We start from the raw sequence: 288,358 nt of genomic DNA on the forward strand, positions 1-288,358 counted from the left end.
CTTTGCTTTTTTAAAAGTAGTACAGGAAAGCTTGTTTGATTGTACTGTGGGATTTTTTGAATACATATGTCTTAAAAAAAAAATCCCAGCAAGCAAACAGATTTTTTCATTAACTTCAAGCATATGACCTCTCAACCTAAAGAAATATTGCTCATAGTTTTGGGTGAATTGAAAACTTTACTTACAAGTAACATTCCACTGCAGGTAGCTTCTCAGAAGCTATTCCCTCAAGGCAAGGAGATCACAGGTAGCAGCTGAGGATAGAATGTGAGAGAGTTACAGCTCTAACCCACAAAGGAATTAAAAATTAGTTTAAGGGAATCAGTAGGTTAAATAGGCTTCCAAGAACCTGCTCAAAATAAGTCCTATGTAAGTATCCAAACAGAGAAGAAAGTCCTGTTAGGTTATTAGCCAAAATTCGAATACTATCAAAAGGTTTTATAATTGCTACTTGACAATTTGATGATAACTTTTCACTGGTGAATCATGCAAAGTTATTATCTTATTCCCACTTCAGAGATTAAGTTGCTTGCGGGCACTTAAGTCAGACCTGTCATTGTGCCACCAAACATCTGAGCTTAACAAGATAAATAAGTGTGTGCCCATGCTGCAGATTTTTGGAAGGAGCGTCTAGGCACTAGTAACTTCTAGCTCACAGAAGCATAGTTTTCCAAATAAACAGAACACCTTAACAATCTTCCTGGGATTCTGCAAGACAAATAAGTTCACAGAGGTGCTGTTTTGCCACAGGAGATGTACAGCAGTTTGAAACTTAGCTCCATTCAATCTACTGTTCTTGACTGAAGGCTGCAAGTTTAGTTCAAGAGCAGCTGCTAAGAGTTAAGGTTCCTGTCCGAAGGGCTTTTCCACAAAAATGTATGAGATTTGTTTGTTTCTACAATTTAAGTTGATGTATTTAAGGCAGCAGATTGTAAATCAACCTTCACACACTAGTCAACTTCCAATAATCTTTAAAGGAGGTCAGAGACTCTTTTCTCCTCTGCTCACAAAAGCAAGCTCTCACTGTATGTCCCCCACAGAACTACCATTGTAGAGAGTCTAGAAATTTTGTCTTTCATATACTGTTCTGTATATGTGTTACTCTCTGGTCTAAAAGTTTTCATTATGACTATTTCTTAGATATAGTGCAGAATACCAAGTACTGCAGTTAAGAATTAAACTTTAGTCTTGTAAATACGCAGCAGTTATGCTAGGTAGTCACCAAAAGTCAACTCTATCTGCCCTTTGAGCACTGCTTGACTCACCAAGTGAATGCAAAAGAAATGCGACAGACAAGATCGGATGCTACAGGCCTGTGGTGCATGTTCAACAGTCCTAACCAAATCTTCAACACTGTTTTGCCCCTTAATTCAGTCAAATTTTGCTGATGGGCTGAATTCTGCCAGGTACTGAGCACCCAACATTCCTGATGGCACTCACAAGTCAACAACACTCCCATTCATTGCAATACAGAGAAAAAGCAGAGGGAAAAAAGAAAAAAAGAGAGAGAGAGTGAAAGAACGAATCTGAAACTAACCAGAGTTAGAGAAAGGTCTTTTGGCAAGCACGGGAGAGAGGAAGAAGGAGAAACAGTTAAAATGTTCTGGCAAAATGTGTGTAGGTCTGAATCCACATTTTGCCATTCTTTTCTACGAAGACAACTGATTCAACAACTGACCCTGCTAAATTGCGTGATCAAGGTCATTCACACATAGGAGTAGGAAATCTGGGATATTTTATCTATTCTACTTTATTTTGTGGGACACAATAAAACTTTCCGCTCAGCTTATGTATAATTATTGAAAAATGAAATTTAAGCTTTATTTTTCAGAAAAATAGTAATTACGGAGAGTCTCCATAATAAGCTTCACTGATGAGCTGACAGGAGCAAGGAGCATCCAACTCTATGGCAGCTTTCTTACCCTGCTGTCACCGCAGCCAGGCATAGGGCAGAAGCAGGCGAGGAAGGACATGAGAGTGAACAGCCAAAAAGCCAATGGTGGCTGTACTGGCTGTCTTTTTTAACATCCTGAGGAGGTTTTGTAGAGTAATCATAGAATCATAGAATCAGTAAGGTTGGAAGGGACCTCTGGAGATCATCTAGTCCAACCTCCCCGCTCAGCAGGGTCACCTAGAGCATGTTAGGCAGGGTTGCATCCGGGCGGGCTTTGAAGATCTCCAGAGAAGGAGACTCCACAACCTTTCTGTGCCAGCCCTCCGTCACGCTCACGGGGAAGAAATTCTCCCTCACGTTCAGGCAGAACTTCCTGTGCTTCAATTTCTGCCCTTTACCTCTTGTCCTGTCACCTGGGACAATTGAAAAGAATTTACTACCGTTCCCCTGACATCCTCCCTTCAGGTACTTGTACACATTGATAAGATCCCCCCTCAGTCTTCTTTTCCCCAGGCTAAACAGGCCCAGCTCTCGCAGCCATTCCTCATGGGGCAGATGCTCCAGCCCTCTGATCATCTTTGGAGCCCTACACTGGACTCTCTCCAGTAGCTCCATGCCTCTCTTGTAGTGGGGAGCCCAGAACTGGATGCAGTACTCGAGATGAGGCCTCAGCAGGGCTGAGGAGAGGGACAGGATCACCTCCCTTCACCTGCTGGCAACACTCTTCCTAATGCACCCCAGGAGACCATTGGCTTTCTTGGCCACAAGGGCGCATTGCTGGTTCATGGTCAACCTGTCATCCACTAGCACTCCCAGGTCCTTCTCTGCAGAGCTGCTCTCCAGAAGGTCAGCCCCCAGCTTGTCCTGGTGCCTAGGGTTATTTTTCCCTAGGTGCAGGACTCTGCATTTGCCCTTGCTGAACCTCAGGAGGTTCCTCTCTGCCCTGCTCTCCAGCCTGTCCAGGTCTCTCTGAATGGCAGCACAGCACTCAGGTGGATCAGCCACTCCTCCCAGCTTGGTATCATCAGCAAACTTGCTGTGGATGCATGCTGACCCCTCATCCAGGTCATTGACGAAAAAGTTGAACAGGACGGGACCCAGTACTGAGCCCTACAGATATTTATGTGACTGCTTATGATGGGAATCTCACGAACTTTTCTGAATTCACTCCTTCTATTATCAGTTCAAGAGAGCATGTTTTGGACCTGTTGTTAGTGATTGGTGCTATAAAAACTGATCCATTCCACAGGCCTCAACACTGACTTCATTGGTTTATGCCTTTGAAAGACCATCAAAAATGATTTATTACTTTCTCTGCACTTCATTAACTTGAGATAGTCATAAAAATCTACCAAGTGACATGTTTAAGACCATCCCTGAAGAAATATAGTTAAATGTCATGTTTTGTGTTATATGAAATATTCCATCCTGACCCTGAAACATTAAGTTGATGCCACCATTTTCCATCAGCATGTTATTCCTAAGAAGGGGAAAGGAACTATTCTTTGGCTTTGTTTCATGTGCACCCCTGACATTTCACAGCTTTGTGGGCAACAATTCCTTACAAGCTTCTGTAGTTGATGTTACTAATCTTGGAAATACGAGGTCTCTCACTGAAGAGGTACACAGTTATAACTATTTAAGATTCAAAGCTCATTCAGATCAATTTCCACTAATGAAGGAGACTAACTTTTCTTTTAGAAAGTTTTTTCTGCTTTCAGCTCTTCGATCAAATACTGAATTTGCTCAGCTCAGTTCTGGCCTCATAACAGAATATATCAAAAATAGTTCAATGAAAGCAGAGAGGTAAGACTGCTGTCATTCGGCTGTGAAATTAGGTCCTTTGTTTCATTTCTAGTCTTACAGAAACTGAGAATAGATTCTCATAGTAGTAGAGCATAACTGCTTAAATATTTGGCTACCTTTATAACACGAACTGAGCAGGTTGCAGAATATTGTCATCAGTACTACTGAAATGGAAACATCACACCAAATCCCCATAATCCAAATATGCAGCTTCACCTTGAATCTAAAGTTTGCAGTTCACCCCATCTTTAGAAATTTTGTTATACTGAAGTCCAAAAGAGCTTTCTATGTGAATGAGCTCAAGTATGAGCTTGTCCACTTGAGTATTTGTAACATCAGACCTGTTATAGATGTAAGAATCTAATGTAGATGTAAACACTTGTGGACACATATGCACCCATATTACTGTTGAAGTAAAGAATTATACCTCTGGCCATTAGAGTCAATAGTACCTTGTAAAGAATCATAGAATCAGTAACGTTGGAAGGGACCTCTGAAGATCATCTAGCCCAACCTCCCTGCTCAGTACGGTCACCTACAGCATGGTTAGGCAGAGTTGCGCCCAAGCAGGCCTTGAAGATCTCCAGAGAAGGAGACTCCACAACCTCTCTGGGCAACCTGTGCCAGTGCTCCGTCACTCTCACGGGGAAGAAATTCCCCCTCATGTTCAGGCAGAACTTTCTGTGCTTCAATTTCTGCCCGTTGCCTGTTGTCCTGTCACATGGGACAACTGAAAAGAGTTTGGCCCCACCCCCTTGACACCCTCCCTTCAGGTACTTATAAACATTGATAAGATAGCATCTTGTGACAAGTCTTAGAGCTTTAGTTTCAGAAGGAAAATAGGTTAACTGTTTTTAAATAACTTTTCCAGCCTTCTTTAAGTGAGTAGCGAGAATGATTTAGCTATTTTGAAAATATTTAAGAATTTATTCCTATGCAAAAAATAACATGGGAAAGGCTCATTAAACATACAGAGCATTCAAAGCAAGACCTAGGCCTACGTGCAAAGCATCTTCTCTGCTGAAAAAAGATGACCTTTATTAACCTTCATATGTGCATATGCATGTGCATACAGTGCAAGGCAATAAAGAATCAGACTTTGAGTACTCAAAAGCAGGTAGGTTTCATAAATATAGACAGAGATGCTACTTAAAGACATGGCTGAATTAAAACCTTGAGCTCATTCAAATTCTGGCTGGCACACACAGGCCCTTCACTAATGATATAAGTACAAGTGAAGTACATCTTAATTCAGTTTGAAGTGATCCAAGTATTGGCAACAACAGGCAATTGGCAAGAGAGGATATAAACAAAACACATTTTGCAATTCTGCTTTATTCAGTAAGGCAGACTATCTCATGTACTTATATGCCTACTATTTTGCCTAACAGAGCGTTCACAATTCCTAGTAATATTTTAGTCTTGACAAGCAGCAAGTAGGACTCTTATAAAAAATAAGATAAAATCTTTCCACTTCACTAAAAACCGACATTTATTGATTGTTCTGATGCTGTCAAATACAGTTTGGGGTGGGGGGAAGAAGTATCAAGTCAACATCAACATCACAAAAAACTCTTGAATCTCTTGACTCTTGCTGAGGAAAGACAGTAGGTTGGCAGATCTGCCACAAGAGTTCTTGATTTCCCTTTTTTCTTCGACACCACCTCTCAAAGGCAAGGGTGATATTTCTACAGTAGCTCCCTTCCTCGCTCCCAAGCAATGGGCTTCCCACCTTTGAGATGCAAGAGAGCAGCAAGCCATCTTCTGGCAGGATTTCAGAGGCAGTGTTTCTGGTCACAGGGCATTCTCCTGCCTTTAGGCAGGAGGGTAGAGCTGCTCCATCAATGGCAATGCCAGCTGCTGACATTAGATATCATTTTTGCTCCAGGACTTTCAGGACTGAAGATCTGGCTTTTTATTTATAAAAAGGAAGGTTCCCTTCTCTCCCTAATACCTGGGGTTTTTACAACTGAAAAGACACTTTAGTAGGTAAAGGACTCTTAAAAGGTAATTATACAACTGGAGAGAGAAGGAAATGAAGAGTAATTAGGACTACTTAGACCTACAATTCCCACATCACTGAAGCACTTAAACATTTGCTAAGTAATTAGCTGTATGTGGGCCCTGAGTTGATACATTTTGCAAGAGAAAAGCTGTACTTAATGACACTTCTTTTGAGCTACCTATATCCTATACTTGCCTCTATAGTTCTCATTCACATATACAGTATCATATACATATACATATATACACACATATACAGTAGCTATTTGCTTAATCTGGCCCAGCATTTTAGGAATCCTGTTCAAAATAATTGGGAGCTAGCACCATTTAACTCAAGGTCGTGAAACATTAGGGATGGATTCCAGACCACCAGAGTGCTTTCTAACAGTCACGCAGGCTCTCCTACCCTTTTCTTACATTTCCTTTTATCATCTCCTTCTTTGCCCTGCTACTTGGCTGGTGGAAACAATTAACATCTGAAAAATGCTTTAAAACCTGGCTGAAAGGAGCTACACAAGAATTTTTATTATTTGGAGCAGTTTCAGAAGTAGTCATTGTACACTCATTAATTTTACTTCCAATCTGAATTTTACATGGGTAATTTGCAATGCTCATAACTCACCAAACGAGGATCATATGTTACATCCAGAAGCTGATCATATTAAGTCTTATTGTTTGCCTACTGTCCAAAGGTAACCTTACACAAGGGTAAGAAAGGTAAGAAAAAAGTTTGTAAGAGTTTTACACCCCACCCAGTCTAGTCCACTGGAGCTCCCAGAAGAGCCTGGGCCCTCCATTACTTTCCCTCCTTGAAAAGGGTCTGGATCCAACATTAACAATCCTTCCTTGAGTGAGAAATGTTTGCAAGTCATCAGTTGTAGATACACTTTATTTTGGCAAGTTTTTGAATAACTGGCCTTTCAGCACTACAACCTCTCAACCCTTATCAAATGTAAAAGCAGATCCAGAGAACATGAACCATTTCCATTTTTAACTAATAGTTCTTTAGCACAGTATAGGAGGAGAGGTGATGCTATTATGATTGCAGCTACTGGGGAAATTCAGCATATTTTGTCCCTGTTAGATGAAGCTGCTGGCAGAGTATTTTGGAAGAGTTTGGGAAAAATCTCTCCCTCTCTTCCTTCTTCCCTCACCAGTACAAACCCACTCTGACCAGCTGTGCATGCTATAGGAAGAACCTCAAGGAGAAATCCTGGAGGAGGATGCTCTCTCCAGGGATAGAGCAGCACAGGCATCTGGATGAATCACATTTCAGACACTGCAGAGTATTAGCTGATCTTCAGTATGGTGTGCTTGTCCATCTACATTTAAGTACACACTATTTTCAGAAGTGTCCAAGCCACTTAGAGGCATACATCTCGTTGAAGTAAGACAGCTACTTCTGAAAGCACCATTCTGTCATCAGCATTCAGGTTGCTATGCATTGCCTGAGAAAATCCTCTAGAGAATAGTTTTCAACTACACAGACTGAAGATTGTAACTTTTGCACAGCTCAATCACCCTTTATGGCTTTTTAATATTGTCATTAATCTCCTTCTTTCCTTTTCAGAACCACCTATCCATCTTCTAGGTTTGATGGCAGACATTTCCCCATTAAGCGTACATGATTGCTAGGAACACCCTGTCCATTGTGCAGAAAGTGCCATCACTCTGCAACATAACCATTCTCCACTGCCATACGCTTAGGAGAAATGCACCTCTAGGCTTTTAGAGTGTCTTTCCAGTGGTTGCTCTGCTCTTCCTCTTTCAGCCACAATCTGCCTAGCTAACTAAACCAGGCTGATTCTCAGACACACCTTTTGCAGTCATTTCATTTTCCTCGTATAGAGCTGGCCTTTTAAATAATTCGTAGAAGACATTCTGCCTGACCTGTGATGCCCAGCTTGATAGCCATAAGTGGAAGACTGGAAAAACCACCAGAAGAGACATTGATGTCTATCTGATACATAGCTTTCCTTGGAGAAAATGGACCCCTAGTTCTGCTTGTCTCTGAATAGCAGGAACAGAGCTGAAAGATGAATTCTAAGAGCCTATAGTCCAGGTTTCCTTATCTTCTCCATTTGATTGGCACTTGGCAAGCCTCAGAGAAACATTTCTTTTCATAGAAGTGTCAAAGAGCAGTTCAAGTTTCACACACCCCAGAGCGCCATCCTCACAGGGCAAACAAAGTGGGTAAGGAAAGCCATATATTCTCTAGCCATCCCAGCCTGAAAGCCTGGCAGTTGAGGGAGCAGTGTTTCTCCTCCTACCTCAAGCTGAACCAGGGCAGGGAGCAGCAGGCATACAGCTTCCAGCCAGATAGCAAAGGAGAGAGCAAACCACTCGTTACTGGGGCTTTTGTAGGCCACCTTCCAGTACTGACCAGAGGAAGGGACAATCTGCACCAGTAGCTTTGTTGATCCCTTAAGCAAACTCTGGGAGACTGATCTCCAGCCATTAAGCAACTGTGTTAAAAATCCTTTAGCACAGGCTAAGAGCCATTTTCCATAGGCAGTTTTTGCAAGCCTACTTTGTTTTGGAGGTTAACTCCAGATCATGTTTGGGATGTTTCGGGGAGAGAGTTAGCTGATGTGGCCAAAGCTGTGTCAAGGACCAGTCTCACAAATGAGCAGTGTAGACAACCAAGATCTCAGAGCATAGTTTAATTAAATAGCAAAGCTCAATGCTTGGCCTTTAGCCCCAGTGCTAGTCCTTCACATCTTGGATACCATCGCTGAACTAATTTCATCATGCTAAATCATAAGATTCACAGTCTGGGATTTCACCTGGAGGGGAAAAAAAAATAAAAAGTCATTTGGGGGTAGAGGAGAAAGTCGTCATAATGGATGCTTTCCCCCCCAGGATGTGGTTTGGCACTTACCTCTTTCAATCATGTGGCCTCTCTTCAAGTCCTGCTTCACAGATAGGAGAGAGCTTAGACAGAGAAAAGAGACAAACTCTCCTATTTCTTGTTATACCATTTCTTCCAAAAGCAACATTACCCCCCCACCACTTCCTTCTGCAGGAGAGAGGAGAAGGCATGTTTGGGAAAACACTTTCTCCATGGTACCCTACTAAGCAGCTCCTTCAGAAGTCAGCTAGCACCAGAGAGGTTATGCATTAGAATGGGGTTTTATTCAGGACTCCAGGTTTCTGTTCCCTCTTATTGGGTACATGAGATCAAGAACAATCTGATATCGTAAGTGTGTTTTCAAGAGCAAACAAGCTTCACAGCTTATCTATAAGAAATTGCTGTCTAGGCACATAAGTATCCTCACAACTCTAAAAACAGTGATATCTGGATTTTATCTCAGCCATTTATCTCATAAATTGTTTAAATGCTGCAATAGAAGTAGTCATTAAATCCGAGAGGTACCTATAAACCAGCTCTTAGCCAGGGGCCAGAATGCCATTGCAATTCCTCTTGGATTTGCATGTAGTTTTACAGTTACAAATACTGTCATTGGTAAATCAGTCAGAAAGAAGGTTTGCACAATTTGTTTGTTTTGCACCAGTTCGTTTAAGGTTAGTACAAAACAAATAAATAAAAACACCATTGTTGGTTTCAAACCTTTTTTTATTCAGAGTTTCTTTGCACTTCACCGTTTTACTTTGCAGAACTAAATATATAATTATTGATTCCAGAGTAGAGGTTTCCTCAAAAAGCAGTTTGTAGGTGAACTTACTCAGCCCTGGATGAACCAGGAATTCATTTAAAACAGAGCTGCTTCTCCTGAAATCAGCAGCAGATTTTGTTTCATTAAGTCAGCCAAAAGTCAAACAAAAGCTACATCCCTTCAGCTTTTTTAATCTACTAGCTATTTTGAATCCCATCTTTGAAAACCTTCAAGAACGATATTTTTCTCCAGGACACACAGCAGGCAAGGGAAAGAGTGTGGTAGGTGATACAAGATGGGATGCAGCTAGTGAATCAATCGTGCCAGCACCATCAGGAAAAACAGTACATTATCAATTATAAACAGGAGGGTTTAACAGCTCACATACAGTTACAGCTGTACTCTTGGCATTTCTTATATCAGTGCTGTGATCCACTGACTGAGGAAGAGCCAGAGATTTTAGAGATTTTTCTTCCAAAGAGATGCAATTTTTTAGCCAAAGAGGAGCATTATCATTACTGAAATGTCCTAATCCTCTTTCATTCTCCAGCTTCTAGTGCCTGAAGACCTTACAACATACCAGTGGCGAGACCTCTGAGTATCCTGAGGTCTCACATGGCACCACTCTGGCCAATCCCAACAGCTCAGTGCCCATCCACACCCAGTCCATCTGGGACTTGCAAATGAAGTAATTCAACCAAACACTCCTGAGCAGCCAGCATCAGCAGGCATTTGTGGACCATGTGCTATTTATCAGGCTGCGGACAACCCACTATACGCTACAGCTACTCTCAGTCAGACATCTGAGCTGGAACAGCTGGGGATAGCACCTGCTCTCCATTAGGAGTAGATGCCTGACATATTCAGGTGGGAATGATGGGAGCTTAAGGCAGACCTTCTCACACAGGGAAGGTCAAATGCTCCAATCTACCCCCACAGCAGGACAGAGCAAAGGTTGGGGAAGAAGAAACCAGTCCTGATCCTGTCCCAGCATAGGTGCAGGTACCACAGGAGCCAGGGGCTTGGATAGGGCCTGTTTTTACTCAGTCTCAGCTTAGCCTGTCATAAGACACTCTCCCATGGGCATACATTAATGTAATGGCCTTACACAGAAGCCATCTCAGGGGCAATGGCCAGGACCCAGGATTCCCTAGGCCCCAGGAGAGGATCACTTCAGCACCTTGCTCACTCTGATGTGAGCATGAATCTCATTTTCCCTTCTATATTGTTGGTTTCAGAGAGGCTAGAGAGAATCCCATCTCAGCTATACATCCACTCTGTGGTACACTGTTTTCTTCTGTACTTCACAAAGAGCAAAAATAGGAGGAAAAGATTCAAGCATATAGCATCCAAACAGAGAGAAAGGAGTTAACTACAAGGAGTTTTTTAGAACAAATTGTTTAAGCTATAGCTACTTACTGTGTTTGTCTGCAGCAGTCACTCAACAAGACACAAAATTCTCACTGACCTTGACAGCGGCACAGAAATGTAATGCACCAGCACCCGCCTGAACTGTTCCTGACCTGCTGCGCAGACAACAGCAATAAGCAGGCAGCAGCTGCGAGCATCTGCCTTCCTGGGAAAGGTATTCCCTGCAGCCACAGCAGTGCAGCTCCCTCTCTCAAGTGACAACAGATTGGTACAAAGCACCAGACTGCTGCAAAGGACAAGTACCGCAGTTAAGATCTTGTAATTTCACGTGTTCCTACAGGTGCTCAGGGCCCCTCAGGAGCCAACTTGGGATAAACAAATCAGTCTGTTTTCTTCCCACCTGGGTAAATATTTTCTATCGGGAGTTTATGGCCCACTCTTGAAGAAGACTAAGAGCCACAAGGGGAAAACTAGCATCTTTCTCATCCTGATTATTTTTTTAAGTAATGCATTTAGACTTTCAAAAATGGTTATGCTTGTGTAGCAGCTCACAAACAAGGCAAACACAGGAAGCTTTCAAGGTAAAACTAACTTGATAACTCTTCTCTTTATAAATAATACCCACTCAGTCCCAGGAACAGGGATTTTGCAGGACAAATTTGCCAGTAGTTTCGCCTGTCTCATTCTTTGCTGTTCAGAGCTTGTGCCCCCACCACCAACACCTGTGCAAATGCAATAACAAGATCATTGAAAAATAAATTTTAGTGTGAGCTGGTTAATTAGTGAAATCTATAAGTGTTATACATCTCTGTGCCTACTTTGCCAAGCTTTTTTTGTGGATGTTAAAAATACAATTGATCTGCTTTTAGGTGACAGCATTTGATTCCTTTGATTCTGTGAAAGGGAGAAAAGCAGTAGGAGGAAGATGTGGGTTGCCTTTCCCCTTTACAAGCAATCAGAAGGAAGAATAAGTCTCTTGGTTAGAAAGGCATAGAAACTTTCAGGAAAAAAGATATTCATGTACTTGAGAATAGACTGTTTTGTCAGCCATCTTGGATCTAAAAAGAAATGTATGTATAACAGATGTACAGATATGTTGTTTTATATGTGGGCAACAAAATAAGGAAGTTTCTATAAAATCTTATTAAGCATTAAGATTTGCTGCTTAATGACTTTTGTTTACGAAATTTCCTGAGTATTAAGTAGTATGTTAGTGCTCCCACAGCAGCTGGTCCCAGGTTACACCTACCAGAGCTAGCTCAGAGCAGAGGCAGCCAAACCCCTCCGCAAGAGCAGGCTCAGGGCCCAGGTACCAACTGCAGGTTGCCACAGCTTCTAGCAGTGCCTGGGCATCAGCTTCGAGGATGTCCCTCAGCTTCTCCCCACCAGCACCAACTTCTTGTCTTGTGCCACTCAGCTTTCCCCCTTCCTTCACATGGATATCACAGAAGAGTGAGCATTCAGATGATGAAGAAACTGGAGATGGTGAAGGCCAGCATGCCAGTCAGTACAGCAACAGCACTCGTTCCTGCAGGATGCACTGACAGCACCTGCAGCCTTGGCAGTGCCTCTTCCATCGAAGAGACCTTTCCTTTGGCAGAAACTGGAACACAAGTCCCTAGTGGAATCAGCATCAGAGGGCTGTCAAGCTGCCTGGGAACTCTGCAACACCGTAGCAGAGTTATAATGTCCTCAGCATGCAGAAAATCATGCCTGAGATGACCCCATTATGTAGGCTGGGCCAGAATTGACTAGGAAAGCCCCAGGAGGGAAATGAAAATTTTTTGTTGTTCTTTTGTTTCCATAACCTTGTCAATATTTATGTTGAAATGTAGCAGGAAAGCTAGTCTGGAGTACTTTCCTGACAGGTTATCAGTGAGCTATGCTATGAAATCTTTTTTCTCTGACAGTCTGTAAATGAGCAAAAATCCTATTAGCTTTGGCTCTAGTTCCTGCAGTCAAGGGAAAGCATAAAGGGCAGATTTTCTTTCCTGAGGTGGCTTGTCTGCATCGATACCTCAAAAAAAGATAAATGCCACATTGCCTTTCTTCGCTTAGGTGAGTCTGTAGGGTGCAAAATACCCTGCAAGGAGGCAGGGGCTGGTGAGAATTTAGTGGTGTCATTCAAAGACGTCCAGGTAACATAAGCTGCACCAATGCTTCTGTTACCTTGTATTGCACTCATGCCTTGAAGCAATCTGGGAGCTGTCAGTCTTCCCAGATCAGCCAAAAGCCTTCTGTGGGATGAGCTATGGCTCTGCAACGATGTCTCTGGCCAATAGCAATGACATGTTTTGACACAGACTATGGAGATCTGCCCTGAGCAGGTGGAGCCACAGTGTGCAAACCCCTAGAGTTCACTGCCTCACACATGAGAGTCAGAGCTGCCCAGAGAGTAGCCAATGTTCCTGACATCAGCGTGATTTGCTCAGAACACAAAGCATTTCCGAGTGTGTAAGTATATCCAAAACCATGCAGTAGTTGTATGCATGCCTGGTTGCCCTTTGTGAGTGTACCAGGTGGGGAACTTTCTTCCATTCAGAGAGAAATTTAAAGTACTTTAGTCTTGTGTCCTGAGGTTGGTCTACTGATGTCTACATCAGAGCTAGCAGAACCAACAAATCGATCACTGGAAGCAATGCAGCAGTCCGCACAGGGCTGTACTCAGACAAATAAACCAGGTCAGGAGGCTGAGGGACATTGCTGTACAGAACTGCATCACGGGGGTTGGCAGCACCAGCCAGTGCACGCTCAGTCCTCACTGTGTGCCTCTCTAGACAGCACAGGTGTTCCCTTTCTCTTCACCATGTGTCACTACTCACCAAGAGCAGAGAGCATCTCCCCTTCCGGAGACTTGCAGATGTGTGACAAGAAGCCTTGCACTTTCATGGCAAGAACTGTGTGAAATTCCTGCCAATATAATTAGAGTTAACTGGAAACATCCACTTGCACTGACTGTAGCTAAACACTACTCCTTTGAAGTGCTGCAGCCCCTATCAGCTGCCTGGATAGACAGGAAAAGATTTTACTAGTCTTTTTTTATATACCTTTGCTTTTAAGAATTTAGGGGCAGTGTAACACTACACATGATATGTTGTGTTACATCAGCAATGGCAGACAACGGTAAACAAGGAAAATGATCCAAAAACGAAATCAAGCTCATTTGGTGCAACTACAGTAGGAATAAACAAATTAATCATTACTAAGCTTCAAATAATGAAAGTCATAGCAATGTGCTAACGAACACTTTGTCAATAGGACAAAAAATACACAACAAAAGTAGTATGAATTCCTCAAAAATCACACAAACCTGTATTCTTTCTGAATTACAACGAAGTTTTTTTAAAAAGAATTGCATTTGTACAAAGTTCAGTCTTTGGAGCACCAGTATGCTTCTCTGTTTCTGAACAGCCAAAGTCAAACAGCTTTTGTCACTGAAGCTGGACTTCCAAGCTATGACCAAATCTAACTGTGCCATACATAGAGAGTTTCAATACTTGATCAGAAAAGGCCTTGGGGAACATGACCTGATTTAGAAGTTGGTTTTGCTTTGAGCAGGGGGTTGAACCAGATATCTCCAGAGTACCTGCCAGCCTGGATTGTTCCACAATAAACAGTAGAAGATTGGAAGGTGCCACCACTGCATGAGATTAAATAAATGTAGTTCTAAAAAAGTGACCCCTAAATATTGTGACTGTTACACTTAAGCAATGATAATTTTGAGAAGCTGTTTACAATTTTTTTCAGGATGTGGAATTTTTCCCTGTGTGTCCCTCAGAAACATGATGTACTTTCAAGGCTGCAGCAGGAAATTGGATTGCTGTCCCCAGCTTTGGTTTGGTTCCTCAATGCAGGAAAGCAAGCTGCTGGTGTCTTGTCTGATGAAGAGGTCATATTCCTCGTCAGAAAAAATACTCTGGTCTTCTTAGGCTATAACTCTCATATGTCCTCACTAAACTCTTCCCATGTCCCCAGTAAATCCTGACCTTCCATCCTACTTTTCAAAGAATAAGCTAATTAACAACAAAACAAAACAAGCAAATCCTACGATTAACCAGCAACATGAAGAGCTGGCAACAATTTCAGGCAAGATAATTGATGCCCTAATGCTGCAATTTATGACTTTTAGAGAAGGCTGTTTTTTTTTCTCTTGTTTATCTCTTTCACTCACTATCATTGCAGAGCTATAGAATCGTAAAATATTTCATCCCAGGTGCTCAGCTTAGCATTTGTTTTTGTTGAATTTCAGGATGTCCTTTCCAGACAGTTTCTCCAGCCTGTCCAGATCCTGCTGAATCTCAGCCCTACCCTGCAGAGCTGAGGTTCCAAAATCCCTCAGCCGCCCTTAGAAATTTGGGGTCATGTTTGGGTTTGCTGAGAGTCATGGCTCTAGGTCATTAATAATGATGCTGAACAGTATCAACTCTGATACTGATCCCTATGCAATGCCATTCCAGAGGAATCATGGTATCATGGTAAGTAAGTCTGATCTTACTTTAATTTACCCTTCTTATCTATAGTTGTTAAAGGGTTTATCCTTTATGCTTTAGCTGCACATATTGATTATGGGAAGAGGGGAAAGTGAGGCTTTTGGCAGGTCTATTTCCATCTTTCTAAATGAATAAAGGAACTCTAGAAGATTTGTCCAAAGTATATCTTGTCTGTTTTTCGCAATGGAAAGATAGGTCTTCTCTACTCTGGAAATGTTTTGATGATTGGAACACGTAAATCACTGAAGGTAAGAGGGATTTAAAACAACTTTAACCTTTGAATTTGTGTATTTGGTTGTTGGTAGTTAATAATTAGGAAGAGCAAAAGAAGCCTGTGCTACAGATTCAGCATCCCCAGCTCTCCAAGAACATTTCAGAGTATCCCAGAGGAAAGACTAGGCTTCAATATTTCTAGCACTTGACAGAAAAAGAGGTATACAAAAGGAAAGCGGAGAAAAGAGGGCAAGCTCACTCTCATCATTAAAAAACCTTCAGACCTCTTTGTAAGTGTTCAAAGGAAACAAAACAGGGACAGGTATCCAGTTCTGTCCTTCCGATTAATTAATGAAAATAAGGGTTTTCAAGCATCATGGATTTTCAAATGGTATGTTTGATCCTTTTGTTTGGCATTTCTTATTCATGGTATTCTTCTATACCTCTTCAGAAACTGCCACCTTAATCTTATTTGCTCTTGCTTGAATAGTTTTTTTTTTTTCCCTGTAGCCTCTGAAATGAAATCCTCTAATTCTGGATGTCGTCATTTTTCTCTAACATTTAAAAAATCCTGACGCAGAAGCAGCATCCCCCAGTGGTCTCCACTGACTTCCTGCACATCTGCAGCACGGACTGAGCTTTGCCCCTTTCAAGCTCGTTCTGAAGGGATACAGCCTTTGGCCTTGTAAAACTCCTACATTACGCAAAACTCCCTAGATCATAGCCTGCTCCTGGGGCCTCCTTGCTCTGCTCTCCTGCAGCGACTTCCAGACAGTTTTACTAATTCCAGGAGTCTGCCTTGCTTGGATACTGGGAGCAAAGGCTGGTGCTGAGGGCCTTTGAGCTATCTGCGAGTACTCCAGGATGGCACCAGGCTTTGGCAGCCCTAAGCAGCATTTGCTTACCTGGTGTACACCAGCCAGGAACAGATGAAGCCTCAGATTGGCTTTTAGAGCAGCAGAGGCAGAGAGAGCTGCCGTGGGATGGGAAGAGGGTGATTGCAAAGCAATTCCTAACCTTGGGAATGGGGTGGATGTAGCAAAAGTGGTGGCCACAGTAAACCTGGCTCAACTGTGAGGGACAGCAGAGCAGAGCACTGTCTCCTGGTTCATGTATCACCTCATAGCTCAGCATTTAAAACTTTGCACAGTGTGAGGAAGCAAGAGGTTTCTTGCCACTTAGCTAGGACTTGAGTCCTGTTAGCAGACAGGAAATGCAGTAAAAGTAGAATTTTCATAAGAATGTTAGAGCTTGAGAACACAACATCGGAAACCCCATGTCCTGTAGGATCCCTGGACACAGTAAAAGCCTCATCATGCTGTGGATAGCTGGCAAATAAATCTGAAGGGGCCACACAGATGAGCCCAGGTCAGAGATCAGCATGCACTGCAGTCCCACTTCATTTACTAGGACAGAAGTAGCCTCCAGTCAAGCAACTAGACTTATCGCAATCAAAGGTGACTTGGAGCACTTTTACTGACAAATGTTATTGATATCATCTTCCTGAGTACATCAAAAAGCTTAAATATTTTCCCTGAAAAAAAAAAAAAAAAAAAAAAAGCTTAAATATTTTACACTGAAGTCCACTATGACTTACAAAACTGGCAAAAAATAAAAAAAAGTCTCTGTTGTTCAACAGTCTTTGAACATTTCTGCTCCTTCTCCTGACTGTTTCCCTCTTGCAGCAGGGAGATTTCAATGATATGCCACCACTATCTTCCTCCAGGGCTGCAGTAGTTCACCCCTTCAGCACTCATCTCAGTTTTTGAATTGCAATCACTTATAACACAGTCTTACTAAAAGGATTTGGGCTCACTACAGAGATGGTAAAAAGAATAAATGAAAATTTCCCTTTTGTTTATACAAGGATAAAAAAATCTATCATCAGCCTTGCTCATCACTGTCTGCTTCTAAGACTGAATTCTGCATTTTGCTATTTAAAATTGCTTACTCTTGGAATATGTTATTTATGTATATTTAGGGACTCTTCAGACTGAAAAATATCACTGTTGTTTCATGAATCAGCAGACATTTCTCTGTCAAACTACTGTCAGAGTAAGAAGAGTCAAATCTAATTAATTTGCACTCCCACTTAAAGTAAACAAAGTTTCTCTGGTCGAATTATATGATGATTCTTTAATTGTCTTAATGTGCACTTTATTTCAATTCTCCCAGCTGATGTGTTATGCTGGTGCAGACATTCACCTTCCTAACAAAAAAATATATATTTTATTAAGAGATAACCAAGATTATGCTAAGAATCTGTAAAATACAGCGTTTACTGTGTCAGTGAGAATAAGTAAGTCACATCACCCATCCAAGAAAGCTATAATGCTTCTATAGAATGTAATTCTAGCTACTAAGGTTAAACACCATTACTATATAACTCTTCAGATGGGATTGCACAAAGAATAATAATCTTTTGCTGATCAGCCCTCTGTAAAAAGAGACTTCTGCATGTGTGATGAAAAAGCATTCGCTGTTCTGTATTACATGCCAAATTAACAACAACTACCACCATCAGTGAGTTAAAAAAAAAAAAAAAGGAAGCAAGTCTAGTAAGGGAGACTAAGCCGAAGGACCTATACTAGAAACATATATGAGTAGGTAATGATGTGTATGCTAATACAGGATCTAACATACCTAGTTATGTGCTCCTACATGCACCTCCAGGAGAAGCTGAGGATCCCAGCCCCTACAGTGCAGTAGGCAGAACATGATAATGCAAAATAATGCAGAGTCATATAAAAACCAACCTATGGCTACTGCCCTATATCTGAGGGGTCTTGAGCAAACTAATAACATGCAAAGTAGTTGTCAAGGGAATGCAACAGGGCCAGCAGGAGGCCTGTCACCATGCCAGGAGAGAGTTCCTCTGTGACCCATCCCCCAAGTCCCAGGAAGCCACAACCCAGTCACCCAGCTGCCGAAACTCTCCCCTAACCTGACAGTGCTGTCCGTCCCAACAAGACATCTCTTAAATCCCTGGTGATCTTGCCAGTGAGCAACCGAGATGTTATCACTACTGAACCAGTCCATGCCCAGCCCTGCTCCATGAGCCCTCTGCAACCCTCGGAGTTGTCAGGGGCTTTTTACCTGGGCTCTGGGCACAGCTAGCTGAACTAGGCAGCTCTGAGTGTCATGTTTCTGTCAAAGCCAGAGAAAGTTGTTAGAAATATTTTTATCAGTTTTTTTACAGAGAGTGTACTGTTCAGCCCTATCCCTCATTTCTTCCTGGACTCTACCACCGTGCCACGCTCATCTCTTTGCTTACATTGTCTTTTAGCCCTTTTCTCAGTTTTAGCTCTGTATCTATGGGGTCTGAAGAGAGAGGGCATACTTTTTCCATGTTGATTTTGTCAGAAGCTCATATTGGCTTCCTGAAAAAGCTGTCTGGTGAGATCATCAAAGCCTTTACTTTGGACAAATGTCCCAAATGGCATTTTTATGAAGGAAACAGTGAAACAAAGAGGCCAGTCAGGTGTACAGCAACATGAATTCCTTAAAGATGTGCTCATTAACCTTTCTGATTGCCAAATGCTGTCTGCTTTTCTTTCCAGAGCTATCTGCACTCACGAGCAGCTCATCTTAGAAGCTATTTTTGTAAAGGGTTGCACTCCCGTCAGTGCAGCAGGGCAGACCCAGGCCTGGCAAAGATGTGGGAACGTGCTCCCAAAGTGGCTTGATGTAAAGGACATCACAAGGCTGAGGGACAACAGCAATAACTTCTACCTGGGCTGGTCACCAGGCCTCATCTTTGTGCAATTGCAGAGGGCTGGCATCATTAGTGCTTTGCAATTGAGGACATAGTTCTGGGACATGCTACCTGCTTAAGCTCATGTTGGCCCAAAGAAATCCTTCTAGGTCATTGTTGTGTGCTTTAATATTCTTTAACACACTACTTCCAAATTAGGCCAGGATTGTAGTCATTCTTAACTGATAGTGTATGTAGTCTTTCATCCCAGGAACTGAGTTCTTTATACATCTGGATAACAAATTTCCAAAACATTCTTACAGATACTTATTATATTAAGTTGCTAAATGGCAGTGGAAACTTCCACAGGATTAAATATATTAATTCAGGGTAATGACAAGAATAAAAGAAAAATGTCCCTATATATAACCTATGCAATCCCGATAGCCAGTGCTTTTGCGTGTATCAGGTCGCGGCATGCACATTTAGTTGGGAAATAGGAGTAAAATCAGCCATTAACAATTACAGCATATTTCTGATAACAAGAATTTCTGTTTACCCATGTTTATTACCAACATTTAACTGCCATAGCAACAGGCATTTTATAAATGAACAAAGTCACAAAAAGAAATATTCTTAATTTCATTTGAGTTTCAGAGAAGTAAAGACCATTCCTGCACTCTAGCGCTGGATCTTTTTTCTAAGTGAACAATGGAGAGTTTTTTTTCACAGTGTATTTATCTTAAGATGAATTGTTTAAATTATGATATTTTGAAATAGGCTCTATTAAATGGCATAGTACTTATTCCTTTCCCTTGGCATGTAAAAGGATGTGCTTTCATGATGGTATTTGAATTACTTCATTGTATTTCCACATTAAATGTAAGCAAGTGATGGGCCAGAACCATGGCATATATGTGCTGCAAGATGGCTATATTTGGATCTGCACATTCAGTGGACAGAATGAGTAATAAAGAGCAAAAACTGAAGCTGCAGGAAACTTAGGTGGAATAGTTGAGGAAAAAAAAAATCTGTTGATGTGAATAGGGAGCATTGGAATAGTTTGCCTAGAGTAGGTGTGGAGTTTCCAATAATACTTTTTTTTGATAAAAATTTAAACAACAGTTTTTCAGAAATGTCATAGGAAGAGCTGATCATGCCCCGGTGAGGAGGATGGCCTTAGGAGGTTACAAGCAGACTAGTAAACTAAATAGTGCCAGCACAAGGGTCTAAGAACTAGAAATCTTGAATAATCAGCCATGTTGTTTTATTGTCAGTACTCACAGAAAAGTTTAGTGCCCAGAGCGCACTCCTAAATAGCACTTCTAGATAATATGGAACATACGTATTCCTATGCACAGGATGGTCAAGGACACATTTAGGACATGAAGGAGTTTTTGTTTTAATTGTGTTTCTTTGAGGTAAGGGGTTTTGGGGCACTCACTGTCCGGGTCGGAGAACAGACCCTTGTCCTGTACTGACAGCAGGAGGTTTCCTTCCTACTTACTCTGACTCTACAATCCAGCCTTTTATAAAAAAGGGACATTTACAAAATGTTCGTGTTAAGCCCTTAGCAATGTTCAGTCCAGTTTTAGTTCAGCCATTACTATTTGGCTCTCTTCTGAATTATCTTCATTATACTTGTTTCACTGATACGTTGCTGCTGACCTCAAAGAAGATTATCCTGACTTTTGTTCACCAGGACTCAGAAGACAGCACTGGTAAGAGGAAAACCTGGTAGGTTGTTTTCTTTATGTACATTGGATGATCTAGAAAGAGCTAAGGAGGAGCAACTTGATGATCTAACATGGAGGCAAAAAAAGTGTAGAAAAACTGGGCTATTGACAAAAAAAGAACATAACAAGCAGTATATTTTTGGAATCCAGAAAGAAAGTCACTAACTTTACAAGAAAGGTGGATATTTTCCAATCTCTTTCTGTTTAATTTGTGCTGACAGTTTTTAAAATTCATGCATCTCAGGGGATTACATAATACAGTTTCTCTCCAAAAATAAATCTTGCTTCAACTCAAGAGCATGAGGAAGAACAACTTGCAGTATTGCTTGGATTGAGGACCCCCTGGGGTACAGACAGTCTCTGAGTGCCAAGCGAGTGATGTTGAATCCTTTGGCATAAGTGGCACAAGAGTATTTGAATGTTATCTAGAGCAGAGGTCCATTATTGGTAACTAAGTGTGCAGAGGTGAGTCCTCCTTTGCACAACTAAAGTGGGTTTTCCTACTGGTTTCACTGGGAAAAGTCTTGCTGAGTGTGGTACAGCTGTTTAATCTGTTCTTGTTCATAGTATAGGTAAAACTGTAGTGGAACTCTGACAAACTCTACGGCAGAGAGGCCTCTTTCCCAGGAGTGGGATTTCTGAGAGGACTAGAGATGCTGGGCCTGGAAAAGGCAGAACAGATCTATAATAGTGTTGAACCTGTCTGGTGAAGCAGAAACTCTCTATGGCCTGGAATCCAAAATTACTACTACAGATTTGATGCTTTTTATTGGATAGATTACAGTTTATCTTCTGGTCACACTGAAGACCAGTTTGTGAATGAGCTGTGAGGTCACTTTAGCTGAAGCCAAGGCTGAGGTAATGTTTGTCAGCCAGCTGCAGAGATTATGAGCAGGGGACTTTGGGAGATGTCCTTGATGCTCTGAAAGACAAAAAGGGTAAGATGCTTCTACAATTAGTGAATTGTATCTAATCAGAAGAATTTCCAGGTTAATGGACATTCTAAGATAGACCTGTGAGCCTCAAAAAGAAACTGATAGATAAAGTTATGGAGGCCAGTTCTTTAATCAACAGAGATTAGGAAAAGAGTAGCACTAAGATGATAGTACTTATTAGCACTCCAAAGACATGCTGGAGTTCACATTTCCTGAAGAAAACATTAGCCAGAGTAGAAAACCTGAAGGGAAATAGAACATTGAAGGAGAGTCTGTCATACTCTTGATGCTGATAACTCATCTGCTGCCTGACAGATACCGTAATCCTGCAAAACGGATGTTTCCTACAGAAAGTCTATGATCTTGCTGATTTTATGACACTAAAAAAGGCCCATAGAGTCTAATCATTACCCTTGGTAGCTACAGGCATTTGGAAATCCTCACCCATTTGATAATCTGTAATCTTTCATTGCTCTCAAGAGGGATGTCCTCTCTTGTAGTTTGGGCACCAGGAATTCCTCGGGAAATATTCTCATCATTACAGATTTGAAAGTAAAGTCTACTGCATTGAATACATCCAGCTCAGGAGTGTAGGGAAGTAGAAACTATCAGCTGTTGTTCATTCATGAAGGATTTTAGTTTGTTTTGATGAGTCTGCAACCATCTGTGCTAACTGAGATCATTGCAAGCATTTATAGTAATTTGTTGTATTCATCTATAAACTACCAGATGAATAAACTTTTCAAATAATGGGCTCAGCAGATGTCAGCTATTTCAACTGCTTTTGGACAGGAGTAACTATAAGCAGTCGTGCCATTGGGTAAAAGGGGAAGTATCACCCTCCTTATCACAGGTCTCAGTGTCCCTGCTCAGCAGGTAATCAGTGGCAAGTTTCAGTGCCATCCTCTGCACATTTGCCATCATGAGCTTTTGTGGACTCTACAATCATAGTATGTAGGTCTTTTAAGGCAGGGAAAGGTGCATGATTTCCAGGAGTCTGTGATAGTTCTCTTGCACCTCCACCTGCAGGAGATTCAGTTTCCACAGTATGCATGATAAAGGAATAATATCATAAGCAAGAAGGAGGCTACTGCGGTGGAGGCAAGTTGTGTTTTCTACCAGTATTTCAACTCACAGAAAGCATGAAGGAATTGCAGGGAGGAATGATTCTTTCATAAGCCATCTATAGCTTTCTCCTACCAATGACCTGCAGGATGGGAGGTAGGATGTGGGGCAGGTGACTTCCTTGTATGCTGTGATGTAGGTGAAAAGAAGCAGTATATCTCTCCCGCCAGCAGTGCTGTGCTATCAGTAGAGCCCTGGATCTACTGTATCCTCTTCAAGGGGTACAAAAATTTATCTGTCATAGCAATGACTCTGTTGGCTTCGCCAGTCTCCTCTGCTACTTATTCTCAGCACCATGAGAGGCAATGCCCCCCCTGGGGGCTCAACTCATACTAAAAGAAAGCACTATTATATTTTTTCTGCATACTAAGACTCCTAGTTCTGAGGTGAGTGACATTAAAAGATGGGGCTACAGAGGGTAGTTACTGAGGAAATATGGTTTACACATTTGTTGCCTAGCTCAGACTGATTCTTAAAACACAGATCTTGGCCATTAGAGAATCCTTTGCTTCATATCTAGAAGCTATGCCTCAGACTCCGTCAGCACTGTTTCATCTTGGCAGGGGCCAGAGAGAGTCTCACCTCCTGGGCATCCTCCTTCTTATCTCTGGTCGTGAGGGTGAGGAGAGGCAGATTTCGGGGGCTTTTTGATGAAGACTTGGGAAACCTTGGTCACAGGGAAGCTTGGCTGAGGACTGGGGCATCTTGGTCACAGCCCCTTCTTGGCTGAGAAGGGAGAATAAAGGGACCACCCAGAAGATCAACAAGGGATTAAGTCCTGTGTTTTGTGAACTTGGAGGCTTACACAAATCATTTTCCAGGTAAAAAAAAATAGATATGCTATATGAGTCACATTGTGAAGTAAGATATACAGAACATCTTTTAAAATATGTTCCTTTCCTAAATCAGAGAAGCATTTCTTTTTAAGCAGTGCTGAGGCTTCTCATGTGTGGCAGATCTTGTACCCTGGGATTTTCTTACTCCTTTTCTCTTGGATTCTCTGTCAGGAGGGATATAAACAATAATTCTACTATTTTAAATCAAAAGTAGAGAGGTTTGGGGTCCTAGTATTGTTAACAACTCACAGATAGTTAACATCCATTTATTAACAGTATACTGAGAAATATTACATTTCTCTTCCAATTAGGGTTTCATTATGGCCAACTCTGTTTCTTAAAGTTCAGAAACAATAATTTGCAAAGAATCTTTTAATCAAAATAAAGGAATTGATTTCTTTTTTTTTCTTTTTCTTTTTTTTTTTTTTTTTTTGTAGTATGGAAGAACAGGTAGTGTGTGTGGGAACAATTCATTATTCTGTTACATTACCTATTTAAGTGAATCTTTCTTTATTATGCATGAAAACTGCTAGTTTGTTAATTCTGGACACACATAGATCTGCACTGACTTAAAGCATAGGTGTGCTTGAAGCAAGTTCTCTGTTTCAGTCTTAGTCTGCATCATAATTGCTATTGAACTTTGAACAGTGCTGAACCAATCTTGGGATTTCTACTTAAAAAGAAATGGCAATGTTTTGAAATTTTGTTTCATTCACAACAAATCTGTTTACAAACGACAATTCTTGCAAATCAGACCTTTTTGTTTTAATTTGCAGAAGCACCAATACAGATTTTGTGACATGAAAAAGCCTTCCGGAGACAGAAACAGATGTTGAATGAAATTAGCACAGGAAATATTGACAAAAACATTAATTGACAGGTTATTAATTTAATTCAGCTGCTACCAGGGTGTCCAACACCTGGGTTTATTTGGCCTTTAATAAACTGACGGTGAATATCAGAAGAGAGTTCCTTTTCACTAAAGCAGTAACAGTTTCTGTGTAGCTGAAGTGTGTATTCTGAACAGGATGAGTATACCCATTAAAGGGTTAAAGAGACAATATTAAAGCAGTACAGACCCAGAGCAATCTTTAATTAGCTGAATTTGTTGATTAAAGACTGTAATTTCTTATGGTGAAGGATGACACAAGTACCCTTACATGATGAAAGACACAAATGGGTGCTGTCGCTTGACCAAACCAGAACCTGTTATGTTAAATTTACCTAGAAACCTATCCTTGTTTTCATTTTTCTGTTTAAATGGAATTTCATCATCTTTGAGCATTTATCTTAAAAGCTCATAGAATGACTTGTTTAGAACTGAGGACAAAAATGCTTTTTAATGATCTGTTTGGTGGGGAATGATAAAGATTCAACAAGATATTCCTCGAATTAAAATTGAAAGAGATTTAAAATCCTTTAGTACAAATTATTAAAACAAAATAAACAAAAAATATTCGGAACTGCACACAAAGAGAAATTAGGTAAAATTGTGAGATCAGAAATTTAAATTCACTCTCTTCTTCCACCCTGGGATTTTGTAATACTTATAGAGAAAATACGTGCTGAAAGATGAAAGAAAGGAAAAACAGAATAATAAACTTCAATTGCATATAAAAGGAATAAGTGGGAGGATGGGAATATATTTGTAACCATTTTCTTATTGCTAAGTAGGGCAAAATGGCTCCATAAAGCCAACGGATTATTTAAATCACATATTTCATTGATTTTCCAATATACAATGTCTTTAAAGAGAAAAATGTAAAGACTGAGTGACCTAGAGTGTTAATGATGAGATACCCAATAGCTGTTTTTGTATGACCGATTTACTCTGGAATAAGTAACTTAGGGTAGGATTCATTTAATTAAACTATATATGTCTACATTTGACCTGATAACCTTTGACTCCCTTTATACTTACTGGACAGAAAGGGCAATTCTAGGGTGCAATTTACTGCATCCTCATGCAGACATCTGAAATAGGTTGATGAATTGAACTGTCAAAGTGTTTGTTTCTCTTAGTGGCTATAGAGGCAGCTGAGCACAGCTAGCATTAACATAGACCTCTACCGTGTCACACCTAACCTTAGTAAAAGACGAATCATTCTCAGGGCATGATTGAGGCTACAGAGGTATGCAGTGCCACCTGCGAGTGCATTGGAGACATCCATGTGACAGCACAGATGTGACGTTGGGTCTGCAGGAGTCCTGTGCCCTTCTCTCAGCAGCAGCTGAAGACCAAAAAGGAGACCCTACAACATCTGAAACAGTACTACATGTCCATGCAGATACAACTGAATTGAGCCAGTGTCATTACCCTTTAGTATCTGCTTGGTATAGTTCTAAAATGAACTGATATACCAGCTACTTACATAGAGTGGGAAACAGATATCTAATTTAGATGTCTTCATTTCAGCACATTGGGTGTACCGCTTAAGGTCCTCAAAGATTTACTTTTCCTCATTTATTATAAAGTGAATTTTGGCACCTATTTTTGGATGAATGCTTCATTAGGTACTAAAATGTGAGCATAAACCATGTTCTTAAATGGACAGGATTCCAATTTATATAGTTATTTTTTAAGTGACTCAATATTGTATGTGATTCTGGTGTTTCTTAAAAAATAAAATAATAAAAAAAGTAAACCTAAACCTGATGTAGTGTCTTGCAGCTCATTTTCACTGTTTCTCTATGGCATTACTGAGCGTTCAGCCCCAATGAAAATCAGCTCTCTCTCTCAGCTATTTTGTACTGGTCAGTCAGAATTTCAGTTATGTTTCAAAACGTTGCTGCTGGTTTGACCTAAAAGCACAAATTCCCTCCCTTCCCTTTGTATTTTTTATTTTGTTTATCTATTTAGGAAGGAAGGACAATTCACCAGTGAGGGTATCAGCTGGGACTTGGGAATCCAAGGTGCTAAGTCCACATCCTGGTACAGGCTTCCTTTGAGACAGATCACTTCTGATGTGACACAAAGCCACATGAGGTATCTGCTGTAAACATCTACACCTCGGTAGTCGTCTACCTTCCTTCTACGGTCATATTTCGGGGTACAGGATGCATCTAAGATCCATTCCCTGTCAGAGAACACTATTACATGGAGAGGAAGATTGCAGTCCTAAAAATGTCTTTCTTCTCACTGACTGCAGGGGGAGTCAGAGATGACTAAAGGAGACAGACATATCTTCTAAAGGCAAGCATCAAAAATTAGCGAGGTGACTCCTTTCTTAAATATTCTCTGATTTTAGTGGCTTGGAGATCTCTTATTCTGTATATGTTTCATTAGCCATGTACCAATTGGAGGAAGCAGCACTTCTCTGGTTGTCATAGTGTTCTTAGGACTGTAAAGGACCTTGAGATAGTCAGTAACTACAGTAAAGAAGCACCTAAAATACATAACTTCGATCTTTAAAGTCCAGAAAATTTTACCACTTTCCCAAATCATTCTCTACCTCCATCTTTCATTTATTAAACTTCTCTTCAGCTCACTGTGTGGGTTTTTTTTTTTTGTTTGTTTGTTTGTTTGTTTGTTTTTTTACCCTGATTGTCTTATAACAGATCAACTGGGAGACACAGCAGATAAATCACTGAATTTTATACAAATGCAGAAAGAAGAACTGGTTGACATTCAGAAAGACTGACTTTTTGACAGATGAGATAGTGTGTGATTGAAACACTGGCTGGCTCAAGGCTTTAAGAGGGTTATTCCACACAATAAATAATGTAAAAAAGAAACAGCCTCTGAAAAGCATAGAGTGAAGTCCTTTTTTCTTACCTGGTACCCAAGACCAAACTCCGTTCTGTACCATTCAGTACTTCTGCATTATTTTATTCAAATGTTTATCTTGGGGGAAAAGATTTGTTATTGTCAGGTTATTTAAGTTTTTCTGTAAAGACGCCCAAACAAGTTAAGCAAACAAATTATTTTTGACTTTGTCATCTTCAATTTCAATTTTTCTTCGATTTCCATTGCTTATATTGTTTGGTTTATCTTTTCTTCATGACCTTTGTTCAAGGGTCATTAATAACACAATATTTAGAAAACTTTTTTAAGCATTGTTCTCCCTAATCAAAATATGCAGTCTTTTTATTATAAACTTACATTATTCTGTTCTTACAAAATACAGAGTATCTGAAAAGGTTTTTTAAGAAAGTTTTATGGAAAAAAAAAGAGATTAGGATTGTGTAGAGAAAACATTTAATATTTAAAGACTATTTAACCTTTTTAAGTCAAAAATATCTCCAGTTTCTTTTGTTTTCATTTGCAAATAAGTGGGTGGATCAGTCAGCTAAACATTCTCAGCATCTTGTACAAACAGTTTCAATTAGCTTCATTTTCAGTACCAGTATAATCCCAAAGAGTGCAAAAAAAGGCAAGAATAGGACAAAATGGAAAAGAAAAATGGTCCTGTAAATACATGAGACAGGATTTTCAGCGTTTATTTTAAAGGTCTGATCTTTTTCCTGTAGAAATAACTTTCATTTCTCCAATTTACTTCAGGATTCCAGTTTGTGACCTGAGAAATTAGAAGCAATTCTAATTAAATTATTCCTATTAAAAAAGCATTAAATATAGTGAACAATCCACATTTTTCCATGACCAAGCAACCATTAAAACAATTGACTTTCTAATAAATCAAAAATGCTTGTATGAGATATTCATTTGTCAGATCTAAGCAATGTATAGCCCTAATTAAGACTGTAATGAACATGCTATATAAGTTAGCCTTCCCACAGACCATTGCACTTAACAAAGACTAACTATATTTTATAATTATATATTACTCCTTATTAACTGATCTCTTCTACTTAAGCGCAACAGAAACTCCAGTTCTTGTACGAGGATTGAAATGACTTGTTTATGTCACCCATCTCTGACCATTCCACCATACCTCATTTTTACTTCCTCTTTTTCAGTTCAGAAGTCAATTATCTGCACTTTTAAAAGCCCACCCAGAAAAGCCCACCCAGAAAAAAGCATGACAACAGATACAACTGCAAACTTTGCAGTCCACCCTCAGTAGACACACTGCTGAAAACGTTACCCTTTGCAAAGAAATGTGCCCGGATTTTTTCTTTTTAAACTATTATGATTTAGAAATCTAACTCACTTTGGTCTAGTTATCAGTCACTTGACTGTATTTCAGTTTCATGCCACTTTCTAGTGGACTGTTGTCTGCATCTGATGGAGGAAGACCTACAAAGGAGCTGATAGGCTCAAGTCATGACATTTGGCTATAGGCTTCAACTCCTGAAATTCAAAGATATTTAGAGGTTGTATCTCCATTGCGTTATGCAGTGTCTCTCAGGGAGAAGTTAAGAATACAGTTCAGATCTGGCCTTGAATTAAGATTCAATGATATGGAGGACAATTTGTCTAGTTGCTTCACATTTAGTCAGAAAACTGTTCAAAATAACTTTCCTGTTGTGGCATATGGCAAACTCTGCTTCTCATTACATTGATGCAAGTTTAGGTTTCACTGTAAATGAACATTATTTCAGGTAATTTTCATCAGCATCACTGAGAACTGGATTTGGACCACGTCCAGAACAATTTAATGATATCATAAAGAAAGCAAAAAAAAAACCCTATTTTTTCATATCCTGATGATTTTCTCCCTCCTTGGGTATTACATTACTGTTAATTCAAGTGTAATTAAGGTTCCTGTCATTTCACTGAATGCCAGCAGAAACAGAAGGACTTTTATTTCATAATTGCTTGTTTCTCAGTATCCATGAAAATGGTTGTTTGCATTCATATTGCTGGCACTCAGAGAGAGAGGAACACGAAAGAAGACACATTCCTGTGTACAAATCTGGAAGCACCTGCAAGATCAAAAATATTGTGGCCTAAAGCTTCCAGAATTTTAAAAGTATATCTTTGATGATCCCTCTTCATGCTGTTTCCTGCTCAGCTGCATCATCCCCGGTTATGTCTACAATGGCAGGGATCTCTCTCTGCCATGTAATTTTGACAGAAGCCACAGCTGCTCATGCATTACGCCAAAGAACTTTTGAATCTTGTGTGACAGGACACAGCTCTTCCTCCCAACTTCTCTCTTCTTTTTAAAAAACTGCAGTAAAATTGCTTTCATAATGAGACTTTAAATAGTCTTAGTCCAACGTAAATAGGGTTTGTGTGGCCGACTAAGTCAGTCTGTAAAACTGACATCATGACAAGGGTTCATGAGTTTTCATGTGCCTCTCTTATTTAGATGATAGAAGGTGGATTCTGACCGTTCAGCACACTAGGAAGGCTAGTTCAGCAGAAATCAGAGGCATTTGAAGGTTTTTAATGCACTGACCAAGTAAACAACATTTGAAAGGATTTAGCAAGATAATTATTATTTTATCAATTCAGGGGCCAAAACAAAACACTTCAAAATAGTTTCTATAGACATTTACTGGATTAAAAACACAACAACAAAAAGTTTCCCAAATGAAAGAAAAGCTAGGGTCATGTAGGGTTAAAAAACACAAAACAAAATTGTTCTCGTATTCCTGCAACAGCACTATCCTTTATCTTGAAGACCACGTCGTATAGTCACGTGTGTTCAAAGAGGTGAGCAAAGGGATAATTAAGATGATTAGGCTAAGGAACAGCTCCTGTTATTGATGAAACTAAGTGGCTTGACTCCCTGCACAATAAAGGCTGGAAGGTATTTTGTGTACAAGCATAGCTGGAGGATGAACAGAGAAGAACTAACAGAAAACACGTGTATGCACAGGCTCAAAGGCTGGGCATACACTGATCGTGTATGCAAACTGGAAATTAGGAGGCTTTCCCATCAAGACTGTGGGGAAAAAAATCCATTAGATATCAAAGACAAAATCTTCACCTGTTTTAGGTTGAATCATGGACCATTAGTGAAGGATATGACAGCATCAGGGCAAAGTTTCCAACAAACAATCTGGTCTAGCAGCTCAATAGATGCTTTGGAGTGAGGGGCCATATAGGACATCTGAATACTTCACACAGGAAGAGGCAGGGATCCAGGGATGCACCATGTGCACCCACTGGCACGTATCAAACTCTGAGTCGTTCTCCTGTCCTCAGTCACTTATAAACTGATTGCACTGATTCACTGACTGTATCAGAGAGAAAGTCCATTTGACAGGGCCTATAGCCCTATGGTTGCAGCTCTCCATGAAGATACCCTCTAGGAGAAGAAAAAAAATGAACCTAAATCTGATATATTTTGGGTGACTGCCATCTTTCCATGTCTAGTATGAACAGAGGAAAAATACATGGGTAGGACCAATGTCAGAAGCATGAGGCTCCCATATTGAGACTAATTGCTAGAAAACATTTTTTCAGCCATTCACGAATAGGTGTGGGATGAGTAAATCTTATTTCTTCTTTAAGAATAATAATTAAAAAAAAAACAGTGAAAAAAATCATCCAGATTTATGGAGGACTCATTTAAAACCTAGATTGTAATGCTTTTCTGCTAACACTGGCAAAATGCCAGCATAGACTGAATCTAAACTGATGCCAAAGGGGAAATGTGAGGTCTTAGAGGCTGAGTGCCTAACTCTTGTGTTTTGGCACACTGCCTTCCTGTGATTTTGTAGGTGGACATTGACTAATCACTCACAGTTGTGTTGTTAAAAGAAAAGGTTGTCTGATACTAGAAATGTCAATTCAAGCAATATCACAGATTAGAGGCGCCAACAGTTTACCTTCCATTTTTAGTACTGAAAGGCTAAAGTTAACTTTACAGAAATAAAAGCATCAAATCATGTTCTCTCTCCTCACTCAGGAAATGTTTGAGTGTTGCTCACTAGCCCAGCCACCATCGGTGAGTTACCACGGAAGGATACAGGAAGACACACAATACCTGAGCTCAGCTGTGCCGTGGTTCATTTGGAAGATAACGTTTTCTCCTCAGCCTTGCAGCCACCAGCAGGTACTCTACATTGGGGAGAAATCCATTGAGGGGTTCTGGATACATAGAGTCAAGGCAGGCTCAAAAAGCATCAGCCAAAATGGGAGAGAGGCTAGAAATGCTCAGAGGAAATATAACGTGCTTGTCCTTTTCTTATAACCCTCCCTATGCACCTGCATCTGGATATTGCCAGAGAAGACAGCATTTAATTTAGGGAAGTCCCACAGCTGGTATTATGCAGGTCAATAGTCTTTTCTGGCCTTTTGGATGCTAAGCTCAGTTTAGAGAATCAAGTTCAAGTTGTATGATAGACTGTATGATGCCTCTCAGATGGCTTACCTGCCATTAAGTGACAGGTTTCTGGGCAGACACCAAAGCAGACTCGTGGAAGAGCAGCATTCTTAGCCAGCAGTCATGCAAGGGACATCACTGCTAGCCTTTGGTAAGGAGGCACAGTCCAAGAAAAGGATGGTAGGGAGCCTTGGAAAGAGATTAGCAAGGAGACAGGAGGAGGGAATATGGGAAAATTCATGTGCAAAAAACTGAGGGAATTATAGGAAATTTTAGATATATGGGGAAAAAATAAAGTAGAAAAGGAAAAATTAAGTATAGTTGGAAAAATACTAACAGAGTCGGGGGGGGGGGGTAGGCCCGAATCATAGTGAAAGAGAAATCAGAAAAAGAGAAAAGCTTTTTCAAGAAGAGAGCCCAAGACGAGTGAATAAAACACTATCAGTACATACAGATGCGAGCACAGAAAAGTGCCTTTTCAAACCCTCCTCCTCTCTGAAGTCAAACCAGGTGTCAGATGCCCGGGTCAGAGGGAAGAAGAGGTGGCCGTGATGCCTGGTGGCCCCCAGCGCCTACACGCACGCTCACACTGCTCTGCCTCTCGCAGCCACGTGTCGGGGGGTAGTTTACGGAGCAGCTCAGTCCTGCCCAAAAGCATCGGCAGGAGCCTCTCAGCTGACTTCTGGGGCTACCAGTGTTCCGTTTCTCATTCATTGTCCTTCATATGTTAATATTTTTAACTTAAAAATGCGCTGTGACAGAGATAAAGACAGATGCCGGCCTTAAGTTTTACACGCTAAGATATCATCAATTTCTGTTTCAGCATCCTAATTGGAAATAAGAAAACCTCACCTGCAGGAATAAAACTGCCAAGGATTAATAGGAATTGGGAAGAAATCATGTTTTTCTATCTGTGACTGGCAGATTTTTCACTTTCAGATACTCTTCTGTTTAATCTCCTCAAGATACGTTAAACTACAAAAGAAAAAAAACCTAAACTTGACTTCAGAGTGTGTTTTGTCACAAAGTCTCAGAAAGAATAGGACGTGCTCTTAGGCGGCAAGTCATTCACAACCACCTGTTGATCAGTGTGAGTGGTGGATGTTTTTGTTTAGATTCTTTTACTTAAATGGCATCAATGTGTTTCTAACTGGCAAAAGGCAGTCAATTAAAAACAGAAGTAAGGGAAGAAGAGAGAGTGCTGGGGAGTGGAAAGCACTTCAGCACAGAAGAAAGAGTAGTGCTGTGAGGATAAGAAATATATTCTGACTTCACTGTGCTGCACTGTGGTGGAAAAATAGCTTACTGGAGTTAAGAGGATGAGCTTGTATATCATAATGTACTTGTGTGTCTAGGATTTATTTTCACAGATGTAATGCTACAAAGGAGTGTGTGAAAAGGTTGAATAACTCATTTCAGAGCCTCTTTTTTCCCTGCAGAGTCTCAGGAGCATACCCTTAAAAACTGTTCTCAGCCATTAACCTGCCTCAAACACACGGCCGGGCAGTGGGATCTGCCATGCATGTGGTGGGAGCAGAGAGGAGTCCTCTGCTCCACATGTCCCTCAGGGTAACCTGCATGTCCTCACAAGGAGCAATTTGCGGTGTCTGCTGGTGGGTGCTTGCCCACCACAAACCTATGAAGAGCTTCCAGCAGGAGTAAGCACCTCTCTGCTGGCTTTGCACTCACCGGTCACAACACCAGAGGCCAAAGCAGAGGCACCACGACCAGCTCTCCTGAGGTGAACTGAGAGTGAGCAACAGCAGAAGCACCAGCTCCACCACCGCAGGCTGAACTGGGGACACCCGGGGCTCCAAGGCACTGTGTATGCACGCGCTGCAACTATGTGAAATATTTAGAGACCTCACAGTTGTATGAATCCTTAAATCTGTAATCCATAAACCAGTAGATTGGACACAGCAGGTTATACCATTGGTGATCCTTGAGAAGGCATCCTCATGCCTAGCTAGATAACTTAAGCTCAAGTTATAGTTAAGGAATAGAAATAAAAGAAACAAGCACCTCACTTCTGAGGTCAGTCCTTCAAGGCAAGGGTCATCATCCCTGTATACTTGTATGGCAGTTTGCACCAAGTAGCCTTCATGTCCATTGGTACCATTCAGTACTCATGTAATCACAAATGCTTATTGATGACCATATCACTTCTGCAGGTAACACTTTAAAACAAGTTACACCTCCCCCCACCCCCACCCCCACCAGTCAAAAGCCCTTAAGATAGTGTTTCTCATTCTTACTTATATCAAATCTCACAGAGAAAGTAACAGTAGTCATTCCTCCAAAATCAGATTATTGACCCCTAATACTGGACAAAGCAGAATACAGAAGATGCCACTTTCATTTCTATCTGTGCCCCTCTCAGTCCTGACCTTGCTTCTTAATCCTCTATTTGCAACTGCAATTTTGAATTTAACATAGAATTTGTTTATTTCCTATGCTATCGGAGTAATGGATGACTCCTGTTGCTGTTCCTAGGAAATAAAAGAGCATGAGGGAGAGGATCTGCCCTACACACATTCTTCAAAGCCAAACACATCCACACGCTGTGGGTAAAACCTGGCACTTTACTGGAGCTATGTTGCTGTTTTCATAATAAATTTTCATTGTTTTATACCTTGAAAACATTTTTTCAAATTTTAGTTTCTTCCAGGAAGTACACAAGTCTCTCAGATGTTGCTATAGAGGGTTAATTTCAGATAAACTTTTGTAATTGAGCAAATCATTACTTAGCAAATTTAAACCCATCAATGTGCTCTGAGTCATCTGCAATTCCAAAGACAACTTTTATTGTATTCGTGCCAATAATGGCACAGAAACAATACCAGTTTGTAAAGTATGCATTCAAAAATGCCACAATGCCACTTCAGCACTTACTGTATCACAGAAAGAACTCTTATTCAAACTGCAGCTGCTCATCCAGAAATACATACAATCAACAGTAAAATTAGAGGTATTTCATTGAAACTGTGGGTGGACTTGCATGTATCTTGGCAGAAATAAACCAAAATCTGTAACTGTTACACAACTATGTTAATGGTTCACAGACATGTAAATACCCAAGGGAAGTGTGCTCACTATAACTGAAAACAAGGCTCTAATATACAGTCAAGCATTTAAGAGTTTCTACATGAATCACCTACCTCAGTGCTGTCGATGCTAGTTCATCACAGGGCTGGGACTGGGTCACACACAGTTCTTCTGAAAAAAAAAGATTATCCATATTCCAAGAGGAAGAATGAAGAGATCTGAATCGCCTCTGCAGAAAATGTATCAATGTGTGACAAAGAGAGTCATACACTGAATAGCTGGAGATATCTAAGACAAGAGTGGGCCATGGCTAAGCAGTGTGACCCACTCTTGTGGTGTAAATGTTACATTTGGGGAAGAGGAAGTAGACTTTGTTTCAAGAAACTATTGCAAATTTCATTTAAAAATATAATCATTCTTGCTGGTAAAAACACAGCAGAGATATGGGAAGACACAGGGAAAATAAAGTGAAAAAAGTTTTTTCATCTGATCACTCGCCTTACAAATTGATTGGTTGAAATGAGCACAACACAGAAACAGTGTAGAGCCACAGACTTTTGGTATACAATGCATTCCATAAAACTTACTCCAGGGAAATATCTCCATGCATTCCCCAAAGGAAATTTGCCTAAATGGAAACAGCAGAATTCTTAAAATTACATGCTACATATATATATGTATATGTATATGTATTTATTTATATTTATATTCCTCCAAATGACCTTGTCTCATGCTTTTAGACATAAGAAATGGCACAATTTTGAACTTTTATACTTAACATTTAACAGTAACTATAATCCTCAGTTTTTTGTCTGAAAGAGTTGAAATAAAAGGTAGGTATTAAAACTTGCTAGCTTTAATTAGAATTTTCTCTAGAATCATGCTCAGAGAGATGAATTTCTTTTAAAAAATGAAATATTCATTTTTAATGTGTTATGACATTTCCATCCTTCTTTTTGATTATATTCTTCAGTCCATTAATATTTCTACTAAAACCTTTCCATGAAATAAACCACAGTCCACTGCAATTATGCTTGCTTGTTCTCTGCGTACAATACCAGATAATAAGGATCAGATAGTTTAATATTCGTATTTCCACTAAAGATGATAATGATGTTTAATGGCTATATCACCTCTTCACTGATGAATCATTCCACTTGTGCAGCTGCAAACCACACTAGCAAAGCACGCTTGCTTGAAAAGGAAAAGAGGACAGGAAGCAGCAGAAGCAAAAAAAAAAAAAAAAAAAAAAAAAAAAAAAAAAAAAAAGCAAAACCTATGTAGTTCTAAGACTAACTGAGAGAGCTGCATATCCTGTATAGGCCCACTACGTACTTTGCAGGTCACAGAAGTGCCTCAAAGGTAGGACATGGTGTCACAGGGAAGGCATAGCTCAGGGGATCTGCCTTATTAAAGAGATAAAAACAGAGAGGAAGCAAAGATTTAGCATGGAAAGTAGGTGGAACTGAGGTTCATTAAACTTCCAGGTCTAGATGCCCCATGTACAACAGAAAGAAGTAACTGAAAGGGAAGAAATCTTACACAGGGGGAGTCCCCGGCAGTGACGGTGTCCACAACCCACCACTCCCAAAGCCTTCCCCCAGTCAGAGCCCGACTGCAGCTTATCAAAACTTCTTTTACGACCTTCTGGGAGGAATGAAATGTGGGAAAAAGGTGCATATACAACCCAGATGTCTCATCTTCAGGCTTCTCTCTTGATTGCTTCTTTCACTTCCCTCAGTAGTCCTGAGAATAATGATAAAAACTGAAAAGCTGAGGGAAAAAACAGCTTTCTTACTCCAGACTCTCACACTCAAGCCTCGCATTTTGTGCCCATACCTTACAGCCTCCTTGCAATAAGGTCCTGCAGCGCAGTAATCATACCTCTCCCTCAATTTGAGTTGTAAGTGCCTTTCATAACAGTCAGTTTTCACTCTTGCCCTTTCCAGTACAGCTTCCAAAAGGGAAATGTTAATGTCCTCATGAACAGAAACATCTGGCAGGTGATTTTAGGAGGGAACTATTTTGGCAGTTTGAAAAAGACACTGCCCTTTCCTCCCTCCTCTTCTGCTCTTCCTAAGGAATTTGCCCTTGGAGACCACCAGGGGCTGGTTTCACCACATCCTCGACTGCAGCACAGGTTGCTGTTCTGGGAATAGGCTGCTGCTTCTTTAAAGTAGCCTCCGTAACAAGCTGGTAGGGGGTAACTGCACCGGAGAGGGTGTCTGCAGCCAAAACACCCTCTGAAGGGAAGTGGTGTTTAGCACTTTTGAAAAATCAGTATTTATTTAGATATCTATTTTAAGCTTTTTGCCTCAGTCTCATTACACATGAAATGGAAGAAATATCAAATTCCCAACTCACAAAGCTGGATTCTTTATTATTGAAGAAGCCCTGAGTAATATGTGCACTCTGTAAATAATAGATAAAAGCTGTCCAGAAGGTATATGGACAGGATATAAAGGATGGTCATAATCAAAAAAAGACACCCAGACTATCAGTTTGAAAGCAGAGTTCTGTCCAAAATAGGGATTTAAAAACTCCATGTCAAAGCATTAATTCTGTAGCTTAGAAATGTTGCTTTATATGTTTCAGTAGCCCTATTTTCAGTTGCTGTAAGATGCTGTTTCTTTCAGATAAGAGCAATATACTAAATGTCAAGATCAGCTGTGCTGGGCTGATCTGCAGAGACTGCTGTAATCTATAGAGCTCCACATTCTCTCTCCAGCCAGATTTCTAAAACTGTCTTACTTCAGAGAGTATCTATATTACGTTTTAGAAGCAGAGCCCCAGAGGGCACCATTCAGTCAATACAAAACGGCATCAAATTGCTTGGGGCAAAACCTTTTGTCGACTTTCCTGACATCTAATTTTATTTAGTAATTTATTTTTTGGATATGTACATCTGAGGCAAGTCCTGCTTGAATATATTTTGTGAAGGTGCTGCTTTTCTTACAGAGGTGACATCTCATCACTTTTTTAAATATCAGCCTTCATGTCATGAAGTCTGTTCATAGCTTGAGACTAGTTTATAAACCAGGTCTCTGTAACTTAATGTAGTTCTGGGTAATGTAGGGAGAAAAGTATTGCACTCCAGCCAAAAATTTAGAGAATAGACCTAAACTGGGTATGTTTAACACAACCGGGACATGCATTTGCAATGTGAGGTGATTGCCACCATATGAATCCCTCTCAGCTTCCATCTACTCCAAGGTGCCTGTGTTTACCACTACATCTGGCAGCAATGAGACAAGACCTCTTTGGCTATTTCTGCTGACCATTTGCAAAGCCCTGGCCCCAACAGTCATTTGGACTTGGGCTGTTTATTCCAATGGAATAAAGACGTCTAGGTAGAACTGATGATTCAGAGAACTCACACCTTTCATATATTTCCGTAAAGGGAATTTGCATTTACAGACAAGATTAAAAACAGAAAAATGATGATAATACAACTGCCTTCAAAGTGTACCTTGTCTGAATTCCCATCACCATTGTCAGGGCCATCCTAGGTGTTTGGCTTGGGACCAGCTGACAGAGAAGCCAGCTGGTGGCCCTGAAAGAAAGAGATGGAAGAAGCCACAACAGATGCTCTCCCCACCCTCAGTTGGAGGTTTCTTTTAAGCCAAGGCTCTTGCACTTGGCCCACACCTGAGCTACACTGAGCTACAACTGCACTGCACCTGTGTCTGCAAGTGGTCTCACACCTCCCTGAGCCTGACTCATGGACTTGACTTTGGACCTGCATCATCAGATGGACTTACTGAGTGATCATTGGCCTCCTGGCTGGCCCTGGTCTACCCACCTCATCCTGCTGCCATGGTCAGCGAGAACAGTCTGCCTGCCCTGCTGCCACCCCAGTCTCCCAGCTCCCCTCCCCAGCAAGCAGCCTGCCCTGCTGCTCGCTGACAGCCAATGCCAATGAACAGAAAATCTTCATCTCCTGAAATCAATTTATCATGCCTACATCCTGGACACTGTACCTCATTTTTTTAACTCTTCCCTCAAGACTTGTTTTTGAAATCCATCAATCCAATGTCCTCCAAAAGGTTAGCTCCTCACACTCTTTCTTCTTTAAAGTTGGATAAATTTTCCTTCAAATATAGTTGAGGCAAATATAGATGACACTACCATTGCTACCACCACCCTTGCAAATCCAGACACAAGACTGAGCCAACTAATTGGAAATTTGGAAAGAATGGGTAAAACTCAGACCAGAACAAAGGAACAGTCTACCGAACAACATATCCAATCTGACAGTCTGCAAACTCAACAAGACTGGTTCACCTTAGGTTCAGTGGCAGTTCAGAAACAGACACCCCACGTCTCAAACTAAAGATTTTTGCAATACCAAATAGTGTCTGATTATTTTTTTCTCAAGCATCATCTGCAGATTTCAAAGTAGTTTTTAATAACTAATGAAGTAAGTTATGATAAGCAGTAATAATTTGATTGTGATGATCTGTCTGACTTGAATAGCCAATATCAGTTTAGCCTTGGTAACTTTTAAATGAAAATAAACATATTTTGACATATAGTGTTTATCTTCAAAGGCCAACAACCTTTGTGGACTTATCTTTTAAGATATCTCCTGTCCTATGCACTTGCACAGAGATCTCTTGATTTTTTTCTTTTTATGTGCATGCAACCCTCTGCACTAGATCATGCCACAGCAGCGTGGGCAGTTGCAGGCTGCAGAGCACTGGCCTTGCTAAGCCGTAGCTGCAACAACATCCTCTGGTGGGTTTCCTCTGAGGCCTCACACTGCTGATCCTTGCACTGCTCTACGGCATTACTTTCATTCCACCAGCTCATGCGCCTAATGCAGCCCATCAGCACCGTGCAGGTCACAGGAGCAGAGGGGCTGTGGCATGATGCTGCAAACCAGTGATATAGCATATAGCTGTTGGGCAAGTGCGGGGCGAGAGAAAGGAATGGGAATCTCTCCCCACCATGAGAGACTTGACAAATCAGTAATATAAAAATGCACGGTGAGGAAATAGGATTTCATTTTTTAAGCAAGCTCTAAACTCCTCAGGGCAGAAACCAATTTATTACCATTTGCATGCACATATATGACAATTAGCATCACGGGAGCCTAAAGTCCCAAGCGGGACCCCTGGGCCAGACTGCAAACAACAAATAATAATAAACAACTTCTCAGCTTCTTATATTTGATTTCTTTGTATGGTGTATAGAAATGTTTTGAAGTACACAAAGTAATGGGAGAAACTGGCCACAGCATGGCAATGACTCTGTACAAAGCTGTAACATGACGGAGCCAAAAAAAAGTTTAATCTTTGATTTTTGCACTTATAATGGACAGAAGTGTTATTTATAGCACTTATAGGTAAATTGTCTTAAAAGGAGTAATCACTTTGCAATGTAAATTGTCAATAATCTTTAGCTGTCTTTGTCAATTTGAATTCCTTCTACAGTTCACCTCCAAGTTCCCTCCTTGCCAGCCATGATGTCTCCTCATAGAGACGTTATGATGGTTCCAGTTGGAAAGGATTGAGATGGGTCAATGAAAGTTTTTGCTCTAATATTTATTAATAAAAGATAAAAAGGGGAGTTTTTAGAAAGTGAGCTTACTGAAGGATAAGCTAACACAAGGGAATTAAAGGACTTCTGATGCATTTAATTCTTTTCTGGATTATATTAGATGTAGGCATCATACGGGAGACATCAGGAAATAATTAACTTCAGCCACAAAGGGAAGTGATTTAGAGCAAACTGCAATGTTTCGAACTATTGGACTGAACAGTCTCCAGACACTCTGAACTCACTTCAATTTGGAAATGCCACTGAAGCTTTCCAGTTTCTCTGCTAAGCCTCCAGAACCAAGCAAGTCCCTCCTGGAAAATAGGTGGTATCTCTGGAGCAACCTGGGATGTAAACTGTGGCCTAGACAGGCTATACCCAGCACAGCTCCATGCACAGGACTGACCACCTCAGCCAAGGTTTCACTTGCATCTTACTTCAGCTGGTTCTTCATGCAGTAGGGAGCCAGTACATCAGCTCAACTGGGGTAGCACCTTCTCTTCTTGCTCCCTAAAGACCTAGCTCAGAGGGGAAGGAAACAGGGAAGAAGATCTATAGCAGCACTGTAGGCTGAGCTGTAAATCAGCCCATAAAAGTACCTTCACCTTATCCCGTAGAGGACACTTTTCCACCTTTCAGGAAGAATGCACAAGTTGTGAGTGAAAGATCTACCAACTCCATGTAGGATGTGTACAAGTTGAGGACTGCCATTTCTGCAAGGAAAGTTTCATGGCCATGACTGAGGAATTATTAGTCTTTTTTCAGTCCATTCTTAATCTCAGAAAACCATTTTAAACCACAGTTGTGGCTTCAACCATTCCCAAGGGTGGACTTGTTTGGATCCACAGGCTTAGCTGAGAGATTAGAAGGATTCAGTTGCATTTCCAAATTGAGATGAGTTCAGAATACCTAGAGACTGTTTGTCCTGCAGTCTGACCTTACAGGAGGTTCTACCTTTGGCTGTTCATCTCTTTCCTCAGTGTCCTTTCTGTCTCTCCAGGATACATACCATTCTGGTGAAAAATACAAGGCAGGTATTTTCATTCTGTCACTGCCCTAGGCAGCTGGTGTCTCTGGCCTTTTCTGTTCTCCAAGAGCAAGCACTAAGATTATGTCTATGTCTGAAGCTGTAGAATTGCCCACAAGAGGAAAAAGGATGTGTCAGTTCAAAGCACTAGAGGATAACACAAAGTCTCCCACCAGAATAGGACCCGTTAACCCACAGCACCAGGCTCCCAGCAGCTCTCTCACCATAATCCCAGATACTTTGGCAGATTTCCTGGCAAGCCCCTGCCTTTGGTCTCCATTCTTCTCTCCTGCCTGCATGTCACCAGGAAGGCCCAGAAATGAAGGTACTGAAGAAAGAGAGGAGGCCAGAGGAGCAATGTGCGGTTTCATTTGCAAAGGCAGAATACCTGGCTCTCATTATTGATCTATGCATAAATATATATTTTAGTTTAATGGTTTACAGTTACTTATATGACTGTATGCATGTTCAGATTTCTAGCTGAATCAGCATTATAAACAGTAATGTTAAAAATAAACTCTGAGTTACATCCTATTAAAAATAAATAAACTGCAATTGCAAAATGCTTCTGGCACACTGTAGTGTCAATTTGCCTTCCTGCTGCTGGAGTGGATAGATTCGTCTTTTTCCCCAAGCTAAACTGCCACTTTGAAGCTTGATACAACTAAAGATGATCTTTTTGTAGGAACAGATCTTCAAGAGCTCTGAAGGTGCTCACTGTGCCAGGTAGCTCCTATGTGGGGGGTTTGTCATGCCATGCTAGTAATAATTAGTTCCTCTGAGAGTAGAAATGCAGCTTGTTGAAACAAGTCTTCATTCAAAAAAAAAAGCGTGAAAAACACTAAGATTCGCATTGTTTTGTAGATAAATGGCTAACAAGAAAAGAGGCTAATGTTTGCTATAAAAATCTCCTCTGTTAATACTTCTTGCTTCACATAACATGGTGTTAATCTGCTGTTTTGACTGTGAGTACCTAATGCTGGCTCTGGCGTGGTGTGTAAGGAGCTGTTTGACACTGCACAGCGCTGCGGGTGAACGTGCTTCCCGGGAGCCTGCGGGCTCCGAGACGGTCCCTGCTCAGCCCCACGCAGGCTGAAAGGGCAGATGCAGCTCAGTCACATCGGGGAGAAGGAGCAGTACGACCCTGGGGGCAGGTTTAGCTCAGCTGGTTAGAGCATAGTGCTGCTAATGCTAAAGGACTGCACCTCCTGCACAGGTTTCTTCAACAAAGAGCTGGAGCTTTGGCGCAGCTGCGTTGGAGGGAGTTCCCCAGCTCTCTTCCCAAGTCCTCTTTCTTTTCTTACCTATGCCGTTTTTACTTTTAATCACCTCTCTCATTTCTCACATCTGCCCTAGTCATTTATTTATCTGACTCGCTCTATTGCAATGCTCCACTGACACTAGAGTATGTTGGAAGGTAGTTGCTTGCTGTGCCTGAGGCTAGATACTCACAACTAGGCAGTAAATACAGAAATGCTTTGAACAAATAGTCTCTCACTTTGGATCTCACTCCCTCCCGTGGCTCATGAAAGCCAGGATCTGTTCTAGCATTTAATACAAGGCATATCTGTTATACTTGACTTCAGAACTGGCCAGGTTTCTGCAGCCAGCAGGAAAGGAAAGACAGAATGACTGTGCTGATACTAGTTCCATTATTATTTGGATCTTCTGTCATGCTTAGTTATGCAGGCATATAATTACATGTATATAAAATACATACAAAATATAACAATATGATGATTTTGCAATATTCTAATCATACATTATTTATAGCTATGAATGTAGGAGAGTTGCATGTTTAATCATGGTTAATGTAACCATGCCTGGTTACATTATATCGTCTAAATTTATTTTCCTCTTATCACATTGGAGCATTTCCCTCCTGGATCTTTGCATTCATGTGCTTCCCTTGACCTCACTGACTGCTGCAGAAAAATTCAGTCTGGAATACAAAACTCTGTTCAGTCTTAATATATTATTTAGTAGTTGAATACTCACTAATTGTGCCATCTTCATATCTAACGCATGTGAAAGAAGCTTTGTACCAATTCTTTGCCATTGCTGATGTTGATATTGGATGCCAGATGATGTAGCATCACCTGTCCCAGGTGACTAAGCAGCTGTGGAAGGAGGCTTTGGGGTACTTACTTCGACTCTGCACCTCTTGCTACCCTGGTGTGCTCTGGCCACAGCCAGATGTTCTCAGCCTCCTTAGTGTGAAGGAGCAATGAATGTGCTGCCTGGAGACAGTTCATCTCCTTTTGAGGAAACAAAAACATCCAAGGAATCATGATGCCATTTAAAGGCTCAAAAAAACTCAGCCCCATACAACACATGTAATTACATATATGTATATTTTATTTCATCATCACCAAACCTCTACACTGATTTGATTTATTTCTTCAAAGTTTTTCAGTGATATTTTTTGAGGTAGGGTTGCAGATTTTAGTGGAGATAATACTCAGTGTTATTGCTAAATATAAATATTGACATTATGTGAAACCATTCTTATAACATTTCTTGCAATTTTGATAATAGTAATCATAGGACACACAGATGTCTGATTACATTTAAATCTTTGGCTTATATATTTCTAATCTTCACACTGGACCTATTCATTTTAAAACACCTTTTCTGTGTTGTCTGGTGAAAAATGGTGTCAGTGTGCCTGCTTCTGAGGTTTAAATTTCCATGTGTGTGAAAATATGTGCTCTGAAACATAGTGGCTGCTGGCATTGTTTAAACCTCAATGCAGAAAGTCTAAGAAGGAATATTTTCAACTCTGCACAGTAATGACTAAAAAGTAATTTGTTAATGTAATAAAGTTTATAGTCTGTATATGAAATTCCTGTGCAAATAAATCGCATAATAAGACACAATTTATAATGCCCCATGACAAAAGGCTTAACATATATATTAGCTTAACTGCAGCTTATTAATCTAAGCTGTTTTATCTTTGTTGAACTAACTTAAAAATCTTTGCTTGAAAAGAGACAATATAATATCTTCATTCTCAAGCCACACTGCCGAACATAACATCAGTAATGTTTGCCAGGCTTGAGGATGTATTGAGATTTAAGAAAGATAATTTGTTTTGTTTTTTATCTTCCTGGAGAAAAACCACTTTTTGCATGTAGCTGGTTGATCAGTGCCCACAGAGTGGAATACATAAATTATTGCATTCTGGAGCAGCTTTGAATCTAATCATGCACAAGCAAATGAAAGGTAAATTTGGCCCTCAATCTTCTAGCTTTTCTAAAAATTAAAAGCATTGGTAATGGAAGAACAACTGCATAAAAACTATTATACTAAAGCTTCATAAAGGGAAGCTTTATATCTTCATACTGTGTCTTCAGTAGATTTACTCCCTGGTACTTACACTTTCACCTGTGAAATGAAAATAAGTGGAATACCACAGGAGAAACAAAATGTTGGATTGGTAGTTTAATTCTTCTCTTACATTTCTTAAAAACTAGCCACATCCTATAGTGTGGTATTTTTTAAAAGAGAGGCTAGAGCTCTAATCCACTCACATTAAATATAATCTTAATCATTCCTTACATATACATTTGAGAATACATCAAATGTACACATGCTTAAGATACAAAATAACTTTCTGTTTGTGAAGGTAGTGGCATTTGCCTTCTGGGCAAAGTGGATGTCATGTTTGTAGTAGAACCTCAAGAAATCAAGATATCAAACCATTTGTGGGGAAAAGCGTCAAAAAAAGTTAAAAGAAATTTCTGTTTCTAAAATGTGCGTATGTTTTAGCTAGGGGCTATACTTGAAAGAAAAGATAGTCCTGTGCAGAAAGGACCTGAGTGAGTGACAGAATTAGCACACCTGACACATAAATATAAAGCAATGCACCCGAAGGCAAGCGGCTCTAGGTCCACACCTAAAATGATGCATAAGCACTCGGAAGGGAGGCCTTGGGAAATGGCAACTATTTCCTTGAAAGCATCAGGCTCAGTGATTAGTAGAAGTCAAACAAACCAACAAAATTCAAGAAAATATGAAGAAAATAGTGGTTTCAAGAATGGAGAGGTAGATAAAAATGAGATCTTCTGCAGGTTGCCAAACAGACAAGTTACAGCAGGTGACTTAGACACAAAAATAGGTGAAGGTGGAGTAGGGTAGCTGGATGAAGTATCACATAGAGTTTTTCCTGGTTTTCCTCTTTCCTAGGTGTTTGCTTATGAGCACTTTGAGGCTATGTGGAGATTTACTCTGAACCAGCATGACCATTTTCATGTTCTTACGGGACCCAGGAGGGCTGCATTAAAATCCACCTCAGTCACAGAGATCAAGTAGATCTGTGCCTAGTAACTTAACCTTGACCTTGAATAAACTTTCCCAGACACCTAAGTGAATTTCAATTTGTCTCCTTTCTCAAGGAGAACTATGCATCTATGAAAATTATTCCCACTGACTTTTAGTGGTCTTTTCAGAAGCAGAAACTTTGTAAGCTTTTTCAACCCAGAGTCCTGGGTCATTCATTCAGGTTGAACAGCAGCCAGCACACCTGTGGCTGCTGAAAAAACAATTATAGTAGTAATTATTTGAGTTTTTGTACCGAAATTACTAGCTTTACTGTGGAAATTCAATTCAGCTAAAAACTGGCTTCTGTTCATGCGAAGTCAGAATTGCTGTGCCTCTCCTCAAGCCCCATCCAGTAAGTAGCACACTTTGTAAAGGTTACACAGCAGGGAACAGTGCACTTTTATTCCAAATACATACAATGAGAGGGTGCAAGAGAAATGGTTGAGTCAGATACAGCTTGCCATTTGTCACTGCCTACATGCGATTAAGCAAATGACCTTATGATGAAAGCCCAGTGTTGGTGGATTGTTTGAGGGCTGTTTGATATCGGAATAACATTCGACAAAAATGAACACTTAACTTCTGTGATATAAAGATGTCAGGCTTCGAAAGAGAGAAATGTATTTGTCCTCCTTGGTTTGACTAAAAAAAAATCTTATTGCAGTTATGCCTGATTAACTCCAAATTGTGTAAAAGCTCAGGGGTCCAGCTCTTGCTCCCTAACAAAGTGTGTGTCACACAAACCGCAGGCCGAGACGGGCCTCGCTGTCCATGTCCAGCCCCCGAGGTTCCCCCACTTACCCAGCCTCAGGCCCCATTTTGGTCCAGCTTGGACCACCAGCCCCTGCCCTGGACACTACAGTGATTTCTGCATGAATGGACTTTGGACACACCTTGTAGCCCTCCCCCCAGGCTTGTTTTGGCCCTGTCTCCATCTGCTCCTGGACGACCCTCAGACCTAGCTCCTCACTGGTTATTGATGGACCTGCTACCAGCCCTGGCTCTGCCCCGTGTTCAGCCCTATAGGACTGTGCCCATTAGTGAGGGCATGGCCTGCATCGGCCACCCTCAGCTCCGCTCGCTGCCCCGTGGAGCCGCTGCTCCTTGCTGCTTCCCACACATGTAGCAGAAAAGGCCCAGGGGCCCCTGGGGGGCTCCGTCTACACTGGGAGGCTTGTCAGTCCCATCAGCAGAAACATCCAGATTCCAGTCCAGCTGCTAAACCAGTGTTTGTTTGCTTTATGTTCCAAATACTTATTCTAGCAGGTGACGGTAGCTCAAAATCACTGAAAATCAGTATGGTCAGTAATAATGGATGACATTAGATTTTTGTGACCAGCCTGCCCCAGTTTCAGGGTCTACTTCAGTGCTGTCTAAGTGGATCTTAAGCTTCACTGAGTCTTCGATAGGACACATTATCATAGCCACCTGTAACAGTAAAAAGCTATAATAGATAATAACAGAACTTTACCCAAAAATTCCTTCATACACTCAGACCTGTGGTTGCTATAGAGCATGTGTGGAGAAGCAATACTCTTCTGCATTGAAGAGTGAAGAATGGGGAGGATTGCTCGTGCTTTGCTAGTATCTTACAACAGCTTCTTTCAGTGTTAAAATTGTCATGATTCTGATAACTTTACCTTTTTTTCGATTTTTAGGTGGCAAAGTCTTTGACTATTTTGCAAAAATGTTATAGCAAAAGAAAATGGTTACTGCAACTTGAAGCTACTTATATTTACATAGGTTAGATTTGACTGTGTATAATTTGATGACATCTCATTTTATTTCTCCATGTTGACAGAGCTCTCATTTAATAAACTCTGTAAATACCAAACAGAAGATAGCTCATTGCAGTTCCATTTCTCCTCCGGCCTTCACTTTGTCCTTCCGAAGTTCCACAAAATCTTGCTCACTTCAGTGTTTCATGGGGCTTTGGTATTCACCTTTCTATGGAAGAATCAGTGGGGCTACTCAGAGTAACAGGAGTTTAAAATGTCAAAGATGACTGAGAAATCCTGCAAAATTCCTACATTTTCCAGGATTTTCCATGCAGGATTTAAGAACACTTTTCCACTGCCAAGTGGAAATGATTCTCTCCTTCCTCATTCAGTTCACACTCCTCCATTCACACAATATTATTAAAATACTTTTTTAAAAGGCTTTTTTTTTTAATTCTGAGCTCCTTAAGTAAAGATGATGAAAGGACTTAATCTGAAAGCTTGATCCCTTTATCCAACTCTATCACTTTAAGTTGAATGGTTTTAATGGTTTAATAAGCCATTACATGTAGACATGATCTGTTCCTTCAAGCCTTGCCTCCCTACATCCTCTGACCATTGTAATTACAATTATAATATTTTTACTACTTAATATTAACTCAAATATTCTGTCAACGTAGGGAGCATGTTTTAGCTTTCAGGCTGCCACGCCTGAAAGCCCGCAATGCCTAAACTCTGAGGAACTCCTGAATGGATAAAGCCCTGAGCAACCTGATCTGATCTCAGAGCTGATCCTGCTTTGAGCAGGCAGCTGGACTAGATACCTCCAGAGGTCCCTTCCAACTTGAATGATCCTGTGATTCAGTGAAAGTGAACCTCTTCCAAAACCAAGAGAAAGCACTATGCAAGGCAGCTTTTTAATGGATATTTACTTTTGTAGGCAACAGATAATTTCTTTCTCTTCAGATTCAATATTTCTCCATCAATACCCTCAATCCATGTATTTCCTGTAGTTCAAATTTCACATTCTGGAAGAAATCCAAATGCCCATTTTACAGAGCACAAAAAAAAAAAAAAAATAAAAAAATAAAAAGAGGAGGGAGAAATGAACAACACAAGAAGCTAAATAGTGCTTTTATCACTTTGCTTCATAATATCTAAAGGTTACTTACTCCTCAGTGTCATAGATAATATTTATGAATATCTGAAAACTCCCTCAGTATCTCCACGCTTCTCACAAAGATGCTACAGGTTAGGGAAATGTGCTTGTATCGCTGGAGAGATACAATATGGATTATTAGAAAGCTGATGGGCTTTTCAAGCTGTGGCTCCTGGACTGTTGTATCTTTCTGTCATTTAGTTTCATCTGAATGCTTCGGGGTTTAGTTTCTACTAAGATCTTCCCTAGAGACTGGTTATCTTATGCTACCCATTTCAAGGTTAATTATATTTTGCTTTGGATATAAAGGAAAGAAACAAAGAAGGAGAAAGGCACTTAGAAAGCAGTCTGAATGTCAAATTTTGTATTGTTACTACATCATATGTTATCTCTAAGAAGATGGTATAACAAACTAGAAAATACGAGCTTGGCAACTTGCATGTGTAATGAATGTTTGATATAGTGAGTACTGCTTTCAATTTAGATTTAGATAATTTAGATAGTTTGAAATAAGTCTTCCAAATGTTATGATAACTCCACCTCTAGGTAAACCCAGTGTGCTTCATTCATAGCACCCAATGGGCTCTTACTTCAGGCTGCTAAGTCCTCATCAAAAGATGAGAAAAGACCAGTGTAAAGAACCAGGGAGAAAGGAAGAAACACGATCTCAGAGACTCGCAGGCATGGGGAGGCATAAAAGATCACAAGTGTGAAAGAGTTCACCACTAATAAAAGTGACTTCCACTAAGGAAGGATGAAAAAGAGAGCTAAAGGTAGTGTGAACCCAGCAAAACAAAAACACAGATGAGGCAGCTTTAAATAACCACTATGGCTGTCAAGCCTAAGGCTTTGAAGGATATGAGCTGTTCCAATCATTTGGAACACTCTAAAAAACAAATTTAAAACATACTATATTTTGTTATTTTTCTTTAATAATTTTGTTTATGGTTGTATTAATCAGTAGTGTAACCCTTTACTATAGTACAATAAAAACTCTTGTGTCCCTTTAAAGCCAGATGATAATATTAAGGGAATTTGATAATATGAGACATCATGCCAACAGCACGCTATGTGTTTGACAGACAAGTCTTTTGAATACCTGCAATCTCCTCCAGAATTCAGGGATTTGAGTGTGTTTTTTTACAAAAGAGCAAGGATTGACTTAGAGGTTAGTAGCATTGGCTACAAGCACATAGAAAATTAAACTGTAAGTTAATATTATCTGAAGGGTTAGAGACAGGGTAAACCCATCCTGTGGAAACACACACTTTACTCTGTAAGAAGAAAACAGGAATACCTTTTCTTTAAAGAGAAAGAGTTTATGTAGAATGCAGGTTGTACAATTGCAGTAGCCTTTGGAATTGAATAGCATCACCTGAAATAAGGCCTGGACTCCCAGTTTACAGATTTTCAAGCCATTTTAAGTTCTCTAGCAGCACTATAATTATTAAATTATAATTGTTCAAAAAAAGCTGTACAAAATTACCATTTTCGATTACATATTGTAGCGGTCTACAGGAAAGAAGGCCTTTTGATGGTCTTCTGATCACTGGACCAATGTGCAAAAATGTCCATATTCCATTCATATCTTCCAATCACTGCAAAAAAATCCCTCATAGCTATTTGAACACTTTTTGAGTACAGTCAACAGAATCAAATGGTACCAGCCCATCAGAAGACAGGGTCCTGCAAAAGAGAAGTGTTTCACTGATTAGCAGCTACATAGCATCCCCACAGGCCAGCTGCCTTGGGGACAATTCCGTTCTGGTATTTAGTGAATATTAACAACCTGGTATCATGAGCTACAGAAAATTAACAGATGAAGAGGAAGGAACATCTGTGGGTTGAGAAATTAGTGAATGTTTTGAGCTTAGAAACAGAGAGTTTAAAGATATTAATTTCAAATACATTTTGTACAACACCAGGAGCTTATCTTCGGCTGCCAGAGTCATCTAGCCTGGAGAAAACCAGGCAGCTGCATGCATACAAAGAAGGGATGGATCAGTCTGGGGTTCTAATCCTCCACTTGAAATATCAGCCACTTTCTATTTTACTTCCAAAATCCCTTGCACTGAGCTAACCCATGGTCCATGCTTGCTTTTGTGGACATCCGCAGCTGAACCTGCACTGACTTCAGAGGGAACAGATTTTTGTTCTTACTTCGCAAGAGTAACTATTATGTGTTTGTTTCTCAGTATCTAGTGTCCAGTAAAATACTGGTTTATTCAAAAGAACACACTTTCCTCTAGTTTCCTTATTAGTTATTCAGGTCTCATAAAATGAATCGGAACCAGCATTTCTCCAAAAATAACATTTTTGTAAAGCAATATGCTTTATTCCAGTAAGATATTGCACAGGAAAAATATTTTTAAGTGAACATATTAAAGGTTAACTTCACAGTGGTGACATACCTGTAGGGATTTGTGTTGCATGAGTAATAGCAAAAAAGACTAATGGGTTTTATAGCAACAAACATCAAGTGATGACTTCATGTGCAGAGTTGAATGACATCAAAACAGCTCTTTGGGAATAGCTGTTTTTGCTGTGAATTTCATTTTGCAAGACAGGCTGAATGAATTTCTTTTTTCCCTTGGTCCCAGCAGCTCAGAGGACTAGTGAGTGCAGAGGAAAATTGAACTTGTGTCTCAAGTTACAATGCAGGAATAACTACAAGCAATTGGATGAGCTAGATGAGAACGCAGTATATTTTGAGATTGTTCTCTTGTTTATCTCAGAACTCCCTAAGCACTTTCAAGAACAAGAAAACTTTCTCCAAAGTTTGCTGTTACTGCTCCAGATTTCTCTCCACCAGTCGGACTACCTCTTTGGCTCAAGCTCTGCTGTATCCCTTAAGCTTTTATGTGAAGGGTTTCTGTCATCAGAGCTTAGCAGGAGCTTGTCATGCTAAACTCACCAGCTCCCCAAAGAAGGAGGAGACCTGGAAAAGGAAGATAATATTCAACTTTAAGGGACGGATGTTGGGATGGCCTTCGGGCAGCCAGCCTTCTCTGTGGGGCAGGAAGGAATAACTGTTGTCTGGGGTGAGCTTTGAGGAGTCACTGACCCTTTCCATCCCTAGAATGGTTTCTTCCCCAAGAACACAGCAGATTCAGTCTGTTTTCAGGAGGACATTTAGGCTCAGGAGTTACTAGGGATTCTTTTGTTTGTTTAGTTTCTTTTTAAAAAAAAAGAAAGAAAGAAAGAAAACAAGAGATTTACTACCCATTTTTTTGAGCATTTTCATCCAATGTGTATTTTCATCCTAGAGACCTGAAGATGCGCAGATAGATATCCTTTCCTCCCTGTTATTTCTTTCTAGCCATAGAAATCTACCTAGCTATCTAGAAATCATAGCTATGTACCTTACCTCTCTTTCCCAAAATAGATTAGGGAGTTAGGAAGGGTTCAAGGACTGTATAGATTAATACTGGAGATTTTCTCTCAATTATCCTCTTCCTTAATTTCTTCTGCCCCCTTAGCAAACCCCAAAATTTCTTTTCTCTCTCTCTTCTCAGGTTACAACTTTCCTTCCTCTACAGTTTAGCACCTCTTTTTGATCGCCCAGCTGCTTATAGGCAAAGGTAAGGTAAAAGAGGGCTTGGAACTCCAGATGGGAGGGAGAAATAGATGTAAAGAATATAGAGCATGATACCAAAAAAAAGGTGTTTAGATATCTACATATTACTTAGAAAATCTAACAAAAGACTTCTGCAACAGTAGTTTCCTTGTCTGGAGAATCTAGGTTTTAGAAATGAATCTAAAAGTATATGCTAATGTTTTCACATCTCAAAGTCCAGATTTGATGACTTTTTCAGATGCAAGATGTTATACGATACAGTGTGTGTCAGGCAACAGATCATGTAAACAGCCTATGTGTGCATTTGGCCATGTGATGCAGGCTTCTCAGGGCCAGCCAGATCCCACACTGGATCTCAGTTTGGCTCTCATAATGAGGGCACATCAGCTCACCGAATCAGGTAGTAAGGCCATACAGATTATTGTGACAAGGGATTAGGCAGAGATTCAGGATGCTCTTCCAAACAGACTCGTTCCAGAGTTCGCTAGAAAGTATACAGTTCCAAAAACATGCAACACCATCACCTCTGCTATTCTGAGATGTCACTTGCCAGGTACAGCTGATCAGGAGATCATATGCATGCTGATCAGATATATCTGGCAAGGAGGAACATAGTATGAAATGATGCAAGACTCCACTGGTTATATGTGAGACAGAATATGGCAGAGGGGGTGAGTGATTCTCATGTTAAACATGAAACTTGGTGGATCTGCAAATCCATTCCTGATGACAAACAATAGCAGGAATACAAAAGCAGACAGCACAGCCAATGAATACTTGGGTACTGCAAAAGCAGCTAGGGACGTACAATAGACTTTTTTGCTGGTTTTGTGCTCAACCAGAAAGATTAAAATCATTGCAGAAGTTCCGCTTCTGATGCAATGAAAGAATGGTACAAGAATCTTCCTATATTGTCTGCTTTTAACAACTAGGAAGATTTCAATCCTCGAGGCTCTTCTCCTCTCCAGAAAAAATAAGACATTTTGATCAAGCTGCTAATCATTGAGAAACTAACCACTCACAAGTGATATTATTTAAGACAGAAACAAAATGGGCACAAACTTTTCAGATACTAAAGATATTGCATAAGTCATAAGATGAGTGTAACAGTTATCTGTGACTGCACTAAGAAGTTACATCCTACCACACTAAGTACTTGGTCACTTTTTAATGACTCACCCTGCACTGGCCTCAGGAAAACATGGTGCTGAAACTCAATTTATGGCCCAGAAATAGTTAATGAAACTTAGCAGAGGAGACAGAGGCAACTAATTGTTTGCACATTTATATCTAAGAGATATATATTTATATATATATATATTTATATATATATATATATTTATATATATATATATTTTTATATATATATATAGATATATATTTATATCTAAGATATCTAAGAGAAAGGGGGAGGATTTTAAAAAGAAGGTGAAAAAAAAAGACTCATTAGCACACCAAGACATTTAACTTAATTGCTGGAGTAATAGGGTTCTCTATAAAGAAAATAAAAGCACAGTTTGACTTCCCTTTTATCTACATCCGTGAATGAACTATCCTAAAAAGAGAGGAAGAGAGAGACATTGTCTCTTTGGACACCTGCCCTTTGTCTACAGAGATAAAACATATATCACAACAAATGCGAGCAATAGATGCCCCAAATGCATGTTGACTTGGTAACAGAGAATACCCCAAATCTAATACCAATCAGAACAGATAGAAAGCAATTCAAAAGAAGCTAGTATCAGCCCATAATGCTTTGGATCTTGCCTAGGAAGCTGAGGCTAGAAGACAGCAAAAAATCACTGCTTTCAAAGCTCACTTCTGAACATGCAGTCTTGGAAGAACATACCAGCTCAGAAAAACTCAGCATCTTTCCTAAAGAAGCTCCCTCTAAATCTATCAAAATGCCCAATTGCTTGATTCAACTGGTGGCTTTCCTGAGCCTGACGGGACTTCTTCCTGCCCTCTGCTCGTGGGAAGGTTTGGGTATGGTGCTCCATCTCTCCCGCCACCCAGGGTGGTCACAGCATTATAGCTGTGCAGCTACCCTGCTCTTCTTTCTCTCCCCTAGCCCTAAAACTAGGGCTCTTTCTGGTCCTGCACAAAGACATATGAAAGAATGGCTTTTCATCTCATCAAGAAAAAAAAATGGATTTTAGTCTAATAATATGCTTGCATAGGAAAAGGGAGCTACAGTCTGGGAGATATCCAAGAACTAATAACACTTCGGGAGCAGTAAGAATATAAAATAAAGCATATATCTAAAGGAATAGACAGCATTATTTATATGGTATGTATTTGTATAATACAGCTGTGTGCACACACGCATATATTTATACACACACATATATGTAAATGTATACACTATCAATGCACGTGTGGAAATGTAAACAAGTGTCTATGGCCTAATTGTATTCACTCCCATTACAATCCATGAAGAGAAACAGTCACTTTTAGGGTATGATTCATCTCATTAGAAAGTAGATGTCCAACCAGGACAATTGAATTGCATCCTAAAAGTGCCTGTTTTTCTCTGTTTACTATTAAGGGAGCCTAGGAGGACTACTTACGTGCTGCCACAAATCTCACAAAAGGTGCTGAGGACAGGAAGATAGGAATGTCTGTTGAATTAATACTGAGCTTGAAGAAACGTTCTCAAAAAAGGTCCTCATTTTTTACATCAGAGAATAGTACAAGATATCATTTCTTATTTGTAAAACGTCTAATAAGTATAGAGAAATACAAGCTCATATAGAAATCCGATCTGTGAGTAATTCATCTTTTTGATGAAAAGAGAGGATTACTGGTCGCAAATAATCTGAGATATAACACAAACATGATTCCCCAGATGCTGTAGTTTAATTTATCTTATACCTTTAGGAAGGAAGCTGTGAGGGAGGAAGGTGGTTGTCAGATCTTCAATGACACCTCAAGAGTACTAAGTAGATTTAAAGAAACAATAATACTTCTGGAAAAGATCCAATCTAATCTTCCACAAATTTGAAAGTAATACTTATTTCTATTAAAATGTTAGACTATCTGTATCTCATGCCACAACAAAGAACAAAAACACACCTTTTCCTTATAAAGTTGCTAGCACAATTTCGGGTAAACTCTCTGATTCATAAAGAATGAATGTTTACATATTATATGCTGGGCTTTATCTCATTGCATTGCAAACATAGTTAAGCATCTAGTCTGCCTTAGGCTTGTAGGTAGAAGGCAGTCTCTCTCATCTCTTTGTACAACCTCAATAGATCATCTGCAGAGTCTGATTGTGGAGGACTCCACCTGCCTTAGCTGTGACTGGAGCTCCAACAGTGGTCCTCCTGGAAGAGGTGCAAAGCCTTCTGTATTCCCCACTGACTGTGTGCCTTTCAGCCGAGCCAAACCCAAACTGTTACAAATCCCACCTGCTGCAAGCTAAAACACTAATCAAATGAGTTGTGGGAACCCGATATCATGATGTGACTGTAAGGACTGACCAGACCCAAGAACAGGCCTTGGTTAGGCACAGCACACTACTGGCCACCTACACTGCAAGTAAGCGCAACTGGCCTTGCAAAAGTGTTTAAAATACTTTGCAGACACAGCCAGGGATGATCAGGTGCTGCAGCTGATACAGCTTCAGCATGGAGATAACTACCTCTCTTGATTGCGTATCTTAGTCATATTTACTTGCAGATCTGTCTTCAATGAGTCACATGCACACACTTTACTTCATAAAAAGGAAATCACCCCTGCTTCTTATTGCAGCCACAAGACTTTGTTCTTCCTGCTACTTCTTCCTGTTACGAATCTTTCCTGTTTCCATGCTCTTCTTTCCTGGTCTTACTCTATTCAATGTTTCCGAGATGCTTGCTTCCCTGAAATTCTCCCTACTCTCAATTGTTTTCACTTATCTACATTTTTGCAGCTCCTACACTGTCCTCTTCTGGTCTTCCACATCTTAGACCCACAGATTACATTCCCATCTGACCCAAGAACATATTTTTAGCCTCTGGGTGGCAGCTTTTTTTAAGGAGAAGGGAAAAAAAGAAGAAAAACAGACCTAAACAAGCCAATAGCCGGCACTCTATTTGGAATGTGTAGCATTTACCCTGCCCTCATCTAGACAAGAGTGTTTATGCCCTATTATGATTCAGGAATCTTCTTGCAAAGGCTCTTTCATACAACCCCAGATGTAATTGCATTGCCACAGTGGGACCTCAGACCATGGGAGCATCCACTAATTGACATGAAAAGCAGGTTTGATACTTAGGCTAAGGATGCTGATGATAAATTTTGGGAGAGGAGGCAGAAGAGAGCTGGTGAAAAATCATGGAAAGATCATCTCTTGGAATTAAATCCAGGACCTGAAGATCTGCAAGCTCAAAGTGCCACAGCTCCAGCCAAAGGAGAGGGACTGATTGCTTGACCGTTGGTAATAACTGTGCCCTGGTGATGAAGGATACAGAGAAGATAGAGTTACTGAATGCCTTCTCTGGTTCAGTCTTTACATCTAAGGGCAGCCCTCAAGAATTCCAGAGCCTGGAGACAGAGAGAAAGGAGGTCTTCCTTTCTGGAGAAAGGAAGACTTTCTGTTGGGTGAGGAGAATCAGGTTAGAGATCATTTAGGTAAACTGGACACCCACAGATCCATGGGCCCCAATGGGATGAACTCATGAGTGTTGAAGGAGCTGGCGGATATTCTTGCTAGGCCACTCTCCGTCATCCTAGAAAGGCCATGGAGAACAGGAGAGGTGCCTGAGGACTAGAAGAAGACCAGTGTTAATCTGGTCTTAAAAGAGGGCAAGAAGAAGGACCCACACAACTACAGGCCGGTCAGCTTCACCTCCGTCCCTGGAAAGGGGATGGAACAGTTCATTCTGGTTCTCATCTCTAAGCATATGGAGGAAAAGAAGCCGATCAGAAGTAATCAGTATGGATTCATGAAGCAGAAATCGTGCTTAATGAATCTGATAGCCTTCTCTGATGAAATGACTGGCTGGGTAGACAAGGGGAGAGCAGTGGATGTTGTGTACCCTGACTTCAGCAAAGCTTTTGACACTGTCTCCCGTAACATCCTTCCAGACAAGCTCAGGAAGTGCAGGCTAGACGAGTGGACAGTGAGGTGGATTGAGAACTGGCTGAAAGGCAGAGCTCAGAGGGTCATCATCAATGGTGTGTAGTTGGAAGCCTGCAGCTAATGGTATTCCCCAGGGGTCAATACTGTTCAACCCAGTCTTGTTCAACTTGCTCATCAATGAAGGGACAATGAAGAGATGAAGGGATGGAGTGTCTCCTCAGCAAGTTTGCTGATGATACCAAACTGGGAGGAGTGCCTGATATACCTGAGGGCTGTGCTGCCATTCAGAGAGACCTGGACAGGCTGGAGAGCTGGGCAGAGAGGAACCTCATGACATTCAACAAGGGCAAGTGCAAGGTCCTGCACCTCAGGATGAATAACCCTCTGCACCGATACAGGCTGGGGGCTGACCTGCTGGAAAGGACCTGGGAGTGCTGGTGGATGACAAGTTGACCATGAGCCAGCAATGCGCCCTTGTGGCCAAGAAGGCCAATGGTATCCTAGGGTGCATTGGGAGGAGTGTTGCCAGCAGGTCAAGGGAGGTGATCCTGCCCCTCTACTCTGCCCTGGGGAGGCCTCATCTCGAGTCCTGTGTCCAGTTCTGGGCTCCCCGGGACAAGAGAGACATGGAGCTACTGGAGAGAGTCCAATGTAGGGCTACGAGGATGATCCGAGGGCTGGAGCACCTGCCCTATGCGGAACGCCTGCAAGAGCTGGGCCTGTTTAGCCTGGGGAAGAGAAGACTGAGGGGGGATCTTATCAATATGTATAAGTACCTGAAGAGGGGGCATCAAGGGATGAGGCCGGACTCTTTTCAGTGGTGCCCAGAGACAGGCCAAGAGGCAACAGGCATGAACTGATACACAGGAAGTTCCGCCTGAATATGGGGAATTTCTTTACTGAGAGTGATGGAGCACTGGCATAGGCTGCCCAGAGAGGTTGTGGAGTCTCATTCCCTGGAGATACTCAAAATGTGCCTGGATGTGATCCTGTGCAATGTGCTGTAGGTGACCCTGCTTGAGCAGGGGAGGTTGGACTAGGTAATCTCCAGAGGCCCCTTCCAACCTCACCTGTTCTCTGATTTTGTAATACTGTAATGAGCTTACACATCTCTAGCACGGGTTAGCCCTGGGACAGAGAGCAACACAGAATATCAAAAAAATTCTTGCAGAATTAGTAATATAAAAAAGCTTAATCTTGCTGATTCCCTAAGAGCAAAATCCAAAGAATTGAAGAGCTAAATTCATAAGGGAAACTGCAAACTGATGTTTTTGTGCTTCACAGTGTAACTTTTTATCAGCACTGAACACTACAGAGATTTCCTCCAGATTAATTTTCTAAAACCACCAAATCTGTGTCCATTAAAGAAATTTCCATATAGTTATAATCTTGTTATATTTGCATAATGAAATTTAATTTGCACAAACTTCTTTGCCATTGGGTATGCATAGCTCACTTATTAAAATGTACTTTGAACTTGGAAAATGTTGTCAGTAACGGTTCTGTGACTTTGTGCATTGAAAAATATAAATCAGAAGAGTAGCCCTAAAAAATGGCTCCTAAATTAAGAAATAAAGGGACAATTTAGAAAAGTCTGTGAACATGGTGACCTGAGGAAAGGGGGGATCAAGTGCTTTAAGAGATTCCTTAAAACTGATAAAATATATCCAAAAAATCATTTTTCTTCTTTATTTTAATCTCTTCATGTGTAAGCTTCTGTCTCTTATTAAAATCTTCATGCCATTAAACTAACTACCACTGCTACAAAGAGATGAAAAACTTAAATCACAAAACAGTTCTTTTGAAAATGAAGAATTCTGGTCTGGGAGATAATCAAGTTTATAAGCCTTAATTGATTATAGGCATTAACTTATTATAAACCCAAGATCTTTTTGTCACATCCTAATCATTATTTATTTATTTATTGTCCTAATGCAAGACTCTAAGCATTGCTCAGTCTAACCTTTGCTAGGCCAAAATAACAACAGTATTTTAGATATAGTTTTAATTGGATTAATGGACACTGTCAAGCTTGGCCTTTGATAACTGGATACTGAATTTCACAGTCATGTTGCTAATGTCAAAAGCCTGTTTTTTCTCTAAAGATAAGACTCTGGCCAGTGCTTGTGCTCACAGGGAAATAGTTTCACGTATAACCCATTGCTGAAAATGCCTATAGTACTATTCTATGGTGCTCTCTATCTCCTCTTCCTTTCCTGAGCAAAATCTCAGCCTTATATTTTGTCTACTTAGTCTTAGATACCACCCAAGCTAGAAGGGGCAATATCTGGCCTTCCCTCTGACCTAAGAGAGCCCACTCATGCGTTTGGGTGAAGAGTCACCTAAACCATGAGCGAGTAGTAGCTGGAGTGGTAATGTCAGTCCACCAGCACCCAGCCTAGGGCAGTGCTTTCACTTCCCTGGGGAAACTCTGAGACCCACCAACAGGATGTGCAGATGGAGTATGCTCCTCAGATTCCAGCACCGGACAGAAAGGAGGAATGTGTCCCAGAAGGGTTTCTAAGGATTCAAGCTAAATCATACTCAGCAGGGCAAAAACATACTCCTATGAAGAGCAGTAATGAATGGCAAGCTGCCAAGATTAATTGTGCAGAGACATCTGAGCACTGGCTTTGATTATGAGTGATATATTAATGGCAGAAAAATGAGTGCTGGCATGTGCCTTGGTAGAGAAAGACAATACATCCTGTAAAATAACTCTGAACAAACGAAAGCTAAATGCCATGCAGAAGAAGATATCTATATTTAAACAGCTAACTGTAGCTGCATCTTTGTCTTCCTTCTGTGTGGTGAACAGGTCCTCAGCAAATCTGAAAAGTAGGTCATATTTATATCACCAAATATAGAGTCACTTTTTAATTTTAGATAATGGAATTTAAAGATCTGAAACAAGGATATTTGATAGTAACAAAGAAGTCAGAGTAAAGACAGTAGGCCACATTCTTCGTTGTCCAGAACCTTGTCTGACAACACAACTCAATGAGTGGAAGTGATATTTTAACAGTTGCCTTCTTACTATTTTTTTATTAAGTCCTCAACTTTTTGCATTATTTCTTCATGTACCACTAAGAATTTCTACTTACCAAGCTAAGAAATATTTTCAAATACAACATTTTTCATCTTGTTAGTGGCATTTCTCTGTAAAACCACTACATACTTACAAGTTCTTTTTTCCATTTTTATTTATTTCATTTCTAAATACACAATTTTCAAAAATTGGAATTGCTTTTGACAGTCTTCATTGAATGATTCATATCATTTCTGTTTGCATTTATTATTTAACATTTTCTTGCCATCTATGAAAAATGCAATCCTGAAACATCTTAAAATGGCTTAAAATTCAGGTAAATTAAATTCAATCAATTTTTGTAAATTGAGTATGACAAAAAATGATATTGAGAAAGCAAATTTTAATGGTAAGAAGCATCAAAGAAATCACCTGGTTCTCCAAAATTTTCATCAGTCCAAATGTAGTTTTATGCCACTCTTCTTGGGGTAATTTTGAAATTAATTATTACTATTATCAGTGAAAGTGGCCCCCAGACTCACTGAGAGTACAGACAGAAAGGTCTTCTTGAACTTTTTTCAAATACAAAGGAGAAGACCAAGAAAGGAAGTGCTGGAGGTTGGGCATGAAGAGAAGTGGGGCATGGCAGCATGCTCCAGGCACCCAGTGCTGACAAGCTCGTCCAGGCGGTGCGCTGATGAAGAGGCTCTCCACTCACCACTGTACTGGGAAGGACATGCTTTGGTATGTGTGCTCAGACCAAGTGCTGAAACTGAGTCAAACATAGTCCTACGGCATCTGGAAGAAATTCAAGAATTTAATCTGTGTCTCTTAAATACTAGCTCAGCATCTTCTCTCTTAGATCAGTTAACTAACAGCCAACAAAATGGTCAAAAAGAATCAGTATTGCAGGCACAGAAAAATTCAGCAGTTCTAAACCACAACAGTAGTAGGTACAATGATGAAACTTCCTCATGTCTAACAAGTGGGTTTGAAGCTCTTTTTTTAAGGTCTATCTATGATTTTTAAGGTAGATGTGGAGTCCAATACAGACTGCACAACACAGTTGGCCTATTGCACAGGTAACAAATGCTGTTAAAGAACATTTGCTTATTGTTTATATGGTAACACTCTTACATTTGTCACTGCATGACATACAGATTAATCCAGACCCATGTCTGGATTCCTCAGACAAATCAAGGGATTTGAATCCCAAGTTTTACTTTCTGGAAGCACTTTTTCACAGTTTGACTGGATAAAATTCCAGCCTTCCATGTGCCTGTACTCGCCCCTCCTGGCGCATCTCCCTGGCATTTCATTATCATGCAGTGTTTCTCTCGCTTGTCTTTCATCCACAGTTATGTCACACTCCCTAATGTTAACTGTCTACCAGTTTTTCCACTTACAAGTTTTTCCTTTCCACTCTGCTTTCATAGACTTATCTTCGTATGCTCTCCGCATATGCTGCAAGAAGAGACAGACACAAGCTGCTGTTCCCACCACACACACACCTTCCTAATGCAGGAAGGTTCTTAATGAATGCAGCAGCTTAGCAAAATATCTCTAAAGCCTAATCCAACAAAAAAATTATTTTTATGCAATGCTATGCAATTCTGCAGCAGAATTTTACAGGATTATTAAAAATTTATGGAAATCTATAGAAAAAATATTTTCAATTAAATTCTATAGGACTTTTCCCATAAGGATCTTAGACTGATGAGTCTGGAGAATCACAACAGTCAAAAATCAGGGTTAAGTCTTTCTTTCTGCTCTCAGGGCTCTAGGAGCTAGATAGGACAATGCGAACTACTCCAGGCACATAGTACCTGTGTCCACACAAAGATTTAGGAACACCTGCAGCAGTTTGCTGAGCAGCACTCCTTCTCGGAAAAGGACTGTATGTATCTCAAATGGCTTTGTATGACCAAAGAGCTGAGGAGCCCTACCACTTGTGGAGATGCTTAACCACCCATAGACAAAAAAGTATAGCTGAGAGTTCACATCATATCTGATTACATAGTGAGATAAAATCTTCTGCTTGGTTGCAGAGCTGGTGCACTGGGGCTCAGGAGGCAATCCTGAACTTCCTTCTGGAGTCTGATACAAAACGAGCCTGATTTTAATCTCTGCAATGCACTTAATTCCTCAGCAAAAGAATTTATTTTATTTATATAGTCATATATCTTCTTGCCAGCAGAGCAGAGCCATGACATCCAGTTTCAGCTCCACGGTGCTTCTGGTGGTGAACTGCTTGCAGATCTCCCACCTGCTTTGCTGATCAGGGCAATTAGATACAAAACCATTAGTGCTACAGACCTCCAGGCAAAGGAGCATCCTCTGGCTCCAGAGCTCTCCTAAATCACAAGCAAGGCCTAGGAAGATGCATGAATAGTTGTGTCTCATTACCTGCAACTAAAGCACCACGTGAATAAACAGTGAGTGAGAAGGAGGGGAAAATAGTCTAATAATTTTTTTGTGTGTAATTACAGTAAAAATAGCTAATCTTGAACAACATTATTGCTCTCCTCACTATATCCATGGCAACAGAAGTGGATAGAGACTATTAGATGGTCTGCAAATTAATGTGGCTTTCTTTTTCATCACATAAAACAGTTCAGTCTGGCGTCATGCTACATCCACCATCAGAGCAAGTTCTGGATAAGCCCATTACATTTTTAAAGCTTCTTGGACTGTCTAGGGCCTTTTCCAAGGTCAGTCTAGGCCTCATTTCATTCCAGTTGCATCTCAGCCTCCATTCTCAGCTCAGGTAAAACGTGATAGAACTCCTACGTGTAACATGTCCTTGGCTAGGCTAGTTCTGCAGTGCACAATCTACCTCCTAATAATGGCCATGGGAAACACTGATTGACCGCCAGCCTGGCCAGGAAGCCCCTCACATCCTAACAGAGAGGCCCAAGCTTGCAGGCCTGCTGCCATCAGCAGCATGTTGGTTAATTAAACGTACTCAGCCTCTTCTTGCTTTTCCTTGTCCTTCTGTCTGCAGGAAAAAGGTTTATGATGGTCATTAAGGAGGGCAGGCAATTCATATGTCTGTTCATCTGTCTTTGCTGCTGCTGAGACACAAAATATATTTTCTATTTAAAACAAACCTTTCAGAGTATTATATTGCATTAATAACTGAGACTTAACTTGTATTTTATAACAGCTGACTAACATAATCCAACTAAGGTTTCTTAAGCAAAATAATTTCCCCTCTCATATGTGGTGTTTGTATATGTATTTGACAGCCTCATGCTAGGAGTGAATGTTATTAGAACAAGGGGAGATACTCCCAGGATGAGGGAGCACTGAAATAGATATGCTTTATGGAGAACTGAGAATGAACAGAGGAAGAGCTATCTCCTTCATCGGGTAGTAGACAAAATGCAAAAGTTGAGAGGAAGCATATCTTAAATGAAATACCTCCTGACAATCATTCACGTATACATATGTATATGAAAATGAGTTTGTGTATGTACATTTATGCACATGAATATATATAGTTGTGCATATAAAAATCCGTTTTCTGACCTTGTAGTGCTTTGGAAATGGAGCATGTTGCTACGCTCAATCTACAGACTTCTAATGTAGATCTTCCACGCTGTTCCAAACTCTTCACCATGGATTTTGTCCTGGATACTTGGCTTGGAGAGGAATTTTTTCTCCTCAGGCACAGTCACTGGAAAAGCTACAGATACGTCCACAAGTGTCCACCTATGTGAGATTCCTGTGTTTATACTGAAGTTGTGAGATGACTACTGATGCTGAAGGAAATGACCAAAATTTGAGCAGAAAAAAAGGGTATTGCATTCTTCTGCCATAAAACAAGGTATTTTAACTGTCCAACTTCAGACCCAAAGTACATGGATACCGTTTCATTGGCAACAGCTTATACTGTTTAACCTACTATATATTCTAAACAGCTTTTGAATAAAATGGCTTTAGGGAGAGATTAGTTGGTTGAACTAAATCTCTTTAATTTTCCCAGTATTTCTAATACTGATATTGTACTAGTGCATTTTAAAGTCAAAATGAATTTCTGCAAAACAGCACCCAGAACACGTGAGATAAGGATGTCAATTATTTCATTGAGTGAGTTAAAACAAACAAGCAAAGCTGTTTTAACTGTGTAGCATTAAAGTGTAGAGAGGTATCACTTATAGTGGGTGAAATCTCTAGCGCTCATCATGGTTTACTCATGACTACCCACTTTACATATTTGTCCTCTTCCAGTCTTCATTTTTCTTGGCTAAACCTGCCATTCTCCAGTTCAGTGATCACCCTCAAAGGTCTTTCTCTGAGTTGTGTCTGTACCACAGATAAAGCTTTTAATCTTTGCTTCTGCTTACCCTTTGAGTTACAGTCTTTGACTGCAAGATGCACAGTTTGTACAACAAAGCTGCAAATGCCTTGGAGCAGAGGCCACACAGAGCACCCCCACAACTGGCATGAGGGGTGGTGGCTCCCTGGAGGTCAGTCGAATGGAGCGAAGACACTTTAGAATCAAGTCACTTAGACTTGATTCTTTAGAGAATCACTTTAGAGTCACTTAGAGCATGGTAGACAGGGTTGCATCCAGGCAGGCCTTGAAGATCTCCAGAGAAGGAGACTCCACCACCTCTCTGGACAGCCTGTTCCAGTGCTCCATTACTCTTTACATCTGCTCAGGATCTGCCCTCCCTTTCTTCTCACTGTCTCATCTGTACTTTAAGCTAGCAGATTTAATATCCAAATGCTTCAACTAAAGTAACAACGAAATTTGATGCTGCATTCACTGATACCAGTGAGAGAACTCCTATGTGTAACATCTGCATACTGCAAACTTGATCCATGTAGTTCTACCATAAACCTATAACTTTCTAGTGTTTTAAAAATGTAAATATATATTATATTATATTACATTATATTATATTATAAAATGTATTGTTTGTCTTTTCTGTATTTGATTTAGAATTTGTCTCGACACGATTTGGGAGGGAGTTTGGAGGGTGTGAAGCGGCGAGGCCGTTGGCGGTATTTATCAAGCGGTACTCAAGGGTGCCTCTGCAGCCTAGGGCACATGGTGGCCCACCCCACCACTTATGAGGGGCCGCTACGGCCAGCTGCAGAAGGGCCTGGGTGAAGCCGCAGGAGGTATGAAGCACAGCCACGCACAAACACCCCAGGCAGGGGCACCTTCTGGGAGAAACCCAGACTTCGCGGAGCTGGGGTGAGCACTGAGCGAGCTGAAAAAAAAGGTGTTGATTTTCTCAAATACTGCATTCAGAATCCCTTGCGACTGAAAACAGCATCAGGCATTCAGCCTTTTTTGTCACACATATGGGAATTAAAACTGCTAAACTGACAGGCATGGGGTCCCCAAGGAGACTTTAATATGTAATTTGTTTTATGCTCATTAAAAAAAAAAAAAAAAAAAGGTATAATCTGATATCCTTTCTCACAGCAAATAGTACGATACACACCTTGTGTAGCTTCTCCTTGATTTAATGGCGACTGTTAATGAAGTAATGCACTTCATAAAAAAAATCTTTACTGCAGAGACACCCTGAGAAAGCTAGGGACCTGCATGTATTTAGTTATCTAAAACTGCGGGGATATCTCCCAGTGCGTGAGTTCGGAGCGGTGCAATACGCCAGGGAGGGGTCTGCAAAATCGCTCAAGTGACCATGACAGCCTGATGTGACGACAGTTTGTAAACTACAGCACGAACAAAAGCAGAGCGTTGGATCTTGTCAACTAATCAGCGTCCTACTAATGAGAACTGACTGTAGCAAATGACAAGAAAAAATAGTCTGATGATTTATGTCAGGAACGTGCTACTTGCTGGGGAGCGCTTTCTTCATGCCCATAATAAACACCAGCAAAAAAAGGAAAACAGAAGAATAAAAAGCTTTGTTTTACCCTTTTCCTAGTCCTCCCCTTTACCCTCACCTTGCCTCGCCTTCCCTTCCTTCTTCATCCACTTATGCTCAAAAAGCATTTATTCCTGTAATTTAAGAATACTTTCTATTACTTATATATACCTTTCATTTATTTATTTATCCTGGAGGGTATGCAAATGTACGGATTTCTGCAGCGCTACACGCAGTGGCAGGGACTGCAGCCGGGTAGGCGCTGCATTTCCCGCAGCATTTTCCAGTGAATGAGCCCACTACACAACTCCTCACCGCGGGAGCTGGGTGGCATGTGCAAGTTGCCACCAGTCAGGGACTCACAGCACACTGATCACTCATATTTTGGTTAAAATGACATTTTGCTCACACAAAGGGCAAGTGCTTGGGTTCTGGATCAAGAATCAGCAAAATTCAAATGATAAATCCATGTTTATTTGCATGTTCTCATTTCCTGCTTATAAATAACTGTTGGTCACCAAATTCCTCCTTGCAAAATGGATAGAAAATTTGATTATAATAATCTGTTGTCATTTGATTTAATGTTTCTTTAAGTATAGTGAAGGAAATAACTGCACTATATTTTTGATGGAAAATAATATAATATGAAATCTTATAATGTGTTCCACTGGTGAAATAGCATCAGAAGTACATAAAGTTTTTGCAACTTTATATATGGAAAAGCAGCTTTTCTAATGAAAATGCTGGAGAGAAAGTCTCTGTAACATAGTAATACCATGGAATGTGGATTTCAGTTCTATTTGTGAACACTGAGCTGCTGGAAAAAATAAAAACACTTCATTATATTTTTCAAGTCACAAGAAGAGCAGGTGAACAGATCTAGTTTCTTCAAAAATTAAACATATATGGAAAATAATATCATAATTTGGAGTGTAACATGTGCATAGAGTGGGAGGGTAACAATCTGTGTGTATCTACCAGGTTTCAAAGAAACATCATTGATTTTTTTCAGAGTTTTTTTCAAGAGAGAGATTTGACTGAGGTGGCATCTCCATTAGATGGCATTCCTTACAGGCTTCTTTACAAATGCAGGAAACTAAGGGAAAAAAAAAATCTTTTTCTCCTGGGTGGAAGTTATACAGAGCTACCAAAGAGAACAAGTCTCATTTTTATGTTGTATTTCAACTAATTTCTTGCATCATGCTTTTCTTAGACAGCAAAAGCCCTTCTGTAAACATATCTAGCTTTTATACCGGTGCGTCCTGCTGCACAGAAAGTGAACTAAATTAATTTAGACAAAAATAAATGAGAGGTATAAATTTATTACCCATGAAATTTCAGGTATTTTGTAAGCTGTATTTGCATGGCTCTGCTTGTGCTTACACAGGGGAACACTCTCATTCCCACGCTGGGATGGCTCCACTGAGCTGCTTGCAGGAGGCTGCCGCTGCCACCCCCGGCGCCGAGACGGCCACTGCCTGGGAGCAGCTCCAGGCCCCTGTCCCAGTCTTCTCTCTCTCTTTTTTTTTTTTTTTTTTTTTTTTTTTTTACAGCAGCTTCTCATCTGAACGCATCAAAGAGCTTTCACTGCCACACTGAGCCTGAAAATTAACCCATCAAGAGTTGTTATTAATCAGTCTGAATCACAGTTGTAACTGGAAGAAACAGTGATGAAACGGAAACGGAAGGACTGCTGGCTGATGCCAGCCCCCCAAAAAATTTGCCTGTGAATCCCAAGGACATTGCATGGCAAATGCCTGTTTTCATCAGTATCTTTCACATTTATCAACAGCAGCATGTACCATTTCGAAAGCCCCTTGCAAAGCCTACTGCCGTCTTCCATGTCATATTTCTGCAGTCTCTGCCTCTGTTCCTTCCGTTCACATTTTTATTTAGTTTTTTAGCCCTACTGCTTGTGTCCTTTTTCAATTCTTCTTCTCTTCTCCTCCACCAGATGGCCACGTCCATATTAGTAGATTGAGCAGTGTCAGGGAAGAGGTGATAGAGAAGGTCCTGGTGGCCACCACAGCAGGATGGTCCCAGCACAGTTGGGCCAGGCACAAACTGCCACCCCAAGTAACACTCAGGACAAGACCCCAGTCAGGGCTGAGCACAGACTAGCCACAGACGCCACTTCCAGCCAGCAATGTCCACTCTCTACTCTGGAGCACAAGAGAGCATAAAGTCATGGATATTGGTAGATTGTGCCATGCTGTTACCCTCTATCGTGCTCCGAAAATGATACACCAAAGACATGGCTAATCTGTGCTAGTTTTATGCTGACAGTTGATCCTGGCATCATTTAGCCTTTCAGATATAAACGAATAAATAGATATAGCCAATGAGATCTCACTATAATGCTAGTTTTGGCATAGTGTGGAGACAGAACATAATCCGTTGCAGAACTGTAGGGTTCCAGCTGCTGCCAAGCTCTCTCCTACTCCACTTCTTCAGTGTTTCAGTAAGTGGATGCAAGCCTTGAAGCCAGCGAAGACAGAAGCGAAACGCTTGCCTTGTTAACACTGGAAACAGGAAACGCTGTGCTACCTCGGCAGCCCGCTCTGAACTTGAAGGCGGGCCGGGAGCCGGGGAGCCGGGGCGCATGATGTGGCGAGCACGTCGCTCCTCACGGAAGGACGGCGTTGCCATCAGGCAGTGCCCACCGTGGGTCTTGCTGCCCAGCTCCGTGGGCCCTGTTCACGTGGCTCCGGGGACAGAAATGCCTAGTGTGCCTGGCCAAAAGTGTTCCAACGCGCATGACTGAGCCGCTCTCTTGCCCAGCTCCAGTAAAATATGTTACAGAAAACACTCAAGGGAAATTACTGGGTTTTGCCTACAAAAACAATGGTGACAGAAATAAACATTTTCTCATTATTGCCAAATATTTTCTTTGACATCTTTCAATTTTTCTTTCAAAACATCAGCAAAACCAAGAAAAAAGCACCCAGAAGCGGTTTCTGAATTTTCTCTCAATGTGTTTTTATTAATAGTTGTTTTTATTTTGCCTGAGCATAATAAACCATATCACTACCAGAAAAAAAATGTTAATAGGCATATTCTCTGTGTTCCAACAGCAGAGGAATTTGGTGTAGTTAGACAGTAAGTTACAGGAAAACTATGCATACACAGCCCTCCGATGGGACTGTGTGGGTTTTAATCTTGTTTTCTGAAGCTGAATCTCCTTTTTGCAGAGCCCAGGCAAGTCACTTCCCCACTTTGTGAGTGACCTCCAAGCACCAGGGCAGTCCCCCTGCAAGGAACCCGCACGGTGAGGATTAGGAGTCACAGACAGGTTGGAGCGGCAAAGCACCCAGGGGCTTTGTAAAGTAATACGGGCAAGGATGGTCCATTTGCTCAGCCCGTTTCTTTCAGAACAACTCCAATTTTTCCCATCTGAAAAACATACTTCTGCCACCTTAACTTGCTGGAGTTAAAACCTTGTCGCCCTGGTAAGGCGACCAGAAGTAAGTCTGGTATTACTGGTATGGGCAGGACAGTCATACACTCCACTATACTTCACCACCATCTCCATCTATAGATACATGCATATCTCAGGAGAAACATCTCAGGAGTATAACATCCATGTCATTTCTGCACATACGTTCAGACACTTTTTATCAGTTCCTTTCACTGGCCACTGGCTCTGGCTGGTTTGGATGCTGAAATCACTGGATCACATCTGCTACTTGACATAAACTTAACCAAAAGAAGTATTTGGGATGGCTGTCAAGACAGAGTTTCTTAAAAACTTTGCTCTCTGTCTAGAAATCCTATTTTTTCTATTTTGTCTTTCTATGCATGTTGCCCACTGGTTGTGCGCACTAAGCCCCATTCAGGGCAAGAGCAGGCCCAGTCAGAAACACAGACCTATGCAGCCCTCTTCCTTCTGACTAAAACAGAAGGGAGCCCAGGTTTTAAACACCGCTTCCAAATCTCCAGCTAGCTACAGACAGATTTAATGTTCCTGTGTCGCAACCGTTCACACGGGCCAGTGCCATGGGATAAGGTGTCAGAAGAGCTTTGCATTGCTGAGTGCTGAGCAGCAGATGTACAGGCCCAGGGGATGTGGCTCCACTTCTGCAAGGGCTCTTACTGCAACAAGCATCCGTTTTTTTTCCCCTTTTTGTTTTCCTCTTGCAATTTTTTCTCTACCAGTGCTTGTCCCATGTCCTTAGTCTTTTCTGGGGGTCAGAGACCACATGCTGAACAATTTGTCGATGTTCCCTCTGGGACCCTCTCTCTGTAATCTCCCTTAAGCTATTCCAAACACTGGGAACCATTCCAGACCAAAGCAACTATCAATCCAATACTGAGGATTCTCCCTCTAATCACAGCTTCAGAAAATAAGCCCTTTCTAATACTCTCCTGTTCAGAAATGATAAATTCTAGTAAATCCTTTGCCAGTCTTACAAACCCTTCAGAAGCACCCTACTGTTTTTCTCTAAACTCTCTGCTGAGTCTTTTCCTTCTGTAGGCACTACTGCCTCGGTTCTCTTCCTCCCCAAAGGCGAAGGTTATAACCCCAGGGTCTCCCTCTCCCCAGGGGCAATGGCTGTATTTGAAGAACAACTCTTCTGCCCTATCTTGCCACGGCCCAGCTAAGGATGCCATGAAAAGGCTCTTTCAGCCCCACTGATGATGGAAATGTTCAAAGAGAAATGGAAAACCTGCCACAAACTCCACCAGACAGCAGCGTCTACTCAGTACTCGTTAACTCTGCAAAAGTACTGAGATATGTTAATTTGTTAGATTGGAATGTACCTGGAAGGTCTGAAGGATGCTTTGATTCTAGGCAATGAGTAAGATTAGTTATCCGTGAGATTAGATTGATTTGACAATGAGGACTCTCATATTATTTGTCACTGTAATGGTAAAGAAATGTATTAGAAACCATCCTGAATGATCTACATCTTTATAGATCTTTATAGAACATTTATAAATCATTATTTACTGCTATTTGATTGTTACATATAGAGAGAAACTTTTTAAAGGGCTTCTGTATTTATTTGTCATGTTTAGATTTGGCCTTTTGTGGGGTCACAAAACATAGAAAATAATGGGAGCCAGGAACATTTTGGGGGCATCTCTGAGTGGCCAGATTTGCTTCAGCACATCCCTTGCAGGCTGTGTACTGTTCCCACCTCCCAGGTCTGGGCAGTGTGATATAAGGCAGGAATGTCAAAATAGCAGGAGAAATACTTACAGTCAGCCTGATCCTCCACTCAGATTGCTGTCTTCATTAATGTATTTAAGGACTTCTCAAGGCAGAAAACTGCAGGCATTACAGGCCTCATTAGTCTAGTATAGAAAGACCTGAGTGAAAGCAAAGGCTGGAGAGATAAGTTTAAAGGGTATAGGTGTCCCAGGTCCAGCGCTGCCCAGCAAAGCTGGGTCCACCTTGCACATGCAAGATACCTGCAATGAGCCCAGTGTTTCCAGGATCATCCAGGATGTGGCATGTACTCAGCACAGGCACTTGTGCAAGAGCAGATCTGTTACCAGAGGGGTTAACTTACGGTGCTGAGACACTAGGGCCCAGGTTGTTCCCAAGCTGTCCCTGTAAGCAGGCCGTCAGCCACAAACTGAGCACACCTCAGTAACCTGACCGACACCCACACCAGTCAGGACATAGCAAGTTTGGATTGGAAACTACTCTTCCACTCTCACTGAAAATATCAGAAAATCAGAAAAAAAAAAGAAAAAAAAAAAGCAAATTAGTAGCTGACAGCAGAAATAAACAATCTGAAAAGAACCTTCCTTCTCTCCAACCATCATTTCAAATTACTCTTAATACCGTAAAATAAACAAGCAACAAAAATTGGATTATACCTCTCTACATGCTGAAGTTAAGGAAGATCTCTGTCCATCCTGCCACAGTGTGATAGGATATGCTCCTGTGATCTTCCTTTGGTTTTACATTTCCTCTGGTTTTATATTTTCTCATGACTGGCAAAAAAAGTGAGGATGTAAAGGCTGAAATTTTATTTAACATTCCTTGAAAACATTATTGATAAAGATGGTTTGGCAAGATCTCAAATTGTCCAAGGCTGAATCAAGACACACACAAGACATAGCACTTGGGACTTTCATCTAACTGTTGCTGTTATCAGTGGAAAACCTCCCAGTAGACATTGTTTGATTAGGAGCCAAGTACTTTTAGTTAGTTTTCCTCTATTTCTGCAGGTTTTGAGGGTTTTCCATGCAGCAGAATTTGCAATGAAAAGAGAAAACTATTTCAAGAGGTGCAGCTGCAGGACAGTGGCCACTGGCATGAGCCTCAAAATGTCCAGTCATCACAAAGTGAGTCCATCTACCCTCTTTCCAATGTGTATAACATATTAGTGAAGGTATTTTCTGGTTTTATGTATAGGAGGGATTTAGTTAAAACCTAGCCTAATTCATCTATTGATCAGCAAATTGCTAGACTGCCAGGGCTTGAAAATTATGTGGGAGAAACACCAAGGGCTGAAGCAGAGATCAAAGATTTGGTAAAACATACTGTGTCCAAAATGAAAACTGTTACTTTGATATCATAGAATCTTAGAATCAGTAAGGTTGGAAGGGACCTCCGGAGATCATCTAGTCCAACCTCCCTGCTCAGTACGGTCACCTACAGCATGGTTAGGCAGAGTTGCATCCAGGTGGGCCTTGAAGAGCTCCAGAGAAGGAGACTCCACAACCTCTCTGGGCAACCTGTGCCAGTGCTCCGTCACTCTCACAGGGAAGAAATTCCCCCTCACGGTCAGGCAGAACTTCCTGTGCTTCAATTTCTGCCCATTGCCCATTCACATTGATAAGATCCCCCCTCAGTCTTCTCTTCCCCAGGCTAAACAGGCCCAGCTCTCGCAGGCGTTCCGCATAGGGCAGGTGCTCCAGCCCTCGGATCATCTTTGTAGCCCTACATTGGACTCTCTCCAGTAGCTTCATGTCTCTCTTGTCCCGGGGAGTCCAGAACTGGAGACAGTCCTCGAGATGAGGCCTCCCCAGGGCAGAGTAGAGGGGCAGGATCACCTCCCTCGACCTGCTGACAACACTCCTCCCAATGCACCCCAGGAGACCATTGGCCTTCTTGGCCACAAGGGCACATTGCTGGTTCATGGTCAACTTGTCATCCCCCAGCACTCCCAGGTCCTTCTCTGCAGACCTGCTCTCCAGCAGGTCAGCCCCAAGCTTGTACTGGTGCCTAGGGTTATTTTTCCCTAGGTTGCAGAACTCTGCACTTGCCCTTGTTGAATGTCATGAGGTTCCTCTCTGCCCTGCTCTCCAGCCTGTCCAGGTCTCTCTGAATGGCAGCACAGCCCTCAGGTGTATCAACCACTCCTCCCAGCTTGGTATCATCAGCAAACTTGCTGCGGATGCACTCTGTCCCCTCATCCAGGTCATTGATGAAGTTGAACAGGATGGGACCCAGGACTGAGCCTGGGGGACTCCACTAGCCACAGGCCTCTAACTAGACTCCATGCCACTGACGACGACCCTCTGAGCTCTGCCTTTCAGCCAGTTCTCAATTCACCTCACTGTCCACTCGTCTAACCCACACTTCCTGGAGGCTTATCTAGGAGGATGTTATGGGAGACAGTGTCAAAAGCCTTGCTGAAGCCAAGGTACACAATGTCCACTGCTCTTCACTGAAGTAAGAAAAACCACTATCCTACTAAGGGTAATCAAGCCACCAGTGCAGCCAAAGAATTCACATTCATTTGATCTCTGTTTTCATGTTAGCTCTAAATTGTGTTCAGACCCCTGTTTAAATGAGCAAACTAAATTTGCTTAATCCTCAATAGTTTTTGGAGAGGTAACTCAGTAAAGTACACACAAGAGAAAATGTAACTCCTGTAAAATGGAACTAGTCCCTCTGCAGAATAGAAAGCTTGGATGTCTGCTGGATATTAAGAATACACCAAGCTGAATCAAAATTCTGTTGATTTGTTAACTTCAGCTGCACCTATATGCCTAATATTTTCCCGTTTAATTTGCAGAAAAGCTCTGAGATCTTCATTTCGTTAATTTGTTCTTACTATAAATTGCATGACTTGCTTTCCATAATGAAACATTACAAGATGGAAGTCCGTAAATATTTGAGCCCCCAGCATACAGTCTTTTAACTTGATATTCTGGAAGCATAACTCATTTTTGTATAACTATCTAGAGTGATGGAACTGGAAGAATTTCAAATATTCCTACACTAATGAGTCATCCCAGATGCTAGAATAACATCCAAGATTATTGCTAGAAAGACTGGCAGCAGAGATGTGCCTGAAATGTCAGTGATATTCCTCAGAGAGTTTAGTACAGGTACAATGCAAAAAAGCCACATTAAGATGGGCAGAGAATGAGAAAGATCAGTTCATGAGAAACTGGCTACAGAGATACAGTTTTACAGGAGTAGAACTGACAAAGCACTGGTTAGGAAGGAGCATTTGAGAGTAACCTCAGTAAACCTTTGTTAAGCAGTAAGTAAATACCACTGAAGTCCAACACCAAGGCAGAAATTACCAGACAGAACAACATTCACCCTCAGTAATAGCCAGGTTCTGCTTCTGCTTTTGATGACAAATATGCCAATGAAATTCAAAGAAAGGATGTAGAAACCTAGGGAATATTGATAGATTTTTAAAAGTGATTGTGGCTACTTTTGTTTCGGTGGCTGTACATGTGCAACAACGAAGTCCTCACTGGTGTTGTCATGATTTGGATGATAAAACACAGCTGAGTAATATAGCTGTGCAATGAGTTGTTCTGCATCTCTGCAAGCCCAGCTCTCACACTAAGCCAGTGAGAACTCACGAGAAAAGCCTCTTTCTACTTTGAAAGGTCTTTGTTTTACACAGAATCCAATTTACAGTGTTTTCTGCTTCTACAGTGGCACAGTCTCTCGGTCATTGTTCAGCCACCCAGCCTGCCCTGCAGATACAGAGAGCATCTTGAAGAAACACCTCTGAGCAGTGAAAAGCAGGCCCCCAAAGGCTTAGAAATACATCCACGGGCTCATTCCTAGATATATCTACAAAATCAAGCAGAAGATCTTAATATTGTTTTTTTCAGTATTTCCTGGGTCATTCAAGCCAAAAATGCACAGGGTGGATGAACCCATCTTGCTGAATTTTAATAACCCTCAGAGACTGGGGTTCAAAAGTCAAAATTTGACTTGATACTTACTCAGCCACCATTTCACTTAACAGAAAACATAGGAAAATGAACCAAAAAGAAAAGTACCTTTCTAATGTTTAAAATTGTATGAATAGTGCATCCAGGTTTAACCATTCCTAACAGCTAAACACTCAAGTACAACTTCTTTATTCACTCATGACTTTTCTTTTGGATCAAGCAGAAGGAGACATGGGGGCAAACCACACCAATTTGGCTCATAGTAGCTTTTAATCTCATTTTCTCTAGACTACAGCCAGATGATTATTCTTTTGTGCCTCATTCAATTGTGGCCCACTAAAAGCACTTGAAACGCGTAGTCAACCCTCAGAAAAAGGCTTTTTAACTTGTCTTGAAAAAATGATATTTGCCCTTTAAAAATCATCTGCAGTGGATATAGAGAGGAGCTAAAATTCCTTCTGAGAAGGAATGATGGGTTTGAGCAGTTATTATTTCTCTCTGAGTATGTGTGTGTGCACATGTGTGCACACACATCCATCTGGTACCTCGACACCTCGAAACAGAGCTAGGTTTAAGGAGAAAAAAGTAATTTAATAAAGAATGGCAGAAAACTAAAGATTGTTATCTTCCTTCTTTGCCATTCAGCATATGCACTTTGCCTTTCCAGCATACATTTCCCCTGAACAAATCAAGAGTTACAAATTTCTGCTTGCACCGAGAAAGGCTCTCCAGTAATGAACCCTCATGAACAGGGGCAAAACGTGCAGCAATTCAGACTCCCATAAGTGGGGTAGACAATCCTTTAGCTCCAGCACTTGAAACGTGGCACTGCTGTGCCGGGAGCTGGTGGACGCTGCCCCAGGCTGCAGGCTCCCACTGGCTCCTGCCAGCAGGTGCACGGTAGCAGGCCACAACAGTACCTTCCCTCTTTGTCTTCCCTCCAGCTGCTGAATAAATGAGAGTAGGCCTGCAGAGGAGTAGTTCACTGCTTATCTGAAACAGTGGCTACTTGGAGAGAGAAGTTCTGCTGACTGTCCCATGGGACCAGAAGGGGAAAGGGAAATTGCTGGGCAGTTGCCCCTGCTCTCCCTCCACCTGAGACAATAACCGAGGCTTCAGCTGCCTTTTCCTTCTGCCTTCGAGACACAGCCGATTTCTTGGAAGCCCGTCAGTCCTGCCGCCGACAATAGGGCAATGTATTTTTTAAAGCAAGTAATTGGGGTGTTTAGAAGAGTAAGTGTCCCATCAAATCTTAGAAAGCAAATACAAGACAGAAAATAATAAAGATAATAGTGAGAATAATGATATAAAACGCAGCAAGAGCACAGCCTTGGTGAAAATGAAGGGTAATTTAGTTCAGCTGACTGCTTGCTCCAGTGAAGCGAGTGCTACGTTGTATGTCTGAATGGAGGCTGCACATGAATGTTCTTGTAAAGCACTTTCATGCCGTAAGATATGTAGTAATTCACCTCTCATTTTCATTTTACCTGTGAGAAAGTTTGTACAGAGAGGAAAGTTTCAAGGATGTACCACAGAATTTTGCTGGTATAGCAGGAATTTAGGCAACAAAAGCATGGACGCAATCATATTAAAGTCCGAAGAAATGTTATACTTCCCCATTGCTTGTTTTCTCCTTTCATTTTCTCTTGTGTAGAGCTAATACTTGACGCATTTGCTAACCTGAGCTTGCTGGGTAACATTTTTCTATTACTTGCAATTAGCAGTTCTAATCATACCTACACAAAAGCCTACAAAATACCTACACTACATAAAAGAGACAGAAAAGCCTTCATCAGACAAGGCAGAGAAAGGGAAGGAAAGATGATGCCAGAGACTTCATTACCTCCTGAGATCCCTTGCAATCTGAATTTTCCTGTGATCCTATAAAGGCAAGCCGCCTTCATTTTACAAAAGCTGACCTGAGGAATAAAGAGAGCTGAGAAAATTCACTACTCTCCAGCGTCCTGGCAGCACCAGGAACTGGTTTTCTGCTAGGAGCTGTCCCTGTGCTTGAAATGGCTTTATCCTTTGACACAAGCCCATTCAACTGGCTCTGAAGAGCAGGGCTCGTGAAGATGACTGAGACACTCACACTTTTTGTGTCTTTCTCTTCCAGTCACTGTTCACATTTCTCCCTCTTGCTTTTACCTGTCTCCTTTTAGCCTCCTACTCTTAACCCCACTATGTCCTCTGTTCTCATTCTCTTCTCTACCTTCAGCTGCTATCTGCTCCGAATACCTCCCCATCAATATTTCTAAGTATTACTCCCTTCTGCCACACCACCTCTCTGACCTCAGCAAGCACTTTTGTACACGTGCCTATGCTCTGATGCTGCACGGATTCCAAGGAGCTTGCACCAATTTTGTTCCTAGTCAGCACTCTTCCTTCCACCAGCCCCAATTGTACAGTTAGAGCTTTTCTCCACTGCTGCCCTACTGCTTTCTGCTTGTGTTGGGAGAAGGAGAGTGGGTTTGATCAAAGCAGTGCCCTTTTGCTGCCCCTTTAGCAAAACTGGTGATTGCAGCTTCGTGCAAGTTAAATCTTCCAGCAAAACAATTTCAGAAACTCACCGAGCTGGAGTAGTCATAACAGCAGAGGATATAAACAGCTTAATAAGTAATCTTTTCCAGTGCATATATATCTGGCCATCTATGGTATGTGAATAAAAAGTGATACTTGGAATATTCCAGCAGAATAAAATTAGCAGGGATGTGATTATCAGATGTGCATCTCTTGCCTAAGACCTTGTCGGTAATGTTGATCCATTAATGTGCTGTTTTATCAAACACTCGCCTAAAGTCTCAGAAACAGAATCTTTCTTAGCTCACATATAACAACACCATATCTGGCCCAAGTTTTCCTGCTTATTTCAATCTCATAATTTCTGAAGCACTTTTCAGCTTATCTTAGGCTTCCAAAATCCAAAGGGAAACATACATAAGCATGGCTAAAGCGACAAAATAATAAGCATGCTTAAATGCAAACAATTTTCAAGCTGGAAGCATCATAAGCTACTGATATATCACAGGGCATCTTCCTATAAATAATTTCCCTTTCTCTTTATTCTTTTCTTTTTACCACTGAGTACAGTGTATAGATGACCTTGTCAGTCCTGCAGCCACATGCCATGAACAATGCCTCTTCTGCAGTCCTCGGATGAAAGGAGAAAGGACTAACGGAGACACCTCACATCTGCAAGGAGCTCTATGCACCTCGCCTCCCTGAGCAAGTCAGGCAATCTGTGCCAGAGCAAAGCTCCTCCCACGCCTACAACCTTAATTTGTCCAGTACCTAAGCAAGAAGCTGTGACGTTCTTTACATTCACCATCTTTCCAAGCATACTACTGACCATCAGCAAAGTCATGACATTTGTTGCTGCAAATACTTTTCTTGGTACTTTAAGACTATTTGCTGCTTCATTTTCATACTTATTTCCTTAGTTGTTTGGGGTTCTCAAAGTTGTGAGCAACAGTAGAACTATGTCCTTTGGTCTCATGTCATGTGTTTCAAAGCAGAAAGTCTCTGGGGCATAAAATGTCCCAGAGTTCCCAGTTCAGTATTTTGGGGATTAGTGCATATTTATGGCATTAATAAATAATTTATAAATTTTCTAATCTGCTAGAAAGCCCACTTCCAACACCTCCACAACACAGTATGAAACTAAAAATCAGAGCAGCTGGAAATGCTACAGACATTCTGTAGCTTGTGCATTCCTGCACTAGGTTTAAACTGTTGTGCAGCTTTAGAGTACCCTCTGCTGGCTGGCAACTGAATACCAAAGAAAAGGGTGGCACAAACCTTAACCAGAGAGACTTTCCAAAAGGCTCATTATTTGTGAACTGAAAACCAATGAGGATGTAAATTGCTTTCAAAAAATACGTAAAGGCATCCCAAGCATATTAATAGGAAGCTGTCTCATGAGGAGAGGGCTGATTTTAAGTATATTAATAGTTAGCTTCAATGACAAACACTCAAGTCTCTGGAATTTTCAAAACACATTTGAGATTTTTTAAAGTCTATATGGAAAAGCTGCACACACAGATCAGAAGCCTAAGAAAGCCCACTTGCATCCACAGGAGGCTCTGCCTGCCCAAACTGGAAGCAATTCAAGCACCATTTGTTGCGTCCAAGTGTATATTCATGAAAAGATGAGAATTTACACATGCAGAACTGATTTTCCCATGCAGGTGATTATAAATTGCACAATTCTGTGCAAAGGCAATCACATCTGAAAGTAATTTTCCCAAATTCTTTACAGAGGGAATGAGAATCACAGGCCAGGAAGCTGTACTGCCTGGGGTCAGGATGTCTTCACCTTCCCACTGTAAACACTAGTTTTTCTGTGACTGTAATTGTGTTAAACTTCAGTCACTTGGCCTGAAAATTCCTTGTCATATATGTACTTCAAACTGATTCTTTTTAACTTTCTACCAAAACAGCTCAGCAATTTCCAAAAATTAATTTAGAGAAGGGTACAGCTTCCTTCTCCTTCACATTTTCTGTTTGTCCTTTTTTTTCTCCCGTGCTTTGCAGTAGAAACTTGAAATTTGGCAGCAGGAATTGCCTTAGTGTCACGGAACTGCTCTATACCACCAGCTGGAAAGGATGTGGCTAAATTATAAAACTCAGAATCAAAAAACGACTATCCACCCATCAAGAGTAGGAGACTTCGGAACTTGGCAACAAACCCCTCCAAAAAAGCCTGTCTGCACCGAGAACGCCCTGACGTCTTCAGCTCTTCTGTGCTGGTGAGACTCTTCATCCACCATCCTGCCAAAATACTGCCCCCAAATGATCTAGTTAAACCTTTCTTACCAACGATAGCAACTCAATAGAACAGTTGCAAGAATAAATGACAGCGACCTTTCTATCTGGAGGAGCTCCTTGTGTTTTTAGTGCTCGCTCTTTATCCAAGGAGGCCAGGAATGTTGTCACATTGCGTGCTGGAAACAGGGCAGCATGTTCAAAGCATGATTGTATCCTTAAGCAACAACCACAAATCAAACACGCTTTCTTTTTGCATTATCTCGTTAGATTTGATTTTCTCTTTTACGCAGGGTACACGTACGCAAGGTATTTGTTTCTACAATAAGTCTGGTTTGAATCAGTTCTGATACTACAAAACTAAAGAAGTCTCATTTACCTGGCTCAATGCCGAGAAAGGAAGCTGCTTACCATTATTCATATTATTACTATTATTCATATTAAATTATGTATGTTCTGAAAAAACGGCTCTTAAAACTTTTAAATAGCAGAAACAAGGGTGTCTACCATAGACAAGCAGATGTAGGATTACTGATGCAAAAATGTAACCTCAAAAAAATGCTTATATAAAATAAATCTAGCAAAATGTTTTCTTTTATGGGATTTTTTCCTCTAACAATGTGGAATTTTATTACTAAAGACAAAAAGTGTTCTGGAAAGAGATACAAAGTTGTGCCTTTTCAGTCTACAGCCCTGAGCTCAGAGTATGCGTACCCAGCACCTCGCAGGATACCTGCACAGGGGCCGAAGAGCTGTCCCACGTCGCGGGAGCAGCATAGCCTGCTGCAACCCTCTGCCTGAGCTCAGACGGTCCACTCCTTCACAGAGCTTCTTGGCCCAGCTGAAAAGCTTTTTAGCCTTTTAGAGCTTTCTAGAGCTATTCTAATAGCTCTTCCACTTCTTGTGGCTGAACTGGCTCGTGGTCTGTCTGCAAGGTATTTCAAAATATTGCTAAATGTCCTCCAAATAGAAACCCAAATCTGCAAACTTTCTCTACTACAGAAACTGGATGTTGTCACAAAACTCAGAGCTTCATAATCCCAGAGGGAGATGAAAATAAGAGTTGTCTTGATTCTGGAATCACCCTCACTTTTACAGCCAGAAACTGATCTCTTTCAACATTTTTTTGTGCAACATGGGGCTGTCTGAATAAAGTTTTCATTTGAAAAAGTCATGTTTATGTAAATTTATAACTAAGCTACAAATCAAGCATCAGCATAAAAGTACAAAAAATACAATTATAGCTGACTAACAATTACTTTTTCTGTTATTCCCACAATTACGATGCTGTTACCAATTACAAACAAAATACACAACACTACCATTACAAATAGCACTACTGGTTGATAAGATGGTACATTTCAACCACGAAACGCTTTGTATACCAAACATAATAGAAAAACGCTATAGCAAATATTTTGTATATTCTAATAACTGCTTTGAATGATTGATCTTACAATTTAACATCCAATTTCACTCACCACTGATGTCGTTCTCATGGCTGATGATTTACTTGGTATGTTACATTATGTACAAGCTGGTCTGCAGGAAGTCTGTAATTCCATGCTCCTGGCACGCTCAGTGGAAGAGCACGGATAGCCCTTTCAAGAGACTTAAAACAGCATGGGAGAAAGGGAGCCTGGAAACATCTGAAAACTGCTTGCACCACCCTATGTGGCTCTCAGGCCTTGCAGCCAGTGCTGAGATTTGAAAGCCACCTGACTATCTTTAGGCTTTCCTTCAATTTTGGAAGACTTCTTGAGATGTTAAGATCCCATTAAATTGTATCCATTTTTAAAGCAGGGAAATTGGCCGATGTTGGCCACCACACTTCTTCTGCTTATTGTAAGATGACAAGATCAAAAATGCTTTTTGTTCTTCTAAATACCTACTTAAGAAGGGTTTCTGTTTAGTTTCATCAAATCTCCATCAAGAAAAGAGGCCCAAAAAACTCTCCTGGAAGCAAACCTGGGTTATTCAGCTAACTGTTACCCAGGTGACTATTTACCCTGCTCCGGGAGGACAGTTGCTCTCACACTTTCAGAGGGCTGTCAGACATCATTTCCAAACACCAGAGTCACTTGACACCCTAACTGTTACTCTGCACAGGGACATTTAAAAATAGTGCTGTAATATTTAACTTACAGCTTGGACACCCCCTCAGTTGGTGGAAATGCTATTAAGAAAAACTCATTACCAGTGAGCTGCAGGCTGCCAATCAGGCATGGAGGGTGCTATCATTTTGTCTTCACATGTTATTAAACCTAATTGAGAAAATTCTTCCAAAAATGAGAGGGGAAAAAAAACCCTACATTTTTCATTAGCTTTATAAAAAGGTAGACATGCATGTGCACATAAAACCAATTTTCTGTTTGCATTGTTGCTTCCCAGTTTTTACCAGAGGCTGCTAAGTGCTGGAACCTGCTTTGAACTCATTACCCTGAATAAATTTCAATTGCCGTTTTCTCTTGCAGTTCCCAACAGAGCCGAGGGTATGCTAAGGTTTCCAAAGCCATGTGTAGGCCAGTTCTCATTACCTGTGAGATCTGCCTTCACTGTGACAGCCTCCTGGGACAGCTACAGCCCGGCAAACGGCCTGGCTTGTCATGTAAGAGGCATAGGGCAAGTAGAGAGAGCAAGGGGGATGCCAGGACACCACCTGTGCCTCTCATGCTGTAGAAGATCAAGAAATCGCTCTAATCTCACAGCAAAAGCCAAAAATCAGTATTTTACTCAGGTTTCCCCTACAAAATGCATGCCTTCTCTCTGGCCTTTCTATGCTTTTATTTTTACAGTAATAATAAAATGCAAAAAGCAGCCTGTTTTTTCTGTGTTTACAGCTTGGGGGAAGTTCTCAGGTGTGAGGCTACAGGTTACTGATATAAGCAGTCACAGAAATAGCATGGGACACATCTGCAGCCCCTCTAGGTTTATTTTAGTCATTGCTCCCCATTTACTTTCACCAGACTCTCTGGATGAAAGAAAATGATTGCACCAATCCGGGAGGCACAGCTGCCTCAGGCACACAGCACCATTTCTCAAAGCACAGAAACAGACAGCAAAAATTGGATAAAAACCTGAAACGTGAAACTCCAGGATCTGCCAGATGGACAGTCTCCACATGGTCCCATCACCCTGCCCCTCTGCAGAGCCCTGAAGACCCCACACTCTGGGACTTCGCAGGGAGGAGAAGCAGAGGAGCTATCTGCATAAATAAGACTTCTAAAGAAAAAGCAAATAATTTATATATCTGACTGATTTTATTCAACGTGCTTATTCCACATTTCTCCTCCCTTCCCCTGGTTTTAGGTCTAGATTTCCACACTAGTAAACCCATTGATTTTGACAGTGATATGTGTGATATCAGTTCAGTGAAGAGTAAATAATTGCAACATTGGATGCTGTTTTTAAGCATTTAAGAAGATCAATAAGGACAGGAGCACTTTGACTTTTCTTTGTACGGTTTCTCTGGCAACCAGAGCAAATAACATAGATAAAATTATAGTCCCATCACGCTCCATGTGCTGACAGTGCATAATATATAATGGCACGCTTCCTACCAGGAAGCTTATTTAATATAATCCTATACAATCTTTTCTCACACTGTTCTAGGTTTTCATCATTTCCACAGCTTGCAAAGCTCTGAAAAATTAAAAACAAAACAAAACAATTTCAGTTGGTTTTGCTGTTGCCTGGCTTTGAGCCAGGGCTGGCCTATGACAGGACTAATTTAGTTTGTCTGGCAGCAATAACCCTAGATTATTCAAAACTAAAAAAAAAAGTGTGTGTGTAAATCATGCAGTGTTTCTAGAGATTTCAGTTTGTTATTTGCCAGAATCTTCATCCTACAAGAAGATGACCGAACTTCAGTATTTCTAGAGCATCTTTCACTTTACTTCCTAAGAACCTTACACAGACTAGGAATTCAAGGAAAAGGTGGTGGACCAGCATCTTTTTTTTTAGCTTTGCACTTTGAATAGCCTGTGTATGGCAGTTTGACAATCCCGTGCATGCGGATGTGTTTGCCTCTCTGTGTTTTGAGTTGCACTAGTCATACAATTCAAGAAAAATGAACTTGCAGAAGACATTCAAGGGTACCTTGGGAAAAGTGGTCACTTTGCTGTGACATTTCTTCCCCTGAACACAGAGTCCACCTCCCTGACAGCTCCTCCTGGCTTCCTGGCTTTTCTAAAGGAAGGTTGCCTTCAAAGGTACTTGGAAGTCAAAGGAAGAGAGTCTGCTCTTTAAAAATAGCTTAGTTTTCTTCTGCTCCACTCAGTTTGCTGCCTTTAAAAAGCATAGTGGTGCCTGAGAGCCCAATCAAATGCCAGCCACTATCAGGAAGCGAGAGCTTTCCCCTTCCAGCAGCACTGCTGTTGCTTGGGATCAGATGTAACCACACGCGCACAGTGCACTTCACCTAAGCATTACTGCTAGGCAACCTGCCCCATCTCCTGCAAATTGAAGATCACTGATAAGTGAGGTCCTCAGTGACACTTCTCAGAGCACAAGAGTGAATGAACAGCATGACTGATTTAAGACCAAGCTGAGCATGCTTTCAGGAGCAAGCAGCTTTGGATGAATCTCATCTACTCAACTCCTAGAGGGTAAAAGAATGATCCAGTCTCACCTCGGGCAAATTCTCTACAAAGCACACACATACGGTTACACCTACCTTCTGCAATGTGTACTCCTGTATATTAATGTGATTGCTCCTGTCCATCAAACCAGATCAGACCACACAAAGGGACATTTACTACTGATGGAAGTGATGCAGGTTAAACTGAAGAGAAAACATGCTATTCTGGGAATGAAACAATCAGAAGGAACCCTCCTGTGATGAGGTCCTCAGGAGAATACCAATCCCCATGTGAAAAAAACACTTGGTACTTTTGCTTACTATTTTTGCTTCTGTTCACAGCAAGAGATAGTGAATTAACATAAGGAAATCACTGCTTGGAGCAATTTCGCTCTGTATGGGTTTTGCTAAGGGCAGCAAAGACCTTTGGCATGCATAATTTCTAGCATTAGAGGTCGGAGTTCAGAAATCTTGGCCCTAATTTCCACTACTACCTCACTATGAGCACTGTCTACACAGCAGATAACAAGACACTATCCCTGCTTTGCCTCAGTGTCATTCAGCAGGACAACTGGGTTCCTCAAGGAGAACTTAATTTAGAACCGAAAATCAGTTCAGCTCCTAAACCTATACACAAGTATCTGCCCAAAGTAGCAGCATAATTTTTTAAGTTCTTTTACAGGATTCTGTGTGAGCCAAAGTATACGTCAAACTTATGAAACTGCTATTGCTTAGGGCTATGAAAGTCAATCACAAAATCTTGCTGGGTCTAATGGCACAGGATCAAGAGATGAACTTTAGCTACCTACCTCTGAATATTAGTTTAGGATGTCTGAAGCAGAAATAGCAGGAAAATGAAGATAAAGGCAAAAATTAGCTGTATAGAAGGTAAAGATCCTCTGGAGGTAAGCATGTCTCTGTGGAATGGAAAATGATGGGAAGAGCAACAATTAACAGTTTAGGCTACTGCAACGCACTTGTCAAAATATTCAGGGTTTTTTCCAGCCCAGTGCGAAAACCAGTTCAATCCATGACCAAACACTGCGAGTCACAGGAATTATGCAGTTGCTTTGCATGCTCAGCCTTTCTGTGGAGGAACCTGGCAGTTGTCTCCTGCAAGGACTCTGCAGTCTAGTAGCAGCAGGGGATCAATGGAGATAATATATTCTGCTAGGTCACAGCCTGGCTAAGCTAAACACAAAAGTGAATGGGCTGTGGCTGCCTGTAAAACATCTTGCCAATACTATCTGCCTACAGCTTCCATGCCTGCACTCTGAAAACCTGTTTTGTATGAGTTACAAACACTGCAGCCATTGGAAGAACAATTTAAAGAAAAAATGGTTTGGCCCCAACCTTGCTTCACCTGCTCTGCAGGACATGAAGACAAGCATAGACAGGCAGTAGTACTAGTGGTGGAAGCATCAAATCGTTTTTATTCCCTGTCCTTGTTGCCAGTCATCATCTCCATCTCCTTTACAGACAGGCCTTGTCCAAATTGCCTGGACATCTATTTTCACGAGGAAATGCTCGACACACACAGCACAACTGTGTTTTTGACAAGCTAATCCTAGTCATTGAGGAACCACAAAGAAAGAAGGTCTTATTTTGTACTACATCTTTCTTATACTTTTTGTTCTCATCAGAGTATTCAGATGCAAATGAATATGAACCAGTTCCTCAGGTAAATATTTCTGAGATACGTGCCAGATGTAATATTCAGAATTCAGATTTTAATAAAGTAGCTCCCTTTATCTAGAAATCTTCTAACCACCAAAGAAGCAACCGGCTATTGGTTTAGTATACTTTATGAATCCAACCTGCTTTTTACTTTTGGCAGAGAGCACCTCAAATGTCTTCAGCATGTTTTTTTTTTCTTCCCTCTTCTTTGTTCTGTTTGTTTTCTAGTGACAGAAATTGGAATTATAAGCATTAACAGGATTTGCTCTGTTGATTCTGAGGATCAATATTAGATTGCTTTTCTCTACTCATAACTGACAGCTGCATTCTCCTATGACTTCAGAAATATTCAGAGTTACAGTGGTTTTACAGTCATCTTAACACTATCAGGCATGGCTTAGTAGACATGATACTTCTCATGTATCTCCTTTAATGCTGGCTTTTTTCCTGATGGTGAGAAAGAGAGATGGCTGATAGTGACTTTCTGGGGAAAGTTACAGCCATAACTCAGACCAGCAGGGCCTAATGTGATCTGCAAGTCGTAACAGACTCAAATAGTGGATAAATCTATATACTACAATGCAAAGAGTTTCTTTGTTCGGTGTAAAGAACTTTTTGCTGAGCCCGAGGCTTTGTGCATCTTTATTTCTGATGTTAAAAAATTTTTTTAGTAAAAGTGAAGGATGCAGGCCTGTTTGGAACAAAGGTGGGTTTTGGCCTAAAATAACAAAGACTAACTGAAGACTTGTTACAGCAACTTCTAGCATAGAGCTGCTACAGCTGTGCCTCCGTAACAGGGCAGCTGTTGTAGAGTTAGTGGTTTCTATAGCAGCAACCGCTATATAAAAGCTTGACTTTTCCCTCACCTCAGTGACCTTTACACAACATAAGGAAGTTAGGAGAGAAGAGGCACAACTATGGATGTGTGTGTGGTGCAGGCAGGCTCTCAGCAAGCATCACACTAGAGGCTCTGTATGGACTAGACATCCCTGGATTTCAAGACTCATTTTTGTGGGCAATCAGCAATATTCTACATTTGATGGCCCCTGCCCAGCACGGACTCCCCCAGACACTGATGCAGCCCTATACCAAGACAAAAAGGCTGAAATAATATTCTCCAACCTACATTTCAGCTGACACATTTCAGGACCAAAAATATCACCTTTGTTACTTTGCTGTTATTTTTAAAATCCAAGTATGCAATGCCATATTGTTACATTTGGCACATTGCTTAAGAATACTGAACGGCACTGAAAAATAACTCGTGCTAAAACAATCTTTTTTTTTTTTTTGAACAGTGAACCCAGCTCACAACCAAGAGGGCCTGGTGGCCGTATAATTATGCACACTTCATTTGTCCAGTAATATAATTAGAAGCCATAAGCCAGCCAGGTACCACATATGTATTTAAATGGAAGCATTAATTACCCCACAATATATATAAACATGAGCATAAACAAAATCAGAAGTACATCATGATATACCTAACATTGTTCTGTCTTCTCATCAGCTTCTCCAGCCATTCCCTCTGCCAAAAACATTGAGGCCCTCAGCAAACACAAAATCTTCCAAAATGGTGACTCTATCTCAGACTTATCTCATCCCTTCCAGTGATTGTGTTTTATGCACCACTAGCCAAGTATAAAGAAAAGCCAGTTGAAGGACCAATATGCATGAGTCAAACCTCCAAGGAATGATTTCTTTCAGGAATAAAAAGCTTGCTCATTTCCATGTTAAAAAAACCACTGTGAGCAACAGTGTCTTAGCATCCATTTCAGAAAAGAAAATATGCCCTTTTCTGGCATATCCTCTGAAGGCCTAAAATCCCTCTACAGCTAGGATTTTCAGAGAGGCACATAACTTACTCCAGCAGCTTTTCTAAAGCAAAATTTCCTGCTCAGTCAATAGGAGTTTTTCTAGAGTCAGAGTGACATTTTTGACCAAAAGGTGAGGAAATTATAAACCACTACGTCAAAATACACACAGAGTTGCTCCCAATCAGCAGAGTTTTAATATTGATTTTAATGGGAGAATTCATATTCTGCTGAGTACTTACATAAATCTCTCCTTCAGAACCATCACACACTTTCTAGTGTGATAATAAGACAAAGAATATTCTCTCCCCACTGAGTGGCTGTGATGTATTATTTACTGACAACTTTTTTAAAAATAAAATGATTCATCATTTAAATATTGAGACTAAATTTCTCTTCAGCTTATCTGTATTAATCCTTTTGTTACTAAACCAGTCAGTGTACTGGTTTAGCAAATTCCTCAAAACATAAATTTCTATGACACAAACAATTATTTGAACTGTAAACAGAAGCTGAGCGTTGCTATGGTGTGGTCTTTTGCTCAAAGTGTATTTACTTCTCTGAACTAACAACAGTACCAATAGCACAGTCCATAAAACAGAAAGTATAAGTAAAGCAGCTGTTACACACCATGGCGCTGAGAAGTCCTTATTCTACGAAAATGAATTTGAACATTCACAATAAGCAAAGGTATGTAAAGCAAGCTAAAACTGTTCCTTGTCTTAGGTTAAAGCGGTATTTTAATCTGTATTTTGGGATAAAAGCTTTAAAATGAAGCAGTAGTTTGCAAAGTCTGTTTTGATTGTTACTGTTTTCTACTATTCTCAAGCAAAATCATAGGCTTGTGTAAGTTAAAATATGTAGCCTACTTGAATATTCACAATACATACAGTTAATCAGACCCTGGGGAAATGTGAACTGGCAAAGAACAAAGATACAAAATAGCTTTAGTAATTTGCACCAGTCTCCACACTTTAACATGGCTCTTGATACCTGATGCCAATTGCCTCTGTTAAACTCATGATTACATCTTAGTCCAAGTTAGCATACGCAATCACAACCCAAGAGTACTTCAGCTCAGAGCAACCGAAGGAAGGCAGAGGAACAGAGCACCTACCAGAGCCACTAGCAGTGTACGTTTCTAGATTGCTTTTCTCAAGAGCACTGTATCATTTTAACTCTACAGACAGTATGAGCTATTTCCAAATTGAGCATTCTCATTAACCAGCAAAAACTTTTATATCATGTGAACTCTTCTCTTACTGTAACTACAAGCATGAGAAAGTTTCTGCTTCTTATTTTATACAAATGACTTGATAAAAAGTGTTTCTTATAATCAGGATTGCAAAAATGCAGTCCAATTCCATCCTTAATCCTCCAACAATCAGATTCAAGTATACAAGCAAAACTCTGTCATGAAAGAAACATGGCAGGAAATAGTAAAAGTGATATCATACAGAAGAGAAAAAAAACTCACGTATTTTCTTTCAACACAAGATCAGAAATTTAAATCATTTCTTCCAGAAGTCGTCTTCCCCTTATTCATGCATGAGTCTTCTTTTAAACAGCAAATCAGTAATAGAAAATAGAATGTAATAGAAGGTAATCATTTGATAATAAACTTCTTCCACTAAGGTTGGGAATGCTTCCGATTCCCAGCTAGAGAGCAAGCCCTGCCACAACTTTCCTAGTATAGCTGTAGCCATATCATTCTCTCACATTAGGAAACCTACAGTTCAGTCATGTGCATGTAGGGCTCCAGAAGGGTACAAGGTATGTCCACTGCTTTTATAGGTAATGGTGAACACGAGCTGTGTATCCATTAGCAGACAGTGTAGATCTGTGGAGTAAAACATTCATTGTCAAGGACCCACATTCCCATTTTATCCATCCAGAGGATGTAAGTATTGATGCACTTGCAGCCATTCGAATCTTTCAAATGACCTAACGTTGTGTACCCCATGGCGACAGACCAGATCAGTATACAGAAAGGAGCTCATATGATAGAGGTCTATTCCCAAGGTGTGCTCAGTTGCCCACACAATAGTCACCTTGTGCAATCTGAGACTGAGTGTTCCTGCCTGTCCATCCAGCTCCTGCTGCAGAATAACACAGGCATCTTGTAGATTTGCAATGTAGCTACTGGCCCTGCATGGATTTCTTAAGTATCTGATGTTACAAATGGCACAAGATGTCTGTGTGTGTGAGTAATGTAACTGTGCCCACTAATTTTGGGCAGATTAGTCCTACCCATAATCTTTAAACAATTTCCAATACACTTAAAGCATCTTTAGTCCACAGAGCAAACAAGAACCAAGGTGAGTTGCAGAACACTGTTTTCATGGTTTTACTACTAATGACTGTGACTGTTGCATCAGATCAACAGGACAAAGAAAAAAGAATGTCTGAATTTTGGTTGGTATTTTTTCCTCATTTTTAAAAACATAGGGAAGCCTTCAGTAACCTGCCATGAAACCAAGGACGCTGATGGCCTGATGTCTCAGCATTCTGAGATTCCTACTGTTCAGTAGCAGGAAACCAGGATGCTTCAGGACACTTCATCTGATACACAGTTCCCAGTGCTTTCACACTGTTGGATTTACATGGCTGTCTGTCCTGGAGCTTGGCATCCTGGAAGTATTTTGGAAACTTGCTTTTCATCCATCAAAGATTCACTGCACTCATTACATTTCACATGAAATATTTCAGGTTGAACTAGTCAACAATTTTCAACACATCTGTGTTTTGCTGAAGTTTCTTATCTATCTAGAAAAGGCTGACAGGCACATTTACTTCATTACTGCAACGAAAGCTGGATTTTTAGAGGGAGGCATATAATCCTCATAATGTACTTACGTAGATTATATGGGTAATTCACACAAGAAGTACAGGATAAGGTCTTGCCCTCTTCCCATTTAGTGATAAATTGCAAGAAAGTAGGATTTTACTCCAATTCTGCAAATGTATTTTTAATTGCATAACTGTCTACTACTTTGGAAGCTTTTCTGAACTTAAGCATTCAAAAGGACCATTCATTCATATCTTGTTTTAGCAACCTATGGAAGAGGTTTCCTAAAACACAGACCTATTCTAGAAACTTCAATTCAGCCAACTCTTACAGTCAGGCTCCCAGTCTCTTCAGTAAAACCATAAAAGGATCTTTAAGAAAGCATCTGTTAGAATGAAAGTCCAGTCTGGAAGCTGTTCCAATTCTGCTTGGCTGCTCTGGCCACAAGGTCTTGGGATGTAGCTGTTTTCCTTTAATTTTTGCTGTACTGTTTGTGCACTGGCATGTGAACTGTTGCACAGCTGAGCTAAAAATACAAAGTTCCAAGCACATTCAGGAAGATTTCACATTGTTTTGGCTGTCCATTTCTTTAGGGAACAAAAGTTTCCAACTCCATAGCAAAACAAAGAAATTCTACAGCCCTAGAAGGAATGAGACTAAACTGAACTACGAAAGAATACAGGTGCTCTAAGAAAAAAAAAATGGCAAATGTGCTTTCCCTGTACACTGTTATTTTCCATTCTAGGTCCTGTGGATTCACCTTTCTTGGGTGTATATATGTTGTGGAATCACACAGGGACAGAGAATGAACCGAGTTAGGTGAAGATCTGACAAATTTGTGTAACACAGAGAATACAATGGGTCACAAAATCCTGTTCAGCCTGGGGAAGAGAAAGTCCCCTGGAGAAGAGTGGACTCAACAGCAGTCTCCAAGTACCTGCCAGGAGGTTACTGAGAAAACAGCTAGGCTGTTCACAGCAGTATACGGTGTAAGGATGATATATAACAGTTCACTTTCAGACTAGGTATCAGGAAAAACATTTTCATGGTGAGGACAGTCAAGCAGTGAAATAGGCTGTCCAGAGAGACTGTACAGTTTCCATCCTTGAAGGTTTTCAAGACTGGACTGGATAAAGCCCTGGTAACCTAATCTGATCTCAGAACTGACCCTGCTTTGAGCAGAAGGTTGACTAGAGATCTCTTGAGGTCCCTTCCAACCTGAACTATCCTATGATCCTGTGATATAAAACTTGCCAGCAGGTATTAGGGAATCAAACAAAAGGCTATATGTAAAAAACCTAGACAGTTATGATATTATCCTGCCTTTAGGAAGAATTTATTTCTATCTTCTAGTAGTAGAAATTTCTGCCTCCTAGTATGGCCAAACATAAGCCTAAAGTGTGATACAACATTAGCTTCTACATTTAAGAAGAAAACTTACATTAATAGAAGTGAAGATGAAGACAGTAAAAACTTTGCTGCAAAGCAGATAAAGCTTGTGATTGACATATACAGACAGGGCTTCCCAAATTTAGACTCTGATGTTCATCTTTAAAAAGTTAAAAGGAAGTAGTTCATTTTTCAGTACATGGAACTTGCAAGTATTAAGAACATTTGAAAAATCAGATCCCTTTCATCTAAGTACCCAGATATGCAATTTAAAATAAATTTTAGGCTCATAGATTTGAAAACTCTGACTTTGCCAAATCTGTTACATGCAGCAAAGAAAAGAATATTTGGTAATTGACATCCCTTTCTGAATATGGTGAGCAGATCTTAATCGAAACATTTAATGTATTAAAATGCAGATCAACAAATGCACTCTTAAACAGTGTAGGATATGGCCAAGGAATAGTGAAAATCCAAAAGAGAACTGAAAAGCATCTTGAACACCAAAATATGCTGTGCTACACATCTTGAATGTAATACTTCCCAGCACAAAATAATCATGCAAATTCTACAAGAGCACCAGGTAACAGACGGAGAAAAATGATTCTCTTTAATATTTGTGGAGCAGCTTCTCCTCAGCTGCTATAAACCGACCTGTAAGCTCATATTAATTGTTAATGGATGTATACCATATAATCATAGGAAAGTAGGGCTAAGTCAGACTTCAGAGGTCAAGACCACTGCCTTAGTTACTAAACCAATACGAAGCGCAGCCTTTTCAGAAGTACGTGGCCATTTCAATTCTACATGCTGCAATTCCCTTAGAACCATTAGTGAACTGTGCAAGGAAACAGAGAGAATAACCAGAATAAAGAAGTCCCATTATGCAATTATAAGAGCTCCCTGCTGTGGTGAGAATGTGACTTAAACAATTCTGACTGAATAGTAACAATTTTGGCTGTCCTTGCAATACCACACATAGCCTCCAAGACTGATACTATGTGAAATACCAGCTGAAAACATTCCTAAGACTCAGCCAGTGATGAACACAACTCCTCATGTTGCTAAGGCTGGCAGTCACAACAGTGCATAAAGCACATTACCTCCTTCCTGTTATCTCCCAAATATCTGACAGCATTTCATAAATACAACATAAGCAGGTGGACACAATGGGCAAGAACATGCCTGCATGCCATGCTGGCACATCAAGAAGTAAACTGGCACTAATGGGGGCAAAAGGAATAGGACAGCAGCACCCCACATTCATGGTTCTTTCTCCTGAAACCAGGCTAAATGTTCCTACTCATACACCAGTCATGCAGAGTTCCTTTCTGGAAAATCTGTCACTTAGCCCACATGGCAGGTGTAAGCAGAAGACACCAATAGTGCTTTCCAACCTTTTATCACTGAGTAGCAATCCAGTTGGCAGACTGTTAGTGAAAAATCTATCCAACAGTGGGCCTTCCATCCTGGCAGCTGCACTCCCACTGTAATTTTTACTATTGCTCACATTTGACACGTCTAATACAGAAAGTAATGGGGATTGCACATTGTGCAGGAACAGCCACCGATTGATACTAATTTGTTTTTCAAAGAAAGCAAATGACATACCAGTAGCTAACAGGTTTTGTAACACTAGAATTTATATTAAAAGGGGGAAAAGAAACACAACAGATTTGTTACATTCTGCATTACAGCTTCCATTTTATTTTCATGTGCTAGATTCTGTGTCACCAGAAGCAGCTATTCCCTCTTTGGTATTTGTATATTGCTGACACAACAGCTGCTAAACTTGCCAGGGTCTCTCAACAAAACTCCATTAAGACAAGAAAGAATTTTTTTTTTTTTTTTAAATAAAGCTACAATAAAATTTTGCAATAAATGAGACCTTTAACCAGGTGGCTGTATTCTCTTAATTTAAAAGAGATTTTATTACAAACTGGCAGTTACAGCATTTCGCTTTCATTTTGGCCATATACACCAATCCATTTGGCTCCTGCTGGATCAAGTCATAAGTATACATAGGCTCTCTCATCTCTGGGCTTTCCAGTGCCCTCACTGGTTAACTCCCACGACTGGTGAGAAAGATGCACATTAATGGTCTGCTATTCATCACTCCTCTCTTTGGTGCTCAGTGTTTTGTCACCAACCATTTAACACCCTGCTCTGCTACCCATTGCCATTATCTCTTTTTTTCCACCCTCCACTGTTAGCTGACTTGAAGGATCTTGTTTCATTTGAGATGATAATGACAATGAAAATAAAATTGTTCAGAAACAAGAGCATCAACTCTGCTCCTAGCACAAAATTTACATAGGAATTTCAGTCTTATCAGTGAAGTGCTGGAGATCTTTCAGAGTGGAGATCTGCTCTGAAGAGCCAGCTTCTGGAAAGCCACTGTCTCCTCCAGCTCATGATTTTGTTTCTGCTTTTCAATCATACATGCCATACATCCTCTCCCTGTGCTTCTGAACTGGTGTTTAAGACTCCACAAACAACCCTTATCACAATCCTTCTTACAGAAAAAAATGCTTTGTCTTCCATCAAATCGCTATCAATCACAACTCTCAGAAATGCATCTTTTACAAATGATGCGATCTGGCTTTTGCAGGTGGGTTTTGCTGAGAAATGGACAGTGTAACTTCTCTTAAATTCAGCAACAGGTATAGGAGTAGGAGAATCCAGAAATCCTTCTAGCTTCTTCTTCCATGCCAAACACAGCATGAACATCTGCTAATACTGTCCTGAAAGTTTAGAAGAAATAACTTCTGTAGAACAATATCCCAACACAATACTGACTTGGGAAAAAAGTGTAAAATAACACTGGACGTATATTCTAGAAGATTTGGATGTAAAGGAGAAGTCTGGGAAACATAAATGAGCTAAAAAAGATTTTAGACCTTATTTCTGCAACTAGAACCACATGAGAAAATCGGATCAGAGCCTTATTGACACTGATAGCAACATGCACTTCCGAGCAAAACAGCCACAGTGGTCTGCTATTACTTCCCTTCTGTATCTGATGCATTCTTGCATTTAAATAAGCAATTTACAGTAAGTTTTCCAGTGTTTTGGATTAAGCCTCTGAAGTATCTGTCTTCCAGTGAAATTAATGAAGACCTATTCCTGTGCTTCAAGATGCTTGTTACCATAAAAACTCAATCCTTAGGAAATGTACCTCAAAAAATGTCTCTGGACTTGGATATCAAATAAAGGCATATATAACCTGATTTCCTTAAGCATTGCATAATTTAAATGGTAAGTTTTATGAGAGGTATATTTTAAAAATAAAGTAGCACATATGAACATTTAACATTAGTTCATGCCTTGCATAATTTATACTGCAATACCCTCTTGTGGTCAAATAAAAATAATTTATCTAAATACCTGAAAATTTTTTGTCCATAAAAAGCCTCTCTAAACATTATTTCCTCCAAGAAGAGGGGAAAACTCACATGTAGTTTTTCACAGACGATTTCGTAGTTCATATCATCACTTATCTAGCAGTAACAAAACAATAACCTGTGTTAAGTTCTTCCTCAGAATGACAAGCACTGACACTGCTCGCCAGATAAACTAATCCTTAAACAAATTCCTAAGCAAAAGCACTGCCTCCTGCTGTGAGACTCAGAAAAAAAATTCATGTCCTCAAACAGAAAAAAATAAAGACGCTACAATCAGTTTACATAGATACATATGGCATCATGTCACAATACACATCAGCCTATTCTAATAAAGGATAGAAAGAAGTGCCCAGTGAATGAGCCACACCAATTCGAATGAGCTCTCTGCTTAAATGCACCAAGTTATTCTAATGAACAAATAAAATCCTAAACTGGCAGATGATAATATGAAGGGAAACAGCATAGTATTTGCAGAAGTTCTGCTGCATCATTAATCTATTAAATAGCCTAAAAGAGCTATAGGCACATCCAATAAGGAGTCTAGAGCAATGGTCAGAAACCTTACCCTTTCACTCACATTGACATGCTTTAATCATGCATAACTATTCCCTTAATGACTTCAGGTCTCAATAGAAAGTGGGATATTTTTTAAAATATTGGCTATCGGATATTTTTAAAACATTCCAAAAACACAGTCTGTTTTTGGAATAGCAGATATGTTATCAAGTCAACTTATTACTAAATTTTAAAAAACTCCTTTATTCAAGTAGTCATGAACCCATTCCCATGTGTTATTTCTAGAGGAACAGCTGGAACACTGTGAAGCATCCAATCCTTGCACATAGACTCAGTTTACATTTGTTTTAAGCTCAAAGTCCGAACTGGTGAAGATTTCCCTCTCTTCTGAAGTCATCAAGTCTCAGTCCATAGGCCTAGCTCTAACCTATGAGCTGTCTTTCAGTTAGATGATGTGGAGGTACTTTGTAGTCCTACAGCTGCATCAAAGACTGAGGAGATACAATTCCTGCATCTGTGCAAACTCCCACTTACCAGAGTAGACTTTTAGCACCTGCCTTTCTATACAGTCTACTCAGGGGTTACAGGTAGTATGTGGAAGCTATGTACCAGCTGGACAACTGAAAATCATTTTTAGTTTATTATTATTTTTATTTGCAGGAATGGACTTGAAGAAAATACTAGAATAAAAATCAAACAGAAACTTAGTAAACCAGAATTAAGAAAACAAAAAGTTCAATGCACAGGAACAGACTTTATACTGCTGTTTCAAACAGCTGCGTTAATGGTAATTGGCAAATACTGACTTCTAAACAGCAGCTGGTACATCAAAAGTGCCCCACCTCTTATTGGGATCCACTGCCAATTGGATCAGAAGTCTAAAATCCTACATGCATTGATTAACGCACTGGATTTCCCAAAAGTGCCTCAGCTTCCTTGTAAAGCCGTCAGATGCCGATATAACCCACTCTGCAACCAGCTCTGTGTGCTCCAATTTGGGGAGGACCTGGAACCGGTGCAGAAAAATAAGCAAATTACACAGGCGGACTAGAGTCAACTATCAGGCTTGGGTGGCCAATAGCTCATTTTATCAATCTATTATAGTACTGTATGAATACATGAGGGTTTTTTTCTCTTTTGGCTGAAGGGATGGAAAATATTTTTTAAGTTTCAATTATCTCAGAAAAATAAGGCCGGCTGAAATTTCATTCACCTCAAAACCAAACATTTTGTTTCCATTTGGGATTTTTTTTTTAAAAAAATCCTTCTTTAGTTGGACACATTTCCAATTTGCAAAGACAAAATTGTTTTCAAAACAAAATATTGAAAAATTTCATGTTCAAAAATGTTTATATGAAATGCTTCAATTATCTTATAATTATTTGATGAGAAATTATTTACCAAATTCAGCAAGCATTTCTAAATACTTGACATGTTTGCCAAAACAGCCTTAAAAATTAGACTACATTTCACAAGCATTTACAAGGAAGATGAAGCAAGAGGCTAGAATTCATCTGGAGCTAATGCACACTACTCAAAAACAAGTCAGTTAAGTATTTAAGAGGAAATTTATACTTAAAAATGCTCCGATTTCCTGAGAGATCAGAAATACTGAAGAAGGAAGTGACTTCATACCACAAAAGCCAGGCAGCCGGACTGTAAAGACAAACACTGACATTTTGGCCACTGTTTTGAAAATTCTGACTTTGTATCCTTACAACCCTTTGAAGTTACTGAACAGCTTCTCCTGGTTGTTTAATGTCCTTTCCAGGTATCTCTAAGTGCTGAAAAAAGGGTTTTGATGATCTCAGGCTGCTCCTTTCTATAAAATCTGAAATTAAGGAGCTTTCAAAGCACAGATGAATTAAAATATCTTTTTTGAAACAAGTTCTGCCCCAAACAGAGTTCAGGGCCACGGCAGCTATCCACACTGGGTTTTCTGCTCCCTTTCTGGGGAATATTCATGGGCCAGACTTGTTTCCAATGGAGACAGTAAACACACCAGGGAAAGCAGCAGCTTTCAGAGGATTTTGCTTGTGCTGCAGAAACATAACAAAAGCCTCCTAGTAAGCACAGGAGCGCTGGCTGGGCAGGTTTTGCTACGCTACCAGGTTTTGCTGTTTTGGGCATTTTGCACATAGCATGGCCTCAGCTGCAGTCTCACAAGGAGGGTTTGCTGGTTATCGCTGGAGCCTGATGGATTTTGGTAAAAGCTGCTCCTTATGAAATTGTTACTTAACAGATTCCTTCAGTGTTCATCCAATGGAGCAGCATAACCAGTAGGAAATGCTCATTAAACAAAAGAGAGGGAATGAGTGGAGTGTTGCGGGCCAGCACTGGCGTGTCTGCTTTCTCAAAGTGCTTCAAGTCAACAGCCAAAAGAAAATTTTAGAAGAAAAACAGCTTTGAAAGCGTAAGCAATAGCAGTTTAACCTTCCTAATGGTCTCAATATATCCAGCAATTCTGGGGGTATTTGAGTCTTGACATGAACATGGTGGGAACCAGTGCTGGACTAAGGAGAGCTACTTTGGCCAGGTCCCAGCTGCCAGAAACACTGCATCACGGGGATCCAGCCTGCCATGGCCGAGCTGCTGCTGCCCTGCCGGGCCGTGCGCGGCCCCCAGTTCAGCCCCTTGAGGACAGGCAGGCTGCCCTGCAGCAGAACCCGGTCCAAGGGGATAAGATCTGGAGAGAGACAGTGGAGGCTGAGAAGCGAGGCAGAAAAAGCTGGTAAGTAATTCACTGCAATTTTGGCAAGGTTACCAGTGCTCTTTCCTAGCAGTAGGGCCTGATCCAAAGCCTGAGCTGGCAGGGAAAAATCTTTTCCTGCTTGGATTTTGGATGAGCCCCTAACATCTTGCTTGCTAATATTATATCGTCTTTGCTTTCCTTTCCTTGACAACATCTATGCTAATATAATAATATAACATCTCCTGGCACACTGGGCTTAAGCTAAAATAGATGCAAAGAACTGAACGCTTAGTATCTTATAGCTTTATAGGGATATCCACAACAAGGATATAAATGTGCCAACCTTTATAATTTATTGCAGACCCACTGATATTATCACCTCTTCTCTCATTCTTGGAAACAGCCGAGATGAATGTTGAACAGAGTGTTCTGCCAAAAAATTATTTTGTATTTCCAATCTGCAAATCTCATGAGCATGCCCTGCAAACCATACGCAGACAGGAAAATCCCATTGTTACTATGAACTGCATACGTACAAGCTAAGCTTTGACTGTGTAGACAGCAGTGAGCTGAAGGAACCAGAAGTTAAGAACTTCTCTTCCTTTGTCACATAAACTTGGAAAATTGTTTATGTTCATACTTCAGTACCCAACATGAATGCGTCTATTAGAAAAATAGCTTTGGTAAAAGTAAGACCTGCTCCAGCTGTGACTACACACCAGCCAAGCAGACAAAAGAAAGAGAGGAGGAAGAAACAGTTCCCTTTCAGGACTGTTTAGGAAGAAGGAAAATGAAACCTTCTGGAAATCCCTTGTCCTCTTTCACCTTCTGGAGAAGGTACAAATCACAATTCATATTTCCTCAGAGACACATCTACCCTCCTGTGTGATTTTGCCTGGTGGAAAGGTTGAAATCAGAACTCTAACTCACACAAAGCCAGGGCTGTCATGGCATTTACGGATGTGACCGTCTACCAGTTGTGCCCCCAGATCCTCTGCCTGCAGGCCTGGCTCATCCACAGCAAACATCTGCCCACTCGGGTTCACAGTCCTGGATATTAGTAAAAACTTCCATGGGCAGTTAAGCTACACATTATACAGCTGGTGCCCATTCTGCTCACCTTTCTCAGCTGTGAAGACAGGAAACTCTGGTAAAAGGGTCAGACATGTGAGGAACTGATGTCGCAAGCCACTGTAGCAGGATTCATCAGATTCACAGGCTACAGCCTGATGAAACCCACTCTTCAGCTCCACATCTCCAGCCAAGAGATGATGAATGGTTAAAGGTTGCTATGTGTTGCCAGCCTGACAGAAAAAAAGTAGGTATGGATGAAAGGCACAGACACAAATATTTCTCAATAATTAGCATCGTGTAGCAACACCCAAATCTGATATATTCATTTAGTGCTTGGCACAGTGAGATAAACCAATCTGGGACTACTATGCATGCAGATATACCAGGATATAATAATAAACACAACAATAAATTAGCTTTTATTTGCACTTGGAGTATATCTGCCCTGGACAAGGGAGTGTAGCACAAATCCAGCGGCCATTGCATCCACATGGTACAATGTGCTGCGCAGACTGACTAGTTCAGATTTAGTATCAAGCTTAGCTGCAGCACTGCATAAACATAGCTAACCAGCTCAGAGCACCAACCCTAGGTGTCCCCTGATCTTCAGTGCAAATATGTCTCTTTTCTCTATTGGTTTTCACCCGCTTAGTTGCAAAACACTCCTAATTTACTATGGATTCAACATGTGAATAAAGAAAACCTTGGGCTTCATCCTTTATTCCCATACTGAAAGAACAGGTGTCATTACCAATAGTTTGCAGGTATAAGAAGCAGGTTGTAAGTATGAAATGGAATATTTAAATAGAATTTCAAATGTGAGCAACACTAGTTACTTTATGTGAGAAAACATGAAATTGCATTTTTTACTTCTATTCCAAGGTATCAGAATTGGAGTTTCCTAAAGGACTACGACCAAATGGTAAGTTCCAAATAAGCATCTAACTGTAATCCAGGCTTTTCCTGGTTTGTATCAGTTTAAAGTAGCCTATTATTTTAAACTGAAGCATACTTAGGCATGATTTGTCAAATGTTTTACAATAAAGTCTTTAGAAAAATAAAAGAGAACAGAAATGACATTCATCTGCTACCTACACCACAGAGTACATTTGCGTGTGTTCAATCCGCTTCAGTAATTAGCAATTCCATAGAAAGAGAAGTGGTAGAAGAACGAACTTCCTGGGAAGAATTTTATAAGATAATGTCATCATGCTAAAATCCAAACCGCTTACTAAAAATGAACAAAAACCTCTCACATCACGACCATTCTAGAGCAGCTAAATTCCATCTCAGTTGCCATTTTATGCAGCATAGCTGAAAATGATTCCTTTGTCTGTGTTACCCTACTCCCATGAAAGACTATGGGGAAAAAATCATCTTACTGTATTTCTGCATCATTGTCATGTACATTCAGTACGCAATGTATTCAAATTTTAAGGAAATCTAAACTCTCAATTTCTCACCAAAAGCAATAGAGTTGATACTACTAATCATCTCCGTAACTTCTATTTTTTAATATGTGGTCAATGTAATTCTGAAAACTTCATCATTAACAGTGTTTGTTTTATCCAGGGTAAAAAAAGGGAGCAGAAGCCACTGCCAGACTATGTGCCTGTGTTTTCAGACAAAGTTCCCAACTCCACTAACCAGATTATTGGCAGTCGAATAAATACTGAACCTGGCAAGACTTTGGTAAACATGGATTACTTCTTCAGTAGCGGAAGACGAAAGAAGAAACTTGAGGATGAGCTCCTGCCTTTTTAGTGCTTACATAAAAATACCAGTAACAGCAAGTCCTAGCTAACAGACTTCTTTCAGAACCCACAGCATTGAAGTCAGGAGGTGAAAAAATTCCTCAGTCTTTTACATGGAGATACTACTGCTGAGTAGTAATTTTTCAAGAGCAGGAATCAGGAATTTTTTCAAGAGCAAAGATGGATATTCTCCAACAATGCCTTATGATACAATCCTCTTTATATTTGATGTGATCAGGCCATATACAGAGTTAGGATCACAGATCTCACTTATCTTCTACTGCAAGTCTATAGTAACTTTGCCACTAACATCAGAAAGAACAAGATTACAGCCAAACCACAATGTCTTCCTGAATTTTTATCTGCTGGAAAGAAGCAATTAATGAAGACCAGCTCAGATGAGTCACAACATAAACAACGTGCTTTGAATTCTGAAAGTCTGCGCAATAAAACACACCAGGTTGTTGCATTTCACATAGCTAGCCAAGGATTCATCACAGCATCTGTCATCTGTATGCTTAAGTTTGCTCTAAAGACTAAAAGTTAAGGCACCTAAGACATGTTGTGTGCTTTTTTTTAACCACTTTCTGCTGAGGGAGGGAGTCTTTCTTGTTTTTAAATTTCTCATTTCTGCTCTATACTCTGAAATTCTCTTCCACCTGATCATCTTTTCTGGTTTAGCTGATGGAAATGCAATGATAAGGAAGCAGGCTTTTACATTTTAACAGGTTCATCATTCTTAAAATCTGTGGTTGCCCAGGGAAACGAACATTACACTAAATTGGTCACAGTACTTACAGCCTGTTCACTACCGCATCTTCATTACACAGATGCAGACTTTGTTTATGACCTGACATTTTGTAGAGGAAAAATAGTAATCAACAGAATATGCAGTATATAACTACAATGTCTGCCTTTTGAATCATATTTAGCTTTTTAAAGACCACGTTCTGTCCTATATGAAGATCAGCATAAAAGATGATTAGCATTGTCCTAATACAGCAGGCTGCAACCTCTTGTCAGAATGAGATAGAAAGATATATACCTATGCTTTTGTAGCTGAGGCTATCTATTTCTGAGGTTAGATTTCAGCAGCAAAAGGCAGTTCAAAAGCACAGAAGGTGATATTGAACAGTGGAATCACTATTAGGATCCAGGTGATCTCCAGAAAAAAGCAAAAAAAAATGCTGTTCAAAGAAGTGCCAAATCCCACTTGCTGAAGTGATGGCACTAAACAGTCCTCCTCACGGCCTCCACGAGCTGGAGAGAACTGCAGGACAAAGGCTTCTGAGACAACAGCAAGCTGCCTCGACAGCGAGGAAGACCACCTCAAGCAAGCAGCCCAGGGGAGCACTTACTCTGTGCTCCCCTGTGAAGATGCAGATATCCAGCTGCAGTAGTTAACTGTGTTCAGACGCACAAAACAGCAATCTACGCTTTCAAAAAGGTCTCTTTTTTTTTTAAGCAAGAACACTTTCTATTCTCTCCTGAGAGCAGGAAACTCCACCAGGAATTGCTTCATCTTCAAAAATCTGAACAAGGGAGAGAATAGAACAGACGAGCCTTTCCTTGTTCCTGTGTTGTCCAGAGCTTTTTCCAAAAACTGCACAGGCCATTCAGAGGCTACTTATTTACTGGTGGTTGCATAATACTGAAAGTTACTATACTTGTATACTCTATGCTGAGTGGCAGATGCACAATTATCTGTCAGGTTCAAGCTCCTATTCATGATAAATGAGAATATCTCATTTATCATTCATAAAAAGCATAAGGATTTTTTTGTTCAGCATGAAAGCATGTGAAGTGTCTTGTTTCCTAACCTCCAGATGGCACTCACTCCACACCAAGTAATCCACTGGAAAGGATGCTAAGTTATAGCAAGACAGTGTTACACAATTCCTTCCTAATGTTAAGTGACATTAAAGAGTTCCAGATTCTCGATTCTTCTTTGCTCTGTGTGAAACTAGAGTAACTCTCCCACAGAACCACTCCAAAATGGAGTGCACAGGAAGGAAGACAGTTTAAGTAGCTCATGATTAAATCCATGTTACTGAGCACTGGCACTGTTTCAGCTGAAGCACTTTTCCCAGTTCTGGGCAGGACACAGAAAGTCTTGGCCTGAAGATGTGGGCCAACTAAGTACAGCCTTGAGGATCAATCATGGTAAGTGCAGTACTGGAAAACATGGCTTATGAGGAAAGATCAAAGTAGTACAGATTAACCTGAAGAAGAAAAAGCACACTGGGAACAGGGTAACAGTCTTGAGACACATAAATAGCTTAGCAGTGAAAAAAAAAAGAAAGAAAAAGGAATAGACTGTACTTCGTGTGCATTGCAGACAATAGTAAAAATAACAGGATCTAAATTACAGCAAAGTTGCATGTTGGATATTAGGGAAGCTAATGGTTAAGATAACACAGCACTGGAACAGACTGCCTGAGGAATCTCCATCCTTGAAGGTTAAACAAGCATATCCATCAGGAATGACATATTCAGTGGGGCTTGCCTTTTAATGTATAAATGGGATGACTGTCTGAAGTACTTTACACCAAGTCTTGATTTATACTACAGTTGCTAAGAACACACTTTGAAAATTTTTAAACATATTCAAAAATAATTGCAAGAAAAAACATAATTCCATTAGATCAGGTTTAAATAGATCATACCTCTAAAATCACGATTAAATACCTAATGTTTTGTAGAAATCATACTTACTGTTCTGCCAACTAATTGTACAGAAAATGCTTTCCACAAAGCATTTCTCTTCAAAGCTGTCTCTTCTGTTCACACAGTCCCACTGCAATCCAGCATCTATCTGAGAAGCTTGGCTAGTACCCTTGCAGCAGCCACATAAGAACACTTCTGAAAGAGCACTTTTATGCCTTTATGTCACATAAATGGATGGGGATAACTAATTTTCTTTCAACAACTTCAGGATGCCGTAACTAATACAGTGCAGTCCTCACGCTGCTGTCTTTACTCAGATAAAGCACCCACTGAAATGCCAAGCAGTTCTTGTAGTGGGTGCTTGTAATGACTACAACATTTATACAGCTCAGTCAGACTCAAACCCTTCAAATCTTCCCATACTCCTACTCAGCTTTACTAACACAGGTTATTTCAGTCTAACAGATCACAACAGAAAAGTCCAGCATATACAGAAATTTGCACAAGGGTGAAAAGCTGTGAAGGCAAATCTGGGCGCACACGTCAGAATCACCATCCAGCACCTCTGTAAGTGCAACTCACCTTCCCTGGCAGGAGGCTGAGAAGGTACCCACAGATGAAGGGGCTCAGCAGATGATGTAAGTGCTGATAATGCGCAGGAGAGGAGGAGACATGGTCTCAGGGCTGTAATGAGCATCAGATAGAATGGGGGATATGTGAAGGAAAAAGTGTTGCCATTAGGGGTCTAACATGCAAAAAATGGAGGTAAAAGGCATGTCAGTTTTGCATAAATCTGTGACCAAACACTTCACAAGTCAGTAGGTACACCTGGACTAGAGGCAAATCACAAAAGGATTTTCAGCTTAATCATGGAAGTAGGCAACCTTGGAAAAAATAGATCTGTGCATTGTTGCAAGATCACAGCAGCCAGAACTCTGCTGCCTCTTCTGGTGTGAAATCAAGCTAATACCTTGACTTTCCGATTAAGCTAATTGAAATGGCTTTAAAATGCTGGTGGGCAGCAACTGGATATTACTAGCTCTCTTCACCCCAAGTCACAAACCCTCTTTTCATTTACATTTCCTGCTGAAATCAATAACAACTCTAAGCACTGACATCTTAACAATTATCTCTGAGGATAGTGACTGTCTAGAGAATGAAAGCATCCCAAATGGAACAGGCTTGATAATCCACATGAGATGGGAACAATATATAGAGCCGGACACAGCAATTTATTTAATTATTATGCCTTCCTTGCAACGGTCTATTACTTTATGCTGCTGCAGTTACACCTACTCTGCCATATAGTTTAGTGTTTTTGAAGTTAAGCTTTGGCTCTTTCTACTCTGTACAGCAACCTTCAGAACAGGTATTTGGGAAATATCTGAGGTCCTACCCAAAACTGCCTCAGAAGCTGAGTGTAAAAGGCAGACAAGCATTTTATATACTGCATTTTCTCCCCAAGTCTAACAATCATTTATCTTTTACCGTAACATTGCCAACTAATCCTGGCTTACATGATCAAAGTCTCACAGAAATACCAGATAAAATGATAATAGCTTTGAAATCTGTAAATAATCAGTGGAAATTTCATTTATTAAAGAGACTGCTCAGAGGTTAGCTGTACTGTAACCTTGTAAAGAGTTCTTATGATGCATCACTTATGCTTCACAGTTTTAGAAGCTTTTTCTTCCATTTGCTGCCAGATCACAAATGAGCTTATACATGTTTATACAATTTATTCTTAGTATTTCTTCCAGTTAAAGAGTAGAAGAGTTCCAGTTAAAGATAGAAGTAGATAAGAATATTAATCTAATTCTTCAGTTAAATACACTAGTGAATTTTTTAAGTATTATTAATTCTAACTCAGTGCAAAGATGTTTCCAGTGCCTCCAAATTTTGTGCATTTTCATTTCAAGCTCTGCTCATTAAAAAAAAATTATATGTGAAATACACTGCACTTTTGTAACAAAACATAGTCTCTGCAAGTTCATACAAATCTGTATTTCTTATATGTTTACAACAGTCTTTGTATGTAGTTCCCAGTTGGCATCTTAACAATTAAGTCTTGTTTTAGGAAACTGGTAATGATTATACATCCAATTGTGTGTCTTGGAAACTGTACTTAAAATTGCTTCTTGGCCTTTAAGTTACGATACAAACATAAACAAAACAACTGAATAGATTTTCCTGCAGAGAAGGGCTCAACATGCTCTGAAAATTTTTGCATAAACAGTAAGACTGCTGAAATAGAGACATGAGAGGATAGTTATGTATCAAGTTAGATGGACAATGCAGGCCAGCTCCAAGCTTCATGTTTGTATGTACAAACATTTGCTTTCTGTAAAGAACACTATGTAGAACATAAAGCTCTGAAGTTCATCTTAAAGCAGAGAATTAGTTTTCTTGTTCACAAGGAGTCTTTTGTTCTTCTGCTTTAAAACAAACGAATAAACAAACAAAAAACAGTGATTTGTCTTAGTCTCAAGCTGCTAAGTCCCACCTAGATAGAAACAAGTGAAACTTCCCTAAAATAGGATGTCTAGCTTAAGAATTCTACTTGCTATTCTGAATCCTTGTCAGCTATGCTTTTCCCTCTTCTGAAACGTTCATGTTTGGCTGGATGAATTCCTTGAAACCCAGATGCCTCTCTAAGAAATTCAGAGGATCTGTCAAATGCTGAAGGGGCACTTGCATAGTTCTATAAATTGCAGCCCTCAGTCAGGAACACACAAGCTGCCATAGACTGACTTCGTCTTGTAACCTTCTCAAAGCCTCTCACAGAAGTTTTATGTACCACAAAACCACCAGTACTTAGAAATGGAATTTCCAAGTACCTGAAGTTGAAGTCTCACCTCAGTACAACACCTTTATGCCAACTTGACAGCAAAACTGCATCAGATGTCTCTTCTAGGAATGTTTCTTTCCCTAGCTTCCAGGGAAAAGCAAAGAGGAAACTCTCAGCTGGCATAAACAGATATTGCATTAAAAAGTAATGTGCAAATATATAAACACAATTGCTATACTGCTGTGCTAAGCAGTAAAGAACAAAGTGAAGGTTTACGCCACGACTTCGTCCTTGCTTCTGTTCTCCCTATTTACTAATGCCCAATTATCCTCACTGAATTTAATTTTTAAAATCCATGAAGTAACAAATTCATACATATAATAATTTAACTACAGATATTGCTGCAAATGAGAAACATGCTGAACTCACAAGATATTGCATAACCATCTGCAACTATCACTATGTGTATTAATAGTCATGATTCTCTCTTAAAAGCCAAATGCATTGAAAATACAGAAAATGTTTATATAAGCTCTCACACAGCAAAATGTAATAGCATGCTGACACGTTGCTAGCTCTGTCAGCCTCACTATCCCTGCCCAGGACCCACGACCTCATTTCAGCTCAGCCCAAGTCTGAATTTGCTGATGATGCTGATTCTTGGTTGAACTTGCCCATGATCCCTGGATCTGTCCTGCTCACCTTGCTCAGGTACTGTGGGACAAGGCCCTGTGCAGTGAGGCCTCTGCCCTGCCAGCTGTATTACTATGCTCACCTTCTGGCTTCCTGCCCCTTAGGAAGCAGCAGCCCTTACTGCTCCCTGACACACCTTATCAATTTCCATAGCTTTGTACCGAAAAATACGAAGACCATGGGGGGAAATCAATGCATTGTGTTGTTTTGTAGGTGCTCCTCAGTGCTGGTAGATCTACTTCCATACTCTAGGAGAATTAGGAGAACTTTTGCAAGAAAGCAGGAGGCATCGCATACTATAAGTTTAATAAACTCTGCCAAACTTACTGTCTCCATTCTTACTGGAGACTGAGTAGCTTTGAAGTAATCTAGGAGCCAGTTCCAGATCCAAATCCTATAGCTCAACCCTGTCTCATGGTTTCTCAAATTACAGTTTCTACATAAATGGGACAATTCCAAATTTAACAAGGAAATCAATTTAAGAAGATTCAGTATAAGTTAGTGAACATATTTTCCTCATCTTTTTTTTCCTCTTTTTTTTGGCTTTGTTAGGTTTTGGATTAGGTTTTTATGTGGTTTCTTTTCTTGGTGTTCTAGGTTCTTTCAAATGTTACTTTTTTTGCTAACCATATTATTTTAGATAACATGCCAATACCCAGAATGGCCTCAGTTAAATTCTTCTTCTGAAACCGGCCAAGCTATTTCAAAGAGCAAATACTGAGTCAACAATTTGAATTTCTGCTCACAGTACTTTCATCCAATTTGAGATACTTCTGTTCAGCCTAACATCCAGTAAGTCTTATATAACAGTTAAATTCTCAGTTTGCCACAAATACATATAACATTTTGGACACAAAACCAGTATCTATATCCAGCCTCCAATGTTTGTTACATTCCCATCACACACTCTTGTAAAACATAACCTCAAACACATAACACTAACAGGAACCACAGAGTAGTGGCAGCTAGAAGATACCTCTAAAAGCCTCTAGTCCCCTTCCCTGCTCAAAGCCAATGCCAACATGAGATCAGATTGCTCAGGGCCTCCTTCCGCTCTGTTCTGAAACTCTCCAAAAATGGAGATTCCATAACTTCTCTGAGCCACAGTTCCAGTCCTCCAGACATGGTCCTCAGTATGTCAAAGAGAATAGAAGGATAACTTTCACATGACTTGCTAACACTGCCCAGAATGCAGTTGTCCTCCTTTGCCAGATCACAATGCTTTCATTTACTTTCATTAAACTTCATGAGATTTCTCTCAGCCTATTTTTTTCAGCTTGCCAAGATCCCTCTGAGAAGCAGAGCTACTGTCCAGTGTGTTGACAGCTACCTGCAGTTTGGTATTGTCTGCAAATTTGCTGAGAGTGCCCTCTACCCGACTGGCAAGCTTGTTAATGAAAAACTTGACAGTACTGACTCCCGTAGCAGCTCCTGAGAAACACCAGTCGCCATCTGATCACCCATTGGATGTCGGCCTGCTAATCACTATTCTCTGAACCTGGCTGTTCCGTTGCCTGCAAACAATTATTGTGTCTCTCCCATCCTGTCCGTATCTCTCCAGTTCCACTGCAGGGAAGCTACATGACAGCATGTCAAAAGCTTTGCTGAAGTCAAGGTAAATGGCATCCACTGCTTTCTCCTCATCCATTGGGTGAGCCATCTCATCACAGATTGCAATCAGGTTGATCAGGCACAATTTGTCCTTGTTAAATGCAAGCTGTCTGTTCCCAATCACCTTTTTGTTCCATAATTTTCCTGGGAACTAAGGCTAGGCTGAGTAGCCTGTAGCTCTCCGGATCCTCCTCCTAGCCAACAGGCATGATATTTGACTTTTCCCAATCATCAGAAAATCTTCTTTGATTATCACAACCTTCCAAAGGTGATAAAGAGTAAGTGACCTAGCAACGATGTCAACCAGCTCCTTTAGTACTCTCAGATGCTTCTCACCTGGTCTCACAGACCATTGTAATGTTCAGTTTGCTTCTACATTCCCTAACTTTGTATTCTTCTATTGCTGGCAGTATTTCACTCCCTCAGGTTCTGCCACTGGGACCTGAGAGGCTTGTGACTAGACCCTGCTAGTGAAGACTGAGATAAAAAAAGGCATTTCTTTGGCTTTTTCCACGTCCTTCATAACTAGATCCTCTACCTGTTAGCAGCGTGCCTAAATCTTCCATCATCTTCCTTTTCTTGACGAAGTACTTACAGAAGCTCTTCTTGTTGCCCTTCACATCTTTTGCCAATTCCAGCTCCAGCAGAGCATTGGCTTTAACTCCATCCCTACTTGCCTGGGCAATGTATGCCCAGGTATACCTCCTGGGCAACTCATCCCTACTTCCACCTTCCAAACCCTCCTTTCTTGCGTTCAGAGTCCACGCAGCTGTTCCCATTCAGCCAAGCTGGTCCTCTGCCATACCTACTTGATTTCCAGCTCACTGGATGGAATGTTCTTGTGCTATGAACAGGTCATCTTTGAATATCAATCCACTCTCCTGGCTTCCTTTGCCTTCCACTGCAATTTCCCACAGTATCTTGCCTTGGAGTTTCCTAAACAAGTCAAAGTCTGTTCTGCTGAAATCCAAGATCTTTATTCTGCTATTTGCATTCCTCACTTCCCTCTATAATCTTGGAGGTTGTTGTCCCAAAGTTGTTCGCCCTTGGTCTCCACCCTGCCAACTTGTTCCTCATTTCTCAGTAGCAAATGCAGCATTTGGGTCAATAAACATATTCTTGATGCTCTGCAGAAGTTTTCTGGATTGTTTTTAGCATGCCAGGTTATCCTTCCAGATGTCAGAGTGGTCTTGAGTCCCTAAGAGAACCTGAGACTAAAAAGTGAGGTTTCTTCCAGTTGCTTAAATGCTTTGTCTCCTTCTTCTTCCTGATCAGGCAATTTGTAGCAGATGTCCACCACAATGGTCCTCCTTGCCAGCCTCCTCACTGAACCCAGCCCATCAGATCTCAACCAGCTGGTCATTCACTCAGAAGCAAGGCAAAACTCTGTGCAATCCAGATACTCACTTGCATAGAAAATAACTGTTTTCCCTGCCTGTTTCTCCCCAACAGCTTATATCCTTCTATTGCAGCACTCATCATGTGAGCTATCCCACCATACCTCTGTGATCCCAATGAGGTTGCAGATCTAAAACTGTGCACAGACTTCTAATTCCTCCCGTTCCCCCTGCTGGTCTTCACACAGAGTCAGAACACCATCTCAGGGCAACTGAGCAAGCCTTTTGCACCTTGATGTCCCCTGGCCAATTTCCCTGACGCCCCGTCTTCTTCTACTCTTGGGAGGTTGCTTCTACCTTTGCAGTTTTCTCAGTTGTGGAACTTCCTTAATTTTAACCCAAAGCATAAATTATGGATTATTTGAAAAAGGAACTGCTCCCTATCAGCACAGTAGGGTGGGGAAATAATCAACAAGTGAGCACTCCTTGTATTCCTTGGAAAAAAATGCAAAATTCATGGCACTATTTGCTTAAAAGATCAGCTATGATAAACCAATATCATTACCGGAAAAAAATGTTGTTTTGGCTTTTTTCCATTAGCTATTGCAGAAAGCTTACTTTTTCTATTTTTTAAGTAAGAATCAACATTAGCATTCCTATTTGAAGTGCAGCAGTATTAAATCACTGCCCATCTGCTACAAAACAGGCAATCTGCACAGATTAGAAGTATGTAATGAATTTCTTCACTGAACTGTTATGTAAAGGGGAAGCATTTTGCTTAAACTTAAAAAGTCTGATATCTGACATAAAATTGAGTAATTTAAACAGAATAGTAAGAATTTCTGATTAGTAGACATAAATCAAAACACTTTTCATATATTATTTTTAATGTCATATCCTCAAACAGGGCTGTGCAGCACTGTGACATCTATCCTAAGCTGCTCTTTAAATAAGAGTGGCCAGTAAGCAGACATAGACCAGTATCACTATATATACCAGGTAAGGAAGAACAGTAAATCACTTTGCTTAACTGACTGCCTGCAATGCAAAGCAGGATATATTTTTTAAAAGCTCCAGTGCTGATTAAAGGTAAATACTTAATGCTGCAATTTTTAGTATAAAAATAGCTGAATAAAAATAAGCTCATGGAGGTGTATAATAGCTTTGATTTAATTCAGGTTCTCCATCATATCAAAGCTGGCTACAAGGTAGTGCATGTTTGATCTGCATCCACATAGTAATGCAGATAATTTAAGAATAATAGAGAAATAGCGAAAGTAGAGCTGGTATTATCTGAAATGCCAAACATCTCCATACCACCAGCTTGATTCTTAAATGGTAACTTCATCTTGTGTAATGGGTCATTCAACTGTTTTTCAAGTACGTAATATTCCTGCAAGGCTGAGAACTCAGTTCATCAAGAAAACCCTGGAATAGTTACTATTTTGAAGCAATTTCAAGTTTTCCTTTCTTCTTTTAGAGTTGTTTTGAGACACTTAATATTTTTCAATTATATTAACAGATTTACAGTTTTAAAAATAGAATTATGCGTTTTTTCATAATTTTCAAACAGTTTTGAGATTTTATGTACTACCAGGTACTAGCTTCTTTTCTCATGACTGAATTACATAGAAGACAACTGAGCGTTTGCAAGGTTATTGTTCTAAAATATGACTAAAGGTAACTTGAATGAATGCGACAACCAAGTTTGCCCAAATGTATTATGAAAACAATGGAAAGTAACTTGCAACAGATGCAAAATAGATGAAACTACACTGGGTAAGAATTACTGAGTCAAATCTAAGCACACCTCTTGGGTAAGAATGATTTAAAAAGAAATTTTAAGCCTGCAAATAACCCCTAATGTCAAGGAAATATGCTCTAGCTAAAAATCTGAATTAATGAAATGGATTAAATGCCTGGAACACGCAATACACAGGCATGAAGAGTCAATATTCTGTATCTAACTGTGTGATCAGTACAAACACATATTCCCTGGAGAATTGCTCTTACTTAGTTCTGACAAGCTGGTAAGTACAAAAGCTTTAAAAGTTGAGTTTTACTATTTTTGTATGTAACTGCGTATGGTGGGTAGGTGTATGTTCCCAGGAAATTGCTCCATCTCTGATAATGTGACAACTACAATGTTCAGGAACTTTTAATTTTTTTTGAACTTTCTGTGCAACCAGAAGTGACACTGCCAAAACTATGTCTTTCCTCCTAAGGGATTAACACAGCAGTGATTCAGACAGCCTGAGGTAAAAAGCACTGCAGCTGAAACACTAGAAATGTCACTTTAGAATGTAAAACCAAAATCTTCCCTATGCATGCAGACCAGTTTACCCATGCTACACCAAGGTGAACACAACCAGTGGTTAATCTTTTACACTAACATAGTGCTGATGATTCTTGTTTTTATAAGATAATGAACAATAATAATTCCAGGGCCAAAGTCCTCAGCTTTTGAGTCTAACGTCCCTGACTCTGAGGTGCTTCAGGGAAGCTGCGGGTAGGCCAGAGCCAGCTGCACGGAGAGAGACAACGCGGCAGAGCCAGGGAAGAAATCTCTCCACCTTTCTCGCTCTCTCTCACGCAGAACACGCGCTGCGCGAACGGCCGACACCGCGGGGAGGCAGGCACGGGGCAAGCAGGGGCCTACGCCGGCGCCCGCGAGCGCGGAGGGCCGCGAGCTCCGCCGCGGCCGGGAAGCGCCGCGCCGGCGGCGCCCGGCCTCCCCTGCCCGGGCATCAAGCGCCCGGAGCACTTCGCCACGGCCCCCCGAGCCTGTGAGACCGGGCCGTGCCGTGCCGTGCCGTGCCGTGCCGTGCCGGTTCCTCGCCCCTCCCCGCGTCGGGGCGCGGTCCCGCCACGCCGCGCCGCGGGTTTCCCATTCCGGGCTGGCCGCGGGCGCGCAGCGCAGCGAGATGGCGCCGGCGCTGCTGGACCTGGCCAACTGGAGCACCTGGGCGGTGTGCGCGGTGATCAAGCTGCCGCAGGTGGCGGCGGTGCTGGCGGCCCGGTCGGCGCGGGGCGTCAGCGTGGGGAGCCTCGTGCTGGAGCTGATCGGGTAAGGCGGCGGCCGCGGCGGGGGAGGAGAGGAGAGGACAGGAGGGGAGGGGACGGGACGGGACGGGACAGGAGCCGCGCCGCGGGCGCTCGGCCGGGAGGGGGAGGCAGCCGTTCGGGTTTGGCCCGGGGCGGGGGGAAGGCAGCCGTTGGGGCGTGGCCGCGGGGGGGGGAAGGCAGCCGTTGGGGGCGTGGCCGGGGGAAAGGCAGCCGTTGGGGCGTGGCCTCGGGGGGGGGGAAAGGCAGCCGTTGGGGTGTGGCCTCGGGGGGGGGAAAGGCAGCCGTTGGGGTGTGGCCTCGGGGGGGGAAAGGCAGCCGTTGGGGCGTGGCCTCGGGGGGGGGAAAGGCAGCCGTTGGGGTGTGGCCTCGGGGGGGGAAAGGCAGCCGTTGGGGCGTGGCCTCGGGGGGGGGAAAGGCAGCCGTTGGGGCGTGGCCGCGGGGGCGCAGCGTCCCCTCCGAGCGTTGGGTCGCTCGAGCTGTCTGCTCTGATCGGGCGCTTCGTGGTCACCGATAAAGACGTGCACTCAGTTGAGTGGCTGCTCAAAGGGTGAGGCAGTCACCAGCTGAGTGGTCCTGGCTCTGTGAGATTTTTAAACTGCTCCTTTTTATAACCCGTGATTAATCCCTGTAATCACGTGTTTGTACTGCTGTCACCCTCTTCTGAGCTGGCTGACCGCTTTGTACATCTGTCATGTGCGGGTGCTGCATTGCCTATTAATTCCGTGTAGCAAACCTTTGGAGCAGAAACTTCTCATTTTAAAGCAGGCCTGTGCTGTCAGTTAAAGCAAAGCTACTTTTAAACTTGCCGGATGCCAATCTGTACCACCCGTCTAGCTAAGGGGAATGCCTATTGTTGGGTTTAAGCCATATGCTTAGGTGATTAAATGATCTGTGCTGTGTTGTGCAAGTAATTGTGCCAGTCAGACAGACATCTCTGACCCTGATTAGTAAAATTTAGTCATTCTGGAAGAAAACTGCAAACCATAATTCTTACAAGATCTCACAATTTCACAGGATTTTTCAGTCAAACTAATAATCTTCTGTTGGCTAAATCTTGGTTAGATAGGGTTAGAATGGAAAACAAGCTGAGAAAATGAACTGTGTGGGTGTATATGCAAATAGGAGCATGTGAGGAAAAATACCTTGAAAAGCATTGTGTTTGCTGAACCAAATCATGGAGGTTGCTAGATCATCCAACTGGATGATTATCAGTTCTCTGAACCAATCTAAAAATGTGCTTTATTTATTCAGAAAAATCACCTCACAAAAATGGCTTGTTCTTTCTGAATGTATCTGTTTTTCGTTAGGGGCACAGTTGTTGCCTGAGTCCTGATCTTGCAGAGCCTTAGGTACTTACCTACTGTCTGTACATAATTGAACAGAAACCTTGTTATTTCCTGCTGCAACTGCCAACATACATGCAGGCATATGTGTCTCTACAGCACTGAATCCTTTACCATTAAGAGTAAATGCTGTTGCTTATTACTGTTATTTACTCCCTATACTTAATACGCCTAAGAGCAAGTGAATGGAACTCAAGCTAAAGCAAAGAATTTTGACAAAGGGGATAACTTACCCTGAAGTCCCAGACAAAAAGCAGTAGCAGCATTTTAAAATTACTCATGTATGTTGGTGTGTATGGAAACACCTGTATGAGGACTTCAGATGAGAGAAGGTGGTGGAGAAGCCGTAAAGAGCACCTCACCATCTGCCTGATAACCACAGCATTTTAGGTACTGCACCTGCCCTGTGTTTCAGACAAAACTGTTTTGACAGAGTTTCAAAAAGGCTTTTTTGAAACACTTACCATGACTCTTATTTTTATTTATTTAGTGGAACTATTTCTCCTACAACCTTTAAGACCTGTGACTGTAGATAAAAGATATGTTGGGTCTAGCTGCAGAGATTTTTTTGATCTAATTGTACAAATTAGGATGGTTCTGCTGTCAGAGTTCAACAACCTGATGGACAAGTGACACAGAGGATTAGTGCTGATGCCAAGAGGTGTAATTTTACTCTGCTGAAAAAAATAAGATTTCTAGGAAGTCCTGAGAGAATTCAGGTATTTCAATTCTGAATATTTTAAAAGCCAGTTTCCCCCAGGGGAGACATTCTTTATGCCATCCTTCTACAGGGGAAGTCAGTAGTTCTTCCTCACCTAGAACTATGTCCTATGAGTCCTTTTTCTTTTCTGTGCAAACTCTGCAGGTCTGGAGTTTCTATCTCTATGGACTTGTATGAAAGTTTAGGATCAGACAAGTAAAAAAAAGCATGATAAAAGTTTGATTCCTTTTGAATATTATAATAGCAGAAAAAAAAGAAGAATTGCCATTGTTTGGTACAGTTAAAAACGCTCTCAGTCAACTTGGTATAGCTACACTTGGCAATGTTAAAGCAGTGAAGCCTGGATGGCTTGAAAGATGTTTCTATGCCTGTAAAAACTTAATTTATAGATAGAATTGGCTACATTAACAGAGAAATAAGAGCTATTCCAGAAGTACCAAAGAAGACTGCAAAGAGAAGGTAACTCCTAGATCTGGAAACCTTTATTTCTTTCTCATCAATTGTAATTGATAAAATGATGCCTTTAAGACTGTGCCACGAAGACCTTGACAAGAAATGTGGGCAGCTCTCAACATTTTACTCAGTTTGAGAGTAACAGAAATAGACTGCAGAACCATCATGGCTGGCACTTTGTATTCATATTTATTTGATAAGTTTGACAGCGGGACATGTACCTGCCTGGAGCCTTTTGGCACAACCAAAAGATATGTTAAAAGAGAAAAAGAAGTTTGCAAGGAGCTGTCATGTCCTTTTGTGCAGTGACACTGTTTCGTGTCTTTTTGTTCAGCTTCCTTGTATTTCTGAAGTACCAGATTTATTATGGCTACCCTCTACAGACTTACCTGGAATATCCTATCATCATTGCACAAGGTAATATTTTTAAGCCAGTTTTGGAAATAAAAGAGGGCTCATTCAACATTCAGGGTTCTGCATGTGTGTACGATACTCCACTATAGTAATGTGAATCCGCTGACTGGTTCTAGCTGGGGTTGGAATGGGTGGAGGGGAATGAACATCTCAAATATAATTGAATTCCTCCTATATGTTTTATGAAAATAGATGGTCAAGTGGAGGAGAAAGGTCTAATTAATTCCCCCCACATGAACTGCTTACAGTGGGGCTGCAGTATAAGCTCATTCTTTATCCATTAATTCTTTATCCAGTCAGTCCATGTGGGAGAAACCTTATAAATTCTCCAAACTGGGAAAAGCCTCTTTTTGGTGCTGGCAGTGTATTGGACATCAGTCAAATTAGACCAACCTGTAAGAAACCTGCTTCCTTAGGTATGGTGTTCAGTGGAGTTACTTTCTTCTGTCTAGAATGGTATTTAGGCCCTTTATCTCCCTTCTGTAACAAGCAATTTTTTATTTATTTCAGATGTCATTCTCTTTTTGTTTATTCTGCACTTCAGTGGAAACATGAAACAAGCTTTGCTCTACACAGTCACGTATCCTTTCAGATTTGGCAGTATCTGTTTATGTAGCTTATTTGGTAGTTCTTTGCCTAGCTATGTCATTATTTGTTTTGTATTACTATTGTAAATTATATTCAGTCATGTTCTAGGAGGCCAACAACAGATGAGGAGTAAGATTGATTCTTAATTTACATCCTTGCTAGAAATGCAGGTTCGAAATGATGAAACATCTTAATTTGATTCCTATCCATGCAGATTATACTTGCTATGATGAACACAGTAGCTGTTTTTTAAAACTATAGAATTTGGGCATAAATCTCATGCCATGTGCTTTGGAGCAGGTCTTGAGAAACTCAACATGCCATTCAATCAAAGACACTTTGATTTGTAGGAGCATTTACTGTTTCCCTCAGTGCTTAATTTGTTTTATCCAGATTGTATGGTCTGTGTACAAAGTTTCAATAAGATTATTTCCAGATGTTAGAAAAAGCTAATTCCCCAGCAAGTTTTGAGAGCTTGGGTACCTTAAAATTTGCAGTGCTATGAAACTTGACATTACTTAAGATTTGTGGGGGGGTGGTACATGCTGACACTGCAGAAGTGGGTACTAGACCTGGCCATGGTAAGTGTTACTTGATTACTTGGAATTATGTCCCTATATGAAATCATTCTTTCTGAAAGTCTTTATTAGTGAACATCTTCCCTTATATTTGTCCTTGAGAGAATTCATCATTTAGGTTAGCTTTCGGAACAACCAACCAGTTTTCAAATATAAGTGTTTCTCTCACTTCTGTGTGAAGTTTGAAAACACAGCACTTGCAACACAGTCTCTGCGCAGAAAAACCTGTGTGTTCTGAGGTATAATTGTGTTAACCTCATTGGCAAGTTGAGAGTGTTAAAACTGCTGGCATCACTTTGTCACTATAGTGTTAAAAATAGCAAAGGTTTAAGATGTTGAAAAAAGAGACATTAGTTTCTTTAGGCCTAATTCTATAGTCCCCATTAATAAATCTTTAACATGAGAGGAGAAAAAGAGAGCATTGAAGTATTTGAAAGGGACAGTGTTAAATATTTCACAAGATCTTTTTTTTTCCTTTGGTCATAGAATTTTGTGAGAAAAATATCATCTGATAATGTTCTATGTAGTATTAAAGATACTTTATACAGATACTTTAGAAGGTCTTTGCCCTTTTTATAAGAGAGAAAGTTGATTTAGATGAACTGGAGTTTCTACTGTAAAAGATAATACAAATGGGGATAAAAGCTTCTTAGTTTACTACTGATCCTTACTTGCAGGAGAAATCCAGGCATGGCATAAAGCCCCACGTAGAGATCATCTCCACTCTCTACCCACTACCTTTGCAAAATCTCCCTTAAAAGGATGACAGGTTGAATAGTCCTTTTTCCTTCATTTTTTCCCCACCAACTGGACTCATTTTACACACATTCTTGTCAGTTTTCTCATTCTTTTATTGTTTTGTTTGGCAGACAGAATGGTAACAGATGGTATGAATCAACCTTTCTGTTTAGACTAGATCAGTCTCATTTCAACTAACTTTTGTAAACAGTTTTATGTTGCAGGTTGGGGGGAGTTACTACTTGCACCTCTTATTGTAGTTCCGTATGTCAAGCCTTTGCCAACAGCAGTACCTCAGAACTCAGTCACTGGTTTATGACAACTTTATTTTTTTTGCCTCACAGTTCCTTAATAGGAAGCTGTAATGTTTGGTTACAAAAAATTGAAAAAATGGTTTTTCTATTTTAAACGAAAAGGCTATTCTTAATTTTTAGTAAAGTGCATCCTAACAGTTAACCATAAACTAAACACTCAGATAATACAATGGCAGAGACAGAGGTTCTTTCTTTTCTCTTCAGAGGTTCTTTTCTTTTTATATGCTTTGCAGAATTTGTGCACGCTAATCAGCGCAGCAAGTAAGCTTGCTCAGCTGCAGTGTCTCTGGCAGACAAAAGATTCTGGACAAGTGAGCGCCTTGACCTGGAGTATGTCTGCATATACCTGTGCAAGTAAGCTATGGACAATTTGGTGCAAAGCACTGAGTTTTAATTTTATAAAATGATTTTTGCTCCAAGTGCCTGTGTCAATTTGTCTTTGCTAAACCACAGATAAAAATCTTGCCTAATGTAGTTTTCCATACTGAACACTGAGCCCAGCCCACTTCTAAATGGGGCAGCGGCCCTAGTGGCAAAGGCAGAGGTACTCAGTGCCGCCTTCTCCTCAGCCTTTGCTGGTAAAACCAGTCCTCAGGAATCTCAAGCCCTTCAGACCCCAGGGGAAGCCTGGAGCAATGGCTTCTCTATGGCAGAAGATCAGGTTAGGAAACACTTAAACAAACTGAGCATACACAAGTCTCCACCTGACCAGGAAGAGAAAGTTGGTGAGGCCTTCTATAGACAGCTGGAAGTAGCCTCATGATCACAGGCCCTGGTTCTCATGGGGGACTTCAACCACCCTGACATCTGCTGGAGGGACTACAGAGCAAGGCACAAACAGTCCAGGAGGCTCCTGCAATGCATTGATGATAACTTCTTGTCGCAAATGGTGGAGCAGCCTATGATGAAGGGTGTCCTGCTGGACCTTGTCCTTACCAACAGAGAGGGACTGGTTAGAGATGTGAAGGCTGGGGGCAGCCTTGGCTTCAGTGACCACGAGATGGTGGAGTTCAGGATCCTGCAGGAAAGAAGTGAGGCAACAAGCAGGATTGCAACCCTGGACTTCAGGAGAGCAGATTTTGGGCTCTTCAGAGACCTGTTTGGAAGAATCCCACGGGTTAAGGCCCTAGAAGGAAGGGGGGTCCATGAGAGCTGGCTAATATTCAAACGTCACTTCTTCCAAGCTCAAGAGCGGTGCATCCCTATGAGTAAGAAGTGCAGCAAAAGGGGCAGGAGACCTGCATAGGTGAGCAAGGAGCTCTTGGCCAAATTCAGGCAGAAGAAGAAAATAGAATGTGGAAGAGGGGAGAGGCTACTTGGGAAAATTATATGAAAGCAGTCAGAGTATGTAGAGATGCGACGAGGAAGGCTAAGGCCCGGCTAGAACAGAGTCTGGCAAAGGACGTTAAGGACAACAGGAAGGGCTTCTTCAAATACATCAGCAGCAAGAGGAAGACTAGGGAAAATGTGGGCCCGCTACTGAATGGGGCAAGGGCCCTGGTGACAAGGGATACAGAGAAGGAGGAATTACTGAATGCTTCAGTCTTCACTGCTAAGGGCAGCCCCCAGGAATCCTGCAGCCTGGATGTGAGGGAGAAAGTCCAGAGAAGGGAACACTTTGCTTTGGTTGAGGAGGATAGGATTAGAGACCTTCTGGGTAGGCTAGACATCCACAAATCCATGGGCCCGGATGGGATGCACCCATGAATACTGAGGGAGCTGGTGGGTGCTATTGCCAAGCTACTCTCCATCATCTTTGAAAGGTCCTGGAGAACTGGAAGCCTGCGCATGTTGGGGTGCCTGAGGACTGAAAGAAAGCCAGTATCACTCCAGTCTTCAAGAAGGGCAAGAAGGAGGACCCAGGCAACTCTAGGCCAGTCAGGGTCACCTCCAGCCCTGGAAAGGTGATGGAACAGCTCATTCTGGATGTCATCTCCAGGCATATGGAGGAAAAGACGGTGATCAGGAGTAGCCAGCATGGATTCACCAAGGGGAAATCCTGCTTAACCAATCTGATAGCCTTCTATGATGGCATGACTGGCTGGGTAGATGAGGGGAGAGCAGTGGACATTGTGTACCTTGACTTCAGCAAGGCTTTTGACACTGTCTCCCATATCATCTTCCTAGATAAGCTCAGGAAGTGTGGGTTAGACGAGTGGACAGTGAGGTGAATTGAGAACTGGCTGAAAGGCAGAGCTCAGAGGGTTGTCATCAGTGGCATGGAGTCTAGTTGGAGGCCTGTGGCTAGTGGAGTCCCCCAGGGCTCAGCACTGGGTCCCACCCTGTTCAACTTCTTCATCAATGACCTGGATGAGGGGACAGAGTGCATCTGCAGCAAGTTTGCTGATGATACCAAGCTGGGAGGAGTGGCTGACACACCCGAGGCCTGTGCTGCTGCCATTCAGAGAGACTTGGACAGGCTGGAGAGCAGGGCAGAGAGGAACCTCCTGAAGTTCAACAAGGGCAAGTGCAGAGTCCTGCACCTAGGGAAAAATAACCCTAGGCACCAGTACAAGCTGGGGGCTGAGCTTCTGGAGAGCAGCTCTGCAGCTCTGGGAGTGCTGGTGGATGACAGGTTGACCATGAACCAGCAATGTGCCCTTGTGGCCAAGAAGGCCAATGGTCTCCTGGGATGCATTAGGAGGAGTGTTGTCAGCAGATCGAGGGAGGTGATCCTGGCCCTCTACTCTGCCCTGGGAAGGCCTCATCTCGAGGACTGTCTCCAGTTCTGGACTCCCCAGGACAAGAGAGACAGGCAGCTACTGGAGAGAGTCCAGCACAGGGCTACGAGGATGATCCGAGGGCTGGAGCATCTGCCCTCTGAGGAACAGCTGTGAGAGCTGGGCCTGTTTAGCCTAGGGAAGAGAAGACTGAGGGGGGATCTTATCAATGTGTACAAGTACCTGAAGGGAGGGTGCCAAGGGGATGAGAACAAACTCTTTTCAATGGTGCCATGTGACAGGACAAGAGGCAATGGGCAGAAACTGAAGCACAGGCAGTTCTGCCTGACCGTGAGGGGGAATTTCTTCCCTGTGAGAGTGATGGAGCACTGGTACAGGTTGCCCAGAGAGGTTGTGGAGTCTCCTTGTCTGGAGATCTTCAAGGCTCGCCTGGATGCAACCCTGTCTACCATGCTGTAGGTGACCGTACTGAGCAGGGAAGTTGGACTAGATGATCTCCAGAGGTTCCTTTCAACCTTGCTGATTCTATGATTCTATTCTATGATTCTAAGTCCATGGGCCCTGAAAAGGATTCACCTATGAGGTGAGGTGGCTAATGTCATTGCAAGGCCACTTTCAGTCATCTTTGAAAGGTCTTGGTGATCAGGAGAGGTGGCAGAGGACTGAAAGAGAGCAAATGTCACTTCTGTCTTCAGGAAGGGCAATAAAGAAAATCCAGGGAACTACAGGCTGGATGGCTTCACGTCAATCCCTGGGATATTATCTCCAGAAAAGTGAAGGACAGGAAGGCAATCGGTAGTAATGAGCATGCATTTGTGAACGGGAAATTGTGTTTAACCAACCTTATAACCTTCTATGATGAGAAGACTGACTCGTGGATGAGGGAAGAGCAGTGGATGTTGTTTATCTTGATTTTAGTAAGATTCTCAACACTGTCCCTCCCATAACATCCCCATAGACATGCTGATGATCTACAAGCTAGATGGTGAACAGTGAGGTAGACTAAAAATTGGCTGAACTGCTAGTCCCAGAGGGTTGTGAGTAGTGGCACAAAGTCCAGCCAGAGGCTAGTCACTGGTGGTGTTCCTGAGGTCACACCACTGGATCAAATACTATGTAATACCTTTATTAAAGACCTGGATGATAGGATCAAACGCGCCCTCAGCAAGTTTTCAGATGATACAAAACTAGGAGTAGCGGCTGATACACCACAGGGCTGTGCTGCCGTTCAGAGGGACCTCAATAGGCTGGAGAAATATGCAGAGAGGAACCTCATGAGGTTCAACAAAGGGAAGTACTGAGTCCTGCACCTGGAGAGGAATAACACTATACCCCAATACAGGCTGGGGGCTGATTTGCTGGAAAGCAGTATTGTACAGAAGGCCTGAGGGTTCTGGAGGACACCAGGTTGAGCCAGCAATACGCCTCTGTGGCAAAGTTGACCAACTGTATCCCAGGCTGCATTAGGCAGAGCATTGCTAGCAAGTTGAAGGAGGTGATCCTTCCCCTCTACTCAGCCCTGGTGGAGTGCTGTGTCCAATGCTGGGCTCCCCAGTACAAGGAAGACATGGACTGGGGCATACTGGAGCATCTGTCATAGGAGGAGAGGCTGAGAGCTGAAATTGTTCAGCCTGCAGTAAACAAGGCTCAGGGGTGGATTTTATCAATGTAGATAAATATCTGATAGGAGAGAATAAAGAAGATGGAGTCAGTCTCTTCTCAATGGTGCCTAGTGGCAGGATGAGAGGCAGTGGGCACAAACTGAAATACAGGAAATGCCATCTGAACATAAGACAACAGTTCTTCACTGTGAGGGTGACTGCATGCTGGAACAGGCTGCCCTGTGGAGTTCCCATCCTTAGAGATATTCAAACCTGACAGGGCATGGTTCTGAGCAACCTGTTCTAGCCAGCCCTGGTTGAACAAGGAGTTGCACCAGCTGATCTCCAGCGGCTGCTTCCAACCTCAGCTGTTCTGTGAAACTAAAACAACAGCCAGGCTCTTGAAATGAAGTTTTATCTTTGCCATCAGCTCAATATTTGACTTAGATTCCTTTGATCATTATTTCATGTTGTCCAATAAAGATGAAAAAAATTGAGAGTGCCTTTATGAAGAAAATATCTCAACATTCTAGGATTTAATAAAATTATCAATGATCCAGCATGAAAAGGTACTAACCTTTTTAGTTTATAGACAGACAATGCTGATTTGGAAAAGCATCTACTAACAAATATATGCTTAATGTTGAGTACCTCTAACTTTGTATAAATAGTTTGCTCAACAGGGTGAATTTAAGAATACATTGAGAGCAGTAATTTGGACAGTTTTTGTATGTTTGGATAAATAGCTGGTGGTCAGAATGAACACTTCTACAACTCTTCAGCAGAAGTGCCGTTGTTGTATTTACAAAACTTGTTTAAAGCATTCTTAAATAAAGTGTATTGCTGCTGGATCTATTCATTTGTGAAACAAATGGTTTGAAGTCAAATGATTAAAGCTTGTTATGTCAGACAAATAATAGCAATAATCTTTTAAATTTATTTCTTATAAATAAGAAATATAACATTTAGATATCATCTGTTGTGTGTAGAGAAGCTGATTTCCTTGTATTTGCAGTAAGCCTAAAGGCATGCATGTGAACATTTAAAATTTATGAAGCTAAGTCATGGCAACTTGATTGTGGGTGTAGCTTAGTATCAACTACCGAAGGAGGGATTGAACAGAAAGGGAGCAGTAAACATTCACCACATCCCACCTAGTGAAATATATAAAAATATGTTTTTGAATTCTAACTACACCAGTGATTCTTTTGCTAAAAAAATACCCTTAATACAGTGTCAGTCAGGTTTGAGAGCTTGGACTCAGGCTAAAATACTGAAGAGCGGACATACTAAAAAGGGGTATGTTTACATAAGGTATATTTTCATGCAGGATTACCCTCCATTGCAGAACAGGTGTGTCACATCATCATTTTTTTTAAAATATAAACATGTCATATCTAGTCCACTAATCACAATTCCTTCAATTTACAGCAAGAATAATTACAACTTTAATGACTACGAATGATCTTATAGGTGAGTAAAGTATGAAATTTTCTGCCTTTCCAAGAAAACAACTGCCATGGTAGTAACTGTTTTGTAAAGCAGTTTCTGTTCTCAGAAGAACAAATTATAAAACAAGTTTTAATACAGTGAGGGAAGGAGTTACTGCTAAAACAAGTATCACAAGATTACAAATGAAGAAATAAAGAAAACAAAAGAAGAAAATCTGCTTAAGTTTGTCATATGTTGATACAGTGGTTAGGGAACCATAATTGCTTTTAAAAGGAAAAAGCACTACAAGATTTACTTAATTAGGAAAATACCAGAATAAAGTGTTAAAAAAAAATCTTTTCTATTTAAATACACTAATAAATCCATTTAGTAAATTAAAATACAATAATCTTATACATCTATAATAAATGAGTAGTAGCTTTTCCAAATAATAAGTGGTTTCTTTTTTTTTTCATTCTAGGATTTATGCATTAAAAAAAATCTTTTATAAAACTGTTTAAAAGTCAGCTAGTGTAAATAGTTTTAGGCAGGACTTTTAGAAAGAAGTTTATAGTGGAGTGAAAAGCAGGCTAGTAGAAAACTCATCCCAAACTAACTTAAAACATAGAATTAGCAGATAATTTCATTACAAAGGAAAGCTATTTAACAGCTTATTACCATCCTATGAAAAAGAGTGATCATGACATAACTGACAGAGCTAAGGAGTGCAGCATGTTTTTCAATACATGATTCAAAATCATGATTTAGTAGTGGATGTAAGGATGGTAACAAAATCACATTGTACTTTATCTAGTGGATCTTTGTTCTAGTTCAAGGCTAATATTTCAGCAGAAGCATCATTTGAATTGATTTTTTTAAAAAGCAGCCCTCTGGAGCACAATAAGGCTCTAGTTTTACAAGCATTTAAGATGGCTTTTTCACTGGAAAAGGAAGTCCGTTTTTCAATTGCTCATTTCCGTTCCCGTGCTTGCTGCTTTCTCTGCCCCAGAATACAAGCTTGTATTCAGTTAACTGGAACACCAAAAAATGAGCAAGGCATACACATATATTTAATCTAGGTCAGTTATTGAGTGCAGTTCACACACAGCTGCATGCTTATGCTGGTAAGAACACAGACAAAAGGGAGAAAAATACTGTCTAAAAGTGCCAGGAAAACCAAAACCCTTGAAAGTAAAGCTGGGTTTAGTTGAAGATACTCTTTAAAATATAGCACAGTATACTTTGCGACATGAAAGATACAGCAGCAAACACAGATAAGGCAATGTTAAAGGAAAATGAGTCTAGTCAACTTCTAAAACTTAATACTTTTGTCATGTTCATCTTGGTTGCTAAAACTGTCAAAGATCACTTCTGAAAGGAAGTTTGTCTGTGAATGCTCCATTTGCCAAATGGATATTAGATATATTTATACTACAAATTGCAGTCTCACAGGTAGAGATACTGTGCTTATTTTGGTTTTAAAAAATTCTGAAAGTTAATCAAGATAGTGAGCAAACAGTACTTTTTAATGAATTGTCAGTTTTCTCTCATTAAAATCTCATAGTCTGAAATACTTCTTTATCCCTGAAGTCAGAGCTTAACAGATGGTATTACAGACTAATCCTTCTATTATGAACAACACACGCAAGTAAAAAACACATGAGTTGCTACTCTGAGTTTCATGTTGGGTGTAAATATAAATTTAAACGAGACTCCTCAAACTTGTGCTACTCTGCAGGTTTTGTCCCAAAAGAATTAAAGATACTATGTTGTATTATTTTCGCTGTCACTCAGCGAATGCTAAATGCTCTTTTCTGCTATGCTCTTGTCCACTGTTTCTCTCTTCTTAAGCAAAATGTGCATGCTGAATTTACTCTGAGAATTTCTGGATTCCTAAACATGGTAATTTAAATCAGTTAGTTGCAATGAGTTGTGGAACGGAAACCAGACAATTTATACACTGGCAAAAGTTTACAAAACAATTTGTCTTCCTAAAGTGACAGCAGTTTTGTTTGTTTGTTTGTTTGTTTTTGTTTTTGTTTTTTTTTGTATTTATACTTACAAGTTTTTTTTTCCTCCTTTTAGTTCTCATCCGTTTCATAACCATGCTCATTCTCAATATCTGGGTCACAGCCACAATCCTGCACTACAGGAAAACTAAAAAGACTGATTAGAAGATAACCCATCAGTCCACAATATATTTACCATAAAAAACCTGGAATAATTAAGCTTAAACAACAAAACAGGGTGTGAGAAAGTGTTCTCTCTTAAGCTTTTCTAGTATTTTTCCCTAAACATGCATAGTACATTTTCTGTTAGAAATAATTCTAATAAGATACTCCATTTAAACAGCATTTTTTTATTGGTCATTTAAGACAAGTTTCACTGATACCACATTTTCTCTGGAATTTTTTACTAAATGAACAAGGTATTTTGTATTTAGATTTTTATATATTTTCATACCACTTCAGTAGTTTCTGGTTACATATAAGCAGTTTTCTTCAATTATACAAGAGCAATTTTGCACCAACGTATTAATCATGTTTCTGCATCTGCTATAAGTTTCAAAAATAACAGTAGATGTTTGTCGTTTTCTTGCAAGCAACTCATTATTAGACATTAACTATCAGTGTTGTAGGATAAAGAAAATCTGAATCAAGGCTTAATTCAAAATAAGGTTCTAAATGTGTTTTATTAAGTCACAGATCCAGTTGGGGTTGCAGCACTTACACACAACACTTAAGTACTATAATTTATACAGCTGATACAGGATACCTACAGTCAATTTTTCAATATACTCAGGGTTTTCTTTAACCATAAAAGCCAAAACTCAACTATGACTTCTTTTTTAACATTGCAACTTGAACTCTCAAATTTGAACTATTCAACTTAGGAATAAGCAGAGACTACAATGTATAGAAATGGATGAAACTAACAGAGTTAGAAACTATGTTCAAGCAGAAATTCCTGAACTGATACTCAGAGTCTCCAAATGTAGTCTGTGCTGATGATCACTTGATAATGTGCAGTTTGAGGCACCAAAAGTAAACTTCTCTCTCTCTTTTTTTTTTTTTTTTTTTTTTGGATGTCATTATTCTGTGCTTTGTTAAATTTTTAGCCTTTCTTTGCTGAGGAATGCAGAGACTGCACTTAAATTTTTGCTTAGGATATTCTAATCAATTTGCACTAGGTATATTAAAAAAAGGGGAAAGGAGTGACTTGAATAACTATTAAGGAGGGATTTTGCTTTTGGAAGTAATACATTTCCAGCCAGTAGTTAGAGGTGGATCATAGGGCTTGCCCTTATTTCTCATCACTACATTCTCCAAATGGACAAAATATTCCTTTATAGTTTTACTATTGATATGGCATATTGAAACCAAGGCACCCTTGATCCTGGCACCCTTGAAAAGTACGGGAAGACTCCATTGACTGACTGCATTTGAGGCAGTTTTTTTTTTTTTTCCAACATGTTATAAATCATCGGACACTTGTGGAACAGCAATATCTGCAAAAGCAGACCTTTCTGCCAGGGCACGCTCCCTGGGACAGAAGTCTAGTCATGCAATCAGATTGAGACCTTCAGGATCAAAAAACATAGCTGCCTTGTAAACTTTGATTTTGGAGTGATAGGAAGAGGCATCTGTGGACATGTGATTCTATGTATCTGTAGTTATGCAGAGCAAGTTAAAAGATGGGGATTTGTTTTTCCAGTGCTCCAGTAAAATGTATAAATGCTCAAAAGTGTCTGTGTTGGCTGAGAAAGTATTTGTAAGCAGTCTGTTACTGATTTTGTTATAACTGCAGAATATCTTAAGTGGTTTATATACTTTGGTGGCATATGATATATTTTTCAGGTCATATTAATAAAGGATATTCTTAATGATTGATTAATGTCATTCTTACAGTCAACCTTCATTCATTTTCTTCCTGTTCCCATATAGGAATAAAAAAAATGGATATTCATTACACATCATTAATGGGCAGCTTTAACCTTAATACTTGAAATATCATGTCATATATTAACCTGTACAATGCTGAAGAGCTCCAAGATATCTTAAAGAAAAAAAAGCACTTACTTCTCATCCATATTTTTCTTTGAATTAAAGCCTCTTCTTGATAAAGATCATCATGCTATTTGTTTAAATCAAAACCTTGTCTGTTATGGACATCTTTCATACTCCTGAGTGATGCTGTAGCAAATTCAAGACATTCCATCATTCTTTGTTTGAAGATCAGCACTTCAAGTTGGGTTTTTCTTCATCAGAAAATACTGAAAATCCATTTTAAGAAGTCCTTTACAAGTTACTTAACATATTTAGAATAAATAAGCATAAAAACCTGTGGAAATAAAGAGACTGAGGAAAAGAAACAGAGCTAGATAATTCAGAAGATGAAAGTGAAATAAATTTGTGGATTTGGAAAACAGGACCATCAGTTCTCTCTCAAGATTCAAGAAAACAAATCAGAAGGTAGTGGTAGCTAAGTTTATGTGCACTTGTTTTTCCAGAGAATAATTTATTTCACTTTTGAAAGGCAGAAATATGGTCAAATTTTGCATAAGCCTCATAAAGATAACAGCTTTAAACAAGATAGACTGTTTAAAACTTGTCATTCAACAGTATCACGCAGAACACAGCCAAGTTGTTCGTTGCATAATACAACGACAGACCAAAGACATGCAGAGAAAGTGTCTTGGATTTGTTTCAGTGTTTGTAAGCCAATAAGCAACTTTTATTTACAGAGTTTGAAGTAACACACCTCCATTCACTCGTCTTGTAGAAGTGCTGATCTACATGTTCATTGTCTATTTCGTGCTCACAGCATGAAATAAAGTTTTCATGAAGTGTGAGTTTTCTTTCTGTGAAAATACAAGATTTAAGTTCTACAGTCAATTGAAAGTTTAGTATAAATCCAATTACGAATATGATAAATTATGACCACATTTGGTAACAGAAAGCAATAATCTGCATTTAGCCATAAAGTTCAGTTGAATAGTATGAAACCAAATAAATTTTTATTAGATTTACTATCCATTAAAAAAAAAAAAAAAAAAAAAGACTAGGACATGATTCTAGGCATACCAGCTTGCCATTTTTTAAATGAGGATATAGACAGTAGGGGATGTGTAGCTAAGAGGTCTCTTTCTGAACTGCTCTCAATGAACAGGAAAATCACACACAAACGCAGAAATGCAATAAACAGTGCTAATGAACATAGGTATCTCCCATACCTGACCTACAGGCTTCCATACGTGCATTCCATTCAGTGCATTTTGCACTGAATCCCAGATTCCTTAGAGGCATAGCCAGATGTGTTACTTTTCGATACACTAATCCAAAGATTTTATTGCTCTGACCATGCAGTGCTCCCTGTCCCAACCTGATCCCTGAGCCTCTTCTACTGGCTTACATTGCGCAGGTAGCTGGTCCCTAACCTGGTTTTGCTAAGTCATCTGTTAGAACAGGAAAGAAAGGGGAAACATCACTTCTGGTGTTCAGAAGCAGGCTTTTAGAGCACCTCAACTCTGGAGAAACAGGTTCATCTGCAATTAGCTAAAAAGTCTTGAACAGCTTGCAACTTTCAAAGGACTTTCATTCTATCTTATATATGAGGTAAAATTACTCTTACCCCACCACACCATCATTATCCTTTCAAAGGGATATAACTGAAAAAAAGAAAAGTAACACAGAAACCACAAGAGGAACTATTATAAGCGATAAGCTACATAGATGTGGAGATGAGCTATGTGAGTGAGGTAGTTTTCCAGCCATGTATTTTCTGTGGTGATATATAACAATTATTTTCCTGATAATTTTTTTGGCTGATTTGTTCCATTGTCTTCCACATTCTTCAACTACAGAGATTTTTATTTATCTATGCAGGGGAAGATGAAATGTTGCCTTCATCATTAATAATGGTTTAAGAGTACCCCAGTTTGGAATAGGAGGAAGTTGAAAATGGTTGAAAAAACTTAAAATTGGAAGACATTGAATTCTTGGTGTGCACAGAATTTAATTTGTTTGCTTTTAGCTAGAGTTCTCTAAGATAAGAGGTCTTGGGAGAGTATGGTATGGATACCTAACAGATGCCTAAGAGCCAAAATAAATACATCCCAAAGATCCTGCCAGTCAATCACTTCTGTTGGTAGTGGTCCTGGCAGACCTCAGGTGTTTCCTGCCTGATGGCAACATAGGCATAGGCATCATAATTCAAGATGTCAACTGTTCTATCGCACCTTAAGAAGTGGTTTAGGATAAGCACCATCCCTACCTGGAAGAAAATCTGATTTTGCATTAAGGGATAAGAGCTTTTCCACACTACAGATTATTTCTAATGAAATGCAATTGCAGTGATCCTAAGGACAACTTAAGCAATTGCCACAATTTTGTTCATTTCCATTTCCTTTTCCTTTTGAAGTTTGTTGCTATTGTCTTTTAAATTGTCAGTAATCCAAACAAGCACTTCTACCTATTATCTATTCACAGGAAAACAATTTCTAACAAGATGGCAGACATCTTGCTTTATCTGGCAAGTATTCTTGAAACTAATTCAAAGCAATGAAACAAGAAAAGCGAGCTAAAAATGATTATGATTCTTTGAGTAGTAACATGGCTCAAGGCTAAAGAATACCATTAAACAGTGCTGTAGTTGTACGTCTGTGCATATCGCTACTCTGGGATGTACATGTTTTACACCTTTGGAGACTTTGCTCAACATCAAGATATTGACGTTTTTCATGCTATTCAAAAAGCATAAATGGCAGAAAATGCTTCCTATGCCTCAGTAGTCTCTCAGTCATGTAAATCAGATGATAGAGCTCTAATGAAACAGGAATTGAGCTCATGTAGAGCATATTTTAAATTATTCCAGTTACTGTAAAGAAATTAGTCTCTTTTCCTTTGAGGAATTGTTTGCACATGTATTCCATGGAGCTGGCTTTCAAGGCAATAACTGAATTTGTTTTTCCTGAAATGCACAGTTCTCATGGTCCCTCTGCGTTCCATAGTATTTTCCTATCTCAATGATCGTGGTGTTTCTTTTAAGGTTGCAGGTATGCTCACCAGCCCAAAACTCCCACTGCTATAGCTCTGAACAGTATAGAAAGCATATAAGGGAGCTCCCTTCCTGCATTGCTCCAGAGGGACAAGTTTTATCTTAGGGGTGACTGAATCTCAGCTGGCTTCCCATATACCAAGACTGCAGTATGCTGGACAACATCATACAAGTGCATGAAGTCACGTGATCCATCAAGTAAAGGTAAGTTCTGAAGTTGCTGTCACACCAGGATGGGGCTGCACAAGATTACTTGAAAAATGAAAGACTGTGGCTGGCCAGGGAGCCCAAGCTCAGCCCGATGAGTGCGCAACCATATTCACACAATGGGGCTTCTGTTTCCTGGCTATTTCAGACTTACAGCAGTTAAAAATTTAAATATCTTAGATACCTGCAAGAAAGATTTCACAAATTCACTTGTTAATAAAGGGTAGCACATACCTTAGATACACTGCTAACATGGCAATTTAGTGCTTAACTTGTAAACAGGTGGCAAGCCCAAGGGAAAAATCTGGTATTGGCAGTGATCCCACAAGTGTCATGCACTTCTTGTTGGCAGACATAGGCAGGCAGGCAATGTAAGGCCAGTGAGCCAAAGGGAGCAGATTGTGGTAGATAACATCACCATCTTCAATGGCCAAACTAAGTCTCCTGCTCCAAAATGAACCACCTCTGTTTTTTCTGTTAGGATTTTCTACAGTAACAGCTGTGGAGCCCTCTCCCACTGCAATGTTGGTGAATGCTTACCAAGTGCTGCATCAGTATCTTGGACAGAAGATTCCTAAAGAGCTAAAAAGGGTGATGGCAGGTGGCAGGATGAACTGGACAACCTAAGAGACACACTCGGATATAACATGGGACTATACATACAAGTTAGTTTACATCTCTCAACAAACACTGAAGGCTTAGACCTCAAAATAGGGTGAAACAAGTGAGATGTCAAACAAGTGAGGTGCCTTGGTTGTGGAAACATTTCAACACCGCTCCTCCAAGCTACCTAAAAAGGGCTGCAGGGACATGCAGTTACTGCTCTGGGCCCTTTCTTACTCTTTCTGGAGTTCTTTGAAGTATGGGGGACTACATATCACACTTCACAGTTCTGCTCCCCAATGTAACGGTCCTTTTTACTGTGACATTTATTTTGATGACTTTTAACTTGGGGCTTTTTTAAACGTTTGCTCGAGCAAGAGCAGCACTGGTCACATCTAGCAGCACATTTGTGGTAGCAAGTGTCAGTAACTGACTTTCTGACCCGTGTAAAATAATGCTTCCTGCCTACAAAGGAAACATTCACACCCCTTATCTTCCTAGCAAGGCCTAGCAATTAGCATTCCTGAACTGCAACACATGGTGGTGTGTATGTGCTAAGTCCCTACATCTTGGAATCATGATTTTCTGGGGAGCTCTACCATTCACTGAAGTAATTTCTAGAAAGTAATGGACTATGTGTGTTTAGATATAGTGTTTTTCTTTCCTGCCATATATATTTATCAGTAGTGTTGCTTCATTTCTTAGATGAGAATGTCCAAATACCTTATTTTCTACTTTAAGGTTACTTCAACAAGGAACATACATTAGTTTAAGAACTGCTCCATCAATTCCCTTTATAGAGATCCAAGAGAAAAGTCCATCACTCTCATGAGGGATATTTCAAAGAAGGAAGGCAAAAATTCCATGATCATGAAACACTGATAATCTGCTAAGTGGTCTATAGTATCATCTTAAAAAAATAACAAATAATGTTTTCAATTTGAACTGCAGCACGGGCACACGTAGTAGTCCATGAACTATTCTGAAGATTGACAGTAATCTGCTGAAAAAAACAACTGAATCACTATTCTGATATGAATACCAAGGAAAAGTACTGCTTTAACCAGAAGGGTGTAGGAGACTGATATACTCCAATTCTTTGTACTGCAGCATAGCCTATTATCATATTTGGGTTTAAAAATAGAAGAATTTAGGTGATGGTAGGACTTCTTAAGAGCCCTGCAGCTATGAAGACTGTCTTCATGAAAGTTCTCCCTTTTTACAGCATCATCCCCCAAATAACCTCAAAAGCATAGAGGGGTGTAGGCACTTAAGACTAAGATATAAATCCTCTCCAAGGATGATTCAATGATACATTGCACGAGTACTTACGCAAATGCTCAAAATTCTAATTATTGCTTGACACTGACTGAGACACTGAAGAAAGTAAGCGAATTCTCTCTAGCAGCAGCTTTGCTGGTCTTGGTGACTCAGGAGAGCTGTAGAATGCCTGTTGACGATGTAAGAGGTTCAGATTCTTCAGCACAAGTGGGAAGAAATTCTGACACTTAGTGACTTCTTAAATCTGGCCACTGATACTGACTGCAAAGATTCTTGAGCCTTTTGTGTGTCTGTTCAGACAAGGGATACTATGGTTCACATCATGTTTTGGTTACAGCATCAACCATTCCAAGGAGCACAAGAGCCACATGTTTTCTTTAGTACACACATTTAGCACTGGATCGCTGGCATCAGCTTAAGGACTGAGCTTTGGCAGGAACTGCTGAGACTAGGAAATCACAATATGCAAACAGGACAGAATTGGAATTATCCTTTCAAAAAAGGCCTTTGTGACAACTGACACAGATGACAACTCAGATAGATTTTTTTTTTTTTTAATCCAACTTCAGTGTTGGTGAGCTCTTAGATAAGAACCAAAGAGTAACTTCCCTACAAGTGTCCTGAGCTTCTGGCTGCAAGTTTGGCCCCTGATTCTTCAAAGGAGTTAAGTTGTGGCTTGGATATGCTGTCCTTATACTCTTGTGAAACAAAGGGACTTGCAATGAGAGAACTTCTATAGATGCAATCATCCTGGCCATTAAAAAAAAAAAAAAAAAAAAACAGAAACGTTTAATCTTCAGTGACCTTAAGACAACCGTTCCTTACCCCAAGAATACTCCCTTCTCTTAAAACTTAAAGAGGTTATCCTTGGACAACAAGGAAACAAAATGATCTTCAGGAGCCAATATTTAAAAAGTTTGTTGCTGTCCGCAGATCAGCAGAGAGGAGCTCTGTCTTGAGCAGAAAGACAAGCGAGAAGAACAGAAAGGCAGCTATGCCTTTTGGGTTCTGGGTACAAAAAGTTCAGGTGCATCATACCATTGACCAAATTATCTCCACAGGACAGCTCAACAGGGCCCACACTGCTGGTTCATTTGGGGACAAACTGCGTGAGGGAGAACTGAGGAACGCTACATTACTTCCGTCCTTAGAGGCACTGAAAACTCCAATAGACAAGGCCTTGAGCAATCCATTGCAAGTTAGTCCTGCTGTGAGGTAGAGGCTGGACCAGAGGACCTCCAGAGCTCACTTCCAGCCTGTATCTTCTATAATAGCTTCTAAATACAGCCTGCTGTATTTACTAACAACAACTTGTACATGTATACAATGTACGTACTATAAAACACTTCCTAAAATGTCAGGCTTAGTAGGACCCCTCGGATTCACAGTAAATCAGAGCAAGCCAAGTGGAGGAAGTGCAACAGATCCAGCTCCAGCATCTGATGGCCTGCTAAGGCAGCTCCATTTGAGCCTGCCCACATACCACTTTCCTCCACGCACAGCATTTGTTTGACATCCTTTTAAGTAACCTTTGCATTTCCCTTATCTGCCACAGTAGTTGCCTATATATTTAAGTATTTCAATTAATTACCAGCTTGTCAAGTTCAGGAACTATTTTACCTTACTCAAATAGTTTATTTAAAAATATATATATAATATTCTCCAATTCTGAAAAGGATAGAACTTCCCACAATGTAACAAATTTTTATATATAAAATATTTATGCATTCAGTGAATGGAAACAGTTTTACTGCATACATTTTTAATGTTGTACTCTATGCAAATCTGCATTACCTAAAAATATACCGTACTTCTGTAAATCAAAACAAGCAGGGAAAAACACTCTAGCTGTGCATTGGGTTATAATACCTTAACAGAAGTGATATGGAAGTTTTAGTTTTGAATTTAAGAACTCACAAACAACATTTTACTTTGCGAGTGTATAAATAGGAGACTGAATACATTCTGGCTCTGTTAAACTGAACTGTAGTAGAGGTTACAAAATGTATATATATTTATTCATTTCTCAGTATTTCAGTGTTTCCAAGTCCACCTTTCATGATAGTGTTAAATAAATCATGGTCCTATCCTTCCAAACATTTCAGCACTCTTTAAAAAACAAAAACAAACAAAATTTTAAAGTGAAATGTCATCCTTCATTGAAGTGTTAGATCATATTTTAAATTACTGCACTCCCACACAATATTTTATATATATATATATATATAAAAATACATACATATATATATATATAAAAAAGATCAAATAGGAGACTATTTTTTTTTTACTGTCAATATGTTCATTTAGCATACTGTAGTTGTATAAAACATGCATCTTCTGGGACAATTATGAATATATCATGAATAAACCCACATAAATTATCTTTTGTACAACTCCAAGTAAAAAAACGAAAAGTCAGATTAAGTGCCTCTGAGGCCCTTTCTTCCCAGCTATCAGTTCTCAGAACACACTACTGAAATATTTATCTATGCCTACAGCTATGTGCTAGAGAACCAGATTTAAAATTTTAAAGTACATCTACAGTATGTTTTAGTTTTCTTTAAAGTTTTCGACAGTCCTTGGATACTGAGTTGTGAAATGTAAAAATAGTCACAGATTTTTTTTCCAGAAATAAAAACACATCTAGGAGAGTATGCAAAAACAAGGCAAAATGAAGTTTCATAGCACTTAATGAGGGTTAATACAAGCCAATAACTAATATTGAGGTTTGTAAAAGGGCTGGATGAGCAGTTACATATACGAGCAAATAGTCTAGTAATTCCGATATTATCAGATATTGTTTCTGTAACCAACATTTTTCCACCCTCAAAACCAGTCAATATACATTCAAAATAGGCTGACATGGATATACTTACTAGGTGTAAAAATAGTGCACTATTTTTTCTGCCACAAAGCAAAATTGCATTCTAAGAGCTGGTAAACCTTCTTTTTCCTTAAATACAGAGAATGGGCAAAAAAAATGAAAAAAATTAAATTAAGGCAATTAGACAGGTAAAACAGGACTGCCCATGATGAAGTAGCTGAAACTAGTATATACCTCAAACTTATACTAGCTGCTGAACACTGACATGCAGCTTTTGATAGACATGTATGAATGATATAAACTTCAACATTATGGCTTTATACAAGTGCATAGTTGCAACTGCAGTAAGTAACGGTATCTGATTAATAAGCATAAAAAAATAAAGTGGAAAGATTTTTAAAACCCTCTTGCAGTATTACAGTACATATATATACACAGTATAATGGTCACTTCTTACAGATGCAGTCTATATCACTACGGTGGATCTTTCTCCTGTTCTTCCTGCAGACATGCTGGTGGCATCTTTATGAAAGCTGAAAAGTCAGTTTCTTCAGTTTAAATATTCATTCATTCCTCTCAATCCTTTTGTGAAATGTAGTGTGTGTGTCTTGCCAAGAAAGCTTTTGCGGAACAGAGTTTCAAAGGTTATCTAACATATCCTTTTACTGTTTACCAACCATTCCTCATTTGATCAGTCACTCAAGGGAATACAGGAAAACCCTCAGTGATTAGTAATTTATATTGCAGCAAAAAATGTAAACCTCTGATATATATAGCACAATCTCTCAGGAAAATATATATTTTTAATATATTTTGGGATATGTTTCAGTCTTGCTTTATTGGGAAGAAAATTATCACCTTGAATTGTGTCTGCATTCATGGAAAGCAGTTAGCTGAAAAAGAAGCAGGAAGTTTAGTCAGTAAATGCACTCAATGAAAATCTAAAAATATAGACTTCCTCAGATCTTTATTTAAAATGGACTCTACAGCATACTTTGGAAATATGTTATTCATCTGCATTAAGCAACATCAAGTTACTTAAATATACTACATCCTTATGCGTTACAACTCTAAATCAAAAATACAAACTCTCTTGTAATATACAAGAGGGTACAGTACAATATACGCAGTGTTATACTCACTTCCAAAAAGTTAGTTATTTATAAACTTGCAGTACCTAAAGCTGCAGTATATTTAAATAACATAACACTAGTTACTGTAAACACTAAGCCAGCTATATTCTATGAGGGCTAATATCTCAATTTAATTGAGTTCATAGCTGAGGTACAGCCCTAGTGCTGCTGCCATTGTCCATTCTTTTTTAAAGCTCATACACACCATAAGTACTATTTAAAAAAAAAAAATCTGAATATAGGTCATAGTATAACATTTAGTTTTTTTCTGCACTGTGAACACATTTAATCAGCATGTAAAAAGACTAACATTGAGATACAAAATAGTTGTAACTATTTCCAATACATTCACACTACATATTTAAGTTAGTCATGGGACAAATTAGGTCAATATTATAGCTTTGTCTTTTTTATAGCAGTCAAGGAATCCGTAACACAGCAGCTGCGAAGCTACTTTGCTTTACGTTGTTTTCAAATGCATTGTTAGGACCCCAAGAAGCACAGCACTGCAAAGGAAAGCCAAGTGAAACTCACTTCGTAACACTGGAAAAGTACAATGCAGAAATCCCGTGATTTCATGTCTGCGAGCCATAGACAAGTCAGTTTATGTTAAAAGCTTAAAAAAAATGCAAACACCAATCGTATTTCAAATGAATATCTAAATGTTACAATCTCCCTTCTAGTCTTCAAAAATTATTTGCATAGGTTAGCAGTATTGTTACTTCAGATGAGCACCTACTCTAACAACAACAGATACTTTCTTTTTGGGCAGGCAGACATGAATTTTGAATAAAAATCTAAAATTCAAAAACACTGAAAATGCAAAAATTTTGTTTTAATGAAAATGACTCTTTAAAAAAAAACTCATCTTCACCATGAAGAGAATCTCATTTTTTTGTGTAAAATATTAAAATGAGATCTTGTATTTTCTCTGTTTTGAGAAACAAAATCCAACACAGCATGCTGTATTCAAAGGCAAACAAATCCATTCCTCACTATTCAGATTTACCCCTTTTACTTCTTCAGAAATCAAAAACATCGTCATCATCATCATCACCATCAATATCATCAACATCATCAAATGACCAATCCCAGTCCTTAAATGCCAGATCAAGTAATCTGCAACAGGAGGATTTGATATTTAATACGTAACACACTTCTATAAATGACTTCAAAATTCCACTTGTCATCACTAAAACTTTTAAAATAAAAGACTGTCGTAATGTAGGGTTTCTTCCTTTGCTTATCACGGAATGCAAAAATTCGGTCAGTGTTCATGTAAGCCTGTAACATGTTATCCACTGGAAATATTCCTTGCAAATTACTAAATTCTATATAATGTTTACCACATTGACTCTTTTCTCAAAATTTCAGAATAGACCAACCTTTCATAAAATTAACTATGTTCTGTTTTGCTGCTGTTCTTGTTGATTAAGGTGCTGTTTTATGGTCACCTCTTATACTTCTGCAGAAGAATAATGCAAGGCTAACAATCTTTCCAATAAAATTATGTAATTGATTGTTGAACAGAACAAATTAAAAAAATATTATCTGAATTTACAAGCAAACACAATGGGATTTTAATATTTATCTTGTAGCTCATTACTTAAAACTAAGCAATGTCCAAAGAGGATATATCAACTTCTTCACCAGGAGTCAATGTCTATGCTCCTTCTACGGTCAATATGGACAGACTAGGGAAGGAAAGAGCCAGACTTGTTCAGCAAATGAGTCATTTCACCTATTGCAGACATTTATTCTTGAATGGGATGAATCATTGTTTAGTCTCTTTCTGTTGAGTACTAACTTCACTCAAGTACTAACTTCACAATACCTACTGCTAAAGAAATGAAACCCAGTGAGTTCAGTGGATTTTATATTAGGATCATATGCCAACCACACAAGGCAGAGAGAGAAACTGAACCCTAAAGAAAGCACTTAAGATGTTTCAGCTAAAATATGACAGAGTGTTTAATATAATTAATCACATACTTTAAACAATGGGTTTCAGGTTTTATTGGGTTTTCAAGTTTTGAAGTTTTTACACTTTTAAAAGTGATGTATCCCTAAAAAGACTCAATATTAATTTATTATATGAACCACAGTTACTGTTACATCCACAGCATGTAGCAGTAAGTTTTAAAATAAATTAAAGCTGATTTTTTAATTTTTGAATTATTCTTTTGGCACAATCCAGCTGAATGGGTAACTATAAATTACACACTCTGTATCAAAAACTGCTTCTGTTTTAAATTCTCATGAAGTGCAACAGACATGAAAAGCTTGGAGAAACTATCACTATGTGAAATTCTCAGCAGAGACAGCATTTATAGGATTATGCAGGTTGGAAAGAGCTTTGGGCAGTCTCTGTTGGTCAGAGCAAGGACACTATGAAGTCTGACCAGTTTGCTCAGGGTTGAGCCCCGTCAAATTCTGGAAACCTCCAAGGATGGAGGTTTCACAACCCCACTGAGCAAACTGTCCTACTGCCACACTGCCTTCACGGTGGAAAAGCTTCTCCTCGTATCCAGTTGCAGTCTTGGACCAACTTGTGCCTGTCGTCTCTCTTTCTCCCACCACACAGCATTGAAGAACCTGGCTCCTCGATGCCTCCTGCTAGGCCTGCGGGGTGGCTGTTCAATCCCCTCTAAGCCGTTCCTTCTCCAGGCTGGATAAGCCCTGCTCCCTCAGCCTCTCCTTCCTGGGCAAGTGCTCCAGCTCCCTGACCACCTCGGCAGCCATCTGCTGGACTTCCCCCAGTTTGACCATGTCTTTCTTGAGTATGAGGGGCCAAAACTGGACACTGTATCTCAATGCAGTCTCACAAGTGCCAAGTAGAGGGGAGTAACCCCTTCCCTTGGCAGTGCTCCTGCTCACGCGGCCCTGGGTGCTGCTGGTCTGCCTTGCTGAAGAGGCACCTGGCTGGTCATGCCCAATCGGCGCCCACCAGGGCCCCAGGGCCTTTCCTGCAGACCTGCTCCTCAGCCAGGCAGTGCCCAGGTCGAATAGGAACTAGATCTTTGCTCTTAATAAAGGTCACAATAGAAAAGTATCTACCCTGTATCATTGCACAAAAAAATCATAGAAGCACCAGTCAGATGACAATTGGCCATAACAATTACAGTGATTTATAAACACGTATTTTGTAATTAAAAATATTTATATATTTTTATAAATTTTCACTAGTTTGACAAACATGCATTAGTAAGGTGGTAGGTAAGATGGTTTGACAAAACTCCACTTTTCCATCTGTAACTACCTATGCTATTACACATCCATTTTCTATACCAGATACATTTGAAAAAGCTAACTTGGAAGGTTTAACTGCAACAATAAATTGTTTGCACAAGTATTCATCCTCCTCCTTTTCCCACTATCATGAAATTTCTGAGATGTACCTCATTACAATATCCAGGTCCTATTTATTCCTGGTAAAATTCCACTGAAAGAGTTAAATTGAGAAATTATGCAGTTATCTTTGTTTCAAGAAGCCTAATTCTAGACTTTAAGTTCACCTAGAGGTAGGACACTAAAGCACTTATCACTGAGAGAAACTGAAACATAGCAACACACGAGCAGCATATGAAATCCAAAGCTGACAAAAATGCTTAACAGGCATCAGTCATTCAGAAAATATATTTTAGATGAATATCTCCATTTAAAGCAAGTTACAAAACTGATATGCAGTTAAATTCCAAAATATTTTCATTTAGATCTTTTTTTGTGAGTTTTCATAATTAATATTGTAAGCATGCACAGCTGAATGAGACATGGTCCCTATTACTTACTGTTGCAAAGGCAAAATATAGATAGAAAAAAAATCAGTGAAGAATGATCCGAAGGGGAGGAGGGTCACAACTAAAAGAATTTGCAAGAGTTAATATTACTACAAAGAGTTTTTATAACATAGTATTTGTAAAAAATGTTAAGATGATGAAAGAAGAGCATAAAAGGAGAAAAATTTCTTTCTGAGCACCTAAAAGCAGCTGTGGGAAAAAAAGATCAATTTATCGTATACTTTTTATATAACAACAAGAAAAATAATAATGCTAATGAATTTGATTGTAAGCATTATGCAAAATAAATGCATTTTACTTGTCCCCCAAGTAATCATGAACAGTTTTTCCTTGACTCATGCTTCAATTCAATTACTGCTATTTTGCCTGGTTTGGCTTTAAAAATCACTTTAGTAAGTCCCTAAAAAGTGTTAATTAAAAAACTGTTCACGTTCATGGATACAATGAAAAACCTACTGATGTAAAACACAAATTATCAAAACAGACTTTTTTAAAAGCCTCTAAATCACTGTAAATTAGAAGGTTTGGAAATGTAACGCAAAGTGAAGTGATGTGACATGAAGATACTTTGGAATCCTCTAACTATGTACTTCCGCACACTTAAACAATTCTGATTTCTGATACTAACAACATCACTGTAAAATAGAGTATGTTTACACTGCATTCACCATTGTAACTGCAATGATTTATCCAACCTAGTTTTAAACCAGTCAGCTCAGATATTAGTGGCAGTCTGGTCACAGAAACAAGATTGATGCTATCTAGCCAAACTGTGTTCCATATTGTCTTTTTGGAGGAAATTTTAAGCCTTTGCTGAGCTGTGCATTGGTGGTGGAATATGGCAACAAACAAAACAAGTTTGACAGACCAAACTTTTCACATGTAGTCTAACAACTAGGGACTAAGTATTAGCTTTACAACCTTAGCTGTTCCTTTAAAGGATTTGGCTGTATGCATACTCTAGTATGCAATTACACAAGTACTAACTGCAGAATATTACCACTTCTATGGATCTATCACATTCCTTAAAACTGGTCTAGTAACAGATTATAACCATTTATATGGACATTTTTTGCCCAAAGTAGAGGAACTTTATGGTAAGGTTATTTTTCTAGAAAACACGAGACATGAGTGTGACTTCTTCTAGGCTGAATAAGTAACTGGGAATAGTACTCCCACCATTTCGTAAGTGCTCCAACTACCTGACCATTAACTAAATGGTGACCACCACTTCCTATTTTCCAGCTCTCTTTCAGATGGAAAGAGCTCACATAGGTGTCTATCATTATAACAAATGGCTCCACACTGTGGAACCTGCATGGACAGAGATGCAACATTGGGATTTTATCTGACCTAACTTCACTGTAGATACCTAAGAAAGCTCTGTATGCTCCTGTTCTGCATTAAAATGACCTGAATTGAACCCTAAAACTGACTCTTTCTATGTATCAACTATAAAGGCAATCAGACGTAGATATATTCACTTGGTCATTTGAATTTCACTTTAGTACACAAGTATCTAGCCTTTAGAGACAGGAATTCAGACACATTCCTCAGAACTAACTAGTAAGAAACAAAAGGCAAAGTAGTTTTTAGCTACAGGTAAGTACTTCTAGATTGCTCTTTGCAGGCACCTAATTCTCTCCACAGGTTAATTAGGGACCACAGGCACCTAACTTCATTGCTCAACTTCAAATCAGCCACAGCACGACCTATGCTGGAAATCCCTGAAGGTTTTTTTTCTAATCTTCACCCCCGTCACTGACTCTGTGTAGTTAAACTCCATTTTCCTCACCAGCTGCCAGTTCACAGGAACTATTAAGCTACAGATGATCCTACAAGTTCTCCCTGTTGTGCATAAAAACGATACATTATCCACGTAGTAGGACTGACTAACCCGTAGTACAAGCTTCTTTAAACAGAGGAACAAACACAATGGCTCTTCCTATAGCTTAATCTTATTTCAGTTAATTGCAGTTTATAGCAGATGACATATTATACCACATACCTGTGCCCAAATTACATTTGAGGTCAACTGCCTATATCAACACATACCACACTAATGGTAGTAAAATGTTTAAAATTATAAACTTAATACTAGCTTTTGTGTCACCTTGGTTTGTTTGGAGGAAGCTGTCGACTTGGTCGCCTGATGGACTGGTTTGGCTGTACCTTCATGGAAGTTCTTGGAGAAGATCGAGCAAAGGGGTCTGGTGCTGGAGGCTTCTTGGGTATTTTTTTCACCAGCCGACTCACCCATTTTTGCTGCTCTTCTGTAGAATTAGCTAACAGTAGTAGGTTCTTTGCCGTTGAAATATCATAGTACACTGTCAAAGGAAAATTTCAAATAAACATTATATATTAATTACTATTCTAAACATGCACATGCATCAAAAATTAGTGGCCAGATTACCATACTCTCACAATCAATTCTAAAGAGAAATCAACAGAGAAATCAAAAGCTAAGTGAATCAAATTTCAGTTGTCATGATTAGCACTGCTTCATGAATGTATTTTGCCAGATCTTATGTTCCCTGGCTGCTGACGGTTAGTGCCTCCTTCTCACATTTAGAGGATAACAATTTAGTAATATGGAAGATACACATTCATTTACAAAGAAAAAGATAAGAGTAACCCAAAGAGCACAAGAAACTATGTAACCTAAATCACAATGACTAAACTTCACTGAAACCACCTCTTTCACAACATGCACCAACACTGCTGCTCCACATGGCAATGCAGCACAACGCACAGGGTGAATAGCCTCACGACTGTCATACCTCACTGCGTGATCCTGACCACCCAAGTATATCAGCCACATGCCATTAACTCACAGCAGCGAGTTGATCCTCTTGTAGACACCCTTAGCATGGTTCTGACACCTACATGCTAATATCAGACCTAAAGATAAACCTGTTTATGCTTAGTTGGTCTCAGAACAGCACTACAATCCTCTGACCTACTAGTGCTCCTTGTAACACCTGTGACTACATGCATACTCAGCTACTTGCTATTTACCTTTGCAAGGTGCTATAATCTCTTCTTTTTTATCCATGTGATCTTTGTGACATTTAATATGGCAACGGCGACATTCTAGAGCAGGGGGAGGTTTAAACATATGCCACAACGGCTTCATACAAGCCTCACAATTTGTTGGAAAGTGATACAGAGTTGGTATAAACTCATGTCCTTTGTGACAAATGTAATTTGACTTTTCTCCCATGGGCTCCACAGGAAATTCTTGTTCCTTCTTACTTTCTCCTTCATTAGCGTATAGAATCTAGAATCAAGCAAAATACTCTCAATATTCCCATATGACAAATGCAAATTCAGGGTAATTATCTAATCAGAAAGATTGAAGAATAACACTGGAATTGATTTTTTTCAATAATTCTGTAGATATAATTTTACCTTATTAGATCAAATTTATCAAATTATTTTTGATGTTGTATAAAATTGTTTGTTACCTTAGAAACATTAATTTATTATTTAATACCTGGAATATCCTTGGAATTTCCTTGGAATCTGCTCTGTACACATCAGTCTGAGTGACTGGCCGGACATGGAACAGTTTACTGAAGGAAATGATTTCAATAAAGATAATGTTACCAAAGTGATAAATTTAATTTGATAGAAAAAGTTAGGATGTATCACACCAAATTAAGACTAGCAGTCATTAATGATTATTTATTACCAGTACAAATTTATAATCACTCATTAAAGCCTTATCCCTTGTATCCTTCACAACAATTTCCAAACTAAAAGTCACAAGAGTCAAAAACTCTATTCATGAGTCTGTACCGTATTTAAGAGTCCAACTGTATTTATGAAAAACTGACAGCTCTGAAAAGTTGACACTACATGACTTCAGTGATTTTCAGTAGCTTTCTACCACAATCCTCTCTCCTCCTTACAATTTCTGAATAACCACATTCCACACTTGTTAAAGAAATTAGTTAAAAGAATTAGTTTAACTATACAACCCAGCAGTAAGTATGTGTCATAAGTGAAAATATACAAGCACTATAAATTGCAGTCTCCCAGCTACAGTTTTCTTAACATTTCTTGGCACAACATATAAATGAGGCAGGTCTAGCTCAGCTGTGTCAGCACAACACCCTGCGTGGGCTAACACCCCTCACCCCGAGTCCACAAGGGCCGTGCTGGACTCAGGAGCACATTTGGCTCTGTCACTGCTTACAGCAGACGGACTGGCAAGTCTGCATCGCAGCAGGTACACGAGCCCCCAGTCCTTTAGTTCAAACTGTACAAGTGTGCCCCGTTTGAGCTTATGCTTCAGTCCCATGTACACTGTCCAACAGATCTAACCAGAAAACTGTGATTTGAATAATATGATAGCACAGCGAATTGTAACTCTCAAAAATATTTTCTGAAGAGGTCTCTTCTGCCAAAGGTCACTTGTGAACCAGAATACTCAATCTCACATGGTAATACTTACTCTATATCTAATACCATATATGGATTAGATTGTTCTTTATCTTGTTCACTATCATAGAACAGAATCTTCTTACTGCTTACAATTACATACTGTTAAGAGACAGAATGGGATAAAGAATACATTTTAACTAAACTATTTGCAGAAGTCAAACACTTTCACAAATATATTTTACATAAATTACATAAATTTATATAAATGTAAATGGACAATAGTTGCACTGCATTATGAGTCCATGATTTGCCAATAAACTCACTGCTCTACAAACATAAAATTCTGTTTACTTAGTAAATCAATAAATGTTATCAGTTTAATTCACATTTAAGCAGATTCAAGTAGCTAGGAGGAGATAGCTCACTTGAACAGGTAGTGAGAACAGCTGTAATCTAAATTTTAAAAACATTTAGTTATTATTTAATATACATAATACACCAGACTATACTGTATTATATGTTAATATAAAAATATATATTAATTCCTTTTAATATTTTAAATATAATTAAAATGCTAATAACTAGTTAGCTAGAAGAATTTTGTCCAGAATGAACATTTTGATTGAGTAGCAAGTGAACTGCTATGAAACCATGTATATTATTCTTAAATAAAGAACCACGGAAGCTACTGAAAAATAGTAACCAAGTGAGAGCCGCATAAGGTGGATAAGTAATCTTTATTCTTGTTTCCTAAAAAAGAATTTGTCAGAGGTATTTACTTTCAGACTATGCTGATTTCCAGCTACATGATCTTGTTGGGATGCTTATTTCTGAATGTACAAAGATCTGAAGCTTACAAAGCTGCCTTTCTTGTCTTCAGCTGGACATAAAAGCGCTTTAAGCTATAAGAATTGTCTTAACCTCTTAGTCTCAGACATAACTGTAACAGACACAGTATTTTATATGTCGCGTATAATTTTTCTCTGAAACATGTCTTGTTATTACAGCATGGAAAATTCTGCAGTGAGTGAAAAATCTAGACTACACATGAAACAAGATTAAAAAATTATTTTTCTTACCTTTTTAACCCATCCAAATTTTTTAGTGTTATTTCGTACAGGGAGCGATAGCCAGCCTTCTAATCGTGATTCTGAAAATAGACGTATATCAAAGAACATAAATATTTGCAGAACACATTATTTTTGAGACTACTGTGCATTTAAAACAGTTACTGAAGATCAATAATAAAGCAAACAAGCAGACATAACTACACAGATTGATTAAAAGGAAAATTATTTCCAGGAATAAACCTAAATTATGTATCCAGAACATGGCCAATAACAAACAATGCAATTACAAAAAAAAGCTAGTAGGCATGAGGAAAGAACGGGGAGAGCAAACTTTCAGTTACAGCACACACATTCCCTTTAATCATTTTTTAAGCTTTAAAATGCTTATGTCCATCAACATTTACTCCTTAGAACAGCATCTCTGAAGACATTATTAGAGAACACACAACATTCAATTCTAAGCAAAAGACAAAACAATGCAAACTATCACCATCAATAAACCTGTATTATCTACACTCTGAATAAAATCTTGGAAATCTGGTATTGTAATTTGAATGTTTTGCTCTGTAACTTTCTTTTTTTTCTGATTCTGCCTAAATCTCTTGGACTTTCTAATCCAAAATAAGTCATTTTTGGCTAATCCTGATGCCTTGCCTACATTCACTATCCTATCACATACATGAAATATTTTATATTATGTTGTCATGTTAGTCAAATTAGATTTACAAGGAGTATTATCAGCTCAACTGACGTTTGACATATACATTTTAGCAGTAACCAAAAGCTAACCAGAATCAGACTATCCTTGTGCTTGGTAATACAAAGGATCTCATAACACTTTACTCTACTTTTATAGTCTCATCTACAACATTTTGTTTTTTCTAGGGCTTACTAAGAGTTGCTCAATTGTAATAGTAACTTGCTGATTAGTTACACCCTAACAGATCACTGTCAGATTAAAGGTTGGCTGCTGCACAGGATCTCCAAGTGGAATATTCTGAAGCCTTTGGTATTAACAAACATAAACCCATGAAAGGAGCACAGAAATGCCCTGGAATTGCAAATGCCAGTTTCTTTCTCATCGGGAGGGCATGTGCAGGCTCACTCTCATGCGTAACAGAGTGTAACAAATAATTATTACCTACTCATAGAATTCTCATTTTGTCTATAGAGACTTGGAGAAAGGATATTTGTTCAGATGTGTTCTATCTTCAAATTTAATTTCTCTCTAAACATTGCTGTTGATGACATTTTAATGTATACTCCAACTACATGAAATAATTCTATAATGTGTATTTTGCCTCATACCTGTCACATTAAATTGTTCTCCTCAGCTATGCCTGATAAGGAGTAGCAAGCATAATACACATAGAAAAAATGATTTCCCAAGTGCTACCCACATGCAGAGACTTATTAATGGTGTGAAAAAGAATGCATTCATATTTTTCCTATTTTCCTCTGTAATCTCTAAGACTACAACATGAAACTGCACAAAATGAGAGATTATTATTACACTTCTTCATTTCTGGGGTCCTTTCTACACTAATAGATCGGAAAAAGACTAAAATATTCCAATATTTTCATAATATGCACTTATAAGCACTCAGAGAAAAAAAATTCATATCTCAAATCTGTTGCAATTATGTCAGCAAAAACTAATTTAGATATGATTTTTACTTTAGAACAAAAGAAAACCATGCAGACACCACTACAGCAGCTAACAACAATAAAAAAATATTTATATGCTTAATGATTCTCTTACCAGAAGCCTCAAAACAAAAACCATACAGTAAGGAAAACAGAGGGAATGCATTAATCTTTACTTCAGTTTGATGAAGCAATGACAATATTCCAAAGTGAGTTTTGCCTTTTATGGAAAGATATTAACACTTTAAGGAGCCTCAAGTCAAATACAGAAATTTGAATAAAATTAAAAAACCCACCTCTGACGTTAACTTTAAACAGAAGTTTTGTTCAACACAGGGTATATGTAGTCACACAGAATTTATATAGCGTTAGTAAAATAGAAATCTGTTTTACCACAGCCACATAATTTTGTTTTCTGATTTGTGCATCTGGAAAAATAAATCCTGCAACTCCCTCTATATATCTTATATATTAGTTAGAGACCAATGATTTTGCTTGCCTTACCATTAAGAATCAAATACAAGATTCAAATTGGAACAAGAATATTTAACACTCGACTGAATTCTTATGAGCAAGTGATATATGCCTAGGTGGTGACAGTTAGACCTCTTCATACAAAGATTTGGCTTTTTGGTATTCAGCATCTTAAGGTCATACAGATAGATGCAAATACCAGAAATAGGCTACTTTGAAAACAAGGTCATGAGGATCATTTATTCAATGTTTTAATAAAAATGATGGTCTATAAACATACCTACTATGACAGCAAGCATCTGTGAACACTTAGAAAAAATAGGTCAATCTTTTCTTCATGCAAAGTTTACAGTGTTTTTGACTGGAATGCTTTCTGCCAGATTTTTTTTTTTTTTTTTAATAATGTGTTATTAATGTTAGTTTTGAAACAGAGAAAAGGACACGGTAAAAACAAAACGGTTCTCAGGGATGTCACCTGTGCTATCAAGATCTGAAGGGCTCTGTGAACAAGACAAAGGCTCTTCCTCTGAGTCAGAATCAGAATCGAGAAGCATGCGAGAACTGGAAGGCTTAGTGGCAATACTGACAGAGGTAGAAGAATGCTGGTAGGTAAAAGACATGGATTCCATAGTGTGGGACTGAGTGATATGGACTAAACATACAGTACAAAGGAGGAAAAAGGTAGAAAAGAAGTCAAAACAGAATCCCGTGAAAGAGAGTATTAGCTTTACATTTCATCACACAAACACGTGATTTTAAATTAACAATCAAAATAATGATGAAAAAAATTAGTTTTAATGAGAAACAGAATATGTCACTTTTTTTTAAGAGAAATTCATTAAAATAAATTTAAGAATGAAGTATGATTATGATACAGATTTAGTTAGTATGTGGATATTGAGCACTATCAAACCATTGATAAGGTGCTAGAAATACATAAAGATGAAAAGAAATAGAGATATCAGAGGATTAATTTATTACTTCAGTTTCTATGGTAAAGCACCAATTAATGGCAAAATGATGGTAAAGCCAATTACTGAAGAAATGTTAATAAAAATAACATACCAGGGAATCCATCATCTGCCTCAGCATCTCCAGGTCCACTGCCTATGCTACTGTTGTCTAGACCAATGTGTAATGACTGCAACTGTGAACGAAGCTGTTCAATGTCACTGTCTTTGCTGTCTAGGGTCATCTGGAGCTCTATTCGTATCTGACTCTCTTCTGCTATTTGCTGTAAGAATAAATGAAAAGATTACTTATCATCACTATATTCAGTTCACTAGAGAATAAATAAGTAAAAAATTGTGGAGCCTCTGTAACCCAATCTTAATGCACATACTGCAAATTTCTTTCAGTCACAGAAAATTCAGACAAATACACACAGTATATACTATCTGAAAGTCTGCATGCATTCAATGAGAACTACAGAAAACGTTACCAGTATTTATATTTGCAAAGAGGATCTTACTGCCTGCATTTCATTGATCTCCTTCTGATATTTGATCATCATTTGGGTTAGCTTCTCTCGTTCAGACTTCAGTTCCATATGCAATTTCCTATTTTCCTTTTCCTTCCGCCGCACATCAGTGTCAGCTCCACGTTTGACTGGACCCTTACGATTCATGATCTCAGCCAATTTGTTCACAGCCTTCCAAAGAAGGGGGGGGGGGAAATCAAAAACTAATAAATACAGAGAGTTATATCATGAACAAATGAAGTCTTATCTCCTACCTGTAACCCAGCACTTTTAATCTAATCATAAACTCAAACCACTGCATATCTGGTGGTATAAAATCAATTTAATTCAATGTATTACTCAAATAAAATTGGAAAAAAGGTAACAAAGTAATTTTCACTTTACGCAAACATTTTCTTAGAACACTTCTACTCATTTAAATATTCTCTTCAGTTTCCATCAGCTAGAATCAAAATATACATTTGGATTAAAATGCCATTTATTGTTGTAAAACAACTGAGGATAAAAATCAGAAATACAATGTTTTATGGAACTTAAAGAGGAATATAAATCAAGATGGGAAACAGTAAAATATGAATTATATTTTATAATGGAATGCTCTGTCTTAAAAATAGATCATGAACGCTATCTCTTCATTCATTTAGAGATGTTTCCTTACCTGGGTTTTCAGTGTTCTTTCATTCAACAACTGTTTCTCAAATTGTGCTTTAATATTTCCTATATTTGTTTCTTCTTCCTTTAGCTTTGTAATTTCTGTAACAAGATGATAATAAAAAAACTATGAAAGCTCATTACAAAATAAAATTGTAAAATTTAAGAACAAAATTGTTTTCAAATTAAGTTAGATTTATTTCAGGAAATACATACGTTCTTGTGCTTCCTTCAGTTTATTGTTTAGTTCTTCTTTCTCATTAGCAAGATTAGCCACATCACTAGTTAGTGTCCTATTTGCTTCCTCCAGCTGAAGACAAAAAAAAAAAAAAGTATGTGACTATACAACAAAAAACATTTATGAAAATACTACATGACAGAAGGATATTTTTCATTTTATTCATGCAACGAATTAAATTCATTTTAATGTTAGATATACTTGTATATCACTTATTATTAGGAAACTGTCAATAATTCAAGCTGCAAATAAAACTCAAGTACATGTAAGCCTCTACCTAAATTACAATGCATATTACTCACAGAGGCTATGGTGGCATCTTTCTCTGTAAGTTCCTGTTTATGCCTAGCCATCATTTCTTTGATCTCCAGCTCCTTCATAATCTTCTCTTTTTCCAAATCAGAGTACTGCTCTTCAGCAATGGAACGAGCAAGTTGTTCTGAATCAGCCTTTGTCAAAGTAATCTCTAGCTGAGCAGCCAAGGAATCTCTGCAAATTATTGACATATTACTAACTCAAAAAATTGTAGTTTCCTTTAAAAAAAAAAAAAAGGGGGGAACTAAACAGCTTCGTCTTTTACATATTAACAGTAAAATTAGTAAAACCCACCTCTCATCCTGTAACTCTTGTATCTTTTGCTGCATTTCTTTACAAAGTTTAGTCTTTTCTTCATATTCTTCTTTAAGTTCTCGAACTTGTGTCTTATACAGAGTCTAGAATTTAAAGCAGGAAAGAAAAGAACATAACTTTCATATTATATCTTGAAGGTACATGAAAAATGATACATGATGACATTGTATGTAATTCTTCAATTGTGCACTCAATTCAAATATGATTGTGCAATGTCTTCCCTAAATTTAACTAAAAATCATCGCCACTCCGAAATGTATTTTAGGGAGTTTTCTAAAAACTTTTTTTTTAACTAGTGTACTTGTGAATGAACAGATATATTAGATATACTTTATATATTTATATTTATATATTTATATACAGACAGAGACACCCACAGTGTGAAAACAGCTATTGGATAGAAAATCAGGAGTATCAGAAACAGGAGAGATCCTGAATTTTCTTTTCCCTAAGACTTTAAATCCCCGTCAGAGGTAGGTAAAGAACTAGACTTTAACCATACAAATGCATAAAAATAACATGACAGTTAAAGAGCAAAAACAAGCATAGGAAAAAGGCGAAAAAAAGGTTTGAAAAGCATTTGATATTTAGATTTTTGTAAAATGGACACAAATCTAGAGCTCTGCAGGAAATGAAAGAAAAATTACATTGCTCCATACACGCAAATGACTGAATACAGGTAAAGTGACAGGCAACTGTAAGTGGATTTAGCACAGGTAGCTTCAAGACAAATTGTATCTCAGGATAGATTCTCTCTCTGACGTACCCAGAAGAGTCAACTGACCTCAATTCTTCCTTTCTCTCTCCTTTGACATGTACAACATTTTGATGTACAAAAACTTCAGGTAGCCATTTTCCTCTTTGACATAAGGACCATAGTAAAATCCTAAGTTTCCTTTAATTCTGAAGCAAGCCCTTTGGCCTTTCACCTGCAGTAAGACTGGCGTACATTGTCATAAATTAATCTGCATATGCTAGTGATTTATATCTAAATACAATAGCTATTTACTCTACTGTATCCTATCACAGTATTGAGAGGAAAATAGAATCTCCCAAAAGGCTTTTTCTAAGTTTGGTTCTAAAGGGAAAATTTTCTTCCAAGTTTTAATCGCATATGTTTTGCTACAATATATTATTCTGAGAATATGTCTCTTCCATGCAGCATGGAACAGATGCTGAACGCAGGAAGGCTTGCAACACGCAGAAATTTGTTTACACGGTGGAAGGGAAGGAATGAGCTGCTTGATTCCTTTCTCCCTCTAAAGAGAGTTTGGTACCTCCTTCAAAAGCTGGGACATCCCTTGCATTCCTTAACATAAACTCTTTTACTCTGCTCAGAGATCACGAGAAACAGTAACAGGGCTGGAGACCACACTGAAGACAGACACAGAAAAGAAAGCTGACTTTAGAATAGAGATGTGAAATGGTTACTAAGCCTGACAGCTGAGGAGGAAAAACAAAGGCTAACACTAACACTGTACTTAGCAAATAGATTAGTATAAAAATAAACAAGCATAAAACATACTGAGAAATACTGCTCAGCTTCAAGCTGGTCTTGAAGCTCTTTCATTTGTCCATCTGCATCTTGACGTTCCCTATAGAAAAATTAAATGCTTTTAAAGAAAAGATATGAAGATATTCCAAACAAGTTAACAGAAAAGAGTGAATTCACACTCTAAAGATCTCCAGTGTTTTCTTGATCAAAGTATGATCTACAATTAAACCTGAGGCTTCCTTTAGGTACCAGCTATCATCTTCATTTATATAGTTGAGAATACTGCATGAATAAGTCAGTTTAATATATTAATATATTAACTACAACCATGTCATATAGCTTAATCAGTAAGAAACATAGACAAAGCAAACTTCTGGAAATATGTCTATACTCTGTCATGCACTGCTTCTTAAATTCATCTGCTATCAAAACAACTCAGAAAGTCACCAGCCCCTCACATAACAAAAACCACTATACTGTAGAAAAGACTTCCACCAGTGTTTGGCATTACAGTAGTCACCTCACATGTAGCCCTCTAGATGAGTAACTGCATCTTACTAATAAAAAAATAAATAAATCATAAGGAGATGAATCATTGTAAGTCATAAAGGAGTTAAGAATGAGATACTTGTGATATATATAAGCTCAAATTATCTTTTCAGTCACAGAGCACATTTCTCTTCCCAACTCATATTTCAGCATTACAAGACTTAATCTGATATAACAACCAATTTAATCAGTTGCAATTACTGCTCGTAAATCCTTGAAGAAGAATTGCTGGATTTAACACAGCTCTTATCCGAAGCCTCAACAGATCCTTAGAACAGGATACCTGCAATGGTTAAAATCTTCAGCTCTTCATTACCATTGCTGTCCAACTCTAATAACCTTTCCTAAATAGCACCAATAGCTTTCTTCACTACGAAAATCCTAAATTGTCTAAATAGATCTATACCTATACATCCATATCTTTATAGATATGGATATACAGATATATTTACTCTACCTTCTTACTGAATTCCTACCAAGTGTTTTCCCTGAACTCCTAACACTCTTGTGTTTGATTTGCTTTTAAGGTTTTAGGGGTAGCAAACATCTTTTACTGTAAATCTATACAACACTTTATCACTTGTGAAGTCTCCACAAAGGCCACTGAAAATTACTGTGAACAACAATTAAGTTCTGCATTGTACAATAGTGTATTCTGTGCAGTAGATATTTAAAACTAATATGGCTCTCAGCTCTTGCCAAAAGAAAATTACAAATAAGTAACATTACTAAAAAAAAATCGGATTGTGCAACTGCTTACTTGCGGAGTTCATTATTTTGTTTTTCCAGGCTTAATTTGATTTCCTGAAGATGGTTATTCTCCTGTTTTAGCTGCTTTTCTGACATTTTCAAGGTGTTGACTTGTTGCGTTTGCATCTTGAGGTCATTTTGAGTGAGACAACGCTTTTGTGTTTCTTGCTCTATTTTTAATGTCAGGTTTTTTACCTGAAAAATAAACAGAAATCATTGAACTTTACAGATCTACATAGAAAAGCAACATTTAAAACACCGTTTTAATGGATTTTTCTACATTTTTGTATAATATGCACACATACTTTCATAAACAACACTATTTTCCTGAATAAAGGTCTCAATACACAATGAATAAGGTAGTTTTCCTTGTCAATCTCACCTCCTACATTCTACAAGAAAAGCTTTAAGTTCAATAGTGCTGAAGTATTTCAGAAAGATGAAACCATACTCTGTAAAGTAGACTTCTTTTTATCTCCAAAATAAGAGCAGAAGGAAAGGGGGGTTGCTGTCATTTTAATTCATAAACATTCCTAAATATTGCTCATAACAGGGAAAAGACTAAGACATTTAAAATGCAGTTCCGCTCAAGACCCTTTTTGTCATTGTTACTTACATCTTCATTTAGTTTATCCTTTTGCTTAAGAAGCTCATTTATTTTCTGTTGTGATTGTTTGAGATCACAGTCCAGCATAGAACGCTGCTTTTCAGCTTCTAACAACTGATTTTCTACTTTTTGCTTTAAAGCTCTCTCTTCCAACAGCTTCTTCTCCATTTCTGTGAATTAAGATATTTCAGATGCCAGTCAGTGTAAACCAAGGGTATTCAGCTTTTGAGGGGCAAAGGGGAAAGGATAAGGTACTATTCTTTATAAACCTTAAGTAATATGCTTTTCCTTTTAACAGGGAATAGAAAAATTTCTTAAAAAATGATTTAATTAAAATATGCATAGTAAACTCGCTTCTGGAGGATGGTTTTGCAAGCTTTTATGTCTTATATCTATTTCCTACATTTGAGCTTCAAGTTAAATTCCAATTTATCTGCAACATATCTGAGACTGATAAAAAGGGTGAATATTTTTAAAGAAATATTTCATCTAAATCTATTGAAATATTGCTTTGACTATAACCTGAAATCAATTAAAGAGTTGTTCAGAAAGCTCATCTGCCAGGTGACTCAACCATTTTTCTGCTTCTTTAGAACATCTGCAGGCTCAAAATTGTAGATAATGCTCTACACAAATGGAAGGAAAAGACTTGTAGGTTCAAAAATAACAACCATTTTCTGGACGTCACAAAGTAAATTTAAATATATTTCATTCAGGAAAACATTAAGAGGTATGACTACACTGAGTAAAAACACAGGTAAGTCTTCAACTAGACTGTTCCAAATAGTACTAGAATATAAATTTAAGAAAAATGAATTCAGAATACACTACCACAGAAAATGAAGTAGTAATCTGGATGACGGAGAACCTACTTTATTCTAAAAGACTAAAACAGTATGTCTTCAACCTAGAAAACATGGACAGAGGGACTACGACTGATATTGCTAATTATACTAAAAAAAGAAGAAAGGAATTGAGGAGAAAAAAAATACCCCTACATTTAAGCTTTTTATCTACTCACTATAATTTATATTAAAGATCTATGATTAAGTCAAACACATACCTTTCATGGCTTCAGATTTTGCTTCCTCAATAGATTCATAGATCTTATTTTTGTCTGCTAATCGTGCTTTTGTAGCTTTATGTTCAGCTTCTTCTTGTTCAAGGTTCTGCTGCATAACTTTGAATTTATATGTCATGTCTATTTCCATGTTGCTCTTTTCCTGTTTAAGGAAAAATTAAATGGAAATTAAATATTAAATAAATCAGGTTAAAGAGAAAAAATTTTGGACAATAGTATCATGCTGCTTGGAAGTATGCTAGCAGTAGGACAGCTCAGGCTCTACGGATTCATTTCTACACATATTTTTGTATGGATGCAAAGGGCTTCAGGAGTGCATAGTGATATTCCTAGTTGCACATAGTTATATGATTAGTGCCTTAACAAACAACATTTTGTAATAAGAGCACTTCAAGATTAAGTTTATTGAAAAATATTTGTTTCAATACTTTTGATTCAATGAGAAATTTATCAAAAAAGTATTAGCAGAAGCTTTTGTATTTTCAACAATACTGAAAGTTAGAAAAATTTGAATTTTTCAGCAAAAATAAAGTATTGCTTCTTCATTCTTAAACCACACATTGTAGTACATTTTTAATGTACTTAAGCCTAGAAGTATAATGTATTATAATCTTAAAGGAAATGCTGTAATTTTATTTTCATTTTTCATGTTGTAAAAAGAACAAACACAAAAACTAATAAAAAAAAAAAAAAGGAACACTGAAAACAAGGTTTATTTACTCATAGATTCTGTCTCAGTGTCTCAAGTAATAAAAGCACAAATTTAAAAACTATAAAAATTAAACACCAATGTTCACTTAAAAGTGCTGTTACCTTTTCTAAATCTGTAAGTTTTTCCTGTAATTGCCTCTTCTCCATTTCCAGTTTGGCTAATGCACCCTTTCCATTTTTTACTTCTTCTTCTAGGCTAGATATTCGACCTAAAAATGACCAAAATATCACAGCAACTGCATAACTTGCAGAAAAGGAATGTACTATAGCTACTTAGGGATAAAAACAGTCAAATTTAACAGTGTCCGACTATTAAGAACATCTTCCTTTAGGGAGATTTAAACAATATCAACAATATTTTATAAATGTTAATGCACATTCTCTCCTGAAATGTGTGTCTACATTATGTAACACTGTATAAAATCCATGGTTAAAATAGTCAAAAATTTCAAGTTCAAGTAACGCTAAAACCTATTTTTATCTCTGAAACTAGAAGCAAGCTTAACTTCAGAACATTTTCTGTTATACCTTGTAAATCACTGATAATCTCCGACCCATGACTTCGATCTCTCCTTTCTGATTCTAGAGCTGACTGAAGATTGAGAAAGTCTTTCTCCAGTTTGAGTTTAGCATTCTCTAGCAAGCAGTTCTTATCTTGTAATTCTCGATTATTAGCTTCCAACTGCTGGATTTGCTTCGTGCTTTCTGTCTGGTTCTTTCTTAACCGGGCTGCAGTATCAGACTCTGATCGCAGCAAAGAATTGGCTTCATCCAACTACAGATTGATAAAAACATACTTCAGACACAATTAAAATATAGTACATCTCATTTCCATTACCAAGTACTAATTTTTATGGATTTAAGAAATAAAAAGGAGTTTTCTAAGATTACTTTTAAACACCAAAACATAATAAGAAGAAATAGCTTTCAACTCCTGCAACCACTAACAGAATCTGAACTTCAAAAAGCTGTTATTTTAAAATACATATATATAAAAAGTTGGCATGCCTGTCTTTGCAGTTGATTGATCTTCTCATTGGATATTTGAGAGTTCTGATTCCTCTTTTTTAAATCTTCAAGCTGATCCTTCAAACTGTTAACTATAATAAAAACAATTCAACATTGTTAACCATTGCAATGAAGCTTTAAACTGAACTATAATTCATTTATTTTGTCTTTTAAAAATCCACATCAAAACAGAACCTTTAAAGCATTGTTTAATATACCTTCATTTTCCAAATTGCGTTTCTTATCTGCTTCATGTTCGGCTTTTCTCTGGTATTCTGTATTCTTATGCTGAAGAAGAGCCTTCTCTCTTTCTAGCTGTCTTACTGCAGACTCTACATTCTTCCTTGAAGTTATCTACACATATTTTAAAAAACAAATAAACAAACAAACAAAATACTAATTACACACAGAATCATGGTATTCTTTAAATGATAAAAAGACAGTTCATACACTCGATTTAGATTATAATGGACAAAGACACATTCCATTTGCTTGCTGTAAACTCAGTAATTTAGAAAACATGTTCAGATCCAGCCCAGGCTGACAACAGCCAGGAACTTTTACCATTGGCAGACTGGTGGTTGCATTCAATGAATCTGCTGATCTGTCTAGCAGCTACTCAGGAAGCAATAGCCACAAAAACATACATGCACCGTAAGATCTCGACACGTATCTGAATGGACAATATGTTGAGTTGTACATGTCCATGAAAGATAAGATAAATCTGCAGGAGCATTAGGGCATAAAGCTGGATAAAAAAGATAGGGTCCTTCTATCGACACTGTTTGAACCATGCTTTATACCGGAAAGAATGGACTTCCTCTTCGAATAACATTACTCTCTTCAATTATAATTACCAGAATCATACATGGGATATTTATATTCCATTATCCTCTGAATTAAAAACATGGTGAAAACAGATTCTGGAAATCAATGTGTAGTCATACTACAGCAGTCATGATGAAAATATTTTAGCAGTGACATCATTTTAGTATTTGTGAATATCAGGAAACAACTACAGTGCTATAAATACACTCTTAATCAAAAATAATTTGTTGTTTCCTAAGGGGAAAAAGGACATCCCACAAATAAATCCTAAAGTTGCAAGTCCAGTAAGAAATAACTAGTGACTTACCTCTTCATCTAGTTCTTTCACTATCTTCTCTAAACGAGTATTAGTTGACCTGAAAAAATTTGAAAACTATATTTGAACTCCACTTATTATACATAAATTAGAATATTTACTTGTTTCTTGTTAATTTTGTTACAATACGCTATTGTTAGCAATCATATGAAACCTCAAGGGTGGGAGGAAAAAAAATCACTCAGAGGAATTCATAAAGAAATAGCAAAAAAAAAAAAAAAAAAAAAAAAAAAAGTAGGAATAAGAAACACATTATTTACAGCAGGATCTGCTTGCAAAGCCAGGAATCCTGAACAGAGATTAAAGTATTTTTAAGCATTCTAAATCAAAAAGTGTAATAACACTTATTTATAAATATAGCAAACAGATGTCAAAACAATCTCACCTGTACTTCTGTTCTAGTTCATCTTTGGCTTGCATTTCATTACTGAGCTGTTCTTCTAACTTGCTTAGTTTTTTCTGAAACTGCATAAAATGTCAAAATGCATGCCCCACATATAAAAAGCTATCATATAAAACAAGTATGATTCAATTAAATAATAAAAACAGGAAAGAGATGAAAATTAATTCAACCTCCCATTGTGTTTCTTTCAGTCATCAGAAGATTACAGTATTTTTATTTCCCAGCTCTACAAAGTATTAATCCTAATGATTTTTAAAATACAGATCCACAGCAATAAAATTTGTTGCACACTACATTAAATGTGATCATCACAGAATTATGTGCCACAGAATGTGAGACACAGAATTTCTACAGGCAAAGAATGTTGTTTCTAGTCCTTTGCTTCACTTTTTCTCTGTACAGAGACACCTTTCCCTGAAGCAAAATTTTGGGGTTAATCTTTTCTAAATAAACTAAATAAATGGAGGAGCGGAGAAGGAAATGACCAAAATGGACAATATTTGGAGAACACAGCTAAGCTTGCTCAGTCTCTTACATAAAGAAGAATTGCTCAGTCTCACATATACAGAAGCTAATGAACACTTTTCAAATTTGAGAATATTCTGTTTTTCTTACCAAAACATTAAAAAAATCACATACCAAATATCCCAAATTTATCAAATTAGGTTATAAATCATGAATTTGAGAATAATAACAAGTTCAAGTTTTCATGTACACCAATTTTCCTCCCATTCTCCCCTACGCCCAAAATATAAAACACAGAAATACAGTTTTCCAAAATACTTTATAATTGTCACAATTATATATTTCCTAGAACTGGAACTTTGAAAAGGACACAAAGACCTGCCAATCATTGCTTGAAAAACAAAAATCAAAAAACTGTCATAAATTAATATAGAATTTTATCAACATCTACAAAATCCAAATACACTTACTATTACAATATATAAAACAATGTCATGAACATGGCTCTGCATATTTTAGCAGCAGCAGAATTTCTTCTTTAAAAGTATATCAAAACTATGAATCTATTCAACAATGACAGAAAGTAGAGAAATAGAAGCTGAAAGACATTTGTATTTATATTTATGCTGGCTGCTATATAAATGAATTTCCTTTACAGAGCCTTTTCAAAGTTTAAAAATTAACTAAGTTGAAACAAATGTTAACAATATACTATCTATGCTTGAATGAGACAGATGTTCAAGTAACACAATGTGATTAGTTCAGTACATGAAAAATCCACAGCATTCTTCTGTCAGCTGCAAATTTAAATTCAGCTGGCAATCTTCAAAAGCTGTATAAACAGGCTTCATTCCCCCACTTTAACTGAGAGATTTATGTTCATAAATATTCCTTTATTACTGTAGATGACAATTTGCTTTCCACACCCAGGATAAATTTGTCATGAATCACTTAGACAAGTGTGGAACCAAAATTCACAAACTACCCAAGAGTGATGTTGTTTGTGGCAAACAGAGCCTTACACATTTGTTTTCAAAACAAATTCTAGATGCCAAAAGAATATGAGAAAAAACCTGTCTTCATTCATCTCTATACTACAATACTTCAAATCTTGAGCACAACTTCTCATTCAGAAGCTGTTTCAAAACACTGATTGGTTTACTATTAACAGTTCGGTGAACAAACACTTAATGTTTACACACATTATGCAGGAATTACTTGATTCCTTTCATAATTCAACATAATATACTTACCTCCTTGCTGTCCTGTAAATAGAAAATATCATTTTTACTGAGGAGTGTTAAAAGACAAAAAAGCCCCCCCCAAACTTCTTGAAAACCTACTTCAGAATTTGCTTTTTCTTAACAGACTTAACAAAATTAGTTAATCATACATTAATACTTACGAAATCAGGCACTAACCTCATTTTTACTAGATTGCATGGATTCATTTTCTCTGCAAGACTGAGAGGAGTCACTTAGCAACCTGTCAAAAACAAAAACAAATCCCACCAGCTCTTATTCAAGTTTTCAACAACTCTGGCAACCTTGCCAAACAATGCATTTTTAATCGATTCTCTCAAGTCTTAATTTGTCCTAGGTTGCTCTCAAAATGAGTACCTCTTTCCAACTTGAATCTTAAGTATAACATTTAGACTTTTACAAATCAATAGCAGATTATTATTTTTAATTAACACAATTATTACAAAACTATCAGATACTCTGAACCTGATCAATGATGCAAAATGAAGGTAAAATGGATAGAAAGCTATGATCTTGTGTAAATTTTCTTCTAAAGCAACTAATAAAAATGTATATTACAACTAAGTTACAAATCTATCAGTATTTTAAACTAAATCAGATTTTTAAAAGACCTTATGTAATGTTACACATATACAATACCATTTTTAAATGAAAGTTATCAAAATAACCAAAACACTGACAACTAAACTCTCCATTTCATGTCATCATCATGGGACAAAATTAAATATAATGCAATGAATGAATTATGTCTCTAGAGTAAAAAAAAACTTACAGGAAGTGAGGAAAAACTTCAAGTGTATTTCTAAAAACATATATTAAAATGTCACATACAAATTATCTCTGTAGTAGGTAAATCCTATAAAAGGCAGCTGGTTTCCCACAAAGGCTTTGGGGATTGGAAAGGTTTCCACATCTCCCTTGTCATCCTCAATGTCATCAAAATTACTGCTGTCTATATCACTGCTCAGCTCAGGAACAACAGGAGCTGCAGCTATAAAAAGGGGAGAAAAAAATTAACTTTACTCCAAGATTCAACAGCCTGGCATACACTGGTATCTTTATAACGTTACAAAGCCTACAATACGTCTTGCTCATTAATACGCATTAACAATGCAACAGATCTGTAAATATTACTGCCAAGATTTTTTTTCTAAAGAAAAGTAATTTTAGCGTTAGTTTCCAAATGTATGCAATTTCTAAGACACAAAATATATTCGCCAGTGTAATCAAATTTTAGAATACAACTCCAAACACAATCAACATTTTAAGAAACTTCAGCGTCTGACTTGAAAAGTTATGATCAAACTTGTGAACTGGTGAGGTTTCCTGAAAGCAGTTAAGCTCTCTTAAACTATTGTCTGCTACTACAACTACAACACCTCCTCTTAACCCTTCAAAAATATAGAATATGCATTCGTTTTGGTCAGAATGCTAAAAACATACAATTCTATTGTTCAAAATAGAACTCTATAAATGAATAGCATGATAAACCTAAGGATAATTTCAGCAGGAAAAATATGTATTTAGTTTTTATAACAAGAATGATAAGTAAGAAAGTTTGTGCAAGTTTCTTGATAGACAAAAAAATATTTACTTAATTTACACAGCCTGAAGTCTTATCCATTCCTACTGCTACTGAACGAGTAGACTAGCTTATGCAAATACTCAATAAAAACACAACTTTTAAGTTAATTTACTTACTCTCTCGAATGTTATCCCAGTTCCACTGATCACTTTTGAAGAAAGGATGATGTTTTATTTCTTCTACCCCATTTCTCCCAAGTCGCACATCCCTAAACATAGAGATTAATCCAAATTCATATTAGGAAAAACAGCACTTCATTTTGGATATATAAAGTCTGACTTTCTCCTAATCAGCAAAGAAACATCTTTTAAGGAGATAAGGTTAGTCTAGGTAAACCACATTAATGGTCATTAAAAATAAATAAATAAACCCTGACCACTGATCTGTAATTTTTCACACAAAATGTTTTCAGTTTCTTAGCACTCACTCTCCCTGTGACTGCTAAAATGGCCAAAACTTGGAGTCTGCCACATGTGGAGTAAAGCAAGAAAGGGAGCAGACAGGCAAATGGAGGAAAAAAAAGACCAAAAAAAAAAAAAATTCCGAAGAAAAACCGTAGGAGAAATAAAAAACCTGCAGAAGTTCAATGTCTGCCAAACCACATGACAAACCTTAAGATGCAAGTGAAGGAAGGTCTAACTTAGTACACAGAACTGTTATTCAAAGCTTAATTGAAATAAATATTTAAAGAATTCTATCTTCTGCCTGTAGAACCAACCCTGACATATCTTTTGCTGATTTTTACAAGGAAGCAAATCTTCAGTGCAGCAAGAAATTTTTAGTATAACTGAAAGAAGCCTCTCCTAAACCTAGCTACAGGAACATACAAACAACATGTATAATAGAGCTAGTAAGTCATAGCACAGATGCTTACTCCAGCTTGTCACTTGAAGTGCTTCAGCACCCATTATGCATGTAGAAAGAAGGCATCTGTTTTAAATAAATCGCTTGAGTGTTGTATTAAATATAAACAGGAAGACACGCATGCACAGTGGATACCGTATTTGCATTATTAAATTCTGTTCATATTCCTTCTCTACCCTTCAGCTACTAAGGGTGAGAAATCCTACATAAAGCATTGATCACAGGAAAATATAAGAAGGCATCATCAATCCACTATGGACCTGCAGTGGTGTTCTTGTAAGTCAATCAGAGCTGTCCAGAGATTCTCCATTTTCTGGCACCGAAGAAAATTTGAATGTTTAGGTCAAGAACGAGCTTACAGAGCTTACCACCAATAAACAGCTCAGCTCCGCAAAGGGAGACCCCTGCGATCTGTTTATAGCCAAAACAATAGTTTGCAAGCTTTCTAGTTTGCAAGATGTAACTGTAAAGTAATACCACAAAGCGAGTGGAAAAAGTTCAAGTGGTTTAAGCAAACTTAAACTCAGTAAATATATATATATTTCATAGAAAACTTTGCTTTTATTGCTTGTAAATTACATCTACTTAGACATGCACCACAACAATCTGGTCCCTGTCTTTAGGAGTTTACAAACTGTATTTCATATTATACTTAGAAGGATTTGTTTGGCACCAGCTGCATTGTTAACAGGAACTGTCAGAACTGCTCACAGAAATAAAATACAGAGCCTGCAAGAACACCCCCAAAAAAACTAGAGAGCAGGAGATTTTGCAGAAGGGACTTGAATAGAGATTAGCACAAGTAGATGGAAGGCATTCATTTTTTGTTATGTAAATGTGCTGATACTACCTAAAATAGAAGTAGTACCAAAATAATATATCCACCTACCTGTCAGTTAAAAAGGCACAGATAAGATTCTTTGCATGCTCAGAGATTTCCACATCATCTGGGAAATGCAATGAATTCTTATGATCCATAATTTTACTGTATGTTCCTACTAATGAGTCTGCATAAAAAGGAGTATCGCCTAAAAACAATAAAATTGTAAATTAACAATGGTTTTGGTCAAGTTCAAGACAAATACATTAAAAAAATAAAAAGGATATAAAGAAGAGTCTAGGAGAACTTTTACCTGTTTTTTTTTTTTTTAATTAAAAAGCAGGGAACAAAATAACGTGCGCTGCTAAAAATATTCCCTCCTCCAAATGCCTGCATTGCAAACAAAATCCTTCTCCCTCCTGCAAATCGCTATCACAATTTTGCCCACTGAAATTACGTCTTTTGTTCTGCCTCTCACTGTGTTTTCTAGTTTCCACGACGGATGGCACCCGCATAAATCCCCCTCTGCGAGTGCTCCCACAGGCCGGCAGGACTGAAGCTCTCTGCAGCCTGCGTCAGAGGCGTGCAGACCCGCCCTGCCTGTACTTGCCTGGGGCACACCAGTGCTGAAAAACAACTTTCACAGTGTGTTACTGCACTGTTAAACCCATTTAACAAACCTTGTTGACTGACAAATTGTATTAGCTTCGGTGCCCACATTAACAGGGGTAGGTGGCTCTAAGTCACAGACCCTTCTCATCCAAAGGTTTATAGCCTTTAATTTTAGCATTTTGGAGACATCTCCTTGGAAAGGTAGAATTAGGACAGCTTACAAAAATGACACACGTATTTATTGATGTTGATTCAAGTTAGCTGACAACGTTCTGAGTACGCAAGCGATTTGGATCGGTTATCAAAAAGCTGCAACTTGAACACAAGTCCTTCTTCGCAACCAAGCTATAAGCTTATTAGAGACGGAGAACAGCTGAGTGAGCTTGGCAATTTTTTTCTCCATTCTGGTGTGGTGTGTGCACGCAGCAGGAAAGTCAGTGTTCTGATGGCATACTTGCAATAAGTTATTATTTTTTTTAAAAAATGGATACTTGAAAATGTATTAACAGACCAATGCATAAAAGGCCTTCAGCTTATAAAAACAAGTTCTGTCATTTTATGGCAAAATAACAAATTAGAACATAACACTTTGAGTTAAATACTGAGATTTTTAGTATTGTTTAGGTTGTCACGCTAGTACATTCGTGCAAAAAAAAAAAAAAAAATCTGATCGAATGCACTGATTCCACACGTATTTACTGCTGTCTCCCTCTTTCCAAAACTTCCTCCTCTCAGTTGTCTTAGGTCTCAGAAACAACCTGGATTTAGGATACACTTTGAAACAATCCTAATTCACTAAAATAATTATTGGATTCATCCTCTAACATTTTACCTTTACTCAAATGCACAATCAGAAGCAATACATTTTTCATCAGTACTGCATCTTTATTAAAAGCAGAATGCTAAAACGCTGTATGCTTTCTTTAAAATATAAAATTATACAGTTTTAAAAGACTATAGACAGAGTAACTGATCATGTAAAGGCAAAATAAAACAGATGCTTTCTACTAATGTGTATGATATGGACAGACTAAATAAGATCGTCAAGAGAAAACCAAATTCAAAATGTCCATAAAGGCTTTTTAAAAAAATTTTGTTAACTAGATCTTGAAATTAATACAGCTACTTCAGAATGGAAATGATGATGCTAAAATTGTTTTATGTGATATATTGTCATGTGAGATTGAAAAAGAATACTTCTTCAGTAATCAGACTAAACAAATATAAGATGATAATAGGGATAAGAGTTTCATCAAAGCTCGAAGTTAGCCAATATCAAATATTCAAAACCATCTTATCAATGCCTGTCTCTTAATAATATGGATGTGGAAGTAGCACATCTGTTTTGAGTAGTATAATTATTTCCAGGTCAAATACAAGAATCAGGCTACCTGCATTACTATCTAAGAGAAACTGCATGTTTTTTTCAGACATTTTATCAAATAAATTTGACATGAACAACAAGTATTAGAAAAAAGTATGTGGAAACTAAATCATTGAAGGAAACCATGTTGGTGCTGTTAGACAGTAACAATAGTCAAGGTTGGAATATGATGATGTAGAAAAACAAACAAATTTCAGGGTATAACTAGGCCCTGTAATTATCAGTATAAAGGTAAAGCAAGTTTTAATATTTCAAACAGACTGCATAGATAGAAAATCACATATCCATTTCAGAGGAGGAAAGATGTTCAGATAAATGCCATCTGAAAAAGCAGTTAAAGTGCTTCATTAAAAGTACAAAGAATGAAGACAATTCAGCAAAAAGTGTTAATCATATGTAGGTTTATGCCATGGTTAAAATTTCAACAGAAACAAAACTGTTATTTTGTTCCCATCAGACAAAAAGCCTGAAAAGATCATAGTATTAATGAAAGTGAAATTTTCAGATTAAAGTATGCACAAGAAAAAATGAGGTTGAGATAGACTTTTGTCCTAATCAAGTTCTCTTATGTAATCTAATTCCTGCAAAAGCTATACCTCTCCACATTTGGGGTTTTTTATTATTTTCAATAGAGGAATACAAGAGAAAACTCTGAGGAAGCATTTTTGGACAGTTATGTTCAATGTTTTCAGAAGTGCAGAATGGTATTTATTACTAAAATTGTTTATGAGAGACTATTAATTATAAAACACATTTTTTCCAAGTTAAACTGCCTCCATCCCCAAAGACAGAGATGTTTCAATAGCATCATATATCCAAGTATCTTTCCCGGCTCAGGATGCCAGAAACATCAGATCTGCAATATTCCTTAGAACATGCTCATATGGATTTTGAATAATTATATGCTCGATTCCATCCATGAATAATCAGTATTTTGCTACTAGACTACTGATCTTCCATTTACTTTAAGCTGCAGATGACTCATCTCTTTAACAGATTATATTCTATGTCAGTAGCTATAGCAGTCCAGTATCTTTTACTGAAAAATCCTGACTGATGCATAAAGAAGAATTAGGCCGTAGTTCCATAGTCAAGTTAACCTACCAGAAGGCCCTGCTAGTGCTGGAAAAAAAGCACTATCGTCCTTCCCACTCTTTTCCCATCTCGGCATCCCTGACAACTCACTATTGCCCCTGGGATGGCACATGCATTTACGAGACTGCAAAGTAAACAGGAAGCTGATCCAAGTTGAAACTATTCTGAGAGTTACTTTTAAGCTGAACAAAGTCAGGGAACTCAGCCCTGTGCAAACACACAGCAGTTTTTGTAGCGTGAGAAGGCGAAGGAAGTAGGAGAGAAACAACAGCATCTGCCAAAAGTCAGAAGCTGCTAGATACTGAGCTACAGCCAGACGCCCTGTAGCAAAGTGCAGATAAAGCCGTACGAAAGACTACACGATCATCTTATGAGCAGAAAAAATTGCTACTCACCAACCAGCATCTCAAAAAGGAAGACCCCTACAGACCACCAGTCACACTCCCGCCCATAGTAGCCGTCCCCGCCTTGGGACTTCAGCACTTCGGGCGATATGTAGTCCGGGGTTCCGACCGCCGTATCGCAGCGCACCATACCCGTCTGTGCGAAAGCAAATGTTCAGAGAGCTTCTTTAAAGAAAAATGCTGCAGAGTCTTTCAACAAAGTTACAGTCGGCCCATTAGGAGCTCAGAAAAACCACACCGAGGATAACCCAAAACACTTGGTTTGAGGATAGTTTTATTTCTGCTCCAGAAGCGATATGGATTGAAACGACAGTTCCTGATAACCTGGTCTCCTCTGCCTACTCCACAGCTTTTTGTCTTTTTAATGACATCTTTCAATTATTACTAAAATTTATGATTTAATATTGGTTTCTATGAAAACAAATTGAACTACAGACCCTCTTGGACTGGTTTATATATCTCACTGAAGTATGGGGCCAGCTTCTGAATAATTCTGAGGAGCATGGAGTTAGGCCTTATATAGCAGATACAAACCATTTTTATCTAGTTTAAACAGTAAGCAAAGTTATAGGTAAGTTTTTACCGTTGCACATTTTTATTCAAAGACAGCAAAAAAAAAGAAGTCTATTTAATAAAATCAAAGCTTTTGTAAGAAAAGAAGTAAAATATGAATATGTGAATTATTTTTTATTAACATACTAACACAGCTGTATTAATGGAATGATTCTTTATCCTTTTGCTTCACACTGAGAGACTAAAAATAAGCAGAACAGTGTCAGATCTGCCAGCAGCTGGTTCAAACTTATGAGTTTTGCTTGCTTTAATCAAATTCATTGCATTCATTCCAGACAGACCAGATGGATGAATGAAATGAAATCTTGGATGAAGTTAGAAAAGTATCAAAAATACACTGGTCTTTTATTTTGTAGCTCAATCTAAAGTCTCTTCTAAGTCATCTTAGAAAGTTCTTTACATATTTTGCCATCAGCTTTGATTGAATATTAGTACAGAATGTTCATAGCAATAACTGAAATCAAAATATATTTTTTAAAAAATTGAGACACATTGTGCTTTCAGAACTATATTGACATGTAAAAATCAGACACCAAATTATACAATCTCTTTTCACATAAATAAAAACTTTTAACAGTTCATATTGTATGTACTAAACCCAAGTAATAAACTGGTAGGCTAAAATTAAGTGATGGTTAAATACTGCAGACCTAAGGAATACTGAAATGTCTTCCTCATAAATGCTTATCTACTTCTATCTATCTACTTCTAACTCCATTATGAAGCTAAAGTATAAGTGTAACTAGTACCCGTTCTAGAATGAAGAGCACGTCAACTTGTTTTCTATAATAATGTACATGACCTGGCCATCCCGGCATAAGAAAGTGAAATAATTTTTTAGAACAAAGACCTATTGCATTCTTGGACTAAGAAGACTACAGATGAGTGCATTTAATACTGGGAAATAAACTAAAGCCCAAAGGTTCCAGAAATCTAAAGCCAAAAACAGGCAAAATGAGAGCTGGCACATAATTGGAACAATTATTTCATCATTCTGCTTGTAAGAGCATTCTGTGCACAAGTCTCCAGGTCCTCTTTTAAGTTTAAGTCTCTCTTTGCTTTGACCACTGGAAAAACTGCTGTAGGTTAGCCTGATTCTGCCAGTGAACTAGGAATGCAGCATCTCAATGAGGGAAGTTTCCATCACTGGTACAAGTCTGTGCCTTCCTTATCCAAAGGCGAAATTAGAAAAAGGGGAAGTCTGAGACTTTGCTCAGTGAGAACCGAATCCTCCCCCAGGAAAGAAGCTTTTTTAAAAACAAAGGTCTGAAAAATTTCTCTGAAGACCACAGCTTCAGCCACAAGAACTATGTACTTAGACCAGTCTCAACTCCCTGATAGCTAAGCAAATAAAAACATGCCATTTCCTATCCCTCTGTAATTAATACAATAAAACAAGATCACTTTTCACTATTTTGTACATATTATATGTATGTATACATGTACATTTTATGAAGTCTTATGTAAATAAATTAAAGGTACTAAAGAATTCTAGGTAAGAACATCAGTTTTCAGAGAAGATGTCAAAGAACTGAACAACAAGACAAAAAGGAAATCTCTAACAGCAGTTTTCAATGGACTGTATTTCTCCCAAGCATGTGGAGTTGGCTCTTCTTTCTCCCCATAAAATTCTCTACCTCCCATCTCTAGAACAAATTGAAAATTGTGTCATCTGATGAGATCTAAAGGGTGATGTTTTCTGTGGATAAAGTCTTATTCTTGTGTTTTAAATATGAATCCTCTTTGTTTTATGCCCAAGCAGCACACTTGCCATAGCAACTCTGAAACAAAGGTTCCTCTCATGAGTGTAAAGCCTCCATATTACTTAAGACTTTTCTCATCACCTCAAAAGATCAAGACAGATCTTGGAAATCCATCTTGAGGGAGGCTCCAGCAGCTAAAGTAAAGATGTGCAGTGTAGAATCAAGAATAAAATAAACAAATAAACAAAGCTCTCAACAAGACGGAGGACACAGTACGTCCCCAAAGCTTATGAAAACTTGGAACCAAAGTCATAGTGTTTCCTAGCCTCACATAGAAATATTATATTGCTGAAGACAAAGCAGTTCTATGCTCATCCTCAGAAGCACCTCAGCCAGAGCTGAGTAACTCACAGTCTAGGAGCAAGGCTCTCAGGATTAGACTTCAACTCCTTCATGAAGTCCTTTCCAGTAAACAAGAGCTGGAGGGTACTGGTTCAGAGATGGTAAGAAAGTCCAGATCACACTTGGGCTTCCACACCACGCTAGACAAGTAACTGCAGCAAGAAAGATCCAGTGGAGTTTTGGATGACACTTAATGAGAAATTAGTTGAGTTCCAGAAAGAGAAACATGCTGCTTATTTCAAACAATTTGCCTTAGCTGAGGGGACATTACTAAAAAGGCAAATGTTCCTTCTCTCAGTCACCTCTGTTTCCACCAGAGACCCTTTCCAATCTGTGCTTTGCGGAGAGCTCAGTTAGCACAGGCCAGAGTTACGAGGTCGAGCTTGGAGCGCGACAACCCTAGCAGTGCTTGGCTCTTCCAAACCGACAGCAGTTAGCCACAGGACTCTCCAGTTTCTTACCCACAGAACCCAAGCGTTAAGAGTCTGGTGAAACCTGCACTGGGATAGCTTACAATATCTAAACATGGAGAGAACTACAGCTCTTACTAAGACTTTGAGGTCAACTTCATTCTTCATTCAATTATACAGATACTTGCCTTGCTACAGATTAAAAAGAAAAAAGAAAAACTAACCCACAACTGAGTTACACAAACAGGCCAGTTCATTTTATATTTGAAAACATCACTGAAACATTTAGCAATTCTTTCCATATATTGGTTAGAAGGAATTCTACTGCCAGTGTCTGGACTGCCTTGGAAGACTTAAGAAAATACAGATTTCAGTTCCACTATAAACAAACAAACAAACCTTCTAAACTGCATCTCTTATCAAATTGTAGCAAAAATTTCCTGGGCTCTCAACAGCATAAAGAAGATGCTAATGCGTACAACTGGTAAAAGAACTCCATGTCAGACAAAATTACTGTTGAGTAAGCATATATTTTCTAGAAATCATCCTGCCAACATCAATATTATATTTACACAGCTGGGATGTGTTCATGTTTTGTAAGGAGTAGCATGAGATTTGGAGACAATCCAGAAGCCTTTCAACTTTTAAAGCTTCCTGTATAAAATATTTTTGCCATTCCATTGAGTCTGAGAAGAATGAAGAATTTAAAATCTAAACTGTTAAAAAATTAAATTCTTTAGAGGATTACTGATTGATTGCTGATGCCCAGTTCAAACTGGAGGTTGTTACAACTCTTCATGAGAAACTTGCATATGCTTCTCGCATTTACAACAAGATTAATCATATTTTTTTTATTCCATTCCTTTCACAAGAAAAAATAAGTTTAGGTTTACCATTTCTGGGATGCCCCAAACAGTGTAAAGGATCATTTTTTTTTTTCTTCCTCTCTTTTGGCAGATTTATATTATGAAGTTTGTGAAGCTTTTTTATTGTCTCTTTTGATAAACATCATAACTACTGAAGACCTGTTAAGAACTGGCAGTCTGTTGGCTCAAAACTAAGGTTAATTTTGTAAGGACTAATTTGGGTTCACATTAGGAAATTAAATATTACTTTTGATTTTTCCAGTTAAAGTAAATGCTGTCCATTAAAATACAGACAACTAAATAACTGAAGTGGAGGTAAACAACCTGTCTGCTTATGGAATAACATCTAAAATATCAGCAAAATTAAATAGATTAGTGAATCTCAATAAACAGCTGTAGTTGTTCAATGAAGTTAATATATTGTTGCATAAAAGAAAAACACAGTCCCCTAAACCAATACTGAATACATTTTCATAATGATGCAAATGCCAGTTAAGCAGGCTGCAGAGATTCTGCCAAGCACTGCCTAAACAATACAGAAAAATTCTAGAACATTAATGCAAACAAGCTTAAAAATGACCATCCTTGCCAATGTTAATATAGAAACCTTTCAAAAGCCAGGTCAATGATAAAATACATTTATACAAAGTTTGAGCATTTGTTATAGTTTGACAGAGGAAGGGACAGTATTACATTACAGCATAACATTGTTTCTCAGTGAAGGTTAAAAAAAAGTGCAAACCACAAAAAAGTAGCTTTATATTTAGCTCTCCTTTAACAATACAGGGTAGTACATTTTGTTAAAAAATAAAAAAAATATCTCTGGCTGTGCATGGTAAAATTTAAAATATATGACATCTTGAGTAATAGTTAAGATAAATCTTAGTCAATCCATAACATGCCTCTGCTGCCTTACTGTGACCTCACTTTAATGACCACTAGGGGAAGCTAAGAGAACAATCAGACATGGTAAAAAATCATAGAGACTGTATCTTGTCTTTAAAATAATTTCATTTATAGAAAAATGTCGGCTTATGAACTGTTCCAGCATTACTAATGTTGAAACTAGGAGCTGTCTCATAAGCTTTTCAGACATTTGGCAACAAAAGACAAACCTCAGAAATTCATAAACAGATACGCTTTCAAAAATAACAAAAAGTAAGTTTATTTCCTTCTTCCGTGTGCCAGAACAGTTTATTATAGACAATGTTACAAAATTAGAAGTACCCTTGTATTTAAAATTTGGAGACAAGGAACAGCTTTCCAACTAAGTGGACAATTTGATGAATATTCCTTTGAGTATTGTAACTCACACAAAAATACACTTTAGGATTACAGTTTTGTAGATGATTAGTCTGTTGCATACTTACTTCATCCATTTTCATGCAAGTGCCAAAATCTGCCAGCTTTAGATGCCCATATTTATCTAAAAGCATATTATCAGGCTTCACATCTCTGTGTATCAAGCCCATGGAGTGAATTGCATCAAGCGCAAGAACAACTTCGGCTGTATAGAACTTGGCCCATTTCTCAGGCACATCATAATTGCTCATAAGGTTTACAAGATCTCCACCTGGCATGTATTCCATTACCATATACAAGTATCTGTCATCTTGAAAGGCACAAAAAAGCTGCAACAAAAGAGAAGAAAAGGTAGCAATTATTTTTCAAAGACAGTTGGGAAAAATAATAAAATATTTTACCTTGAAGTTTCATTATACCTGAATGGTATAATGGGTGTTACACCCAAGATGGGTGTAAGTTTTATATTCAAATAAATCACATTACATATTAATTCTGGCAATAACTTCAAGTTTATTAAAGTTCAAAAAAATTTCATTTTTAAGAAAGAAAAAAAAAAGATTTACTAGTTACTTCAGTGGTATGAGCATCTCCTGAATATCCACTTCCTTAGCACTTGAAAATATCACTAAGAGTTATAATGCAAAATGTTAACTCAGAAAGGAGCATCCTGCACTGATTTGAAAATAGCTCAACAACGAACAGGATCTCGGAGTGTTTCTGAATTTCACATGTATTTATGCCACGTCTCTGAAGCTTAGAAGCTTTCAATATGATGCCAGGTGTGAAAACAGCCCAGAAGAGCAGAGCACTACCATGAACTGTTCAGTGACTGGTATGAAATAGGTCTCTGAAAGTTCCTCTCACTTTATTTCTAAAGGAATATTGCTCCTTTAAACTGAAAACTAAAATAATCCACATCTTCAAGTTAGCCACACAAAATCAAAGGCAGAGAATAAAAAGGATGAGTGGAAGGGAGGCATCAAAAACAAGGAGTTAGGAAGGGTCATGGAACATCACGGAGAATGAAAGGTAGGAAGATTATTAAGGAGATGGGGGCTTTGGAGTAAAATTTATTGTATATTATTAACAGAAGACAAATGTATCTTGTACTGCTGCAGCTGGATGTTTTTGTTTTCATAAATAAATAATATATTATCACTTTATCTAACATGTTTTTGGTAATTAAAATCTGAATTAAAAACTAAAATAATCTTTGTATTCTCATATGTAAAGATATCAATATGACACAACAATAACTGCAACATTATGCCCATATTTATCACCTTCCACTACTTCTCTCAGGGGATTTCGTAAAAACATTATCTAGGGCTCAAGTTTCATTTGTTTTTCATGCAAAAAAAGGCACAAAGAAGCTGTGCAATCTGTCCCAGTTACTAGCTGAGAGCAGAACCTAAATCTTAAAACCAGTTGAATGTTCTATCTGTCACAATACCTAAATATAACATGAATATGCTTCATCATAGGAGGCACAGCTGCAACTGTATTTTAAGTTGTTCAACATTTGCTATTTACAAATATACACACTCATATTTATATAGCACTTCTTACACTTTCTCTTGAAAACTGAGTCATACATTTCTTATTACTTTCGATTGCAGGATACTGCAGTTCAATTGTGAAAAAAAAAAAACACTTCAGGATAACCTCTGACAGAACGAAAACAAACTAGTAACTTAACAAAACAGATTATTCTTTATTATTTATACCAAGCATGGGCAAGAACACAAAATATGCTCAGAACAGCAAAACATACATAGAAATGAAAAAAAAAAAAACTTTAAAACACTGCCTGCATACATGAAGTGAATAATTTTGAAAAAACCTGAAAAGCTTAAGGTCTGTCTTCAGTTTTTAAATAAAGAGGGGCATGGCAATTTATCTGAGAGTGTTTAAATGTATTAAGTGTTTAACAAAATAAAGTATTAACAGCGTTAGTAGAATATGTATTTTCACTCCACATTTTATTAATTGGTCTAATTTACCAATTACAACAAATTGCATTATTTAACACTAATGCTTCCCAAAGGCCTAATCCATATTACAAATGCGATGATAATGCACCTCATGGGACAGCTGCAAGCAACCGTGCTAAGAAACAGCTAAAGTTAACTCTCCATCAGCTGGTGGGTCTCACTACCAGGCTGAGATGCGCTAACTGACCACTAGCTGAAGATGATTTAAGTGCTTCAGTTTTAGACTGCTGTCTCACAGGAGACTAGGCTTGTGCAGTCACTCGTATCTCAGCTGAGAAGACAGGAATTTCTTAAAGCACGCTAATATTAATTGCTTGTGATCCAGTGACCATATCATCAGGAGACTGACGTTTAACAAATAATGCTGACATTTATTTTTACATTGCTGAAGAGATTTTCTAGTAACTAGAACAGTAGTTCATTTCGTTTCCCTGAAAATGTTACATCCCAGATAATTACACAGCTATTTCAAAATTCTGTTTAAGTCCATTTTATGATGCATTTGAGGTGACAAATATACAAGTTAATCTACCTTACAATGCAGCCAAACATAAATGAAGAACAACAGAACTCAGCAAAATTTCTGTAAATACACGTCTTCAAAAGCAAGACCTGAATCTAACCTATTATTTGAGTTTAGATGTATATTCAAAACCAATCCAAGGTCGTGAAAGATTATAGCTTTATTATTATTATCTTCCTTACCTGAACCACCCAGGGACTGTTGGCAAAGGCCATGATATCTCTCTCTTCCCAGAAAAAGGCTGAATCTGACCTCTTGATCATTTCAAATTTACTAAGTAGCTTCATTGCATAAACTTTCTGTGTCATTTTATGGCGAACCTGTTGGTTGAAAAGGACTGAATCAGCATTTGTAGTGTGTCTTGTAAAAAACTTACATATCAACATAGCATATTTCTCCTATTTGCAAACTGTTTTCTGGGATGCAATGACCCAAGATCTTCCTATATGCAGATTTCTACACAGTAAGAACTTGAGAACTTCCAAATCCGGAATGAAAAACCTGACAGCTGCTCCAAAAACCATAGTGAGGTGGAACAAGAAGGATGTCAAATGAGGGAAGCTATGCCAGAGCCTGGCCAAATGCTGCAGCTGCTGCTGCAACCCAGGAGGAGGTGGTACAGGGCCAGGAGACAGCAGCGCCCAGCCGAGGCTGCAGAGCTCTGTGGGCTTGTTTTCTGAAGACACACTGATGTATAAGCGTTATGAGGGGTGCCCACAGCAGTCTGCTTACTCAAATTGAAATTACTAAAAAGAAATTCTCAGAATGAGAGAAGTCCCTCCTTCCTAAAAAGGACGGAAATGTTGCTCTCAGTATTTTGTGAGTGACTCTGCTTATTTCAAATCACCCAGAACATTAAAAAACCAAAAATCTGCTTATGGAAGCAAAAGAAAATGCTCTTCTATTTCCTCGTCAAAATCTGATCATATGAAAAGAGATAAAATAAAGGAATATAACTTGGATTTTATTTTCTTATACTGAATGCCGTCTACCAGTTAATCCTTGAATGCTTGCTTATTATTTTTACAACAATTGACTGCTCTGATTTCTTTCCTTAACTGATTCCCAAATCCATTTTGCATGTAAAATCAGTGATATACAGGTTGTGAGAAATTTGGAATTTAAAACTTTTATCACAAAATCTGGAAAAAAAAAATGCAAAACTCTTCATCTGACTATGTACATGAAACAGAATCCTTAGAACACAGGCTGTAAAGACATTACTCTGTTAATGAAACAAGGTTATTAATTTGTGCAACTTTATGGACTAATTATCTACAGGACTGATGTTTTAACAGTGAGCGTTCCTTGAAGAAATCAAGCTGAAAGGTTTTCAGCTATAACATGTCCAAATCAGCAGAAAAAAGGAAATTAACTGCATCTTAGGTATCTGCATACTTTCTTTTCATAAATGCAGTAAAAATTCAGTGGCCTAATTTGTGAAATCAGAGCCAAATGGTTAACAGTTTCTGGTGTATTCTAGGATATAACATTTAGTAAAATAAACTGTATCCTCCAACCTATAGTTTATACACTGTCCAAATTTAAACATTCTTTCAAGTAGCATAATTAACAGTATTTTTCTTTGCCCGACAACATATATTTTACGTCCACCCTGTCTACAGTGCAAAGCTTCTGAAAAGCACCCATTATTTGCTCTACAACTATGGAAGCATCAGTCTCCTCCTCCTCCTGCAGAGCTGTAAACATTGATGTCCCTCAAGCCAACAGGCAGGAATTGTAGAAACGGGGAAAGTATTAGCTGCAAAAAATGGTCTTGGAAGCAGTTAAATTACAAATAGAAACGCTATCATCTATTAATCTGTTGTTCTTGAAACTGATGCTTTTTGCCAGATAACGCTTTTTGTCAAGATACAGGTACAAACATTTTAGTGTTAGCCTCTTGTGTGCTTCAATACTAACCAACAACTTTCTGCAGAGCTAGATCAAAACCTCCCACTAAACCTCAAAACAGAAACATATTATCTACACGTTAATAATTCTAAGTGTAGGTGTATTTTAAGACATGAAAAACTAACCCACTAGTGAAGATGTCCTATCAAAAGATTATTTTGAGATCTAACTACCTCCCATTTACTAATCCCAGATGGGATTATTTACAATTGGTGGAGCACCACACACTATATATAATCTGTAAAGCACAGCTTTTGTAACCCTTCTGCTCAAAAACAGAAGAAACACAAGGTCCATCAACCTTGAAGAAAATACTGTTAAACCAAAGAAGTGTTTTCTGTGAACTGCATATACATACATACATTTATATATAAATCTCCCTAATGTATTTTACTAGTTTATGATTCCTCAAATCAGTGTGCGCTCTTGCCTGGGTGTGGTTAGTATAGCTGACTTCACGTCAGAGAATAACTGTTTCCTGCTACCAGAAAAAAAAAAGAAAAAAAGAAAAAGTCTCCAAAAGTCTGCACAGCCTCAAACAAGCTCCTGCACAAAATAAATGGGGGGGGGGGAGGCAGAAACCACAGTCTGTGCACTTCTAGTTGTGCTGTTAGGTTACTAGCTGCTTAAATTATTTCTTGAGAAAACCTATTTCTTGAGAAAGTTTCAAGATAGATCCTTTCTCTCTACAAAAATCACAGAACTGAAGCAGCAGCTAGCGTGCAGGACCGTCCGAGGGCTGGCTGTGCCTCGGCATGCCTTAGAGGCAAACAGGCTTCGCAGCAGCATTACTCCTCACACCACTGCCATGGCCCCTGAAGACAGGCTGCTTAGATGTTTAGGCTACCGTGCTGTTCACTCAAAGCTATATTTGCACATACATATACCAGCTCATATAGCAAATTATCCTGGTATTACACAGTCATGATATTTCAGTTTCTTCCAGCTGTTTAAATGAACTGCCAAATTTAAACTCCAAGCTCACATCACTAGTCACTCTCAAAATAGGTAGTAAAATCCCTTCATGCCATTAACATAGAGTAACAGCGCCTAGTTTAACTCATGAAAACGCATGAATTTCTTTCTAATCTACCTCACCAATGAAAGGTAAAGTAAAATCAATGATAAGACTTCCAAGAAAAAAAATGCACAAAATGAACCCATAATTTCTAGAGCATTCCTATCAGGAGGCAATCTGTAGGTAAAGAAAATAGTAAGGCTGTTTTGAGTCATCAGATTAACTATATAGTATTAGAACCAGTACCATTCTAAAAAGAAAATACAGACCCTAGAAGGTAGTATTGAAATTAAGCATAAGGCTTTGAAATAATCATAAATATCCCAAAACACTGAACAGAGCCATAGGAAATTACTACAGAAATGATACCATACTTAACGTCCTGGAAACATTTTCAGTTAATAGACTACTACTGCTTTACGTGCACCGTTACGGAAGTGTACATCAGCTGCGGCTGGCAAACTCCACCTCCTATACAAAACCCTTAATGCAAAAAAACTACACCCATCCACGCACAGCACGATAAGCACCAGCTTGCAACACCACGAAACCACCCCGCGCCGCATGTCACCCAGCACATCCTGCACTGCGTCAGCCTTTCTTTCGTCTGCTCTTTTGTACGATCAGGTCGGCACACCGTGGCACTGGAACATCACCCTATTTTGTAATTAGACTGAGGAGAAGGAACTGGGCACACGATTCGGTTTCAAAGAAAGAGGATTTTTCCTCAAGTAAAAACAGAGACGTAGCCAGAACGTGCTTTCATAAATCACTGTTTCTGCATAAACCATATTAAGCACCATAATTCAATTTTTATGTCTGCTCTAGACACCAGTCACTCAGTAGTTCACTCTGCTGCGTACGAGAAGCCGCGATCCGGCAGCCGCCGACGGCGTCGTCGCTTTGCCCACCACGGCAGAGCCAAAGGCCAGATCACGAGAGCACTGCCTAATAGTTCTGGAGTCGCAGGAAATTGTTTTTCCACCAAGTCAGATGCTCAGACCGAAATCTCTCTTCATGGGATAGAACTTGTGGGGAAAAGAGGCAGGCTTCTATAAATCTAGCTAGACGCTACGACAGGGGCGAACGCACGTTTCGCTGCAGTCAGGATCTAGGAAGCTGATCTCTACGCACCACTTCTTCCACAGGAAACTACCACCTGGGAGCACAAACTTGGGGTTTTTTCTCTTCTTGGAAGGAAGGAAGTGATAGGCTGCATATTTTATATGGTATGTAAATACACTCATTTTTTGGCTTATTTTTGTGTTACAAATATTTAACAATGCAAAATTGCATGTGCTGACAAAAGAACGTGAAATTTGTGATCTCAACCCATATATTCAAGCACATTTTATTTATGGTTCTTTCTGTGTTTAAACTGAAGCAAATTTCTATTCTGACCATAGAACATGTTGGAAAATATTTTGATTCCTGCAAATCCAACACCTGCAACCGTGGCATTGACGATCTGAATGGCACAAAAATAGATACACTTTTAGCTCAATAGCTTAAACTTGTATCAGACCTTGGGAGGCAAAAAATCTAGGTACGTATGTCCTCAACACTAGCTAATATTAGTACAGATCTACAGTTGCGTTTATTAACTCATTGCTTTTTAGCAGTAAGAGAATACAGAATTATGGTTTCTACTTGTATTTTTTAGATCCCAGGGAAAGAGTGTTCTTTTACATTGGCATGAAGAGCTCTATGCGAACAGACAGAAATTTCCTTCCAGTCGCAGGCATTTTTCACTTTTTATTTTGGGGCTTCAATGGCTTATTAAAAAAAAGCTTTATATGACCAAATTGCTGTATTAACATCACATTATAATAATGGTAAATGACAAGTAAAGTTTTTCTTCAGCCTGCTTGAATTACCTAAGTAATTACAGAATGTACCCTCTGAAATATCGTCTCTAATTTAGAATTTTTCAAAGGTAAGAATGACAGTGAATTAAGGAAATAAAGTTTCCATTCTGAGCCAGAACAGATTCAAAACCTGTATTTAAAGTTAAATGTAAAATGCAAAGGAAAAGTGGTTACCTAATTATTTAGAAAATCTTTGAGTGCTTATAAATGTGCATAAGAAAATCTATTTTAATTTCTGAACCACATTAAAAAGATAATCCCCTTGTGCATGCTTCTAGCAAACACACCAGCATGACATCTAAAAACCACACATGGCTTTAGTTATGGGGATCTTCTCTTTTTTATTTTCCCTTTACAACAGATGGAAGAGGAACTCTGGTCCTACCAAGCTGATTTTACTAGCTACCATAAGTGGTATTAGAAGACTAAAATAAAATATTTGACACAACTGTCAGTGAAAAGACAGACGCCTAAGAGTATCACAATTTCTTACACAGCTCCCTGCAATAGCTCATTTTCAAGTACATGGGGTTCTGCTGAAGGCTTTGTTTTTCCCTCTCTTGCCAGCAAGGATAATACATTAGTTCTTTAATGTCTTGATTGTGAATGGGTATCTTTGGAAATGCTACTGTCTACACTACATAAATTCTTCTGAACAAAGCAGAGCAGACCCCGAAAGAAACAGGAGAGAAGGATCTACATTCTCATATTGCCACACATGGATGAAGTTGCCTTAAAAAATAAATAAATATAAAAAATCACCAATTAAATGTTTTTCACTGTTATATGAATCACATCTAAATTTGAAAATTATGTGTGAGTCACAAAAACAGTCTAGCCATGATTTTCTCCCACTCTATTTTTCATTTGACTTTCAAAGGCATTTTACACAATTTGTCAAAAGAATATTTAATCAAAAGTTTCATCTTCTTTACATTGCATTAACTAAAATAAGGAATCTAGTATTTAACTCATCTACCACAACAAGTGAAGAAACATCTCTAGTAATTATTTCATCAAAAATATAAATATTGACTTATTGGTTAAAAAAAGGGGGGAGGGGAAGGGATTAAAACTATATCTGTTTTAGCCAGTGCAACTTAGATCAAGTTACTGCTAAAAGGTAAATGAACACTAAGAAAAATAAAAGTCTTATAGGCTTGCTTTTTTTTGTTTTTACTTTACTTTTTTATTTTTTATTCTGAGTGATTTTCTTGACTCCAGTTTTATTATTTCACCAATATTAATATGGAAGGTACATAATAAAGTTATTGTATTTATACATGGTGCAGCTCCTCTAAATACTTCAGATTTTTTTAAAAAACTTACATTTCTTAACAGAACTCCAAAATATTGTCATATCTTCCAAAAAAGCTCTACATTACAAAGTTATATGATTTTACCCATACCTTAATACAAAAATAACACAGAACAATGAAATGCCAATTTCGTGTCAAAAAACATAAGCAAAATTAGCATAATTAAATGTTGCATATTAATTACTCCTCTTTCCATTGACTTACTTCACATCTATCTTAAGCTAAAAATGTTTAAATAGACAATTATCATAGATCAGCTGAAACAGCACAATCAATAACTCATGATAACTTATTCCTGGTGTTTGCATTCTCAGATTCCATTTGTTCCTTATTTCTACACTGGATTTCAAAATTGAAAAATCAACCCATTTTATACATATGCTCACAGTTTTGTATTATTTAATGCACAAAACAGCTTGGAAGTCCACAACAAATCAAAATTAAAGGCATAGCAGACTACGCACGATGCATCAAATTATCCTGTGAAAACTTTTATTTTTTCGTTTTTCAAGCATAATTTATCTGAAATGATGTAGATTTAAAGACATAACACCACTCCTATATTAGATCTTACGTAGGATACTATGCTGGTGAGGGAGGAATGTTAAGAAAGGAATCTTAAAAAACATTTATATGAAAAATGTTAGATACAATATAAACATCACAGTTACAAGAACAAAATAAAACTTTTCTGTTGCACTATCAGCTTGCTCTTAAAAAGGAGAATTTGAGACATTATTATATACTGACATTGTGACTAAAAAAATTAACATTGCCATGAACTATCTTTTCCTTTTTGGTCAAATTCTGGCAAACTGCTTCTTGATTCCTTCTCTCCTATTCCATCATCGTGATTAAGTTTTAAACTTAGCTGTACTTATTTAATATGCACAAAAGAAAATAATATCTGCTTTAATATTTTTTATAAGAATACATTTTTAAATTCAAAGCATGCATGATTGGAGGGGGGAGGTTTCTGGCTGGAGCCATAGATCTGTCTAATCAATTAATCTTGACACTCTTACCAGCTGCACTTCTCCAAAAGCGCCTCTTCCAATCACTTTAACAACATCATAGTCTTCAGCTTTCATTTGTAAAGCTCTTATTTTTTCCACAATTTTCTCATCTAAAAAAAAATTAAACAAAAGCTATTATAATACATGTATAACAGAATAAAAGATTTTTTTCCAATATTTGTCATTTAGCATCAAAGTGAGCTATTTGAATCTAAATGTTTACAGTCTTCTTGGTAATTCTTATCAATGTGCATAAGTATCTGAAGGGAGGGTGTCAGGACAACAGAGAAAAACTCTTTTCAGTTGTCCTGTGTGACAGGACAAGAGGCAATGGGCAGAAACTGAAGCACAGGAAGTTCCACCTGAACGTGAGGGGGAATTTCTTCCCTGTGAGAGTGATGGAGCACTGGCACAGGTTGCCCAGAGAGGTTGTGGAGTCTCCTTCTCTGGAGATCTTCAAGGCCCGCCTGGATGCAACCCTGTCTAACGTGCTCTAGGTGACCCTGCTGAGCAGGGAGGTTGGACTAGATGATCTCCAGAGGTCCCTTCCAACCTTACTAATTCTATGATTCTATGATTTAATCTCAATTAAAAAGCTGGTACTGTCTGGAAAAGAGTAACATCTTGTATCTTAATCCTTAATATTTAGGCTTGGGGGGGGGATTTTACTGATTCTTACTTCACACCTTTAATAATCATTTATAAGCTTCCAGAAACATTGTGATAACTAATGAACCAGATATGCCTATCTTGAATCTTTCAGATATTTTTTTCCTTGCCATCTGCTGTGCTGCCATCAGTCACTGACTTCCATGGATAACACAGGAGCATGAAGAACCCGGGACACACAAAAGCACAGCAGGTGCAATCTGCTGCTACACACCTGCAGGATTCAACAGCAGTCAAACAGTTAGCAAGATAACTCAATAACCTTCCTGTACAATCTCAGCCTAGCTTATGCAAGGATATGACTTCAGATCCATTTATTCATTCCATACAACATTTTAATTCAGCTTAAGCATGCTTATATCACTGCAGGCCATCTCAAAGTGCTTTCTTTAATGATTACATGCCTAGTTCTACACTTTTTAAAATTAAATCAACAATATTCTGCTCAGGTACATTTTGGTACAACACTCTGCAAATGAGCTTTACTTCTCTTTTTTTTTTTCTGCTACGGGAATCTACGAGGAAATCCACTGAAATCCAATGAAACTCTGACTTCTAATTCTAAGAAAAAAAAAATAATAGAAAGGAAGGGCTAAGGCTCTTGATTTTGTAAATGCCAGTGAACATATTTCTGGCTAAATGTATTTTTTTTTTCCTCTCAAGGACAAAAGATAACAGAAGCAATGAATGGAATCCATAATTCCGTAATCATTAAGTGTGACAAGTTTTTCACACTGCCCTCATATATACTTAGATGAAGAACAAAACTAAACAAAAGGTTGGCTTGAGCAAGGACTCTTCCAGGAAAGAACATGAGACTGTTTGAAGAGCTGTAGATGCTTTACATCCACAGAGAGGTGCAGAGGTGCACGAGACCCCTGCTTAGAGAGAAAGCTTGTAGGATTTGTTCTCAAGAAAGGAATTAAGAGAGATCTGAGAGTTGGATGGGGAAAAAAGGATCAGAAGTACAGTTAATTTGGTATGACATTACACATGACTATGTCAGTGGGGAATTAATGATAACGAATATCTAGCAAATAGTTCAACCACTCCTACACCCTTTTGAAGGGCAGCCTGGCAGGATGCAAGTAATACAGCAGATTCCTCAGTTCCGTCACTGACACCTTTTTCATTCAAGGGAGCAATAAGCCAAAATGACGAGGCACTCTGCTAGACCTGGAAGAACTGGTCAGGGATGATGAAGTCAATGGCAGCCTTCACTGGGATGAACAACCCACAACCATGGGATGGTGGAATTTAAGATCTTGAGAGAACCAAGGAAGGCAAACAGCAGACCCTGGACTTCTGGAAAATGAATTTGGGCTTGTTCAAGAAATACATAGGCAAGATCCCATGGGAAGCTGCTGTGGAGAGAAGCCCAGGAGAGTGGGTTGACCTTGAGAGAAGACATGCTCGCAGCACAAGAACAGTTTGTTCTGGTGGAGCTAGAAATCAAGCAGGCATGGCAGGGGGCCAGCTTGGCACAAGGGGAACTCCTGCCTGGGCTCAAACGTGAAAAGAGAGGATTTGGAAGGTGGAAGTAGGGATGAGATACCTATGAGAATATACCAGGAATCCAAGGAAAGCCAAAGCGCAGTTGGAGTTGAAACTAGCCAGGATTAGAAAGAGCAACATGAAGAACTTCTACAAATAAACTGGCAACAAAAGAAAAACTAAGGTAAGTATGGGCCCATAGATCTCAACAGGATGAGATAATTAAAACTGGCAAAGTTGACAAACGTGCTACATTCTATGTACTGATAATATTGTGAAAAGATTCAGAGTACAAACAGGAAAAAAAGCTGAGAGAATGCAAACACTTTTTACAGTGAATCATGAAAACTTAGAGAGGAAGTATAAGACAGCAACAACGGCTCATTCAGGCCAAATTTATTATTTCAATATAATAATTTTGCAGTTGACAGGGAAAGACCATGTTCAGAGGCTTCCTCAATTGCAAATCAGAAGCTTTGGCACAGGATAAGGATGACCAAGGCAAATTTAAGGGACAAATAGCTGTACAGAAGGAACATCAGAAAACTTCAAGTCAGAAAGAACATGCCATTAAACATTTAAACATAAAATAAGACATTTCATTAGACAGCAATCACACGAATTTATTTTCAAATATTTCCAAGATGGGCTGGAAATGAAACATGCTGAGGGGGTAGTCCTACATTATCTCCATTACTGGTTGAAAATTCACAGAAATGCTTTTATTCTATGTTAAAAAAAATAATACAGAAATTATAAACAATTTTCATATAGTTCCAGTGAAAATGTTTAAAATTAAACGACGCAGTTAAGCAATAAAAGCAAGCAAGCAAATGAAGTAATAATTGGTTTGCTGATAATCCTTATGAAATGATGAGAATGGAGCAAGCCTATTTGCTCTACTAAAAGATTTAATAATCTAAGTTAAAAAGAAATCTAGACATGCACATGTTTTGGAGTTATTTAGATGGATTATCCGTTTTTTTTCATAAAGCTTAACAGATATGGAACAGATAATCAAAGCAAGGAACTTACTGGAAGGAAAAAAACAAGACCACAAAATAAGCTTAGAGAAGCCCTGAAGTAGTATCATATTTGCAACAAGTTGGATCATATGATTTAGTTCATGTATCATGTAACATGATCAGATTCAACATGCAGGAAACCTTTCCAACACTGTCCCAAGAATTTTACTATAGGGTTGAATCTTCAAAAGCTTTCATGCAGATGAGATATCAGAGATGATTTCTACATATATTTGCAACAGCATGAGGCCCAGTACAAAAAAAAGTCAAGTGAAAAGAAAGATATTAGATGAATGGTGCAATCCTAGATTATAACAGAATCATATAAAATATTGTAATGCTTGAGTAGAAGCCCTAAAATGTAAAAAATATCATCACCTATGAGTCAGGTTTCTTCAACACCGCAAGGACCAAGAATGTTAGGTAACAGAAGTGTTTAAGTCAACTTTTGATTTACTACTCAAAAATGACACTGTAACCTTGAAACAAATGGAGCTTCATTTTCTGAGTGGGTAGAGATTTTGGATCAGGCATTGACAGCTGGCAACAAGAATGTGTCCGAAGCTTACAAGTGCTTGTGCAAATCGAATAAATATCTGACTAAAAAGGAGGAGAGAGGAAGACTAGACTTTCCTGTCCTTGAAAAGAAAAAATGTTATATTCAGATTATTTTCTCAGAAGTTAAAAAGAAAATGTATCAGGCAGTTACGGGCGTGTATTCTCAGGGCGTGTATTTCACAAGGGAGCGAAATTTTATCCTTACAGGCCAGAGACAGTCGGTCAGTGAGTGCTGCCATGGAGCAAAAGTTGCTGCTTTGGGCAAAAGTCTATCCAGAAATTAACCTGAAGTACAGCCAGAAAGTACTGCAATCTCACACTCTCCCTCAAACAAATCAATCAAACAGAAAACCTGAAGTAAACAGCGATGCAGACACAATACCTGGTCAAAGGCGAATGGGGAACAAAAAGCTGCTGGAGACCTCGTAGAAGTAGCAGTAACTAGAGGGCACAGCTTCAGACAGGCTAGCATTTCCGTTTCCAGAGAAAAGAAAGGGGCACTCAAAAAAGCTTTGGTCCTCTGTAGGCCAATAAAAACAGAAAACATGTAGACATACAAAGCAGCAGTTCTCTGACTTGCAGACGAACCATTTCTGACCACATGAAAAAGAGTCTGATGGAAGAACTGAACTGCTTTAGGTCTATCAAGTGACTGAATGGAGAAGTGGACTAACAACATTGATGTATAACTTGTTTATATTTTTAAGACATTCTGTCTTAAAAACTTTGACCCCGATTCCTGCTTTCCTTTGAAAAAGTTGATTATTTGATCAACTCTTAATAGAACAATATTGTTTAAAATGGAATTGAAGCCAAACCTGCCGAAATGACTACAATAATCTATCAAGGAGTGGCCTTAAATGCAAGAGAAAATCAGAGAAGCAATTAGCTCATTAACTCAACATGAGATCTGCACTACAATAAGTTTCTAAGATTCCTCTTGGTATCCAACGTTACATCTGTTTCACTGATAGGAAGTATGGAATACAGAGAATTACAATCATGGTAATATCGTATGATAATGCCTTTATGTCATTAACTGCAGAGTTGGCATATGATTCACATGAATTGTTTGAATTTGCAAGAAGCTCATCTGGATTAACTTGGCTTACTGGATGCAGCTTCTAAGCAGTATCTACTTGGAAAAGGAAATGCCCCCCCCCCAAAAAAAAAAAAAAAAAAAATCCAGGAAGTCTCTGCTTCAGAGCTTTTGCACAGCTGCTACACAAGCAACACATCTGTATTAAAGGCTCCTTCTAGTGTATGTCGCCATTACAATCAGAAGTTCACCATCCTCCAAAACATCAGCAAATCATTCTAACAATTTTTAAGTGATGTTGATTAACGTATATGAAGTCACTGGTGAGTTTATGGAGTCAGAGTTCCTGAACAAAATTGGACATGCAGATGGAACTTCTCTCTGTGTTGTCTGAATTTCCCCTAAATCATTCTTCATTCCCTTCTATTCCTGATTACAGGGTATTAACAATTAAATATCTTTATTTTTTAACTAAAATTGTTGCTTGATTGTTTGTTTTGTTAAACTGAAACAGTACACACTACTCATGTGAGAGGCAGCCTAGAAAAGGTGTAAACCACTAAGACATAATTCAGCACTTGGTAAATCTCAGATTGCAGAAAAGGGGAGTTAGAAGAATTTACTCAATCTGTTGTCATTGTTAAGATGACAGAAGAGGAAAAGATCAAGAAAGATTTGCTATGCCAAGACTGGGAAACTCAAGTTTCTTCTCTAAAATAAGCAAGTTAATTTTTGCTCATAGAGGACTGTAAGATTCCTCTCATCGTTTGCGGAATTCAGTTTCCCATTACTCTCTCCTGCCCCGTGGAACCTTTGTTGTTTCTGAGTATCCTTTCTTGGATACTCAGAAAAAGCAACAGTTTAATCAGAGGCCTAATGGTTGGTTAAAGTATTACAGAAGACTGATAGGAAGTAGTAGCACTTATGTACAAGATACTTATCTACATCGTGATAAATACACATTCAACTTTAGCTCTGTGTCCTGAAGAACGTGGCACAAGATCAGTATAGTAAGGGAAGGCAGGGCATGAAAAGTTTCCTGCATCTTATATAGAGGCTTCTTCTGCAAAGTGGTCCCAGAAACAGGATGCACCGAATTCCTACAGTAAGGGCAAATAATAAATTTTAACTGTGCAATGAGTTAAACATCTGTGTTTCAGCTTGACAGTACGAGTTCAGCTGAATATTAGCACCTCAGTTGAGACACAAACTACTTCACTTTTAAATTAAAATAAGCTTTTAATAAAACACTACAATGACTACTAATAACCTACAGTAGGTCTGAATTAGTGGGTATTCAAACCCCTGAGAATACGCTAACAAATTCTCTCCTTCAAGTGATATTGAGGAATAATTAGGAGATTAAAATGGCTAAAATTGTGATCATTATAGCAATGTTTTCTACAATTTTTTGAAGATTTGTGTAACATAGACTATCAGGACTGTAAGCAAATACACTGCTTCAGCTACTTCATGTTGTGTTATAGAGCACTTCACTCACAAAACGGCTATGTCACATCTTTGTGGTTGCTTCAGGAAACCTTTCTGCCTTCAGGAGAGATGTGGTCCCTGGGTTCCTAGAACACATCACTAATCAGAGGTCTGTCAGACTCTTTGGACAATAATTCTCATCTAGGCATTTGCAACAGCTCTTCCGATGCTGTGAAAAATCAGAAAAGACAAGAGCTCATTGTCTCTAGCCTACAAGAGTACCAACTTAATGTTCCATAAATTCTGAACACTATTCCCAAATTCTCTTCCAAGTCTAAGGCCAAAACTTTCTCCTGGTCATCATGGCTTCTCTCACATAGTGGGGCAAGCATGCATGTGCTCTTCCCTTCCACTAACACCTGTTACCAGAACCATTAAGTGGTGGTTTTAACAACTTTAAACTGCATAAATGGCAATGTCTCTTATAATGCCAGTGACTCTTACTGAGTCCCATCCTCCTCCTGCTTTTTCCTGCCCCTGAACAGCTCTCTCTGTGCTGACAAAAGTATCAGTGAAGCAATATTAAAATCTGAAACTGGTCCCTGCTTTCCTTTTGCCTGACTTTAATAAAAATAAAACAACGAACCAAACAGGCCATCCTTTGTGTTAGTTCGGATCAGTTCCTCAACCTAGTTCACAAACACCTGCATTGGAAAGGAATTTGAAATAAAATGCTGAGCCAGAACGGACTCTTTCAGCTTTAGTGCCAATATATTACCAGCATCAAATGTTTACGGAAGTCTCACTTCAGATACTTTTTTCAAAAAGCGTAAATCACAAAAGATACACAGCACTATTTTCCACCCTCTCTCAGGCAATGCTATAAAAGAACAGAAGTTAAATGACTAACTCTTGAAAGAGACGCACTGCTCCACAATGTGTGAACCAAAATAATTTCTTTAAATGCTTTTTTAAGGCACTTAAGGTAAGTGTGAAGTAAGCTGTTAAAAACACTTAATTACCTATTGTGAATTTAAAGGATTCACATATCCATAAATGTCAGATTTTTTTTTTTTTACTACCAAACAAGAACAACTCTTGGATCCTTAGCTTACTTCAGCACACAGAAGCAAATGATGCTTATTCTGTTGATGTATCCTGTCTGTGTGTACGAGAAGCAAAGGCTGTCATTTGCTTCTCCTCGTCAGAGAGAGCTCTCTGGACAGCAAGAGAGTCACCTTTCTGAGCTAGAAAAATGGCACAGAAATTTGCCACTGAGTTTGAAAAAGAGCTGTAAACATTGCGGAAAGAAGCTGATTGCTCTTTATAAGAGAACAAATACAACCCATCTGATAGAGCAGACTTTATGATCTAATAATTCTGTTTCAAAGTCAATGGAAGGCTTCTCTCTCAGATTAGATAAGAGTTTATATGCAAGGCTTACATTCTGAGTAATTAATTACTACAAAGCGATAACTAGGATATGCTTTGCAAATTACTTTACAGTACTTAAGGGAAAAAGATAACATAAAAAGAATTTTGGTAACTGAGTTGTAAAAACTCCACAGTCTGTATTTGCCTACATATTTTTAACAATATTAACAACTCCACAAAATGAAATATCACTGTGATTAAGTGATTCTTCAAAATACAAGTTTTATAACAAGAGTTATAACAATCAGTAAAATGAAAACGTGTAATGTATTTCTGATCACGCAACTTCCAAGACTGTAATAACAACAGTACCATTGTTTAAGGTCCACTTGCAACTTACATCTATTTAAAAAATTATCTATGTTCTTGTTTTTCCTCAGCGCTGGATAATCCAGATCAAGGACCAAGGAATTGAGGCCATCCTGGAAAGAAAAAAAAAAGAAGTTAATTGAGTTCTAAAATAGAAATTAACAACTTGCTTAAAACTAATATGCTGAGAATGGTTATATACTTTTCAAAAGCACACGTTACACTCCTCGCAGGCTAACAAGACTAGCTCTGAATGCGTATGCACACGTGTATGTAGTATATGTACACTCTAGTCACAGCAAAGGCGCTAAACACATTGACAGACTCCAGCTCAGTCTAGAAAGAATATAGATATATTACCACTGATTAGTGGCACTGGGACTTAAACTGGAGTAGTAATCTTAATGGTTAAATACTGACTTACAATACTTGGTCTAGTCAATTTATTTTTTCCTCCATTACACTTTTACTGCATATTCCAAAATTTTACATTCGTATTATCAACGTTTTTGCTTTGTTTAGCCTCTCTCTCCTTTCTTACTCTGGATTTTCAAAAAAAAAAAATGACAGCATAGTTATCTTCTCACAAGAAAGACATAGAAGCATAGAAGAGAATTCACCACATAATTCAAGATCACAAAACTAGATTACTTTTTCTGAGCAACTCAAGAAAAGCCAGAACTCTGTGTGTCATTCTGCTACCAATTTTCAATGCCTCCATACAAAACAACTATCTTGAGATCATTAAGAATGGCAAGGAAAGTAATCACTGAAATCTAATCTAAAAATAGTATTTTAAACACCTGATACACAATTCCATATTCCCTAGCTTAAAAGAGCTTACACTTGAAAGTAAAGAGACCTTTCTAGTCTCACACAGACAAATAAATGTAAACAGAAGCTTCAGATCCTAAGAAGAGCCAGAGTATCTCTTCATGTGCAGCATCTCCAGGGTTCTGCCTGGACCAACAGTTCTGTTCTTTGCTCTAAAAACAAAATCCTGAGATTGTTTCTTAAGGTTCTTTGAACCTCAGCAGGGCAATACAGAGATTTAAGTCGGAGAGATTTAAATCAGAGACAACACTGTATTTATTAATAAGCAACCAATAGAACTAGTCTTCCATTCTCCTTTACATCTGACAGAAAAAAATGATGCTATAGTTAACAACTTGTTTGCCTTCTTGTAGTAGAAACGATCCTTTCCCAGGTATATTAAAATCTTACTAAAATTATTACACTCGTTCTAATAACTTATCTACCTAGATAAAGGCAGGGCCCCAAACTATCAAACAAACTCTGAATGCCAGACTGCACTAAATGAATACATGAATAAGAAAAGCGACATCTCTACGGATGAGGTATTTAGTTTCACCACAAAAGCCATTAGTGATTAAATGCTCTTCCAAAATTAAGAGATTCAATTGCAACAGGTTTTTTTTTTTCCCCTCCTACATAATGAAAATGGTCTTGGGAAATATCAGTAGCAGTCACTAAACCATGTATGAAATCAAGAAATTACCCAATAGACATGTTTGTGTGATTTTACACACTATTTGCCTCTGATAAAAGTCATAGAATAAACTTGCCTTATTTGTTTGAGACTGGTGCAGAAACATCAGTTGCATCTCACTACGTTCATCTGTGAGGCTCCCGAGAGAATTATTTTTATTTATTTGTCATTACTATTATAAAATATCAGAGCCTCACATATGCAGTAAAACACATTATAAAACAAAAATTCTCAAAAAACAAACAACCTCCTCTCCAAAAAGCAAAAGATGCAATACTTACAATATTGCAGTTTCAGCACAGAAAAAATATGGAATTTTATTGTTGAATCTATGTAACAAGAACAGTGATCTGAAGATCTAAAACATCATTAAAATCTATTTTAGAAATTTCTTATTAAAAGGAGCATAAACTAGCGTTTAAAAGGAAAAAAGGGAAGACATTGAAGAATACACAATATCAGACTTTAAGAATAATATTTATAGTCATTACCTGAGCCTTGACTGTAATTGTTCTTGCAAGACCCACTATGGAGTTACTAAATTTCTCATTTCTTGTCAATATTTTCTACGTGATGCACTAGGACACCTTATTCATCTTTCAGAGCAACAGAAGACTAAACATGTTTTTAGAGCTAATGAAATTTTTCCTGAAGATACAATAAAACTGACAATGTTGTTAAATACTTATGGTTTAGGCATTCCAACAATTACACAGACATCGCATATCCAACCAGAAGTAGTGTAAGTGACTTCCTACAAAATAACATAACAGAATCTGTAACTGAAAGCTATTGAGAGAACATTGGCTTTCAAAAACAGGTATATCCCTCTTTAGTACAGTGTGTCTGCAGAAATATGGATCTTTACCTGCACCATCAAGAAAAGGACCATGCTGCATGAGCTGATGGAGTACAGATGTGCCATCTTTAATGATTTTACGGTACCTAGCACAAGGAAGTCCCAGTTCTAATTAGCTGGTAATCTATACACAATACCTAACTCCAGCACTAAATAGGACTTTAAGCTATGCTTTCATTAATATATTTGCAATACAACTGCATTAATATATTACTGCTGTTTACAGTGCCCATTTATTGAAATAAAGCCTTTTTTACTCTCTAGAATCCCTTAATGCAATTAAGATTTCACAATTCACTCTGTGCATATTTTGCTGATGAATCACAGTTCTCATTTTTATGGACTTAAAAACAAAAGTTAAATCTCTTAAGCTCTAAGCACATTCTTATTCTATTTCTCTCTTCACAGAACAGCATCTTTTCAACCCTTTTCCATTCTTCTTTTATTGCTACTGAAACAGTATTTTAATGATCACTAACAACTGTGTGGACATTTAATGGAGAATAAATAAAAATATTCTGTCTTAATACAAATAAATCAGGCATATCTTTGTCCTTTGCTTTTTTTTTGGGGGGGGGGGGGGGCGGGGCGGAGGAGGAGATGGAAGTGCTATTCCAATGGTTTTCACGCAAAGGTATTTTAGAGGTTGATCAAGTAAACCTATTTAAATCTCATTCACAAACTGAAGGCAAAAAAATTAAGTTATCAATTCCAACAGACATTTTAGTAAAGATGCATTAAAAGGTCCAAAAGAACCATAACTTCTAATTTAAATCTAGCTGTTTATTATCATTGTAGATGTCATCGTGTCTTCCCTCTGTCACTCCAATTCCAAAGCTTTCCTGTAGAGTGTTAAAATCAGGTACCGTATTTGTTGCAAATTTGTTGCTTTGCTCTTTTGCCCTCCTTTTCCCAGCCCTCTGGCAGCAGTGTGCAGAGTCAGCTACTGCAGGCGGTATCGACAACAGGAGCTGAGAAGAGCATCAGCTTGCTTTTACCCCGCAAAAAATCCATCGTCCTTCAACAGCAGACTTCTATGCTCTTAAAATAAATTTTAAGATAACGGATTTCTAGTACACGTCAACGTGTCCTTCAAGAAAGATGTCCGCGGGTTTGTTTTTTGGGTTTTTTTAATTTTGTTTTGGTTTTTTTACACCAGCATTTTGACATAGGTATTTCCTTAAAGCTCTATATTTTTGTTCGCAGGCCTAGTTTACCAGTCAACACTGAAACTGCACTACAGTTAAGAAGCTGGGTCAAAACATTTCACAGTAAAACAGACCATCCAAACTGAAGATAAGTAATCCAGGAAATGACACAGCCCCTGTCTAGGCCTCACAGATAAGTCGCTTCAACTAGGAAATATGTTATTAAAGTGATTTCACCGTTCACTTCCTCTTTCTGTTACGACAAAAGGTTCAAAAGCCGATGGGCCAAAAATAGCAGCTTGCAGACGCGCCCGGTGCTGGCAAAGCCAGCTCTGCCCCCACTGGCAGACAGGCTACAGCCCCCAGAGACCCACTGCCAAGAGAAAGACCCAAAGCCGGCGCTTTTGCAACCCCCTCCGGCCTCAGAGGGCAACAGCCCCAGGCCACCACGCACGAGAAATCCACCCTGGGATCACCGTGGAGCTGGCAAGCAGCTCGCCCTGCTCCACAGTCGTCAACGACCCGGAGAAAATCTGCGCAGGAAAACTCCAGGAGATGCTAAGCACTAAACGTTCACGGTTTTCTCTCCGATAAATGGGGCAGGAACACAGAAAAACGCTAGTAGCTTTTAAATAACCAAGCTCAGTGTTAATTCCAGATAATCCCACTTGAAGCCCTCACAGAATTCAACCACACTGTGTTGATACTAATTTCTAAAATTCAGTTTGCTGATTGAACCTGTCCAAAGTGGCCACGTACATTTACATTCCACACAACGTCGCAATGACCTTGGCTACTTCAATTTATTTCTGACCTTCAAGATGAGAAAAAAAAAATATAACATCTCAAACCCCAAAAGTAAGAACACTAAAGAAAAGTGGTATCAGTTGCTTCCTTGATACCCAGAGAAAACAATTCATAATCCTGCACTAGCTGGAGAATTATTTGCATATATATTGCATATTAAAAACAAAACAAAATCCCACTCTTTCTATCCCCGATGCCAGTCTCTTGAATCCTCAAATGAAAGTTATTTTAATAAACTATGCTGCAGTGCAAACTAAGGATAGAACTTTAAAGTACCCAGGTCGAGTTAGAAAAGTGCAATAGGAAATTACCAGACTTCCTAAATCTGTGCATACTTGAGCTGACCATCCAATGATTCTTCACTTGGATGAAACCCCCCTCTATATTCCTCTGTATGCCAAACAGATCTCAAAATAATTTTCATCCTTCTTGAGTATTTCTTTCCATTTCATGGAAGCGATCACTAGAAATAAGGTTGACAGCTCCATAAGCTGATGTAGAAGACAAAATACTGTTTTACCAAATTTATTTCTCACTTCAGTGATCTTTAGTATACCTTGTAATTCATTTGTTCTCTTACTAAAGCATTGAAGGAATAAGTCAAGGCATGATAATGCAGTCAAAAGTTAGTGCTGAGAATTTTTGCTATTCTGGAAGTGTTCAAAAAGTAGTAGTTTTACGTTGATTAACGGATTTAACGGGATGATAATGTACCAAAAATGGCTTCATCCTTAAAGACCAGTAAAAGAACATTCACAAAGCAATTGTTCAAGATGCAACAACAAGTACTTTAAGGAGCAAAAGAATATATAAACAAAGATCAGAAAGACAAAGTAAAATGAGTTATAGTTTACAAGAGATGTGAGGCAAGAAGAGAGGACACTTTAATAAATAAGAACAATTAAAATAAATGTCCATTTAGAGTTAAGAAAGAAAAATAGCACATAGAAGGTTTAAGTTTTCCATGTTTTCTCTAAACTTCTCTGGACGTATTTACAAGGAATAAGAACAACAAATTTATACACTATACAGGAGAAAATGTACTGAAGGCAGCAAAATCAACTGAAATTCACTCTGAAATATTGAAGATGACTATCCTAACATCAATTTTTGGAGAACAGGAGAGATCAGTAAGACTAAAAAGGGCCAACCAAAGGATTATTCTTAAAAAAAAAAAAGGAGGACTTTCTGAATTACAGGCTAGAACACTTGGAGACAGGCAGCTAGAACAAGATGTTAATCAACTTGTAACCACCTAGAAGATTAACATAGAAGACACAGACAACTTGCAACATGCATTTTCCCAGAAATAAAATGAAGTAATATAATCAATTTCTGGCAGAATGCAAGATGTACCAGAAAAGCATCTTAACAGAAATAAAACAGAAGACTCTCCATTCTCATTAGCAAAGTATAGCGCTATATCATGTAGGAAATCATGGAGAAAACATGCAAAGTGTAATTATCAGGAGTTTGGTGTAAGACTTGTAAAAGTCTGTCAAAAAGAAATTAATCTCCATTTGTCTTGTTCCAGTTCTACTTAAGATTTTCATCTCTTTGAAGTCTACCCAGATATTCTTTCTAAATTAGTTTAAGAAGTAACACACAAAAAGGCAGGCATTTAAGCAAAAGAGAGAGGACTTAGAGGAATAAACCAGCAGCTCTGAATATATTTACAGTGATTTAATCTTTAAGGTAGTATTTATTTTAGTAAAAGAATGTACTTACACTTAACCATTACATAAAATACTTTCTCTCCAGATTCATTTGTTAAATTTATTACTTGTTTCCCTTCAAGATTAGTTGTTACCTTTTTCCCCTCAAATCGTAGTAACATAAAATAGATCTCGCCTGTTTTGCTGGTAAGCAGGGTAGCCATGGAAAACTCAGTAGTTAAGAATAATCTGCTTTTATCTGAAGTCATTATACATATCCAGGTTCTTTAGCTAATTTTGATTTTACAATTCACTTTACTCTCAAAAAATTAACATGCACTGAAGTCCAGAACTACAAACCTGTTAAAATAAAACTAGAGATAATTTCCTATTAATCTGAATGCTCCAAGGTCTTTAATAGCAAGTTTACCTTCTTAACAAGAGAATAAAGAGCTGTATGGTAATTTTGACTGTTACTCTCCCATAGCAAGCCAGTTATGCATCAGTTCAGCTGAAGATTTCCCAAGCAATCAAGCAGAACTCATAATAATAGAATGGCAAACAGATGATTTACAAATACAGAGAAAACAAATACATGCCTATAATAGTCCTTTGACACTCTGAAAAAGCGGAATTACCTATTCTGTTTCCTAAAAATACAAATGGAAAAGATGGCATCTATTCATTTCTCTTTTCCTACTAAGAACTTTGAAAGGCTACAGCTGCAGAAATCAGAGAAAACAAGGAAACTAGGAAAACAAGTAAAAGGTCAGGGAGCTCATCCATAGCTGAGGTGAGAAATAGATGTACCGTCTATTCTTAAAGTCACATTTTGACTGCCAAGCTTGTTTCATAGTAAAGTTCTGCTTCTCCACTATGAAAATGTTTCTGTTCACCTTTTCTTGCCCTCAGATGGTTCAGGCTGTGAAATCGGCTTCAGTAAGCAGCCGCTGCACATGCCAGAGCACTAGTCACATACCCCTTTGGTCCACTGTGAACCTATTTTTAGATAAATGTATCTCATATATATTTCATCATACAATGCAAGTAGCTATGTTTCATTACATGATTTTACTGATCTGTTTAGCAGCCTTAGATAAACAATATGTAAAAACCCAGTGTGGTAAATAGAAAGGACACTAACTACAGTAAGTAATGAAAATTTTAACTATCTGTTTTATAGTAACTGGAATTGCAGAAAATAAGGCTAGAAGGAAGGTCAAGATACCATCTAGCAACCTCCTACCCTAAAAGCAAATTCACTAGAAGTAACAAAGTGACTTATTTTATTCCAACCACTGATTCAGAACAAATTATTACAAAATTTTCCTATACTAAAAGTATCAACAACTATTTAATTTACTCTTCAGAATATATCTAACCCCAACAAATGTCCACCTATAATATAATCTCCTGCCTAACTTAATGCCAGCAATATATCCCAATTGCACAAATCATGTGTTGTTTAAAGTGTAAGCCCTGTATTCCAAATTAATTCCAGACATGAAGTCGTGATTTCCAGTTGCAATAATTAAGAAAAGTAAAGCAATCAAAACCTCATTAACTTTGAGATAAAGTATTCAGATGCAATACAAAGAAATGCAGAAGAGCTATTGCCACAGGTGTTTTTAAGGTCAACATATCAAGATCTGTCCCTTGGGTATCAGAATAGTCTGATCAATGGGCTAGCAGAAAAAGGCACAGTTTCTGCTCCAGGGGAGAAACAACGCAAGTCAAACAGAAATGGTCAAAACGAGAGGGTCCTACTATTTAGCTGCTGTTCACGTTTTGTGGAGCACTTTCAGAAAAGGAAATAGTTATAAAAATGATTACAAAGACAAAAGGAGCTTGCAGGAAAGACACTGTGAAAAAGATTAAATAAAATGGAACAAAAAAGGGGGGTGATTCATGTCAAATGCTAATGAGTCAGAAGACCTTTTTCAACCTTAAAGGACTGTTGGTCCTACATTTTCTAGTAAGGTAGATGAAATGATTAGCTGATAATTAGTTTGATTGAGTACCTACTTAATGACATTAGAGGAAAATTAATGTAATTTAAACAAAATGAATACACACATTATACCAATCACTGATCTCTCAAATAACTTTGGCAAAAGAATACTAACATCAAGAAAACAAGCTTTTATTTTTGCACTGCTATCTATGCATAATTGTTTGGAAAATAAAACATTATTTTAATCCAAAGAAGTTAGGCAGCACTAAAAAACAGCTTTCTCACAGAAATAGATTTGGTAATATAGAAAATTTGTTTACAATTCCTTTTTACTTAGTTCACAAAGTACATTTCAATAAACGATTATATGAATGCCTTACTTTTAAAGCAAACTAACATTCTTAAAAGTAGTTTTACCAGTTCACAATCATAGCTCACACAAACCTTAGACTTTTTATTACAAGGATAAAAGGCATTTTATAACTTGAAAAAGGAGTTCATGGCATGAGTTTTAAATATATATATTTTCTAAGTAGGCTAGTGCATTCACAAAGAATAATTCCCATTTCATATGCGGTAAGAGTGTCTCATTTTATATATTATACTAGCTTCATTTGGAGCTTCAGATAAACATACTGCGATACTTCGTTCCTCAGTCTGACATGCATCTAAGAACCATCAGTCTACGCTGATGACCCTGCAATGAGATTCACTATTAATTTTGTCTCTGAAACAGATAATACATTTTTCCACAAAGCAAATCTAAATGTAAGTATTAGTTGTATTACTATTACTTGTAAATACTAAACACATCATCAAGAATTAAAAAGAAAAGGAAAAAACCCTATACTTGGTCCAGGTAGGATTGTTTGAGTTATAAAATAACAGAAATAAATTTAAATTCTAATAGATGTCAGGAGTAGTAACACAACATCCTGGGTTTTAAAACAGACCAGAAACTCTCTTTCTTCTCCTCTAGACTATTCCTGTTGCAATTCAATACATACATTTTTAGAAATTAATCAGGCAAATCATTCCTTTACAAGAAAAATCCATGAGGAATAGTATCATCAGTTAAATGGAATTTTCTGAACAACTGTGATAATAAAAAGGCATTTAAGAGGTCATTTACTTCAACCTATATTTTTCTAGCTATTTGTAGCAGTAATGGAAAAGAACACACCAGATTTTATGACAATTAGAAGTGTATGATATTGCATGTTTTTCTCTGGAACAAGAACAACCAGACTGGTTTTGCCATTTGAAATAATTCATAGAAATTTCCTCTTTTTGAAACATTGCCCTCCCCCCCCCAAAAAAAAAAGATAAAGAAAAAACTAACCCTCCCCCCATCCACATCCACACATAACAGGCTGTCCTGTATAAAGGAGACTGAAATTACACTTGGCAAAGACATTAAGCAGCTGCTTTGAGTAGGAGATGGGACTAGATGATGTCCCTCCAAGCTGAAACATTATGTGATTCTACAATTAAGTGTGACTTGAACATATGGAGGTGGGCACTGTTAAGATCAGTTTTTATACCAGTAAGTCCAGAAACTTCTGGCTGTGACAGAATATAGTCCTTAAACAAGTCATTTCTTTATTGCAAAAAAGTATGGAAGTAAAGCAGAAGTAAAGAAGTATGAAGAACAGGACCACCCTCTCTACTGATTTTAATAGATTTAATTCAGAAAGTCTAATGAAGTAAGAGTCTATTTTTATTTTCTGCTGTAATTACTGATTTACAAGATAAAAGTTTGTTCTTTGCATAAATGAGTATTAATTAGATATTTCACCTAGAAGATTAGTCATGATTCTTGCTTTGCAAATGCAGCTGCTGTCTGCAATTGTGAATAGGTTTTGGTAAGATCTTTGACCTTCCCAGCTGGAAGAGGAGGTGATTCAAAGGGAGCAGATAATTTCTTCTTAGGAATTTTTCAATTACATCATCAATAAACTAATTTAATCATGGAAGCAAGGTTATTTGTTTGGTTGCTAAAATCCACTTAAGATTTAAAAAACTATGACAGAGGTAAGTGTATAACCTTGTTTTAGAAGTTTTCAGTGGAGGAGATCATTATCACATTTACATTTTTATTATAGTCAACCACAAACTGGGAAAATGGCAGCTCTGGATTTTGAGTCTGTTCATATAGCTTTAACCAATCAATAGATCTTGTTATACCCTCTGTCTTATGAAACAATTTGAAGAAGTTCCTAATGCTAATTGCAAGTATTATCAAAAGGACCTGTGTTTAAAAATAAAGTATATAATGCTAGATACACAGGAAAAAACTCCAGCCTTCTGCATCTTGAATTGACCAACCATAATAAATAAATACTTTTTGCATTAATATGCAGCACCTCAGTTTTGCAGCATTAGGGGAAAGAACATCACCTTATTAGTGTTTGTGAAATACCCAAACACTATATATGACCAAAATGAAATAAGCATTAATATGTCACTTCTGTTATTGTAAAACATCCTGTGCTAAGCATGAAAGAGCACCTAAATATTGGCATGACTATGATTAAACTTATTTCATTTAAACTGGGAAATATTTGGAGTTATACTGCTACTCAAAAACTAGAATATGCATACTTGCATATATATATATATATATATATATATATATATATATATATATATATTTATACACACACACACACATATACACACACACACTCATATGCAAATACATATTCATAACCTGGCAATGAAGGGATATGAAGGAAAGTAAGGCAAGCTTCTACAAGTAGATTAGCAGGAAAGGAAAGACCAAGTAAATTTGAACATGCTGGTAAGCGCAGTATGGGATCTAGTGACAAAAGGACATTGAAAACACCAAAACTCAAAGCCTTTTTTGCCTCAGTCCTCAAGATCACTAACACAATCTGGGATAGTGAGAAATACAGTAAAGGAAGACAGAATTAGGGACTATTGAAGCAAACTGGACAAATATAGCTCCAGGGAACCAGACTGGGATGCAGCCACTCAACATCACTGCCAGGCTACTCTCTATCACCTTTGAAAGGTCACAACAAATGGGGAAGCCATTTCCAAACACATGAAGGAAAAGGTGAGTGAATAAATTTATAACATATAAATTGTGCCTGATCAATCTAGCTGCGTTGTATGATGAGATTACAGCTTCGGTGCCCAAGTTGAAAGCAGTGGATGTTGTTTGTACCTTGGCTTTAGCAAAGCCTTCAGCATGGTCTTCTGCCATATCAGGACAAGAGGCAACGGACACAAGTTGTAACATGGGAAGTTCTAACTAGCTGTAAGGAAACATTTTCTTCCACCAGGAGAGTAGTCAAACATTGGAACAAAATGCCCTGAGAGGATGCGGAATCTCTGTATTTAGAGATTTCTAAAACTCAGCTGGACAAGGTATTGAACAACCAATCTAATTGGACCTGCTTAGAGCATCTCAGCTGCTTAGAGAAGATGATCTTAAGAGGTTCCTTGCATTTTAAATTATTCTATGATGGGTATTTTTTATTCAATTCAAAAAAAAAAAAAAAAAAAAAGTTTCTGGCAAACACATCTTAGTTACAGGCAAGGTGCCATGTAAATCTTCAGAGGTACCACAAATTGCGTGGCTAGGCATTGCTGTCTGAAGAGCTGACTGGAAATTTTCTGAAACAGTATTTCACCATTAATTGTATTATTACAGTGTCTAGAACACCAGTCACAGATAAGGGCTTGTCTGTGGAAGACCATGACTTTTTTTGTTCTGTGCTGCTGTCAAATATAAGATAGGAGAGCCCTGCTGCAGACGGACAAACCGGAATACACAGAGACAACATCAGAGAGTACAAAAGGCAATCGACTGGAACCTGGTCTTCCGTATCTGTGGTGACTGAGCTAGTAAAATCACTGGCTATTTGTTAATAGGAACATACAAGGCAAATAAAGCTCGCATGAAGAAATTCAAAACAAAAAGGAGTATTTTTTCTGCATCATATAGTGTTAAGCTAAAACTTGTTGCCATAAGAGATTTGAGCAGCCAGGAGACAGTCTGAAGGCGATTTGATTCAACGGTGATAAAGCTGTCAAGGGCTATGAAACCGAAGAACACCACATCTACCTCAGGGTAGCATATCTGAGCAGTGCATCTCCAGTGGCTGACAGATTATAAGGGTATCTTCTGAGCTATTGGCTACTCTTGGAAATAGGGCATTAGGCTAGGCAGACTCTTGGTTTGATCCAGTTTCAGTTCTAGTGATCTATTTTTGTATTATTATTTTGAGCTACTGTTCCATTATCCCTGCACAAGCTGTTTCATTTTCTACAAGCAATTAAAAGAAAAAAAATGACAGATTTTTCCATAGCCCGGTAACATAGGCTCCGGTCACAGAAAGACATCAGGTATCAAACTTGCAAATACCTGACAAAGAGGAAGAGTTTCAATATTGGAGATGAAGAGAAGACCATACTGAAGCAACAAGATAGTGGATCTTAATTCACACATGAGAAAACAGAGGCTGCGTTCAATTACTAACTCTGGCAACCGCCAGATTGAGTGTTACTGCTATAAAGGAGGTTGTGAGTTTAGTAAAAACATTTGAAAGGAATTAACATCAGCCCTATGTGGACTGAAACAGTTGTTATAATCTTAGCGATGCACAGAACATGGAAACTATTTATCATTTAGTCATGCTTTTAAGTAATACTGCATCTATTTTAAGCTAATGTGTATATTATGAAGTGGCATTACTAATATATACGCACACAATTACATAAAAAAAAAAAGCTGTCAAAATTAGGATTTAAGAGAATGAAGGCTGAATGTCCAACCTTATTTTGCTTCTCTTCTACATTATGATAATCCTTCACAGATTTTCCTGCCATGGTATGGCAGCCACGGGATGGGTAGATATGCAATCTATTTGTGTCCCCTTTACTGGATACAGTTTCATCTCTCGTTCAGTGAGAACAAAATCAATGGAACTAAACGTACAAAATTTACTTGTTTAAAAACTCAAGAACAAAAGAAATGTTTTCAAGTAAACTCAATGAATGTTCTTAGAACTTGATTTTCATTACTAGACAGACAATGCAGGAACCACTCACACTGCAGTTTTTGAAATGAATTTCTGATAATCATGACTGATTATCATTTTTACAGTTGCTTAAACCTCATTCTAGTTTTAAAAGTTATTTGTTGTGGTAATATTCTAGATGATAATTCTTCAAAAGAGTGGGACACTTGGTCTGGCACTAGCATAACAAGTTCCCCAAATATTTGTCTTCCTAAATATTCCAGCTGTAGGTAACCAGTCAAATAGTTGGGTGTGCCTATATATAGTCAGATACTTTTGTTTGCATTTCTGAAAAGGAATCGTATTAAATTATCAAGGGAAACTGCAGACTGCTAGAAAGACCCAAAATTAAAGTGAATTTCCTTTATCTTTTACTGCTAAAAGTGAAAATAGTTGTAAATTATAACAACATGTTAATATATTATTCGGCTTTAAGAAAATTCCAGTGTCTTATCTTTTAAGAAAAGGTACTATGAATATTACAAATCTCATTTTTCAGGTTAGTTGGGCAATTTTATCAACTCAGAAACTTACAGTTTTCAAATCTAATTCAAGTAAAACTGGTCTGTATTAAGACAAGCAATATTATGAAATTTTTCTGAAATCAGAAGTACCCTAGTTAGACGTTTACTTTGCAGTAAAGAGGTGCTCCTGAATACACTCTCTCTCCCCCGTTCATTAAGGATAAAGTACAAGAAGTATTTTTGCTGTACATATGCATATTCACCCTTTTAGCTATGGCAGTTGTAGTGTGATTTTCAAAGTGGACATACAATTTTTTCACCAAACTCTCAAGAGAACATCCCTTCCCAAAATACTACATTTTGGGGTCAACATGCGTCTTTACTTTCTTTTACTGTTGAAAATTCCTGGTCTCCAATTTCCTGTACACAAACCAGGAAGATAAAGATATGCAGCTGAGATATAAATAGCACTCCCTTTTTACTTGCAAGGCACAAGAAGACATCTGAATTCTAATATACCATCCTGGCATGATAAAAAACTAATGTACTATTTAATCACTTAAAACAAAGGACCAATCTCCCACAACACAGCTCACTTCATACTACCTTTTTCTAGCTTCTGACATCACCCGCTATTACATACTAATGTAACTCTATATTTAAGCCATCTTTTCATTCAGAATGTCATCACTCACAGTGGAAACACTGCAGTTAGATCCCAAAATAGAACTCCTAGAAACATTAATCCTTTATGCTGACTCATTTTCTGAAAATATAACTTTAGTTCTTCGAAAGTACATACTTAACTTCATTATGGGCTCACATCATAGATGTTTAGCTATACTTTTGAGAAACACTCATTGCAGTTACTGCTTTCATCACAGTAACAACTACTTGTGAAACTTCACTAACATGCAGCAAAACCCTGCCACTTTGCCTGACCTACAGTGATTTAAAATTGTCTCAGTAATAATCTATCAAGTCCTCATTTCAAAAGTATGTATGAACTAACTGTATTCGCCTAATAATGGCAAAGTAAAATCCTTTCACAGAAAGTGTTCAAGAGGCTAAGAAATACTGCAGTTATCCAATTAGGAGATACTGGGATCTGAAACATTAGGAATTTCCAAAAAAATGTTTTTGAAAGCTAGATCCCATTCGTTCAGGCAAAGAGGGATTTGGAGAATGAAATCTCACAGGTTCTCACAGTAAATCATGGTACTGAAACTCAAGGTTTATAGTAAAATGACCAGAAACAACAAATCAGAGTTTTAGGAAACATAACCTAGACAAGAAAGAGACATAACAGTAAAAAAGGCAAAAGGATACAAAAGAATTATACAGGGAAATGCCAAAGACGTTTTGAATTTTAAATATTATTATCACTTAGAGACTTGGGCCAAAGAGGAGAGTAACAGATAACACTGTTACAGTCTTTTCAAATTGAATGGCCTCAATTCAAATTATAAACCAATGTTTCTGTCTTGGCTTAAAATTCCATTAACTAATAAACTATGTGACAAACTTTGATTACATATTAACATTTTTAAATGTTAGCAACTGAATTAAACAGACATTCTCCTCCATATGTTGAGCCATATTCTGGGAGAAACTGAAGGAGCTCTTTTCAAAGATGAGCTTTTCTATTACTTGTAATTTTTGTTCGTAATTTCATTCAGCAAAAAGAGTATGTAATTTTTCTTCCAGATACTCCTACATACATTTAAATAAAATATCATATCCATAGCTACCAATAAAGCATCATAACTTGGCAATAAATCAGTCCTTATGACCTCTTATCTGAGTCTTTCGCAGTTTCAACTAATTAAAAATTGATGTGCCTTACAGTTGCTTATAGATTCAGTAAAACAGGTTTGTTTCAGATCCAGTATACTGCAGAACTCAAGACAGGCTAAGCAATCCAGAACGCCTACACGCAGGCGGAGGAAGGCAGCACCTCCAACGCTGCGGCACAGGCAAAGGGAATAGCTTTCAGATAGAGAGTTCACAGGCCATGTAGGGTACATATAGTCAAACCAAAAAGCCCTAAAATCCTACCTTCTGTCAAAAAGGCAGCCCCAGTTTACAAATCATAAGTGCCCCAAGTTCATAGGGAAATGCACCCTATAGGAAGCAAACCAATGAATTCTTCCCCAGGAAATATCTCCAAAGACCTAGACCGCATGTGGATTGTATAGCTGTATTTTATTCCAATGACTGTATTTCACAGCAATACCAGCAGCAGAGATTACACCCAATATAATCCTGCACAGCCTTCTCACTGTACATAAATGAAAAAAGTAGATTACTTTTACTTCCCAGTGTAACCCAGAGCACAAGTAGACTTTTGGACTGAGACACTTGGAAGAGGCGCATAATTGGACCATATTATCAGCACAGGTCCCTTCTCTTCCTCCTTAGTTTTCAGTCTTCCAGTGTCACAGATCATTTCTAATCCATGCTCCAAACGCAATCAACCCATTCCTTCACTAGGATCTTATGGCACTAGTTTAACAAAAATGCTACATTGCCAGCCCTTTGTTAGCCGAACCTGCGAGACTGTATGCTGAACAAGACGGGCAAATGACCTCAAAATCCAGGTTTGTCAAGTGTTATAAATTAAAATAAGCAAAGGTTTAACAGTATCACTCATTAACAAGAAAGTATCTACCAATGCAATGAAAACAACTGAAACAGCTCGTAGCATCATTTTTTGTTCTCCCTTGCTTACTCCAGTTACTGCAGGAGTTGCTACAATTCAGTCACTAACAGAAAATTTTACCTGACATTTAAGAAATTCAGAGCTTTTTTAGAGTTCTCCTTGTCTATAGTAGTATAAACATATTTTAAAAAGTGCTAAGTACTTTTTATTTAATGTATTAAGAGTACTTTAGATAAAACCTGAAAACATAACATCTTGATAGGAAATTTTAAGAAATATAACAAAACCTTGAAGTAACAAAACCTGTAACTTATTTTAAACTTGTACTAAAGGGAAAAATGTTTACTGCTCACCATCATTTGGGACTTTTGGAACAATTATGCAGAATAAGCTATATGAAATACCTAAAAGAAATCTATTGTTTTATCCATATTTTCAGCAAAACAGATTCACACGCCTTTTGGCTAAGACTCTATAGAGCGTATCTGAGAGCAGGAGCTCTCGACCCGGGAAGCACAAGCCCTCCGCTTCCTGGGAGAGGGCTGAGGATGTGCTATGCAAGGGGCTTTACTGGGAGTGGACCAGGAAAAGTGGCCGTGGCCAGGGAAGGGCCTTTCTAGTCCTGTTCCCTCATGTATATGATTACAGTAAGGAGCACGGGCTTTACATCCCTTTACTCATTTATACAGTAGAGTCCAGACGAATTCAGCCCTCCAGAGTACCAGAGAAAGGTGGACTGGTTTGGCCCCAAAAGCTGCTAAGATCACCCTGTGCTGAAGAGTCAGCCAAGTTGCTTCCCTCCAGCACCCCCAACTCCCCCCGGTCCATCACAGACCAACACGAGCTGATTTGAGCACTGCCAAGTGGAAGAAGAAAAGCCTCAAACCCACAGAGCAGAATTTTCAACACCAAGAGGCTATCCTTTGCTCGCATATTAAATCAAATACAGACTTCAGAGCACAAGCCTCATTTTTAATTCTGACACAGGATTCTATCCCTAGATGAAAACACATCAACCTTGTTTGCCAAAATGCAGTTTATCAGAAGTCAGAGCCAACTACAAGTATGGGCTATTTTGCGTATCAATTTGATATTTACAGTTGCATTATTCAATTAACAAGAATTCTACCCATAAGAACAGCTGCTCAATTAGTATCCTGTAGAAAATATATTATTAGATGGGAAAATTGATTTCCTGATCTGTCTCAAAATTAAAAAGGTATTACATAACATTTACCTATCTGCACTAGCTACTCTGTGAATGCTGGCATGAAAAACAGGAATTTTTAATAAATAATACAGTGAAATGTAGAGTATTTCAAATATACATGTCAAAATTAAAACTCCTGGTATGACATCACACATGTATTGAACTCTGACATTCTTGAGCAAAAAAAGGTCATTACATGCTGTGACGACTTAAATCATAACATCCTAAGCAAAATCACTTTCTGATTAACTACACAATTATGCCACATCACAATTAAGCATATTTTTCCAAACAGCTACCATCTTAATAAATCAACTCATTACTTCAGAATATTCTCACTAAGCCAAAAACAAGGAGCCTTCACAGACCTTCAGAAAACTTTTCAGGAGCCATACGACACAGCTGCAGGACACTATTCATCTGCACCTCGTATTGCCCTAAAAGGGCTATGTCTTTGCCTGGACAGAAATGGGCTGAATACTACTTTTAAAGTCAGATAGAAGGACGAAGATAACTAAAATTTATGCTGTGATTTTTGGGCGACTCAGAGGTGCATGAAGTACTGTCTCCATAAGTGCAGAGGTAAGCTGTTCTGTTCATCAGGCATGGAAACGAGATAAGCGCTTTTGCAACTTCCTTTTGAAAACCAAGTCACATCAGTTCTCCATGCTATGGAAATAGAGATGAAGAGGTCAAGTTTCTCACAATTTTCTTTGTATTACATGTCACCTCAATCAAGCTTAACTTTATTTTTACTGAAGTCACTGGATCTGTCTTACCTCAACACTTAAGGCTTTCAGGAAGAGAGTTACTTCTATCATGTCAGTAATACACTGCCAGAAATACATTTACTAAACAAGGAGATGCTATTGCATTCCTGTTGCCTTCAGCTTTTTTATTCTTAGGTACTTTTTCCTCTTACTGTGGCTCCATCTCAGCTTAATTTCCATTCAAAATTTCATTCTCTCAAAACTGATTTTGTATTATTTCAGTAATTTATCATTAACTCTTCTTCAGGTGAAATGCTTGATCGCAGTCACACACCTTGTTCAGAGCTACAATATCTTACTCAGACAGCATATTTAGAAAGTTTCGAATTCATCTTAGCTACATAGCCCAGGTTGCCACGTCAGTTTTTCTGCAATTCTTTATCCTTACATTACATGCAAACAGATCTGCATGTTTTAGCAACATGGGCTGCATTCCTTATCAGGTCATGCAGGATCCTTCTCTTCCTTGAAGTTAGTGCCATGTTTAGTTTAGATTGCTCCCTGAAGGTTTTTCTTTTTGTAATCCCCTCAGTAGTAAAAAATAAATAAATAAATAAATAATCAAACCTATTCCATGTCTATACAATGGCACTCAAGGAAACTTAAGGAAACGCAGGAAAATTCTACTGAAATGCTGTTAATTAGCATTTAGCAAGAGATTCTGAAGGTCTGTTGCACTGAATGATACTGTTATCTCAGCATCTTCTCTGAAAATACTAAATTTACCACACAGTTTTAGTTAAGGTTTAGCATCATTACATTTTTCTTCCATGTGTTTCAATGAGATTTTTGGAGAGATCAACACTGCACAATGAAAAATCAACAGAAGGACCCATCTTAACTGAAAAATTCTGTCAGTAAATTGGCAAATGTTTGAGAGAAATGTTACTTAAGACAACTTCACAAGCTTGAGTAGGGAGCAAAAGGGGTTCTGCCAGCCACCATCTCCTAAAGAGGAACACATCATTGAGGTGTCAGAATGCCAACACTAACAGAATGCTTGGGTGGCCATATAAAGTTGCAGCTTTATGTTTCTAGTATTTATTTTCCATAATTTTTTGGAATGCAGTTCATATTTTAAATGAGAAGTCTTTCTAATCACCACATTTTTGTTGTGCGACTTCATTTCCCCTCTTTAACATTATAAGGGCCTCATCCTATTAATGTATTTCATTGAAAAGGTTACAAAAATGAGAACGTTAATGAAAACTCCTCTATTATGAAACTCTATGTTAGGGAAGGAATGTGTACTAGGAATAATACATCTGATAGACTTTTGTTTACAAATCTGTGCGCTCTATCCCTTCTTTTCACCAACCTCAAAGTCTCAACATCTCTAAATATATGGCTTATACAAATAAATTGTAATAGACACTGCATGTCAGCTACATGGGATGTATAAATTTTTTTAATGTAAGTTTACAAAGTAAAGTGAATAGATTTGCAATTAATGTCTAAACATATTATATAATCTATTAAAATCACTTAAATAGAAATGTGTTAAAGTTAAAAAGAGAAAAAGAACTGTACCAGATCAATATAATTCTTGTAATACACAACAAAGTAGTTATTTTATATGCCTTTTAATAAAGCTTGAAGGACTTCTATAAATCCTATGGAAAGCTGTTGAAACTAAAATATGTTGCTTTGTTTTAGCTCACTGAAGAAAAATGATCAAAAGTAGTTCTTCAGGGTGATCAGATGGAATTCAGTGAACAACTTACTTTTTATTAAAAAAAACTCATAATTTTCATAGAAAATAATAAGCATATGGCATTCTAATATACATACTGTAACAAGGACAACTGTAAAAGCAATCTGATGATGTTTATTTCTTGCAGCTTGCCCAAAACTGTAGAAAACAGACGCTATGGTGTTGACACTGTTAAAAAGCAGTTGAATGAAAATTGCAGAGACGTACAAAGCTTAGGTCTATGCTGTAGTTAAGTGATATGTGATATCCACAGCAGTTTACATGCATGTTGAGTACTTCTCCACCTGACCCTTCTCAGCACAAACTACCAAAGCAGGAAACATGACCTTTTTCTTCCAAAGGTAGGTATATCAGTTATACCAACCCACAGTAATTTTCAGGGCTGCAGATTAACCAGTTGAGTAGCATATGCTTGCATATAGTAATAATCTATTCAAGTTCTGGGGATGAAGCTCCCCGAGCTCCTAAACCCGTCTCGCTGAACAGAGATCTCCCCCCAGCCCTGCTTTGACTCAGCAGACGTGACTTTCTGTTCCTGGGCAAGCCAGCTCAGAGAGATAAGCTGCGCAAGCCTTCTATAGGTTTCAGCTTTAGCCATTTAGCTCCTTAAACCTGCTCACTGTAGGATCAGATGAGTAAAAGTCAGTGCCAAGGCAGCAGAAAGAATACAGCAACCAAGACAGATCAGTTCAGACTCATGGGAACCATCCCTGTGAGCATCATTTCACTCAAAGAGCTGGAGAGAGTTTATTCTAACCTATATCCACAATTTCATTTGAAAAGGAGATATATTGCCTTTTTAGAACTATTCACACCTGAGCATACGAATTAGTCTGTTTTAAGTACAGAAAGTACTTTCATAACTGTGTAAGAAACACGCTAAGCTTACTATCAATAGTTATTAGTTTATCTGTAAGAAATCTTTGGTGTTTATACTTTACATCCAAATGAAAAATGATAGAAGTCTCAACCAAAAACACCCGCTATTCAGTCATCCAAGTAAGTTCAATCTTTACTTTCTGTCCAAAACAGATGAAAAATACAAAGACAGTTAATATCTCTATATTAAAAACCAAAATTGTTTGAACATGAATATAGCACATTCTTTTTGCTTAGGAAATAGAGTAGGAATTTTACAGAAAGGGAGTAAGAGAAGAAAATTCATCTGAAGGTTGAATTTAGATAAGGGTCACATTCAGTTGCAAATAAACATATACAACTGTATTAAGAAATACACTTTTTTAGCAATAGATTTAACATATAAATTTCTGTACTGGACAGAAAATAGAAGTATTTAAATTATTGTTGGAATTCAACCATCTTCTATCTAGAAAAGATGGTATCATTTCCATTTTTCAGGGTTTTTTTCATCCTATTTAAGACAATGGTTATATCCCCCCTTTTACTGGTAAATATTTTTCAAGGTTCTTGGTTCTGTGTATTGTTTCCTTCAACTGACCCTTCCTCCTCCCCTCCCCCCAAAAAAAGTAATAAGAAAACTTGCAAAAATTAGAAGAACAGCAACTCTTTTCCTCTATTACTTCCAATACCACTCCACAGATAAAAAAAAATAACTAATGTTCATCTTAAATTGTGGCTGAAGTATTGCCACACAGTAGCAAGGGCACGAAGCCTCATCAAGCCTAATCTGCTGTACAGAGAACTGCAGTGCCCCTCCTCAGCCAGACTAGCTGTCTCCAGGAACTCAGCTTTCACTTCTGAGGTTGATTTAAATTTTGAAGACTCTGACCTTAATATGCCTTAAGAAAGCAATGCATCCATGAACTGCATGTTATGCACAAAGTCAATGAAATCTTCCACCCCAAAACCCTAGGTTATTCCTCTCTAGCAATGAGGCCTTCTAAAATCGAGAGGGTTTATCATCTTTACCCAGAAGCCTGAGCTTTTGAGAAACTAGTCCAAAAATACGCATTGAAATTACATACAAATTAGGGATCACAGGAAAGCTCATTAACTTCCAATGTTTAAGATGCATTTCCTTGTCAGACATTGCTTATTCACCGCAAAAGGTTCTTAAACATTGTAGCAAGGAAGCCAGTTTAAGTGCTTCTGGAAAAGAAAATATAATTCCCCAAATGGTAAAGAAAGCTTCCAGTAGTTTTTAAGGTAGCAAAACCTATAAATCTGAAGAAAGTTTACACTGCAGTTCTTCACTTTTATGGAGATCACTTAAAAACCAAAATACTGAAGTGTGTTCTTTCAAAAAATTTTGAAGTTTGTTGCTGAAAGTTTCTCTCATATGTGCTTAAAAGGTCTCCTCAATTAGCAGTTCCCTAATCCAGTTATCTATAAAATAGGCAGTTAGGGAATAAAAGAATGATTTCAGAATTTTTAAAAACAATTATTCTTTAAAGATGGCCTGCATGAAAACTGAGAAAAGAGGGCAAAAAGAGAGATAATAACTGGTTATTATTTGACAGTTTGGGTTGAAATTACTCTTCAAAGACTAGATTAGTAAAGGCACTGCAGCTCACTCTAAAACTATTAACCTGTATATGAAATTGAAGTAATTTTCCCTAAATGCTTGACAAAATGAGATTAATGTGACAGAGTATCTGTGAGCCGGTATCACCTGGTTAAACTTACTGAAAAGTTCTGAAAAGAAAAAAGCACAGGGAATGTATACACTTCCTCACTAAAAATATAAAGATGATAATATTATTTATTAAATTTCTTTTTACCTGAGCCTTCAACTATTTGTCAAAGTTTCACAGATATTCTGATAACAGAATAAAACATCTGGAGTCTAAAAACAAAACCAGTGGGCCTAGGATATCTGCTCTCCCCTCTTCCTCCAATTTTTCGCTTTCTAGGGCATACAAAACTCACTCCAGAAGATAATGAAATATCTGAAAAAGAAGTGGATGGAATTGCAAGGTTGAATATAGCACCAAATAAAAGCACAAGTTAAAAGTACTACCAAAGCTCGGAGAAGGTAAACTATTTTATTCTAAAGCAGTAATTAATACATTTACAAAATTACATGCTAACAACATACACATTCAAACATTAAGAGGAAGATGTCAGGAATTAATTCAAACAAAACATTTTTATTAGGAAATAGATTTAATTTTTTATTCTCAATTGAAGTGACTCTATGTTGGTCTAGGATCACAAGAAAGATTAACATATATGGTACTTGTATTCATTTCATATCAGAGTTGACTGAAAAATAGCAACTAAAGACACCATCACTGGCAATGATGATCAAATCCACAGTGCTCTGGAAAAAAACACCATCTCATGCCTAATTCTGGGCACATAAGTAGTCCTATCTAGTTAACTGGATTTACTAAAACGTTTGAGGCTAAACATGCATGTAAATGCTTGTAAAACTGGACACTAACAATATTTCTAAAAAACCTCTATTAAAAAAAAAAGTAAGTACCTTAGAGAAAACTTACAGGAATCCATCTCCCTAGGATTCATTTCATTTTTATTATTTATTGAATAATAAAAAGCTATCCTAGTTTAGCAATATAATCTGTATACCTTGGAGAAATAAATTTATAATAAAAGACTTCAGAGAACATACAAAGATCCCCCAAAACCTCCATTATGGCATAGAAACTTGCTTCACTTTTTTGTATTTTTAATATTTTGCAAGCTCACTTTAAAATAGGGCATAAATTCAAGTTTTGGTAAAACAATATATATATTGAGTTCATAGTACGTGAACTTTTAGAATGCTGTTGTTGAAAAAGAAACTTTTATAAAAATAACTGAGTAGTATCATTCCTTGGAATACATACTTCTCTAAATAAAAATCTCTTTGCATATCTGACCAGGAGCTCTTGTATACATAGAAAGTGATGCTGCCACAGCTCTTGAATTCTAATGTTGGGGGGGGGGAGTTACTACCCCTCAGTCTGTTTTGTTACCAAAACAAGGCTCAGAATTGCTTAATATCAAGCTACAAATAGAAAATAAATTAAATATAAAACAGACTATGGTGAAACTGCAAGTGTCCATTTCCTCCGTAAAGCATACTTAACATGGTGTTTTCAATTCATTGCCTTAAAATCTTATAAAATTAATTCCCTTGCAACTGTAGTAAATGTACATTACGTTGCCCTTTTCTGAAAGACTGTCTTTTTAAAAGATTAGTGGCAAAAACCTAAAATAAAATAACCAAGTATTTTCTTAACAGTTTATAAACGATAACCATCACTAAAAATGTTTTTCTTTTATTGACTGTAAAATAATCTAAAACAACATTTAAAAGCCTATTGTAGTGTAACCTTCAAAACAGTTTTATCTGTGATAAACATATATCCATCTCTCTTTTAACAACATAGAAGTAACCCCTTATTTCTTTAAACTTCAACAGTCTTCAGGATAATACCCTGATGTAGGTGCCCTGGTGTAAGAATATTAAAGTAGAAAATCCTCCATAAGCATAAGGTGAAATTAATATTTGTTTAATTTAATCCAATAAAGTATCAAAGTAAGCTGCATATGAAGCCTACTTTGTGCCAGTAAAACAGAATGGGTGTACTGGAGGTTTACACTGGTGGAGCAATGGTAACACAGCACTAACAACGATTTCCAAAGAAGGAAAGGCAGATAAGACCTCAAATGAATCACTCTGGCCTTTCATATTTCGATGGCTTCTACTATTTGTCACTATTTTCAGAAGAAAATATATTCCAGTATTTATCTTTAAAAGCAAGATTGTTTATCCACACAACTCTATTGTTTCCTAAAACCAAGGCAAAGGAACAATAGATCAAAGCAACAGACCACAAAATTTTAAGAAGTAGGTTTGAGTTACTTGAATTCAAAGCCCTAAAAGCACTAATAAGAATTTTCTCCCATGCAAGATTACTTCACACGTTCCTTCCAAAAAAAATTACCCTTCCAGTTTCTACAGCTTGCTCTGTATATGGGCTAAGACAGTGTGCAACTGCCCCATCACCTTCTTACACAGATCTCAGTGCGGCAGCCAAACCCACCTCGCTCCGTTATTCTAATCTGATCTTCTGAGTCTGCATTATCCTGTTAACTCTCAGACAACTACCGCTGCCACCGAACAGTCACAAGGCTGATGCCAGCAGGCATTCAGAAAGTAACTGCAGCATTTGCCTACCAGGATACGGAGCTTCGTTCCTGCCTCTACGCTCCCTTCAAAGCTGCTTCCCAATGCGCCTGGGAAGTTTCATGACCAACATTACGGCAGCACACCCACTCAAAAGCAGGCTGCTCCGTGGAGGAATTCAAGTTAGTTTTAATGCAGATTAGTTACCTAAATCAATTCACAACATACTAGCACAAACATTTGCGTCACCATAAAGGTGGTGGCCCACAGAGGCAGGTGGAGCTATTTCTTTAACTGATAGTGAAAGTATTTGCAGAACTCAGGCCTTAAGAGTTTGTTGGTTTTAACTCATCCATATAACTACTGGAGAAATTCTGGTTTAAAGATTTAGGTTAAAATGTTACTGAGATCACTCAACCTCAGTTCCTGATATTCCTGTTCTATCTTCTTGAGATTGTTAAACATTTATTTTTCTAAAATTGAAGTCTGCTTAATTTCTCCCTCCAACACCATATAATTTTATCAGTTCACTTACAAACATCTTGGAATATATTTTTGTTAAATATATAAAAGCTCGACTGTGACTTTACTTAATGACAGAAGCCCTTTAAATAAATACTAAAATATGCACACTGTTTTCTTTTAAAACAGACAGGCTACTGGAGAACAACACCAGAGAAAGCTTTATTTAAAAATATCAAAACCATCGTGCCATTTCTGCTTTTAGATACACTACACAGGCAGCAAAGCCAAGTGGGTTCCATCAAAAATAACTTTTGCACATACATACCATTAGGAACGCATGTCTATACTCTTCTGCGCATACAAAAGGGTCATGTTCTTTGTCTTTCTCGTTTCCTTCCTTCAGAGCACCAGATACTTGTTATAGACTACCTGCAAGCAACCAGGCTAGTCTTAAATTACTGCATTATTTACTTCTGCCTTGCTGCTCAGAGTCACCTGGCCCCAGGAAATACTGGCCAATTTAATCAGCTTGTGTCTGCAGAGTCTCCTCTCTTTCTGCTTCTAGAAGTCATTCAGAAACAGTGCTTTAAGTTTTTCCTAATCTCTGACTACCCCCAGATCTTAAAAGGATGAAGATGTAGCTTTCTGAAAAGATAGAAAGACAGGTCTGTCTTTATGTCTGATAGAGATTTTTATAAAGAAGTCAGCATTCTCAGGAACCTCAGTCTCAGCCTGACAACAAAGTACCTTGTATCTTCGTACTTGTAGGTGTAGCTCACAGCCTTTTGAGATAAAACTATTGCAACAAAGGATTCACAGGTACGGTAAACCTTGAATTAAGTATACTCTTTTTCAAATATATAATGGTTTGCAAGGTTTTGCTATTATCTTTATATATTTGGGCAATGAAACATTGTCCTAATCACCATGTCATTTAACAAAATTACATGCATGTCTGCCTTTAATGAGACAGTTAAATTACAATTCTATCAGAAATTACTTACATACTGTTATTAAAAATGTCATCTGTGATTATGACAGCTAAAAGATTTTTTTTTTTTAAGTAGAAGTAAATTTTCCAGCTTATTTAGCTTATGTTGTTCCAACATGGTCAGTTTACCCTTTCTGTTTCCCCAAAAACAGAATTCACAGAAAGAAAGAAAAAAAAAAAAAAAACCCCACAATTGTGAAACAAAAATTTGGCAAGAAGTTCAGAGCTAAGTGAATACTCCAAATTACTTGGAGAAAAAACAAAGTTTTTTCAAGTACAGAGTTTTCAAGTTCACTGTCACTCCACAAATGGGTAGATACAACTTCATCTTTTCTAAAATTTCCTTAAGTTTTGACAAAGCAGTTCCTGATACGCAAAAAGGCAAATTTGCCTATTTTGCCTTTCCATCTGAGCAGACAATTCCCAAAAGACCACCTGAATCAGCTGTTCCTGAGGGAAACCAATTTTTACCTTTGAAGGAGGAATTCCTATGAATTGAGAGCTCAGATATCTGAATGTGGCTAAACGCTAAGGGCAAGAGAAGATGCATGCGCATCTCTCAGAGCAGCACTGTGGCACACATGCCCTACAGCACACGTGCAAGCCGAGCACACAGCCCATGAGCTACCTAAAAGCAGCACAGCCACACCAGAGTCGTGCTACCTTACGCCACGCAGGGCCCGCGTCTCGCTGCCATAGCGCCTTGCCAACTCACATACCCATTTTGGAACCTGACCTCACACATCCATGTGTGCTAGCAGTTGGTTTTCACACATCCAGTGTGCATGGAAAGCTTGCCTTTACTTCCTCCAAGCTCTTGTTGGTCAATCCCCCTTGCTGCTAAACATTCAAATCTGAGGAAGCAAAATCCTTAAGCCAACAAAAAGCAGCTTGCCAGCTTCACTGCACATTGCTTAAAATGCATGACTCTAAGCTTTCAGGCTATTCCAAAGTTGTGCCCCAAAACCACCTCACGCTTCTTGTCCTTCCTTATTGTCATTTGTGGAAAATCTGTATACAATCACCTATATACATCTTACTGTCCAAGAGAGCTCAACCAGAAAAAAATAAAAACAACAACAACAAAAAAAGCAAGGCACCAGGACTAAGTCCATTTACTTACAGATCAGTATTTTCAGAACATGCACATAGGAATAGGATCAGATAATAGGAGTTGCACTAGTTCAAACTAAAAGACCTACTTTTCCTTTCTCACTTCCCTCTCTGCTAGAGCAGCAGTAGAGAATTTCACCACAGTATTTCTTAGCCTGTTCTGTTAAAACTACATCTAACTTAGGAAGCAAGTTAAAACCTAGACATGAACTAGCAATTTATGCTGAAAGAGAACCTCAACAGCATCCAGAGTGAACAACGTGCTCCAGGACTACCGCGGTAGCAGGAAATTAAACAGCGTTGGTACCTGAGCTCACACCTCTGTGGTTAACAGTTAACACAGCACCTTGGACTACTGGGGGCAACAAATTTAATGGAATGGACAGAGTAAGATCATGCCAGGTAGCCTGCATGCTAGAGAACAGCAGGACCCTCGCACAGCTTGGTATATTACTATAGGCATAGCCTTACAGGCAAGAGAGACATTACTTCCAGGAATATTTTATATACAATCAAACACAAGAAAAGAAAACACATGATCTTCTCAAGATCTATACCTACTTTCAATACCACTGGTACTATAAGATATTACAGTGCTCTTTTTCTCCTCTTTTCAATTTTAGAGGACATCTATCCCAATATTGATTTTTCCATATATTAGAAAAATAAATCAAGACATTATGACAGTAAGAACAATACCAATTCTGCAACTCAGTTTTACTCAGGAATATAACATACATAAGGCTTTTCTTCAATCCTGCAATGTACAAGCTACAAAAGGTCAAAATAGCTTACACATCATGCCATTACCCCCTTTCCCACCAAAGTCAATACACGTTCTGTGTAATGGGTCAATAGGTAGAAATAAGCTTAATTAATAGCACATTGCTTGTTTTCTATTTTAAACATACTATTTGTCTCTTAAGAATATTGAAATTTTACCAACTTGCACCTAAGTCTGAAAGACTCACCTCAGTTTATTATGCCTCATCTTCCCTGATAAATTTAGACCGTGTGATTTCAAAAAATTAATACAGTATTACCAAACACACTTTTGACAAGATATCTAAATAAAATATAGCATGCATAAAGTACAGAAAACCTACAATAAACTCTATAATACTATATACTGAGCCTTACTGCATGTGGCATTCTACTGAATATAAGTAAATAAGCCCTGCAGTAGATTCATGTAAAACGAAACTAGGAGTTTTTAAATAATGAACAATGACACATTTTACAGAACTCATTTTGAAGTTCCATTTTCAGTTCTTAATTCACTAGGTTTTAGCAAAGAAGCTGTTAGATATTTTGACATGTAGATAGGGGACAGTTGAAACTTTTGTTCCTTGAGAAACACTGCAGGGCACATATGGGAAAGAATACTGGTATTTCTTCTAAAAAAATGAAGAGCGTGGAAATAGTTTATTTTGATATTTAAATTGCCTTACTTCAGAGGCAGCCAATCATTAAGATAAATGAAGTGATTTACCTCCTAATGCTGCTGTTTCAGATACACAAATAGTACTTCATCATACTGCTCACATTTGGAAGATTTCTTCGTAATCCTAGCACTTATACGTACTTTGACGGGTTTGCCAACACGGTATCTTCTCAATCATCCCCACATATTATGGGGACACAGCTTACACTAGTATATGCTACTAATTCTTACGTATTTATTTCTTCCTCATTCAACCTTAAACTATTCCCTAAACGGAACAAACACCACATTCATGCAAAACAGTGTTTTCGCTAGCTTATCTGCTGCTATGTTAAGATTCTGCCCACTGACAACTGGAGTTGTACTATTCCCTACACTTACTGACACATGCCAGTTATGCTTCTGAAGCAAGCCCTTCAAATCCAGAGATATGAACAGTAGGGAAAGCCACAGTAGGAAAGGGATTCAAGGAAGAAAAAAAATACAAACAAGAAAACCCACTTTGTTCTGCAGTCTGCACTGAAGGCAGTAGTAATATAGCAAATTGAGTACATTTCATTACAATTTTCCATACTAACATTTACTACTTAATAAAAGGAATGAAAAGAACTGAGTCTTATTACATTTTTACAATTCAATAATTGACAGACTTTATCCTGAAAATCTGGCTATTTCTAGTTCACGTTATCAGACCTATAGCTCGGTTCAAGTGCTTATAGCACAGCATAGATGCAACTCTTTAAAATTCATGAAATTACTACTACTTCTTACACCAGGAGAAAACACTAAGCATAGAATAATGTTTAAATTAACAGCAGTAGCTGCAATACTAGAACAAACTGTCAGTATCTCCTTGCCACATGAGTAATTCAAGTAGTTGTCTTCAGTTACGCTTGGCTTAAAAAAAAAAAAAAAAAAGAGAGCAAGAGAGAGAGAGCGCGCGCGCGAGAGAGAGCGTGCGCGCGAGAAAGAGAGAGAGAAAGAGAGAGAGAAGGATTTGGGGGGTTAGTTTACAATCCAGACTGCTGGACACCTAACGAGATCATTAAGTCAAGTATTAAAAGCCAAGTATTAATAACTATGGCTTAATCTCATAAATGGGCTGACTTGTAGTGTTAGAGGAAGAAGACCTGAAATGTTCACTAGCGGAAACAGACCGCGTGCATACATGGCTGGTATTAGAATGTTTTTCATTAGTCATTAAACCTAAGACTTCAATCATCATATTATTTTCTGCACTTCCCCATTTTGTTGTGCTCTCAGAGGGACCAATTCATTGCTAAGGGGGAGATTCATTGACATTCTGCCATACGCGTTAGAAGTTCTACGAAATGAGCGTTCAAGAGTCGCATATGGTCACAATATTGCTTCTGCCCCTTTTTACACAACTTTAACCCAATATCATCCTACTCTACTAATTTAACTGAAGCTTGCTCCAAATCACTTCAGTGGCACCTCGGAGAAGTCTGCCACAACACACATCTTCTTGTATAGCAGATGGTGCTAAAAGTCATTTACATATAAAAACCTATGCCCTCTCTATACAACAAATGCTGAGCAGCCTCCTCTCCCTAATCTTTCACTCAACTTAATCTGTGCTAAACACAATTTAACTGAAAACGAAGACCAGAACAAGCGAGTTTGAGAAACCACGGGGTAAACCAGTTTAAAATTACTTTGTGCATGAAACAGAAAAATATTTTCATAGCATAGGGCAGGCTTACTGATTGCATACCCCTCAACTGAAAATAGTGCTGTTGTGAAAAATTTTAGGGTATAATCTCTTTGAAAATATGTACATACACACACTAAAATGTACTTATCTATATAGCACATTTCTCTTTGAATGGAAGAAAAGTACAGAGAGAATCAGTCGAGTGGTGCAGTAACAATAAACATAAGCAGAGCAGGTTTTCCAAATTCATAGCTCATTCACTAAAAAGTAATTCCCAAGAAACACTCAAAGGTATTTCACATCTATATCATGTTAGGGCAAATCTATGCTGTTGAGAGAGCATGGTTGATTTTTAATCCACAATTAAGCTACAGACTTTGGACAACTACCTATAACAGACTTGCAAAAAGAACAAAGATGTATAACAGCCTTTAAATAGTAACTGAAATTTTAGTTAAACTTTAAATAGCACTTAGAAAAAGTGAAGAACTTCAGTATTTCTCCTTCTAGCTATTTATTTGTTCAGTAACAGTCACATTCAGTATTATTTGTTTGAAATTGAAAAAAATATAAAGTATATTCCATGAAGATTAGCTTTTCTTTTCTCATCATGATTGCAAACCTTTCATGTCTATCTCCGCTACATTTCCTCCTCAAGAAAAGTTAAAAAGATTGTAAAGTTTGGGTGGCACATCCAGACATAGTCCTGCTTTACTGTGCAGGACCCTGTTGCTCAGTAGTTCAAACACAGACTAATAAAAATCAGAAGATAAAATTTAGAACAGTCAAGAAATACAGCAACCACTCAGTTACTAAATCCTCAACATTTACATCTAAAGACTTTGACACAAAGTTTCTTCATGTCACCCTCTTTATTTCAGACAATCCTACTCTAATATTTTTTTCTCTGAACTCATTCTGTAGAAAAGAAAGAAGAAAGCCTCATCCTCCCCATTTAATAAAGTTGAAAACTGAGAAAGATTTGCCAAATGCAATGTCAGCACTCGATTAGAAACCGGAGCCTCCAGAGTTCCACCCCTGTATTTATCTCTCCAAATGATACTGCCTTACTAACAAAAAAACAAACAATATGACTCTGCTATTAAAATAGCAACGTTGTTCCCCAACATCAAAATCCAATTATCTCAGTTTGGGCACACAGAGAACACAAAATACACAATTGGTGACCATTTGCAGAAGATTTGACTTAGGTAAATTGTTCTATGTAAAACAAAACTAATGAAAGACAGGTTTAATGAAAAATTACTTGTAGGCAATTTCTTTTTTCTTCTTGCATCTGCCTTCTTCTAGCTCTTACAACAACTGAGGCGGAGAGTAAACAGGAAGGCAAGCAGAGGAAGAAAACTGTGCATCCTTCCCCTCATGTGAAACAAACCACAGTTTAACACCATGATACTTCATACAAGAGGAAAAGAAAAAAGTTAATTTTCTTAGTAGCTGCAACCATAGCCCAGGCAGAAGTTTAAAAAATAATAAAAAAAAAAAAAAAAAAAAAAAAAAAAAAAGAAAGAAAGGAAAAAAAAACGAAAAAGAAAAAAGAAAAGAAAAAAGCCAAGTCCACATCAAACAAGCAACTGTAACAGACTAACACTATCTAACCTAGTGAAATTTGGACAAAATTCAAAAATCAGTCTTCCAACCACAGTAACATTCCAACGCCTGCAGATAGGGTGATGGCCAATTTTGGCAAATTTTGGTACACTTGCACACACTCCCCAATTAACACAAAGGCTACTAATACTTGGAAAAGTGAAGAACTGAATTTTTATTTTATCTTAGATATTTAAAGCAGAAGAGAACTGTGCTAATTCAATGGTTTGGATTGAAGGGGTTATTTGTTGTTGTTGGTTTTTTTTTTTTTTTTTTTTTCTTAAACTGTCACAGAGACCTAACAGCTAAAGGATATCAATGATCCACTTCTGCAACCCAATCAATACAAGTAAAGTACTGGAAGCACGTACCCTTTCTGAAGCTCATGATATTGCCAAAATCCACCTACTTATCTCACATGTGGCACTAAAAGTATCAAAGCTGAGCAAACTGGCTTTTTTTTCTTTTTTAAATTAGTAGTAAAATGCTTTAATTCTGCAGTGGAATAAAAATAGATCATAAGAACACTGAAAGCTGTCAAAGAAAAAAAAAGGAACTGTGCTTTTACAGTTAGCTAAATCACTATATATAAACCCACCACAAAAGAACAATGAACAAAAGACAACTCTGTTTCTTTAAAGCTCATCATTTTCACCTTTACAGAAGATCTTCTGAAACCATAGATTGAAAACAGGAGCAAAAGTTTTTAGAAAAAGTCACAAGCGAAAAAAGAAACAACAGCACAAGAACTCTATCAAGCAAGAAAATATGACTTCTTCAAGAACACAAGATCTTACTTACTTGGCAATAAATTTCCTATCAGAACTTGCTAACTACTGCATTTTCAGCTCTTACCTGTGCTTTATGGTTTAAATTAACAAAATAGATTGGTCTTGCTCATTGCAAATTATATGTCAATAAATTTAGAAAAATGAGATAATCCTTGTATTAAATATGAAACACTCTGAAAGTGTATGTAGTGTAAAGCAGTATGGCCACAACGTTGCAAAGTGATCCACATGTATATGCCTCAATGACCTGGAGACCTTGTATTAACAGTGCTCAGCCTTGTTAACTGCTAATTAAACAGGGCTGGAATAAGGTTGGTACCCATTCAGTTGATGGGATTCCTACAGACAGCTGCAGTTACTGATAGTAAAGGACCAGAGCCATTGCTGAATCTACAGTCCATTTTTCATCATGAGTAAAATTCCAGGGTCTTGATGGCAAGGATAAAATTAGCTGAACATCTTTTCCATTCCACTGTTTTATGTTCAAACTAGCATAATTACACAAATTACCCATTAACTTTATTTTAACAAAGAAATACACAGGAAATTAGTTTTTCACGAAGCTTTAAGACATGCCTATCCCAGGACACTTGGGCATTCTATTCCTGTTCCTCTATCCATCTTTCAGTCCACTTTGAACCTGTCTGTAATACAGTCCAGCACCACACTGACAATTCCTGCACCACACTGACAAATTCACAGTTAAGAACTCCTTCTCCCAAAGGTTAACACGATCATAGCAAAGTTGGAAGAAAATACTCAACGCTTCGCATTTGTATGTAATGTTGAGGTCTAAGCTTAACGCTAAAATCCTAAGGCTTGCACTGAACAAGATGAAGCGCAGATACAAGTTCCTCTCTCTAATTAACTGCATTAAATTGCCACCTCCAGCAAAGGGGCGAAACAGACAACTATGGGCAGGAGGGTGACAAGATTTGTCAGAGCAGTTTGCCACAGGCATAAAATTCTAAAGTTGAGGTCAACATGTGCTGAGGTGATACAGTTACACTTGGGCAAGGAAGTAGAAGTTCGGGTTAGATTTACACAGCCTACATTGAACTATCCACTCTAGTTTTAGAGCACATTAAATGTTCCACTAAAACCTATCAATGTGTTTAAATAAGATTATTTGATACTACACAAAGTAACTCAGATAATACTGTAGATAAAGCACATATGCAAAAGAATAAAGACTTTAAATATATTTGAGAATTGTTAAGCTGTTCTTAAACATAGCTGTCAACTGAGAATTACTCAGTAGTAATGTATTTATAGAGGGGTTTCATATAGATCATCTAAGGTTAAATACTATACAACGCTATCACGAATGTACATGAAGCATATATAAGAAGTCACTGTTCTTAAAATTAGTGGTTGACAATCTGGCAGAACAGTAAATTGTAAGAATACAGCACTTTTACAAAGTGGTCTGTGCAATCTAAATGTAAAGTAGTTTTTCATATCATCTGATGCAATGTTACACGACCAGAAAGAATAAGGGGCTGTAACACAGCAAGATGCGTCTTAAAAAAAGAAATTTATTATAGCATATGCAACTTAACCCAGGCTCCCAACACGATATAACAAGAAAAGGACATTCACTGGATGTCTGAAACACTAAAAGGTAGAGAGAAAACACTTCTCTGTGTAGATGACTTTATCAAACCGAAACCCATAATGGAACCAGGTAATACAGTTCTAGTGCTCCCATTTTCAACTCTTTAAACCAAAACCAGAAGAAACCCACCAAGTGCAGGCTATAGAATAGCACTATGTTAATGAAGAGAACATTCTCTACATTAAAATACTTCTTAGATTTAAGAGAAAAAGGATAGTTAGAATCACGCCACATATTTTAGTTTCTGTATTTTTTAAATATTGTCTTAATTGTTAACCACCAAAACACATTAAGTGGTGAGTCTTCCAACTCTTAATGCTTCTGAATTGAAACCATGTCTTTTCAGAAGACTTATGTTAACTAAATACATCACTACACATGATAACAGGCATAAATAGACAAGTGCTAAGGTGTACAATATAGCAAAGATCAGATTAGAAGATCAATGGTCTTTCTGAGCCTTAATAGGCAGAGGAGCAATCAATCAATCAATGTATTTGGCTCCATAGCTTCTCCCATTAAAGAAATAGATGGAAGTGGTTGGCACAGTACACAAAGTCTCCTCATTTATAACCACTGAACAATTTAGCTTTTCCTAGGCAACAGAACTGATATCTAGAGAAAGACAGCTTATTACCTCAGCTTTTCACTTCTTTCAAATTTGCAGCATGTGTTGCAGATTAACAGTTACATTTTTGCTTTTTACAGCTTCCCAAAATTAAAACATGCACAGAAAATGCAGAATTGCAGCTGTTTACGACTTTTCACAGTGTAAGGAAATGAATTCCTTTTTAAATTCCATTCCACATTTTTAGTTTTGGTTATGTTATTTTTGGAGGGTGAAATAGTAGCATTCCAGCCAGTCTTTTTAAGACCTTTTCCCTGACTCTTGGTTTCTGTCACTTCATTTCTACTTTTAACTGAAAACACACTTCCACTTACTAATAATTTGCACTAAAAATGAGCTGTTTACTAAATTAGTAAATTTTGCAATTTGAATGTTTTCACCATACTCATCAGAATGCCAGCAGAGAATAATGTCAAATTGTATAAAGCAACTGAAACTCAGAAGAAAAGGCTCTTATGGGAAATTCACTACAAATTTCACAAGCCAATGAAGAAAACTGAAGTAATTATTATTTCATACATATGTATGTAGAATGTACAAACTAGGAAACTCAATTCATTAACATTATATTTCACTCACTGCTACTCATTTGAATAATACTTACAGAGAGCATACAGAAAGTAAAGTGATGACCTTTGCTACAAAAATATGCATTTACAATCCAGCTGGTACCCTCATTTGGTTTGCTAATTTTCCCAACGTATTACATGAACTGATCTACAATGCAAGCTTACAAAACATAAAAATCAAGTGCTAAGCAGCCACCAATCTCAGTTTTGCAGGTTAGAATTTCTCTTCAGAATCATAAACAGTTTTTTGTGTATCTAATCTATGTCCAAGTCAGGAGAGGGCGAGAGTAAAAGAAACACTCCTTTGAGTGTAAAATCAGTGTGAAAAGCTCTACCAGGGTTAAGTATTAACCTGATGCATTTTTCAGAACGACTGTACTATTTTTAACTGCTCTTTTTTGGCCACAGGTCAAAGTTTTCCTAGCAAAATACCAAAGTGAAAATGCTGGGAGCGAAGCCCAGAGGCAGCTCTCTCTGCTTCGGCCTAGGCTAAAACTTATCTGAATCCAGTTAGATACGTAGTACTGTTTCCCACTCCCCTTCATTGACTGCTATGTATGTCATTATGCTTCTGAGTGTCTGACAGGAACAATACAGTATTGGAGCCTTGAGAAGAACATTTTTTAGATGTTATAGGAGATTCCTCTATTCCCCACTCAACACAGGCACACATAGTGTTCAGTCAGTTCCTGTATGTTGGCCAAACAGAACTGAGTCATTTGAAGAAGGAGGGGAAAAAAAAAAAAGAGCGAGAGAAAAAAGAAAGACTCTGCTTTTAGCCTAAAGGCTGAAGTGCCTTTAACTTAACTCTTGGAAGGATTAGGATTTCTGAACCCTTCTCCATCTCTCTCAACTGGGACCGATCGCAAATCTTGGGAGAGATTGGAAATACCAGGTCTGAAGACCTAGAAGCTTAGTGCTTAAAAAAAGAATATAAAAAACCTCCCTCTCACTACCCTTTCGAGGTTTAGATGTTTTAAATGGGGAAATATAACTCCCTTCCCACTCCTTCCGGAGGGCATGGATTTCTTACTGAAATAAATTACATTTCATACACTCACACGGAGAAACGCCATTTGAAACAGCAGACGGACAAATCAATCTGTCCCAATGGAAAATAAACCTGACCCCAAAGGATCCCCAAGTCACATTTCTCCCTTAGGCGTGTCCTTTTCCTGAATTATTTCCACATCAGACAGCAAATCTCGACCTTAACTGATCGGGAGACGCTCTAACATGGCGTTTTGAGAGGATGGGTATTACACGCCGCGAACCGCACACAAAGACAGGTAGTTCGTCTGACACAAATAAACACACCGCGACGGCGAAGCGTGAGGCTGAAAGATATAAATTAAGCTGGGTGGGGAAATTAAAAAAAATAGTAATAAAAGGGGGGGGGTGTCTCCGCGGGTCATTTCCCTCCCGGGGCATTTCTCCCGTGCCGCCCGACCAGCCGCACCGGCGGCCCCGGCTCCCCCGCCCCGGCCGCGGCCCCGTCCCGCCCGCGGCCTGGCGAGGCCCCGCGGCGCCGCCCCGCCGCCCCTCACCAGCAGGCTCTCCACGTTGACCGGCGAGCGGGGGTCGCGGATGAGGGACTCCAGCTTCCTCTGGCGGCCCTCGAGCATCCCCGGCGCCGCCTCCGGCGCCAGCGGAGCCGCCGACATCTTCACCGCCTGCTGCTGGCTCATCGCACCGCTCGCCGGGCGGCGGCGGCGGCGGGGCACCCACCCCGCCGCCGCGGGGGAGGAGACTGAGCGGGGCGGCCCCGCGGCCTAGCGCCGCGCCGGGCCCTGCCGCCGGCCCAGGCGGGAGCAGAGCGCTGCCGGCCGCGCAGCCGCCGGGCATCAACGGCGCGGGGCCGCGGCCGCGCTCCGCCCGGGCGCGGGGAAGGGAAGGAAGGGGAGGGAGGGCGGGAAGGGGAGGGCGCAGGGAAGAAAGGCAGCGCTTCCCGCCTGCCCCCGCCTCACTGCCCGCGCCGCCCCGCCGCCGCCGCCGCGGCCATGGCACCGCGAGCGCCCGCGCGGGGGCAGGCGGCGAGCGAAGGCGGATCGGCCCCGGCGCGGCCCTCAGCGCTGCGCCGCCGCCGCCGCCCGGCGCTCAGGCCTCGGCGCCGCCGGCCCCGCTCCGGCCTGCCTTAGCCGCGAGGCGCCGCTGCGAGCGGGCGCGGCGCGGGCGCGCATAGCTGGGCGCTCGCTCAGCGCCTAACTATAACGCTGAGCTCAGCGGGGCCGCCCGCGCCCGCCAAGGTGACCCGCCGGCGGTGTCGCGGCCTGGTGACAGCGACGGGGATGGCTCCCGGGGGAACGGAGCGGCAGCGCTTTATCTGGGGGGCAAAATGTTCTTTATCGGGCGCAAAGGAGAGCGGGCGGTGGCGGGGAGCCTGCCGGGGTGGCCCGAGCTTCGGTTGCGCGGCGGGAGCAGGCGACGGAGGCGGCTCGTGGGGAGGCCACGGCCACGCCACCGTTCAGGAAACGGGCCCGTTGGGGTGAAGCTAACGCTGCTGGGCGGGAGGACGGACCCAGCGTCCGACAGACGTGGGAGACCCCCCGGAGAAAAGGGCGGCGTTTTAGTTTTGGCGTGTCGACTCACAGTGGATGGCTAGATGTCGATGAACTGATGTCAGAAAAACAGGCAAATATCTTAACTTGAAGAGGAGACAGAGTCGAAGAGAAGTAAATATATGAGTCACTTGCGTGGTTTTGAGTGAGATCACTCTATATGATGTTCTGAGTCAGGGCCCTGGAGCTGAAAAAAACCCAACTCTAGGATAAATTCAGATCTGAATGTTAATCCAAACTTTGTAACTGGATTCTGTTTAACTGGCTGTTGAATCAAAATCCCCAAATCTAGCAGAAACACGTAAGTGTGAACTTTGTGAGAAGTCCAGTCAGAATTCAGACGTTGTTGCTCACACTTCTCTCACTGAAACACGTCTAGGAGTTTCTGAGTTTTCTGAAAGAATTAGTGACAATCTGGGAGAAGGACTGCTTAATCCCCCAAACGGGTTGGGATCCACGCTACAGTAATGCAAAAATACCACAGAATTCATTCAAACAGTTAGTACTCTGAGACAAGATGAAAGAAGAAGGTGCAACAACCAGTTGGGTTTCTGCTAGGATTAGGGATGTGGGTGTTAGTAGGATCATGAAGTTACATGGGCTACTGCTTCAACAGACAGAAGCTCTAAATTACCTCAAAGAAAAATAAGATCTGTTCACACACAGCCTAGTCATAAGTGACCAGCCAATTTCTCGTAAGCAGGACAGCAGAAATGTTTTTTTAAGAAGGGATTTAAAATAGGTTTGGACAAAAGACCAAATGAAGAGAATGTGTCTCCAGAGATCCACAGAGCCTGTGTCAGGTTTTGTTAATGTCAACAGGAATCTTTGGGATGACTACAGCAAGCTTTGAACCAAGCACCAGGAAGACCTATGTTTTTTTGTTTGCCATTGACTACAGACGAGCTGCATCTCTTTCCATCATTTTGTTATCTATAAAATAAGAAAGTTTGTAAAAACTAATATTTTTCTGATTTATATGATTTAGTAACGTCACAGGTCTCTATTTAAATGTAACATGATAAATAAGCATAACAGCTCTTTTTGCATACAAAAAAAGGTGTGACTGCTGTGACTTCAAAGGTGAATGTGTAGACATAGTAGCTTCTTGAAATTCTTGCCCAATACATCTATTCCTTTATCCTTGAGGACATACCTGTTTACTGACAAAACAAGTTTGACTCTGTTAGCATTACAGAGACAAAATCACAATGGTAGAGTCAGCTGAATTCCTTTGTACAACACAAATCCTCAACAAATTAATCAGCTGAGTTCTAACAGCAGAATCTTTATTACTGGTTATAAATGAGTAAGAGGCAAAAAGAACCCCCTGAAAGTCCTGCCCTTAGTTTGCAGTGCTGTTATTTATAAAAATACTGTTTTAACAAGTCCAGGAGTTCCAGTGTGCTTTGAAAATATTAGTGAATATTCCTAATAGGTTTGTGCAGTATTTTAGTCCTATTGGGCTGGAGTTGCCAAAAAAAAGAAGATATTGGAGCTTTAGTCATGTGGGTCCACAGTTAGATTCTTCGCCTGTGTCTTTACTCTTTGAAATGTCATTTAATTTTTGAGGTGTTTACAATCCAAGTACGTATTAAATATCTACCAGCAAAATCCTTAAGTATCTCAGGACTGTCTGCATTTTTATAAATATATTTTAAGAAATTGGTGAATTGAGCAATAATTGGCTTCAGAGCTTCATAAGAAGTTACAACTCTGATCTCACAGAACAGCCCTAGTAGGAGCATCCAAGGCTTGCAAGCAATAGCCGGCAGTAGTAAAGCTAAAATCATTGTATGGATTGTACAGAGTAAGTTTCTTGCCTTACCTCTTTATTTCTCAGACTTAGGTAATACAAAGTGGAACAGTTTCAATAAAGCAGAAATCTTCATATGTCTGTCATTAGGGTACTTCCATACAGATCAAACTTTCTCAGAAAGTGGAAGAAGTCAAATCTGGATGTTGGACATGTTTAACTACTGGCTGTTGTGTAAGAAGGGAAAGGAGGGAAGCAGCTCATCTATGCAACTGTTCAGGAGAAAAGGCTCCTATGTTTTCACCATTTGCTGCTGTCTAATCTCATTCGTAGGCTCCCACTCTTGCCTTGAGTTAGTTGTATAGAGAGTGTAAAAGCATTATTTAGGGGAAGTGGTAGATTCTACTAGTTGGTAGGGTGCCTAGAAATAAAGTGCAGTACTTCATACGGATCCAGTCCATTTCTCAGCTGAGTGAGTTGGCCGCGTGGACTCAGTTCTCATGAACTGTGTCTGCCTAGAGACATGATCTGTCTCTGTTCGTGAGGGAGAAACAAGTTGCATCAATAGACTAAGAGGGAGAATAAAACAAATAGTCCAAGCAAATACAGTCTTTGAAAGCTGCCACACATAAGCTATGTCAAACTGCTACAGACCAGAGTGTGTAGCTTATGGCCTACCCACTGGAGAGTCCGGAGTGTTGCACTAACAGTTTGAATGTCACAGTCAATCACAATTTTTGTGATGGAAATAGAATGAAAGGCAGTGTTTCAGATAATGAGGTCTTGGGACTTTATAGGTTGTAGCTAAAGATTGTCATTCTACTTCCAGAAAATAATTTACATTTACTTCATTAACATAACAGGTCATTTGTTTTTAGATCCATAAATATGAAATAGGGGAAAGGAATGAGGGTGAGGTTTTTTTGGTTTTTGTGTTTAGTTTCCTTTTCTCACATGCTAGTACTTAATCTGTCTAAATTTTTTTTCCTGGATTAAAACTAAAATATTTTCCTTTTTTTCTCATTATGTGTTAATGAACATAGTAATAGACAAGAAGGAATATCTATGATTTTGTGTATCTGGAATATGTAAGAGGGGATATATTTTTAAAAAGTCACAGAATTAAATAACTAGCAATCAACAATCATCATTGTTGATTTTCTGACTCCCATATTGTCTTGGTGCAAATATTACAAAGTCTACAAAAACCAAATTTTAATGTAGTTTCATTTCATTCACAATATGGCATCTGCTGCATTGCAACTGGAGGATTTAAATACAACAAGCTTTTCAAAACCGATATTGTTTCCAAAGCTTTGGTAAGAGGGACACTACCACATCAATCGCAAGCACAGGCTAGCTATAAAATTACAAAACCACTCAAGCCATCTGTATAATTAAACACAAACCAAAGCAATCAAGCAAATGTGAAAAGAAAAATATCTTTGTATTGTAAACTTTATAGGTAAAGGCATGTATCTGCTCTCTCTAGTCGAGAAAATCTTTGTCTTTAATAGATACACTTTATTATTGCTTTACACTCTTTTAAATAGCATGCTAGCTGGTAAATGCAGAAATATCAGTTGGTATACTCTGTGCTGTGTAGAATTCAGGATCTAAAACACAAATGCCAAAGGATCAAGGAAAGGAGGTGCAAAACAGAAGCGAAGTGGCTGACCGTAGCGCCTGGATGTGCCTGATAATGTGGGCCTGTGTCTGGGTGCCTTGCTTTACTTGGTTACCTAATTCTCCCCAGCTGCTAACGTTGCCTTTGTTAGCTGGGTAATTTCTTGGGGGCATTTGGAAGACAGAAGTGAAACTCTCAATCTAGGTTAATTGCAATGCTTACGTGATGTTGGTGTGCCACATTCTATGCTACAAACCTCAGGAGAAACCATGCAGTAAGCATAACTTGGAGAGCAAGGACAAAGTGATCTGAAGTTTCCTGCTGCTTCTTTCTACATTTAGGCTAAGTTTGGGGCTATGCAGCCCATGTGCATACATTGCAGCACTCCCAAAGGCTGCTCTGATTTATGAGATCCTCCCTGTCTTACTGTCAATAGACTGCTTTTATTGCCTATGATACCTTAGGGAGGGAAAGGATTTCTGCTGCTCTTACTTCTGCTGTATGCATTCTCCCCAGTGCTTCCTTTGCATGACACATTCTACAGGTTGCAGAATTGGAAGCGGGCGTAATATAAAGCCGCTAGTCCCTCAGCAGTGCTGGTGGCATCTTCTCAAAGCTGCTTCTGCCCCTTTTCAATTCTGACAAGGGAACAAAGAGAATTAGGATTGATTCAGTCCTGTCATCTGCATGCTCCAGTGAACACATACCCATATGAATTCAAGCATTTCTGATAGTTTATTCTGGATTTAGGATCAAACACGTAAGCGCTTGCTTTTTGAAATGAAACCCAAAACCCAGAACAGGGTAAATAGACATGGGGAGAGTCAGAAATTTTAGAAAGACATACCAAACTGTTTACTGGACAGAACTAGTTAATGAATATTTCTCAGATCATATGTTTTATCAGATCATATGTGCCTGTGAACTGAACCTGAACCATCCTGAACCCATCTGGAATTCTTAGCAGAGTGAGAACCCGCATGTATTCTCTGAAATAATGTTGTCTTGGGCCCCTTCTTATTTCCTTCCTTTAGGTATTCTTGCCATATCACTTCCAAATGAAGGTCCTAACTGTTGTCTTACAAGTTTACGTGTGTTTTTGTGCCCTTTTAAGGATGCCTTCCTTATGAAGCTGAGTCTTTATGCAGTAAAAATGCATTAATATGAAGGCAGAAGAGAGCAAGAAGGAAAGATTTTCCAACCTCCTGATAAAAGCACTCAGCAGGATGGAGAGAGATATGTAGGCAGCAAATTTAGTTACCTCCACAGTTAGATTGCGCAGAGTATTTTTGGATTGCAATCCTGGATTTTGGTGTAAGACTCGTATTAGACACCTAAATCCTTTTGATCTGGCCGTTAATCATGAATATGCAGGAACTGGCTTAGAAAGTGATGGCAAAACCCTAGGCACCAAGCAATCCCTACCATGAAGGTGAAATGCCAGTAGGGTTTGTACATGGAGGTCTAAAGATGATTATTGCCATAGTTCTATCTGCACCTCTGAATCTCCACATTATGTTGCACAGGTATCTCCGTACTAGCACTATCATTCTTACAGTCTGCTTTTCATCAGGACTTTGTTACTGTCAGCTGGGGGGGAGGGCATAAACTGGGGCATAAACAGGCATAAATGGTTGCTGTCCTGTTCTTGAGGAATTTGCAGTGGCTGTAAAATGGGAATAAGCGCAATCTTGAGTATACCGGTGAAGACATAGCTTTGCAGATAAGATTTTACTTACCTGAAGTAAATTTGTTGTTATTCAAACAACAGAAGAGTTTAGCAGCAGTATAAATACTCAGCACAGAGGGGTAGGGAAAGAAAAAACCTATTTTTCCCCCCTCTTTGGAAAAAAAATTCCTGATCTCTCCTTGTTCTACAAGGGTAGTCTTGTTTAACAACTTGTCAGGCTTGACTGTCAGATAGATAGTAAATGGGATAACTGCACAATCAGACTAGCATAGAGATGATCTATTTTGCCCCAATCCAAATGAATACTCATGTAGACTTTGACAAAAAAAAACACAATACGGATAAATAGAATTAAGATAAATGAAAATTACCACAGAAGTAGAAGAAAAACTTAAAAGAATTTAATATATTTGGTATCACATAAGCACCTGAATTCTAAAATTACTACAACTAAATCTTAAATTTAGTAACAAATAATTTTCAAAGAAATTACTATTGTCATGGTGATGCCATATGATTTAAAATAGGAAGTACAGAACTGTATGTTAAAAGGAGACAAATGTGACTACCGAATTCTCTAAGTGGCCTCAGTAGCCTACAATGTTTGAAAACATATTTCAGTGTAACTAACGAAGATATGGAAGATATGGAGGCAAACAGGAAATAGATCATTCCAGATTAATCTGAAAACTTTGCAAAAACTAGGCAAAAAATATATAGCTGATCTCATTTACCTAGCATTCAGTAAAGAATTTGATATGTTGAGGGTGGAGAAGATGGGAAATAATAAGGGAACAATAAAATGTGAAAGAATTGATTAGAGATAAGACAGCAATACCTTACAGGTTGAAACAGGAGGTTATTGTTCGAATTGCTGAAGATTTGGATTGGTAGGAATTACAAGGACCAGTCTTTGTTAGTCTTGTTTAACATCTTAGAATTCCAATCTTGTTTAACAGCACAAAAAGTGGGATTATGCTGATGATTTTTGCCATTTGCACGAAGTCAGGAGACAGCATCAGTAGAATTGAGGTCTGGGATATTGCTCAGAACTCGATGCTCTTACTGACAGGAATGACATAAATGGGATACAACTGAATAGTACAGTATATAGTGGGATATGCTTTTGGGGCCTAGTAAGAAAATCTGAAATAAGATGAGAGTTTATTATTTGGAAACAGCCAAGGTGAAAGACCTCAGTGTATTAGCTGATGAAATTGGAAATAAAAAGGGGAAATGGTACTATAAAATGTAACAAAGATATTAGTGTAAGAGAGAGTAAAGGCAAGACCAAGTAAAAGCACTGGTGGGACATGTACAGCTCTGTTCGTTGTATCAAAGGAGATGAACTGAAATTGGGAGCTAGACAGTGATAAGGGAGCAAGGGAGCCTGTTTCATATGAAATGCCTTGAATAACTTAATTTGCTTAGTGCCACAGAAGGATGACTGGGAAAAGCTATGATGCTGTCTGTAGACACACCAAAGAAATAAATACCACACAAGAAAGAGCTTTTGAAGTTAACATGGAAGACATATGGATGTAAATTGGACAAAGATAGGCTGAGAGTGGAATTAAGAGAAAAGTTTCTCGCTATTAGAGCAATGAGATTTTGGTACAGCCTTCTTCTGAGTAAAGGCAGCAAAAAAATACCTTCAGCATGGTCAGTACACTCTGAAAGCAGTTACATGATGCGGTGACTGCAATAGCAGCGACTGGACTTGGGAGCTGTCAAAGCTGCTTTCAGTTCTTTGTTTCTATGGCGGCAGTCATAATAGTTTGTAAAAAGTGTAGTGCAGGCTGGATGAAAGTGAGACCCAGCTATTTCATGACTAATCAAAGACTTTGTGAAGATTGCCTTTTTTGTTCAAAAGCCATCTTGAAAATAATAAAAACCAGCACAGTTCGGATGGAACCAAATTTTCTGTTTTTCTTGCCTAAAGAAAATAACCTGGAAACATTTCTTTGCATAGACCATTGAATGTTCTGTTTGACCCAATGTAGTGTATTTGCTCTGGATCCTTTGAAAGAAGAGAGGCAATCCCTCTTCATCTCCCAGGGCTTGCTTTGGATCTGGAAATCCTACTTATGTGCAAGGGAATTTGAATCATTCTGTTTCTTAGAAAGCAGCTCCAAACAGTACGCATTAAGGATTCCTGGAGTGGGAGTAAGGGAAAATTCTTGCTTGTCTTGAAGCTATACCACAAATAGGCCCCAAGTTCATTGGGGCAGCAAGGAGGAGCATGGGAATGGCTCCGTGAGCTGGGAACCAGCAGCTCGCTTGGGAGATGTGTCCACAGCCACGTCCGTCTATACCAAGTCAATGCTCTAAAAGGAGAGATAGAGTGTACCTGCCTCAAAATACCTCACTCCTAAGGAGTTTCTGCTGCCTAAGTAAATGTTCCAATCATTACTCTATTGGTAAATAGGGACTTTCCTCCACCAGAGTTTACCCTCTCTTTTTTTTTCCTCAGCCAAAACTATTCAGCAAATTTGAAGCAAATATTTTAGAGATGACTGAAACCACATTAGCTGGGGAATTAACTATTAAAAAAACAAGTAAGTCACCCGACTCTAGCTATTACCATTTTAAAAAATCTATGCTGCTTCTTTTACACCTAAACTGAGACAAATTTTAATCTTTTTTAAGAGTTTGACCCATCCACCCAGCCAAGGTAATAAATCAGAGTTCATAAATTGTACTCTTTTACTGGGGCACATAAGGCCTATTATATCACCTACAACTAATGCTTATTTCTTCAGCTTGACAATATTTTTCCTGTCTTTTCAGTGCCTTTCATCTGGTCATTTCTAACAGACAGTCTCTGTAGGAGGGGAGACTCTTCAGTATTAGCACTGCATCCTTTTCCAGTCAACTAGTTTAGAGCTAATAGAAAGAAATACATTTCTTCATATTTTGAAGAAATACATTTGTCACTGAATGTACAGCTAACATCTTGTTGGTTTAAACAGATTATACCGTGGCACATGGTTCAAACAAAACTATAGGAAACAGAAAAGAAAATATTTAGCTGGAGCAGAGAAGAACATAGGAAACACTTCTTTATACCAAAATAATAATAAAATAATAATAAAATAATAAGTGGTGTAACACTTCTGTTACACCAAAATAGGATTGCAGCTCAAAACAAAATGTTGAAAACATAGCATTGCCTGCAGAATGGAAATACAAAATTTCACTTCAGAGAAGAATGAAATTTAGGTTTTTGAGAATTTTCCAAGGAGCTGCCCTTGCGGGAGCAAGGCAGGTGCCCCGGGAAGCTGTCCAGCCACCCGCCGCGCAGCCCGGAGCCTCGGGGCTGCTGAGCCGTAGCCTTGGTTCAGCAGGGTCCGCCAGGCAGGCTGCTGGTGACCGGGAAGCCCTTGAACTTGGGCTGCCAAGGACCTGGCAAGGACTTGTGTCTGATGTGCTAAAAGAAAAAAAAAGCAACCAGGGATCTGTGTGGAAGCTGTTTGCTTTCCACCAAATTGGAATTTTACAGTGGGAGATTTTTCAACTGGAAAATTTCTGTTCAGTACTCTGAGATCTTTGTGGTGCATCAGCTCTGCATAGCATCCTTTCAGCTCAGTAGTTTCCAAACATTTTCCTTAGACTGTGATAAATGGCCCTGAAATATATTCTTTACAGTGTTTTCAATTCCAGTTCCATGTTTGATGGTAAGTGTAGTCTGCAGTTGGCAAGAGGTTTCAAAGTGGTCATTTGGTGATTCAAAAAGTTGCAGAAGTGTTGTTTTAGATAGCCCTCTAGTGGCCCTCACCATCTCCTCTGAAATAGTAAGCAATCTGTTCCCAGCATATACATATACATGGGCATGTGTATGCAGTGATCTATTTAATTTGTTCTTTGCATGTTACTTATTTCAGTCAGTATAGGATTTGGGACGTATCTGCCATAACTGGGAAATACAGTGATACCTGCTAATACCTACCTAATGAGTAGCGGGTATGTGGTTAAGAAGACTCAGGTTAGACAGTATGTTTTGTAAGGGATGTAAATCCTATCATGTAAAGAACACAAGCCGACTGTTGTTGGTGATGTAATTTTTAGAAATTGTTTTTAAAAGGGATTTCTTCTGGCAGACAGCTCCCTTTGAGATTTCTTGTTGTTTTCCCATATATATCAGCTACTTCCCACCATCAGAAGTGACTAACCACAAGCAGAGTTCCTGTTTCCAAACCATAGCAGACCCAAATTTACATATATCAGATTCGGGAAAAAAAAGGGGGGGGTAAGTAAATAATTTGGAAAATACTGTATTTTTATATAAAACAATGGCACATCATCATCCAGGGACGGTGAGATATAAACTCCATTTCAAGATTTCTGTTTTTCCTTTCACCAAAATTTGCCTTGAACCTCTGCAGCATTTCAAGCTGTCTGTGGGTTACAGTGTTTATGTCGTGTAAGCCACCATGCCAAAGGTTGTCCTGCCCCATAATGCAAGAATGGTAAGATACAGAAAGAAAGAAAGCAAAAAAAAAAGATAGTGTATGTAAAATATACAGAAGGAAACATTTATTTGGATATTCTTTGGAATTCATGGCTGCCTAAAGCTGTCTAGCTCTGAAACACTATTTATGATCATTAGCACTTTCTGCAAATTTTCAGCTTATTTTGAGCAGCTAGGTCTTAAACTTTAGGATACAAGATAGAGAGCACTTTTAAAGACTAAAGATGTTCTTATTTTGCTAAAGTCACAAAACTTGTAAAAAGAGAAGTAGTAAAACACTTAGACAAGTTCCTGCTTTGTACTTGTTGTTTTTGTTGGATTTTATTTTTTTTACCAGTTTAGTGGGAAAAGATTTTCATACTTAACATCAGCAGATCATTTATCCATAAAGCAGATCTTATCTAAGCAGTCTTATATATATATATATATATATATTTTTTTTTTACATTATCCCTACCTTCTATTCTCTTCAATATACTGCAAAAGTTTGCAAAGGAGATCAGGACAGTCCTCCCTGTTTCAAAACCTAGGCACAGATCAGAGAAATGATTTGCCCAGAAGCAGCAAGATGCCTGAGTGCAGACTGATTTGGTGTTGAGACCTTCAGGCTGGATATATGGCTTTATGTGTAAGTAGAACTGTCCTTGGAGGACCCAACACTGAGGTTCTCGCTATATGAAAACAGTATGCCCAATTCTTCTTTTTCTGATAACCATAGTTGTCAAGCTCAGAAATTCCTCTGTACTACTAGTATTACCATTGTGAATCATTTGTAAACTGGGATTTTCCTCTACAAAATATGAAACTCTAACAGTTCAGTTCAAAATACATTTTCTCACTTTCCTAGGCATCCATTTCAAAGCCACCATTTGTGTCAGAAAAGCCCTCTGCTGAATGACTGCTTCCAGTTGAAAATTGGAGTGTGCCCAAGTACCTCAATTTTGTTAAACTGATCAGAAGCTATTAATTGAAGAGCCACTAGCCCGACTAATTTTTATATCAAAGGTGGTAAAAAGTTTTTTTAGTGGTTTTGGGGAGGTTGGAGTTTTTTCTACATCTGTATCATCTTCTCTCTAAAACACGAATGCAGCTTTGAAGACCTCCGTCCTTATCACACAGCAATAGCTCCAAATTGTCACTTTTAAGTCTGTTAAAAGCTGGTGTAAAGCCAACAGAGGGAGCAGAAATACAGGAGAGGCTTTCAGGGAACATCTATGAAAACAACTATCATTGTCTTGTTTTCATTTCTGGCAATAAATTTTCAGAAATACATGTATAGCATGCAGAGAATATCTGGAGAGCCTTCCAACTCCTCTATGCAGATTATAACAGATACCACTGTCTAGTTTCTCTGTGAATAGAGGAACAGTATTTTACAGATTAGGAATAGAAGACATTTTAATTTGGAAGATATTTGCTTTTAAGACTCTTAAGTAATCATTTTAATGTCACAAATTTAATCTCTTTTGAAAAAAAAAAGGGGGGGGGTGTGATTCCTAAGATTAAATCTGCAGTAAATTTCCAGTATAGTCTGGAGCATTTCAGACTGGCAGAAATAAGTACACAATAAACACTCAGTAATCTATATTTTCCTTTTGTTCTATTCATCCGCCTAGGGCTGTCAGTGCCTTTGACGCTTTACAAACAAATCAAAATAACAAATCTGCGCATCGAGAAACTGCCAAACTATGAGCCAGATTTGGCAATTAAAAGACTGATATTTGTATTTATTCTTTATTTAGTACTCTGAGAAAAAGCATCTGCATTTAAGATTTATTTGACCTCAGAAGAGACATTAAAGGTACATTAAAGGGGCAGCTTAAAAGTATTGTAGAACAGGTACACTAATGCTTCCCAAATTATTTTACTTTCAGTCCTCTGACCACAAGAAGAACCGATCCAGTGGTGCTTGAGATGAACCTCTGTTTCCCTCGTGAATACTCTCCCAGGGTAGGATCACTTTGCATCATTTCACAGGAGTTTGTTTTCAGTTGAGTAAGGATGTAAAATTATCAGCTGTTAGCTTCTTGCCATTTTGAGTGTTTTGCACATATTATTGTACAGTTAAGGTTGAATCTTTCTATAACACCATGGGGGTTTTTGCACCGAACAATTTGTTTTTTGGGTAAAACAAAATAAATAGTCACCACCATTGGTTGAAGAGAACATTGCTTGGTATAAACCATTCCTTTGCTGACTGGTGGAGTAGCATTACCAGCTAAATCACACTGCTCCCTTCCAGGCTACATCCAAGTTCTGTGAAACCTCCTTTAATTTAAGGGATAGAGACAGCACATGAGTGTTGCCTCCTTTTTCCTTTGGGGAAGTGCATTAAGGTTGATGAAGAAGAACTTCTACCGCAACAAGTAGCTACTGGGAAGTTGGCCTTCATCCTTGAATGCCCAGGTAATAGTTCGGTGTCCGCTGTTAGTCAGGAGAGCTTCTCTCATAGCTTCTATGTAGTCAGAAAAAAAATGGTCTGAATGTTTATGATTCTCACCAGGGGGAAAACTGTAGTAATTTTATCTTGAATGAATGAATGAATGAATGAAAGTTATTTTCTGGACACTTCTGATCAAGAACAAAGCCAGAATACAACTTAGCATATCAGAATTTCAGAAAGCAGCTTCCTCACAGTTTTTGGAAATATCAGTCATATCAGTAACAGCATTGGTGATGTTTACCATGTGTCCTGTTTTCCAAAGTCACGTTAATACCTTCCTTAGTTCCAGATGCCACATTAACACTTTATCACTTTTCCTCTATGTATCAGCACTGTTTAGTAGTATGTATTTCGTAAGTGTGCCCTTGCTCAAGAACTCCTTTTTGTGTGCTGGTAAAGACAATAAACAAGCAGTTAACTACCTACAAAGAGTTACTGCTGCAAGTAATGAAGGGAAATTCTGCTTTTGCTGATGTTGCCAGATCCAGAATTCTTCTGCTCAGATCCCAGCTGTCTCACAATTATTCTGGCTATGCTAAGGCAGAAATCTTGATCTTTAGAGAAGTCTGGATCTAGCTTCAACCTTTGCTTTCAATGAGCTGAATAATAAACATGTGGCCTATTGACCTTGTTTTACTCCAGTTTGCAGACATTTGGATCTTAACCAAGGTTAAAGGTTTGGGCTCATCTCTGATTTATAATCCTTTTTAAAACTTTATCATCCTCATAAACTCTGAAATGCTTATACTGGGCTTTAAACTTTTGACAGATAATTTTTCACATTTAGAAATGAACTTTAAGGCCACTGTTTGCACATACAATTTTGATCCTAGTTTTTTTTGACTCCTAGGAGTCAACAAACCTCTTAAAAATTTGCAGCATGCTCTGTATTTTTATCTATATTAAGAGATATTTATATGTATCTCTTCATATATATAATATTCATATATATATACATGAAGAGTTCCCTTTCCCAGCTTACTGAAATTTTATAGCTAACACCTTTCTAATACCTAACAGCTAACACCTTTTTCATAATAAAAAATAAATTTGTTTTATTTAATTGTTCATGACATTCACTTTGGCTGCATATGAGAGAAAGCAACAACTACTGCTATAACCTGCTTGTGACATTTTCATAGCTACAGATGAAAAAAGAATTCCTTAGAAAATTACAGCCATATCTCCAGAATTTCTGCAAAAAAATATTGCATTATTTAAAATGTTCTGTATAGGATCTGCATTAGACTCTATAAAGAAAGCAAAATTTCAGGAATTTGAATAGCTTGCAGAGCTTTTAGATTGCATTAATGGTTGCATTAACACCAGGCAGGATCTGTAATTGTAAAAATACCCTGTTTTTGATGACTCTGTACTTGGAGCAAACTCCACAACTTGCAGTGTGTCTGAACAAGAGTTCACACCTTTGCAGAGGCTTTTAGATTCATAAAGCTTTCATTTCAAGTGCTAAGATTTCGTTTTTAAGGAGGATGCTATGAAATATTACAGGCCTAAAAAGAGCCAGTAAAAGACTAATGATGTTTTGAGTGCTTATCCTTTCATTTTGCTCTTACAACTTTTAGGATTTAGTAATTACTTGTCTCCTATAACCCTGTCCCTTAATCCAAGAATGATTACAAATACTGTCTCATTCATGGATCATAGTGTGAGAACCTACTACATACCAGCATATTCACGTGGGGCATTTGGACAGCATAGTCCCAGGCCCTTAGACATGGCCCATTATCAGACTTCAGTAGGATGAAAGGAAGGAAAGCGATCACATATGACAGCAGCAGTTACACAAAGAGAATAAGACTTCTTTTTCTTTAAGCTTTAAGTAAATTTCCTTCCAAACATATACCACAGTCTTTTAGAAATGAGCATCACATTCATCACTAAATCTGTATGTGAGAATGTAGGTTTATACAAATAATACACAACTAAATATAATTTATATTATTTCAGTCTCAACATACTTCACACAAATTACTAGTAGAACAGCCGAAGTGGAGCCAAAAAGTGCAGATTTTCCTGCTCTGGAAAACCACTAGGGTAACTAGAAGTTTCAGCACTGTGCCAGAGCCTGCCTATATATCAAGATTACATAAGACCAAATTGTTTAGAGCTTGCAGTAAACTTCATCTATTCAGGATTAACCAATTACCTGGCAAGCACATTCGCTTCAGCACTGAAAATTACAAGAGCTAGAGTGACTCTTGAAATCAGTGTAATTTAATTAGGCCTATATTGCTCTAAACATTTTACAGAAAATAATTAAGCAATCCCCTCTCTTCTTTACAGATCACATTAAATAAAGACCTTTATTCATATCTGAAAATGCTGTCGAGTAACTTCCTGTACCAAATAAAGTGTGAACTCTTGTTCAGACACACTGCAAGTTGTGGAGTTTGCTCCAAGTACAGAGTCATCAAAAACAGGGTATTTTACAATTACAGATCCTGCCTGGTGTTAATGCAACCATTAATGCAAAAAACCCTCAGCCATTCTTATTGAGAGAAAAACAAAAAAAAAGTGATTAGAGCTTTTTAATTTATTACAGGCAGAGTTCTCAAATACCTGAGGGAACTACTTACACATACAAATATGCTGAAATTAGACGTTTATGGACTTAAAAATAGTTTAATTACTTTTCAAGAAAAAAGAAATCAAACATTATTATACATATTCATAGAGTAAGAACTTATCATATCTACATCTACTTTTTAAGTGAGTTTGTAACTTGTATTTAAGCTCAGCATCACTCCACAACTTTTCCCACAGTCCAAGCCTAATCTCTTCAGCAGGTTAGCTGACTTCTGGAACCTAAGCAATACTTTAAGGTTTTCCAGTATCACAAGTCAATAATACTACAAATATTCAAGTAAGAGTAATAACAAGTAAGTGGTTTCTATCTTCAGAAGTCCACTTGTGTTCTATTGAAGGTGCACTATTAAAACAATTTAAGGTATTTAAGAAAATTGCTCAAGTATAACTGGCATATTATAGCTTCTCCCATTTCACTGTGACAATTGTGTTACCTTGAAGGTAAGAAAAATTCTTGCTACAGCTAGAAAACCTGCACAAAGGAGGGAAGGAGAGAAGAATCACTAGAGATTTAAAATGAACAATTCTTAATGCCCCAATTAAATAATTTAAATTACATTCTGCTTTTAGAAACAGTCTTCTTTAATATTTGTAAGACAGTTATCCTGTAAAAGTATACTTACTCCCCAGGTCAAAATACTGTATCATCGTATAACAAAAATCTCACCCCAAAAGATAACATTTAAGATTCCTGATTTTGTGTTGGCAATTGTTCTATACACTTCACAGCAAGCAACATTATCCCAAGCTGCTGAACCAATCTAGGGGACTCGATGCTTTTCTCACAAACAGCCGTCTTACAACCCCCTTCCCCGCAATGAAAGCCCCAATCAAAAATTAAACTTCAAGTCTGCCACCTGGAGAGAAGACATCCTTTAAAGGAAAAATACAATCTTTACATACAAAACCTTATTTCCTAATTTTACATCCATCCCTCCAGCTTTGTTGGTGGAGCATCTTCCCCATTTTTTCTGTGATCAATTTAACAAATGTGCTTTCAGTTTGCTTTATTATTGCATTAGCTCAGCCTGTAGTTTGTATTTTATAGAGATGTACGAGGATAGTATACCACACTGAAGTCCTATCATCTAGAGCTGGAAGCTGTTAGAACATAAAGTCAAGATTACTTTATGACACAAGTTTTAGTCTGGTGTATTTCCCATAATACTTAACAGAACTAACAGTAGATAAATGGATTAACTCTGAATCTATATTAAGGTATATTTAAACTCTTCAGTGCCAACAGTCCCACTTTACTTATTTATTAGTAGACTATAAAACACCTGATTTTACAGTGTCTGCTTAAAATAGCTGGAGAGATGCTGTTTAAGTTTTGAAGTAAGGAGGTTATTAGCTTTAATGTGATCATTTGTGATTAGAACTTAATAGCTAGAGAAAGATGGGCAGTTGTTGACACTGTATGATCTGGAAAACCAAGAGGCTGGTGTTCTGAGGAGTTTTTTTTCCTCCTCCCCTACTTTTTTAATCAAACATAGTAAACTACGAAGAAACACCTTCTAACACAAGACATGACGCTAAGTATGTCGATTGTAGAATAAGAGTTAATCCACTAAGAACATCCAGTCTCAAAATTCTGAAGATTCATTTTACAAATACTGAGGATGGATGAACACAGAAATTTGATGCATTTATAAAGTATCTAACATTTTTGCAAGTTGAAGTCATAGAGTATGGTACTAGTTTCAGGCTATGCTATACGTAAATTCTAGAAAATGAAGTGACCAATTTAAATACATACCAATAGTCAATTTTTTTCTGACAATTGCTACAGTATTGTGGCATCACAGGAATCAGATCAAGAAGCCAGCTGCCAACACCATGTTTATCAGATTTAAAAATTTTTCTTACCAGTTTTACTGTTTGTACTTATCCAGTGAATTACAAGAGTTTAGAGACAAACCCCAACATGAAGTTTAAGTACTCTTAGACTGACCATTTTTATAAGCTTATTTTATTTCTTTGCTGTACAAAAGCAGAAATGCGATTCATCTCAATAAATCTACATCAACAACTACCTAGACTTGATACAGATATATACAAAAGCCTGCTTATTTACTTCAGTTTTGATACCATAGTTCACACAGAGCTGGATGCAAACAATGCAAACAGCATCTACACAGTGTAAGGCAGAACTTCCATGATATTTACATCTTGTTCCTTACATTGAAGATTTCTGATATACCAGGTCCTTGTTACATGTGTATTTGACAATTCTGTTTAATAGCAGTGCAGCTTCAGAACTGAAAAGTGCATTTCTTTATTATATACATTCTTATAAGGATTGTGGATTGTTCAGAAATAGTTTTACAATCTTCATTTTTAAAGGTATTCCTTGTCTATGTTTTCCATCAATTCAAAGTTATTTCATGAGCTAAAAGGGCCATTTTCCCAAAGCACTGTAAATCACATGCAAATATGAAAACAGAACTCCTAAAAGCAACTCTAGGAAATGTCTTCTTTTAACCTGGGAAGATAAGCAGTCCTATGAAAGCACTCAACCAACCCACTGCTGTTTTAAATTTAAAACATTTTGCAGCATTTCAGGCCAGTAAGTTTGCAGTTCCAAGCAGTTTTGAAAAGCTCTTTAACACAGATATTTACATTCTACATTAGATTTTGAGTTGTAATTCATCTCTCACGTCTCAGCTTGCTTTGGAGATCTCACTCTGAAAGAGAAGTGAAAAAGGAAAAAAATACTTCCTGAAAGGCAGTAATTTGAGTAAGTACTGCACTGACACATGCACTGTACCTGCTTCTAATATAAAATATCTAGAACAATTTCGTAAAGCTTACTCCTCTCTATGGTTTAAATACTAAAACTAAGCACACAAGAAAGTCAGTATGTTACTCATTCTGTTAATTACATTATTCAAAGAGTTCAGTTTTGCACATCAGTATACTGCTTATATCTAAGATGGAAAAACTGAAATAAGTTTGATAAGTATTGATGAAAACATCAATAAGTTGATATCAGTAAGAGTTCAGTTTATCTATTGAGTAAGAGTTTGAGTGATACTTAAAAAAAGAAAAAGAAAAAAAAAGGAGTTCTGCAGAAGCAGGGGCAAAGAAGAGACTGTTTTCAGTTGTTCTGCTCTAGCTATGCAACAATGCTGAAGCAAATCCAGTCATTCCAAATTATGGTATTAGTATTTTACGTTCCCCTAAGTCATCTTTAAGGAAAGATATTTGTTATTCTTACATAGTACATTTAAGAATCTGTCAAGCTAACAAAACACAAATAATCTACATTTCCAAGACAACTGTAGCAAATCTTGAATTCTCTGATGGTCACATTTTCTCATTCTGAATTCTGATCCATAAATGTTTTGCAAATTTTTGCAAAGAGTCACGCTAAGAATGTTAAAAGTCATTCCTCTTATGACTTATTTGGGTTAGCAGAAGAAAAAAAAATATGAAATTTATGAAGCAAATGAATCAAAACAACAGCACCAAAAAGTCATTCCACAAGCAATGTAAGAGTTTAATCTTGGCTTTTTTTTTTTTTTTTTTTTTTTAAAGCCAACTCTTCCCCTCAACGATTAAGCTACATTACTAAAAATAAATCATCTTTTGTGTTCTGAGCTACTGTAATTCCTGCCATGTTTATTTTAAAAACACAATATCCTGCAACACTGGGGCTCTGACTGACAAAATTCCAACTAATCATGTTTCAGGAGCTTAAAATACGGTCTCCCCTTCTGCCTACCCTCTTTTAGCCAGGACAATCAATGAGTGAAAGCAGTACACCCTCTTATATAAAACAGAATCTTTGCTCTTGTGACAGCTAGTATTTAGCTGAGCTGCTGGACTCTGCATTGAAGCAGCTGAGAACTCACACACTCGGTTCCATTAGCAGAGTGCAACAGAGCAGTCAGAGCTGACAGGAAACCAGCAACCAGCAGGGGAAGGAAGGGGGTCAGGGAACAAGAGTGGCTTGTTATGGATACACGCATCTAATCTCTTGGCCTGCTGCTCTTGTGAGATAACACAACACCATAAACTTCCATTTGAGGCATTTCCTATACTCCCACACAGCTTAAGTCACTTCAACCACGCTCAGAAGATAAAGTTGAAAACTGTACAAGTATAATCAGAATAGTATGATACAAATTTTTAAATATCACAGGCATTTAAAAAAGTTACACAGGGATAAATAAGTAAATAGATGTTACCTTCATCAGGAGGTACTGATGGCTTAGTTTCAGAAGTCACAGTATCCATATCTTCAAAGGTTTTGGCATCTGGCTTATCTTGTTCCACTTCACATAAATAGACATCAATAGGTCCTTTTGTACTCTTTATATGTACTTCTATGCTATCCTATAAAACAAGGACTTGCATATAAACAAAAGAAAAAAATCTTACAAATTAGTTACCTATTTTTGCTGCAGTCCACACCTCCACACACACACACACACACACACACAATAATAATAATAAAAATATCTATCTCGACATAATCTACTAATGTGCCAATTTTTTGATTTTGGCTACAGTATTGTGTATGTCCTACTCCAGTATTATAGTGACAACTGCATATTCATTAAACAATGAGAATGTACTTATTTGTTGTTAGATCATTACCAAATTATGCTTATTTAATTACCTTGCTTGGTTAGATTTACAATTGCATATACATTTTAGTATACAAATGTTAACAGAACTTTGGAAGTTTCATTATCCACATAACTATCAAACATATTCTGACCCTGGAAATACTTATGTAATGCTTACTACAGGAATTCCATTATCTCTAGCAAAATCAAACAACTCAGATATGCTTATCTTTTAATAATGCAGGTAAATAAAAATCCCCATAGTCTAAAAATAAGCTGCTTAGACTATTAGACCTATTGCATTGTTCAGTGAAACACAAGAAAAATGGAAGAACCAATATTTGCTATACATGACAAAAACTGGAAGCCAATTACTGATTGCTGTTGCAAGGTCAGATTCCAGTGCTTTTGCTCATTTAGGACAGAAATGTATAAGACTTACTTCTTTAGGAGCTGGTACTTCCAATTTTGTTTCTTCTGGAGCTTTGATTGCAATAACAATCTGTTCTTGAAATGCCTGAATGCTATGGATATCTTGATACGTCACATAAGCTAGTGTGTACATTGGTCAAGGATTCTGTAAAGTGATTTGCTAATGGGCAGAAGCAAAGAGTATAATGCTAACTTATATTGAAGCAGAAGACCTACTTAAGAAAAGCAGTAAATAGTTCAGGAGGTTGCTTAGTATTAGGCTTTACAATATTAAGTAGTAGTTGACTGAACAGGAGAATTCCCTCCTCCCCCTTCCCCCCCCCCCCCAATTAAGAAGGGGGTAAAAAAAACCTTAAAAGACTGAGACATTCAATGTTACAAAAAAAACTGACAATGCTAATATCGTACTGAAATTATTAAAAGGAAATCTCTTTTCTATTATCCCATCTGCAGGATAAGACTACATTGGAATTTTTCCAACACAGAAGAGTAACCACCCTTCAAGGTTCATGTTAGTAAGTCACTGGGACTCCATCTTGGGTCCTCTTTCTCATCTAACTTATCAACTCAATCTCACTGGTAGGCCAAGGTCTGTCCTGAGACATTATTCTATAACAGAGAGAACAAGGTGATAGTCAGAGTACTGAGACAATTGCTTCATCTCCATTTTATTTTCTTCCTCTTCATTACTGTTCCAAATGACATTTTATCTCAATATAACCCACCTCCTTACCCTCTCTGCCACTGAGGTACTCTGCTTTCCTTTCCACGGCAAAGTGGCAAAGGAAAAGTACGAAAATAGAAGAACTCCAGTTCTTCCCACTTCACCTCCTCTCAAAATTCTTCAGTGGAAAGGTCATTCAAGTAGCAGTCCCCTGGAAATGCTCTAGACTGCACATGATTCTGCAAAGGAGGGTACATGTCTAATACATATTAATAAGGAACCCAGCAAGTTCCCTGTACACATTATCAAGTATTACTGCACAACTGCGGTATCTGCCTAAAGCTATTCCTAGATACTTGAGTTCTAGTAACCAAAATTACATGTTAGATTTTAAGTGGTGTAAAAGAGCTGAAAGGATATTTTGCATTTTCTTTGTCATCTGTCAGTTCAAATAACTGATGAGCACAATCCTTGATTAATTCATCCAGAGCTTCTTCCATGGCTGACAAGTCAGAAAGTTCATCTCTAAGCTTTTGCTGCTCTGGTGCCTTTCCGACAACTTGATCAAGATCAGAACCTCTAGAAGAATGAAAGTTGTCTAGTATGTTTACATAAATAAGAGCCTGTTCGTTGAATATAGAAAGTGTACTAACAGGAATCAGCAAGGAATTCTGGCATGCTTTACTCAGCTGAAATATATTTCATTGTTATTTTTTTAATTCACTCGATAATCATAAATATAGGATTTGTCCTTAGACTGTCTGAATTACAATAGAATTTAAGACAGTTTCCTTTATCAAAGGTAATTAAATATGCTTAAAAATACTCTGAGCTCCAAACCATAAACATTACTTGGTACTGCTGGTTTTTACTGTTTCAGAAAGTAAAAGTTTCAAGTCCAACTCACACCCACTGGATAAGGTTCTTAGATCTCTTCTGAATTAAGTGGATTCCATCCAACACATTGGTGATGTCATATACTCTTCGTTTTCGTACCCCAAGAGTTGTTGCTACCTCATTTAAATCAAGGACACCATCTGGAGCTGTTTTGACAAGATCCATGAATTTTCGGGTCAAATAAACCAAGGACGCATCAAATCGAGGCTTTGTGACTTTCAGAGTCTCTGTAAAGGTTTGATACAATATTCAGTATAAACTAAACAACATTAAGTGGTTCTTAAGAAAATAACACCAGTGAAAATAAGTCTTGAAACACTACAGCTATTCACAACATTGACATTGAGACAGCATCATTTAAAGTCTGTTAATCTGATACAATTATTGTAAACCAATAAACGTGTACCTAAACAGCAATCATGCATCTTCATGCTTTCAAATTTCATGCTAACATGAATATTAGTAGTTATGTAACTGTATGTTCACTGGGCTTTGTAGACTCAAACTACTTAGTGAATGTTATATGTGCTCAATATGAGCAGTCTCAGAAATAGCAGAAAAGTTATTGGTGAACAGATTGGTTACTTTTGTTTTAGAGCATTTTGTTTTAAAGCACCAAAAAGACTTGATGCCTACGCACTAGTCAAGGAGTTCTGATGCTAGAGTCAATGAAAGACTGTCAAACCATGCTGTTACTTGCATCTTCTCCTACAAAGCAAACCAGGTATTTTTTTATCCAACCAAAATGTATCACTGATCATTGCAGTGTAATGCTTCAAGGGAATTTACGTGTTTGTGTGCACACATGCAAATGTAAGAAAGTTCTCCTAGGAAGCACATTTGACTTCATGATCTTCAACATTTTTCACAGGATAAGTGAGATGTGCACTTTTGCTCATAGTATATCACAACTATTCCATTGCTGCAAGCTTGTGGACAGTTTAATATGATTTTACAGATTCGACAAGTCACTAATCAGTTTGACAGATTCTTTTACCGGAAAGAAGCACAGCTAGTGAGAAAAAGACACAAACAAATTTATTTAAGCTTGTATTTACGTTTGTTAATGTCAGCTGAAATATGCTTTTCCAACACAAAGTTCCAGTTTTCTCTAGCTCATATTTTCCTTAAGCTCACTTTCATTATAGAAGGGTGAGGTATAATTGCAGCAGATGGAATGAAAAGAGGAAAACTAAGAATGTGTTATGTTATCTTAGCAATTTCATTGAGCATGCAGCATTCCTTCTATTCTGTTTTTATTAGATACACAACACTGGTTTACAACACATACTTGACACTGTAAAAAAAAGGATAAAGATTATTCTTGAAGTATTTTACATATGCAATGCAGCAACTTACTTCTTACAAACTGTACCTCATCTTCTACATTTAGGTTGATCACTGGTGGCTGCAGAATTAAAAGGATAAAAGGATAACTGATGTTATGAGATTTCATATACATAGGAAGCTTCTCCAGGTGAAACCCCCATCTGAACTGTAGCTGCTACAGGGATGACAGCATTGACAACTCAGCAGGTACTACTGTGAAGGAATCTCATTGGATAGAGGAGATACTTGTTAATTCCTGTCAATTTTCGGCTTTAACCTCAACATATCTTCCTCTCTCTTGGAAAGCAGGAAATACCACCAAAAACTCCCTAATGCTTAGGCAGTGGTCCCAACACAAAGCAGTTATCGGTATAAACTCTATAAACATCAGTTTCAGACACTCCCTGTAACAGCTCATGTACTAAAGATACCCAGCTATCACACAGCATCACAGTTACTTTGTACTAGACTTCCAGACTAGCAGAGTTTGCTCTGGTCTTGAAACGGACATGATGATCTCAGTCAACTACTTTCTTATTCCTTTCCCCCTTCCCAATTCAAACAAAAGGAACAGTTTCAAATTCAAGTTCAATCCAGTTGGAAGAGTCCTCAGGAGGTCTGAAGTCCACCCTCCTGCTCAAAGCAGGAAGAGCTACTATGTCAGACCAGCTTACTCAGGGCTTTATACAGCTGAATCTTGAAGGCCGCTAAGGACAGAGGCCATACCTCTCTGGGCAACTTCTTCCACTGCTTGTCTCTCCTCAGAGGGAAAAGTTTCTCCTTATATCAAGTTGGAACCTCTGTCACCTCTTGTTTCAATTCATGCCTGTTTTCCATTATCCTCCCATCATGTACTGCTGCTAAACCTCTGGCTCCATCTTCTCAACAACTTTGTAGCAAGTACTGGAACATTGCTATGGCTTAACAAGCCCAGCTCCCTCAGCTTCCCTCATAGCTCTTGTATCTACATATGTAGTATTTAAAAGAAAATAATCAGTTTGGTCAAGCAAGAATAGCCTTGCTGGCTATTCCCAGTCACCTTGTCCTCCTTCATGTTCCCAGAAATGCCTTCCAGGAGAATTTGCTCAATGGTTTTCAAGAGACTGAAGTACAGCTGACCAACCTGTACCTGATCTCCATGACCTCTTGAAAATGATAGAGAACAAGCTCACAATGGTATCAGCCAACTCTCTCAGATTCCATTAGACTGGTATGGGTTGAGATTTCTCAAGAAATCTCTGACTTGGTACTTTTCCACTACCAGTAGCTCCTCTTCTCCTTGATCCCTGCCATTAGACACAAGAGTCTAGAGGACCTTGCTTCTGAAGACCCATGCAAAAAAGCTGAGTACTTCAACCTCATCTGTCTGCTGTCCCTAAATCACTTGCCCCATTCAGCAGCAGAACCACATTTTCCTGGTTATACTTTTACTGCTAAAGTAGCAGTAATTTTCTTCTTTATCACCCTTGACATCCCTTGCCAGTTTCAACACTAAATGAGCTGTGGCTTTGCTAGCATTATACCTGTATGTCCAGACAATGTTTTTACTTCTCCTTTGTAGCTTGCCTTTGCTTCCACCTCCTGCAGATCTCTCCCCATCCCTCTCTGGCTCAGGCATACCCATGCCTCTACACATCTGCTTGTCTGGCTGCATAAGATGGGGCATTCCCAGACAGAAGATTCCTGTGCTTGAGTGAAGCTGCCCTTACCAGATCTCCCAGTTCTTGGGTTCCTCTACCCCACAAAGTTCCAGAAAAAAGCCTTCAAAAAAAGTATCAGCTACCAGTTCCCTAAATAAGCTGGAGTCTGCTTTCCTCAAGTCTAGTATCTGTACTCAGCTACGTGTCTTCCTCACTACACCCAGCATCCTGAACACCACTATTCAATGGCCCCTACAGCCAAGACTGCTACTAATTACCACCTTCCTGCCTTCCTTGTTTACGATAAGCAGATTCAGGACAGCACCACCTCTGGTTGACTGGTCCATCACCTGGCACTGTGTTGTGCCCTATGCCCTTTGTTTCTAAAAATCACCATCTCTAGTAGCAAGAAATTTTCAACTACTAATGGGAAAAAAAAATCATAGAAAGCTTTTCATGGCATTCAGATAATGCTACCAAATAACATTTAGCCCAACAGTTGAAGTTGATAAAACCAAGCATTATTTAATAAAATGCCACAAAATAGCTATTTGCAATTAGCTATTTGATTACACTGCTAAAAGTTATGCCAGACACTGCATAAAGGTAGATTACCTGAACTTCACAGGCTTTCAGGGAAAAGCAAAACAATGCAGTAGCCTGCAACTGATTTTCAAATACATCTACAACCTAGTTAACTTGACTAACAGGTTATAGTTAACACAGCTAAGAAAAGCATCGCTTTGCACTATGACTAACATTGTAACAGTTTCCTTTCCAATGCAGCCTGCTAGAATGCGATGAGGGAGGGAGGCATCACTACGCTTTTACGCGCTTCTCAGGCCAGGTACACCACATCGCCGCCGCTCAGGCGGATCCTGCCCGACAGGTGAGAGAAAGGACTTCCCGGGATCGCCTTAAAACGCTCAGCGGCGGGAGAGCGGCGTCGCGGCGCCGTCCCGCCCCGGCCCCAGCCGCAGGCAGCGCCTCCCTTCCCCGCCCGCCGCGTCCCTCACTCACACGCAGCGTGTCCGGCTGCAGGGGCCGCAGACGCTCCCACTTGGCGGGGGTGGCCATGTTTGCCCGGCCCCTCCTCCTTCCTCAGGCCGGCCGCTGCCTCGCGCCGAGGGAGGCCTCTCCCGCCCGGAGGCCAGGCGGCGGTGGGAGGGCGCCTAGTGGCCTCGGCGGCGCGGTGGCGAGTCCATGTCCGAAGAAGGCGCCGCCGCCGCGCCTCGGGGGAGGAGGGGGGCGGCAGGGGGTCTCCCCTCCCCCGCCCGCCCCCGCACGGCTGCGCGGGCGCGCGCGCTCGGCTGCCCCCTCGCCACCCCCCTCCCCTCCCGACCCGCTGCGCGGAGAGGGCGCGCGAGCGTCGCGCGCGAACGGTCACGACGACACCCCCCGCCGCCGCCGCCAAAAAGGGCGGCGAGCGGCGACTTCCCTTACCCAGGAGCCCCTGCGGCGCGCGCCCTCGCGGCAGCCCCGCCCACCCGCGCCGCCTTTCCCGCCCTCCGGGGCCTCAACGGCCGCTCGCCTGCTGGGGCGGGGCGGAGGGAGCCGCCGCCGCCGCCGCCGCCGCCGCCGCCGCCGCCGCCGCCGCCGCCGCCGCCGCCGCCGCCGCCTCTATCCCTCCGCTCGGCGGCCGGCGGGGCTGCCGGGGACGCGGCTGCGCTGGGCGCCGGGTGCTCCTCGAGTGTCGCCTGTCTCGGTGCTTCCTGCGCTGCTCTCCCCCTCCCGGAGCAGCATGAGAGAAGACTTTCTCTCCCGCCTCACCCGTGTCTTTCGAGCGAGGTGTGGTGGCGAGGAGAACTCCCTGCATCACCCCAGGGGGCTAAAAGTCATTAGAACAGGGGAGTTCTCGCTACTTCGGTTATTTGAAAGCGTGTTCCCTCTGTGTGCAATATAAACCAGGAGGAAGTGCCCTGCCCAGGCACCTTCATGTAAATATGTGTGACAATAGTGTTGCGTGCCAGGCCAGAGAGCTATATGTGACACCCGTCAGGGAGATCAGGATCCCGTGTGCATACTGAAAATAACTTAATTACAAGTAGTGAATGGGGGGAGAGCTGAGTATGTTTCTCAAGGGCCAGAGAGGAGCCAACAGCTGGAGCTTGCCTCAACCAAGCCTCTCCATTTTCCTCTCAAGAGGAAGGAGGTCTCAAATCCCTTCCCAAATACCCATGTCCGTGGCTGCTTCTGTCCTTTTGTCTGGACTTTTGATATCCTTTGTCAGGCTTTCCTTTGCTCTTCCCTTGATCATTTGTCTGCATCATTTATTAGCTGACCTCTGCTTGTGAGGTGAAAAGGCTTCTGTAAAACGTGTAACTGTTAAACTGTTTAATTTGCTGACTGATGGCTGTTTATGCCAGTTAACATCCTCTACCATACGGTACAATAGGTGCTCTGTCACAGAGTTATTTTGCATGAAAACAAAACCACTCTGAATTGTTTTGCTTCCGGCACTTCAGGTGGAAATTCAAGTCACTCCCTCCCACAGGGGAGAGCACCCTCAGGGCAGGCGCTTTGCAGAAATGTGAATTTCACAGGACATTTTGTGAAACTACTAGTTTAGTATGAGGAAGTCCAAGGCATGATGGGCTTGATTCATCTTCTAATGTAGTTCTGACTGCTTAGGTCAAAACTGTGTTATCTTGATAAAATGTTGAATCCATTTCCATTTACTAGCTCTTTCTTATCCCTGCAGGTTAGATATTCCTTTGGAGTAGTGTCTGACACCACTGATGATACATGGGATCTCTTGATAGAGGATGGACTTTTATGCATAGCAACTCATTTTTAATTAATGACTTGTGTAACAATAATTGTCCTTGTAGAGAAGTACAGAACTGAGATAGGTTGTTCTTGTGTTCTGATCAATTTATAACAAAAAAAAGGGAAAAAAGTATGTTGTAACTCCTCGAAAGTATGATTTCTATGTATCAGGAGACATGAAGGCTTGAGCTGAAGATGCTAATGTTGCTTGTCTGTATTCTCAGGAGATCTGAGACTAGTGCAAATGCAAAAGGTTCTCCATGGAAGCAACAACATCACTGTGAAATAAAATGCTAGCATGACATTCCTGGTTCATACTCTTTTTTTATTAACATTATGATTCTTGCTATCTACTTTAAGGGGATCTATATTCCTACAAGGAATCAGAATGTGACCCTCTCTGTCATATTGTTGATTGGAAGACATATCTTACATTTGTTATAACAGGTTGTATAAACCCTGTTATAACGATAAAGCAGGTTTTTCCAGCTGGAACAGCAAAATGATTCGGAATAGATGTCTCGGACCACTTTATTTTGCAGGTTATGTAATAAATGTGCCATGCAGCATAAAAATCTTTGCATACAATTTTGATGATTGTTGGATAGACTGCTATAATTTGAGGATTAGGACACACGTACTTTTACATGTACCATTTTAACCCATGTGAAAAATGTGTTAACATTTACATCTTTTATAAAAGAATATTGTGCTGTTCTTCTAGCCGGTCATAAGATCAAATTATTTTGTTGCTGTGGCTCTCTGTCAATGGGCTTGTGGAAATACATAACTGAGCATAGAAAAGTCACACAGTGATTCAGATTCAGGAAGATTTTTCTGCATTCACATGAAAAAAAAATCTGATTCTTATTTTAAATGAAAATTAGGTTTTGAAGAAACTGATTGGACTGCCATGAATTTCAGCTATGGCATTTTGGTGAACAAAGAGTGTAATTATAGTGCATTACTACTTAATAAAGTTGATAATTAAATCTTTCCCACATTAATTCTTTGGTGAATGCATTTGTGCACGAAAATATAAACTATACCCCACTTACTGTTCTCTTATTGCGTATGAAAATAGCTGTTCAGCTTTGTAATATTTCCTGCATTAACTGTACTAGACACGATTCTTGAAGTGAAAGCTTTGGTTAATTATCAGTTTGAAGTTGCTTACCTCATTGAATTGATTCTAGATTTGCCACCAGGGGGCACTAATTCCATTTCCCAAGTCTGATCTGTTAAAATTAGTGTATTTAAGAACAGTGGTTTCACTAAACTTTTGAAAGGCTATATTTAAAAGTTAAAATAGAATTTGCTTAAAAAAACTTCACTAGTATAATTTAATGCCATTTAGGTAATAAAATGAATCTTGTATTTTACTTGCCATTCTCATGTATGTGGTTTGTACTTCCACTTTGAACAGCTGGAATTAGACCGTTTTGTGTAACGTTTTTAGTGGTGAACCTAGTACTGCATGGTTTAGGTTTCATGCAGAGTGGATTTTTTTTTTGTATATTTTATGTTTCTACTCTAATGTTTTAAAATTTGTTTTGAATGCCATTGCTTTCACATTAGTCTTTTATTGTTTCATTACAGTAGTTTCCTATTAGTGTTTATTAGCCTATAAACATAATCCTAAATTTGGGAATTATATCACCTGACAGATACCTTTATATCCTCATTTGGTATGTATTTATTTTAGTTATATGCGTAGAAGTTATAACATACTATAGTTAAAGCCAAGACCTTATTCTGTAAGAAAATATACCGACTTAAGAGAGATTCTGTATTAAATGCAATCTTATATTTAGTGATGATAATCTTGTAAATGAATCTTCCAGAAGGTACATATGTACTGTTGTAAAGATGAGCCAGGGAAAAATCTTCCTCCAAAGGTACAAAAGTTGAAAATCATGGAAGACAGAAATGCTTGTAAGTATTTGTTTAAAATACATATTTTTGTATATTAGGGTGCTTGTTTCTGAAAGCTTCTTAGCTTTCCTGAAATCCTAGAAAATATATTCACTACTGCATAATGATTAGGCATCAAGATCTGAAACATTATTATGATTTTTTTTAATTCTGTGGAATGTAATGATTTGAGTCTATTTCTGGTAATAATGCAGCCTTATTTGATTTGCTCATCTTCACCTGAGAAGAAAAATTGTTCCTGTGTATATGAATGGATGAGTACTCATCCATTAGTTTAAGAAATCAAGTCAGTTTCTTTCATTTGTCATGTGAGTATGGGAATGGTTGAGTCAGATCTTTTACAGAGTAGTGCTAAGCAGCATTCTTTTTTCTGTGATACCCTGTGTTGTACACCTGAAATAAAATTAAAAGTCCCAGATGTCTATGACATGGTGTGAGACATAGCTCTTTAGGACATGATATTAACCTAAGCCCTTACCTTTTATACCTGTAACCAGGACAAGAAATTAAATAAATGGGAAAAGTACCCTGAAGGGGTCATTATTGTTAAGTAAAGGGCAAGTGCTGCAAATACAATGAACACTTTTGTATTTTATTCAAAAGGTTCTGTGAATGTTATGTGCTTGCTGGGTGCTGAAACTCAGCAGTGAGCCATCTCTCATCTGGAAAAACCAGAGACTTTCTAGGCAAAGGTCTTAACAGAACTTGCTGAAATTTTTCATGCTAAGTAGTTTATAAACACAAATTTTCTATTGCAAGTGGGCTTTATTATATTTCTTGTTGAAGGAGTGCTTCAGAACTGTGGCATGAGACATGGGAAGAAGGCTTGATAAACCTAGATGAGGAGAATTGAGGTAGAAAGCTGTCTAATACCAACAGGAGGTGGAGATTCTCAATTCCTTCATTATGGAGAGCTGGGAGAAAGGAAGTGTTCAAATCTGAGTTCTCTCTCTTGAAAGATGCTTCATTTCTGCCAGCTGTTTTGCTGTTAGAGATCAAATCTTGTACACATGATTATTGATTTTTATATTTAGTTTGACAAGGTATATTCCTGTCTTAGATATGACTGTGATGTTGTGGTAATGTTCAAAATTACTGTCCAATAGTTACTCCTAAACATATATCTCCAAGAAAGAAGAGAATTTGCATTTTCTGATATGAGTAGAGGAATGAAATTATGGAAATCAATAAAGGCAACAAAGATTACCTGCACGGTTACTCAAGTTTATGTAAAAGACCTTTATTGCTCATGTGGCACTATCTTGTAACATAAATGTGATTCTAGAATATAGAAGATGATTGGGTAGCTATTGGTAAAACAACAAAAGTATTGTAAAGAGTTTTCCATACTAATTAATACTTGACAAGAATTTTAAAAGAATTCACAGTTTTGATTTTCAAGAATCCTCCATAATAAAAATGATACCTCTAGATAGGACAAAACTTTGGGAATTGCCAATATGATGTTTACTTTTCTTTTGAATGCAAAACCAGTCTGAGTCATCTGGATAGGCATAGTGCAACTTCTGCTGCATAAAACCATGGAAATACCAAAAAGCTTCCAATAACTGCTTATTGCTATATAGCTGAGAGGTGAATAATGCATTTTGTGCTTGATTGTCTTCAAGGAAGTGGTTAAACTCCATTTCAAATTATGAAAAGGATACTATAATTGAACAGTTTGAACTTTGAAAAGAGATTGTTGTATGCAATTCATAATCTTAAGATTAACTTTAGGAGACACTCTGTTTATTATAATAAATATTTGCTTACAGTCTAGATATTCAGCAGATTTGACATAATGCAGCAGAATGTTACGGTGAGTCACTATTTGATTTTGAAAGATGACTAAAAGTACGTTCATTTATTAGCCAGAAGAATTTCAAAAATGCATGATATATTTCATTTTGCCAGCTTTAAATGTATAAAAAGGTGGAAGCATGTCCTCATAATAAGATGACTTCTGTGCATCTTGTGGCTGAAAGTTTCTTAACAGGTTTTATAGCTATTTGAACTTTTTTTTTTTTTTTTTTTTTTTTTTGCTTTGCTTTAGGTGAAGATTGTCCCATTGCAATTTTTATGCTATTTTACATGAGTAATCTCGTGTGTGTGCTGAGGCCTATGATAAAGCGCATTAATTGAAGGCAGAGTTGGATCTGGGTGAACATACTATAGCCTAATAGAGGTAAATGTTTAAAGTTTGCCACTGCCATCCTTTGCCTGTTTTTCACTCTGCTTATTAGCAATGAGAGCATGAGATGACAGAGAAGTGGGAGCAAAGTGTTGGGAGACCTCCTCTGTGCTGAGGGGAATGTAGAAGAGACAGAGATTCTGGGAAAGTAGATTCCTTGCTGCTGGCATCCTGTACTGTGCGAGAAAGCTGGAAAAGCAGAAAATCATAGAATTAGTAAGGTTGGAAAGGACCTCTGGAGATCATCTAGTCCAATCTCCCTGCTCAGCAGGGTCACCTACAGCATGGTAGACAGGGTTGCATCCAGGTGAGCCTTGAAGATATCCGGAGAAGGAGACTCCACAACCTCTCTGGGCAACCTGTGCCAGTGCTCCATCACTCTCACAGGGAAGAAATTCCCCCTCACGTTCAGGCGGAACTTCCTGTGCTTTAATTTCTGCCCCTTACCTCTTGTCCTGTCACATGGGACAACTGAGAAGAGTTTGTCCCCGTCCCCTTGACACCCTCCCTTCAGGTACTTGTACACATTGATCAGATCCCCCCTCAGTCTTCTCTTCCCCAGCCTAAAAAGGCCCAGCTTTCACAGCCGTTCCTCCTAGGGCAGGTGCTCCAGCCCTCGGATCATCTTTGTAGTCCTACACTGGACTCTCTCCAGTAGCTCCATGTCTCTCTTGTCCCGGGGAGCCCAGAACTGGACACAGGACTCGAGATGAGGCCTCCCCAGGGCTGAGTAGAGGGGCAGGATCACCTCCCTCCACCTGCTGGCAACACTCTTCCTAATGCACCCCAGGAGACCATTGGCCTTCTTGGCCACAAGGGCGCATTGCTGGCTCATAGTCAACCTGTCATCCACGAGCACTCCCTGGTCCTTCTCTGCAGACCTGCTCTCCAGAAGGTCAGCCCCCTAGCTTGTCCTGGTGCCTAGGGTTATGTTCCCCTAGGTGCAGGGAAATACTGAGAAAACCCTCAGAATGGTTTCTGTGTCACAGAGTCACAGAATCACAGAATTGTTGAGGTTGGAAGGGACCTCTGGAGATCATCTAGTCCAACCTCCCTGCTCAACCAGGGTCACCTAAAGCATGTTAGACAGGATCACATCCAGGCAAGTTTTGAATATCTCCAGAGAAGGAGACTCCACAACCTCTCTGTGCAGCCTGTTCCAGGGCTCTGTCACTCTTACAGTAAAGAACTTCCTCGTGTTCAGACAGAACTTTCTGTGTTTCAGTTCATGCCCATTGCCTTTTGTCCTGTTGCTGGGCACCACTGAAAAGAGTCTGGCCCCGTCCCCTTGACACCTTCCCTTGAGGTATTTGTAGACATTGATAAGATCCCCTCTCAGTCTTCTCCAGACTAAACAGGCCCAGCTCTCACAGCCTTTCCTGATAGGGGAGATGCTGCAGCCCTTGGATCATATGGAGGCATCCGTGTTCTAACCACCCATGCTGTGCATAGCCAAACCCAGTGCTGCCATGTTCTGCCATGTTACCTGTTTTGGGGTAACATCCCTCAGGTACAGGTTCTCCTCCTCCAGCAAGGTTAGACCACCTCCATCCCCAGATCGAGCAGACTTTTCTGGCCCTCTGTCCTTCTTTTCCTCCTGCTTTGCCACCATAAACAAACAGAGTATAGTTATCATCAGTAATAAGAAAAAAATTTGTGGGATGGCAAAATTAAGGTTTGTCTACAGTGTTGAAAAACCTTGAGTGGGTTCTGATTGAGAAAAAAATTTGTGGGATGGCAAAATTAAGATTTGTCTACAGTGCTGAAAAACGTTGAGTGGGTTCTGATTGAAAGGTAAATTCTTACAAATAGTAGTATATTATTTGATTGTAAATGTCACTTTTTTTTTTTTCCTAAAGACACACTCTAGCAAAGCAAGGAAAAGCTGTAGAGATAACTTCACATTTTTAATGCAGCAAATTAAATTACCATAATTTTATTCTCTTATTTTTCTGAAAATTTTGGCCCATAGACTTTTCTTTATCTCTTTTCTAGGATAGTTTTTTCCCCATTACTCATCTGGAATAACGCTTATTACATGGCATGAAATTTCATGTCATTTCATTACATTACATGTTATTTCTCTCATTTCTCTTAAAAAAACAAAGGAAAAAAAACAAAAAAACAAGTCCTGTTTTCTGGCTGTAATTCTAGATCTAACAAAGATGATGTCTCTCTTTACAAGTTTGTCTTGGCTTTTGTATTCTGACATGTGTCTTTGGACTTGACCCCGGGACAGGTACAGTAATTTCTATTAATTTTAGCCATCATCTTGCTGAGATGAGCCACACATCTTAGATGCACTTATAGTTACTACAGTAACCTCTACCCAGGAATAATCAGGCATGCGTGTCACTTGACTAAAATGCAGGTCAGTGCATTAAGTTTTGGCCACCTTTAGCCACATGCATGAGAATGCCTGTGTTTTGGCCATGTGATAAGCATGTCGTGTAACTGAAAATGCTTATGACACCTTAATTTTAACAGTTTCATAATAAAATATTGTGGGGATTTTTATTCCTGCTTTTGTTTCTCTTGAAGGGATTGGATGCATATCCATCATGCACTAGGAAAAAAGCTTTCTTGGTCATGTAATGAGTGCTATTCTAGATGAGTAGTGGGAAGGAACAATGTGTCCTAGAAGAAGGAAAAGAAAAGGCTATAGACCAAATTAATTGCCCTGATAGGCTAGATTCAGCTGGTGGACTATATAATGAGCACCTGGGATTCAGGTAATTAAATGTACTGATTTTGAAGGAGGAAGTTCAGGAGTTCATTCAATATCTACACATAAAAATGGGCAGGATTTGTTCCCTCTGTAGATTAGAACTTGAACATTTTAGATAGCTGTTAAGCGTGTAGCATGACTTCTGTAAAGGTGTTAAAGATGGCTTAAATTCTAGGAATTCAGTGTCAACTGAGTTTTGTTTCAGGAAAGTGATGATTACATGGTTAATTCTATCAGTTAGTGAGAATCTGGTAGTCACTTTAATTTATAGTTTGTGAATATGTTCAATAGTAATTCTAGAATCCACAATGCAGATCATTTTTATTTCTAGTACATATTTATGTATAATGTGATTGCATTCTCATTCTTGTGGCTATCTAAATATATCACTATTGACAGAAACACATCCTCAGCTACTGTGTCTGTGAGGATATACTGGATGTTTAGTATTTGCCTTTCAAATGTTATTGCTTATATAATTTATATTACCTTATGTAATGTTTGTAACATGAATGATATAAAATCTTCTCACTAGTTTATTAGGAGGCTTAAGAAGGTAGGAGGCCAAGTCAGGTACAAATTAGAAAATAGGTGACAAACACCTAAATGATTACTTATGATCAATAATGCAAAACAAATAGTTTTATATAAGACAATGGGTTTGGGCAGATTTGCCTTTTGTTTGAACGCTTTAAACACTGAGTTTCTGCAAACTTTTAGAAAAAGCTTCTGCATATTTTACATAAAATAAGAGCACACTGAGGCTTAGTGATTATAGCTGAAGTAAAATATATACTAAAATTTATGCTTCAGCTGAAATGGTCAAGCTCCTGGCTGGTGCTGGAAGTGTAAAGCAGTCACTTAACTCTATTCATATACAGAATGAGTCTTCTGGATTAGTTCAGAATTTCATGGCTGCCATGACAACCCCTGGGCTATTCTACTGATCTGTATGCTCTGCTCAGAAACCTAGGCTTCTGCCAAAAATATGATTCTGCTGTTTAAATTGTGCAGGTCATCATTGTCTTTTGCTGCTGCAGTTCAGAGTGTAGCTGTTCTAATGAAGATAAGAACTTGTTTTGATGGCCTGTCATTGGAAGGTGAGAGGAACAGTCAACCTTGAGGGAAAATACTATTTGATTTAACAATTTAATTCTGTTAAGGACTTGGATACTTTTTGCCTGGCATGCCTTCAGTACCATTTTCTTTACATCTTTGCAGTGGTTTGTGATTTATGTATGATCAGTGAATAAACAATGGAGTCTGTTAGAGTGTCTGTGGTAGAAGTCTTGTGCTGAACATGGCTGATGAAAAACATACAGTTATTTAAAGACTGCATGCTGTGGCTGTATCAGTATAATAAATAAATCTTTGCTGTGATTGTATCTTGAAAGTTTCATGCAGCGTATTGTTTTAAAATGTTTAGCATCTTTATAAAACACAGTTGACTTGAACTTGAAATTGATGTTTTAGGTGAAGATTTTTCATCTCACTTTACCAATAAAATTGTTAGAAATGTGCTATTAAAAGGACACAAGATTGTCTGCAAAAAACTTTGCTTCATAAGTAGCAAAGTATATTGTTTGTATTCTGTCCATGACAATGAACATTAGCAATAGCCATCTTAGGAAATAGTTTAAGAAGTTGAAGAGATATAGAATATCCTTTGGAATACAGTTTAGAGAATTCCTATACCAACAGACTTCCTGTATCTGGACTATCTATTGAGGGACTAATCTCTGTGTGTTATTTTAGTTTGCTTTTAAATCTATTGATAATTTTGGCTGCTATTATATTTTACAGCAGTGAGTTCCACAATTTAATTTTAAATTATTTGAAGAAACTAATTAATTTTGTTTTAAATATGCTTCCTGATCATCTCATTGAATGCTCTGTAATTCTTGTGTTATAAGAAATAACTGGAAATGATTTTTAATTTACTTTCTCCATATTATTTGTAACTTTATGTATATTTAGTATGTCAGCTCAGTTGCCTCTTTTCTAGTCTAAAGACTCCTAGTCTATTTAATACAGTTTGTATGGAAGTTATTTCAAGTTTGTAGACACCCTTCTCTGTTGTTTTTCTGTTCTTCTATATCCTTTTCAAATGGAGTGGCCATTTGAAAGAAGCTAGCACTGAATGAAGTAAAGACTGTGCATGCTCATTCATTTCAAATTGATCACAAGTTTCAATAAGACTGATGAATAGATTGTATTAATATAGTAGATGTTACTGTTGTGCTGAAAGTCTCTTTCTTCTGTTTGTGGGATGATCCAGAGAACATGAGCAGTTGCTCCTCTGCCCTGTGGACTGCTTTCTGCCACCCATACATAGATGGGTCATGCCTGCTGTTTGCCTTATGAGGCCACTGACAAGGAGAAAATGTGGATTAAGATATCTTAAGTTTGATAACTTTTATTATGAAGTTACTGTACATTCAGTTACTACACATTTATTGTGTCTGACCTTGGCCTTGTAGTAGCTAACTTGCTGCTTAATTTTAGGTACCCAATAAAACAAACTTCATAAAGTAAGTGCCTGATACATCCTGATACATCAACGAAGAAGAGCATCAGGTGCCTCTCAAGGCCTCCAGAGGGAGATCCTGTCCACTTCATGTAAGGGTTTTTTCCTAAGCAGTTAAGATCTTTTAGAAGTCTTCAAGATCACCTACTTCTCCTCTTAGTCTTGGTAACAAACATGGGCACTTTAGAAGGAGCAGTTCATTAGGTGTCTAAAATTAGATCCTTAAGGAGAACATAGTGGCTAGCAACACTTATCTTTTATTTGATTTTTGTAAACCACTTACTGTTTATCTGAAGGTGTTACCAGTCATAAGAATGACTGAGAATGAAAAAAGACCACTGAAGCACATATATCATCCAATGTGAAAAGTTGGAGGACACAGCTATGGTTTTCTTGACCTCAAAGGCTGTTATTTCATAGCTTGTAAACTTTTTAAAAAATATCAGTAGTAACTTTTTCACCTTCATTAGCTATTGCATCATCAGATTATACTGGTATTTAAGTCTGGTCATGCAGGGGAAAAGTTTAGAAGCTTCTTTAAGAAAAGTTCTTTAGAATAAAGATAGAAAGGTAAGCAAAAAGCATCAAAAACAGGTAAACTGGACTTGGGAGGTAACAAGCTATCCAGGGCTTTTTTCTTTAATCTGTATAGAATTTTAAAACTAATTTCCAAATGGCAGGTTTTGGCTGTTGTAACTTTTCATACTTTTTCATAGACTTTTTTCATACCCACAAATAAAATAGCAAAAATTTCCAGTTCTGTAAGACACTTCCTCTTTTTCTTCATATTCCTGGTATTTACATCTATTTTATAACTCTTTTACCTCCAAGGGCTGCTGAAATTGTCTGTGCTTTAGACCCTAGAGCCAAATAAGGCATGTGTAGTTGGGAAGATACCATATTCAGTGGGAAGCAGGGGTGAGGATGTATGAGACTAGAGAGGAAAAGGCAGAGGGGAGGGCAAAGGGTTTGTATTCTTGACCTTAGGTAGCTAATGCTGAGAGGTAGCGTATTGTATTGAAGCACAGATAGAAGTAGAGTTTGTGGATGGGAAGGAGGGAGCAAGGAGGAGGGAGGAGGAAGCTGGGCCAGTGAGGGGGGAGGAGGAGAGAGCAGCATCTCTATCTTTCTTTGCAGACCACGCTGCTAAACAGCAAGGGGAGGCTCATGCTTCCCTAATATCCATCACTCCCTGCTTCCAACGTGGTCGCAGACAGAGCAACAAAGAGGGTCTCAGAGGTAAGATCGTGCAACTTGCAAAGCTGTAGCATTTGCCAAAATAAGGGGAAGCAGCAGCAAGAATATAGAGAAATGATTTAAGCACCTGGGAGTGTTTGGTGGCGGGGGGATATCTGGAACACCCAGGTCCCTAGAAGGATAGGGAAGTCTTACTCTATTCCTATAGCAGCAGCAGGAGGAATAGGGGAAGAGGGGAGAGAAGAGATCAGGTCTGAGGGGATGAGGATACCAGCCAGCAATATCCAGCAGTGGGCAGTTTGTGTCCCAACTGCTTGTGCAGGAAGAGGAGAGAGTAGGATAGTAGAACTATGAGAGCAAATACTCTGATACCTGGAACAAATGGCTAAATAAAGCTTAACAAAATTTTTGAACGAACAGTTTATTTACCAAAAATGTAGTTTTGGGGTAAAAAAAACCCCAATTTGTTAATTTATGCAGATTAGAAGAAAAAAATTAAAGGGAAGGCTAAAGTCTACATATTTTGTTCTGACTTTTTGTGTTAAATTTGAATTTTTCATTTTAGGACAATGTTTCATTTTAGAAATTTAATACCATCAAGAGAAATAAACATTTGAATAAAGGTTTTCTTTTGAGTCAAACAGGTATGGTGTTTGACAGTTATTGTAACAAAATACTTGTGATATCAAAACAAAGTATGCTGTCCAGTCTGAGAAATTGTCTGCTTTTTAATTTCATCAAAAAAACCCCAAAACATTCTGAGCTGACGTGAAGTAAAATTTATGATTATTTTTGATTCATCTAGTCAGCCTAAAAAGTTGGCTATCTGGGCAGTTATAAAGTGATCTTAGTTACTTACAGTTGCTGATACTGGTAGCTTAGATGAAGTAGAAAGTATAGCATCCATATATTGGAGAATTTGATGCTTTCCCTTTGCATATGCTTTCTCTCATTTATGTTACTTCTTGATATGTAAGCTATCATATTTTTAATTTAACACCTTATAGACCCTTCTGAAAGTGATTAATACTGGCAATAATGACAGAGTAGTTAAACATACTGAGCAACTATAAAGAAAATTAACAGTCTTATCCATCTTACAAGATTCTTAAGGATTTAATTTCTCCTTTCGCCATGAAACACTGAAAATCTCAAAAGGTGGCTATCTTGGAATCTTTGTGCTCTCATAGAAGCTTCTGTGTGTTCATCTCCACACAAAGTAACTAGAATAGCTATGGTAAGTTGATTTGATATGTGAGTGAGGAAGGTAGGACTGCTATTCTCTGCTGCCTTGGGGAACTTGGAGATGGTAGACCTAATTTTAAACTGCTTTTCATCAGGGCATATCCGCTGATATCAGTATACATTGGATCAGTACCAGGTTCTGTACTAGTCTACTTTATTGCCTGTTTTCTCTTACAAAAGAGAGAAGAGCCACTTACTTCATAGCAATGAGGCTTTTATTTCACCAGTTTTTGCAATGATAATTTCTCTTTCAGGGCTCAAAAACAAAAACCCCAAACCCCAAACTCCAAAATGAAAATAGCGTCTTTTCCTTCAGCCTACTTCCTTTCCTTGTATATGCAAACAGTTTTTTGTTTTTGTTTTTTTCAATCTAGGTTTGGTTTGCTTACTGCAAAAATGCCAAGAATACATTTGAAACCTTTCTATCTTGTCCCGATGTCTGTCATTTAAGAAAAAACCTTTTATTTGAGGCTTTAGAATGATCTTATGCTTTTTAAAAAACCCTAAAAACGCTATATAGCAGATAGCTTTAAAGTTTTTCATTTTTTGTGTCTTCTGCTTAAGAAATTGAATATTTTTCCTGTGGAAGGTTTTATCTATTGTTAACTGTGTAAAAAAAAAAAACAAAAAACCAAAAAACCTACAACATTGTAACAGTAAGGAACTCATGCATACCTACTGCAACAAGTGAGTTTCATCTGAAGCTAAAATTCTCTTCTAATTAGACCACATTTAGCAACTGTTATTTTAAAACAATATTCTATGAAATGTATTGTTCTTGCATTTTATGTGGGCTAGATCCAAAGCTTCCTGAAGTCAGGAAGAAGCATTCCATTGACTTCCAATGGCTTTGGATCAGGCCTGTCACGTGAGATTAGCTCCTGACAGAAGATCTTATAAGCAGGGACACAGAATAGAATGATTTAGGGATGGAATTTCACTTATGCCACTAATCATCTTAGCTTTGTGCATCTCTCTTAGATGCTTTCGAACAATGCTTTTGACGTAATGTTTCATTTATTTTGTGTTAAATATTCCTTTATTTTGTGAGTGTGTAGTTTTGCAGAAATTTTCTTCTAATTTTAGTCTTAGATTTTTCAATAAGATGATTCAGAATCTTTTAGATGAAATTTCATAACCCTCAATAATGCTATGAATAATATGTTCAAAATTAAGGAAAGAGTTATTTTCTAGTGTGAAATAGCAAGTTAAAGACAATGGTTTGACTTCTATTTTCTTTTTAAACTAAAGAGTTTAAAGTTCTGTATCAGAAACTAATGGGTTCAAAAGCTTTTTTCTCTAAAAACACTCCTCCCCCCCCCCAAAGAAACCAAGAAGAAATTACTGTAAATATGAAAATTGGTAAAGTCTGTTTGACATTTGCAGTTGCTCTGCATTTGCAACTTACACAAACTTAGGAAGTTTAAAAGTAACTATGAGAAAACCTGAACAGTTTTGTATAAAAAAACAAAGCAGGAGCATTTGATAGCACTCCTTAGGTAAGGGCAAAGTTTGATGAGTGAATGGTAAATGTTCATAGATGATCTTGCTAGTAAGTTAAAGTCTGGCAGACTCCTGAACACTCTAGTGATGCTGAGCATAATTATCTTTGGAGAAAAAATTGCTTTTGGTTCTTATTGATTGTGGCTCTTCTGGTGAATACAAAGCCCGTACAGTGAATGATAAGTGATCTGTCAGTCCTTTTTCACCCTCATACAAAATAAAGCATTTTGCTTGCTCTTAGCTAAGATTAGACATAACCATGTATTTATTTCATGTGAATAAAAGCTACTATGGGAAGGAATAAAAAGCTAGTGTAACCAACAGCAAAAATATATATACAAACACTGTTACTTGCATAAATATGTCAATACATGCATATATTACATACATATACAGACAAAGCATTGCATTTTTTACTTCAGCTGAAAATTCTTTGCTTTTTTCAGCTTAGACTGTGGTTAGTGTCTGCAAGTTTGACTAACTCTTCCAGACTTCTGTTACACAGACTGCGACAGGAGATACTATTATTTTCTGTTTGGACACGTGCATATTTTATAGAGATTTTTAACCGCTAATTTATGATTACACTTAAGGATTCCAAAGAGCATTGCTTTGATTTTCAATTTGTCTTCATTTGCCATTATTGTTGTGTTGTCTGTCATGCTTGAATGTTTCTGTTTATGTGAAGAATAAGAAAGTCTAAAAAGTAACATGGCCAGTGATGTATTTCTGAAGAAAAAGTAAAGGAAAATTGCCATTTAGACATTATGTATCTCAGAAAAAATACTGTAAAATATAAATATTGACTGAGTGTTATATGGAGAAAATATCCTTTTCAAACAAAGCAGAATAATAGTAGTAGCAGTAGTAGTAGTAAAAAAAATCTGTGATGATGTTGGAGACGTATTTCGTTTAATTATGCAGTAGATAGAAACAAAAGGCAAATTTATTTGTAAATAATATATTTATTTCACAATTGTAATATTAAGGAATACCAACAAAGCATTTTCATCAAATATATATTTGCAGATTTCAGAATTCATTCTGATACATTACTTAATGTCCTGCTTCTTACATTAGCACTTCTTGTGTTGTTATAAATTGTTATTTAAAAATTTCCCTGTTTCTAAATTAGCTGTCTTTGTTTTTAGAGCTCCTTAATAGAACAGAGTGTGAAATATCTCCTATTCTCATGACAAGGAGAAAAATATATAGAATTTGTCTTTTGAGGATAGCGAAATTTTAATTTCCATAGGTTTCCGTATTGTTTTTCCAACAGTATGACTCAAAATAATGATCTGACTCTGTGCTGTGAAGTTTTAATGTCATTAAATGGTGCTTTGAAATTATAGGATAAGTTCAAATAATCATGACTGCACTTTTATTACAATTTCATCATAGAGGTCTGATCTACAGGGTATTTCTGTCAACTCCAGAAGGATTTGAATGGGTATATACAGAGGTTTAAAAGCTGTTGTTGATTCTATCAGCTAGAAATTTAGTACATTAAAAAAGGAAAGTATCATCTTCTCTGGTTTGGATTCTGATTTTCACATGTTTTCAAAATCTCTGTTCTTTCCCTGATTCCATGTGAACTACAGATTAAATTAGCAAAATAATATCTTATACACAGGATGATCAAAGCAGATACAGAAAACAATGGGTAAGTCCATGTAAGTCACCAGTGTAATAATCCATGATATTGTTCTTAATAGCAATGATGAAAATATTTCTGGACACAAGCATGATTATGAAGTTGCTGAGAAATTTTAAAGATTGTTTCATCCTCATCTGATAGCTGTTTCCATTATTTTCACTCTTTGGTTGATCCATTTTGTGAAACATTTGTTTCTAAAGAGAATCATTTGTACCTTACGTGACTAGATGTTGATGGACAGAAAGGTTTTTCTGGTTAAGTGAGTGATTTAGATTTAAGTGGTGTTTTCTGGTTGATGGAAATACAGATATTTTGGTCCTTTATTTTTCAGAACCCATAGATGAATATACTGTAGACATACACTTAGATAGATACATGTAAATTGGCCATCATTTTAATCAATTAAAAACCCTCAGTCAGCAGGTATGTGTTGCTACATACTTCATAATTTTCCCATACACTCTGCCATACTCCCACATCCTTTGTTATTCGTCATTGTCTTTTGTGTAAAGTGGAGCATGGTGTCCACTTCAGTGGTAATTATGTCTCTGCTGGTCAACAAAGCCTTGAAGAGGGCCTTAAAAGGAAAGCAGATAAGCCAAGTCTCATCTTCTCAGTGTGAGATAAACATTTGACCCCATCTCCAGCCCCCCCCCCAGCCATGATATTAGTGTCTTATACATTTACAGCACAGCATTGTAGTTTATCTCCTGCTTTGAGGTGCACCTGATGCAAGAGACGCGAGAGAGAAATCTTGGTGATGTACTATATAGTTGATACTCTGCCTCACAATAGGGCCCCATTTATAAAGGGTGTTTAGAAAGAATATTTCCTAGGCAACAGCCTTACTCCAATCTTATTTTTCTGATACATGGCGCAGCATGTTTGGAGTCATGAGATGCTGACACATTGAATGACCAGGCCCACTCAAGTGAGAAGGCTGCAGAGCAAAATGGGACAGTACACACTCTGTATTTAGAAGGGCTTAGAAAGGCCTAGAAAATTTCCTCAAGTGTATGGAGCAAAGTTGGGTGCAGAAGCAGAGAGACAATGTCTGAAAAGCTCTGATCTGCTACTGATAAAGCTTTCATTCTCCAGAGGAGAGTAATCTTCCACAATGTAACAGTGAGGGTGCAATGCCACCAGGAGAACTTGGTGTAATTTTAATATTGTTATTGGATTATTGTGGAATTTACTGTTTTTTTTTAATAATCTGGATATATAAGAATATGTTTCCTCCTACCATTTAAAAGATTGTTTGGAAAGTTATTTAATGTTATAAGCCAGCTGACAATTTATTTTTATCTAATAATGCTTATCTATATTTTGTTCAGTATGAAAAAAGAAGTTGGAATTATCCAACTTCCAGGATAATAAAGTCAGTCTCACTGTGTCTTAGGCATGAATCATAAAATCACTAAGGAAAATTACATTGTGGAGTTTGGTATTGGTAAATCTTCTGTTACAATTCTTATCACTGACGTAGATGATGAGTATTGTTGCTCCAGGTCACAGCTCTTGGCAATGCGCAATTACTGCTGGGTTTGAACAGGTGAGGTCTGAAATTGTGCAGAACCACTGATTAGATCCTTGTATCTTTTACTTGATTCTGGTACCAGGCCTTGAAACTCATCAATAAATACTGGCTTTTGCTCTGCAGTAGTTCATGCCATCTTCAAATTACTATCGCAGATTCCTAAACATTTATTTATGATGACAGGAAAAGTCAAAGACGGTTAGACTCTTTGAAAGTCCAGTTCTTTTTATGTAATATTTGTGAGAGAGTCCTTATACAACTTCCTTGTATATGAAACTCCTTAGAATGCCACTGGATATAGGAAAGAAACTATACAATGAAACCTCTCTTTTTGTCTTTTTTGTTGCTTTCGAGAAGCCTGCCTAATAAAAGACTGAGGGAGGGTTTTTTTTATATGGAAAGGAAATTGGTCTTATGTTACTGTTTGTTAAACTTGTTTGAACAGTCAGCTATAAATTTCATTATTTTGCAACTTAGAAAAGGCAACCAGTACAAAAATATGAAATGAATAAAATTATAAAAACTTCCATTTTTAGAATACCTTCCATTTGCCTGCTTTGGCCCACTAATGAGCGTTATTACTAACATTGATGCTAAGGTTCACATGGCCCCAGCTTGGATGATTGACTGCATTTTACAAACTGTACATGCATGTAATAAGGGCTTACAGTCTAAACAGACAAGATATGTTTTGGATATATGCATAGGATATTGTGGCTTAGCTCCATGTTTGAGTAGCTGTTCTGTAATAATTACCCATAACTACAAGCTTTTGTCTGTGAGACTTCATTAAAGAAATGACCTTAGGTTATCTTTCACCAAGATTTTACCACTTCACAAACTGTTCCCTACCTCATGCTCTCTATATTTCTCTGGTTCTTCTACTGTTTCCTTCCCGTTTCATCAAACCTTTTTTTTTTTTTTTTTTTTTTTTTTTTTTTTTTTTTTTAATTTATACTGGAATGTTAATAAATTATAAGTACCTTTTAAGACAGTTCTTGATGGGCTGGAGATTTTTGAAAAGCAGGCTATTTACTTCATGGACTCTTCTACAAGCAGTCTTTACGTTGGGAGTCCCACATTTTCCAATTTAACGGTTGCATGCAGAGGTTTAACACAGAGAAGGAGAGCACTCTTGTTCAGAAAAATAATAGGAAGAACAACTAGGAAGACAGGCAGAGTTGCTATTTTCTGGGAAGATGTACTTAGCACTGATGATAGAGTAGAAGGGAGGTACAGAAGTACTGTCAACTCTGTTATCCTTGAGATTATTAATTGTGCAGTTGGTATGAAGATGCAAAAACTAGTTTTACCGGTTCAGATAGCTGTGTCAATGAGGCTCTTTGGTTAATGTACCTGCTAGTTTGGGACTCCTTTGCTTCAGCGTTGATCTGTCTTTTCTCTATTTTACTCCTAACAGACATTCTTACAGCTTGTTTCAGTGTATTATGTAAATCAAATTAGATACATGTTTTTTAAATTTCCATTTTGGTGGATTAGTTCAAAGTGCATAGAAAATAATAGTATTCTCCAGCCATAATGCAAATCTTTTAATGAATTTGACATTGCAATATTCTGAAAAAAGATGTGCTTACTAAAAAGCTAGATAATGCCTTTATAATCTGTGAAAATGCAAGAGCTTGATTATACTTATCCACTTTTATCTTTTCATTATTACAATTCCATATAGAATCAATACAGCCTCAGATGGCCACTTTGCCTTTTTCAACTTCACATGAATTTAAATCTTAGTATGTATAAAATCCCAGTCAGTAACTCTGTATATTTTTCTGTAAATGGTGTTTCTTTTTGGTCTTGCTATGCTTTATACAGTGAAGTTTCCTTATGTATGTTGATGTTTATTTTACTTCTTTCTGTTATACAGCCATCGTTTGTACACAGAAGGGGAAACCAAAGGCAACTGAGGGACAGGACTGAATGTATAAGTCAGTATGAAAGAGTGTAGCAAGTGGGTCATTCTGGTCAATGAGTATAGGTTTAAATATTTAACTTCAGCTTTTAGTTGTTAAAATAGCACCAAATTTGTACTTAAAAAATGGGTACGAGTATGGGACAGAGAAAGCTAGGAAAGCAGGAAACTAAAAGAGTTTGCCTGAAGATGAGCATATCTGCCACATTTCCTAACAACATTCAGCAGAGATGGTGGTACACAGCAAGAAATAGGAGGATTTTTTTTAAAAAATCTGTGACAGTAAGGCTAGTGGATAATAATAAATTTAAAGATAATTGTGAAGTAGCACTTAATATATTGACTGAATCACATAAACTGCGTTGTTGTACTCTATTTTTATCTGGGCATGCTGCGATGTTTCTGATTGAGTTTCACGTGACATACAAGTGGAACTCCTGCTTTTTGAAAGTGAGCCTGAAAAAGATGTGTCTCTCTTGTGGGGCTTTTATCCTGTTTAAGATTTGTGGTTGTTTATTTCATATTTTCATTGTATGTCTGCTCATTGTAAGAAATGTCTGCATCATCCCCCTAATATGTTGTCTTTTCCATAAACCCAAATACAGTTCTTGTCTGTGTGTGGTAATCTGGAGCTTTTCTGTGGATGTAAATGGAAGTTATTAGAGAGTTTCATTTTGATTTTGACTTTTTTATAATTCTAAGTTACCTCATTTGCCTTGACACCTTATATTCTCTTTTGCTCCACTGGTTGCTCTTATGTCTCCACCTTCTGTTACTACTGTAAGGACAAGACTGAATGTTCAGGGAAAAGGGGACACTGTGATAGAACAGACTTGTGGTCTGTGAGCAGGCTGCAAGCTAGAGTCACATACTTGAAGAAGTGCCAGCATTCAGCTCAAAATGATTTTGCTGTGGAAAGTACACACTGATGAAAAGCTGCTGCTGTACCACCAGGTGCCTTAGTTTCCCGGTTCGCTCCCAGGTTTTAGTCCATTGATCACGTGCACTGTGTAAATAGCTCTTTTCTATTGGGTTCTCTTTCACAGTAATTCATCTGTTTCCCTCCCAGATAAAACTTAAGCATTGTTCTGGAGCTAGTTTAGTTCACAGACTCTTCTCGGTAAGCAATATGGATGGTACAATTTCTTATGACTTTCTTAATCCTATACATTTTTCTAATACTATTTAAGTAGGCCTTGTACTCTGTGCATAGCGTGTTGCAACATCCCAGCTGACGTATCATGTGCTTTCAGTTCCATGCCAAAAAAAGTTTGCTCTGATAAAAACTGCAATACAGTCCTCATTCATAATTGAATAAATTTGACTGGGGGAAAAAGCACACACAATTATGTTGGGGCCACAGAAGCAGAACAGAGGCTCAAAACTACCTGAGCCAAATGATGTGAACATGGTCCTTCTAGTCTAGAAGGGACTAGCCATGAGCAGTGTGGGCACAAGTGATTCTGCATCCTTTGATGTAAGGCATCTCTTCCTAGGCCAGATGCTTTTATCAGTGTAGATACAGATCATGTAAACAGAGATGCCAATAGCCAATCTGGATGTGAAATAACGCTGCATAGGATGGCAGCAAAAACAAAACTGCAGGTGGAGCCATGCCCATTTCAAATTAACTATACTGCTTCACATAGTCTTTTCACTGCTGGATGGCATTGCTCTGCATTTAATTTGGTTTCTTTGGCAATGTTTTCACTTTCTAAAGGCAAAAGACTATCTTGAATTCAAGCTAAACCGTACTAATTGTTGGAGTGATCCTTTTAAACTCATTGTAAATAAGATCTTACCTACATAAAAAGGTTGTCTGAGATCTGTTTTCTTTTTTCCATATGCTTCTCTGGATCTAGGAAGTTTGTTTGTTTGTTTTTTAAAATATGTCTTTTCATATGTACAATTAGAAAATGCTTATAGAGTTACATTTGTTAGAAGTTGCCGAATTTTTATTACATATTCTAGAAAGGTGACACAAAGCTGAAAAAGCTGAGTCTCTGACAAATAGCAAAAGTGACCTACAAGAGAATTAAGTGTAACTGCAGCCTTAGAGTTTGCCTATGCTCAGGGCAACGTGTAAAAGCACACACATGAAAATCTAATGTGTTTCATGAAGGCTGTATTCACACATCCTCTTCCGACTGCAACTGTGCAAGCTACAAAGGTTACGGCCCCTAGTACCTCATTACTGCACTTCTGTCAGAGGTTATCACAGTTGGATCTGCCAGCTGAGCTGCTCATGTGCAGAGTTTCTAATCTGTTCCAGTTAAAGTGAATTGGATGATGAGGTTGTATTATTTTAGCATTTTAAACCATTTTGACGAAAGAGATTTAGGCACTGCTCACGGGAACAGCGGTTTTATGTGGGTAACACTTACAGGGCAGTAATTTCCAACATCAGAGCATTGATGAGACCCTGTAAAAATGATTGTAATCTTTTCAGTGGACAAAGCTGGAGCTAGAAGATTTCTGTCCATGGCCTTATTTGCCTTAAGTTTACACAACTGACTGCTTTGTCTTTTCTGAAATTGCTGTATAGATACGGCCTTTAGTTGGTATATGGGTTGGTTAGTTGGGGGTAGTCTAGGTGTAGTTTATGTTATGTATGCACAGGATTCAGTTAAGCTGAAATACAGACTTGTGGCTCAGTACAGCTTTTTTACTCTGATTTAACTATATCTGTTCTACATTCTTGTTGGAACCATTCTCAGAGGTCCTCTCTTCTGTCTCAAGATACGCAATTTGTTTTTAAAATAACAGACTAATCTCTGTGCAAAAATGCTCTCGTCTAGTTTGTAATCCAAATCCAATTGACATCAATAGGATCAATTCTAATACCCCTTGTATGGCATATCCTCAGCATGTTGCCTGAGCACCTTTTAAATTCTGAAACATCAAAAAAATCTCTTTTTCTCTTCCACTCTTTGCTGGTATTTATTTAATTTGTATGGTAGTGAAGTTAGTATAGAATTTCTAAAAATGGATAGAATCTTGGTCATTGTGATTACACTTTATTTCTTTTTTGAATTGAGTTTCACTGTTTTCAGATAGACATCTAAATTTAAGTGATTGAGCTGAATAGATAATATTAGATCGTTTGAATTGGCTTTAAAATAAGCACTCTAGATCCCATTATTTGTGTTATTAATTATGAATGTATTCATTTTAAAATGTTATGCATGCTTTCTTTATTAGTTTTTTTGTCACTGATACGTCATTTACTTATAAATTAAGAGGAAAATCCGCAATATAGAAGAAGATTTGTATGAATGCCAGTTTGAAACAAAATTCAGAGCAAAACAGGTTAGCACATGGGCAAAGATTTTGAAATTAATGCTTATTTAGAAGAGGGTAAACTTTGAAATCCATCAAATTTTGGACCAGATTTTATCCTTATTCCAACCAATAGAACTTCATGGCAACAGGACATTTTAGGAATTTTAGGTAGTTGTCAAAGTGCAGCAGCCAGAATGTAGAGACTACTTTGGTGGAACTCCTGCAAATTTGTACATATCTATTAATCTGCAATAATTTTATCTTATTAAAACTGTTATTCACATGTGTGATTTGTTTTAACTATCTAGACTGGATTTTCAGCAGAGCTTCCCATAAAAATGAAGGAGGAGGAGAATTTTTCTCTAGGTGTTTGCTCCCTTGAGCTTGTATAGAAAATGTTATTTCAATGCTGTAGGGAAGGTATTGTGTTGTTAAACATGCAAGCGAACTTCCAATTTTTTGGCTAGACGTAGCATTTCTATTTGACTATTTTGTTCAATTTTAATCCCTCAAAAAGGAGGGAAATAAAACTGTTTGAATAAAAGTACTCATGATCATGACTGATAGCTTTGTGGAAAGTGTTTCCATTAAGTATTACAGAAGGCAATGGGAAAGTGAACCTAATATCAATCACACTGTATGTAGAGAGGAAAATAATTTGCAAATGATTTAAATTATACTTCCTTTTTACAGCTATATATACAAAAATAAACATACACAAATTAATACTGATCCTTAAAATATAGCATGCATACCATCTAAAATTTATTGAGTGAAAAGCTCATACATCTGTATGTTAAAATTGAAGTTATATATGATACGTCTAGATATCTAGAAGTATCTATATACTGTGGGTATGCTATATGCTATCTATATACTATACACTATATATATATATATATAGTATCTATGTACTGTGGTATATCTATAGTGTACTGTGAGTAAATCATACTGCGGATATGCCTGCACAATGCAGTGCCATCCAGAAGCTTTAATCAGAGTGCTTGGTGAAATAGAGTGAACATTTGAGAATGCTTTCAAAAATACAAGCAATTTTTTCTCATTTGCACTTTGCCTCTTTTTTTAAAAAAATCTTAGCATTCTGTCTGGTACATGAGGATACAAAGGCAGAAGAAATCCCTGGTTTATTGGCTAAATTTGGAAAGAATTTTTGACATGGCTGACCATTCTTCAAATGAGATCTTTGTGTTGGAGTGCAGAGGTCAGGGTATAGAAGCTTTGGGATATCAAAAGGTGGTGAGAAGAATGGCTGGGATTTCCAGCAGCCTAAGAGTGCTCTTTTGTCTCTAGTGGTCAGTTGTCAAGGATGATGCCTATGGACATCAAAGAAATGTCTAAACAGTGTTATCTAGGCCTGTCCTTTGCCCCCTGCCATGTAATGGGCCTCTTCAGGAAAACATTGGGAAAACTGAGAAAGCGACCTGGCTTATGCTAGTGCTATTTAATTCAGCAAGAAAGCAGATCAATAACATTTGCACTAGCTGGTAAAACAATCTGTTAGTTTTAAAAATGCAGATTAGTCAAGCCTATAAATTATACATTGCATGTGTGAGAATCAATTTTAATGTTTCATCATAATGGACATTTTATGAGACCATATTCTTTAAAGAATTCTATTTCTGCCTGCTCTGACATATTGTGGAGGCCTGTTCTGGGAGAAAAAAAATATAGCCTTCCTTTAACATTTACCAAAAAAAATTGTTTTTGTTCATGGGATGTATTGAGATGTTTTTGAAGTCAAAATCAGGAGCTGATATTTGATGGTTCAGGCTTAAAATATTGACTTTGATCTCTGAAAGAGTCATGCCTTCGTTTTCAAGAAGATACGATTCCTCATCAACAAATAAAAGTTACAATACAAAAGCAAAGCCTATACCTAATATATTTCAACTCGTGTATTGCCTATGTGCCCTTCTCTTACACTGGTGAAGGAATAACCGTTGTTAGTGGTTCTTTTGTTCCAAGTGCAATTAAAAAAATAATATTCTGAAAATGTTATGAGAAAAAAGAAAGTCTGTTAAGAATATTTCCTGGTTTTGCCCATATGCGTAAGGCAAAATATATTGTTCTCTTTGGATTTCTTTTTATAGACTAGAGTGCTTTAAAGCTCCAGTTTTGCAAAGATATACCGGTTACTGCTGGTTTTCATGGTGAACAGGCATGTTCAGGATACTACAGGGCAGTAGTCTGGGGCTCCAGCCGTGTGGGAGCTTGCTAGACTAGGTTAGGTATCAACATAGAGGAAGTCGGAATAGAAACGGACCTGTGCTTCAGTCTCTGCTGTGATTCCTCTGATTCTGACTCTGGCTTTTTTCTCTTTGTTCATGCACAACCACTTGTAGTGTATATATCAGTATGCCATATCACTGTCATTTTTGAACTAAATAGATTCAATGTAAAAAGCTAAGTCTTTGCAGGACTGAAGGCTAACTAAGTAGAATTTCTGGTTATGGATCAATCTTTCAGAATATTTAATAAAAACAACTTTTAGGCATCAATGCTGCCCACATTTTGCAAATAATATTAATTAAAACATACTTGAGAACTTTACTAATAAATTAGGCCAGATAGATACACATAATTGCATTATTGTCATATGAATACTACATGAATTCAATACCAAGTACTTAAGCCAAACAGTGATATAAATATTAAAAATAAAACAAAGCTGCAATTGAATCAATGACGCTTTCTTAAAAAGAGGAAATCGGAGTTGTGTTTTGTCAATAAATAGTTATTTGACATCTTTAACTAAAATGCAAGTGCAATGTGTCTTATTCCAAAAGTTGGAAATTAATCTGTTTGGTGAGAATGTATTTCTCTACCATATTTCATGCCAGCATAATTTAGAATTCAAAATGATATAAACACGTGAGTTAACTTTAACTAGAACATGTAATAGTATCAATGTTGCAGTCTGAAAACTAAACGTAAAATAATAACAAGTAACATGTACCTGGATAATTGTTATTTATTTGTATGGATATTGCACTTGAAAACTGATATTTTGGACTTCTAGATGACTCACCATTACTTACTTTTCTATATCCTCCTCTAGTAAAAAAGATGAAGAGCTAGAGATTTGCTAATGTGCTTCAGTGATCCCAGAGAAGCTAGATGATTGTATTTGTCTTCATTGCTACAATAAGAGTCCAAGTAATATATTTACTTTTAGAAAACTAGGGAGAACAAAGTATTGTACCTTTTAATGCTATTTTATTTTGTCTTTCTCTTATGATACTTGCGCTATTTTTCTTGTCATAGTTGTATCCTGATTTTGCAAATATCTGTCCTTAGCTTTGCACAAGAGAACAGTTCTAATGAGTGGAGAGCACCACACAAAAGTGGAGTGCTTCTGAAGTAAGATCTTGATCCTGTAGTTAAGTCCTAATCCTAAGTGGATAAAATCAGAATTCTTATCAGAAGTAATACATATCAGATTTAGCAATGACTTAGCTAATATACCTAGCTAATGAATAAGGCACTATACCACACATGATAATTATGTCTTTAGAGCCATAATGTACAGCATATATCCCAGAAATGTGATGTGGGCATGCCACAGAATGACCTGTGCCCTGTTTTATGTAGCTGTGTAGACATAGCAATGAAATCACTTTCTTGTTTTGGACATAGCTGATAAATAGATGGGGTTGCTATGAAACTGATTCCCCTTAAACTGAAAGGGAGTGTGTGCTATATTAAGTAGTGCTTATGGTAGGGGCTTCGTCTCTCTTGGTCTTCCAAAAAATTAATCTGTATGGAGGCTACATCTGAGGAATGTTGAATGTGGCAAATAATGAACAAATAATAAATAGGAATAAGTAAATGTTATATTATTGCATAAGGGGCCAATTTTGTCTTTGCCCCTTTGCATGTCTTTGCATAAGAGGCATGTCTTTGACCATGCCTCTTATGAGGTCATGAAACTAGGCAATGAATGTTTATTGATAAAAACAAACTATCATATAAACAAATATCATGTTATGCGTTGATATTTGAGTGTCAGCCCTAGGACATGTAAGAGTGTGTGTGTGTGTGTGTGTGTACTTGTTGATATGCATATGTGTAGTTAGTATGCATTTACTTGATTCACTCGATCAGTCACTGATAGCTGTTGCTTAAATAGAGCTGCTTAATGGAACACTATTGTGTCTAGAACACTTAAGAAGATAAGCGGAGTTTATGCTAAGAGTGCAAAGCTAAGAAATTGCTTATAAAGTAAACACTTATTCATTAAACTCTAGTTTGGTAGAGAATAAGCACTTTAATAGGAAGATGCTGTTCATGTAGTAGTATATAGACTATTAATTGAACTAAGAGATGATTCTCTTCAAAGAGAATTGTTATTTTCGGAGTTTGAATTAGAAGTCTGAACTTCTTGCCTGCTAATCTTGTGATTGCATTTCTGAATGCATCTTTTCCCTGCTTTCAAATTATACTATAAAGCTAAAATATATTTTTCTGAAAGCTTTTATAAAAAGTCTAGGAAGAAGACAGTTCTTTAAGAAATTTTTACAGCTACTGAATAAGTGATAAGTGTGTGTAAAATACACAACATGTATAATTACAGAGTATACTGTGGCTGGCAGTTGTGGAGTAGTGACCCTTTTAAGCAAAGAATTTTACTGTTATATATATTTTTTTTTATATATATATATATATAAATATATATATAATATATATATATATAGTATATTATATATACTGTTATATAAATTATAGGATAAAAGGATGCTACAGATGTGGTATAGTCACCCCTTTAAGCAAAGTATTTTGCTGTTAAATAAAGCTTTTTCCTAAAACGTTAATCGGTACGATATGCCCAGCTATGGCATTTTAGACATACCATTCTGCACTGTTCATGATTTCTATTTAGACTTCTATTTCATTCTTTCACCTAGTCACATGAACTGTGTTGTTTTAAATCTTTCTCGATGAGGAGACACTATTTTCTGCTGCAGGAGTAATGCATAATGGATAATATTAAAATGCAAGAGCAATGTCCAGCTTAAAGAATAACAGAATGGTTGAGGTTGGAAGGGACCTCTGGAGATGACGTAGTCCAACTCCTCTGCTTAAGCAGGGTCGTCTAGAGCATGTTGCCCAGGATCATGTCCAGACAGCTTTTGAATATCTCCAAGGAAGGAGATTCTACAATGTCTCTGTGCAATCTCTTCCTGGACTCTGTCACCCTCACAGTAAAGAAGTTTTCCCTCGTGTTCCAGTGGAACTTCCTGTGTTTCAGTTTGTGCCCATTGCCTCTCATCCTGTTGCTGGGCATCACTGAAAAGAGTCTGGCCCCATCCTCTTGACACCTTCCCTTAAGGTATTTATAGACATTGATAAGATCCCCTCTCAGTCTTCTCTTTTCCAGGCTAAGCAGCCTCAGCTCTCACAGCCTTTTGTCATATTGAAGATGTTTGAATCCCTTCATCATCTTAGTAGTCCTGGACCAGTCCAGTAGCTCCGTCTCTCTTATTCTTAGGAGCCCGAGAGAGGACACAGTACTCCAGATGTGGCCTCACCACGGCTGAGTAGCCCTCACCTCTGCCAACCTGCTGGCAATGCTCTTCCTAAAGCACCCTGGGATACCATTGGCCTTCCTGGCCACAGAGGCACATTGCTGGCTCATGGTCAGCTTGTCCGCCGGGGCTCCCAGGTCCTTCTCTTCTGGGCTGCTTGGCAGCAGGTCAGACCCCAGCCTGTGCTAGTGCATGGAGTTATTCCTCCCTAGGTGCAGGACTCTTCATTTCTCTTTATTGAACTTCATGAGGTTCCTCTCTACATAGCTCTCCAACCTGTCCAGGTCTCTGAATGGCAGCACAGCCCTCGGGTGTATCAGACACTCCTCTCAGTTTTGTATTGTCAGCAAATATGTTGAGGGTGCATGCAGTCCTTTCATCCGGGTCATTGATGAGTAAATTGAACAATATTGGACTTAGTGTTGACGCCTGGGGGATACCACTAGCTGCAGGCTTCCAGCTAGACTGTACTACTGATGACAACCCTCTGAGCTCTGCCTTTCAGCCAGTTCTCAATCCACCTCACTGTCCACTCGTCTAGCCCACGCTTCCTGAGCAAAGAAGGCAAGAGAGCAAAGGTATTGCTATCTTTTCTGTATTTGTACCTTGAAATCCCTTACCAGATTCAATTCCAATAGGCCTTGGCCTTTCTAGTCCCATACCTCCATCAGGGATATGTTCTATATCCCTATATTCTTCCAAATGACCTGTCCCTGCTTCCGCTTTCTGTATACTTCCTTATTCTGTTTGAGTTTTGCCAGGAGCTCTTTGTTCATCTTTGCAGGTCTCCTGCCCTCTTTGCTTGACTTGTGCTCATCGGGATGTACCGTTATTGAGCTTGGAGGAGGTGATGCTTGAATATTAACTGACTCTCTTGGACCCCCCTTCCTTCTAGGGACCTATCCCATTAGATTTTTCCGAGAAGGTCCCTGAAGAGGCCAAAGTTTACTCTCCTGAAGTCCAGGGTTGTGGTGCTACTTTTTGTCCTGCTTCTTCCTTGAAGGATCCTAAACATCACTGCAGCCAAAGCTGCCCCCAACGTTCACATCTCCAACCAGCCCTTCCTTGTTTGTTAATACAAGGTACAGCATCACACCTCTCCTTGCTGGCTTCTCCATCACCTATATCAGAAAGCTTTTATCAATGCTCTACAGGAAACTACTGGACCTACTTGTGCCTTGCTATGTTATTCCTCCAACAGATATCAAGATGGTTAAAGTCTCCCCATGAGAATCAGGGCCTGTGATCATGAGGCTACCTCCAGCTGTCAGTAGAAGGCCTCATCTAGTTCCTCTTCCTGATAGGTAGCCTCTAGCAAACACCCACAACCGTATCACACATTAGTCTGCCCCTTAATCCTTACACATAAGCTCTCATCCCACCACTCATTGTCCACCCTTAGGCAGAACTCAAGACATTCCAATTGCTCTTTCACATAAAAGATGATTGCCCCCCCATCATCTCCCTGCCTGTCCTTCCTAAAGAACGTATAGCCATGCATGGCAGCATTCCAGTCACACAAGCTATCCCACCATGTCTCCATATCTGTAATAAGATCATAGCCATATGACCACACTCAGATCTCTAATTCTTCCTGTTTATTCCCTGTGCTGTGTGCATTGGTGTACAGGCACTTTAGACACTTCAGAGAGTTATCCAAGCATGCTCATTTCCCAGGAGGGATGCAAAAGGTTTCCCTATCGTCTTGTAGATACTTCCTTAGCTGCATGCAGTTGCTGGCGATATTCCTGCTGGAGCCCTGTTTTGCTAACTGCATGGTCTCTGTAACTCTCCCCTTCCCCCATCTTTCTTAACTTAAAGCCCTCCTTAGCAAGTTGGTCAGCCTGTTGGCAAAGACACATGTGCCCTTTTTAGTGAGATGGATCCGATCTCTCCCAATCACTTGTCGATCTTCAAACAGGGTCCCATGATCATAGGAACCAAAACCCTGTTGCTGACACCAGCTGTATAGCCAGTGGTTTACTTGCAGTATCCATCAGCTCTGCCTCCCATCTTTCCCTCTCACTGGCAGAATCAAGGAGAAGATGACCTGGGCCCCTACACCCCTGACCACGATCCCCAGAGCTCTGTGATCCTGTTTGATACCTTCCAGGTTGCCCTTGGCAATATTGTTGGTGCCCAAATGAAAGAGCAGCAAGGAGTAATAGAGGGATGGAAATGCTTCAACAGTCTTTCCATGGCATCTTGGATCTGACCTGGCAGGCAGCAAATCTCTCTAGACAAGAGGTCAGGTCAGCAGATGGGTGCCTCATTCCCTGCAGCAGGGAGTGACCAACTACAATCACTTGCCATTTCTTCCGTGTGTTCCTGTGGGCACACGTTCTTTTGGTCCAGCTCCTCTTCAGGTTGGAGGGCACTGAACCTGTTCATCAGCTGCAAGTCTTCAGTAGGAACAAGATCCTTTCTTCTCATATGGGAAGTGACCAGTTTCCAGCCTTTTTCTTCTACAGTGTTATGATTCAGTGTTTCACATGGCACAGAGCACACCTGCATCTCCATCACTAAGGGGTGTTGAGACCTTTGAAGCTGTAGAATCATAGAATCATAGAAACAGTAAGGTTGGAAGGGACCTCTGGAGATCATCTAGTCCAACCTCTCTGCTCAGCAGGGTCACCTACAGCATGGTAGACAGGGTTGCATCCAGGCGAGCCTTGAAGATCTCCAGACAAGGAGACTCCACAACCTCTCTGGGCAACCTGTGCCAGTACTCCGTCACTCTCATGGGAAAGAAATTCCCCCTTCAGGCAGAACTTCCTGTGCTTCAATTTCTGCCCATTGCCTCTTGTCCTGTCACATGGGACAACTGAGAAGAGTTTGTCCCTGTCCCCTTGACACCCTCCCTTCAGGTACTTGTACACATTGATCAGATCCCCCCTCAGTCTTCTCTTCCCCAGGCTGAAGAGGCCCAGCTCTCGCAGCCGTTCCTCCTAGGGCAGGTGCTCCAGCCCTCTGATCATCTTTGTAGCCCTACGCTGGATGCTCTCCAGTAGCTCCAGGTCTGTCTTTTCCTGGGGAGCCCAGAACTGGACACAGGACTAAAGACGAGGCCTCCCCAGGGCTGAGTAGAGGGGCAGGATCACCTCCCTCCACCTGCTGGCAACACTCTTCCTAATGCACCCCAGGAGACCATTGACTTTCTTGGCCACAAGGGTGCATTGCTGGCTCATGGTCAAGTTGTCATCCAGCAGCACTGCCAGGTCTTCCCTGCAGAGCTGCTCTCCAGAAGGTCAGTCCCCATCTTGGGCTGGTGGCTAGGGTTATTTCTCCCTAGGTGCAGAACTCTGCACTTGCCCTTGTTGAACCTCAGGAGGTTCCTCTCTGCCCAGCTCTCCAGCCTGTCCAGGTCTCTCTGAATGGCAGCACAGCCCTCAGGTGTATCAGACACTCTTCCCAGCAAACTTGCTGAGGAGGCACTCCATCCTCTCATCCAGGTCACTGATGAAGAAGTTGAACAGGATATGACCCAGTACTGAGCCTGGGGGTCGCCACTAGCCACAGGCCTCCAACTAGACTCCACACCACTGATCATGACCCTCTGAGCTCTGCCTTTCAGCCAGTTCTCAATTCACCTCACTGTCCACTCGTCTAGCCCACACTTCCTGAGTTTCTCTAGGAAGATGATATGGGAGACAGTGTCAAAAGCCTTGCTGAAGTCAAGGTACACAATGTCCGCTGCTCTGCCCTCATCTACCCAGCCAGTCATGCCATCATAGAAGGCTATCAGGTTGGTTAAGCAGGATTTCCCCTTGGTGAATCCATGCTGGCTACTCCTGATCACCTTCTTTTCCTCCATATGCCTGGAGATGACATCCAGAGTGAGCTGTTCCATCACCTTTCCAGGGATGGAGGTGACCCTGACTGGCCTATAGTTGCCTGGGTCCTCCTTCTTGCCCTTCCTGAAGACTGGAGTGACACTGGCTTTCTTCCAGTCCTCAGGCACCTCTCCAGTTCTCCAGGACCTTTCAAAGATGACGGAGAGAGGCCTGGCAACAACATCAGCCAGCTCCCTCAGTACCCGTGGGTGCATCCCATCTGCGCCCATGGATTTGTGGATGTCTAGCCTGCCCAGAAGGTCTCTAATCCTTTCCTCCTCAACCAAAGCAAAGTGTTCCCTTCTCTGGACTTTCTCCCTCACATCCAGGCTCTGCGATTCCTGGGGGCTGCCCTTAGCAGTGAAGACTGAAGCAAAAAAGGCATTCAGTAATTCCTCCTTCTCTGTATCCCTTGTCACCAGGGCCCCCGCCCCATTCAGCAATGGGCCCACATTTTCCCTAGTCCTCCTCTTGCTGCTGATGTATTTGAAGAAGTCCTTCCTGTTGTCCTTAACGTCCTTTGCCAGACTCAATTCCAACTGGGCCTTAGCCTTCCTCGCCGCATCTCTACATACTCTGGCTGCATTCCTATAATTCTCCCAAGTAGC

General features: G+C 38.6%; 4 protein-coding genes and 1 long non-coding RNA gene across 8 annotated transcripts; 2 read left to right on the forward strand and 3 right to left on the reverse strand.

Moving 5' to 3' along the window:
- Positions 1 to 98,770: 98,770 nt before the first annotated feature.
- C3H2orf50 (chromosome 3 C2orf50 homolog) lies at positions 98,771 to 101,808 on the forward strand. Its single transcript, XM_062573113.1, has 3 exons — positions 98,771 to 99,009; positions 100,927 to 100,966; positions 101,617 to 101,808. Exons 1-3 carry the CDS (start codon positions 98,771 to 98,773, stop codon positions 101,806 to 101,808), a joined length of 471 nt encoding a protein of 156 aa, XP_062429097.1.
- Positions 101,809 to 113,801: 11,993 nt separating this feature from the next.
- SLC66A3 (solute carrier family 66 member 3) lies at positions 113,802 to 127,241 on the forward strand. The gene is made up of 7 exons (XM_062573038.1): positions 113,802 to 113,961; positions 116,812 to 116,894; positions 117,402 to 117,471; positions 118,003 to 118,060; positions 119,343 to 119,463; positions 124,823 to 124,864; positions 126,908 to 127,241. The coding sequence occupies exons 1-7, from the start codon at positions 113,819 to 113,821 to the stop codon at positions 126,994 to 126,996; spliced, it is 606 nt and encodes a 201-aa protein (XP_062429022.1). The 5' UTR covers positions 113,802 to 113,818; the 3' UTR covers positions 126,997 to 127,241.
- LOC134138838 (uncharacterized) lies at positions 127,161 to 134,803 on the reverse strand. Its single transcript, XR_009958030.1, has 2 exons — positions 134,021 to 134,803; positions 127,161 to 129,683 (listed from the first exon to the last, which is right to left on the reverse strand). It is a non-coding gene; the product is annotated as an uncharacterized LOC134138838 (long non-coding RNA).
- A 761-nt stretch (positions 134,804 to 135,564) lies between these two features.
- On the reverse strand, positions 135,565 to 229,030 carry ROCK2 (Rho associated coiled-coil containing protein kinase 2). Of its 2 annotated transcripts, XM_062573036.1 has the most exons (32): positions 228,727 to 229,030; positions 191,443 to 191,524; positions 183,462 to 183,562; positions 176,500 to 176,637; positions 173,866 to 174,126; positions 168,533 to 168,677; positions 165,116 to 165,254; positions 163,479 to 163,570; positions 162,609 to 162,768; positions 161,937 to 162,000; positions 160,033 to 160,112; positions 159,639 to 159,687; positions 158,722 to 158,857; positions 158,504 to 158,595; positions 158,024 to 158,270; positions 157,598 to 157,704; positions 156,767 to 156,926; positions 155,713 to 155,873; positions 155,107 to 155,291; positions 153,828 to 153,897; positions 152,282 to 152,385; positions 151,975 to 152,161; positions 151,651 to 151,744; positions 151,442 to 151,536; positions 150,775 to 150,954; positions 150,369 to 150,537; positions 147,192 to 147,262; positions 146,183 to 146,271; positions 145,220 to 145,298; positions 144,742 to 145,003; positions 143,837 to 144,050; positions 135,565 to 137,686 (listed from the first exon to the last, which is right to left on the reverse strand). In XM_062573036.1, the coding sequence occupies exons 1-32, from the start codon at positions 228,865 to 228,867 to the stop codon at positions 137,683 to 137,685; spliced, it is 4,158 nt and encodes a 1,385-aa protein (XP_062429020.1). In that variant the 5' UTR covers positions 228,868 to 229,030; the 3' UTR covers positions 135,565 to 137,682. The 2 variants fall into 2 exon arrangements, with proteins under 2 accessions (XP_062429020.1, XP_062429021.1); XM_062573037.1 differs by lacking the exons at positions 191,443 to 191,524; positions 228,727 to 229,030 and adding an exon at positions 184,139 to 184,246.
- Positions 229,031 to 246,285: 17,255 nt separating this feature from the next.
- E2F6 (E2F transcription factor 6) lies at positions 246,286 to 255,241 on the reverse strand. 3 transcript variants are annotated; one of them, XM_062573044.1, is made up of 7 exons: positions 254,891 to 255,228; positions 252,261 to 252,309; positions 250,918 to 251,128; positions 250,424 to 250,583; positions 249,351 to 249,464; positions 248,525 to 248,672; positions 246,286 to 247,018 (listed from the first exon to the last, which is right to left on the reverse strand). In XM_062573044.1, exons 1-7 carry the CDS (start codon positions 254,945 to 254,947, stop codon positions 247,014 to 247,016), a joined length of 744 nt encoding a protein of 247 aa, XP_062429028.1. In that variant the 5' UTR covers positions 254,948 to 255,228; the 3' UTR covers positions 246,286 to 247,013. The 3 variants fall into 3 exon arrangements, with proteins under 3 accessions (XP_062429028.1, XP_062429027.1, XP_062429029.1); XM_062573043.1 differs by having other exon boundaries at positions 250,912 to 251,128; positions 254,891 to 255,222; XM_062573045.1 differs by lacking the exon at positions 246,286 to 247,018 and having other exon boundaries at positions 248,580 to 248,686; positions 250,912 to 251,128; positions 254,891 to 255,241.
- Positions 255,242 to 288,358: the final 33,117 nt, after the last annotated feature.

This window comes from Rhea pennata, chromosome 3, assembly GCF_028389875.1.
Source record: "Rhea pennata isolate bPtePen1 chromosome 3, bPtePen1.pri, whole genome shotgun sequence".
Taxonomy (NCBI): domain Eukaryota; kingdom Metazoa; phylum Chordata; class Aves; order Rheiformes; family Rheidae; genus Rhea; species Rhea pennata.

What these genes read in the sequence shown, in the direction of transcription:
- ROCK2 (XM_062573036.1), bottom strand. Translation starts at nt 228,867, where the DNA reads ATGAGCCAGCAGCAGGCGGTGAAGATGTCGGCGGCTCCGCTGGCGCCG. An exon ending in CCTTTTTGAGATGCTGGTTG is followed by an intron (nt 165,255 to 168,532) that starts GTGAGTAGCAAT and finishes TATTGTTTTTAG; the next exon opens with GCGATACTCCTTTTTATGCA. An exon ending in TGTGCCTTTTTAACTGACAG is followed by an intron (nt 163,571 to 165,115) that starts GTAGGTGGATAT and finishes CTCTATGTTTAG; the next exon opens with GGATGTGCGACTTGGGAGAA.
- SLC66A3 (XM_062573038.1), top strand. Translation starts at nt 113,819, where the DNA reads ATGGCGCCGGCGCTGCTGGACCTGGCCAACTGGAGCACCTGGGCGGTG. An exon ending in CTCGTGCTGGAGCTGATCGG is followed by an intron (nt 113,962 to 116,811) that starts GTAAGGCGGCGG and finishes CTTTTTGTTCAG; the next exon opens with CTTCCTTGTATTTCTGAAGT. An exon ending in TCCTATCATCATTGCACAAG is followed by an intron (nt 116,895 to 117,401) that starts GTAATATTTTTA and finishes TATTTATTTCAG; the next exon opens with ATGTCATTCTCTTTTTGTTT.
- E2F6 (XM_062573043.1), bottom strand. Translation starts at nt 254,947, where the DNA reads ATGGCCACCCCCGCCAAGTGGGAGCGTCTGCGGCCCCTGCAGCCGGAC. An exon ending in TGCAGCCGGACACGCTGCGT is followed by an intron (nt 252,310 to 254,890) that starts GTGAGTGAGGGA and finishes TTAATTCTGCAG; the next exon opens with CCACCAGTGATCAACCTAAA. An exon ending in AAGTACCAGCTCCTAAAGAA is followed by an intron (nt 248,673 to 249,350) that starts GTAAGTCTTATA and finishes CTTGTTTTATAG; the next exon opens with GATAGCATAGAAGTACATAT.
- C3H2orf50 (XM_062573113.1), top strand. Translation starts at nt 98,771, where the DNA reads ATGGTGGGAACCAGTGCTGGACTAAGGAGAGCTACTTTGGCCAGGTCC. An exon ending in AAGCGAGGCAGAAAAAGCTG is followed by an intron (nt 99,010 to 100,926) that starts GTAAGTAATTCA and finishes TTCTATTCCAAG; the next exon opens with GTATCAGAATTGGAGTTTCC. An exon ending in TAAAGGACTACGACCAAATG is followed by an intron (nt 100,967 to 101,616) that starts GTAAGTTCCAAA and finishes TGTTTTATCCAG; the next exon opens with GGTAAAAAAAGGGAGCAGAA.